We start from the raw sequence: 288,358 nt of genomic DNA on the forward strand, positions 1-288,358 counted from the left end.
TTAATAAGTCATAAGAATTCAATGTAGGGATGCAGATGGCAGTAGGAAAAAAACATGCCCTGTGTAAATTCTATACATAAATTATAATTTAGGCAAAGAATAACATCGTAAAAAACAACAGGAGGGAAATGAGCTATAAATATAGCTGTTAAACATGTATGACAGTGGTAACCACACTCAATTCTATCAGCCAAACCAGAATACAGTAAAAGAAACTGCTTCAACATTTTTTACTAATTTACCTATGTCCATATGTCTTAAACTAAAACCTTGTCCTTTGGATAAGACCTTGTGCATGCTTTGCAGTGTTTTTGGTTTTAAAAAAAAAATGTATGAAGACTTAAACAATCTCTCACATTTTATCTCACATTCTTCTTTCTTCACAAGTAGTTGAGAGCATGGAACACCAAGATAATGTTGAATTATGCTGCATTTAAAAGCTTGATGAGCCCTGGCTGGTGTGGCTCAGTGGATTGAGTGCTGGCCTGTGAACCAAAGGGCTGCCAGTTCGGTTCTCAGTCCAGTTACATGCCTGGGTTGCAGCCACGTCCCCAGTTGGGTGTGTGCAGGAGGCAACCACACATTGATGTTTCTCTCTCTCTCTCTTCCCCCTTCTCCTGTCTCAAATAATAAGTAAGTAAGTAAATAAATAAATAAACCCTTTGAAAACTTAATGAATGCAAGATATTATGACACAATCAATACATATAACTGCAAATAAAATTTGGGGTGTTTGGTTTATAGCATATTTGAACACTTTTATAGGTCAAATGTTTCTTTTTGGCAGAATGTTCTAAAATTGAGCACGTGTCTCATTTGACCCCTTGAGATGGAAATGTTTCTACCAGCTCTGCACAGTGCCTACCAATTTATAAGTGTTCATTCAATACACCACATATTTAATAAATGCCTAAATAGAGTCAAAAACTTGTTGGAGCCCAAAGTGTGAGAAAGGCACATTCAAATCAGAGACACAAGGAGGGACGTAAGAACAACACCAATTAAGTTACTTTTAAAAATTCACAATGTCCACCCTTGGAGATCTAAGTCACTGACTATTAGACTATTTTTAGAGTTCTTTTCTAGTAAGTCAAGGAAAAGACTCTATGCCCTTTTTCCATCTCTTGGCTGACAGAGTTCCAAAGAAGATTACTCTGAGTGAAATTTCTGGTAAGTGTTGAAGCTAAGAATTTGCATGATCATGTAAGAACTTCTCTGAAAGCTTGTTTAAACCAAATGCCTTTTCCAGTCATTGGTTTTGATAATATGAGGAGGACATAGAGCAATCTGGTGTGCAGGTGTGGAGTTGAAGTCAGGTGAGGTGGGGGGAAGGGCCTAGATGCTGAGATTTTTTTGGTGCCAAAAGACAAACTTGCCTGCTTTACAGTGGTGGGCCATGGCCATGGGCAAAGTCCATTTACGTCTCTGTGAACAACAACAAAGCTTGATTTATTCACAAGAGACTAGTTACATCCTCTAGATCAGTTAAATCTGATGCTGAAAATGTGTGGCCCAGAAGCTGAATCTGGCTTGCACAATTTTAAAAAGGTTAAATCCTTTTTTAAAAAAGTAAAAATCCAAATTTCCAGTTTGGGGGGGCGGTATTTTTAGTTTATTAATCGTCACATCTTCATACACTTGAACAAGAGCATTGATGTTCAAGACCTTATTTATTCAGGTGACTGTCAATGCGTGGTCCCTGCAGACACTTTCTCACCCTTGGCAATGAACTTCCTATTCCCTTTACCATCCTCTGTCCACAAATTTTGAACTTTTCCTTTCAATGGCTTCAAGGGTTCCTTTCAGTATCAAGCTTGATTTTATCATATGCCAATTATTTCTTAAGAACACACCAGGTTTCCATTTCTTTTCGGAATAAAAAGCAACTTTTCAGTTCGTGCTTTTTGTTTTGCACTAAACCACATTCATCACGCAGCAGATGAGGAGCCACAGATTAATTCACGCATCAGACACAGACTGAGTAGTCAGGCTGGATATACAGAGGTGAGGAAAATAGACGCGGTCACTGTCCTCACAGAGCTTCGGCTACGCCAAGTCCTTCGCAGGATCCCGAGCCCTCCTTCTGTTTATCTGCAGCTCCAACCTCCCCTGGAGCTCCAGCTTCTCAACACCACCTGTCTGCTTAACACTCCACGTGGCGGTATCTAAAACGCACGTCAAACTTAACGTGTAAACAACCTGAGATTCCTCCCTCCATGCTGGCCCCAATCCTTCCTTCCTTGGCATTTCCTGTCTCTGAAAGGGCAACATCACTCACCCAAATGCTAGGCCCAAAATACTTGGAGTCACTTGACTCCCTTCTTCTCACATCCAGCAGTAATCCCAGAGATAGCTCTGCTGGCACCACCTATAAAAACACACCCTGAACTGAGGCTTTCAGCAACTCCCTGCTCCCAGCATGATCCAACCCACACTCATCTGTCACCTAGACTCCTGAGATGGATTTTTTTTTTAAGTATATTTTATCAATTATGTTGTTACAGTAGTTCCAATTTTTCCCCCTTTTGCCCCCTCTGCCCAGTACCCCCCTTCCCTCCAGCAATCTCTCCCCCCTTAGTTCATGTTCGTGGGTTGTGCACATAAGTTCTTTGGCTTCACCCTTTCCTATATTATTCTTAACTTCCCCCTGTCTGTTTTGTACCAACCGATTATGCTTCTTAATCCCTGCACCATTTCCCCATTTCTCCCCCTCCACCCTCAGCTGATAACCCTCCAAATGATCCCCATACCTATGATTCTGTTCCCACTCTGGTTTGCTTAGTTGGATTTTGTTTTTGTTTTTTAGAGTCAGTTGTTGATAGTTGTGAGGTTGTTGTCATTTTAATGTTCATAGTTTTGATCTTCTTTGTCTTAAGTAAGTCCCTTTGACATTTCATATAATAATGGCTTGGTGATGATGAACTTCTATAGCTTTACCTTGTCTGGGAAGCACCTCACCTGCCCTCCCATTCCAAATGATAGCCTTGCTGGATAGAGTATTCCTGGTTGCATGTTGCCTTTCATCACATTGAATACTGCTTGCCAGTCCCTTCCTGCCTGCAAAGTGTCCTCTGAGAAATCAGCTGATAGTCCTACAGGCACACCCCTGTAGGCGACTCTCCGCCTCTCTCTTGCTGCCCTCAGGACTCTATCTTTCACCTTTGGCATCTCAATCATGATGCGTCCTGGGTGTGGTCCTCTCTGGGTCCAGCTTGCCCAGGACCCTCCATGCTTCCCAGACTTGTATGCCCATCTCCTTCACAAAATTTAGGAAGTTTCCTTCATCTTTTTCAATTCTTGCTTCCTCATTCTTCACTGGTTGACTGTATTTTTCTTCCTTGTGTTCCAAATCATTGATTTAAACCCGTTTCCTTCCCTTCACTATTGGTTTTGTGTGGATTTTCCTTCATTTCATTTAGCATAGCCTTCACTTCTTCTCTTGTGCGTTTGCCATACTTAAGGATATCTGTCAAGCCTGTGAGCATCTTTATCACCAGTGTTTTGAATTCTGCGTCTGTTAGGTTGTCTATCTCCTCATCTGTGAGGTTGGCTATCTCCTCTTCACTTAGTTCTCCCCCTTTTAGGCCATACCTCTCTGACTCCTCATTCTGACAGGCTCCTGTGTTTGTTTGCCTCCGTGTCCCAGGTAGAGCTGTCATTCTTGTTACGTTGTAAGGGGCAGAGCTTTAGGGATTTGTCAGCACAGGGTGACCTGTTTCACCACATTATGGCACTTTATGTTGGGGAGGGGTCCAAGAGGGAACAATACCGCCTGTCCAGCACTTGCCCCTTTTCCAGGCACCTCTCCCACTTCCGACTGGCGCCCCTCTAGCTGCTGCCCTGGCCGTCGTTCCCAGAGTGGGTGGGTTTGCGGACATTCTATGACCATGGGGGCCCTTTAAACAAGCAGACTCTGCTGAGAGACTGGCAGTTTCTTCCTCCACCCCAACCCCCAATGGTCTGCACAGTCAGAAGCAATGAGGCTTGATTTTCCCTGGTGCTGGGACCATGAGCTGCTAGGTCCGGTGAGGAGCTGGGAATGCTCCCCAGGTGTCCCTTCTGACTTTAAAACGTGTGACTGTGCTTTCTGCCGACCCTGCCGCTGCTGCCACCACCACACCGCATCCTCTCCGCCCCGGCTCCACCCCTCCTACCTGTGTGGATGAGTATTTCTTCTTTATGTCTTTGCTGGACTTCTATGCAGATCAGTTTTCTGGAACTTCTGATTGTCTCTAGTTTTGAGGTAGTTGTATTCCTTCTTAGTTGTGGAGGGAGATGCAGCGTGTCTGTCTACGCCTCCATCTTGGCCAGAAGTCCTCTAGCTTCTTTAAAAGAAAAATGAGATCTGGATTTTTTGGGCCTGGACTCTGGCGAGGCGACTCTAGATCTGAGGAGAGAATCTAAAGGTGAAAACCACCCTAAAGGGTGATGATTTGCCTTAATCTTTGGGGAGACTGTTCCTGTGTTCTCCATTATAGACTTTGTCGCAAAGTTCAAGCTTCCACAAAGCACTTGAATGGAAATGTTTTAGGTAGCAAGTAAAGGCTCTCTTCTTAACTTAAGCATGTCATGGCAGGTCTGCAGAACCTATTGCTTCCTGGGGGAAACTGTTATGTCTGGTCCACTTCACTAGTTTATATTATCTGCCTGGCCTCTACAAGCCTCAGGATTGTGAGATGAGTCTCCTCTGCTCTGTGCTCCAACAGCAACTCAACCAAGGCTTAAACTAACATGTATGCTCTGTCTCCTAAAACACCATCTCTAGCGTAGACTTGCCCCCTGAGTACAGAGGATTTTTACTAGAGGACATTTCCACCTGAGTTGTCCTTTTACCCAGTCCAGTGCTCCTTGGGTCTTTTGAATCTGCTTCTCTAGTGTGTACTTCCTTTCTTGCTGGAAAACCTGAATGGTCCTCACAGCTCAAAAATCACTGCAAAGAACAGCGCAGGGTCCTGGATTGTACTCGGGTTGCAAGCTATCCAGTTAGCCTGCCTCCGTGTCATGGATCCTGGCAGAAGACGCAAGATTCCTAGATCAGAGATAAAGGACATTATTACTCCCAGCACAGCAAGGAGGATGAGCTTCAATTTGCGTCCTTGATCCTCCAGGACCATGGGTGGCCGGAGAGGGGGCGGGAGCATGTAGAGCAGCCCAGGTGCATACTGCACACCCAGGGTATTTGCTTTCTTTTGTAGCTGAAGAATCCTGAACTTGGGAATCCCCAGTTCAGGGCTACTAGCATACCTGCCAGATCTTTGCCTCTGGAGGACTATAGTATCCTTACTCCATGGGCAGCAAAAACGTCTGCCCTCTGCCCCAGAGGGAGACACTATCTTCTAAGATTGTTTGCTATACAAATGTCCTTGCAATGATAGCTAGAACAAAACTAATATGAGACAGAAAGAAATGCAAAATGCAGGAGACCCATAGAGAGTTGTCTCAGAACAATCATGTAATTCCATGATATACAAAAAAATTTTTTAAGTTTTTACCCAAAATTGTCAAGGATGGAGAAAGATGGTTACTGCCAATTAAATGAGACTCTAAATTGGTATACGTTTTGCAGAAATGAACTTGGTAATATGGATCAATACCACTGAAATTAATAATCTTTGGCCCAGTAATTATACATCTGGTAATTTATTCGAAGAATATTACCAGTTGTTGTTAAAGATATATGGGCCAACTGTCTCCATCTCTGGCCTGGCCTGCAGAACTGGGTGGTAATAATGTGGATTTTGCAGATCAGAATAGGTGTGTGTTACCCGCACTCTTAGGGATCAGGCTTGTGTCTTCGGGGTCCTTGCTTTCCATCCTGAACACACAGAGCCCAGGGCCAAGCTACTCCCTGGGAGCTTCAGAAAAACCACATCAAATGTAGAGCTTTCTCTCTTAAGTCCAGGCAAGTCACTCAAGCCTCGGGCAGTCCTTCCTGCAACACCATTCTCCTCATCCATCAAAACCCAAAACTCCCACGGTAGTGCCACCCTTGAAAAGTCCAAGTGTCCTCGCTATACTTTTGACCTTCCTGATATTTGCTGGGTCTGTCACTTCGGCAATTGGACCACTTCAGTCTCCGCACTTCGTATCCCTGTTATCCTGGGCCACATCCTGGGACGTATGCCCCTCCGAACGCCTTTTCTTGCTCCCATCCCCGTCCAGCTTTCTTTTCCCAAAACCAGCTGCTCACTACCACTCACCCTCCCACACTTCCTCCCTGTGTGCTCTGGACCACCTGAAGTTCCGTGTTTAAACTCCTCTACATCCTAAAGGGAAGCTATTCCTTCTCCTACAATCCAGCACCTCAAGTTTAGAGGTGGAGTTGGCACTCTCCTGTACACAGTGTGCTCATACAGTTCTTTCTACTCAGAACACTCAATCCCAGCAGCTGTCCTTCCCTTAGCCTGGCTCCTAGATCACCCTTAGGTGCATATTCCCTTCAAGTGAATTGCCTCAGGAGGCTTCTCATGACTCTCAAGTCTAGGAAGGTGCCAGTAAACTCCGTGTGACATGCACTGTGTCTGTCTTGTCCAAGTTGGTTCCTTAACTACATGCCTAGCACAGAGCCTGCTATAGAGCAAATTCTCTCTAGATAGCAGAATATATATATTCCTTAGTGTGTATATGTGTGTATATATATATTCTTTAGTGTATATATATATATATATATATATATATTCCTTATACTGAAAACTTTGACATATGTCCAAATGTTACCTCAATCATAGAATACACACACAATTCACCCATTTAAAGCATACAATTCAATGACGTTTTGAATATCCACAATTTGTTGGGCAACTATCATTACGATTCTATTCAGAATATTTTTATCACCTCAGAAAGCAACCTTGTACCCATTAGGTATCACCTCCTAATTCTCCCATTCCCCCCACCCCCAGCTGTAAGCAGCCATTAACGTATTTTCCATCTCTACTGATGTGTCTGTTCTGGATATTTTTTATAAAGGGACCATGCAATATATGTCCCCACAGTCTTTTTAAACATCCCTATTGTCAGCATACGACAGGTGGAATCACAGATTGTCACTACTGTGGTGGAGTTACTGTTGGAACTTTCTGAGAGCAGGAACTGGATTAAAACTTTTTTTAAAAAGACCCATTTTAGGTTCAGCAAAGTTAAGAGGAAGATACAAAGATTTCCCATATACCCCCCTATAGACTGGACGATTTTCATCTTTGTGACCAGTGGTCTTTATTTAGTAGTGTCTAATGAATGTTTGTTAAATGAATGATCCCCTATTTATAATGAGATAAAGAAGCCTCTATGGGGTTTTATGATTTGCCGACGCATGATTTCTGTGACTGTTTCCTTCTGTGTGAAATGGTGTAAACACCTACCTCACAGCATGGAAATATTAGCTATTCCTATACCCCCCAAAAAGTCACTGAGTGTCTGATGTAGCAATCACCTTACAATGAAAAATATAGAAAATAGTGTAAGATTAAAAACGTGCTCATTGAAGTCAGGCAAACCCCCCAGCTCTGCCAAAAAACCAACTGACCCCTCTGCACCCGTGTCCGGAGGTTGAAAACTAGGACAATACTCAACTCATTACATTTTTTAGGATTAAATGAAGGCGTCTCTCCAGCATGTAGTACAGTACTTAGCTGATGGAAAACCAGTATTTATCATCTGAACTAGTTTTATTTCCGCTTTACTTATCAGGAATTATAATCCTGATAAAATCATATACAAAGTTATCATTTTAATTGTGGCAGCTAAGGCTCACAGAGGTTAAACAACTTGCCTAAGGCTTACAAAATCAGCATTTGAATCCCAAAGCCCCGCACTCCTGACTGTTAGGTCGTCTCAGGCCTAATAAATCCAAGCCCTGGTCTCCAAGCCTGACCAAGTGCCCTTCCAGGAAGCAAACTGCCCCCTGAGCGCAGGGTGTCATCAGCACCCTAGGCAGAGGCAGGGCCTGAGCCCCACCCTGATCTTTAAAGCTAGCCAAATTTCGAGTAGTGATGAAACCCTGTCCTTGGCTGCCTGGCGCCTCCACCAGGCAGCCGGTCGCCCGCAGGCCCCCGCCCTCCCAGCCTCGCGGGCTCTGGGTGCAGTGCCCCCTAGGGGCTCCTGCTCGCTAGTGGAGGAAGAGACAGGTCCCGGCTGCCGCCCTCTGGTCACCGGCCCGAGCCGGCACTCTAGCCTGGCGCCCGCCCCGCCACGCCTCCGCGCGCGGCATCTGCATCTCCGAGTGGCGGGCGGAGCTGCCGCCCCTTGCTCCCGCCGGCTCGCCGCCGCCTCCCGCACCTCCCGCGCCATGAGCGCGCTCCTGCCGTGCCTCCTGCGCCAGCTCCGCTGCCTGCCGCACCCGGCGGGCCCGCCGCGCCGCCTCCGAGTGCCCCGTCGCGCCGGCAGCAACGGTGGCAGCGGGTCTGGCGGGGTCGAGGGCCTGCTTGGGCAGCGGCAGCGGCAGCGGCAGCAGAACGCCCAGGCCGGCAGCAGCCACGGCCCGGGCAGCCGGGCGCCCCCGGCGCGGAACTCGATCGTCAGGTGAGTGTCTGGCTCTCGTCCCCGCTCACGTCCCCGGAGGCGGCGGCCAGGGCGCTCGGGCCTCGGCTGGGTCCCGGGGATCTCCGTGGGGGGGGTTTGCAGCACTTGGAGCCGCGAGTGCGGGGTGCCGGCGGGGAGGGGGACGCGGGCATCCCCGGCGGACACTGCGCAGCCCGGACTGATACCCGAGCACCGGGGCCGCCGGCTCTGATGCAATCTCGCGGGGCGCGGCCGGGGCTGGAAAGGGCGGTGCGGCCGAAGAGGAGGAGGGGCTCCCGCCTGCGTAACGGAATCGGGAGCCGGGGCGGGGAGGCGGCCTGGCGCCGCTGCGTTGCCCGCCGGTGCACGGGCTCCGTGTCCGGGCTAGCTGCCCTTGGCTCGCTGTGGGGTGGACCCTGCTGCCCTCTCCCGAAGCGCCGCCACCTCCTGCGAGCGAGCGAGCTTGTTTTCGCTTTACACCGTCTTTTATGAGCAAGTTAACGTGGAGCCGGGCCCACCCGGCAGTGTAAGCGGGTGCGGCGCGAGAAGTCGGGGCTGACGCGGCCCCAGCACCGCTGCACGGCGGGCAGGGAACCCCCTGCGCAGCTGTATTTCGGAAGTTCTCTCCCTGCGCAGAAACGCACAGCAGGAGCATCGGGCCGGGCCTTCCGCGGACCCCGCCGGAGATGCCGTGTGCGCCTGCCGCACCCGCACCAAACACGCACACCTCCACTCGCCGGTCACCAGCCCTCCTGGCCCCTCTGGGAGAGAGGGACGGAGAGCCTCCTTAGGGTCTCCCGGGAGAAGGGTGCTAACTGGGGGCCTAGGCTGTGTAGAGGGAAGCGCTCAGACATACCTGGCGGTGGCGGGAAAGCCGTGACCTGCCTCCCGGACCAGGATTCTTGGTTCCACCTGCGTCCGTTAACATCCTCTGCTTTTTCCCTTCTAGCCTTCATTCTCAAAACAATGGCCAATTGCTTCCCCAACCTCCCACCCCCAACCGTAGTTTCCAAGGCTCCTTACATCGTGCAGGACGGCTCTCAGGAGCCCTTGTTTTATTCACCTGGTCATCTTTCTGAATGTTGTACTTCCTTTCGGCCTCTTCAGGTCATTAGATTTTAACCGGCGTACAGCAGAGCTCATCTCAATGGGTGAGGGTCTGAAGACATTTATTGTTTGAAAGCTCTCTGGGGTCAGAGGCCGTGGTTCTCCCTTGCTAGATCCTTCCTCCTGGAAGGTGCCTGATATAAAGTAGGCACTTAACTTATGGCATGGCTGGTAAGTGAATGAGTCTAAGTTTGGGGTCATTTGGGGACTGACTTAGAAGGGTCAGCAGGGGACCTGGGTTAGGATCCTGCCGCACTGGGCTGCCCAGCCTCCCATGGCTCACTGCAATGGAAGAAATGATAGTATCTACCCCAGAGGGGCTATGGAAGGGGTTACAAAAGAGAACATAAACAGAATGCACAGGCCAGGACTGTCACATACTAAGGCCTCAACAGGTGTTGGCTGTTATTTTTATTTATTTTTACAGTATTTTAAGTCATGGTTCAGCAAACTAGATAGCAAATATTTTAGATTCTAAAGCCCGGGAGGAAAATAGAAAATATTATATAGGTACTGTTTTATGAGAAAAAAACACATCTTTACAATTTTTTTATTGGTGGAATTTAAAATTTTGTTTGTGGATCCTGACATTTGAATTTCACATAATATTTACATGCCACAAAATATTTTGATTTAAAGAAAAAAACATTTAACATGTGAAAGTCATTCTTAGCTTGCCAGATCCCCTTCTAAAGTTGAAGAAGCAAGTGTTGTGCAATGAATTACTGCTTCGTAGGATTAGGGTTAAGAGACAGGTGCCTTGCTTTTTAGTATGGCTTTACCACCTAATGGTTGTGAAAGTTTGGGCAAACTGTTCAATCTCGGTTCTTCCTGTACAAAATTAAAACCCTAGTATCGCCTGCTTTATAAGGTTGTTGTGGATATTATTGTACTCCAGTGATTCTGTGAAGCACATTTTTGAATGTGAGTGTGATCTGGCTGCGACATCTGTCACCCCATTGATCGCCAGGGTGAAGCACATTTTTAGTATCTCCAAACCAGTATTTATCTTTCAGTTGACTATGTTTTTAACTCGTTGTTGGCCAGGTGTCAGCCATAGCATATTTGTCATTCTGTACCTGTGGGAACGTGGCCATAGCTATGCATGTCGTTGTATGTTTTTGATTTATGTGCATCATCTAACAAAACTTTTCTTCAAGAGATTTTCCCCAGGACTTGGAGGGAAAGGGGAGGTGGACCTATCTTAGAAGTCACCTGAAATAGACATCCAGGAACCTATGTATGTTAGTTCTTGATTTACTTTATGGACATGTATCAGAAAATTTAAAGAATAATCTCCCTCAGAAGCATAGTGACCTGTCATTGGTCCAGAAACTGGCACTTAATCCCCAATGTTTCTATCAAGTCATGGAAGGGCCATTTTAGGAAATAATGTGATTCCTGGTTCTTGTCAATTTTCCGTTGACATCTGGTAGAATCAAGAAAGTTCCAGCAACAAAACTTCAGACAGGGTGTCAGGAACTTAATGAAAGCTCCAGAGACAGAAATGATGTTGTCTTCCAAGGAATGTTGTATCCCAAGGAATATTGTATCACCAACACCCTTGATAACACAGAAGGTGATATTATGTAGGGGGGAAACTGACATCAAGGATTATAAGTCACTCGTTTTTATTTTTGTGTCATATGTGAGTGGTTTATGACCCCACGCCCAAAAATCATCTGTCTAAATAAGTCTAAAAAATGCGTTTACCTTGTCTGGGAAGCGCTTCATCTGCCCTTGCATTCTAAATGATAGCTTTGCTGGATAGAGTAATCTTGGTTGTAAGTCCTTGCTTTTTATCACCTTAAATACTTCTTGTCAGTCCCTTCTTGCTTGCAAAATTTCTTTGAGAAATTAGCTAAAAGTCTTACAGGCACCCCTTTGTAGGCAACTCTCTGCTTTTCTCTTGCTGCTTTTAAGATTCTCTCTTTATCTTTAACCTTTGGCATTTTAATTATGATGTGTCTTGGTGTGGTCCTTTTTGGGTCTAGATTGTTTGGGACTCTCTGTGCTTCCTGGACTTGTATGTCTATTTCCTTCACCAAATTTGGGGAGTTTTCCTTCATTATTTTCTCACATAAGTTTTCAATTTTTTGCTCTTCCTCAGCTCCATCTGGCACCCCTATGGTTTGGAAATTTGCACATTTAAAGTTGTCCCAGAGATTCCTAAGCCTCTCCTCATTTTTTTCAATTCTTGTTTCCTCATTTTGTACTGGTTGACTGTTTTTTTCTTCCTTGTGTTCCAAATCATTGATTTAAACCCTGGTTTCCTTCCCTTCACCATTGGTTTTGTGTTGATTTTCCTTCATTCCATTTAGCATAGCCTTCACTTCTTCCCTTATGCATTTGCCATACTTAAGGATATCTGTCAAGCCTGTGAGCATCTTTATCACCAGTGTTTTGGACTCTGCAACTGTTAGGTTGGCTATCTTCTCGTCGCTTAGTTCTCCCACTGGAACCTTGATCCATTCCCCCTTTTGGGCCATACTTCTCTGTCTCCTAACTTTGACAGGCTCCTGTATTTGTCTGCCTCTGTGTCTTAGGCAGAGCTGTCGCTCCTGTTACGTTGTAAGGGGCGGAGCCTAAGGGATTCATCACTACAGGGCGACCCGTTTCACCACGTTGTGGCGCTGTATGTGGGAGAGGGGTCTGAGAGGGTACAATGCTGCTTGCTCAGTTGTCGCCCCTTTTTCAGGCACTTCTCCCACTTTGTATGGGACTGGCGCCCTTCTGGCTGTTGCCCTGGCTATCGTTCCCAGAGTGGGTGGATCTGCAGACATTCTAGGACCATGGAGGCTCTTTAAACAAGTGGATTCTGCTGAGAGACTGGCAGTTTCTTCCTCCGCCCCAACCCCCGCTGGTTTGCACAGTCAGAAGCAATGAGGTTTGATTTTCCCCAGAGCTGGGACAGTGAGCCAGTGAGCTCTGCAGTCTGGTCTGGTGCTGGGAGTGCTCCCCCCGTTTCCCTCCTGACTTTTTAAAACATGTGACTGCGCTTTCTGCTGGCCTGCTGCCACCGCCACCACACCGCATCCTCTCCACCCTGGCTCTGCCCCTCCTACCTGTCTGGATGAGTATTTCTTCTTTATATCTTTGTTTGCTGGACTTCCATGCAGCTTCGTTTTCTGGAACTTCTGGTTGTCTCTAGTTTTGAGGTAGCTGTGTTCCTTCTTAGTTGTGGAGGGAGACGCAGCGTGTCTGTCTAGGCTTCCATCTTGGCTGGAAGTCTTAAATTGATAGTTTTTAACAACATTATCAGCCACTGCCTCCCAGATGCTTTGGCATGGCCCACAGGTAGCTGCAAAGGAGACTGAGAAATAGGATCATTATCCTGGAGCCTTGTGCCCAGCTAACACGCATTCCAGATAGCTCCCAACTTAACAGTGCCTTCCAGAACTAGACAGAAATAAGGACCCAACGTGACCCAAATTAGCAGTCACAGAGTCCAGGAAATTGCAGCCCATGGCGCTCAGTCACACGTGATTGGACAGAAGATTTTAGTGCTCATTTATACAGTGATGTATAAATTTTCACATATAGCATTGTTTATTCAACACAATAATATAGTTATTTCAATGGGAGTTAAGTTGCTTTATCCCAAGAGTTTAGAAACATAGAGTCACCTAGAGTCTCCTGCCCGCCTATTCTGTTGCTTCTAGCCAAGTTGACATAGAAAGGCTTGTCCAGGTTGGGTTTTGAAGCTCTGGAACGTGTTCTGAGCACCTCTCTTTCCTAGTCTGCCTACGCAGGAGCAGCACCTTCCAGTTACCTATATCAGCTTCTGCTTTGTAAACTTGCAGGAGCTGACTCATGTCTCTTGTCCTTGGTGGTTTATTTCTCATGATATTTGGCTGGAACTTCACCTTGCTTTTTTTTTTTTTTTTTTTAAGCTATTATGTACATGCAACACTATGTCAGAGACAGAAAACAAAATTTAAAGATGGTTAACGCCTAAGCATGGGCACTGCCTTGGCTGAGCATTTCGTCTGTTGTTGTGGAACAGGGAAAAAGCCAGGGTCTTAAGCAAGTGAGAGACACTTGGTAGGGATGGTGGTGAAGGTGGTCTCTGATATTGCTCGTTCCAGAGGCTGCAGAAAGAGACTTGCACGCCCTTATCTATGTCTGCCCTGCTCAGGGCTAGTACCCCAGCGGTGCTAAGTGGCAGCTGGCCCCTGCTGGGACTTGTAGGAGGTCCAAATGCATTGTGCAGGGCCCAGAGGAGTAAGCTGCTCTCCCCCTAAGGGGCCTTCAGAGAGTATCAAATTGTGATGTATCGCCAGTGTTTCTGCCGCGTTGCCTTTCCTTTCCCTTCCCTTCCCTTCCCTTCGCTCCCTTCCCGTTCCTTCTTTCCACTCCAAGACCTGGAATTAGTTCTGACCCACCGCTTCTCCAACAGCAAGCCCTCTCCCCAACCCCGTTGTCACTATCCTCCCTCCACCAACATTCGCTTTCCTCCAAGGCCCCAAGCTCTTTCTGGAGGGCAAAGGGGATTATTCCACAAAGAAACCCAAACTTTTCAGCCCTGGCTGCTGTGGATCAGTGGATTGAGCGTCGGCCTGTGAACCAAGTGTCACCGGTTCGATTCCCAGTCAGGGCACATGACTAGGTTGCACGTCAAGTCTATAGTTGGGGGCGCGAGTGAGAGGCAGCCACACAGTGATGTTACTCTCCCATTCTTTCTCCTTTCCCCTCTCTCTAAAAATATCATCATCATCATCGGCAGCCGTCCGTCTTGAGAGACGATGGCGTAGCTTCTTGAGAGTCTATCTGCATCGCCGAGAATGGCTGTGCAGTCCGACTCGGGAGTGACAATCCCTGCCGCACTTGGTACAGGTGAAGACAGATGGCCGTTGTTGCTGCTGTTGACGCTGCTTCCGCCTCGATCTTTTCTGGACCGCCTCCTCGTTGCGCGCAGCCTCCGCGCGTGACGTACCTTGCCTGACCGCGAGCCTCCAGGCTAGGCGGTCGTCTGCTTGAACTTCCCATGTGTTGAGATTGATGGAGCTTTGTGTCATGTCCTTTTTGCAGATGTCTTTGAACCGCAGTTTTGGGCACCCTGTCATCCTCTGGCCTTCTGCTAGCTCGCCGTAGAGGAGGTCTTTGGGAATACGGCCTGCATCCATTCTTTTGACATGGCCGAGCCACCTGAGGCGTCTCTCACTAAGAACTGCATGCAAACTGCTCATGTTGGCTCGCTTCAGCACCTCGGTGTTGGGAACCTTATCCTGCCAGGCGACATGCAGGACGCGTCGCAGGCACCTCATGTGGAAGCTGTTGAGTTTCCTTTCGTGCCTTGCATAGGTGGTCCACGTCTCGCTGCCATAGAGGAGAGTGCTGAGTACGCAGGCTTGGTAGATGCGCAGTCTGGTTTTCTCAGTGAGGCTGGAATTGTTCCACACTCGCCGGTTCAGTCTGGCCATAACTGTGGCTGCCCTGGCGATTCTCCGGTTGACCTCCAAGTCAACTGACAGAGAGCTCGAGATGGTGGACCCGAGGTAAGTGAAGTCGTTGACAACCTCCAGGGTGTATCCGTCGATGGTGATGCATGGGGGAGTCCCCGTGCCTTGAGCCATAACGTTCGTCTTCGTCAGGCTGATGGCTAGTCCGAACTCCTTGCATGCGTGGGAAAGGCAAGTGACTAGCTGCTGGAGTCCCTCTTCGGAGTGTGATGTCAAGGCTGCGTCGTCGGCGAAGAGCATCTCACGGATGAGCACCTCTTTGACTTTGGTCTTGGCTCGTAGACGGGCCAGGTTGTAGAGCTTGCCATCGGATCTGGTGTGAATGAAGACACCCTCGCTGCAGTCCTTAAAGGCGTATTGGAGGAGCATGGAGAAGAAGATTCCGAACAGCGTAGGCGCGAGGACGCAGCTCTGCTTTACTCCGCTGCTGACTGGGAAGGCCTCAGAGGTTGCGCCGTTGTAGGATACCGTGCTGTGCATGTTGTCGTGAAAGGACATGACCACAGCAAGCAGATGTGGTGGACAGCCAATCTTCCATAGCAAGATGAAGAGTCCGCTTCGACTGACCAGATCAAACGCCTTCGTGAGGTCGATAAAGGCGAGGTAGAGTGGTTTATGCTGCTCGTGACACTTCTCCTGCAGCTGGCATAGGGAGAAGATCATGTCCACTGTTGATCAGCCATCTCTGAAGCCACACTGGGACTCTGGGTAGACGCGGGAAGCAAGGGTCTGCAGGCGGGCAAGAGCGACCCGGGCGAATACTTTGCCGACGACGCTGAGGAGAGAGATGCCCCGGTAGTTGTTGCAGTCGCTGCGGTCTCCTTTGTTCTTGTACATGGTGATAATGTTGGCGTCTCTCATATCCTGGGGGATGTAACCCTCCTTCCAGCAGAGACAGAGTAGATGGTGGAGCGGCTGTAGCAGGACTGGTTTCCCGCTCTTTAGGATTTCTGGAGGGATTCCGTCGCTTCCTGGTGCTTTCCCGCAAGCGAGGCGGTCGATGGCTTTGCCGAGCTCTGCCGCAGTAGGTGGGGTGTCTAGCTCCTCCATGACTGGTAGGTCTGGGATGGCGTTAAGAGCAGTGTCTGTTACGGTGTTCCTCGTCGCGTACAGCTCGAGGTAGTGCTCGGTCCACCGCCGCATTTGCTGTTCCTGGTCAGTGATGACCTCACCTGTCTTGGACTTAAGGGGGGCGATCTTGGAGGGGATTGGGCCTGTTGCCTTCTTGATACCCTCATACATTCCTCGTGCGTTGCCTATATCGGCGGCTTCCTGGATGCTTCTGCACAGGTTTAGCCAAATAGGTGTTGGCACAGTGGCGGGCGGTCTTCTGGACTTTGTTCCTGGCAGCCCGTAGAGCTTGAAGTGTACTGGGAGTGGGCGTGACCTTGTAAGCCAGTAGGGCCTTCCTCTTAGCCTCGATCACGGGTTCCATTTCTTCCCAGTGAGCCTCGTACCAGTCAGCGTTCTTCCGCTCTTTCTTCCCGTAAGCAATAATGGCAGAGTTGTATATGGCGTCGCGGAGACGTGACCAATTGGATTCGATAATGTCATCTGCCGCCATTCCCTCGCCAAGTGCATCTTCCATCCTGTTGATGAATTGCTGGGTCTTAACTGGGTTGCTGGCACAACTGGTGTTGATGCGTGGGCGACCCTTCATCTTGGAGTGGTGCAACCTCTTCGGCATTATGCGCACCTTGCTTACCACGAGGGCATGGTCCGTGTCGCAGTCTGCACTGTGGTAGCTGCGAGTGAGGAGGGTGCTGCCAATATCTGTTCTTCTGGTGATGACGAGGTCAAGCTGGTGCCAGTGGCGGGAGCGGGGGTGCCTCCATGACACCTGGTGGATCTCTTTGCACTTGAAGAATGTGTTTGTCACGCACAGGCCGTGGTGACACAAAAGCTCAAGCAGTCGCTGACCATTCTCATTGATCTTTCCTCTCCCAAAGTTTCCGAGGCAGGTGGGTCAGGCCATGTGGTCGGCTCCTACTCTTGCGTTGAAGTCTCCAAGGAGATAGAGAGCGTTACTTCTGGGGATCTTGGATAACGCTTCGTCCAGTGCATGGTAGAACTGTTCTTTCTCTTCGGTGGTGGCGCAGAGGGTTGGGGCGTACGTGCTAAGAATGCTGACTGGGCCGAAAGTTGTTGACAATCGGAGGGTAAGTAATCTCTCTGTGCCTCCTGTGGGTGGCTCTATGGAGTTAACAAGCGTGTTCTTCACAGCGAACCCAACACCGTCCTGTCTTGGTTGGTCCGGAGACTTCCCTTGCCAGTAGAAGGTATAGTTGGTTTCTCTGATAGTTCCGTTGTCGGCCAACCGGGTCTCCTGTAGAGCCGCAATGTCGATGTTTAGTCGTGCCAGTTCCCTGTCGATGACAGCGGTTTTCCTGGCACCATTGATCCACGGAAGGTCTGCAGTAAGTCCGGGACACATGGTCCTGATGTTCCAGCTAGCGAGGCGAAGAGCTGGAGGCTTCTTTCTTGTTGTTTGCTTGGAATTGCCTGGTGCGAGTGTTTTTTGGCCCACTTTTCAAGAGACGCCTCTCTGATCCCCACGCACCCAGTGGGGCAGGTGAGCCATGGCGAGACGGCACCTAATTGGCTGGGGGCTGCCCAGCTTGAGGCGGGCGGTAGCTGTCCAGTGAGGTGCGATGACCTCTCCCACCGTCAGAGGAGACCCCTGGCGCTCGTTTCCTTCGCCAATCGGATGAGCTTATAACCGGTAACTGTCTCCTCCCGTGTTAAGTCGACATCTTGCGATGACGCTGGAGTGTCCTCTCCAGTGAAGCTACAAAGCCTGGGCAGGGTGATATGGAGGGTCTGCTGTTGCCCATGCAGCAGACCCCCCCTCTCTTCGCAGCTGAAGGGTCCAAGGGGAAAGACAGAGTCAATACAGCTTGGCTTCAGGTGCGCCGCAGGAGTTGCCGGTGTTGACTACAACGTCAAACCACCTTAGGGACTCCGGCTCCGGATTTTCTGTCGGGGTTTACTCCCTTAGCCTTTCCCCTGAGGAGGTATGCCGCAAGGCAGCGGAGGTTTGGAGTCAGAGTTTCCCTTCTCCTTAGCCTTTCCCCTGAAGAGGTATGCCGCAAGGCAGCGGAGGTTTTTTGGAATCAGAGTTTTCCTTCTCTGATGTGCCCTGACTGGAAGATCGAACCAGCGACACTTAGCTCGCAGGCCGACGCTCAATCCACTGAGCCAAACCAGCCAGGGGGTATGACCCACATATATGCTGTCTAAAGGAGACTCACCTTAGAACAAAAGATCTACACAGGCTGAAAGTGAAGAGATGGAAAAAAATATTTCAAGCCAATAGACATGAAAAAAACCTGGGGTAACAATACTTATATCAGACAAAACAGATTTCACAGCAAAGGCTATAAAAGAGACAAAGAAGGACATTTCATAATACTTAAAGGAACAATCCATCAAGAAGATATAACCCTTGTAAACATATATGCACCCAACATAGGAGCAACCAAATATGTAAGAAAAATTTTGAAAGACTTCAGGAAGGATATCGACAGCAACATACTCATAAGAGGGGACTTTAACATCCCATTGTCAACAATGGACAGATCTTCGAAGCAAAGAAACACCAAAGATATTGAGGCACTGAACAACACTCTAGATCAAATGAATTAAACTGATATATATAGAACTTTTCACTCCAAAGAAGAAAAATATACATTCTTTTCAACTGCACATGGAACATCTTCAATGATAGACCACATGGTAGGACACAAAAAAAGCCTCAATAAATTCAAGAAAATTGAAATTATATCAAGCATCTTCTCAGATCACAATGGCTTGAAACTGGAAATCAACCTCAAGGAAAAAACTCAAAAGCATTCAAATTCATGGAGAATGAATAACATGCTATTAAATAATGAATGGGTTAACAATGAAATCAAGGAAGAAATCAGGAAGTTTCTGGAAACAAATGATAATGAACACACAACAACCCAAAACCTACAGGATACAGTGAAAACTTCCTGAGGGGAAAGTTCATAGCAATACAGGCCCACATAAAAAGGACAGAAGAATCCCAAGTAAAAAATCTAACCCTACAGCTACAAGAACTAGAGGAACAACAACAAACAAAGCCCAGGGCGAGTAGAATGAAGGAAATCATCGAGATCACAGCAGAATTAAATGACAAAAAGACTAAACAAATAATTCAAAAGATCAACAAAAGTAGGAGCTGGTTCTTTGAAAAGATAAACAAAATCAACAAGCCTTTAACCACGCTCATCAAGAAAAAAAGAGAGAGGACCCAAATAAAGAAAATCAGAACTGAAAGAGGAGAAATCAAAACCAATACCACAAAAATACAAAGGATTGTAAAAAATTATTACGAACAACTGTATAGCAAGAAATTTGACAACCTAGATGAAATGGACAAATTTCTGGAAACATATAATCTTCCAAAACTGAATCAAGAAAAAGCAGAAAGCCTGAACAGACCAATAACAACTAGTGAAACTATTTTTGAATAGTTTGAGATGGATAGGAGGAGTTAGTTCTTCTCTAAAAATAACTACATAAATAAATGAATAAACAAATGAACAAATAAATTAATTATTAAAAAAAAAAACACCAAACTTTTCATTACAGTAACCTTGGAAAATCCAAGAGAATAACTCACCCCTAGAAAACTACTGTTAACATCTAGTTTGTTCACCTCTGCTTATTTTTAAAATTAGATTGTCACACATTAGCATGTCACAATTTCATTGTCCTCCTGTCCTCCCCCTCCACACTTCCCACACTCAAAGCACATCCTTATGTGGTCTAGTTATTATCACTTACAGTAACGAACACTGAACACTAAGGAAATGTGCTGTGTCCACCCTGGCTAGTCACTAACAAAGATGCGGTATGTTGTTTTTCTTTCTCTATGTAGAGAAGTCATTCAGAATTCAAAAGAAGTCCTGCGTTTATTACAAGAGAAAAACCCTGCCTTTAAGCCTATCCTTGCTATTATTCAGGTAAGCTGAGAGCATGGCTCTGTCCTGCTATTTTAGGATGCCTTTCAGTTTAGAAGATAATTGTATGCTACAGACCAGCTGCATTTCTTGTCACAGAAGTGCCCTTCGGGCTTCATGGGAGGCAGAGAGGGCTCCGTTGAAACGGCTCTTATTTTCCCTTCCTTTGGTCTTTTGCTTTCGCAGGGTTGCAGGTTAGGTACTGCTCTGGCAGAGCGTGTCTTCTGTGAGTCTTTCTGCTTTGGTGTGGGTAGCTTTCAGAGGTCAGGAGGCAGGCACTCATGTAGGCTCCATGCCACAGGATTTATTGTAGCCCACTCACAAGTGCCTATCACGTGTGATCTAAAGGTGACAGAGGACAAGAGTTCCTCTTTGTTTCTGCAGAAGACACATGGTGACTGAGATACGGTATTGGGCAACCTTACTACCAAGTCTTTGAAAGCCTGCCATGCTTTCGAAGGGCCCGAAGTCCCTACGTGTCAGAAGTACGTCTGCATTCCATGCGCGTTTTTGGCCGCAGCCCCTTCGTGTCCAACTGCAGTTGGCACTGTTGGCCACCCTTTTGGCACGCCCATGTGGTGACAGGTGCAGGGAAATAACGAGGTGAGCCAAGCCTGTAAAGTAACACAGCGCCACAGTTGGATTGCTTCTGTTTCTGGCAGGCCCTAAATATGTCAAAATAGCCGCGTCTAGTTCCATCAGCGCTGTGAGTTTTGAGACTGTAGAGCTTTGCTTAAGTCACTTGCATCACTCGGGGTCTGTCTCCTCCACAAAGACAGGCCAGCAAGAAGGGTAGAAAGTAAAGTGGGTCTGGAGCCTGGGTTTCCTGGGACTCTGCCTTCCACCTACGGGCAGGTCCTCCAGCCCCCGTCTTTGGTGTCCTCATTTAGAAGGGAGGCTGGTAATGTGGCTTACGTGCCTTACGAGGACTGTTATTTAAAAGAAACTGACACAGTTGGAAAGCCTGAGGAACTGATATGTGGATAAATGCTGGCCATTCGTCCTCTTTGATGAGCCATTGAGATTCTTTCTGGACACTTTCCTTCTCGTCTTTGTCATTAGCGCACCGGGAATCACAGAAATAGTCTCTGTTTTGTTTTGTGCCTTTTCAAGATGTCACTATGTTGTTACATTCTGCTCCTTGCTCCCCTCTCCTAAGGCAGGTGATGATAACTTGATGCAGGAAGTAAACCAGAATCTGGCTGAGGAGGTGAGGAACGTTGCTTTTTAAAAATTCATTTTAATTTTTTGGCGATACCCTCTCTCGCAGTAACAGAATAACCTCCCATTCTCTTTTCAGGCTGGCCTGAACATCACTCACATTTGCCTTCCTCCAGAGAGCGGCGAGGATGAGGTAAATACAGCAGCGCACTGCTTTGCTTTCCTCTTTGGACCGAACATGCCTGTCAGCCTCTCTTAGCTGTGGTTGGACCAGATCAAGCCTTTTCTTGCCGCTGAACTTGGAGAGGAATGAGTCTGCCTTCCCCTCTAGTGTAAATGCTCCTTGATCTCTTTATCGCTTGCTGCGCGTTTCTGTTGAAGACGTGGACTGTGACGCGGTGACTCTGGTGGCGTGTCTTCAGGGCAGCAGCAGGGTGACCTAGTAGAAATTGTCTGAAGACCAGTTCTGGCTGTGCTCTGTCCTGATGGGCTGTTTTCCCTTGGGGCATTTCTTTGGCTTCTTGGGGTCACTGTTGCCTTGTTAATAAATAAAGGAACAGGACGAGCTGATCTTCAGGGTCCTTTCCAGGCTAACATTTCTGCAAATCCTTCAGCGGCACCTGAGAAACCCCCAGAGGATCCTTTCACGCCTGTTGCGTGTGATTTACTGGTTTCTGCGCGCAGGAAGTAACAGCCTTCACGGGATCATCTTACGCCTGGGAAGAACAGCCACCCCCCCAAATAGCGGTGTGGAAACAGGATCACGGCCATGTGGCAGCTTTCCTGGTCCTTCCGTGGCAGCTTTCCTTCCTGCTGCATCGGTCAAGATCTGGTTTGACTTCTAATGGTAGAAAACCTCAAAACAGCTGAATCTGAAATAACACAGACATTCATTTTTCTTAATCTGCACTATTTTTCTTTACGTTGTGTACCACCTCCAAAGATTATAGTATTATTATTGGTCTTGTCTTCCCCACTAGAATATAAGCTCCCTGAAGGCAGAAATTCTGTTTCCAGTTCTATTTTCTTTATTTAGAACTGGTCAAAGAAGGTGCTCAAAACACTCATCATTTTTTGAATAAGTGAAAGAATAATGAGTAAATGAGAAAGTTTTCTTTCTGAATTTTGTATATCATATCCATGGGCTGGTATCTCTCTTATGAACAAATAGTTTATTAAGTGAAATGGATCATTTCTCTCCTGGCATAAAATAGAGATAAATAGAGAGGACAGAACATTACTTAGTCATACCTAATCATTCATTAGCTATTACATTAGCTTCCCAAACTGTACTTCAGCGTTTTTGATAAATAGTGAACTATTTTAGTGTTTCCAATAGAAAGGAGATATCTGTGCTTAGAGTTCGTCCATCATAAGCCTTTAGAAATGCTTTCTCTGTGCCGTTCAGGTCCAGAGAATATGAAGGCGGGAGTGGCGACTTCTTGCATATCGTGATTAGTAAGCTTTTGTTGAATACTCTGTGTTTGAAGCACCTGCGTGGCTGGGCCAGTGGGCAGTGCTTGAGAGCCATGCTTCCTGGCCTCCCTGAAAGTTGACAGTCTGGCTTAAACATGATTGTGGGCAGCAAATTGTCTTTTGCCTATTTAAACTTTACTAACTATTGGGCTTTGGTTTTGTTCTGTTCTGCTCTCTCTTGTTCTGGCAGAGAGCAGAGGCGTAAGAAAGACTGAGAAGTCACTAAAAAAAGTTAAGCCAAGCTTTTTTTGAGTTTTTATGAATGTGGTGAAAAGGGGAAATAGACTCCTTCATTGTGCTTCACACCAAGTGTTCAACAAGAAGGAAAAAACAAACTACAATAGATGCATTTTTACGAATCTATCTTTTATATAAACCTTCTTTTGTTGGATCTTATTTCTGCAAAACAGATTTTATTTGTTTTTCCTCTTTAGATTATAGATGAAATCTTAAAGATTAATGAAGACACCAAGGTACATGGCCTCGCCCTTCAGATCTCTGAGAACTCCTTTAGCAACAAAGTCCTCAATGCCCTGAAGCCAGAAAAGGATGTGGATGGGTGAGGAAAGAAAACAATTGACTCTTAATTGCTAAATGAGTTTTTATACTGTGATTATTTTTTATTCCACTTTCTAACCTATGTCAGTAATTAGGAGAGGAAAGAAGTCATTTTAATGTTTCACATCATTTAAAATTTAATGTCATTTAACTATTTTAGGCGCTTAGGGGCTTCCTATATTCTATATAAGAAAGCTGTTCTGTACATTAGCAAACACACTTGCCCTTTTGTAGAACAGAATCAGAACACCCAAGGTCATCCTGAGTCATAGGGACCTCAGCCACGTTTTCCTGAGGGGCTACTCCAAGAAGCGAATAGCTTTTATTTATCCCACTCTTTAATTAATTAATTAATTAATTTTAGTGTGCTCTATTGATTATGCTGTTACAGTTCCAATAATTTATTTTTAATTAGCTAATATATGTACCTACCCAACACTAACTTGGGGGTTATTGCGATTAATCCATGTAAGTTACAGATGAGTGAGTTCTGACCAGTTTTAACTACTGGCTGCCTTATTTTTGGTTTCAGAGTAACAGATGTAAACCTGGGGAAGCTGGTACGTGGGGATGCCCACGAATGTTTTGTTTCACCCGTGGCCAGGGCTGTCATTGAACTTCTTGAAAAGTCAGGTATGATGCTTCTTCAGAAGTGCTGCTGTTTTCTATTTACTGGTATTTACATTATGTTTTGTGAAGGATTTGTTTCTAGAATGTTAGGATTCTTATTGAAACATGGAGGTATGATAACTCAGTGCTGGCTTTATTTACCTCATCTTCTGAGAGAGATGAATGACTACCGAAGATTTTTCTAATAAGATTAACTGTAATGCAATTTAAAAGAGAAGTCAGTAAAGATAACCTGTTTAAATAAATTCTCAACTTCCCTCCTGAAAACAGTCGAAATAAACACAATGAAAAATGTGGCAAGTCTTAAATTCTCAAATCTGTGAATATGTATGCCTATAAAAACATTTAAGATTTAAATGAGGACGCTGTTAGATATAGTTTAGGGTATAAAAACCTAGATTGGGATTTATCAGTGAGCAATATCAAAATAATTAGTACTTAATTTCCATCATTCTCCCCTTGATCTGGCATTTTTATGTCCGTGACATAGCCATGAATAATTTCTTTTTCTTGGTCATTAAATTTTTTAAAAATTAATTAATTAAAAAATTTTTAACAAGGTTACTTTATTCTAGTTTTATTTTATTTTATTTATGTTTTTAGAGAGGGGAAAGGAGAAAGAGAGGGAGAGAAACATCAGTGTGCGGTTGCCTCTCATGCACCCCCAACTTGGGGACCTCGCCTGCAACCTAGTCATGTGCCCTGACTGGGAATTGAACCAGCAACACTTGGTTCGCAGGCCAATGCTCAATCCACTGAGCCAACAGCAGCCAGGGCTTGGTCATTAAATTTAATGAGTAAATTACTGCTGGTGTTTCATATATTTAAGGACTTTCTAACTGAGTACATAAAAATTCAACTAACTAAAAAAAAAATTCAACTAACTAAATTTTTTGCTACTATAGCTTGAGTAAAAAAAGGCAAATGCCCCTTCCTGTCTCCTGAACAAGCAACAATTACACAAAAATTCCAAAATATATATATACCAAAGTTTAATTAGAAGATTAATTTTCAAGCTATACCCTTAGGATGTTAGCCATGAAGCTCAGATCTGAGATAATTCATACAGATAGTATTTTTTTCATCCTTTGGATTATCGGGATGATGATTCCTAGTTACTCTACCATAACATTTGCAAAGAAAGAGTAAGTTATGGCTTAGTCATCGTAGGCTGGTGCTCAAAGGGCCGAGTTTTAACAAGGTTATTTCTTCTTACATTAAAGCTGTACAGCAGGAAGGCTCTGACATTTGGATTGTAACCCTGATTTCCATTTGGTGGGCAGGTGTCAACTTAGATGGAAAGAAGATCTTGGTCGTAGGCGCCCATGGGTCTTTGGAGGCCACCCTGCAATGCCTGTTCCAGAGGAAAGGGTCCATGACAATGAGCTCCCAGTGGAAAACCCCTCAGCTTCAAAGCAAGGTAAGCATCACACCTGCTGGAAACATAACCTTAAATGCCTACACGAGGAAAGGAGAAGGGCTGGTGTTTAACGTAAGGCTAAGTGTTTAACGTAAGAAGTTGGGGAAGAAACAGCAGAAAAATCTCGACTCAAATAGAAAACGTATATATATGATAGATTACCAACAAAGCCAAAAGTTGATTCTTGGAGAAGTCTAACAAAATAGACACATCGTCAGCCTAAAAATAACCAGGACAAAAAGAGAGAACACCAGCAACGTTAGGAATGAACAAGGGTAGGTTCACATCAGATACTTAGTTACCGTCATTCCCCTCATCATCAGATTAAAAACTATCTTCTCACCATAAAAGGTGAAGAAAAGTCATTTGATAAAATCTAGTATTCTTTATATTTTTTTTCTAGAAAACCTCTTAGACTAGGAATTTAGAGGAATCCCTTAATTAAATAAAACGTCTATGGAAAGTTAAGAGCATCTCACTTAATAGTGAAATATTAGAAACATTTCTTTTAAAATTAGGAAAGACAACAGGTACCTGTTATCATGCCTCCTCATCAGCACTGTCTAACAGAAATTCCTGAACAAGCTGTGATATAAAGAAAGAGAACTTATAAGGGTCGGAGAGGAAGGCACCCAACTGTCTTTAATCCTACATGATATGGTTATCTATAGTAAAGTCCAAAAGGATCTATTAAAACTATGAGAATTAATAAGAGTTCAGGCAGGTTCTTGGATGTAAAATGAACCTGCAAAAACCAATTGTACTTCTAAATAGTACACCCACAGTTCGAAAATTATATTTAAAAAGATACAGTTTCTCATAGAAATGAGAATATAAGGTGCCTGGGAATAAATTTAACAAAAGTTATTTCTGACATTTTGAAAGAAATTATATAATTTTGATGAAACTCATTAAGAAGACTCAAATAAAAGCATGGATAAGGAGACTCAATACCTTCAAGATACTAATTCTCCCCAAATTAATCTATAAATTTGAATCAAAATCCCAACATAATACTGGGTTTTGTAGAATTTGACAAGTTGATTCTAAAATGTGTATGGAAGCTCAGGGATAAAAACAAGACAATTTTTTTTAAAGTACTTTTTATTGATTATATTGTTACAATAGTTTCAATTTTTTCCCCTTTACTCCCCTCCGCCCAGCACCCCCCTTCCCCCAGCAATCCCCCCCCAAGTCCATGCCCATGGGTAGTACATACAAGCTCTCCCGCTTCACCCTTTCATATATTATTATTCTTCTTCTTTTTTTAATAATTAATTATTTTAACAATAAAAAATAACAATCCTTCCCTCTCAGACTTAAGACCCTTTATAATCTTATAAAGGACAATGGGCAAAGGTCTCGAGCTCCTCCAGCTGCTTCAAGCTGGGCATGGTCGTCGTCCTACCTACCCTTGGGTCCAGAAATCCCTAATAAGAGTGGGGGTGTGGAGGGGAGGGTCGCCTTCCCACATGGGGAAGGATCGTGCAGACTCCAGGTCAGTTGGCTGTCTCCGGACAATGGCGTGCTCGGTTTAACAGGCTGGTGTCCTTGTTGTATTCTGGGGGCAACAGATTTGGCAACAGGGTTAAAAGACATCATTCGATCCATAACCACTAGCTAACAGAAGGCAGGGATTAATTTTTCAATGTCCCACATTAGGGAAAAAAAGGGCTTCTTTGCAGTAAGGTGTGCCACACACATCTCACCTGTCCAAAACCCTTTTGCCCATTATACTTAGAAAAACAAGACAATTTTGAAAGAAAACTAAAGCTATAAATATCAACATGGAGGGACTTTTATAAACAGTATCCATTTAAAAAAAGCGAGAAGACTATGGCAGAAGGAAATGTTTCATTTAATAAACGCCACTTCTATAAGGTCTAAAAGCAGTACTATGTAATATATATATTTTAGGGCTACATACATATAAAATAAAAGCATAAACAAATGAATGGGAAGTATGAATGAAATCAGGAAATCCATTTACAGGGACAAAGATGTGGCTGTAGATGGAAAGGAGACTTGGGGCACTTCACATGTAGCGTTCATGTCTTTTTTTCTGACACCGGGCAATAGGCGGAGTGTCCAGGTGTGTCTTAATATTTTTTTTACAGTTTCATGTCTTAAATACTTAACACAGTTTTTAATTTCAAAAAATCACAACTCATTTCACAAATCCGAAACACAGTAAAGAGCACATGACGTACAATAAATCAGTGCAGAACAAAACCTAAAAGTATACACATGCCTCACGTTGCTGGGGAAAATGACAACAGGCGAGTTCCCAGGGGAGGCTGGCCTCTCGCCTGAGACCTGCAATGTCTGTGCGGCAGGTGGATCAACTCTTGTTTGATTCTATCTTGTTTTGAAACAGCTCAGAAGTTTGTTCTTACAACTTAAGCCCAACCAATGTGTTCCTTTGTTTTTTTCTTAGTAGTCACCACGTGGTGGCAGCCTACTCAAGAAAATTGAAGGGCACTGTTTGTCATTGAGAGCCCAGAATTTTTGATTGGGAAACTTAGTGGAAGAGGAAAATAAACCCTACCCTTGACTGAACAGCTGTGATGGAAGAGAGAAAAATGCCTGCATTGGCAATTTGAATGTTTTCACAGCTGTCACAGATACTTTTGCTAGTTGTATCTGTCGTTTTGAAAAACAAAGGCATCTTTTAAAGGACTTTTTTATTATGGAAATAAATCACCTGACCTCTCTGGGATAAATCTCATTCTAACTTTGAGAACAATTAAGTAGCTTTACTCTCTGGAGAATCTAGAGATTGGGGAACATTTCTGTTTTCATAAATCTGAGAAGATCCTCTCTAACAGCTCAGGTTGCACACATTTTGTTCCCTAAGCTCTTGGTACATATAACATCGCCACCATGATTCTTACAGCCTCTCCACTCTCTTTTTATTGTCCAGCTATATGTCTCCATACTTCTGCCTGACTTTTCGTTATTTGTGTGCATTGCTGGGCCTTGTTGCAGAGACCACTGTCAGGGGGTGGCAGTTAACGGGGTACAAGAGCCCCGAGACACGGGTTAGCCTCCTGGGGCACCCAGGCAGGCCAGGCTGTGCCCACGCTTGCCACATCCTTGGAAAAGCATCACTGTGAAAACATCGAATGTATAAATTTAACAACAGATTGGGGTTTCTGTCTTTAATTTCATCAACAATGAATGATAGTGCATTTTAAGATTCTTGTCCTGTTAGCTCCTTAGAAGTAGCAATGATGTGTTGGGGAAAGAAATGGGCAAGCAAAGACTTGTGGCCATTAGGTCGAAGGAAATTATCTTTGAAAAGCATTGCTTACATCAGCGGTTCTCAACCTTACTAATGCCGCAACCCTTTAATACAGTTCCTCGTGTTGTGATGACCCCCAACCATAAAATTATTTTCGTTGCTATTTCATAACTGTAATTTTGCTACTGTTATGAATTGTAATGTAAATATCTGATAGGCAGGATGTATTTTCATTGTTACAAGTTGGACATAATTAAAGCATAGTGATTAATCACAAAAACAATATGTAATTATATACGTGTTTTCCGGTGGTCTTAGGCGACCCCTGTGAAAGGGGTTGCCTTAGGTGACCCCAGGTTGAGAACCACCGGCTTCCATGCTTATTCGTACCTGGCATTGAACAAGAATCCCAGTGGGCCATCTGGTTGGGGAGTTACAAAGCCGGGGGCATGAGGGATTTGTGGGTCAGGAGTGACTTTGTAACACTGGAGTCCTATCTGCCACCTCCTAAACTCCATCCAGCCTTTAAGTTTGGGATGACCTTCCCATAATCGCAGGCTGCTACAGCCAGACGGAACTGCCTTCCGGGGTCTGGAGGCAGGCCCAGGTGCCCTCAGTAAGCAGTAGAACGTAGGACTCAGCGACCAGCCGCTCTGGGTTCAAGCCTTAGCCGCTGCTTAACTTCTATGAACTCATCTGCTCGTGTGTAGAATGGGGGGTCACGATGCTCCCTACCTCCCAGGGCTGCTGGGACAACTCCGCAATACACAGGTTTGCTCAGCACAGTCCTTGGCACCTACTGGTAGTCACATCAACAGCGTTAACCTGGCTGCCGTTAATAGTGAGGCAGGAAACACACTGGCACATTTCACCACACAGATGTGTAACTGATCCACGCTGTAGAAAGGCAGGTGGGCCAGTCAAGTGGTAAGGAGATAAACCCCAGCGGGACCCAGGACCCCTGGTATACATGCTTCCACTGCATGGCTGTAGGGGGAGGAGAGAGTCGCTCTGTCTGCGAGGTTCCCAACGGTATTTGGAAACCACGGGAACTAAACCAGAGCAAAACTAGAAGATAATGTTGGAGAGAGAGCGGGGGCCAGCTGCGGCCAGGCCCAGCTCCCGCTCTGGTCCTCCCCTGGAGCATCACCACCTTTAATGAATGTAACGGGCAGCCACTGTATTTCACATCATGTCTGCTGGGGGTTTCTGGTTTATGAAGTATTCCTTCCAAGGCCTACAATATTGAGGAACAGTTATATCAAGTTAGTTAAACAGAAACGGATCCTTTGTCTATGAGCCTGCCCAAATCTAAGGATATTCTCTGGGTACCACTTATACATAAGATCTCCATGGAGCCGGAGTGTGAGGACTTGGGATCTGCCTTTTCAGAGTGCTACAGAAAACAGTGGGTTTCTGTATTTGGTAGCTTTAGAGCTTATGCCTACCTGAGTGTGTCATTGAAAATTAAGCATCCGTTTCCTGCTTTATGTCTGAGCTCCGAGATGCATTAGACATTTATGTGCGGGGGAGGGAGAATGTCTGGGAATTTGTCCAAGTTAGCCCCATGCTGTGGAGCATCCGATGTCAGCGAGCAGAGTTCTGGGCGTGATGCTTTTACAGAGGGCCGGGGAGTGACCTACTTCCTCCAGCCCCCCACTCAGCTTCCCAGGCCCCCGGAGTGGAGGGACGCCTCTTTGGGGGTGGGACCGCGCCATCGGCCAGTGAGACGTGTCCTAGATTTAGAGACATCTTCTTCCTCACCCTAGTGAGTTGTGTACCCTGATGCCAAAAGCAATCCGAGGTGAGAGAGTGCTCAGTTCCGTCCTTACGTGTTCAGTCCTTAGGGGACGGAGTGGTCAGCAACCCTCTCTGGGGAAGAGGGTGACAGGCACCACAGGGCCCTGTGTGCAGCGCCTGCTGGCTCCCACAGCTGAGAGCCGCGTCTGCCTCTGCATTGGACACAGCTGGACCATGATGGCCAGCAGCCTCCAGCTGTGACCAGTCACGTCAGTCCCAGCTGTGTGTATGAGAGAGAACCCAGGAATAAGAGAACCGTTTTATTTTGTTTTTCTCAGAGGATCTCGTTTCTCCTTTATCCAAGCAGAGACCCTCAAAACTAGAACAGGAGGAAGAAAAAAATACAGGTCTTTTACCTTTGAAGAATCAAAGTGTGTCTTCTTTTCTTTCCCAAAGCTAAATTATTACAGTCATTCCCAGGTTAAATTCAGAGCATAGCATGGCTTATAAAAGGCTTTTAAAAGTGAATTGGAAAATTCTAAATATATTTGTATTATACATACAAAATTTTGAAAAACTAATCTTTTTTTTCCCAAGATTGGTGGAGAGAACCTTAGCTTTTAAACTAGACTAGATTAGTGAGTTACATGATAATTCTTTATTTATTTATAATTTTTAATGCATTTGTCTTAAATCTTGTAGAATGTAAAAAGTATAGTTATAAACCAAAAATACTATATAATACTGGCTTTTCTGGAGATCTTTATTTCTTCATGTGGCTTGGAGTTACTGTCTAGTGCCCTTTCATTTTACCCGAGAGGAATTCTTCTCACATTCCTTGTAGGGCAGATCTGGCGATAATGTGCTCCCTCTGCTTTTAATAATAAGCAAATGAATTCATTTCTTTCGCATAGTTTTGAACTACAATTTTGCCGGATATAGAACTCTCGGTTGACAGATTTTTTCCTTCCAGCACTAAATATGTCCTCTCATTGTCTTCTGGTCTTTAACATTTCTGATGAGCAGGATAATTTTTTTTTTTTTTTTTAACAGGAGAGGCTCCATTTAAACCAGGAACATATTGTAACAGCAATCAATAATTGTGGCTAACAGTGATCAAATTAGTGGTCACTGTGAACCAGGTATTGCCCTTGACTTGTGTTTCCTCATTGATTCCACCCAGTCATCCTATTAGGCAGGGCTCTCAGTCTCCCCATATCACAGATGAGGAAACGGAGGCTCAGAGAAGTCAAGAGATGGCAAATATCTACAATTTTAAAACCATGGAGGTGGCAGTATCGCCTGTGGTTTTAGTCACTGTCCCATGTCAGCTCTTTTTCCAGATAATCACATAGAGCCTAATCACTAATCTTTAAAACCCCAAAGTACCTGCCAGCTTGGATGGGGGAACATCAGTGAGACCAAGGCCCACGACTTGTGTTGAGTCCACTGTTGTTTCATGCCCACAGTTAATAATCCTACAGACACCTCTGAAGAGAAGGAAGCTGAACTAAATGGAGCATTGTCCCCTCCCTGAGGCCTGGGCTTGTCACCACCCCTCTAGACTCACTCCTCAGAGGGAAAGTGCCCACCTTACTGAGGGCCGGGCCAGGGCACCCCGGTCAGAGGTGCAGACAGGCAGGATGGCCTCATTGTTTTGGGCGTGGGGAGGAAAGAGCCCCTGACCCTGGGACACGACAGATCTTGTGCCAGGTCAATACCAAGGTTTCTCCGTGATGTGGGATTAGGTGACCTGAGTAATGTAGGCCCTGCGCTTTGTTTGACAGTTTTTTGGATATTCAAGGACTTCAGGTGCCTTTGGATGTCAGTACTCCTTTTCACTGCTGCTTCTGCCTGATCAGTGTCTTACTTATTAACTCCACAAAGGAGGTGAATAGAACCTTTCTAAAAGCCCCCAAATCAGGCCAGTTACATTTAGCAATGTTGAGAAAAGGACTTGTGAGAGAATCTATTAAAACTAATGGGCATGTAAAGTCCCAGGCCTGGTGGTCTTAGATGGTTTAAGGTGGGCATTGCACCGAAGGACGAGGGCTCCAGCCTGTGTCCTCAGAGAACAGGCCAGTTACATCACCCCAGACCCCTGCATATTATTCCGTGTCCCCCTTTCTCTACCTCCAATAGAGCCTGGCTTCATTTTCTACTCTTCCTTCTCCAGTGTTCATACTGTTTAAGGAGATAGAATGAGAATACTTTGGTCTGAAGGTCTTAAACAATCTGTAACAATAATGCACCTTACATTTGTGTAAAGATTTCATTTTCAAGGGCTTTTCATATATTATTGCATTAATATTTGAAAACCAGATGTTGTGCAGGGGACCTTGACCCTGGTCATCGATGAAAAGAAGCAGAGCCTAGACTGGAATCCAGACCCTGTGACTCCACCCATAATGCTCTTCCCACTGGAGCTCAGTCCTTTCTGTCAAGTGGAATGTCCACACTTTTCGGCGGGGGCAACTGAGTCCCCAAGAGCTCCTTAAAGGAAGGAGGACGCAGAAATCTTGATGTGTGATCCAAGGCTCGGAATTGGAGAGCGTAAATGTACCAGGAAGCACAAAGCTAGTTTCCCACAGCCACATCAATTTGCATTCACCTGAATGCGCTGTAGACATTAAAGCACCAGGTTAGCAGAAGAGAAATCATGAGGGCCATCCTGCCTCTGTGACGTGTGGCTTGCTTAATGTGGCTCTGGGAATGGTCACTTGGGCATTTCCTCATTTTTGTGCTGCATGGTTCTGAGTCTTTGTCATGTTAGATTCCCCCTCAAAACACACACACACACACACACACACACACACACACACAGAGTCTATGTCTTTCAGCCTTGCTTCTTAACCTTTTTTATTTCCTCAGGTGTGAGGAAGGGAATTATTTTTGACAAATCATTCAGAGTATATTCATTACTAAATTTGAAGTTGCCTTTTCCTCCAATCTTGATACTGCTGAGTATCAAGGTCACTTGAAGAGGGATCAACTGTCTTTTCTATCATTTTGGACACAACTGAATATCTTTGATACTCTCTTCTCATACAATGTACAGTAAATATGTTCAATGATGATGTAAGAGATGAACTTTGGGACCTTTAGAAAAAGGTCATTTATTAGCCCTGGGGGGAAGTTTCGGTAGATAAGTGCTGTAAGCATAATCCCTTATTGTTCACTTGGCTTGTAGTCATTCTGCTTTATGAAAGAACCATAAGGTAGTTCTTAATTTTAAAGGCCAATAATCTGTCCTGCTGATCACCGAGAAGAGTGGAAAAAAGAAACGTACCCAATTCCTGAAAGGAAAATTCTCCCAGGATGAGATCACTTGGTGCACATGAATTGGGGGAATATCCTTTTGCTGAAATTGTTATTCTCCTATCTTGCCAAAGGATTACAACATCTGAATGAAAGTGGTTTGACCTTCTTATTGTTGGGTATTTACACAGCTAACTTAACATTTCTATCTGTTAGTGTGCTTAATATTTCCGGAAAATGTGGATATTGATCCATCGGTACAAAGCAATAATCCTATGTTCGGCTAACTCAACTTAAAAATCAGACACTGAGTTAGAATAGCTTATGTGTAAATGGGGACGCTGCTCATGAAGCCTCTGCCCGAATAAAACCTCCATATGCTCAGAACACACTGCACTCAAATGGCAAGAATTTACCAGGCTGGGTTGCCAGTGTCCGAATCTGTAGTCAAGTCACTGATGAATCCCGGATTGCCAGAAATGGGGGTTTTTGCTTTGAGCTTGCTTGGCTCTTGGACCTCATTCCAACCTGTCAGCCACACAGCCCCTTCGCCTACCCCCCCACCCCACTTCCCCTTAGGCTACCCGAAAACACCTCTTCTCCTGGTCCGCAGCACCAGAGTCCGGTCACCTGTTCCTCTTCGCTTCTCATCTACGAGGAGTCCTCCCCAGGGATGTACTTGAACCCCTTCCCTTCCCTTCCCTCTCCCTGCTTCCCTCAGAGCTCTTCCCCAAGCTGCTGGTTTTAACTACCTCTGTGTGTGGATGGATCCCAGCCTGGGTTCCCCTCCTTCGTGACCGTCCTCAGTTTCAGGCCCGGGCTATTGGCGTCCTCCCAGCCCAGCCCAGCCCAGCCCAGCCCAGCCACCTCTCTCATATCTCAGTAGGGTGCTCACTCTCTCCCCGCTCCGGCCCCTTCTCCACCCGGCTTCCAGCCATCCTCCGAGAACACGTCTGGTGGCATAAGGGCGACCAAAGATAGCAGCCCAGTCTGACAGCTGCTTGTCTGTTACCAAGGCAAGGTCAGCAAATTTGGAAATTTGGCACTTACTGAAAAAAAGAAGTGACATTTCATAAAAAAGAAAAACAGCTCTTTTTAGGACTTTGCTATGAGACAGTCAAGAAACCTTCATGCCATGTGGGATTTCAGGGACACTGTCACTGCAAAGCACAGGGAAGAGTTGTCCGTGGAACATAACGTGGTCCTTAAAGCCGCTGACCAGGGCTTGTGCAAACCGAGTGAGGGCCCCTCCCCCTGCCCGGGGAACCCTCCCTGCACTTCCTGTGTGTGACTGCCCTCGGTGACAGGGACTGATCAGGAATGCCTGTGTTGATCCAGGTGTTAAATGTGAGTAAACTTACAATCCCAACTGTGCGGGTAAGATAAGTAGAAACTGAGTGTTTAATCGTTTTTTTTTTTTTTTTTTCTGTCCCAGAGGTTTACTGTTTGCGCCTCCATCTGAAAGCAACCAGGATTTAAAAATAAAGTCCGTAGTCAGGGACGTTATTTTAAAATCCTGGTGGCCTCTGTCTGCCCCAGGTGGCACTTGAGAGACGGCAGGTGAATGAGTGTGTTCACTTAAAGAAGCTTGGATCGCTTTTATTTTCTTGAGTGATCGTAATTTTAGAATCCCATCTTAGCTGGAGAAATCACCTGCTGTTCATTTTTTTGAAGTACTGTTCTTCATTTGGAACTGTATTTTCTGAACTGTGCCGCTAACATTTGAAGGGTATAGAAACAGGTCTTCTGGCCCCAGGTAACATAAATCACAATTCTTCAAAAATGTTTCTCAACTTTCTTTTTTAACCCATCCCAGGTTTTGGTATACAGTCTATACAATTCTCATGCGTGAGATTCTCAAATGTACCCTTTTGAGTCACGCGGACAGAAGAAGGTAAATTCTGTCTTCTAGCCAAGGAGGCTGAGGCCGTTTCTGTAGTTTAAATTTTAAAATGCATTTTGTTTGCTAAATACAAAATCATGATCTTCCTTAAAACTTTGCAAATCCCATATTTTCTCCCTCTTCCTGTTTCAACACGTGCTCCCCCCTTAAAAATCAGTGAGCTAGAGAAAGACATTTTTCATGTTATCTAAGCTGTCCAGGGCTCCCATGCACTCCCATATGCTCCGCGTTAAACGTTAAATGTCGGCCTATCTGCGCCTTGCTATTGTTTTAACATTTGGTCTTCTGCCTGGGGAGTGGGTGGTGCTCCTTAAGCTGCTTCTACTCAAGTCTCAGCAGAGAAAACAGTATTTTGTTATGAGGTAAAGTTTCAAGCCAGGCTCTGGCCAGGGTCTTTTCCATTTGGGAGGAGGAAAGTGGAAACTGCCAGTGAGACAATAACTCTCCTTGAATTTTAGCTCATTAAAATCGTCTCTGGTCCTCAGGGGGTTATTTATTGATTTAAGCATTGAGCCCTTTTCCCTTCCAGAAAGAATTAGCAGCTACGATGTGATCATTGCTAAGGGAAGAGATTTTTGTCCTGTCTCTGTGGGATTGACTGGAGTCCCCCGGCTGCTTATTAGCACAGCCCACTTCAGAGTTGTATTTAGGTCCGGAGTTGGGGGTCGGAATGAGATTGCCAAGATTTATAGGTAATGAAAAGAACAGGTTGTCACAAAGACACCATAGATAGGAAACTTAAGTGGTCTCTGGCGACTCGTGTGAACCTGGGATCCTTGGGTTTTTTTCTAAATGAGCATTTCAATCTTCTACTTACTTCTCTCACTCATATATTTTATTTTATTTTTTTTTCAGATTTAATGTGTTTTATTGATTAAATTATTACATTTGTGCCAATTTCCCTTCCCTCTGCTCCCCTCCACCCGGTGGCCCCCCTCCCTCCAGTTGTCCCCCCCTTTTAGATTATGTCCATTAGTTGTGCATACAGTTCCTCCCAACCTCTCTCCGTCTATTCCATTCCCTCCTACCTTGATCCCCAATTCCTATATTATCTCCCTCCCTTTCCCCATTCCCCCTCCCTGTTGACCTCCCCCCAATATGCTTCCCGTACCCACAGTTCCTTTTCCACTCTCCTTGCCTATTTAGTTTGCCTTTGTTTCATCTCCCTAGCTTCTGTTTTTTTAAACCAGTCCCTTTAACATCTCATATAACAGTGGTTTGGATCTAATGGACTCTTTCAGTTTTATTTTGTCCTGGAAACACTTTCTCTGCCCTTCTATTCTGAATGACAATTTCGCTGGATAGAGTATTCGTGGTTGTAGGTTTTGGATTTTCATTACTTTGAATATTTCTTGCCAGTCTCTTCTTGCCTGTAGGGTTTCCCTTGAGAAGTCAGCTGATAGTCTAATTGGGACCCCTTTGTACATAATTCTTTTCTTCTCTCTTGCTGCTTTTAAGATTCTCTCTTTATCTTTAATTTTTGACATTTTGATTATAATGTGTCTTGGAGTGGTTCTCCCTGGGTCCAGTCTCTTGGGAACTCTCCTTGCTTCCTGGACCTGCAAGTCTATTCCCTTCCCCAAGTCTGGGAAGTTCTCCTTTATTATATTTTCACTCAATTTTTCAAGTTCTAGTTCATCTTCCTCATTCTCTGGCAAACCAATGATTCTTATGTTGGGCCTTTTATAGCTGTCCCAGAGGTTTCTGATCCTCTCATTGTTGCTTCCCATTTCCTCTCGCTGCATTGGTTGACTGCTTGTTCCTTCTCCATATTCCAGTTTGTTGAAATGAACTCTGGATTTTTTTTTCTCACCATCTATCTCGTATGCGGTTTTGTTCCTTTCGTTATGAAAGTTTTTCGCTTCTTTCTTATCTTTTTCCTGCTCTTTTGTGAATTCTGTAAGCCACCTGATAACAATGGCCCAGAACTGAGCCTCTGACAGGTTTCTTATCTGTTCATCTGTCAGGTTCTCCATCTGTTGCCTGGTGAGCTGTGCCACCGGGATTTCTATAGTTGCCTGCCTCATTTTGACAGATGCGTTTTGTTTTCTTGGGCCGGCTGTAGGGGGCAGTGCCTGTGTACTCGTCACAAATCAGCGACCGGCGCCTGCCTGTCCGCGACCTATTTCGCAGCCCTGTGGTGCTTTCTTTGGGGGCGGGGGTCCAAGATGGATTCACACAGTTATTCAGCTAGGAGACCGGGATCCGTCCTCCCGCCCCCCTGGGCCTCACTGTTCAAGGCGATGCGGCGGCCGCTCTCCCCAGCGCCGGGGTCGCGCACGCCAGGGGCTTGACCGCAGCCGGGATTCCTCGCCGCCCCGCCGCTGTCCAGGTGCGACCGCAAACAGCACTGCCCTCTTTAACTCTTACCTGCCCAAATGGCACCGCTGGTTTATAACTTCATATGTTGGGCTTCCGTGTAGTTTTATTTTCTGGAATTTCTAGTTATCCTTTGTTTTGAAGTAGTTGTATTCCTTTCTAGTTGTAGAGGGAGACCTAGCGTGTCCGTCTAAGCCTCCATCTTGGCCGGAAGTCCCTCTCAATCTTCTACTTACTTCTTATAGGCATTTTAACACGTTCTGTTTTTGTGCATGAAAATACAGCAAAATGGCGTTTCCTACCTGCTGATCATTGTCAACAGCGTTAAACATGTGTGTTTCTCTTGAGCCTTATTGTAGTTAAATATCTGCACTAATACAGGTAAATGAAGAAATGCATTTTCTTATTCCTATGTGCAAAATCCTCTTTCCTTAAGAATACTTCCCCCTCGAAATATAACATCACCCAAAAGCCTAGCTGCTTCTCAGATCCATTTGTAGAAACATATGTGGCATTAATGCACTAGATTGTTGGTAATATGGGCTTTAAACATCTTAATTCAGTTTTATAGTGTTGTGGCACATACAATAGCATAAGACAGGAATGGCTGTTTTAGTCGGGACTTGTCTTTTTAATGTGACTCATACAGTCAGTTCACTGAGACACCGTTTCAATAAATTCGTCTTCTTCCTGTGCTTTGCTCAAGTACGAGGCTGGAGAGCAGCAGGCCCTGTTTGGCTCATTCGAGGCTCTACGTGAGTGTTAACCACTTTGTCCTGTTTGCATGATCAAATCGATCAAATGTTTCTCGGCTTTATCGGCTCTTTGGAAAGACATGCATTTGAATTGTTACGTGCTCCTCCTCTGTCAGGGCAACTTGGAGCTGCCCTGGACCTTGGCCATTTTGTTCATGAACCAGGTAGGCATGTCATGGGTTTGCTTCCCCCCGCTGCTATCTCTTGTGCCCAGATGCCTAAGAGACTTTAGCTGACACGGTGTCTTGTCCAGACGGTGTTGCAGACTCTCGGGCCGAGTTGCTGGCTGAGTTCTCGCCCAGGAGCTTCCGTGATCAGCCTGTCAAAGCTGAGAATGGAGCAGGGTGTGTGGAGCACATTTGTTTTCTGGGTGGCTGGGGGGTGGTAGTGGCAGGGCCTTGAAGTCTGTGGAAAGATTAACAGAGGAAGGGCCATTGCTGTTGGAGAGGAGAGGTCAGGTAGCTTCCCTCTTTTTCTGCCTTATAGAGGATCGCAACACTGGGTGCATTGGGGCAGACAGGACATACCATAGGTACTTAGAGTAGCTGGGCCTCAGTTTCCTTGTCTGTTAAATGGGTGTAGTGACACCACCCACACATATTTGGGTAATCCAGTGAGAGATTGACAGCACCGAGTAGACACGTACAGGTGTTGCCATTTCCCCCAAGGCTCTAAGAGTCCTTCTTCGCCTCTCCCTCCACTTATGGATCCCGTTTCAGGTCATTGATTGCTCCGTTGGTACCAGAACAGGTGGCCATTCTTTAGTTGAGCTCGAGCCAACTGCTTACCCTACCTCTAGACATGACCTTCTACTAGCAATGTCCCTTCAGCACTGTGCTGTCAAAATCCAAACAGGACGGACGACAATGTGTTTTGTAGTCGTGGTTGTGTTCTTTTCTTTTTCTCAAAAAAAAAAAAAAAAAAAAGAAAAGAAAGAAAAGAAAAAGAAAAAGAAAAGGGAAAAAAAGGCAGTTTGACACAAGACTAACCAGAGCCTCAAGGAGAATGAGATTCTTTCTCAAGCTTTTGAAAATCCTTCCGTAGATCTAATAAAAGTTCCATACGGCTCCAATTTTGATGGTACAGGCCAGAGGGCCCCTGTGCTGGTCAGATCTTCAAGTGGCCTCAGTACATCAACTCCTATCTTCCTCTAAGCTGCTGTGCGGATCCGGGTGCCAGCCCCCCACCCCATGTGCCTTCCTGCCTCCTGCTCTGTCGGGGGAGTTTTCTGGGCCCCACCCCTTTTCTTGATGTGGCAATTGAGTGGGTAAAACATGTAAGTGACAATACTACACGTGGTCCATATGCTGAAGTGACTACCCTGAAGGAAATTTTAAACTCTCCTTTTCTTTCTAGGATATGATAATCATGTTCTGTTAGTATTAATATGGGCTACATTAGTAAATCAAGGACGCCAATGCTATCATCAGTGTGGAATGAAACTCTGGAATTGCAATTATCTATTATATTGAAATCATGTGATATTGACCATTAATCATGTCTTCATGCTACAGATTAAAACCTGCGTGGTGGTTTTCTTTTTCTAGCTTCACGAGGCTGACATTGTGGTGTTAGGCTCGCCCAAGCCAGAAGAAATTCCCCTTTCTTGGACACAACCAGGAGCTACTGTGCTCAACTGTTTCCATGACTTGCTATCAGGTAAATGTGTTGAAATATGTGCTGGGCTGCTGATAAAAATAGGTATGATTGTGACGAGGCATGTTAACCTTATTCAGAAGAGTGTTCCTGAAATGTCGGTCACTGTCTGTATACATGCAGAGCACAGGAAACAGATTGTTGATGGGCCCACCTTTTGGGGTCCTGATATGGGAACCGCATTGTCTGGCAAAGAGAAGCCAAGGTGCCAAGGGCAGTGGCTGCCCCCTCCTCCCCCCTGCTGGCCTCGTGCATCAAGCAGTCAGGTCAGCTGTGGCCTCAAGGAGATCATTTGTATGTGTGTGAGGTCAACTAAAAATGCTGGTCTCCACGGTCATTTAAAAGCAGCAGAGCCCTGACTGGTGTGGCTCAGTGGGTCGGGCATCATTCTGCAAACTGAGGGATCACTGGTTCGATTCCTGGTCAGGGCACATGCCTGGGTTGCAGGCCGGATCCCCTGTTGGCGGCCATGCAGGAGTCAACAAATGGATGTTTCTCTTGCACATTGATGTTTCTCTCCCTCTTTTTCTCCCTCCCCCTCTTTCTAAAAGTAAATAAAAATCTTTAAAAATTAAAGGGGGGGGGGCAGCAGAATCCTTCCTCCAGAGAATCGCATTAAATGTCAACATAGATGAAAAGAATTGCTGGGAGGGAAGGAAAATGGAGATGAGCCCTCATGTCTCCCTGATTTCCCCTTGAAATGACCCTCTGCCCCCCACAAAGGCACCTCAGAACAGTGTGACAATTGCCATTAGAAACAGGCGGTATTAGGATGGGTGCTCATATTTGATAGTGTTTCACCTAAGGATTCAGGAATGCCCAGGACCCCCTGCCCCCACCCCATTAGGGTGGCTCAAGCAGTGCCAGCACCAGGCACCCAGCCAGGGGCAGCAGGAGCAGGTCCACAGGAGGTGCCCTTCTCTCACTCACAGAAAGACGCCGAGGCCAAGGGAGTTTCGGGCCACACTCAGCCCGCCTCCTCCAGTGCCCGGTTAACATGTCAGTGGCAGAGGGAGTGGCAAAGGGAGGCGAAGGAACCCTCCTTCCTCGTGACCTCTGGCCTCCACGTTTCAGCATGAAGAGGAGGACTGTCCTGGGTGGGCCTGGAGGACAGCATTGTTTTTCCCCCAAACTGGTCACAATTTGGGGCCACAGTGGTGGGCACCTGTGCCCTCTCCCAGCTTGCTGGTACCACACTGGAGTTCTAGATCGTGAAACCATAGAGAACAGTAAACAGAAGAAAATAAAATAACTTCTGACCCAGTCACTTCAAGAAAACTGTTTTACATTTTTTTCATTTAAAAGCATTCAACTTAATTTATGGATATTATAGAAGGAAAAGAAAATAATAGGATATTATTGGTGGGCCAAAAAGTTCGTTTCGTTTTTTTCCGTAAAATGAAAGGCGCATTTTTCATTTTCACCAATAACTTTATTGATTTGGATATTCTGAGTATGTCGGCTCCCTCCTGCATGGTTTAACGTTAATTGTTCTCAATGTCTCAATTTAATTGCTATCAACTTCAACCGTTCTACCCGACCATGGAGCATCGTCTAGTGAGAAATCTCTGGCACAAAGCTTTGCAAACCACTTTTGACACATTCGATCAGTCACAGCGCCTTCTCCATACACTGCACAAATCGTTTTTTGTATTTCACTTGCATTTTTACTTTCCTTGAAATAATGAAGCTTAATATGCCAAAAATGTTGCATATTTTCTTCCATCTTCAATATTAAAATAGTTACACAAAAATTTACCAATTTTGATTTTTTTTTTAATGCATGCTGATATGACAACTGTCACAATACAATCTAACAAGATTGTTTTGAATGAAGTTAAAGACAACTAAACACTACTAGAGCCATCTTAGGGAAAAAAACAAACTTGTGGCTAACCCAATCAAGGCATTACTGAAATTGGTATCACTCTTCAAAGAGAAATACTGTATCTTCCCCTGTACGAAATGTAGATCCTCCCAGAATTGAGCAATCAGATTAAAAAACCCCTTGGGCTGAAGGGGTTGGTGTGGATTGGAGAGGGCAAACGAAGATGCTCAGGAATTTCCCAGAATGCTGTATACTCAGCTCTTGGGTGAAGAGCACATAGATGAATGAATCACTTAGATACGCTGCAACATGAATGTGGAATTAATGACTTTTTTTTTTTAAGCAAATAGAAGGCATACTCTGAATAACGTCTTTGTAATAAATGTAGTCTCTGGATATAAATTTTTTTTTCCCTTAAAAAAATGAATACCTAACCCATAAAATGGTAGACATGGCAAAGGTGTTCCTCTGCTCTGAATCCTTGTTGGATTACAAAAGTCAGTTGTGACATTTTTTTCATGAATGTTTCTTTGTTATACTGTTTACTTGCAGTTTGTTATTAGAGTTTATATATTTAGGACAATATTGGCATAATCCTGGCTGGAGATAGGAGAATCTATTTCCGTGTTCTTTAGAAATCCCTTTGAGTCCCATGATTATGCGTTGGGGGGGGGGGGGACAGGACCCAGAATTTATTTATAAAAAATTGTGTATTCATTTGTAAGAATGTAATGTTTAAACTTCAGTCACCTTCAAAGTACTCTCTGTTTGATGCAATACACCTATTGAGACTTTTTTTTCCACTGCTCAGAACAGTTTTTGAACTCATTGATTTTGATGCATTTTAGTGCTTCGGCAGTTTTTTGTTTTCACCTCTTCCACATCGGCAAAATGTTTCCCTTTGAGGACTTTTTTCATCCAGGGAAACAAAAAAAGAGTTGCTTGGGGTCAGATTGGGTGAATAGGGAAGGTGGGACATGGGGGTCATGATGATTTTTTGGTCAAAACTGCTGAATCCTTCTGCATGGTATGGACAAGTGCACTCGTAAAATCACGCATCAGGAAATGGGAAAATATGTTGAAAGAGTCTTCAGAAAAATTCCCTGAAGCTGAATGCAGCCTCTCACAGCAATGCCAGCTGGTACACTGTTACAGATGGGTTCCTAAAACACTCTCCTCATGGGGGAAGCCTGTACTACAAGGAGCCCGCTCTCCAGAAGATAATTTAGGACCTTTATATATTTTTAAGACATTCTTTAAAATATCATATTTCAATGTAATGATTCTCTGAAGAGGGACACCAAGCCCTTGGGTTTTCATTGATCAATTCTGTATGTAGACTGATTGTAGTTAGTTTATTTTAAATTTATCTGGTCCAGTAATAGTTTTCTTGTTCTTCTGAGTGCTCAGAGCCCAGAATCGTGCCTGACACATAGTAAGTGCTCACTTAATACTTAGTATTGTATGAGTGAATAAATGCGGGCTCAGCTCAGTGTTGTACTCTGATCGCAGTTTTAAGGTAGTTGTACATTTAGAGACATGTCCTTGACCTTGTCTCCCACTTAAAAGCTGGGCTGGCAGGGCAAAGACAAAGATGAAAATGCTGTGCTGATGAAATGGGTGAACATTTTTCAGTCAGTACTATTTATAGTAGCATGGCATTCGTCAATAGTCAAAAGTTTTAATTTTAACAGCTTTGATTAGTATGAAAATTTAATCTGTGAATAAATTGACAAAAGATCCCCCCATTTATATAATCCTTCCCCTTTGAAATGATGAATAGACTTTTTCAATCATTATTAAACAGGAAGACGCTTTTATTTAAACTTAAGAACAAAGGAATTTTTAATAAACTTGTGATTGAATGAAGGTAGGGTTTTTTTTTAAGTATATTTTATTGATTATATTGTTTCAATAGTTCCAATTTTTTCCCCTTTGCTCCCCTCCTCCCAGCACCCCTCCCCCAGCAACCCCTACCCCCAAGTCCATGCCCATGGGTCGTACATACAAGCTCTCCCGCTTCACCCTTTCATATATTCTTCTTCTTGAATGAAGGTAGGGTTTTATAATGAGATTTTTGTACTCATCTTAATGGTCCAGGGTTTTCCTCCCCTCCCCTCCATCCCTGTAAAAATAGATGGGAAATGGTGATTTATGATGAGGTAATGTTATAGAGGCATTTTATTGAATACCTGATCTCCGGAGAGATTTTCCTGATGGCTGATATCCCAGAAGCAGTGCTCAGAAAACAGTTTATTCCTAACTTGCTGGATCTGTTCAGTCTTCTGTGGCACGACTCTGCTTATATTTAAAACAGGGACATGGTAATTTTCAGTTTTCTACCTGTAAGGATTACTGATTTATTTATTATTAAAAAATTATTCCAAATATAAGAAGTGGGCTGTGATTTTGTAATGCTCTGCTTGCTACAGCAAGACTATTTTGTACCCCAGTATTAGGACTTATTTCCTGATGTACCAAATGAAACAAAGGAGAAACTGGCCTTAGGTCTTGGGTCCAGAGAACAGTATTAAAACAGCAACTTTGTGGGTCAGAATAGTCTGTAGCATCATTTTAAGCGAACATAATTGTATTTAGAGTGGAGTAGGGGCAGAACCTTGGGCTGCCTCCCAGCCGGGGCTCATGCTCATGGGCTGAGAGAAGCCGGGGGACTTCTTCCCTGTAGTGGACAGAGCATGGAGTTTGGGGTCAGCATGGGTCTGACTCAGAGATGAGAGGGCTGTCTGGTTTGTTTTAACTGGTCATTGCATTGTTCTCCCAGGCTGTGTGACTTTGAGCATATAACTTAAGCCCTTTGTTCTTCACGATCCTCGTGGGCAAGACGGGAGCAAGGCTGTTGGGAGGAATAAACGTGATGCCTGCCTCAGGTTTCAGGCCTCTTCCACAGCAGCTGCCAATATATGCTGCCCCCGTCCTCACCCCACTCATTGTTGCCACGCCACCAGCACGGGAAATAACTTTCGGGTCCAATGAGATGCTGAGAAATTAGGTGTGTGTGTGATTTAATCATTGCCCTATTAGAGCTGGAATATTTCTTATGACTTCTGAACTTTAATTATTCTAAAATCCTTTGTATCTATTACCCATTTTCCGTCATTTCTCTTCTTTAGGGAATTCTAGATGTTTTGGACCTATCCCTGAGATAGGTTGTTGCCAGGGTTTTTTTTTTTTGTTTGTTTGTTTTTTTATTCTCAGTACAATATATTTAATGTTTTTTTACTTTTTTAAAAGCTCAGCCATTTAGAATAAACAGGTCTGTATTCTTAATTTGGTTTCAGTGATTTCAAAAGGGCTGCTTATGTAAGTTAATGCTTATTTTAATTATACTTCTTTCTCTGAAGAGTCTTACATTATATTCTTTTCAAAAATAGTAATACATTGTCATTTGATAATGGCATTCACATGTTTTAAGTTATAAGTGAGAAACTTGTGCACTGTCACAAAAATTATACCGAAATTTTACTTTTTGCATTTTACTGTTAATGTATTTAACTTAATATATTAATTTTATTTAACTTAAAAAATATTCACCCATGTTTTTTGAAAGTTTCCTCTGTACTAATTTGTAACTTTTAGCTCTTTCTGTTTTCAGACCTTCACATAAAATTTTTTGGTAACTTGTTCTCCTAGGAGGGGGAGAAAATATTTAGAATTCAGTCTATGGATTCATACAGCGCATTTTTGATAAGAAGGGTGGATGTTCTCTGCCAGATTGCAAAAAAGAAAGAAAAGAAAAAGCTGACCCTCGTAACAGAGATGGCGGGAAGACTGCAGAATTTGCCACTGTTCCTCCCACTTCAATTATTCTGGCAAAATTCCCAGGGTGGTCTCAAAACAGCTCCTATCAGAAAAGGCCTAAAAAAAAAAAAAGAAAGAAATAGAAAGAAAAAAAGAAAAGAAAATGCCTGTTCTGATTTGCAGGGAAAGAATTTTAACACTTTAGCCTTAAATATTCTTGTTGTAGAAAGTTCAGTTATCATAATAAAAATGATAACTGAAAGGTTGTCTTTTAAAGTGATTCATTGACTTGTCCCTGGAGGAGCCATTAGTTAATTGGGAGGGTTCAGTGGGAAGTGAAAAGACCCATTTGGTTTGGGAAGGGACCCTTGCTGAACTCACAAGCCAAGTGCACTCAGCCCTCCGGATGGGACCCGCCCTCCATCCAGGCAGGGAGTGAGATAATGGTTTCCTTTCTCTATCCTCTTTAGTCATGAAATTTATTAAGGATGTATTTGTAATTCACCAAGTTACCATCTTAATTGCTTCAGGTTTTCTGGATTCAGAATTTTTCAGCTAGTTTTAAGATGCATTGATCCTCCTACAAAAGCAATACAGTGTTCATGTTAGCAACTTCTGATCAGTCACCTTGAGAAACTGTCTTGATTTTCCCCCTAAAAAAGCATTACATTTAATTTTATGGGATGGAATATACCAGAAGGAAAATGATATAAAAGCATTACTGAAATTCAGATAACTTTCTTCAAACAGAGAAATATTGGTTCCTACAAGATTCTTCTAAGGTTTAAAATTGTGTGTGTGTGTGTGTGAGCGTGTGTGCGCGCGCGCGCGCCCACGCATTATGTGTTGTTTTAAAATCCTTGTTGATTTTAGCCACGTTCTGTTATATGCAAGGCAGTGGTTGAGATTATGGGAGGAATTATTCACTGTGTAATTCTATAGGCAAAATATTTATTCACATGGGTATTTGTGATTCTGTTCCAGGAACATGCATTTCGAAATTGATACCAGGTCCTAGAATGTAGCTTTTTTCTATGTCTACATCATTTCAAGATAGAGGGAAGCGTATTTCTTTTCCGTAGTGGTTGGACAGGCCCTTCAGATCAGATCTCTAGTGATTTAAACAAAACAGAACAAATCTCTCTCCTTCTCTAGACTCTTGACATTTGCCTGAATATGATTTATAAAACTGAAGCGTTGCTAATCTTTAAACAATACCCGAGGGATAGGGTTTTCCAACACCCTTAATGCATTTGACAATAGAATATCACGGGACACTTACTCTGAAGTGTTTTGTGCTCTCTCTCTTGCACAGGACGGTCAGCCAAATGCATCATTTAAAAGTGAAGTGGCCAAAAAGGAGGGAAAGAGTTTCTTAATTCAAAAGAGTTGCTATTAGAAATGTTTCTTTTCTCTGAGGGAGGATGTAGGCTAAAGCATTTTACGTGTGTATTTACCTTTTCTAAACGTTAAAGTGCCAATGGGAATTAGGGAAATGTAGAATCTGTATAAGTGCCTCTCTGTTTTGAAAACCAGCTAATCCCCAAAATTAATATTCTAAAATTTCTCAGTTTTGATGGGAAATTGGTCACATCACGTTCATGGCAGGAGTTTTTTAAATTATCCAAGGAAGGCCGAGCTGTCATATAACACTCTGGCTGGGCGTATCCTGTCGGGGTTTAGTCCCTCTTCTTATACTTTGTATTGATGAGTGAAATTGCTTTCATGTTAGACATATATTGTGCAACATACACACCATACACCAAGCACTTGACATACTGTATCCCATGCAATGCTCACAAAAGCCTATGAGGTTGATATTACCCTCATTAATTAATGGGCTTAAAGTCACAGTTGCTAGTAAGAGGTAGAGGTCAGAGTTTAATCCAGTCTAAAGTCTGTAGCCCCATCGAGAGCCCAGAGGAGGTGCCAGGGACCGGTGACCTACCTGGAGCTGTACCTGCCGGGACCTTCTAACTTCCTTGGATGAAAATGAGAACATTCATTGTGCCTGCTTTTTACTGAAAGTCATTTGTTCCCTCTGACTTGTCACAGGGAAGCTTGGCTGCGGCTCTCCGGGCGTTCACGTCGGCGGTCCCATCACGGAAAATGACGTGAGCCTTCTTGCAGCGGCTCTGCGGATTCAGGTGTGTGTGACATGGCTCCTTGAGGAATTTTGAATTGGGAGCTTTGATTAATAGTCACTAATATTTTACCAGTTGTTTTGTTTAGCAGACGCAGTGTTAAACACTTTACACACGTCATTTAATTCTCACAAGCCTCTCCGATAACGGTCTTCCCATGTGATAGATAAGGAAACGGAGACTTAGAAAAATTCAGTTACTTGCCTTTGGTCACACAACAGGTATGGGGCAGGGACCCAAATCAGGTTTCATTATTAGCTATCAATTGCTATGTAATAAATGACCCCCAAAATTTAGCAACTTAAAACAGCGAACATTCGTTACCTCCCAGTTTCTGTGGGTCAGAGATCCGCTTAGCTGCTCATGGCAGTGATGTCTGCCAGGGCCTCGGTCATCCGAAGGCCTGACTAGGGCTGGGGGGTCCCGTTCGCATATGGCGCACTCACCTAGCCACTGGCACGTGTATTAAATCCCTCACTGGCTCCGGGCAGGGTGTCTCGTTCCCCATCACGTGGGCTTCTCTGCAGGGCTGCTCACAACGTGGCAGCTAAGGTCCCCCAGAATGAGTGGCCTGCAGGGAAAACAAGGAGGAAGCTGCGGTAGATTTTATGACCTCATCTCCAAAGTCCCATACTGCCACCTCCTTTGTTACCCCCCCCCCATAGAAGTGAGCCACCAATCTAGTTCACGTGCAAGAGAAAGGGAATGGGGCTCAGCCCTTGCAGACAGGAGTATCAAAGGATTTGTGGACATCCTTTTGAGCCAGCATCATCAATGTGACCTAAAGCCCAAGGTCCCCAGGTCTCCACTACACAAGCTTCTGACTCGGGCTGGAGCCCGCAGGGACAGTGCCGGCCAGCAGAGGCGCTAGCTGCCGCGGGAGAAGCGGGAGCCTTGCATTCATGCCACAGATTAAACAGAAGCGAGGTTTAGTTCCTTTCTTTCTTATATACATAGCAATACACAGCTAAAACTTTTCACTTCAGAATGGGATGTAAGGATTATGTTACATTTCAACCAAAATCAAATTTTATTCCTGTGTGTGTGTTACTATTTAATAATTCTATTTGCTTACTCTACTGTAGCAACTGTGGAAGGATTATAGTTGAAATGGTGTTGCAGATTTGGGAGCCAGCCATCCAACCTAATTATTCACGCGTTGTCATGTTTTCCTCATGTTTCTCTTCTAATTGAGAGGAAGAACCTGCTCAGTAATTTTTAATCTCTGTCCTTGATGTTTTAGTGAAGACTTAAACTATTTCAATAGTACATATAGCTGATATTTTCCTTTTTCAGAAACATCTACAAATTTAATTACATGAGAATAAAATTATTCCTGTTATCCACTTGAGTTGTTGTGTGGCATAATTTTTCATAGTGTGACATCCCTGAACAATGTTGTCACAGCTCAGATGCATATGCTGTCAGCTTCAACTTTTCTAACATGTCTTCCTTGCTGTTTCTGCTGAAGAACATAGTTATCAGTGGCAGGAGGTGGCTTCGTGAACAACAATACACCAGGTGGAGACTTCACTGCTTGAAACTTCAGCCCCTCTCCCCAGTACCAAGGTATCCAAGTGATTTGTCTACACTGATGTCAGCCTACCAAAGTGCCTTAGTATCCCGAGTGACCCACTGGGTGGAGGGCGTGACTTGTGGTATTATGACTTTGATGGTCGGTATAATAATTTGATCAAATTGCCACACTTTTTTTTCCCTATCATTTAAGTACTCCAAAATGAAATTATAATGAACATGTTTACCATATCATATCATTTCTGATATGTATATGTTTTTTATTTCTGAGTCCATAAAATAATGGTGTCTTAGATTTGACCAAATACGGTAATGTAGTAACGGGAATATGCTTTTTAGTGTTAGGAATACCCAACATATGTCATCTTGGTTTTGAGGGCCATGTGGGTTCCTTCTTGGGAGGTAAATAGCCAACCGAACCAAACACCAGTCTATGTGGGGAGTGTGTGCAGTGTTTTCAGAATGTGGTAATATCTGCTGTCTGACAGGATGTTCTGCTATAGTCCAGATGGATATTTTCTTCAGAGTGGGATTTAATGAAGTGTAAGCTACATATTCTCTCTGTATAAAACCGGTAATACAAACTGGAGAACATCATCTCAGCATTTTTAACATAGTTAGATAAGCTATCTGAGCCAGAAAAATACGTTCTCCATAACGAGTCCTCTTTGGCTGCCCCCACTTCCGTGAGGTTGGCCCTGCCTTTCGAAGGTGGGCACAATGCCAGCATTTCCGCAGGTGACGCCAGCTTCCCCAAGTGGTCCCCTCCCCACTGTTGGGGAACACAGTATTGTATCAGCAGTAATCAACTACGTTTTCACTTGCTGACCCCAGTAGCTGTTTTTTAGAATTGACCTCTGCTTCCTGGAGCAGCCACTGAACACAGGGGTTCGATTAAGCCCCCCAGGCTGTGAAGCCATCCAGGCTTTGCTTTCACCCCTGAAATAGACTAAACATCTTAGTTATCTTCTGTGTTCCTTACTACGTAAATTCCAAGGAATGTTGTTTTTTGTAGTATCATCCCTGTAGTTCTGTAATGTTTCATAAAAGAACTTTTCAAGTTTCTTACGTTGGTATAAGACCTAAATTTTTAAAAGTAAATGAGTAAATTCTACTTACAGAGAGAAAAAAAAAAAAAATTGAGGCGGGCTCCAACAGATTGTATACCTTAATCGCTGCATAAATCAAAATAAATTCTACTTGGGTGGGGGAGGGGGTGCTGTAATTGCTTAACCAAATTTGACAACTAGAGCCACTGGGGAAAGGAAGGTAGGGTGAATAGTTTATAAATTACTCAAAAAATCTAAATGATGTCACCATCACATTTAGCTAGTGAAGAAAGAAAACCTTGGAGATTTTCCAAGAGTGAGCTCTTTGATTTAGGAGATTGTGTCAGGAGAGAGAGAGAGAGAGAGAGAGAGAGAGAGAGAGAGAGAGAGAGAGAGAGAGAGAGAGAGAGAGAGAGAGAGAGAGGAGCCTGGAAAGTAAAGTGAAGCAGGAGCATGGGCAGTGAAGGGGGCCAGGGGAGGAAAATGCAGGGCACTAGAGGAGGGAGAACCTGGCTGGAGACACAGAGCTCAGCCCACATCTGGCCCAAGGCGCCTTCTCTCGCTGAGCAGAGAAGTTGGGATTGGAGGTAGGTTTGCTGTTATTCTGTGCACAAAGGTCAGCCCCGCCCCACCCAAGTGGGGTCCTATGGGGGCGCTGAGAGTAGATTTTCAGCAGTAGCAACAGAAACAAACCAGAGCAGGGGGTTACCTGCCCCCCCCATGGCAGAGCCTGCTATGCCCCCAAAATAAGGGCCCCAGGGCCAACCTGGGAACTGGCTGCTGTCTTCTCAGTCTCTGATGCCTGCTCTCCCGCACTCTGGCTCATACCTGCCAGGTCCCACTCTCAAATGGATGGCCAGGTAGACAGATGGATGCACTGAACCCCCAGTAAAACAGGCTGAGCTCAGGAGTCCCAAAAGCCTCTGTCTCAGAAGTTCAGCACACACTGATTTTCATAGCACTCCTGAGAGGTGAGCAGCGGTGTTCCCATCTTGCCAGGTGGGAAAATCAAATAAAGTATTTGCCCAGTGGCATTCAGAGCTCCCATGTTTTCCTGTGTCTGAAGTTGAGCTTTGGGCATTGAGTCTGTTACAGTGATGTAATTACTAAAATAGTTTGAAATATGATTTTGGACTTGAAATAAGAAAGAGGAAGGGAAAGTATGGACACAGATAAAACAAAGTAGCCCTTTCACACTTTTGAATAGCCAAAAGGCACATGTGGCTAGCCCAGGAAGAGAGGATTATGCACTAACCCATCTATTCGTGGTTAATGAATCCAGCAATGGATGACCCATTGAAAGCATCCTGCTCTGTAACGGATTTATGCTTACGGGCACATTGTAACATACAGCCTCCTCTCCTGTGGCATAGGTGTTATCCTGTTTGTACATGGGCAGAATTTTAGGACCTTTACCAGTTTTTAAGAGTTGCTTCTCCAAAGCAATATACCATTTTCTCATGTCCATTAATTGTTAGCAATTGTGCTTAGTACTGCTTGGGAGAAAGGACCATGAAGCCACCGCGTGGATTTAATTGTTGGCATGATGTATGTCTGCATTCCACTCTAGCAGCGACCACCTAAGCTGAGAAGACTCTTGCCTCTTATGTGTTTCCCCCCACCAGTGATATTGAGATTTCAAGAGCACAGACTCCGAAAGCTGTGGAAGTCCTTGCCAAGGAGATAGGATTGCTTGCAGATGAAATTGAAATCTATGGCAAAAGCAAAGCCAAAGTACGTTTGTCCCTGCTGGACAGGTTAAAGGACCAGGCAGATGGAAAATACGTCTTAGTTGCTGGGTAAGACTACTTTAAATTTTATTTTACGAACAAGACATGTTTATCAAACTCTTCCCTATGTCTATGTCTGTCATTAGGTGCCTCAAATCCATCCAAGTCTCAGATGTGACATTATCTTATCCATTTCACTTGAAGATAAGTTTTTATTTTCAGTGAAAAACAAATTGGTGTCTACAAATATAAACTGTAATGAGTCACTAATTCAGTACTTATTTTTTATTTCTCATATTGTGTTTTGATCACCTTTGCTATCCACTTTGAATTTCTCCTTTAGTTTTCAAGATAAAAATTGAATAACAATTAAAAGTGAAATATTTTTAACTGAGCAGGACGTTTTTGTGTTCAACTTAGAAATGACATTTCAATGGCAAATGTACAAGTAATTCCATGAAACTTTGATTTCCCTATTTATGTCTTGAATATCTCTTATAGATGTATTTGAATTGTAAAAACTCAATACTTATTTGATTTTATATTTTTTGCATTTCAAAATTGATATTGGGCCAAAGACAAATGCACAGTATTTATGAAAAGGAGTGTTTGCTTTATTTTCCTTATTTTTTTAAAAAAGAAATGCATTCGCTAGCTGAAAAAATGATAGAAAACAAGGGATTTCAAATATTTGTTCAGAGTGACCTGGGGGAACATCCAGAGACCATATAAATTCCTTTGTTGGTTTAAAATGTCATTGTACTGCCTTGCTTATGATATATAGGCCGAAGCTTGAGGCCCCAAAACCTCTTGACAGAAGGAGACATTTCTTATCATGGGACTTGACTCGTATTAACTTTCTTTTTTACATATTTAATAATTAATCTAAGTGCTTTATTTCTTTTTCTGGTTCTAAAACCATACATATTCATGGTAAAAATATTTCAAAGCTACAGAAAGTATAAATAAACAAGAGAGTGAAACACCCCAACCCCTAGCACCCAGAAGAAACGCTGTTTGCCTTGGAGACCATCTTGACACAGATACCGTTGTGCATAAATGAGGTGACACACAGCTCTTCCAGCAGAGATGTCACTGCTCGGCGGTGTGTCGGGCTCCTAGCTCCGTGTGAGTGAGCCCAGAGCCTCTTTAGCATTTTTCATGACCACATACTATTTCATGGCTCTAGTCCGAGACTCTTCAGGTGCTGGGGATGAGGGTCACGGGCTGAGTGAAGGGTAGAAATGGCTAAGGCGGGGGGTTGGCTCCATTTCCCACGTCTCCCCAGCTCTGAGGAGCGCTGCTGGGGCACAGCCCCTGGTAACAGTACAGTGTATTTCTAATGCTCCAGGCCAACTGAGGCAGAAAAATGACTCGGAAGCATCATTAGGGAGGGCCCATCATTCGTTTAACCAATTCTGTATTGCTGGGCACTTAAACTGTTTGCAGTCCTCCCTCGCTATATTGCGGTTCACTTATCGTGGCCTCGCTATATCGCAGGATCTTAAAAAATATTATATTTAACTATCGCAGATTTTTTTGCTATACCATGAGATTTTGCAGTACTGTATACATACGTTGTTAAAGTTACGTAGGTTTAGGAGTGTAGAATAAATGTAAGGTTCCTACTTTGCGGGGGGTCTGGAACGTAACACCCACGAGAAGTGAGGGGATACTGTACCGTTTGGGGCCATTATGAACAGTGCTGAGATTACCAGCCTTCGGTTTGCATAATCATTCATTTGTCCCATGTCTCCCTCGGAAAAATCCCTAGAGGGGAACTCAGTGCTTCAAAACTACCAATAAAGATAAAACTACCAAAAAATCAAGACATTATGCATAATGTCACCTTTTTAATGGTATCGTAATTGCAACATGCCTCCTCCCTTCCTCTTCCCCCTTCCCACCCCCTCCTTTTTCTCCAGCTCCTTCCATTACTGCTTTGTAAGAAGAGTTGGCTGCCCGGGTCTTTCAGAGTCACTGGGGTTTGAAGGAATTCATACCTGGTTGCAGCACCTCGGTTGCCTGTGGCTTAAGCCTTCTCCTTCAGGCTGGACTCCTGACCCTAATGGGGTTCTTTCCAACCTAGGACTCCCCTGCCCCAACCCTGATGTTCCATAACCAAGCTGAGCAGCTGCAGAGCTCTGAGCTGAGAGGTGTTGGTCCCACCTGCAGGCTCTTCTGGGCCAGTCTGTGAAAGGGGCCAGCTGATCTGGGTGGGGGGGAGGGGGGGAATGCGGGCGGGTTTCCTGCGTCCCTGAGTTGGCAGCACACGTCTGTCAGTGTGGCTTCACGGATGTATGTTTGATGCAGGTTTGTTTGCAGTGAGTAAACAAACTTGGACATTGAGAACTTCCAAAGCAAATCCCACAACTTATCCACAGATTTGCTTTCCTTCTCCCAGAACTTAGGTGATCTTGGTGGGTGGGTTTTCTGATTAGCTCACCCCGTTTAAGGTAGGAGGACTTCAGGGAAACTCAGTTTACGAAGGAAAAACCTTGCAGCATTTTTTTATATGGAATGGCTGTGGTTTATTCCGTTTTGGGCTTCTGAATATTGGAAATAAAAACAGAAGTGTAGGCATGGCCCTACCCGCATCTGGGAACACAGAATCGTTCCTTCTAAAACTCTGCTGGTATTGCTGTCAGGTTCCTAACTCGAAGTCCTGCTTGTCAGAGCCGGGCCTCCAGCCAGCTGCTGGAGGATGACCACTCACATGGCGAACTGGGGTTCCCGCTGCTCTGCACGGTCTCTCTCTCATATTTATATGGGCAATTGAGCTGAAGAAGCCAGGGTGCCGTGTTATCGACAGGAATGAAAATTAAACCAGAATTCTCTAGTACAGATTTAACCCAGAAACAGTTCTTTTCTGAAATTGTGGTGCAGGTTTCCTTACTGAACAAAGAACCTATGAAGGAACGAAAATTAAATTGTGTTCCTTTCAACTGCTTTGGGAAAGAAGAAAAGCTGTCAGGGTAAGATTTTGAGATATATATGCATCTGTAGCAAAGCTTGGAGGTTTGTACAAAGTATATACCAGACTGTATTCTCTGAGGGAGGAAGAAACCTCCCCCATCAACACAGCAAATGATATTTAAGTGTGTAAACTGCCTTTGGTATCTAATCTTTTAATAGCTGAATGCTTGAGATTGGTTTAAAACAGACATTTTTACCTCCATATTTTTTTTTTTTTTTGATCAAGTTAGTTATGGAGAAGTGACATTATCAGACCATTATGCACTTCTTTAGAAATATAAATGATCCCTGCATTAAATGGAGACTTTTTCTGAAAGGATTTTTTTTTTTTTTTTTGATCTGAATATAATATTGGCTCATCGTGTGAAAATTTAACATAAGAGCAAAAAAGGAGAAAACTAAGTTTCTCATTACTCAGAAGTGTTAAAAATTGTCCTGTTTCCTGCCAGGATTTTATCTTTGCATTTGTCCTTTATACACATTGAGCTCATGCCATAAATACCCTTTGTGCCCTGCATTTCTGTCCAAATACTGTAACATAAATCTCTCCCCATGCTTTAGAATTCAGATGCCCACGTAATTTTTTAACAAACCTAAATAATGTATTTGTTGTTGTGCATTTCAATTTATGTGTAAATGCGATTTAAATATATCGACAGCGGGACGAATATCTAAAACAGTGGATTAATGTTTTTTTCTACTATTAATAACCCAAATGCAGAACAGATTAATTTGTTTTAAAAAGCTATTCTTCAAACTTGAGAATTTCTTATTTTGTCAGAATCATCTGTATTTCATCAGCTACACATCGCATGGTATTTACACCTACACATCACTTTATTTGCTTTGCCTGACAAAATGAAAAGTATTGGGAATTGTTCAGGGAAATACGCCAAGAGAATCTTAGGGGCTCTTGAGTTTTACATATTTTCCCAGTTACACTAATGAAAAGGAATTTGTTTGAGAACTTGACTCGGAGTGCAGCTGCGGGGCATTGAATGTGTGTGCAGGAGCAGTCTCCCTTGGCCCTTTACCGATTTCTCTGCAGAAGTTTCTAGAACGTCTCTGAATTGTATGAACAGAGCAAGTGAAAAAAGAAACCCAAATTGGTCTGTGAAGAGACTGAATTTCACAATAAAGAAAAATTAAAATTACTCATGTCACTTTTTTTTCTTTAGAGTGCCAAACATGTGATTTGATTTTTTTTTTTTTACTTTTTAATTATTATTATTATTTTTTTATTGTTTCAAACCCTTTTTGGGGGTTTTTGTGAAAATAACCTTTATTGGCTTTTCTAAGATTGTGCTTTTCTGCCTTAGGTAACTATTTGAAATATCTATGAGTTTTATTTGTGTTACTTGCAAATGAGAACAGAGATGTTTAGTGACAGGGCCTTTGAACTATTTACCTCTGTCACATGTGATGGAAACACAACCAAATGGACTACAGAGTTGATGGCTAGATAATGAAAGGCTTTTTAAAACACCCTCCATGTCATGAAAATGCCTGGGATGAGTGATAAATATTCATGTGCTGTTTGAGCATAGTTGAACGAGATTATAGATTTTGAGAACCATTCAAAGTTTTACCACTACAGAAGCAATCTATTTGATCTTTGAGTAAGTGGTAGGCTTCTTTCAGATCATGTCCAAGTTGGCACAGAGCACTTCAATAGATTTCTACTGCACCTGTCAGTAAACATTTGTCTCGGAAAAGGTGTTAAAATTCCTTTGTCAACTGTTTTGTGCTCATCTGTGCCCTGGACAGGTGATAGGAACACGGTCACATTGGGCACAATCCTTCACCTGAGCAAGCTCATGGCCGGCAAGTGAGCCAGACGTATCAGGAAGCTTAGACTGATGCCCTCTTGCAAGTTATAGAATAAACATATAATAAATGCTGTGGATATTAGAGGGAGCAGATCAGTCAGGTGGGGGGCAGTTGAGGGAAATAACGGACAAAAATCACAGTTCTATCTCCAAAAACTCTCCGTTCTTAGAGAAAAAGAAAGTAGGTTGGCATAGTGCTTGTTTTCTACGTCAACGTGATCATTTGGAAGCTGAGCAAAGGCCATGGGGATGGCCATTAAACCACATTTTGATGCCATATGCAGAAATGAGGTGAAGTAAGTTTCTATTGTAGTTCTCCTTTTATTGCCCCCAGTAAATACTTCCTACTTTCAGATTTTCCTGACTTGTAACTGTTGGCAGTAAGCTAAGCAGGCCTGTGTTTCTAATTAAGACTTGGATGGTTAGCTGCAGTTTTGAGGAGGTCATCGCTGGGCGGGTCTGCTCTTGGCCATCTCTGGCAGCTCTGTTAGCATATCCTTGGGACTGAAAATGTAACCCTTCGTGTGAAGTTTAAGTTAACCACCAACTCCTTTGCAAACTCATAAGTGCTCAGTTAAATAGGAAGCTGACTCAAAGCGTAAACACTTCCATGTAACTTTGAGTCTTCGTGTGCCTGGAGGGGTCTGAGGGTTGCCTCACCGAGCAGGGTTCAGGGTGGCTCGTCAGCTTCCTACCAGCGACCTCCTTGTTGCTAGATCCAGCGACCTCTACTCTGTCCTCACCAGGCTTCAGACCTCTTCAGACGCTGGACACTTCCTTGGCTTTTTTATTCTGAGACTCCCTGTCACACCCCGCCTCCCTGATGTCCCAAATCTAGTTAGATCCTCCTTCCGAGTGCTGTCATAATCCAGCCTGATTGCCCTGTGCCCTCTGTCTTAGTGCCGGTCACATTCTTTGCAATTGCTGATTGATCTGTCCATGTATCTCATGAGCTCTGTGTGGATAAAAGCAACCTTGGCCATCAGCGTGCCCCAGGGTCTAGTAGCCAGGCACATAGTAGCACTTGATACTATTTGCTGAATGAACGATTGCTTGCATGGCTCTGGTGGTCTGAGATAGTTGGCCGTATTACTAGATTTTGCAGGTCTGTTTTGTTGTGGTTGAGTATCCTGGACAACCTGACTCTTGCCATCTAACTCATAGAAGACAACATTGTAAGCCCAAGCAACAATTTTTAAAACTTATCACAGTGGTTAGAATATGCTAAGGTCTTACATGGGAATGGAATACATACCCGCCTGTCCTATCGCATAATACTGTGATATTGATGCATCTGCTCATGTGATGTTTAGCTTTGTAGGGTGTTGCAGCCAACAATAAGCTCCCCAAAGCACAGATGATCTCCTTGGTGCGCCGAGGAGCTTTGGGCTTACTCTTTCTAAATATCTGAGGGTCTGTTGTATGTGTGGGAAAGGATGAGGCTTAGTGTGGCTGAAACCAAGAGATAGGAGGCTATAGGAATGCAGATATCTTTTCTTAGGGCAAAGAACTTTCTAACTCTGAAAGCTGTCTGGAAACGAAGAGCCACCCTAGAGGCCATGAACTCCGGTTGCTGCTTGTTTTCCAACATGGTGGGGACAACCCTGGGCATTGGTACTAGAAGGAGGCAGGTGAATGGGGGGCATGAGGATCCCTTGTGATCCTAAGAGTTGAGCCATGCCCCACAGGACCATTGAGTTAGGGCCTGTGCCCACATTATGTCCCCAGTAAATGGCCCTGGGAAAACAAATGCCAAATTACCCATCAGCAAGAAACGGCATGAGCTTCATTTTTGAAATCATTTTGTTGGATAACCTTATGCGGTTTCTTGAAGTTGATGTTACTAGCACCCCTGCCAAATAACTTCTCCCTTTCTGGTCTCTTGGTAAAGTCATGTCTGTATCTTGATTTTAACCTAAGCATGGCCCGTGTGATGTGGGTAGACCATAATGGTTCAAGAAAATCGATTAAGTGAATTTTGAAATGGAACAGTCTCTCCCAATATCCTCTGATTTGGATTTGGTCCCTTAGGTTTATTTTGCATAGATTGTCTAGGAAATATTATTAAATTCCCCTTTTCTCTGCTCCCAAACCAGGATCACGCCCACCCCTCTCGGAGAAGGGAAAAGCACAGTTACTATTGGGCTTGTGCAGGCACTAACCGCACACCTGAACATCAACTCCTTTGCCTGTCTGAGGCAGCCTTCTCAAGGACCAACTTTCGGAGTTAAAGGTACTTAATTTATACAACTGGTATATTTTCCAGAGTAAAATTGGGTGTGTGTGGCGGAGTAAGTCTTAAAGAAAAGTTTAAAAAGAACTGATATCAACAACAGATGTGGAATTAAAACTTACTGGAGGAACTAGTGCATTTTATCTCTACATGCACCCCTCTCCTCCACACTCTGTAGGTGGAGGTCACCCCAAGTTAGTCCTCCTGCAGAGAGCACTGCAATGGGGGGATTTAGCAGAGACTCCACCCCAAGAAGCCAATCCCCTTAGTTTCTTGAATAGTGGGAGGTCTCTTGCTCAGGAGTCCAGCCTTCGGCAGAATCCTTCTATTTCATCAGAACCTTCTTTGCCAAACGAGTTTGAAACTCTGCCATTTATATTGGTGTTTTATCATCCCAGCTGCGGTGAAAGGTCTTTCCGTGCAAGCAGTTAGAGACCCTTTCGGTCGGAGCCCAAGTTCAGAGTTGCTGTGTGGGGCCCGAGGAGCTCTGGACAGTGACCGGCTGTGGACAGAGAAGTGATGGAAGAATTCCTCTCTGGCTATGGTTGGGCTGATATCTGGCACCATCCCATTCGCTGCTCTTGCTTCGTTGATTTATCATGAAATTATTCTCCAGCTCACTTTACAATAGCATCTATCACTTTAATTACTGTTTGTTCTTGGCACTTTGTGGTTTTTAGCAGTATTATATTTATATTACTCATGCAAATATTAATAACTACTAACTCATTAAGTACTGATAACTCCGAATGTCATGCATTATGTAGTGGAATGAACACTAGACTTGGAGCAAGAAGGTCGAGGTTTTATTCATGGCTGTGTCTCTTACTGCTGTGTGACCTTTGGCCACTTGTAACCTCTCTGAGCTGCATCTGTAAAAATTTAAAAAGGCATAAGCCATGCTTAATAGGTTAGTGTGAGGACCAACTGAGATAGTACAGAAAAAACAAGGTAAACTATAAAATGGTATGGATATGGAAGGTAGTCTTACTGTTTTAGGAAAAAGAAGTTTTTTTAATGTAATAGTTTAAAATTTCTGAAGGATAAGCAGCAGGACAAATCGTATATATTATTATCTAAAATAAATTGAAGTTTATAATGCGTTGGTCCGAGTTTATCAGACGGATCTGATACTTCAATGCATGTGCAACTTAAATGAAGTGTAGCCACATAGCTCTAATAGTAAATTCATAAAATAACCTCATGTTTGCTACGAGGGCTTTTGCTCTATTGTTTTTACCCTTATTTTAAATGAGGAAAGTGAAGTCCTTCAATTGCAGAGCTGGACATAGTGGGAACGCTCTTTCCCCTTCTGTTCTACCTGGACAAACGTGCCTCCCTGTTGGGGTTGGGAAGCCAAGTCCCTGGGGCTCTGTTCATCTGTGTAGCTGAACTTGGTGACTCATTTTAAATGGTGCCTGCTCTGTTGTTTAGGAGGTGCTGCAGGTGGCGGATATGCCCAGGTCATCCCCATGGAGGAGGTAAGAACTAAAAGGGGCACAGGTCATGTCTCACTAGGAGATACTTGTTGTTTTGTCAATAACAGGAAAGGTGTTTATCTGTGGAGGCCTCAGTTAAAGTGAAGCTAAAGTGAAATTTTGGATAATCTTCAAATATTAGGGCTGGGGCATGAAAAAGAATAGCTCAGGCATTGCCGAGAGTAATATTCTGCAGCCGAAAGACCCAAAGCCATGAGGCCAGGTTGGGGATGGAGCACGCAGACCATGCCCAGGGGAACTGCGCAGGATTTAGCCAACAAATATTGGAAGGCCATTGGTGTCCAGCTGTCATATGGCCTCAGCTGCATGGCTCGGAGTCGGGCTAAACTTAAGGCCAAAGACAGTTGGACCTCCCTTACGGAGGCTGAGCAGGTCAGACAGTCAGTTTGTCCCTGGAGTTCGAGGACCTCCCGTATCTTCATCCTCTCTCTACCCCAGTTCTGAGCGCAGTGCCTGACACTCTGCAGATGTTTGCTGGCATCGACAGACTATGTTTCCTTGATGAAACTTAATTAATAATTGATCATGGGAAAAGTTAGAAGAGAATTCCAAATGGATTGATGAATTGAAAGTGAAAATGCCTGTTTGTGGATGAGAGGACACCAGCAGGTGCCAGTGGGCCAGTGGGGTGCGGGGGAAGCCATTGTAGACGCCTGGGCAGGGCCGGCTCTCTCCTGCCATCGAAGTTCACAGCCAAGAGGCCGGACGGGCTTTGGAGTGTCGTGGTCAGCGGTTAAAGGGATCTCGACAGGGTTTTCTAAAAACCACTCTGGCTTCTGTGCTAGCAGCAGATTGAGGGGGGCCTGAGGGGGCCTGAGGGGGCCTAGGAGTCTAGTAAGGAGACTGGGCAAGGAGCCCAGAGAAAGGATAGGGGTGGCTTCGCCCAGGATGGCAGTGAGGGTGAGGAAAAAAAGGATGACCGTGATTTGACGTGTTTCCTGATTTTCGCAGAATTAGACGTGGGGCGTGAGAAAAGGGCAGGATGCAAGGGGGATGCCCGTGTTACTGGGTTGGCAAGTCTGTGGAATCATTTATTGAAATGGAGGACCAGGGATGTAATTGGTGTGAGGCTGGGTCTGGGGTGGTGAGAGGGAAGGAGGTGGTCAGAGGAGCCTGGCGGGGGCCAGCCGGAAAGACAGACTTGTATCACAGTTCTCAAAGGGGCAAATGATTCAACAGAAGCATTGGAAAAGGAGTCGTAATTAACCAAGAAATGTTTATCTTCACTATACTCACATCGTCTACATTAAAATGACTGTCAGTTATCATTTTACTTGTCAAATTGACAGAGTTGGATTTTTTTTAAACAGTAATAATAACCAAATTTTGGCAGAGAGAAACCGAAGCACACTTTTATACACTGCTGGGAAGTGTTGGTAAAACTTTTCTGGAGGGGAGTTAGAAGTATGTATCAAGAGCCTTAAAGATATTTATACCCTTTGGCTCAAATAAATCCATTTTTAGTTTATCCTAAGAAAAAATTTTATGTGCAAAGACTTAATTTTAAAAACCGTTTATCTTCACAGTTTGTAGCATTAAACAATTGGGGGAAAACTTAAATGTCTAATAACAGAATATCAAATTAACTATATTTTGAAGACTAATAATGTAACAATGCTAGTACTATTAACATTAAATGTGAAAGCTAAGGTATAAACTCTCATAGTGTTATCATCTCAATATTGCACGTTACAAACATTATAAAATATTTCATTTTTAATATTCTTAGTGATTATATATTTTATGTTATAAGACTTTAACCAGAAAATAGAAATGTTCATCTTCCCAGAAATGAAAAAAATGTGACTTAAAACAGAACACCCCTTTATAAAATAACTTACTGTTTTATCCCGAAGCTCACTTTGGTTTTGAAGTAACTAATCTGGTAGTTTTTTTCAGGTGGCGCTTCAACCCTTTCAAGGAGCAGTGTGGTAATATTATTAAGATCCTTTAACCCGATAACCACACTGCTGGAAATATATTGCTTATTAGCAATTGATTTTTTAAAAGTGATTTGCATGTATTTTTAAAAATAATTATAGACTTCTTTGCAAAAGTAAAAATTTAGAAGCCACTTAAATAACCAGACATAAGAGTCTGAACAATTTTGGTACATCTGCTCAATTATACAGCCCCTCTAAATTGTAACTATATATAAACAAGATTACTACATAATAATAAGTTCTTTTTAAGCAGTTACGGAGTTATAATTGTGCTGATTTTACAAATAATAGTCATCTGTGCACATAAGACTGGAAGGAAAATAGCAGAATTAATTCAGTTCTGAGAACAATGTCTGTTCTGTTTCTCAGACTTTCTGTCATATTTTATAGTATTCTATTGTTCCTGTCCATTTCATGCCCTGCCTCATTCCAGAGTATTTTTGATATGATGCCATTTCTAACTCATAAAACAATGCATAAAAATGAAAATACTGTAAGGAAAACAAAGTAAAGAAACCAGTCGCTAAGTCCATCAGAGTACTTCACCCTTAACCTGAGAAAGAAAGAATTTGCAACAGGATTCTGTTCAAGGGTTCTTTATCATCAAGTGGAAGACCTGATGTTTTCTGGTTGAGGCTGTTTTATGGGCTCAGCTCATGATGAGGACACACAATTAGCACAATATTTTATTTATCCAGCAAGCCCTTGAATACTGCCGTGGTTGTTTCCATTTCATTTGTAGTTCAACCTCCACTTGACTGGGGACATCCATGCCATCACTGCTGCCAATAACTTGCTGGCTGCTGCCATCGACACAAGGATTTTGCACGAAAACACTCAAACTGATAAGGTGAGAAAGGTTTCTTGGTGGCCATTTGGGGAATCTTGTCCTAGGATACCTGGAGTCCTAAAGAGTTTGTAGAGAACTTCTGGAGTCTGTAAACACTCCGATATTGTATTTAAACTTTGGTGAATTTATATCTATGACCTTATTTCTCATGACAAGGGTCCATATTTTGGTCAGATTCTTAAGTGAGTGTATGACCGCTGCCACGTTGTTGGGAGGATTATGGTAATTGTACGTTTTAAGCTCAACAGTCTTTGAGACGAGTCTTTAGTTTTGAAGGTAGTTGGTAGGCCGCTTCTCTTCATTCTGTCTATAGGTCTAATCTCTGTTCTACACTAAGGGGATTGGAGAGAGAGCTTCTAAGACTAGTGACATGCATCTGGCCTAGATGTGCTGTTAAAGAGGTCAGACCCCCTTGATGGCTTCAGGTGCATGCAGTCTGAGAGGTAAACCATACACCTGAAAGGGACAGGGTACTGGGTGCTACTTCCTCATAGACATAGGCAGGGATAAAAGTGGGAATTTCTGGCACTTTTACAGGGGTTCAGACCACCTCCAATTAAAGTAACTTTCTAGTTAGTTTTTGAAGCCAAACTCAGATAAATATTAATTTGATAGTTATAAGGCTGTAGATCAAGAAATGTATATTGATGCAAACTCTTTGCAATGTGCATTATGTCAGATCTAGTCAGACTTATGTAAATGACAGAACTTAAGGCTGTATTGCATCTCTTGGCCAAGAATTTTAATAGCGTCTGTAATATAAACAGTGTGGTTATAAATGTAATGAACTTCGTGGTATCCTGTGGATTGTCCAAGTTCATTGTTGGCCCTTAAACTTTTACGGGATTTTATTTTTGTTTTGCATTCTTAGGCTCTGTATAATCGCCTGGTTCCTGTAGTGAATGGTGTTCGAGAGTTTTCAAACATTCAGCTTGCTCGACTGAAGGTAAGTTTCCGGTGAGTGGTTCTGTGAAAAGAAAATATCCTAGAGACGGATCAGACAAAATTGTCAAAGCCAGAAATTTTGAATTTGGTTCGATTTTGGTTTTCAGACACTCTTTGGGGTATTAAACGCTAAAGAGACAGAACAGTGTAGCAGAGATAGCCCAGAACTGGAAGTCTGCAGCCTGGATCCTACACCGGAGAGTCGGGGGCACGAATCAGGCCCCACCTCCTCATTTGTAAAATGAGAGGCCTGTTCCGCTGACCCAGGGTACCCCAGTCAGCAAACAAATGAGAATCTCCAGGAGTCCTGTTGCATGGTTTCCTCAATTTCTGGGAAATAAGATACAGCCTTTCAACATTCATCTACTTAAGTTTTCGTTGCAGCAAGATACTAAGCGAAAAATTTTTTTATTTTGCTGCATTTGTTTTTTTTTTTTTTTTTTTTTTTACTTTTCCATTATAGTTGACATGATCCTAAGCAATCATAATTCTTACCCACGTTACTATTTTCTAGTGCTATTTGTGGTTTGTCTTACTAATCACATTAATTTCCCCTTGCTCCTTTTCAGTGACTGAAAACTAACTTTTATAGGATAATTTATAGACACTGCTTGGTAATAATTGGTTTTAAAAATTCACCCCCTTGCTTCATACTGAACCAAGTGGGTTTGTTGAGAATAACACACAACATAACCTCCTCAGCAGCTGCAACATAGACAGTTTGTTCCCCAGACTCTTTCCTTACACGTCTTCATTCAAAGCCATTTTCTCAGAATGTTCCCCGGGTAGAAATAGATGCATTACCTATTTCAGTGGGATTTTCCCTCAGTGAATTAGAAATAACTAGTTTTGAAAACACAGACATGAAGTTTGCTTGAATTATTGGGATTTGTATTGGAAAAGAAGGACTAACGAACTGGAGCATCCGTCTCACAGACAGCGGTTTATGTCCCTTCCCAGCGTGGCATGCGGTGGCCACAGAGAGCAGCCTGTGCTCTTTGGGTACCCTGATCACATGACATTTTCAGATCATCATGTTAAGGGTATATTACAAATTTCATTGTCTTCCACTTATAGGAGATACTGGGTCTTAAGCATGTATTTATATGAGGTGGCCTAACCTACAGTTTACTCAGAGTTTAAGTTCAGTTTTTAAAAAGGCTCTCCTAGGCCCTGGCTGCTGTGGCTCAATGGATTGAGCGTCGGCCTGTGAGCCAAGTGTCGCTGGTTCGATTCCCAGTCAGGGCACACGACTAGGTTGCATGTCAGGTCCCCAGTTGGGGGCGCGAGTGAGAGGCAATCACACAGTGATGTTTCTCTCCCTCTCTCTCTCCTTTCTCCTCTCTCTAAAAATAAAATAAACAAACAAATAAATAAATAAAGTATTTAAAAAAAAAAGAAGTGGGGGGCTCTCCTAGTCATGGAGAAAATAGAGAGAGATCATTTTGGTTACATTTTGCCTTCCATTCCTTCTCAACCTTAGCGCACTTTTTCTTCTTGATCATTAGAAACTGGGGATAAATAAGACCGATCCAAGTGCGCTGACGGAAGAGGAGATGAGTAAATTCGCCCGTCTCAACATCGACCCCGCCACCATCACGTGGCAGAGAGGTAGGTGCTAATCCCCAGATCGGGAGGGCGATGATGTTCCAGCTGAAGCTCTTAAACCAGTTCCACAGAGGCCCTGTGTTCTTCCTTCCCGCTGTCCATCCTCCCAGCCTGTGGTTCACAAACCCTCCATTTATTTGTTTCCTGTCCTCCTCTCTCATCTCTGCCGCCTATTTAAGGAGAGAAGGCTGCGTCGCTTCTTCAGCTGCTGTGCAGGGCTCAGATGCCTCCGCTCCCAGCCTTCCACATGCCCAAGGAGTTACTTAATTTTCCTCTTCATCTCTTTCTTCTCTGGCCTCTTATTCTATATATTTTTTAAGTCTGTGTCTCTCCTTATTTGTCCTCTCTACCTACCACCCTAATTCCTTTCTTTTATTTTCTTAGCGCCACACTCGCAGCAGCTCTTAGATTCTAGAGTACTCTCTAACACTTGGAATGCACCACGGAGGGACACCCCATTATCTCCATCCTGGTCCTGGCCTTCCTGTCTCCCTCTGAGCTGGGACACCTCCCCAGCCCCCCACACTGCCCTCTACCAAGGTAGGGACAGAGGGAAAAAGCACTAAGTTTGGAGTCAGGAGCCTTGAGTGTGTCTCCGCCCTGCCACTAACTTACTGCATCACCCTGAGCAGGCCACGTGCCTGTTCTGGGCCCCGGCCCCTTGGAGGTGGAAATGGAGGTGATAACATACCGACAAGGGTGTGGCGATAGCACTTGGTGGTGGCAGAGGTGCTACAGAGGGTTAGATGGTGTGTGTCCTGGTCCCCCCTGCATGGCTCCTCTCTGACCTGCCCCCACCCACTCTCCCCGTCTCTGCCCACTTCCATTTTTATCAGATGCCTGATTTTTTGTGGTTACCTTTTAACTGCCGCAGTAGGTGGGGTGTCTAGCTCCTCCACGACTGGTAGGTCTGGGATGGCGTTAAGAGCAGTGTCTGTTACGGTGTTCCTCGTTGCGTACAGCTCGAGGTAGTGCTCGGTCCACCGCCGCATTTGCTGTTCCTGGTCAGTGATGACCTCACCTGTCTTGGACTTAAGGGGGGCGATCTTGGAGGGGATTGGGCCTGTTGCCTTCTTGATACCCTCATACATTCCTCGTGCGTTGCCTATATCGGCGGCTTCCTGGATGGTTCTGCACAGGTTTAGCCAATAGGTGTTGGCACAGTGGCGGGCGGTCTTCTGGACTTTGTTCCTGGCAGCCCGTAGAGCTTGAAGTGTACTGGGAGTGGGCGTGGCCTTGTAAGCCAGTAGGGCCTTCCTCTTAGCCTCGATCACGGGTTCCATTTCTTCCCAGTGAGCCTCGTACCAGTCAGCGTTCTTCCACTCTTTCTTCCCGTAAGCAATAATGGCGGAGTTGTATATGGCGTCGCGGAGACGTGACCAATTGGATTCGATAATGTCATCTGCCGCCATTCCCTCGCCGAGTGCATCTTCCATCCTGTTGATGAATTGCTGGGTCTTAACTGGGTTGCTGGCACAACTGGTGTTGATGCGTGGGCGACCCTTCATCTTGGAGTGGTGCAACCTCTTCGACGTTATGCGCACCTTGCTTACCACGAGGGCATGGTCCGTGTCGCAGTCCGCACTGTGGTAGCTGCGGGTGAGGAGGGTGCTGCCAATATCCGTTCTTCTGGTGATGACGAGGTCAAGCTGGTGCCAGTGGCGGGAGCGGGGGTGCCTCCATGACACCTGGTGGATCTCTTTGCACTTGAAGAATGTGTTTGTCACGCACAGGCCATGGTGACACAAAAGCTCAAGCAGTCGCTGACCATTCTCATTGATCTTTCCTCTCCCAAAGTTTCCAAGGCAGGTGGGCCAGGCCATGTGGTCGGCTCCTACTCTTGCGTTGAAGTCTCCAAGGAAATAGAGAGCGTTACTTCTGGGGATCTTGGATAACACTTCGTCCAGTGCATGGTAGAACTGTTCTTTCTCTTCGGTGGTGGCGCAGAGGGTTGGGGCGTACACGCTAAGAATGCTGACTGTGCCAAAAGTTGTTGACAATCGGAGGGTAAGTAATCTCTCTGTGCCTCCTGTGGGTGGCTCTATGGAGTTAACAAGCATGTTCTTCACAGCGAACCCAACACCGTGCTGTCTTGGTTGGTCCGGAGACTTCCCTTGCCAGTAGAAGGTGTAGTTGGTTTCTCTGATAGTTCCGTTGTCGGCCAACTGGGTCTCCTGTAGAGCCGCAATGTCGATGTTTAGTCGTGCCAGTTCCCTCTCGATGACGGCGGTTTTCCTGGCACCATTGATCCACGGAAGGTCTGCAGTAAGTCCGGGACACATGGTCCTGATGTTCCAGCTAGCGAGGCGAAGAGCTGGAGGCTTCTTTCTTGTTTTTTGCTTGGAATTGCCTGATGCGAGTGTTTTGTGGCCCACCTTTCGAGAGACGCCTCTCTGATCCCCACGCACCCAGTGGGGCAGGCGAGCCATGGCGAGACGGCACCTAATTGGCTGGGGGCTGCCCAGCTTGAGGCGGGCGGTAGCTGTCCAGTGAGGTGCGATGACCTCTCCCACCATCAGAGGAGACCCCTGGCGCTCGTTTCCTTCGCCAATCCGATGAGCTTATAACCGGTATCTGTCTCCTCCCGTGTTGAGTCGACATCTTGTGATGACGCTGGAGTGTCCTCTCCAGTGAAGCTGAAGCTACAGAGCCTGGGCAGGGTGATATGGAGGGTCTGCTGTTGCCCATGCAGCAGACCCCCCCTCTCTTCGCAACTGAAGGGTCCAAGGGAAAGACGGAGTCAATACAGCTTGGCTTCAGGTGCGCCGCAGGAGTTGCCGGTGTTGACTACAACGTCGAACCGCCTTAGGGACTCCGGCTCCGGATTTTCTGTCGGGGTTTACTCCCTTAGCCTTTCCCCTGAAGAGGTATGCCGCAAGGCAGCGGAGGTGGACATAAACTAAGGGGGTGGAATTGCTGGAGGGAAGGGGGTACTGTGAGTCCAGAAATTAGAGATATCAACTTCCTCTGGTCTGGAGTGGTTGTGGGAGAAGTCTTGCCCCATTATTTAATGTCCAATAATTTGTGCAATGGCATGTTCCATAAACTACTCTGACTCACTCCCTTTGAGCTTCAGCACTGGAGTAGCAGCTTAAAAGGCACCAGTGACATAGAGAGAGAAACTGAAGTGTTTGGTATCAAGGTGAGCAGAGGCCATTGAGGCAGAGCTCGGCAAAGCCATCGACCGCCTCGCTTGCGGGAAAGCACCAGGAAGCGACGGAATCCCTCCAGAAATCCTAAAGAGCGGGAAACCAGTCCTGCTACAGCCGCTCCACCATCTACTCTGTCTCTGTTGGAAGGAGGGTTACATCCCCCAGGATATGAGAGACGCCAACATTATCACCATGTACAAGAACAAAGGAGACCGCAGCGACTGCAACAACTACCGGGGCATCTCTCTCCTGAGCGTCGTCGGCAAAGTATTCGCCCGGGTCGCTCTTGCCCGCCTGCAGACCCTTGCTTCCCGCGTCTACCCAGAGTCCCAGTGTGGCTTCAGAGCTGGCCGATCAACAGTGGACATGATCTTCTCCCTACACCAGCTGCAGGAGAAGTGTCACGAGCAGCATAAACCACTCTACCTCGCCTTTATCGACCTCACGAAGGCGTTTGATCTGGTCAGTCGAAGCGGACTCTTCAGCTTGCTACGGAAGATTGGCTGTCCACCACATCTGCTTGCTGTGGTCATGTCCTTTCACGACAACATGCACAGCACGGTGTCCTACAACGGCGCAACCTCTGAGGCCTTCCCAGTCAGCAGCGGAGTAAAGCAGGGCTGCGTCCTCGCGCCTACGCTGTTCGGAATCTTCTTCTCCATGCTCCTCCAATACGCCTTTAAGGACTGCAGCGAGGGTGTCTTCATTCACACCAGATCCGATGGCAAGCTCTACAACCTGGCCCGTCTACGAGCCAAGACCAAAGTCAAAGAGGTGCTCATCCATGAGATGCTCTTCGCCGACGACGCAGCCTTGACATCACACTCCGAAGAGGGACTCCAGCAGTTAGTCACTTGCCTTTCCCACGCATGCAAGGAGTTCGGACTAGCCATCAGCCTGACGAAGACGAACGTTATGGCTCAAGGCACGGGGACTCCCCCATGCATCACCATTGACGGATACACCCTGGAGGTTGTCAACGACTTCACTTACCTCGGGTCCACCATCTCGAGCTCTCTGTCAGCCGACTTGGAGGTCAACCGGAGAATCGCCAGGGCAGCCACAGTTATGGCCAGACTGAACCGGCGAGCGTGGAACAATTCCAGCCTCACTGAGAAAACCAGACTGCGCATCTACCAAGCCTGTGTACTCAGCACTCTCCTCTATGGCAGCGAGACGTGGACCACCTACGCAAGGCACGAAAGGAAACTCAACAGCTTCCACATGAGGTGCCTGCGACGCGTCCTGCATGTCGCCTGGCAGGATAAGGTCCCCAACACCGAGGTGCTGAAGCGAGCCAACATGAGCAGTTTGCATGCAGTTCTTAGTGAGAGACGCCTCAGGTGGCTCGGCCATGTCAAAAGAATGGATGCAGGCCGTATTCCCAAAGACCTCCTCTACGGCGAGCTAGCAGAAGGCCAGAGGTTGACAGGGCGCCCAAAACTGTGGTTCAAAGACATCTGCAAAAAGGACATGACACAATGCTCCATCAATCTCAACACATGGGAAGTTCAAGCAGACGACCGCCTAGCCTGGAGGCTCGCGGTCAGGCAAGGTACGTCAGGCGCAGAGGCTGCGCGCAACGAGGAGGCGGTCCAGAAAAGATCGAGGCGGAAGCAGCGTCAACAGCAGCAACAGCGGCCATCTGCCTTCACCTGTAACAAGTGTGGCAGGGATTGTCACTCCCGAGTCGGACTGCACAGCCATTCTCGGCGGTGCAGATAGACTCTCGAGAAGCTACGCCATCGTCTCTCGAGATGGACGGCTGCCGACGACGACCTTTTAATAGATATTCTTGCTTCAACTTCCATCCCCCGGTTCAGTAGGTTCGTGTCACAGAGATGTTGTCCCGTCACTGCCCAGCTCAATCCTGTGTGACACAATTTCCCCCCATCCTGTGTGGGATAAAACTGCCATCCCATGGCTTGGCGTTGGGGACCTCACCGCATTGTGGCCCTACACCGCAGTGCTCCCTGTCTGCTTCCCAGAGAGGCGGGCCCACCTTCGTCCTGCTGCCTGCCCTGGCCCAGCCGTCCCAACCTCGGCTCCCTGGCCAGGCCCCCTCCGTTACGAAGCTTCCCTTCTGGGAATCCCTTCAAATAGTTCGTTAACCCATGAGATAGAAAGAGACAGAGATGGAATCTCAGCTCTCCCGTTTCTGAGCTGTGCAACTTTCTCCACCAATGACTTACTCCGTTTCCTCTGTGAAGTGGAGTCATAATTCTGGCCTCCCTTTGCACAGGTCCACGGCAACAGGGGAGAGCTTTCTAAACGCTAAAGCACCAGCCAAATAATCCTCGGGCACCGCGTTGGTGATAGTTGTATGATGGAATATTTCTGTGTGTCTGTCTCCCAAACCAAAGGAAAGTCAAATCTCTTTGGAAACTTGTAGAAATGTCTTTTTATTATACAGTGGGAATGTCTAAAAAGAATTAGAGATATCCTGCTATATTAATAGCAGCTGGAGTTTGTGTATAATTCTATTTGTATTTTAGGTGTGAAGATTTTATGACCTACTAGCTTCATTTCTGTCATAATATGCAGGTTCTGTTTTGTTAGCTTTTGGTTGCAATGGTAATTTTAAGTGGCTCTAGAATGTTTCTTTGTGGAGGAACCATAATCTACGTAAGCATGCCTCTATTATTGAACAGACCAACATCGTTATTAATAACCGACATGAATATTTCCTGCATTTTATTGGGTAGACTACTTTACAACTGAGAAGGTTAATTATTACAACACCATTATACCCAAAATGCATAGTCAACATGTTGAAGGCATTTGTGTGTATGTGTGACTCTAAAACTTTTTCAGAAGTTTGCTTGTGAGAGAAAAACCATGCAGGTGGAAACTAGAGTATTTTACTCCAAGCCTGTGGGTGTACTAAAAGAGAGATTTCTACGCGGGTAAGCATTCTTCTGCGTCCGCTTTTTGGTTCCCGCCGGGGCAACTTTCCGCAATCGGATGGTGGCTCAGGCCCGCGGGTCCGGGAGAGAAAGGGTACCCAGCCCCTCCTAGTTGGGGCTGGTGAGCAGATCGGTTTCTCTCTGAGAAGGCAGACGGGAGGGAAGCTTTCCCCTGTTGCAAATCCATTTTAATGGAAGAGACAACTTAAAAAAATTATTCCAGATAAATACTAGAATTATATTATTGTTCAGGGCGCTGAAGTCAAGAAAACGTTACAGCTGTTGACAAGTCACCCAGGTTCAGAGGAGTTTGGAATAATAGCTAATAAGGAGTTTAGCTCTTATTCCCGTGAATTAATAGAAGAAATGGAACTCTCCATTAAATGAATTGAGGACATTTAATGCAGGCTTTTTTTTTTTTTTTTTTTTTTTTAAGGCAATAGAGGCTCAGACCTAGGAATAGGATAGCCCTTGTGATGTGATTAGATCCTTCTGGGATTTGATAACTCAAGAGGGGTCACTCAGGGCTGAACACCTCTTCTCCAGCCATGTGGTTATTTTATGGCCCCCTTTGCTTGCAGCCTGTGCCAGAAATCTTAACAGTTTTTACATCCTGTGCCTCACCTCAGAAGCTTAAAGGCCTCCGTACCTGGCAACAGGGTGGAACCAGGAGCACATAGAATATTCCAGAAACATTTAATGGAAGCAGAAGAGACAGCAGACCTGGAGCTATTGTGTGTGCGCCCCTGCCTGGCTGAGCACTGGGACCTCCACGGGCTACCAGTCTTCCTTGTTCCCCATGTCCGTCATGTGCCCTCTTGGTCATCAGGCCAAGGGCCCACGAACCTCAGTCATCTTCAGAGACCCAACATCAGGTTCCTGGATCCCAACACTGACCGACCACCCTGTAGGGGATCACAGCAGTTCTTCCACTGAAACCAGAATAGCGGAGCTGCCCCTGATGTAGTACTTTGTAGCGCCCAGATCCTGAGCCGGTATGTCCCTCAGACAGTCAGCTCTGTGGCACTACAGGGACTGACTAGAGCAAAGAGTGAAAAAGCATCCTTCCCCATTCCCGCTCATTCATATGGTGCTTCCCTCCTCTTTGACAATAAATGCCTTAGAGACAGGTGTCTTGTTCCTCTCTGTATCCCTGTACAGCTAGCATGGGACCTGGCGCAGAATCAACGCTCAGTAAATATTCCTGGGATGAATTGCTGCTTCTCGTTCCACCTTTAGCTCTATCATGTAGAGGCCAGGGTCATTTAGCGTACTTTCTGGTACTTTCTATGTCAGAATTTTGGCTTCATGTATCACTGACAGATCCACATGACTCTTTCTCGGTACATCTCAAGTGTGTAGATGTGGGACGTTCTGCTCTACCAGGGCGTGGTAACCCCCCCAGCCGACTTTTGAGACCACCAATTATAGTTCATCTTGCCAACATTTGGGGGGGAGGGGCTTGCTTGTGTTCTCTTTGCTATATAAAAAACAGCTCAATTTCCAGTAACAAGATCACATGACTCATGCCAAGATTATGCATACTTGACGTGAAAGAAGGAAATCTTTTCCCTTTATTGACTCTGCACTGCAGATCTTGGGGATAAGGACTAGCTAGCGATCGTATTGAGACCCATTCCTTTGTCTATATTCTCTGCTTATATCTTAAAATCTTGAAGGTTTATATGTGTTTGATGAGTGTTGAGTGTGAGTGTGTCTGAGTGTGTATACATGTGTGTGTATGAGAGTGTGTGGCATGTGGATAAGGAGACATGCCGCAGCTGAGCCAGGGGACAGAGAGGGGCACGGTACGCAGGTCTGCTAGTGCTGTGTGCGTGGAAGAACAGGTGAACATTTCCATTCTACAGAGGCTGCTAGTCCCCGGATACATCCTTCCTGTCACCATTGTCAGTGCCATGTTACACATTTAGTAAAGATCTGTGTTGTCAGTGTGGATGGCTTGTTGTTTGAAGCCACATAAATTATTAGTGAGGTCTCAGCCCTTCTGGCTTTGTTGCTGGCATTGTAAATTTGGTGTTCACTAGACCAAATCTAGTTTTTACAAACAAAATGCAAATTGGTGCAATTCAAACGAGCCAGTTAGACAAATAAGGGGATTTGGTGCTTGCTAGACTCACGGGTGACTTCTCCACATCCCCATCTTCCTTTACTTTCCTATTGTGGTTAAATATACCTACATCATTTTAACTACTGTAAGTGTGCAGTTACTGCCATTGATACACCCACAAGGCTTACAGTGATTACACCCTCAACACTGTCTACACCCAAACCTTTATCATCCCCAGCAAAAGCTCTGTACCCATTAAACAATAGCTCCCCTTCTGCCAGCCCCTGGCGACCACTGTTCTACTTTCGGTCTCTCTGAATTTTCCTATTCTACATAGTATCAAGCAGCAGTTGTCCCTTCTAGCGTATTTCATCGTGCCTAATGCTTTCACCATCCATCCATGTTGTAGCATGTATCAAAAATGCATTCCTTTTTATGGCTGTATAATGTTCCATTGTATGTGTATCCACATTTTGCTTTTTCATTCATCTGTTGGGTACTTGGTGGTTTCCACCTTTTGGCTATTGTGAATGATGCAGCTGTGAACATGGATGTGCAAATATCCGTTCAAGCTCCTGCCTTCTAGTCTGTTGAATGTATGTGCAGAGGCCACTTGCTGGCTCATATGGAGGTTCAGTGTTTAAGCTGTTGAGGAACTTGATTGCCTTCTTCTTGTGACTCAGGCTTCAGCATAAAATCAATGTCGCTGCCTCAGAAATTCTTTCCCTCGCTGCTTGGTCAAAGAGAGTACCTCGCTTCCATGAATGCCCTGGCACAGACTGTCATCTCACCTTCTCTGTCTTCTTAAGGCACTTACCCCTAGCTGGTATTTTCTTGTTCATTTGGCCCCTCCCCGTGTCCTCCCACTGGGATGTCTGCTCCCGGGAAGCCAGGCCTTGTATCTGGCTGTCCACTGTCTCCCGTCACTAAGAACAGTGCTAGGCGCACACTGGGCAGCCAGTCTGTCCTTACTGATTGAATAATCTGTTCTCTTCTCTTTCAGTATTGGATACAAATGACCGATTTCTACGAAAAATAACCATTGGGCAGGCCAACACAGAGAAGGAGTATTCCCGGCAGGTAGGTGGCCTTTGCTTCACAGGAGTGGCTCTGTTCTTAGTGGCATCGGTTTTACAGCGGCACCGAGGCCAGTTCTCTGCTTTTCTCTCCTCCTTCCTCTCCCTGCAGTGCCAGTGGGTCTCCCAGCATTCCAAGGTGGCATTTCCAGTCCCTCAGCAGGACCAGGAGGCATCAGAAGGCGAGAAGTCTCCTGTATTCTGTTACCATCCTTTTCTTGTGTGATTTTAGTCATGTTTCGGGGATGAGCCACTCAAGGGTGTCCCTTGAATGTCAGTCCTAACATATTTTATTGCAGACCCACCCAGTTATGACTACATCCACATGACAACCAAAAAAATGAAAATCTCAGACACCTTATTCAAATTTAAAAACTAAAGAAAAAAACCACCTCGTTATGTGGCTGAATAGCCTGAGGAATTTTTAGGGATAATGTCTCATTACCCAAATCCAGAGAATGTGGAAGATAATTTATGACACGCACCTTCGTTTTAATAGGTCTCGAATGTGGGGCAGTGGTGCGGAGGGAATATAAATTCATTCCATGGTTTTTCAGCCGGGCCCAGTGGGCCTCTTAGTTATGTTTTTGGCGGCTTTTTTTTTTTTTTTTTTTTGTAATAAACTGTATATTTTAAGACAGTTTTAGATTTATGGCCTTTATATTGTTAACTTTTCTTAGTGAAAGAAAGAATCACTTTTACTTTAGTATAAAGAAGAGATAATTCTAACATAAAAAAATGAAAATCTTTAGTATGAAGAAAATGGCCTATAAAAATATTAAAAGACCAGTGCCAGCTGGGAGAGGATGTTTGTACTAGATATAAAACACAGGACTGATGTGCCACACATAAAAAGAAGGTCCACAAATTAATACTCAAGTATTGCTCTCATTAAGGCCTTTCCTGTCACCTTCTTTAAAACGGTATTTGCTTGGCCCTGGCTCTGTGGCTCAGTTGGTTGGAGCGTCATCCCGTACACCAAAAATGGTCAGGGCACAAGGTTAGGTTGCAGGTTCAATGCCCAGTTGGGGTGTGTACAGGAGACAACCAGTCAATATTTTTCTTCTCTCATCGATGTTTCTCTCCCTCTCTCTCCCATCTTCTCTCCAATAAACATATTCTTGGACGAGGATTTAAAGAAAAACCTGTAGCTGCCTGTTCGAAACTCCCTTTTTCCTTTCCCTGCTACCCTTCCTCACCTCGTCTGTTTTCTGCCCGCCCCCCCTTACTAAAACGTGAGGCTCATAAGGGCATGGTTTCTGTCTCCTGTCCACTGCTGCAGTCTCCGAGTGTAGAACTTTGTTACAGGGTAGTAGTATTTGTTAAATATTTGTTAAATGAATAAGTAAAAGACAATTTATGAAAACAAATTAAATGCCAGTAAGTCATCATAAAACTGCAAATTAAAAAACAAGGAAGTAACATTTACCAATGACCTGACCAAAACATGGACTATTAAACGTTAGTGAGGATGCAAAGAAAGGGAGACTTCTGTCCAGCGTTCGTGGGTGTATAACTGGTAAAGCCTCCTGCATGACAGTTGGTTAGTATTAAGTTTTGAAATGACCCAACAACTTCAACTCCAGGACCGTAAATGTTAAAGAAAAAGGAGGAAGTGAGGAATGTTTGCATGTGGGGAAAAAAAAAAATCTGTGTATGAGGATATTAGTTGCAGCATTATTTGTAATGGTGAAAATTTGTAACAATCCAAATGCCCACCAGTAGGGTGGCTACAAGCCTTTGGTGCCTCCTTCCACATCACAGGTACACATGGCAGTTGAAAATAATAAAGTATACTTGGGGGGAGAGGGTGAGAGGTCTCATACCAGTGTGAAAGGGAAAAAGAAAACTTCAAAAAATTTGAAGTAAAATACACATAATCACGTTTATGGGAGGAAAAAGCCATCATACATGTTTGTATACCTATGTAAATGCATAAAATGGAAGCTGGTAAAATGTATACCAACTTCTGACATAGTTACATCTGGAAAGGGGGTTGGGAAAGACGGGGTAGTTAGGAAGGCCTTTCACATTTTCTCTGCTTATTTTTTCCTGTAACTGGGCACTGGAGAGAGGGAAGGTTAATAATGGCTGTGATTTGAATGCCTACTATGTGCCTTGTATCAGTAGGCTCATTACCAGCACATTCAGTTTGTAAATCTGGTTTACAAATGAGAAAAGTGGGCATGTTATAGTAAGTACCTGGCCCAAGGTCCTATCCTGTATTGCTTTATGTATACATGTTTTTAAATAAAAAGGGGTTATATTTTAAAACTTCAGCTGCTTTTTTAAAATCATAAGACCCTATTGAGGACATCTTTAAATGTCAATAAAGGGAGAGCTATATGATCACATTTTAATGGCCATACAGTATCTCACCTTGTAGGTATATTATAATGGATTAACCAGTTCCCTGTTAATAGACACTGAGGGTGTTTGCATTGTTGGGCTATCATCAATAAGCTGATAAACACACAGGTAACATACACTTGTATTCATGTATGTTCTTACATGATGATATCCTTAGGACAAATTCCCAGATCCCTAATTGCAGAGCCAAAGAAGATGCAGATTTCAAATGTTGATGTATATTTCTATATTACCCTCCAGAAAAGCAATGTCAATTCACATCCTTGCCAACATTGCTTTATGTCCTTTGTTTAAATTTGTGATAAGCAATAAGAATAATCACACTTATATGATTTGAAATATTTGCAAAACAAAAATGAGGAGCCCTCTATATCACTCAGTCAATAAAATGAGCAGCTCTCTACCTCATTTAGTCAATAAAATGAATAACAATGAAAGCTTTATTGATTCAGTTTGTTTCATTTCTTATATTGCTCAAGATATTAAATTTTGAATTATAATGGTTACAAATAAAGAACTTGTATGTGTATTATAAATTCCACCTATTATGCATGTAATATTTTAAGAATATTTCTGGTCTCATGTTTTGTATAGAAACTCAATATTTTTAGTCATTTCCTATATATGCTGTTTATCATGGATGGTGGTATAGAGAACTCTTAAGTATCATACAATGAAAAATCACTTACATTTGGAATAGGCTATATTGAGAATGTAATAATTGAATATAGTTGCATTTGACTTTCAGGTGATATTTTTTCATTAAATTGATGACTAATGAAATCGCACTCAGGAAGTAGCCAGAAAGCTCCTTGGTTCTTTCATTTCCTTTCTTGTCAGTGATGGAAATGGACAATAAAATGTTTCGTAAGGGGGTCCCACTAGGGCAGAGCCATTTTCTCTCCGTGTGAGCTTGAACTTGTCTGGCTCGCATGCCCTTTGTGAAGAAGAGATCTCTGCCAGAGTACAATGAAGTGGTTTGTCCAGGGGCTGAATTAGCAGGAGGAAGCCACATGTGTCTCTTTTGGTTCCTGTTGCTCTGTGTGCAGCCTGGAGCCAGACCCAGGACAGGCAATACGGAGGTGCAGAAAGTAGTCGCTCACCAGCATTCTGTGCTGGACCCTTCACGAGCTGGTGTGGCCACGCCCCCGTAGACAGCTGAAAATTGATTCTGGGTCTTCTTTTGACATGGTGGATTACACAGTCAGCGTGTCCCCCACTGCTGGGCTGAGCTCTAACTCTGGGAAACTGGCCCCAGGACCATCCTCCTTCCCTGTCTGCTCCCCATCTCTTTCCTGGACAGACAAATGCAGCCTTCTTGACACCACAGTGCACAGCAGTGGATACGGTCAGCAGGCTGTTCATTCATTCAACCGATGTGTATTGAGTGCTTATTGGGTTTCACATTCAGTCCTACGAGCTGGGGACTCAGGAGTGAACCCTCCCCAAAGGGTCTGTCCCTGCCTTGATGGCACTAACAGTCCAGTGGTGGAGACATGCATCAAACAGGGAATCACATGACTCACTCATTAAAGGCTGGAACATGCTACAGAAGCAGACAGTGCCGTGAGCTGTTGTAACAGGGGCCTAGCCAGACCGAGTCCTGCTCAGCAGAGCAAATGGAAGAAGCTTGTGGCCACCCTACAAGGCCACCCGAGAAAGCACCAAGATCAGGACCGTGCATGCTCTAGACACTCAGAGAACGTGTGCCCTTGAGAATGGCCCATCCAGAACAAACCCCCGGGCCTGCAAGAACTTAACTGCCGAGATACAGCTCCTTGTGGAAATGGCCATCCAGGGGGCCCTGCCACTGACTAGTATCTTTGCTTTCGCCACTTCAGGCGCAGTTTGACATCGCCGTGGCCAGCGAGATCATGGCGGTGCTGGCCCTGACCGACAGCCTCAAGGACATGAAGGAGCGGCTGGGGAGAATGGTGGTGGCCAGTGACAAAGATGGGCATCCCATAACAGCAGAAGATTTGGTGAGTACGTCCACTTCAGGATCGCCAGAAAGCTTGCCGCCCGTTCTTCCATGCTCAGGAGGATGATAGTTTTCTTTCTCCTATCCACGCGTGAAATGGGAAGTCGGAGGATTTCTGCACGCACCTTTTTTTCCCTCACAAGCCTGTTTGCTTTACAGCTCCATAATGTTCTCACGAGCCTTTATAACGTGCTTGTAATCGGTCGCAACCAAAGCCCATGAAATTTATTTCATGGGTTTTTCCCGATCCTAGCCAGTCCTGAGCTCTGCTCTACCTGGAGTGGGGCCGTCCTGCACCCCCTGGCTTTTGAAAAGGTGCGATCTCTGCCTGCTTTACATGGAGGGTGAATCACCTCTCAAAAGATAAGAAGTGAGTGGCCCCACCCTCATGAAAGGGAAGATTAAATTAACCTGGCACGTTTTGGGCTCCAACCTGCGCCCTGGGGACCCTGGCTTCTTTAACACGTTACGTACCGGGGTATTTAAATGCCTTTTAGAAATGACGAGAATTCTCACCACCCGTATGCAGTGTGTTAATTTTGAGCCTTAGATTTGGGTTTTACGGTATAGAAGCAGGTCTCCACCTTACTCTATATTACTCCACTGGCTCCTCTTAGAGCGGAATAATGCTTTTTATAAAGCTTCCGTGGAATCCTGGCACACCACTGCCTTTTTTAGTTCCTCTTCTCATTTGGCACACTCATCTTTTTGTTCTTCGTTTAAATAACCATCTATAATGTTAACTGAGGCCCCGTCTGGGGTGTAGTTATTTCCTTTGCTTGCACATGTTTATAAGGACGTAAGGAGGACACAGGCCTACTGGACGGCCGTTACTCCAAATTGAAGCTTACTTCTCATATCAGGAGTCACATGTGATAATGGAATCTAATGCATACACGCTGCCAACTGAACAACAGTGGTGGAAGGGGAAAGGCAAATTAATATTTTATTAATTCCAAAAGCTTAGGACATAATATGAACCCTTTGCCAACATGTCTTGATTACTTTTTGGCTGCTTTAGAAGAAATGTATCTGACTGACTCATCTCATAGGTCTTTGTCAAGTAAATTAAATAAATATGTTTGTATCAGCAGCTTTATGGAATGCTTAGTACTGAGCTTAAAGAGTAAGCCCGTGTTCAGCTTGGTGTAAAAGTACTCCTTTTCAAAAATTGTCCAGACCTTGACATTTTTTTCACATTCCTATCTAAACTGACATATTAGTTTCTATATAAGTACCAATAAATATGTGGCAGGAGTCGCTTGAAACTTAATCCTCAAATATTATTTCCCTAAACTTATTTTTTTTCTGTGTGATAAAAATTCTTGGATCCGGAACAAACTCAGAGTTTGCTTTCTTCTATCTTTTGTGTTTCTTCTTTGCAAAAGTACTTAATCCCTGCAGATTGCCTTTCATTGAGTTGGAACTGGCAGCAGTGGGTCTACCTTAGAAAATGAAGGGTGGACTCTCAGCGCTTCTATACTATCATTTTACTGCCTTACAGCTTGTTTCGCTTTAGTCAAAAGAATGTATGTATTTCGGTGAAATTGGAATAGACGACCTCTAACCTTTCTGAGACGATGATTGATTCTGACATCCACTGGAAGAATATGTTCAAGCTCCCCGCTCCATGGACTCGGGATATGGAACGGGTGGCGTAGCTTACAGTGGGCGTGACAGCCCCAGCTGCTCTTGGTGGTCAGAGGCGGATTAAGGTCGGTTGAGGCCCCAGGCGCAGAAGAAACTACTGGGCCCCTTAAAAAAAAAAGAGACAGAGAAAATAAAAATAAATGTTAACCATATTGTATGCAGCGTAGTAATGAAACCAAACATGGGGTCATTAGAAAAGAGTCTAAAGTTGGGATTTTGTGGGGCCCTTCAGAAGTTGGGGCCCAGGGCGTGCGCCTGGTGTGCCCGCCATTAAAGCCACCTCTGTTGGTGGTGAAAGTCCTTTGCATGGGTTTGGTAATGGTCAGTGTGGAAGAAGTAACAGAAAATGAGATGCATCATGGGAAGCCGAGCAGGTGGGAACCCACTTGAGAAAATCCAACAGAAACATCCAGAGTCCTTTCTCTTTTAGTTTCTCGAATCAGGTGTGTCTGACCAGGAACTAGAAGCAAAGATAATGTGCAGAAAAGCAAGCAAACTACTGTTCTTCCACGTGCTCTGTGTTAGGAAAAGAGTTGATTTATTTGCACCAATACTGGCCAGCAACTTTAAAAGTAAAACATCTTTATGTATAATAGGTAGGTTACATTCCTTGCAATGTATATTTTGTGCAATCAAGTAAAAAATAAGAGTTGGGTTTCCTTGTATAAATCTTGAATGATGACATAATGTAAAAACAGAAATTGATCACCTAAAAGAAGTATACTATCACTGGTGATGGAAGAGGGAGAGAGTAATAAGTAATGCACTCTAGAGAGAGGAAGGTTCTCTAGATTCTCCCCGCTGATCTTTTACGAGCTGTTGCATGCCACTTAATTTTCTCATGGCTACATTCACATATATTTGCTTACAGTATAACCTTCCAGTAACTGACTAGTTTGTTAAAAGACATTTGCCCTCAATCCCATAGAAGGTACAATAGCCCAAGTTAACTCTAATGTAAACTATGGAAAAAAGAAAGGAAGGAAGGGAGAGAGGGAGGAAGGAACTTGCCCAGTGTCTTTAGAAAAGATGGAAGGGATTTTTTTTTCTTTTTTTTTGGAAATGTACCATGTGACCTTATCTGACCAATTTTTCCAGTAGTGCTTAGACTTCCTCCCTGTCATCTGCCTTCTCTTCCAGGAAAGGGGACTTAGCAGGAGCCCTGCCCTGAGCCTCCCAGGCCTGGGAGGAGGCAGCCTCACTCTAGGCAGACAGAGAGCATGAGTCACAGAAAAGAAGAAGCCTGTCAAAGATTCAGTGCCGGGCGGGCGTGCCTTCTCTGTCTGGGCTGGGAGGCAGAGAGACGGTGGGAAACCAGAGTGGGTGCTGAGACAGCGCCCGCCCCATCTTCATGAATAGCTTTGTTTCAGTTCTTTGTCTCTGTCTTCGGGCCATAGGGAACTCTCTGATGATAAAAAAATAATGAGCAGAATTGCCAGAAAACACGTGTAGGCAGACTGAAAGATGAGCTTTCTGGCAAACCTCTTAAATACCCTCAGGGAAGGTTTTGAAAAAAAAAAAAATGCAATGACTGTTACTTCCCCATCGCTCATCAGGTCTTACCTGGTTGACATGCATCCAGGAGGGGAGAGAGAGGTGGACAGAGGGTGCGGTGCTGTGTCACATGTAGCCCGGAGGTGACAGCATCTGTGGGGATGCCCATCTCTGGGACAGGCTGGTGAGGAATGAATCACCTTTTGTCAATAATTGGTGTTGCTTTTTTTTTCTTTCTGGAAGAAAATACTTTTGAGTTTATTTTTAAATTATAGTTGACATACAGTATAATTTTAGTTTCAGGTATACAACACAGCGATTCAACTTTTATATACCTTGTGATCACCACAATAAGTCTAGTAACCATCTGTCACCATAGTTATTATGTGATTGACCCTGTCCTTATGCTGTACCTTACATCCCCGTGACTTGTTTTGTAACTGGAAGTTTGTACTTTTTAATCTCCTTCCCCCTTTCCACCCAAATCCCCACCACCCTCCAGTTTGGCAACCATCAGTTTGTTTACTATGTCTATGAGTTTGTTTCTGTTTGGTTTCATTTATTTATTTGTTTTGTTTTTTAGACTCTGTATATAACTTAAATCAAATTGTAACAGAACCCCTGGGCTGCTCCGATTGAAACAGAACCCATGGGGTGTTTAGTTAGGGGCCCGATTGCCCGCCGCCAGAATTATAACTCTCAATACCAGAGTTTGGTGAAAAGAAAAAGAATTGTTTATTTACACATAGTTCTGCCTCCCCCTCCCAGACCTGGCCAGTCTTAGGAAAGTCAGAAACACCGTTTCCCTACTTCCTAGGCACAGTTCAGCTTTACCAGTAGCTGCCAATCACTCAGTTCTGATTGGGGAGGTCCTTTCTGTGCTGTGGTGCCCTCCAGCTCTCAATGCAGGACCGCCTGGATTCTCAGCCTCCTTGTAAACTGCCTTCTTCCTGCAAACCGCATGGATCTCCTCTCCTTCTCAAAGCAGCCTGGCAAGAGCCTCTTCTTAAGGCAGCCTGGAGATCCCTTCTCCAAGCCAGATGGAGGGAGCCCACAAGAGCCAGAGAGTGAGGGCGTGAGGGCCAGAGAGAGCCTAAGAGAGAGAGCCTCCTAGAGCCAGAGCCAGCCCAAAATGTCCGCAGCTCCTTCTCTGCTCCCCTGCCTCCTCTCTCTCCCTCACTGCGTCCTCTCACGCAGTGGGTGTTGCAAACAGTTCCGACCATTCACAGAACCCTCCGTAGGCCCTGTCTGCTTCTTCCATACCAGCCCACAGTCCAAGACCCCTCCCAGACCTGAGCCTTGGAAGTAAAGCAGATCTTTGCAACAATGTTTCCAGCCACTAGCTCCAGGCATGCAAGGGCATCCTGAAAGCTGCTTCCTGCTGCCTATCTCCCAGCCACAAACTCTGGGGTTTGTTTTTGGACTCCCCTGTTTCTGTAACAAAATGGTATTTTTCTTTCTCTGACTTATTTTACTTACCGTAATAGGTCTCTCCATCTTGTTGCAAAAGGCAAGATTTCATTCTTTTTTTATGGCTGAGTAATATTCTGTTGTCTTTATTTTCTCTATCCATTCATCTGTGGTGGACACCCAGGTTGCTTCCATATCTCAGCAATTACTAGTAATGCTGCAGTGAACATAGGGGTGCCTATATCTTTTCGAATTATTTTTTTCATTTTTAAAAATAAATACCCAAGAGTGGAATTCCTGGGTCACATGGTAGTTCTCTTTTTAGTTTTTTGAGCAATCCCATACTGTTTTCCACGGGGGCTGCACAAATTTATATTCCCACCAACAGTGCACCAGGGTTCTCTTTTCTCCACATCCTCACCCACACTTATTTGTGTCTTTTTGCTAATAGCCATTCGGACAGGTGTGAAGTAATATCTTGTGGTCTGGATTTGCATTTCCCTGGTGTTTAGTGACAGTGAGCATTTTTTCATGTGTCTGTTGGCTGTTGTATGTCTTCCTTTGAGAAATGTCTATTCAGGTCCTCTGCCCATTTTTAAATTGGATTGTTTGTGTTTTGCTGTTGAGCTGTATGAGTTTTTTTTAACATTTTGGATATTCTTTACCTGATATGTTATTTGCAAATATCTGCTCCCATTCAGCAGGTTGTCTTTTTGTCCTGTTGACGGTTTTTCCCATTGTGCAGAAGCTTTTCTTTATGTAGTTCCATTTGTTTTTTCTTTTGTTGCCTTTGCCTGAAGAGCCGTATTCAAAAAAATATTTTAAGAGCTATGTCATAGAGTTTACTGCTTATATTTTCTTCTAAGAGCTTTATGATTTCAGGTCTTACATTGAAGTCTTTAATCTATTTTGAGTTATTTTGGTCTATGGTGTAAGAAAGTGGACTAGTTTCACTTTTTCCATGTTTCTGTCCAATTTTCCCAACACCTTTTATTGAACAGACTCTCTTTACCCCATTGTATGTGCTTGTCGCCTTTGTCATAGATTAATTGACCATATAAGAACGCGTTTACGTCTGGGCTCTCTGTTCTATGTGTCTCTTTTTGTGCCAGTACCATGCTGTTTTGATTACTATAGCTTTGTAGTTTGAAATCAGGGAGTATAATACCTCCAGCTTTGTTTTTCTTTCTCAGGATTGCTGTGGCTACTCAGGTCTTTGCGTTTCCATGTAAATTTTAGGATTGTTTGTTATAGTTCTTGGAAAAATGTCATTGATTTTTTGACAGGGCTTAAATAACTGTTGTGGGTTTCTTTTTTCTCTCCTTCAGGGGGTGACAGGTGCTTTGACAGTTTTGATGAAAGATGCAATAAAACCAAATCTGATGCAGACCCTAGAAGTAAGTGATTTTCTTTTTATAGAAATTGCTGGCAGTTTGCATTAATTGGATTGCTAGGGTGTCCTCATGCAACGTGACCATTTCCAGCCAATATGAGCCCACTGGGATCATCAGAATAACTCCTTGGTCATCCAAAAAAAAATTAAAAGTGTACTTACAGTTCTTTAATATAATTCATATCTTGGCTATCAAGTCCAAATTGACCAGAGTAGAAACTTAGAAATTCAACGTCTGTCTTATATCTCAGTAAGTTGTGTAACTATGTTTACATATTTTCTTTTGCCTTTTCTTTACTTAGACTCTCATAATAATTAGGTTTTGCATTTTTTTTATTTTTGTTTTTCCCAAACAACAGAGTAAATGCTGAGAAATGTTTTCCAGAAGGACATGCTCGCCACTGCTTTTCTAAGAATGTTTTTGTTTGTGACTTTTCTTGCTCTTGTCTTCATGGAACTTCAATTTCTGCATCAGAATACCTCTTTTTTTTTCATCCAGGTTTTTAGTCCCTTATCTTGCTCATTTGATGTAGTAATTGTCTAGTGCCCTCCTCCTAGCTAATGAGAGCCCAGGATTTTGGGTGCAGAGAAGGAGGCAGTACACGTATCTGGGTGGGGCTGAAAAAGAGACAAGTGGGAGGGATGGGGAGGGGTCTGGGGAGATGGCGGTGTACTAGCAAGTGTTTTAACAGCCAGCTCTCTGGGGTGAAAATCCCTGACTTGAAGCATTTGCCAGTTTCTATGGTATAAATGTTCCCACAGTGGCCAATTTCTGGCTCCCTTCCAGCAGTCGCTGAACCATGGAGTTGGGAGGAAATACATACCATCATCAGTAGTGCAAACATCTGCTTGTCCTCAAGCTGTTGCGGGACCAAGGGAGGGGGAGGTGACCGGAGGGCAAGCACATGAGGGGAGGACACAGCAGGAACTCAAGTGGAATGTCCATCCAGTGACTCATTTGTTCGGCTGATACAAAGCCGAGTTTGAGTGTTCACTCCGCCACGTACTAACTGTGACCTTGGGCAAGTGTCTGAATAATCTCCTTCTCTCTTTTCTCCCATGTAAAAGAGTGACAGTCACAACAACTCGCCTAACAGGGTTATTGTGGAGATTCAATATTTGTTGAACACATAACCGGCCTTGCAGGGTGCTTGCACGTGGCGGTGAACACCAGCATCCCTGCCCTCTTGGCTGGCACTCTCGTAGGGAGCCAGACAATCGAGAAAGAAATCAGCACATAGCCTGACAATTGGTGGCGAGGCCTGGAGACGAAATTAGAAGGAATGAGGAGACAGGGAGTGATGTGGGTGTGCGGTGTGGTGTCTAATGTCTGACGAGGTGACAGCCGAGACGTGAATAAACCAAGCATGTATCTGGAAGAAAAGCTCTCTAGGCAGAGGTAACATTAGTGCAAAGGTGTTGGCAGGAACGTGCTTTGTGATCGGAAGGGCTCTGGCAGAGAGCAAGAATCTCCATACAAGACAGTACGACAGAAGTGGTGGGACCAGAGAGAGCTAGGTGTCGCCAGTTAGATTCCCGGTCGGGGCACATGCCTGAGTTACGGGTTCAGTCCCCAGTCAGGGTGCGTAGTAGAGGCAACTGATCGATGTTTCTCTGTCTCATTGGTATTTCTCACATTGATGTTTCTCTTCCTCTCTCCCATTCTGCCCCTCTCTTTAAAAATAAGTAAATAGCCCCTGGCTGCCATGGCTCAGTGGATGTAGCGTCCCCCTGTGAGCCAAGTGTCGCTGGTTCAATTCCCAGTCAGAGGACATGATTAGGTTGCCCGTCAGGTCCTCAGTTGAGGGCGCAAGTGAGAGGCAACCACACAGAGATGTTTCTCTCCCTCTCTTTCTCCTTTCCCCTCTCTCTACAAATAAATAAATAAACAAATAAACTTTTTAAAAAAAGTAAATTAAAAAAAAACAAAACATTTTTTTAAAGAAGAGAGAAATGGAGAGGTCCTAACATTCTACCATGGGTTAGGAAATACGTGCTAGCGTGTGCTGTCCAGTAGGTAGCCACTGGTCACACATGGTGATTTCAGTATAAATTAGTTTAAATAAAATTTGCAGTTTAGTTCTGTAGTTATACTAGCTACATTTTAAGTAGCCTCCTGCGGACAGTGGCTGTTGTATCGGACGGTGCACGTATAGAATATTCTCGGCATTGCAGAAAATTCTTTTTGGACAAAGCTCTTTTAGGGCTCTGATAAGCAAATGGGCAATGTTAATCTTACGAAACGTTTGAGAAGTCCATTACGGAGAATATCTATAGCTTTGTCATCACGAGGAAACCAAGATAGTTCCTGCATTACTTTCCTAAGTGTTCTGCACATAAAGTAAAATACCAGACTCATGATAAATAGTTTTATATCTTCGGGTTAGCCATGGAATAATTGTTTTAGACCAAGTGTTTAACTGTGTACTGTATCGTAGAGCTGCAAACATCAGTCGATGTGAGAGCATATGTGTCTGTTTGAATGTCTAACAAAGACTTGTACACATTTTTGCATTCAAGCTCTACTAGAACTTCCAAAAACAGAGCTCTAATACTGCTTTAGTGACTAACACCCTGTGTGGCCTTTAATTTTAAGTGAAAATTAAAATGCTGCTGATCTAGTCTTTCAGTGGTGTATCAGGCATAGCGATGTGTTCATGCTGATCCAGCCACACCCTGTCACCTGGAGACCAGGGCCCAGTGCTTTTCAAACAGAAGGCCACGGTCAGGGTTGCAGTGTGTAGCGAAGCGAAGGCAGCTGCCCATCCAGGGACAGAGCCTGTGACCTTGTCCTCACTAAAGGTTGCCAGCCTGCGCTAGCTTACTGAGGCAGCCTCCTGCTGGGACTGGCAAGCTTAGGGGGTGATAGAGACTTGGTCTGTTAAATGGTATTTTCTTCAGAGCACTAGAAAGGTTCATCTGGATATAAATGAGAAAGCAGACGTAGATAGACGGGTGGATCTAGACACTAAAGGAACGTGTATACATATCCATAAACGTATGTGTTTGGGTTTCATAGTCCCAGCTTTATTTCCACATACATCTGTATGACCTTATCAGGACCCTGTTACTGTCCCGCCTGAGGATTCGGGAGGGAAAGCAAAGAGAGAACTCACAGAGTGGCTTTGATAAACTCTGTCTTTTTCATTCTGAGAGATGCTTTTCCTTTCACTTCCTGTCTTCCTGCTTTTGTTCAGTTCTCTCAACTTTAAAGCACGTTCAGCGAGCAGCCCATCCTGGTCCATGGGAATTTTCCACGACCTGCGGCCCCTGCCCCCCGCATGGCACCCCCTGTCTTCCCCCGTGTCAGTGAAAGGGCAGCCTGTATTTTCACAGGTGGGGCCAGGGCTTCGTGTACACAGACCCCAGGGGCCCTGGCTGGGCTCTAAATAAAACCTGAACACTTCTTAGATAGCGCCACAGTCTGTTCTCATTGATAAAAGGAAAGTATAGAAATGTCATTAAAACTAAATGTATAGACAGATTTTTGTTCAAAGAATTAAAATGTAATGGTTATCAGACTTAACATGTTAAAGCAAACAATGAGAAAGACTTAAACTGAATTTTAAAAAATCAGAATAACAAGCTTATTATTGTGAGTATTAAAACTTTATGTTTACTTATTATTGCAAATATCCTTATATAGTTGGTCTGCCATGGATTGATTGATTTTTATGTTTACTTTAGATTTTTCTTGAACTAATTTATTAATGAGAAAAAATATAAATATTCCTGCTAGACCATTAGTGTCTAATTCCATTAAAAAAAAATAATAATGCAAAGTAATGCGACCTAAGGTCGGGAGTAGATATCATGGTCACTGAGGCAGCGAACGCAGTGGCTTATCAAAAATATCACAAGAAATAACTGATTCTTAGTGCTTTTTCTCCTTGGTTCAGCATTAAATGTGAATAACACTGTTCTAGAATGTATAAGGAACTTGGACCTTTGAAAGAGTCAAGGTGTTTTAACTTTCTTCGAGAGAATTTGCATGTTAAATTTGCAGTATTACTAAAAACAGAATGGCTTAAGTGAGTCTTTTAAATACCCAGCAGCCTGGTCCACCTTGTTTGCCCCAGATTGACCTTCCCTTTGTCTTTGGGGGATTTGATTTGTTCTTCTATTTCCACAGGGCACGCCTGTGTTTGTGCATGCCGGTCCCTTTGCTAACATCGCCCATGGCAACTCTTCAGTGCTGGCTGATAAAATTGCCCTGAAACTGGTGGGTAAAGAAGGATTTGTAGGTAAGTCATTGCTTTTAAATATAGTTGTAGAGTGTTAAAGAAATTTAAAATGTGATGACTGGAATAGAGTGATATCCATACTGACTTGAAATGTATTCTTTAGATTCACCTTTCCTAGATGGTCTTAGTATTGGAAAAACGCTATGGTCTGGGCTCTGCTGGTGAAATGATACTTTGGTTGGACTGTAGATTCTGATGTCAAGTGCATGTGGGTTTGAGTATAAGCTCTGATACTCACTGGCTGAGAGACCTCAGATGCATTTTAATGACATCTGAGCCTCAGTTTTCTCATCTGTAAAATGGTGATGACAATATTGTATCCAGCCTTCTAGAGTTGTTGTGGAAACTAAGTGAGATTATTCATTCAGGAAATACTGAGAACCTACCATATACAAGGCATGCGACTTAGAGCTGGGGATACAGTGGTGAGCAAAATAGACGTGGCCCCTGCCCCCTTGGAGTGTCCTGTATGAAGGTGTTTACAAGTGCTCAGTGAGGGTTAGTCATTACTAGCAGTAATAGTACTGTTACTAACTTCAGATGAAATCAGGTTGCTCTTCCTTGAATCCAAGTACGTGTCTTGTGGCCTAATGGAGGCAAGAGTCCCAGCCAAGATACCTGGAACTCTTCATTGGCAGGACTTCAAACGTTGGCTGCTGCCAGGCTCTCCTTTGTGGTACCTGTTTCTCTTTGGCTTTTGTTGGGTATTCCAGCCAGAAAGAGGGGGCAGCTGCCACCGAGTTTGCACAGCCCGTGCCAGACCCCTCCCGTGATGGTAAGGCCGGAACAAGACAGAGGATAAACAAACAAACAAGGATTCGTGGGGGTGACACCTTAACTTGACATTGAGGGGTTACGTTGACAGGTAATGTCCATTCGCCGCGCGAGTCCAGCAGTTGCTTCTTTCACACCAGTCATCAGCCTTGTGTCGCACTCAGAAGTGAGTTATTTTATTAGAAAGATCCTGCTGGACAAAAGAACTTAGCTGTGCACTTTCATGAAGTTCATTCAGGGCTGTTGAGGTTGCTCAGGAATTCCTTAGAGACACACAGGCAGGAGCAAATGGGGATTGATGTAGTTCATTCCTCAAAGGTCTGTGACATAAAGCTCCCGTGGGCTTTGAGCCTTCAGCACCAGGGCCTCTCAGAGAGTGGCTAGATGGGCCTGCTCAGCTGATCACGGTGGAATCGTGTAGCTAACGGACAAGGAGGCTGGGTGCGGAATGAAAAGCTGGGTACTTTTTGTGAAGCGGTTGTTCTAATGTATTCACTCCACAAATAAAAGAGCTCCGAGAAGAAAGCACTCAGAGTTCTCTGCCTCTGTACCAGTCCTTACTGTGTCAGAGCGTATTTATGGAATACAGTATTCCCTCACTTGTTGTGGGAATTACGTTCTAGACCCGCCCCCACCCCACGATAGGTGAAAATCTGCGAAGTAGGAACCTTACATTTATTTTAGTATTTATATATATTTTAAGGCTTTATAAACCCTTCCCACACACTTATAAACCATTCCCAGTAATAAATAATTGTATATAATATTTTTAAAAATCCCGTGACACAGTGAGGCCGTGATAAGTGAACCGCGATATAGAGAGGGACTACTGTGCGTGTGATCATTGGCAAAGCGTCTTTAAAGGTGTATGCGGATGATGTCAGCAGAGCATACCAGCTCTGGACGGCCACCATCTTCCAGCTGAGGTCCCTCACTCTCAGCAGAAGCCCCCTGGGCAGTGTCGCTTTTATAAAGTCCTGCTGCTTCGGCTCCTGGTCTCCAGGCAGACCCTTGGCCTCTGACCTACCTCCAGTGGGAGTGCAGCTGTGCCTCCTGCTGACCCTGCTCTGCCATGGGCCGTTTCAGCCTGCAGACTCTTCTTCATGCCCTGGTCCACCACCGTGTCCCCCGAAGGCAGAGACGCCACTGAGCCTTTCCAGTCACTCTTGACAGCCTCACTCACTAGCCGAGGAAGGCGGGGGAGGCTTCACATCCTGCCCACAGGGAGGTGAGAAGGGGGGCTCATCACAGTGACAGTTTCCTTTGAAGAAAGGAAGGCTTCTAACCTTGTCAACGCTTTGAAACCTCAAGGTGGCTGTTGGACGAATGGGATGCAAAAATCTCTTTTCAAACAATTCCGTTGCCAGGGCTACTAGGTCTAGCGTCATGCTTTGGCCTGTGAGCAAGTGACACCATTTTCGGGCCTCCGAAAAAACCTGAAACCCAAAGACCCCCATTTTAACGTCCTTCTACAGAAGTGAAATGCAGTGGCATGTGTTTTATCTGAAGACTGAGGAGGAATTTATGTCCTCAGAAAAGTGATTGTTTAGAGGAGACTATCTCTCTTAAGATATAAAAAGCTCAAACCCAAAAGAGAGAGATCGATAATTTGGGTGACATTTAAAAAATATCTGTTGTATGCTAAAAGATACAAGGTTAAAAGGCAAGTGACAGATTGGAAGAAATAGTTTACAAAGATAATAGACAAATAAACAGCATTCGGAATGTATCAACCACCAAGGGCTACAGGTTGAGAAGTAAAAATGAAATAATCGAATAGAAAATGGGCAACAGCTTTGAAAAGGTCGTTCACAGAAAAAGCCATCTGCCAGAATTTCTGGGTAAAACCTAAAAAGAGCCAATGATCTAGCAATTATTTCACTTCTCTGTAATACCCAGAAAAGAAATAATGGAAAATAAATATTTAATTGTTTGAAATAATTTACTTCAGGACATATTTATTGAGCTTCTGCTTTATGTTGAGTAATCTGTGGTAGGAGCCGGGAATCGAAGATGATTAAGACATGTTTCCCCGCCTGCAGTAATTTGTAATGGGGTCGGGGGGGGGGGGGGGTTGGGGGGGTCAGGGGGGAGTGAGAGACAAGCCTGGAAGCAGAATCTGGTGAGCCCAGTGCACTTAGGAGATGAAGGACCATATTGATTAACTAAGAGCCTTGAGAGATGGTGGGCATCACCTAGATGGAGTTTCTCCATCCTGCTGGTTTAATCTAGTTTTTCATTCCATCCCAACACACATCAGGAATTATTTGGTCTCCTCTGCAATAACTCCTTTACGATACTGGACTCAGGATCCCATTCAGACTTAAAACACAGTGAAGTTTACTTAAGTAATTGCAGAAATTGGTCAGACTAGAGCAAACACTTCATGAGAATCTGGGGAAAGTGCTGTGGGGCACTCTGATTTCTATTTCTACTTTAGTTAACAGGCCTCAGGGGAGTCACTCAACCTCAGTCACTGCTGTCAAGGCAAAACATTGCTTTGGCATCAAACCCCAATTAGGTGTTATTTTTAAGAAAAAAAAGCAAGGAAGAAAAGAAGAACGAGTTCCTACGTTTTTAAAATTTATCTCATATTCAAACCATTTGTAGGGACTTCAAACTTACCCATGAACCATAGTTTTCAAAATTTATGTTCTGTTCCCTTCATTTGTTTTTGATTCCAATTTTGAATGAATACCTTGCCTTCCCTTTGCAATGCAACACACATTTTTATAGCCAGGGGGTTCTTAGCTGATGATCACCAGTCACCTCCTCCCATAATTATATGCATAATTGAGTGTGTATGTGTGTGTGTGTGTGTGTGTTTATTTATTTATTGTTAACCAAAGAAAAACTCCACAATTCTCATTAGATTCTCCAAAAGTGTCATGACTCGAAAAAGATAAAGAACCAGGGTCTATGTCTCCTGACTAATGGAAGTGGTGTGCTCTTTAACCTTCACCTTTACAGCGATCCATAGGGAGATATGGTGCCTTTCAATTTTCCACCCACGTTTGACATTGAGCACTCTTATCAATAGTGCATGTCAGGAAGTTCCCTGATTGATTGAGTCTTCTCGCTATCTGGACAATTTACATAAACCCAGGCTGGGTCCCCTGCTACTGCCTGAGTACATGAGTGTAAACAGACAAGGCAGCAGAAGAGAAAGATCAGACCTGCCCCCAGTTAACTCACGTGCCGGGCTTGGCCCCAAACATTTCAGGATGAGGATTTAAAGATCAGAAGGAATAGCCACAGTGATTCCAAGGCAAACTCAGTGGCACTGGGAAACAAAGCCTTGTTACTACTTTCATTATTAATGCTCCCATTCTATGAGGTGTTCTGAACTTGAAGCCTGTGCGGAAGCTGTCACAGACCTTGTCACTTAATCCTTAAACCGCTCTGTGGGATGGCTGTTATTATCCCCACCTTACAGGTGGCGCAGCCGAAGCTTAGAGAGCGGTACGCAGCCGTGGGCTGTCACTCAGCCGCTGAGTGGCGGGAGACGCACCCTGAGGGCTCCTCTCACCTGTGCAGATGATCCGTTGGCGCTTCTGCCACAGTGATCGTCTCATCTCTGCCTGGTTCCCCGCCACCCATTAAAAGATAATTCCATTCAGACGACCTGTCTACAGCAGACGGTCACATTTAAAAATTGTACCGATGTAATTGTGTTGTGCTGATATATAGTGACATGTGCCAACCGTGGTGGAATACTTTGGGTTCTTTTTTCTTTTCTCCTTACTAGTTTACAAGATCTCCCCCCGCTGATTTGTTGCTCATAAAGGTTATCTCCTGGAGTCACACTGCCTGCTGTCTTCTCGTTGCTCCCCTCACCCCACGTCCTTTTGCAAACAGCTCTGAATCTTCCTACTTGGGCTTTGGGACACGGGGCTTCTGGTTACACCCCGTTGCTGGCTTGTCCTCTGTTTCCATTTTTATTGTTAGGAAATTTTAAATATTCCTTTATTTTAGTAGGTGGGAACCAAACTAAACATTCCTATAATTTCATCCACCTCTTTAAAAAAAGATCTAATATCAAGTGACCATCCAGTTTTCAAAGCTTTAATTCTCCCGGACCTGCCCCTCTTTATGTTACTTAAAGATACTGCAATGCACGCTCCATCTTTGTTACACTTGGGATTTTATTTTTTTTCTCTACTGATTATGTTTGCAATTAAATCAAGGGCCAAAGCTACAGAATTATTGGAGGCCCTGGCTGAAGATCATGTCCTAAATAACCTGCAGGAAACTACTGGACACCAGTAGTGCTTTGTAACCCCTATTCTGAGGAAGGCCTCGCGAGAGAACGGGGTGTTTTATTGTCACCCGGGCTCTCGTTTCTCTGGCGTGGCGCGGCGCCAGGTGTCGTTCTCCCCTCGCTGTCTCTGCTGGCCTCTATTCTGCCTCTTCCCTCTTTGCTTTCACCAGCTAGTGTTCTGCCCCCCTAGAGGTGAAATATTCTGAGTATATGCATATAGTGTTCCAGAAAGTACATAGATTAACATAATAAACACTCATGTTCCCACCACTCAGCTTTGTCAAAAGCATAGCCTGCTGCTGCGTGCTTCCGTGTTTTCTTCATAAAACATTAGAGGCTGGGGTCAGGTCCCTGTGACTCCTTCCCTGATCTTGTTTCCTTTGCTGCTTCTCTTTCTAGAAGTCACCATCCTGACTTGGGGGGCAGGGGTATCACTTCCGAATGTTCTTTTATAATTTTATCACACATATATGGCCCCACAGAAGGTCTAAAACAAATGCTCAAACCCTCTCTGATCCCGACACCAACATCTTGGCTATTTTCACAACACCCCAGGCCAAAATAAATACCTACAACTTTCATTCATTAAGTAGTTGGGTCCAAACAACTTAATGAGTGAATCGCCTAACAACGTAGTGGCTGTCTGAACGAAGAAGGCAGAGACCCTGCAAGAACAATAGTGCTCCGTTCTGAAATAGTCACTGTAACTTATTAGTGAGCTGTGTGACCTTGCTGGGCACCGCACAACTTCTCAATCCCAGAGTCAGTCAACACTCGGAACCTCGTTTCCTGTTCCATGTTGGTTTCTGCACACTTCTCGCTTTTGACTGCTGCAACCACCAAAAAGTTAACTTTGCAAACATGTGATGTCATTGAAAGTCATGCAAAGCGACGATGTTGACTTGGTGAACCACCTCCAACTAGTGGAACTTCCATTGCCCACCAGGTGTGAAAGAATGCCGAGTTTCCCTCCACAACTGAACACATCCCACGACTCCTCTGAGCTCAGAGCACCTCAGGGCGCCTCAGCACATAAGTTTGGGGACCACAGATATGCGGCATGTTTTTGTAATATTGTTAATGTTTTAACATTTTATATGCTAATAACTGTTACTCTCGGCATTGTGCTGTAGCAGGCTCAGCAAACTTTTTCTGTAAAGGGCAAGATAATAAATATTTCTGGCCCTGTGAGTCACAGTGTCTTTGTGCAGAAATGCCACTGCAGAAGCGTAGAGAAGTGTAGATCAAACACGTACAAATGAGGGCGACTGCGTTCCAAAAAATTTTATTTATAGGTTCTGACATTTGAATTTTATATAGTTTTCACATGTGAAGAAATGTCCTTCTTCTGATTGGCTTTTAAACATTTATTTGTATTTTAAAGAAGAAGAAAGTTTAAATCTTCAGGCCACTGTTTGCCAGCCACTGCTCCGTCACTTTCTGTTTTTGTCCAGTGTTACATTTTTGCATTTCCCGAGTGGCTGTGATCAGAGAAGCCTCTGTTACCCATGTTACCTGCAGCATCGCCTTCCTTGGCGTGCACAGAGCATGCGTGTCCGTGCGTTCTTCCTCGGAGGGCCTGTGGAGGCCTTCCAGAGTCTGGACTGCAAGTAATGCCACAGGGAACATCCCTGTTTCTGTGTCTGAGAACATGAGACACAGTTTTCTAGGGTCTGTACCAAGGCGGGAGATTTGGAGGGTTTATAAGTAGGCCCCGAATCACTTAAGTTGTTCTTCAACGGGCCAGTTTCTCTTACCACCCATTTTTTATGAGATTTCTGATTTCTCCTCATTCTTTCCCACATTTGTATTACTAGATTTTCAAACTCTTGACAATCTGATGGTAGTGAAGTGGTATTTCATTATAGTGTGAATGTAAGCGTATATATAGACATTTCAGAGCATTTGTGAATTGCCTATTTTCTTTTGGGTCTTTTATCTTTTTCTTATAAATTTATAGCTGTTTTAAATATATTCTGAACAGGAATCCTTTGCCATTATGTGTTACAGCTATCTTCTTCCAGTGTGGCTTATCTTTAAATGTGTTCATCACACCTTTTTCTCTATCCAACCTTTTCTTTTTTTTTCCCCCATGATTTCTGCTATTGGGGTCATACAGATTAATCTAAATTAGCTTATAAAAGGTTGTGTCTGACATTTAGGTCTTTAATCATCTTAGAAATTATACTTGTTTATGGTGACCCTTTTCCTTAATTCATACGATTTGTGAAATTCTTTTTTCTCAATGATTCTTTCAGAGGTGGTTGTCAGCCCCAGCCCTAAAACGGGGGGCCAGGAAGCCTCAGTAGATGTAAGTCATTCAGGAACTCTGCTCCCCTTCTCTTGTGCCCCAAAGTGTTCAGGGCTAGGGAGGTGGCAGTCAGCTGTTTCCTGCTGGCACCTGCCTCTGGAACTGCTTTGAAATCCATTTACCCTGGCAACGGTAGGGTCACCCTCTACTCTGCCTCCTGAAGCAAAAAGAGCCTGAAGGCTGTTTCTCCAGCTTTGTTTATTGGCTACAGAGATCAGGGCCCTTCCTTCTCGGAGGGGTTCCAGACGTCAGCCCTCCCTCCCTCTCTTGCATTAACAGGTACCAGCAGCAGTACTTGCTCTTTCTGGAGAAGTGAACATCTCTACTCTTCCTGCCCATGTTGTTCAATCCTGAACATTTGTCATAAAAGGTCCCTTGGAACTTTGAAAAGGAAGAATTTAATTTTATAGTCCAATGCTATACATTGCCTATCTACTTTTCTATTTTTATAAGATACTTTGAATAAAATTTCTTTACCTGGAGTACTGAATACTTAGTTTATCTATTTCATTCGTATTTATGTGGCTAATATGTTCATTAAATATGAATTAATCCAAAGGTATTTTTGTGATAAGGAAGAAAGACTCTTTAATCCTCAAAGTAACAAAGTGAAGGTCTTTATGATCAGGCTCAACAGAAAAAGGAATATGTGATGATAGCAATTTTCTAGAATTGATTTTCAGAAGAAAAATACATAACAAATGAAGGCAATTATAAAACTACTTTCCCTTTTATTGTAGTAAAGCATTGAAGACTTTGAATTAGAAGACTAATTTCTATTTGTTTTGCTCTGTGGTGCCTTTGGGACAGGAAATTATAAGAAACTATGGCCCCTACTTGACCTCACTTCCCTGCCTGCCCACAACGGTGCCTACCATCCTGAATTTTGTGCATTGATGATGTTCAGGGTTTTTAGTTGTTGCTACCAACCTACATATATTCTTTGTATATGTCAAATATTTTATAAACATTTTTAAAAACTTAGGAACTAAACTTATTCATTGAAGAGCACCAGATTTTACAATCTGATCTTTCAAAGCTTCACTGGAATTAAATTAGAGTATTATTGAGTTAGATTAATCTTTTTTTTTGGTTCACTTGGCTATCAATCTAGTTTATTGGTCATTTCTGCTATAATACACTGAAAATCAGTATAATGGAGATGATTTTCTTCCAAGCAGCCCCATTAGATTGCAGGCTCCGGCCACCTGGGTTTGAATTGCCCTCTGCCCTGTGCTGGCTGTGACCTTGGGTAAGTCAGTTAACGTTTACAAATCCTGGTTTCTCCTTACCTGTGTCAAGGCTTGTTCTGGGGATGAAGTGCAGTGACGTTGGGGAAAACACAGCCTCTCGCATAAACTGAGCAGTGAATGTTGGAGCTGTTACCACCTGAGGATGCTAAGGACCTTTACTGTAGAAATAAACCTGGTATTTCTTCAAGTGAAGACTTATCTCTGCATGAGTACATTTGTTCGAATGAAACTCACAGGGCGATTAGAGTTCTGACAGTAACAAACGCTACTCCTTGTATCCCTTCTCTTATAAAGGACATGACCCATAGAGGGGCTCTGAGGGATGGAGGGGATCTGAGTACTTCAAACACCCACCTTTGGGTTCGGGGAATCCTTCCAGGAAGCCTTGTCTAAAATGCTTTGCATAGTTACCAGGGAGAAAGCAGGGTACGCTGGAATCCAGGAGAGCCACAGGACATGGTATCTTCTGGGACATTTCTCTCCCTCCCTAAGCCTGGCCCTATCCTGGAATGCAAAGGAGAAGAAGAAACTGAAACATGGCAATTGTTGAGAAACAGTACAGAGAACCTTTGCAATGACATTAAAGGTTTAAATTAAAAACATATGATCTAAATTCAGCTGGCATCTGTAACATCTCAAGCGTATTCTTGGTGCCACGAGGGTTGCTAACCATAACATTAGGGAATTTGGCTCCTTATTTGGGAACAACCATCACTGCCAATGGTGGGGGGAGAGAGAGAGAGAGAGAGGAGACCAATCCTTTTGTGGTTTAAGAAAACGGAGTAGCCCAGTCATTTAGTATTTGCTACTTTTAGCCAAAAACATATAGAGACCATAGGTCCATTTAATGGAGCATCTGATTGTACTTCTAAATTTATTTGCTTTCATGGAAGTGCTAGTAAATAATGCAGAGCTTAATTGGGCAGCTTCTATAAATGTATTTGCTTTGGTTGAATTTACAACCTCTCAAGTCAGAATATCATCAAAAGCTGACGTCAAGGATTTTCACTTAAGGAAAAAAAAAAAGCTAAACTAAATTAGTTTGCACTATAATGTAACCCTTAACTGCCAGCCAGTTTTCATGAGGGATCCTGAGACCTAACGCTGACCTGTACGTCATGTGTTTTAATATATTTACTAATGAAATATCAGGAAAAGTGTTCAGAATTTACAGAAGGAATGTGGTGTCGTGTCTTCTCTAACCTGCCCTTTTCATTTAATACTAGGTTTCTAAGATTCAGCCAAGTCCTTGCACCTAGCAAATATGACACCATTGATATATCCAGTCTCTTGCCAGCAAACATTTAGGTTGTTTCCAGTTGCCGTGTTACAAACAGTAAATGCTATGATGCGCCACCGTTCTTGCTCTTATCCTCTGGTACGCTTGCTGCCGAGTTTCACCTGGGAAAATTTCGGACAGGTTGGCAACATCCTCTGTACGCATAATGTAAAGCGATTTCAAAAATAACTTCCCTTCGTTAAAGTCATACTCCCATCCTTATAGAAGAATCAGAAAGTCTTTGAAAGTAAAGAAAAAAATTCCAAACATCTCTAATATCTCCATACAAAGATAATTCCAATTTTGTTTTAATGCGTCCATACTTCTCTGTGGGTTTCTCTTTAGAGGTCCGTTATAATCCTGTTGAGATGAGTTACTCAGTTTCATCTTGAGCACTTCTGTATAGAGAACAGTGTCCTGGCTGAGCCTCGGTTTTCTTTCTTTTTTTTAAACAGTTTATTTATTTATTTGTTTCTTTGTTCATTTATTTTTAGAGAGAGGGGAAAAGAGAAAGAGAGAGAGAGAAACATCACTGTGCGGTTGCCTCTCACTAGTGCCCCCAACTGGGGACCTGACGTGCAACCTAGTCATGTGCCCTGACTGGGAATCGAACCAGCGACACTTGGCTCGCAGGCCGACGCTCAACCCACTGAGCCACAGCAGCCAGGGCTTCAGTTTTCTGAAAAGAGTCCATCTTAAACTTTCCCCCCTTTGCTGTTCTCTGCCACCCCCGAGCCCCACTGTCCCCACAGGGGCCCTCTCTGTGGCTTATCTAGGGTTCCACTGCTTTCCACCTGCATCCCTGTCTGCACCATTTCCTGCAGACCTCAGCTCCTTTCATTCTTTTGGATATTTGTTTCTCTCCAGTGCTTTGATGGTCAGTTCTGACTTTTTCACTGGACAGGGCTCTTCCTTAAAGCGCTTTGGAAACATCAGCCTATCCTGGCTCACCTCCCCCTCCCAGCAGGGGCATCCTGCTGTCTCTGGTCTCTAGCCCTTGGAACGCCCCTCCTCGGATCCTTTCTCTACCTGCCTGCACTCTCGCCCCCTACAGGATTGGCCATCCGCACTTGACCTCTGGCCAGGACCCTTCCTTGACCACACGGCTCAGATACCCAGGGGCCTCCTCAGACTTAAAATCCCTACACTGTCATGTTGATTCTCTCTCCTCAAGCCCTAAACCTGTTCCCCCACCTCAGTTAATGACAGGGTCATCCTTGCAGATGCTTTCGCCAGAGCATTGAAATCATTCTTGCTTCCTCCTTTTTATCCACATCCCCACGTCCAGTCCATCAGAATGGATATGACCCAACCACGCTGGTCACCACCAGCTGTCCCACCTGGTCTAGGCCACCGCCATCTCTGCCCGAGCTTTGTAACAGCCACTCCCACCCCCATCCTGACCACAAGATCTGTTTCCATAATACCCCCAGCGTGGTCCTTCTGAGGCCTCAGTCAGGTGCCATCCACCTCTCCGCACACCCGAATAAACCCAGACTTAGCCTTTGCCCCGCCTGCCCCTCTGATCTCAGCTCCTCCTGCCCTCCCTTTCCCTCAGTCTGCCAGCACCTGGCCTGGAGCAGGTCGGGCCTCTGCACGTGCTGTTCACACTCAAGGTCTCGTAAAACATGGTCCACTCCCTGGCTTCCTTCACGTCTCTCCTTCGCTGTCAGAGGGGCCTCTGCGCACCTGCGAGCTGGAAGAGCACCGCCCTCTGCCAGCAGCCCATCCTCTGTGCTGCTCTTGTCCTGCCACTAGGATAGCAATGCGCTACAGCGCCGCCACTTTGGCCACCTTTGGTCACTGCTGTGTCCCCAGCTTCCAAGCAAATACCTAATGCACGTCTCCCCAGTTCAAAGAACCGCACAGAGGTAGAGAGCAGTCCCTGAAAGCTTCACCTCAGAAGTATAAGAATGATCAGCTTGGGTTCTAGGTACATCCCCGGTTCGAATCCTCGCCCTGTTCCTGATCAGCTCTGTGACTCCAAGCAGCTTCTGTAGCCCAGTGTGTTCTTGAAGGTGACGCGCCCATTTCCTCTTTTATAGCAGGTACTAAAGTGAAACTCGGGTACTAAAACTTTCTGTATATAATGTCAAAAAGCAATACAATGTGTGAGTTGTGCTATAAAAGCATTTTATGATAGCAGTTTGTATTTCGGTATGTATTCATTAGCAGAAATACATACTGTAACTCCACCGGAAGCTGTTCTGAGTGGTCAGGTGCTTACACCTGTGTAGTGCATGGGACAGCCACAAATGCAGATGCAGAAGGACTCATGTGTTGTTGGCATCTCCGGTGGCACAAGTGGTGACTGGCTTTGGCGATGCGATTTCCTCAAAAAGGGGACAGCTCTTGACAGTTCTAAAGAAAACAAAGGTTCATCTTCCTTTGCTGTCCACTCATGTGCATTCCTTAAAAGTTCAACACATACCGATAGCTTGAAAAAAAAATTTTATATTTTTATATACAACAGATTGGGGGAAGGGTTCAAGGCTCATATAATCCTAACAGGTTTTCAACTCCAGGGGTGTCTAGGGGAAAATCTTGAGTGGCAAGGGACCAATCTTGGTGGGCCTGTCCTGCACATTGCCAGAGGCCAGCTTCCTGGCCCCACTCACCAAATGCTGACAGCTCCTCCCAGCCCCGGAGAGACTAGGCGTGCCCCTCTCCACCAGCAGCTGACAGCCCTCCCACACCCCAGTTCTCCTCTCTGTAAAGCCAGGGGAAACGACATGACCTAAAACATAAGGCAATGGACAGGAACGACACATGGAAGCCACGCAGGGCATTTCCTGGCATGGATAAGTCTTTGCTAGAAGTAACGAGAATTTGCCTTCCTTGAGGACCTGCTGAATGCCTTCTCTCTGTGTGTATGTGTGGTCATGACCCCAGCATGGAGTTACCAGGGTAACCCCCGTTTTACAGGTGAGGAGAGCAAACATTAGCTTGAGTCTGTAGTTGCCCAGAGGACGTCAGCTAGAGCGAGGGGGAGCCGGAATTCAACCCTAAGCCCCTGTTAGAAAGGGCTTTACCAATTTCTAAAGGTTTGCTTTCATCCATATCATCCCGTAGCATAGCAAATAACGGGCATGAAATAAATGTTTTCTTGAATGAAAAACTATTACTGTACATCAGTTTACTGAGTAGCTTATCTACTGGTAAACATGTCTGAATTTCCACTGGGCTTTTTATGGTGCATTTAAGTATATGTGCCCAATGGTTTGCTGAAGGGGTAATTAAATAAATCTATTAAAAGAGTAATTAAATAAAAAGAGCAAAATGTTTTGAAAAAAAGTTAAGAAAGATATTTTGAACTTTAGGAATGTCTAACCTGACCTTGACTGTTTGCATTTACAAAATGCAAATTTATTTTCAATGTGGTATCTGGCCTATCCCTACTTATGATTTATATATATACCCTAAATAATGTGCTCATAATGTAGTTCTGCTTACCATCATAAAATGTGGAGATAAAATAGGACCCTTGTCAAAACTTTGTCTTGCAGAGTTAACATAAAATGATTTTAAAGTGTGAGCCAGAGGTTAAGCTTGAGTCTTAAAATTCATAAACTGCATAGGCTTTCCAAGAATTTTTTTTAATATTCATTGCACAATGACTTTTAAATTTACATTGTATGATTGCTGTCTCACTCCAGCTTGGCTAAGAACTTTTAGCCTGAAAAGAGTCAAATGACTCTTCCCTAGTACATAAACCACAGTTTAGAAAATTGCAATTAGATGAGGTTGTTTTTAAGTTTTTAGCAATGTTTTCATAATTACAAAATTACAATATTGTATTGCTGTTCTCATACAAAGAAAATGTAGTGGACTTTTGAGCAAGGACTATTAGGAAGTTGATCATTGCTAAAGAACAGAACAGAGGATCCTTTTGTGGACCTTTTACATCTTTTGGGGGCAGAGAAAGAAACATTGATTATTACTGCTCTCTAAAAGTCTCAGCCTCTTACCAGCTTCAACCACAAGTGTGGTTTTAACAATTAATGCTTTGATACCAATAATATCAATAAAAGAGAACTACCCAATGTTTAAAATAATTGTGTGAATTACAAAGAACTTGGGTATCCAGTTCAAAATAAAGCTGAGTAAAGTAACCATAGAAATGAAGGAGGTGTCTCAATGGCACAAAGACCTCTTGCAATTGAAGAATTTAAGTAGAATTGTAAAGCGCAAACTAACAGTCAGCCTCACATCAACTGGGGAAGCCCTTGAAGGCACGTAATGTATTCAGGAACAGGACAGGAACGCTCCAGTCACCACCACATTCGTCCTCACTCTGGACGTCCTAGCCAATGTCATAAAACAAGAACCATTACAAAGTATAAATATTGGAAAGGAAGAGGCAGGTTTTTTCATTTTTTTTTATGTGTAGCATGATTGTATAACTCGAAAAATTCAAGACAGTTACTTTAAGTAATAAAAGTTTTGGTTGGCTAGTTGGATGCAATGTAAATATGTAAAAATGAATAGTGTTCTTTTATATCAGCAATAAAGTCTGATGCTGTAATGGGGAAAGTATCCTATTTTTGTGTGTGTCCCCAAGACTATAAATATCTAGGAATAAATGTAACAACAAATGAGCATATAGAAAGAAAGCCATAAAAGTTTATTGAAAGACACAGAACAAGACCTGAATCATTGGTGAGTCACACACCATGTCCTTGGGTGGGAGTGATCAGTGTTCAACAATCATATTCCTCTGTCAAACTAAGATGTGAATGACTATGAAATTGAAATCGGTGTACTGCACCATGCCACGCTCTGCTGTGCTGTACCATTCAGTACTATGCTGTGTTATATAGTTACCATAAAAGCTATGGAGGAAGATGAGCGTCCTTGTTAAATCAATAGCAATATTTGTCTAGATCCTCGAAGAATAGATTCATGCAGAAGATGAGAAAAAATGTTTTAATAATGATGGATGACTTACTGAACTCTAAATATCAAAACAAGATAATATTGCCACATTAATAGAGATGGACACACACAAAAACCCTATCCAAAGAACATCTAGACTATCCTTTTGTAGACTAGTTCATTATATGTAGAAATTAATAATTTGATACAGACAGCATCTCAGGTCAGTGGCAAAATGGATGGACTAATGATTAAATGACATTCAGACATTTGGCTATTAATTTTAAGATATAAATTTTAGAGTCATGTATCACAATATATTCAGAATAGAGAGAGATCAAATTTTTATTTTTAAGATTTTATTTATTTTTAGAGAGAGAGAAAGGGAGGGAGAGGGAGATTGCTTTTATTTGTGGAAAACATGTTCATGGTGACTTTCTCCTCTTTTTTTTTTTTTGGTATTAAAATTTTTACAATTAGCGTGTGTTATTTTTGTTTTACAAAGGAAGAATTGACATGAAAAATCTGAAGTAATTTGACACACAGAGTTAGGGAGAAACATTTGAGGCACAGGGCACAGACCAAGCAAATGATGTAGGTGGGGAAGTGTTGGTGGGTTCAGGGGGCAGTTTTACCAGAATATAAGACGTGTGGAGATGAATCTCATGGTTACATGAGGTCGTTTTCAAGGGGAATAAATGATAACCTGAAACGCCATGCTTTCAATTACTGGTGGGGATGAATGGACGATTTTTAAATAGTGGTTCCAGTAAGACTCTCCTGAGATGTCATCTGAAGCAAGTTTTGAAGAATGCTTAAGATAAAACCCAATGAAGCAGGGCAGAGATGGAGGAGAGGTCAGCACGGAGTTATGGCAGGGAGGACAGACTGGAGTTATATTCTCAACAACCTTACAAGTCAGGGAGAAGAGTTAGTGTAGCTCCTAATCCATGAGGACTTCCAGAGTGATGATGTCAAGAGTTGTCCCCAGGACTCCACCTAAAGATGGTATTTCTTTCCGGTTCCACCTTCCTTCATCAGTTAGGTCACTCCCTGAAGAGAGTCAGTGAGGGGCAGGAGAGGCCAAGGTCGCATTCAGTGGAACTCCCTCCCCAGGACAGGACTCCTTCGGCAGTTAGAGATGAGGGGCTGTTGTACCTTTTCTGGGCCTTTCCAGCAGCAAGATCTCACTGTCGGGGGGAATAAGCAGGTTGTAGAATTGGAAGTACAGTGTACCACATTTGGAACACACAGAAACAGCAGTTTATTTCATTGATACCTTTTACATACGTAGAATTATGAAAACGTGGCCTGGATCAGCACCGGGTTAATAAGAGTTGCTGACCATGGGAAGGCGGGAGGGAGCTGAGCTGGGGGCCGTGCCTGGGAGAGTGCAGGTCTGCCTTCCTGATGCGTGGGAGGGGTGGGTAGTGAACATGAGTCTGGAATTTAGGAGATGGGGTGAGGCTAGAGCCGTAGGCTAGCAGTGGTCATTAATCATTAATATGTGGTCAGGTCTTTACTTGCTCTAGAGGTCAAGCTGGATGTTAGTAGCCGTTGTGTGGGTTGGAGGCTGTAGGTTACTTTCTAGCAGGAGTGATGGTCTGCGTACAGCTAGCCACGCTCTTCTGCTTCCCTTGGGATGAACGGTGGAGGTGGGCACAATAGCCACCGGGGGTGATGGCGCCCACTGAGCCAGGGCACGGCTTGCTCTCTGCAGACAGAACTGGGAGAGATGAACCTGACCGTGAGACTTCTCTGTTGTTTCCCCTGGTAGCAGCCCTGAGGGTGGCTGCTTCATCCGCTCGCGAACTGCCCCTCATTCCACACGGAGCTGTTCAGTTGCAGTCTAATAAATGAGCTCTGTTTCATATGTTCAAGTCTTCAGCACACGAACATTTTGAACTTCAAACACCAGGGATCTGCTTTCCAACCCCATCTTGTTTGGTCTTTTGTTTCCTTTTGTTTTATAAAGTTGCATGAACGTTTGGGCTGACTGGATTACTTTTACTTTTTAGCGTCAGGTAATACTGTAATGATATAAGTTCTGAAAATATTTAAAACCACTATGGAAATATATATATATATATATATATATATTTTGCCTCCCCAAACCATTTCTGTGTTTATCACACACTCACAAAGGAGACAGGCTTTCGAGTGAGGAGAGGCCTTTGCAGTCCCGTGACCAGGAAGCCGCTGGGAGCCCCGCACACCCGTTCTGCGCTGCTGCACTGACCTGCAGCCTGGTTTCTGCTGTCCTGGTTTAATTCTGTGTCTGGAGCTTGCGGTCAGACTCTCAGTTACCTTCGGTGGCACGGCTTTGAGGCATCTTTCAAAGACTTACGGCCACATCTCAGCCTTCAGTTTTTCAGCATCTTCACCCACAAGACTTGGAGCAAATCTCACATCTTTTCTAAATGAGAAATGTAACCTTGACTTCGGTCCCAGAATTACTATTATACAGAGAAGGAAAACACTGCATAATGTTCAAATAATGAAATGACAGAAATGAAAAAATGCTATAATGTTTCTAAATAGGCTCAGTCTTTAGGAATGAATCTGTCAGGATTGTGTTCACGGACAAATAATAGCAACAGTGAAAAAAGATGACCAAAACCAAATAGGACTTGATTGCTCTGTCACATGAAGGAAGTCTGGGGTAGGCAGCCTGGGCTGGAATGGCAGCTCCCTGATCATCCGGGGCTCCGTGCTGCCTCATAGTCCAGGATGGTTGCACAAGCCCCAGCCATGCCAACTGAATCCCGCCCATAAAAAGGGAGGAAGAAACACATACTGCCTTCTCAGGAGCCTTCCTTAAACTCACATAGGAAACTTCTGCTTGTATCTTATCAATAACGTTGGTCACACAGCTGTACCTAGCTGCAGGAGAAGCCAAGACACCCCGATTGTACAAGGCCTCCTTCAAATGGAAAGGGGAGTTGCTAATCCACCATCAGCATGTCCTAGTTCCAGAGGGTTTTCCGGGCACAGGCTTGAGTTGACGCCAAGTGATCCATTTGACTGTCTCCATCCCCTTTGACGACATCTGCCCGGTGGCCAGGCAGAGTTGAGGAGAGCAGACCTAAAGTATTATTTTTAAAATGTTATGTCTTAGGGATATGCTCCACATCAGGTTAATTGAAGGGTTCAGGGTACAAGAGCGTCTTTAGAGCATGACACTCGTTATGTTGAAGATAAAATCATGTAGGCAGAGATGCTATCTTTGCGGGGAGAGCCGGCCTGCCCTTCAGGAATCCATCTCAGAAATTTGCAAGCCAGATAGACATCATGAAACCTTGTTTTAATGCTTACCTTTTTCCAGGATAATAAACATAATAATAAAATATTTTTATATATTGAGCATTGTCCTGGATGATACAAATAACTATATTTGTATCAGCTGCTTTACCCAAGTTGCAGCCACTTCTAGATTCAGGCAAGACTGGAACGTACCAAGAGGCGGACAGAGAGGATAGCAAATTGAGGGCTTGTTCTCTGTTCAAACAAAATGAGAATTACACTAGGCTTTGGTTTCGGGTCCATGTGGGCTTAAGGATGGGGTAGAGATGGGGAGGTGGGAACGTGAGAGTTATTCCTGTCTCCTCGTTACCTTTTCCTTATAAAATATATTTGACTAGTATCTCCAGAGCATCATTCGTCTGTCAGCTTGTAGAGAGCTGGCCAGGAACGTAGCTTATGGTGAAATTGGTGTGAATCACCTGGTTTGTTTTCTGCTCGTCAAATTTCCCAGTAATGTATCACAATAACACATTTCTCATCACACATTCGCTTCATAAAGAGAAAAGTTTGTTGTGAAAATAAGCCAGAGAAAAGATGTGTTCATCCCTCCTTTTCAACGCTGTTGTCTTGAGTTTGAGTTGTTTTATGAATGTACATGTGAATAACTGGAGTTTTCAGTGTGTCCTCATTTGTTCTGTTAAATCAAAACCTTTTCAGATCCAATCGGAGCCCTGGCTGGGTGGCTCAGTTGGTTGGAGTGTCGCCCCATGCACCAAAGAGCGGCAGTTTGATTCCCCAGTCAAGGCACATACCATGGTTGGAGGTTTGAGTCCCAGTCAGAGTGCAGACAGGAGGCAACCTATTGCTGTTTCTCTCTCCCTTCCTCTCCCTCTAAAATCAATAAAAAGCTAATCCTCAGGATAGAAAATCAATTCCAATCCCAGTGGACAGGCCTGTCTTACTCTAGTGTCCATGTCAGACTGAAGGGAACATGGGAAGCCCAAAAAGAGAGCTACGGGATCAGGGAGAGTAACATGGTATCTGAGACCCTAAGACACATACAGTGCTGGTCAGGGCGGGTCGGGGGTGTTGTTCTGGGAGCTTCTGTGCTGTCTGCACCAGCTGAGCAGGTGGGGCCAGACCTGAATAATCACCACATTGAATTGATCTTCTTGTGGGAGACCAGGATCTCTAGGCCTGACTATAAAACCAGCAGGTCCATCGCTTCCCTTCCCAGAGGAGAAATCTGCCAAGGCCGAGTCTAGGACAGTGACTCTTGGATATTTTGACTGAAACTCAGAGTATGGAATACATTGTATATCACAGCTGTGTGTGCACACACGTGTGTGTGTAAAAACTGAATTAAATGTTTCATAGAAAGAAATTTTTTTCCTTATTATGTGTAATATAGCCTAATAGTTCTGTTCTCTTCTTTATCTTTTTTTAATTGAATTTTTTTCCTTTTTATTGAATGTATTGGGTGACACTGGTTAATAAAATTACACAAATTTCAGGTGCCCAACTCCATGACACATCATTCGTACCTTGTACTGTGTGCATGTTCATCACCCCAAGTCAGTCTCCTTCCATCACCATTGATCCCCCTTTACGCTCCCCCACTTTCCCCCAATCCCTCCCCCAGCAATCACCACACTGTTATCTGTGTCCATGAGTTCTCTCTCTCTTTCTCCCTCTCCCTCTCCCCGCCCCTTCTCGGTTCAGTCCCTCCAAGCCCCCTGCCCCGACAGCTATCAGCCTGCTCTCTATCTATGAGTTTGTCCCTATTTTGCTTGTTAGTTCATTTTGTTCATTAGATTCCACACATAAGTGAAATGCTGGTTCCAACCCAGTGCAGCAGTCACCCCTTATCCACGGTATTACTTTCCTGCATACCCTGTCTGGTTTGGCTCAGTGGATTGAACGTCGGCCTGCGAGCTAAGTGTCGCTGGTTCGATCTTCCAGTCAGGGCACATCAGAGAAGGAAAACTCTGACTCCAAAAAACCTCCGCTGCCTTGCGGCATACCTCTTCAGGGGAAAGGCTAAGGGAGTAAACCCCGACAGAAAATCCGGAGCCGGAGTCCCTAAGGCAGTTTGACATTGTAGTCAACACCGGCAACTCCTGCGGCGCACCTGAAGCCAAGCTGTATTGACTCCGTCTTTCCCTTGGGCCCTTCAGCTGCGAAGAGAGGGGGGGTCTGCTGCATGGGCAACAGCAGACCCTCCATATCACCCTGCCCAGGCTCTGTAGCTTCAGCTTCACTGGAGAGGACACTCCAGCGTCATCACAAGATGTCGATTCAACACGGGAGGGGACAGATACCGTGTCACTCCCGAGTCGGACTGCACAGCCATTCTCGGCGTGCAGATAGACTTTTAAGAAGCTACACCATCGTCTCTCGAGACGGACGGCTGCCGACGACGAATTCTCTTCAGATTCATTTAAGTTGTTGGGTGTATCAATAGTTTGTTCCTTGTTATTGCTGAGTAGAATTCTATGATGTGGACTAACCACAATTTAACTTCATAGAATAACAATTTTTGATTAAGCATCATTAACAAGTTTTTCTCTTCTGAGTAGCATGATGAAATCTCCTATTGTCTTGCTCCATCCGCCCAGAACATGAACCATCCCTTTGTCCAGTGTCTCCCACCCGTAAACACTCCCTCCTCTTAGTTACTTAGTTGTCTTGGTGATCAGATTGAGGAAAGATCACAATGATGCCGAGGTTGCTAACATCTATGGTAAGAATGAATCTTCTATCCATAAAATTGTGAAGAAGGAAGAAGAAATTCATGCTGGTATTCTGTCACGCCTTAGGCTACCAAAGTTACGGCCAAGGTGCATGGTAACTGCTTAGTTAAGCTGGAAAAGGCATTAAATTTGTGGGTGGAAAACATGAGCCAAAAATGTGTCAGGGGTGGGGGGCCCTCTCTGAGGTTTCAGGCATCCACTGGGAGTCTTGGAACAATGCCCCCAGATGACGAGGAACTACTCCGCACTGATTTGGTGACACACTAATGAGTCTCTACCTTCGATTCAGAAATCCCTGTTTGGCCTGCTTTGTATTTAGTAAATACTGTATATTATAGAATCTGCCTATTTCATGTTTAAAATGTTTTCCTCTGTCTTAATTGCCTCCATAATCAAAGTTGTTACATTACAGATGTTGGTATATTTAATTTGTTTGCAAACTCAGTAATCGTAGTTTCACTTGCTAAGTTTTTTACACTTGCAGAAAAAGCTATTATAGACTTTTTGATGTTGTCTTTTGCCTGAGAACCTTTAAGATAAAAATATATTTACCTATGACACTTATATTTTCTTCCTGCTTGGGTTTTTGTCTTTTTTTTTTTAACTATATTTCATTGATTATGCTATTACAGTTGTCCTGATTTTCCCCTTTTGCCCCCCTCCACTCAGCACCTTCCGCTGCCTCAGGCAATCCCCATACCATTGTTCATGTTCATGGTCATGCGTGTAAGCTCTTTGGCTACTCCATTTCCTACACTGTACTGTACATCCCCATGGCTGTTCTGTAACTACCTGTTTGTCCTTCTTAATCCCCTCACCTCTTCACCCCTTCTCCCACTCACCCCTCCCAGCCGGCGACCATCAAAACACTCTGTTCATAAACTGCTCGATAAAAACATTCTATTTCAACTGTTCCAGTATTTGAGGTTAAGGCATGTTAGTAGCAGAGCTTCTCAGAATCTGTTTCTGTTTCATGTTATCTTCTGAGTGTCCATTTCTCAGGGGCTGCAAGAGAACAGCTCTTCCCCCGTGCAATCACCAAAATCCCAGGCCTCTCGCCAGAACTTTGGGGCACCACATGTTTGCTAAAAACAGAAGGGTTAAAACCCTGCTCACATCAATCACATTGGTCACAGACTCATGATCCCTGCAAGGAGATGGGAACTATGTGGATAATAGACTCGAGAATTTAATTTGGTTAGGTTTTTTATAAAGGAGATAAAATAATATGTATAACTTAATTTTCATTTAGACATTTTTTCCAAAATTAAATTTCACTATGGCCAAAATCATTTTACAAAGCAAGATGATTAATGATGGCTCCGAATAACGTGAACCAGGGTCTGTAACTAATTAACTCTGTAAAGGAAGGAAATTCTGGGTCCTGACGCCAAAACACATCTATATGGCATTATTGGCATTTGCAAAGTTTTTATTACGACCAAATACATATGGTTCCAGTGGACCTATATCCCTTTTATACTTTGCTTATCTTTTCTTTCTCTTCCCCCAAGTAAATCTTCAACAGTTCTCATGTGTTCTATATGATTACCGAACTTTCCCTAATAGGTTTAAACATTGTCATCAACCAAAAGGTAAGAACGAGGAAGGCCATGTGCTAGTATTAATATTGGTTTGTTGTTGTTTTACTGATTTATTCTTCCTTTAGTTCCCCCAATATGTGCCCACTTATCCGTATACTCTATGGAAATTTGACCCTAAGGCATTTAATAAAATCAAAGAGGATCATAGTTTAAGTAGACAAACCCAAAACAGCAAAAAGAACTTAATTATTTTTTTAATTTTATGGACTTAAAATGAGTTGGAGCCTTAAAATTAATATGTTCTAAATCAAGTTCCTTTTTTTTTTTTTTTCAACTGTAGTAATAAGGTTGAGCTTTCCTTGTCATTAATTTAATGATTCATCCTGGTTTAGTTAAGTCTCCTTCTAGTAAATGAAAAAAAAAACAATGATTAAAATCCTCAAAGGCTAGCCCACCTTGTGCTCAAGTTCAGAATTCATGTAGTTCTGTGACTTTGAACTCCACTTTCCCTGCGTTTATCTGCAGGCAGCTGCAGCTGAATAGACATGTTTACATAGGGCAGAAGAAGACAGTTTGAAGAATCCAGTTTCCGTTTCCTTTAGCATTGCTCAGGAATTATAGCCCACAGTGCTTCAGAACGAAGTCCAGTCCAGCATATACCTTACTTCTTCCTGTACAAAGGTTTTATTTTTATTTCTGATTTGTCATGAGAAATTAAAGTGCTGATGGAATGAAAACTACAGTTTTATTCCTCTTTCTGTTTACAAGAAATTCTTTTGAGCATTAAGTTAGCAAAATCTGCCCTGAGCAGATGTATTTCTTATCTCAACTCATTTTAAGCCAAGCTGATTGTGAGGACTAGCTCTTCTGTGAGACCCCTAACAGTCCATAAATTCAAGTTCATGTCCAAAAGTAATGGGAAACTCAATGTGTTTTATATTTGCTATATATGTTTATTGTGTGTATCATGGAAAGAAAAATTATTATCGTTATAAAGTGACTATGAAATCTGAAAGTTCTAATCTTCTGAGTACACATGGAATAAAGGACCCCTCAGCGACAGAGCAAGCTGGAAATTCAATTTGCAATTCTGGTGACAATATTCAGGCATGTCAAGTGGCCAGAAACTCAAGGAAAAATTATCTTGCTGCTTCAGTTTACCTCTCAGAGTCCCAAGAGCATTTTCCCCAGTGTAAAAGCAAAAATGAGAATTTCAGACCTGCAGTATGTGTTCCCTTCTCTCCCACTGTGTGCTCACCGTGGTAACAGGAGCGCGCCGTTTGGCAGAGAAAGCCCACGCGAGCGAGTTGTCCTTGCTCACTTCCCCGGCCAGCGATGGGAGGGCAGACGCCGGGTGCCTGACTGGAGGAGGCTGGGGAGCCCAGTCTTGGGGGCGGACTCACCTGGCCGGCAGGTGGTGAAATGCCTCCTGGCTCTCAGGAGCGCAGACTGCAGAGCGAGTGCTCTCTGCCTTCGGCCCGTTTCTGCTGGTGCTGGGGGCCAAGCCCGGACAGAACCGGTCTTCGGAGCTTCCTGTCTCAGGGGCCTTGCTGTGGGCACCAGTACAGGACACTCCCTGCTGCTGCCCAGGAGGCAGCACTGTTGGCATGCAGACCAAGAACTAAGGATCGTGGTGCGTCATCCCTAAATGAATTGCTCCAAGAGAGAAAACAAATTTCTGGATTCGGTCAGAAAAAGAAGGAAGGAATGGCCCATCCTAATAGAGAAGACTCCTGATGGCCTACTTTGTGTGATGACGGCAGGGCCATTTCGCTGTTAGGAAACCAGTCCGGGCACACCTATCGGAGTTCAGGAGGAGAATTTAGAGCTGCTTCTTAGATACCAAAATATTGAAGTACAAGGCGAGAAGATTTTCATTGGCAGAGGAACTTCCCACACCGCTGAGCCTCTCAGCAAACCTGCATCAATCGTTGATCAACTGCAAAGGCAGTGTGGGTGGGGACCCTGGCAGAGACTGCGCTCCCACAGGCCTTGCTCAGTCCAGGATCTGTTGCCTTATAGCTGGGTGACCTGTGGGTGCTAATCCTCAGCTTCCTAAGCTGCAAGTGGAGCATAAAGGTACCTCGCAGGTGTGAAATGACACAGGGGAGGTCTAGTATGTGCCTGGCCCTTAGACAGTGAGCAAATGTTAGTTCGGCGCCTCTCCGTGGGCCCCAGTCTCAAACTAGACCAGCTTTTCCTCTTCGTGAATGTTTGTTCTTAGCAATAAGACTGGCCATTGCTGTCACCTGCGTTGTCCCGGGTTTTTTCCTGTTCGTCTCTCCCTGATTCCCTAGGGAGTCAGTGCAGCTGTCACCAGTGAGATGCTGCTTTTCATCACCAGGAACTGCCATGCTGGAGTGACCGCACTGTTGACACAGCATGTGAGACCGTGCTGAGTGGAATTTTTACTGTGATTATTCATGTGTGAGGATGGTAGGGCGTGTAAGGTTATTGTTAACATCATAATCATGTACAGTTGTGTATTGTTGCATCTGATGCCTTTGTAACATTCTCAGAAAGAGTATCTAGAAAGCTCAAGCGAGGCTCCTTTGTCATGATCAAACTGGAGCAGTGTCTCAGTCTGCTGGCATTTTGCATGGTTAATTCTGGGATTTTTTTTTTTGTTTTTAATTTTTATTTTTTAGGCTGTCCTGTGCACTATATGATGTTTAGCAGCATCCCTGGCCTCTACCTGCTAAATGCCATAAACAACAACCAAAAGTGCTTCCTGACACTGCCAAGTGTTCCTGGGCACAGTGCTGTCCCCAGTTGACAACCACTGACCAACACAGTTTGTGATTCCATAGAAATAGGTTCAGTACATGTATGCACCAAAACATGAGACCATTCAGAAGTAAATGTGAAACACAATTGAATTCAAATTTACAAGCTTAGTAATGGCAGATAAATACAAAGTTTAAAATACCAACGGGAATTTAAGTAAGAAAAAGTGAAAAAGGAAAGGTCAGAAAGATGTTCTTTTTTCATTAGGTAATTAGTTTTTCTCATCTTTGTCGCATTAAAAATGTACTGTTTCCTCACTAAATGAGGACATGAGCACATAGGTCGTTGTTTAAATGCGAAGCAAAATCATAGAAGTTCAGTAAATTGGTGAATGAGAAGACGTGAAGTTTTTCCCTAAATTCTGGGGTGCATGTGTTCAAGCAGAAATGCTTTTGAGTAGCAGCATGCCAAGTGGCAGAAAGTGTGGAACACAGGGAGCAGACCTGTGGGACCTGGGACACCGCAGTGGCATCTTATCCCAAGAACGTCACTTTCCTGGCACCTGGGAGCACGACAGAGGTTAGTTCTCTCATGGCTCTAGGACTGCGTGCACCTATAACGTGTAGAGCCTGCCCGTATGAGGTGATGATGTTAGCACTTTAAAAAAAAAAGAATTAGCAGATCACAGTATAAAAATCATCTCTCTGCCTCATTGAAGAGCTGCATAGACAGCCCACGTGCCTCCCGTACTGCGTAGCTGCTGTTTGTTGTTGCTTCTGTTCGCTTTGTACAGTATGACTCAGGGCATCTAGTGGATCAACATGGGAGGCCAGCCGCCCGCTTGTCCCTGTTGTCACTCTCCCCTTGAACCCAGAGCTCCGCTTCCTGTGCTGTGCCTAACAGTGTTTGTTCCCAGAGGCAGTCCTTCCCAGGCCAGACCCACTGACACTTCCTTTCTGAGCAGATTATGGCTTTTAAAGTTTGAATCAAGCCATGCTACACAATTATAATTTAATAGCTTCTGTGCTTACACAATAAATCACCCAGTGTTTCCTGTTTTCATTCATGTTGTAAGTGGACTCACTGTAACCCCCCCTCCACCCTGCATAAAAGAGATTGCCAAGACAAATAACTGTGGCATGTGCAAACGTTTTCCTGCAAGCCTTTTGAAAATATGCAGCTTTCAGAAGTCTACATTACATGCTTTTCAGGAATGCTCAGTCATAGTAAGTGTACTTGCCTGATGAGTCAAGAACAAGTTCATATTAAAATCAACGCTAAATAATTCTTCAGCCCGTATCTCTTTTAGACTGTATTAAGAGTAGTGAAAACAATAAGGGAATACAGTATTCCCTCACTTATCGCGGGTATCACGTTCTAGACACCCCCCCGCGATAGGTGAGAATCCGCGAAGTAGGAGCCTTACATTTATTTTAGTATTTATATATATTTTAAGGCTTTATAAACCCTTCCCACACACTTATAAACCATTCCCAGTCCCTATTAACCTTTCCCACTCCCTTATTAACCTTTTCCACACTTTTATAAACACTATTTATGTTCTTAAACATATTCTACACTCTTAAACCTGTGTAATTTTAACAACATACGTATACAGTACCGCAAAATCCCTTGATATAGCGAAAAATCTGCAATAAATAATTAAGTATAATATTTTTAAAAATCCCACGATACAGTGAGGCCGCGATAAGTGAACCACTATATAGAGAGGGACTACTGTACACATCATGACTCACTTCTAATTAGAAAGTTTAAATTTCAGAGCATCTTATGTGTTTACTTTATGTCTCTGTGTTTGTAAGACTGCCATGCAGGCCTCACCTGAATTTGTCAGGTTTAACGTATGGTCCCTTTTTCATCTACAGGACAATAACATGACAGGCAACTATTGGGCTGCACAATATCACAATAGGCATCTCCCTGGCTGAGATACATTGTGACAGGCAGCTACTATCACCAGTGGTAGCTTCCTGGCTGGGCAAGACCACAACAGGCAGCTACTATTGTGAGAGGCAACTTCCCGGCTGGGTACTATCACGATAGGTAGCAACTATCACAAGAGGCAGCTACCTGGCCAGTCACTATCACGATAGATAGCTGTCAGGAGAGGCAGCCATTATCATGACAGGCAGCCAACATCGCAAGAGGCAACCACTATTCAAAGAGGCAGACACTGTCGCAATAGACAGACACTATTGCTACAGGAGGCCACTGTTATGAGAGGAAGACACTAACACGAGAGGCAACCACTATCATGAGAGACAGCCAGAATCATGAGAGGAAGACACTGTCATGAGGCAGCCAGTATTGTGAGTCAGCCAGTATCACAAGAGGCAGTCACTATTGAGTGAGGTGGCCACTCTTGCAAGATTTAGCTTCTATCGCGATAGGCAACCATTACCACGAGAGTTAGCCTCTTTTGAGATAGGTGGCCACTATGGTAAGAGTTAGCTTCTATTGTGATAGGCGGCCATTATCATGAGAGTTAGCATCTCTAGAGACAGGTGGCCGCTATGGTGAGAGTTAGCTTCTATCGTGATAGGCAGCCACTATCACAAGTCAGCTTCTATCGCAACAGCAAAGCCACTATCCCGAGAGTTGACCTCTATTGAGACAGGAGGTCACTATCATGAAAGTTAGCTTCTATCACAAGAGTTAGCCTCTATCCTGACAGCAAAGCACTGTCGTGGCAGGCGACCACTATCGCAACAGCAAAAGCCACTATCATGACAGTAAAGCTGATGTTGTGACAATAAGGACACTATTGCGACATGTAGCCCCTATCACGACAGGTGCGTGCACTGTCGAGACATGCGACCACTATCGTGACACGTGACCCCTATTGCGATATGCGCCCCCTATTGTGATATGGGGTCACCATCGCAATATGCAACCACCTTTGCGACATGTGGCCACCATCACGATATGTACCCACTATCACAACATGTGACCACTATCGGGACATGTGACCACTGCTGCAACATGTGGCCACCATAACTATACGTGGCTCCTACCATGACATGTGGTCCTCATCGTGACATTTGGCCCCTATCGCGATATGCAGCGCCCCATCGCGACATGCGACCGCCATCGCAATATGCGGCTCCTATTGTGATAGCAAGGCCACCATCGCGATATGCAGTCACTGTTGCGACATGCAGCCACCATCGCGGATTGTGGCCACCATTGCGACAGCAAAGGCCACTGTCGCGAGATGAGACCACTATCATGCTATGCGGCTGCTATCACGACAACAAAGCTACCATTGAGACAGGCGGCCACTCTTGAGCGTTAGCTTCTATCGTGACAGCAAGCCGCTATTGCGACAGATGGCTACAGTCACAAGAAGGAGCCATTATGACAGGTGGCCACTATTGCAACAGGCCACCACTACAGTAATAGGCTTCTGTGGTCTTGACAGGAAGCTACAGTGCCGGGAGCCAATCTGTAGCACAACAGTGCTCTGTTATTGCGAGAGGCAGCCATTCTCGTGAAAGCCATGCTATATTGCGAGAGTTAGCCTCTCATGAGACAGCAAGCAACTATCACGGAAGGTGGTTACAGTCACGAGAGAAAGCCACCATCGTAACTGGCCACCTATACCATGACAGGCCTCAACTGTCGAGACAGGAAGCTACTGTCATAAGAGCCAGTCTCTATTGTAACAGCGTGTTGTTATCGCAACAGGTAGCCACTAACATGAGAGTCATGGTAACCATGACTCAGAATTTTAAGGTAACCATGACTTGGTGTTTTTAGGTAACCATGACTTGGCATTTTTAGGTAACCATGAATTGGCATTTTTGGACAGCCGTGACTGTGGTACATGCTTATTTCATATCACTGGGAAAACTAAACTTGCAGGTTTTTTGTGTTGACAATTCCTAGGAAGTACCTAGGAAAGGGAACCTGCCCATAAGAGTGGTTTGTCCCCTTCACACATCAAGACCCCTTGAGGTAGTAAGACACAGATACACAGCACTTCACAGTGTCTATTTCCAAATTCATACTTGTTGATAACACCTTCCTGTGTTCCTTATTTTATATTAACTACTGATTGCATATCAGCTTACCTTTTCCATGCTCTCTGTTTTCCTCAGCAGCCTGATTATGTGAAAGCAAACAGCATGATGATTACATAATTGCAGAAAAGTTTTCAAAGGATAAGGACTGGGCACTTCTGTTCTCTTCACATTATTTGCCTCATATTTCCTTTGCATCTGGAAGCTGCAGTCCCTGGACTTTTATTACTGCATTCTGTTTTCTTCCCTGAAGTTCTCTGTTACTACTGGTGGTTGCTTTCATTTTTTTCCAATTTGTCTCTTAAAATATGAATGTAAGCTTAGCTAGGCCATCTAGACTTTTGAGATGGCCTATCTTTATCAGATATGACATTTATACCTTTTATTAAAACTTTTGTATTTGAAGAGAAAAAGAGAAGTCTGGCAGGGATGTACAAGAACACTTAGTTCTGCTGGATTCTGTGTTCTGTGTATTCTCCCCGTCTCCACTGAGTGATAGCCTTTACTTCAGATCATTATTGGCTCCAAGTCCCACTCTGATAGTTTCTTCATACCTTTGTTAATTCCTTTATTTGTATGTGCCAGGTACTGGAGATACAAAGATGAGTAGTTATGGTCCCTGTCCCACAAATGGGAGATAGATCTACATCTAATTAGGATGCTGTATGTGGAAACAGATATGGGCCCGTAAGGGGCAAACCTGGGGCCTAGGAGGAGCAGAAGGGATGGCTAAGTCCGCCTGAGAGGATCAGGGCAGATTTTAGGAGACAGAACATCTGAGCTGAAGCTTGGACAGTGAGTTAAAGAAGGGACTGGAAAATGCCTGGACATAGCAGGAAGTCGACAAGAGCTTAAGAACTGAATATGATTCCTACCACATGGGAAATCTGTTCTTTTGGTGATAATGATGCCAGCCATTTTTGTGAGCATTATCCACTCCACTTAGTCCTCCCAACAAGTCAGATGAGGACATGGAGGCTCATGTGGGTTAAATAACTCGCCACGACTGCACAGCTGGGAGGGATTCTGGATCCTGTCTGTCTCTCTGTGGTCTGTCGTTGATAATGACCAGCAGGATGGTCACCAGTAATCGAGTACTGATGGCCTTGCTGTGTGTCTTTTCCCCTAATGGGAGCCTACTCTATACTGGCTTTTGACAAAGTCAACTGAATGTTCCTCTCCTGGGGCCCACTATACCACCACCACGCTCATGTTAGCACTGGTTTTACCAGGGGCACCCCTGACAGAGGAATCATTACTGTCAAGAGCTCTGGTTTTGACCACCACTGATAAAGTCCCTAGAGTTGTCCCAAATACGGTGTCAAAAGGAGCCCCTTCTACTTTTTTAAATTGTTCTGCTACACTGCTTATTCAAAGAAAATATAATAAAGGACAAAATGACTGGTAGTTATAATTATTCCAAATTGAGTATTTTTAAAGGAATTTTTTTTCAATTTGTCAAAAGCATATCAACAGTCATAAATTTTTTTTAAATACTCTGGCCCCATACTCTCACCCTTGGGAATTTATTCCAAGAATATAAATTCAAAGAGGTTAAAGCTCATATGGACAGATATTTTGCAGCATTATTTATATTGGAAACAACCCAAACGTCCAATAACAGGGGAAACAATTTGTAAATCTTGGTACATCAATATAACAAAATTATAAGCTGCCAGTTAGAGTTATAAATTTTGAAAGTTTATACAACAAGAAAACTGATAATTTTAAAGTAAAGGAGCAGAACTACAAAATTGTACCTACTGTATAAAAATTATATGAGCATATGAAGTACTAAAAGGAAACCATAAAGAATCAGATCAGTTGGTTGATCTGTTTAGAGTTTGAAATTATGTGACATTTGATTATTTTGATTTCCTTAATACTTATTAAAATGTGTGTACTTGGCGAATGCTAGAAATAGATATCTTCATTCTTTCACATTTTAAATGTTTTCATTTTATCTTAGTACATTTTTTTTACTGCCAATTTATATCTCTGCTGTAAATTATGGCCATGTTTCTCCTGTCAGTACATAGACTATATTTCAGAAATATTTCGTTTTTGTTACATTAATAGTATTCCTTTCCTAGAGCAGCATGCTTCTCATATGTCAATAGGCATTCCTCTCACCTGGGGTCTTACTGAAATGCTGATCTCATTGAGTGGGTCTGGGGTAGGGCCCGAGACTCTGCATTTCCCATAAGCCCCAGGTGCTGCTGGTCCTTGAGCTTTCCTTCGTGTCTGAGGACTCGATGCTCCCTCAGTGGCGGGGGGAGGGGGATGGCTAAAGATGAGTGTGGTCAGAAAGGAAAATTTTCTCCCTCACCCTTCTAAATTCTTCTGACTGATTTATGAATTAAGTTAACATGAGACAGATTGACAGGAGAAAATCCAGTTTAATTTTGTATGTACGGGGACACCATAAGACTATGGGGCTCCTTGGCTATCAGGTATTTGGGACTTATACACCCTTCTGAATTAAAGAGAAGGGGCAGAAGTCTGGGATTTCCAAGGGGAGGAATTCACATACAGATGGAAAAACAAGTGTTTGCTGGGCAATGCAGAGACTATAGGACAGAGAGAGGACTGGTCTCCAAGCCCTATGGCATTTCCCCCATCACACCTAGCTCATAATCTTCATAGATATCTCTAGTGATGGTGTGCAAGACTGGGCTGTCTTAAGCTCAAAATAATCCGCATGCCAGAGTGGCACATTCTGGGGAGACTCATTCTGAACACCTATAGTACCCTCTATGGTTATGGGGTAAAGATGCTATGTTCTATCAAATCTGATGATCAACCTCCTTAAGCCACTCAACTAACTTAAATGTTGTCAATCAACAAGTGACCAGGTGGCACCAAAATATGATTGATTCTATGTTGATATAAAGAGAGAGGATCTTCTGTGGTCATTGTGCTAGCAGTGTTCTTTGATACAGTTTGGAATCTAATTAAGAAGTTGAAAATCCCATCGGTGTTAAGAAGCACTTTGCTCAGAATCACTGTACTGGCAAGGAAAATTGAGGCCTTGGCAAAGAATACTGAAGGCACAGCGGTATGAAGCAGAGAGCCATTATTTCAGGGAATGTAGGAAGTAGATCATTTTCTAAAACTGGGAGCATCAGTTTACCTTTGCCTATGAACAAGATACAGTGCTGCGTAGTAACCTGGAGGTGGTGGGGAATAATTGCAGCTCTTCCTTGGATTTGAACCATACCAATGGTTGCCAAACCTTATACTCTTGGTTTTTAGAAGATAATAACAACTTTCCAACTTGATTCTCCACAGTGACTGAAGCCGGCTTTGGTGCTGACATTGGCATGGAGAAATTCTTCAACATCAAGTGTCGAGCCTCTGGCTTGGTGCCCAATGTCGTGGTGCTGGTGGCCACAGTGCGCGCGCTGAAGATGCATGGGGGCGGGCCAAGCGTAAGTCCCAGGCTCCGTGCCCAGGAAAACCCATTTTCACATTAAGACAAAGCAGAATCTAACATTGGAAAAATTTAAACCTGCTTAATAACTCCAGTTTTCTAAAAGGGTGTCCTTTTTCACAAATCAGCATGAAAGGGCACTTAGAGTTTAGTATGTTCTAGTAAATAGTAACACCTGCAAAGTTACTGCGAAGTGATATTTTGGAAAGGAGCATAATGTAACCACTTTTTAGTCCTAAGATTCATATCTGAAGCTCCTGTCAACATTTCATAACCCCACGGTAGTGGGAGGACAGAGGCTTTGGGGCGAGGTTGTCCAATGTTTATACCGACTTAGAACTGTGCTCCTTCTGTTTCTGTTTATTATGAGTTCACTTTATAATTCTCTTATAACACAGTTATTTCTGAGAGCTTTGCTTGAACAAATTTAGTTTTAACATTTTTAAAGACTATATTAACCTCTTCTATGCCAATTTTACACACATCTGAAAAGAAATTGTTTTAATTTCTCCAAAGTGTAGTGTTTTTCTTTTTTTCATTTTTAGGTACCCCTGTATTTTCAAAGGGAGAATATGAAATGTTACATGATTAATTATCTTTGAAATAAAATCGTTTAGAGTGGCTTTATCATTTATACTGTTGATCTGCTGCACAGACTGCCAGATCTGATTTCTTAGGTACCCTGTGTACACAAAAGTCCTATAATCAATGATTGTTGCATAGCAAGACAAATGCTACTCATTGTTTACTCATCCTAGCAAGTCTTTGTCCTAAGAGAGGCAGGCTTTATTTTTAGACCATTTTACAGACCATAAAGTTGAGGTTTGATGGGTTTGGGGACTGGGAAGTTGTCACCTGGCCAGCAGAGAGCCAGATCGGAAGCCTGGGACTTAGATCCAAACCTCCTACAGTGCCCACTGAGCAGAGCTGCATATTAATGAAGGGTGAACATTTTCTGAATCACAAGTCCACTCTTAACCACTTCATTTTAGCCTAAAGCTTCATCATTATTTCAAATGGAAGATTGATGTAACGTCCATTACAAGGTGGCGGGTGAATCCTAAAGGATCCTGATTTTGCCCAAAGCCCCACTTGCAGCTGCAATTGCTCCTTGGCTTTAGATTTTGAATCTATATACCAACTTCTGTCTTCAAAAAACTATTTCTGCTGACATAAGACACATACGACATTCTCTCTCCTTGTTTAGCATCCTGAAAATTATAAAATCCAAGAGTTTTAATATCCTGGAAAGAGCTTTGAGGTTGTCTAGCCTGGTTCAGTCTTTATGAAGACAAAATTACTGAGCTGCAGGATTCAGTGTCTTGATTAGCATCACACATCGATTGAGGGGACTCATCCGATGTAACAGTCAAGGTCTCTTGGCTTCAAGTCCAATGCTTTTCCACACTCTAGGCTCTTTCCTATAAAAATTCTCTACATGATTTATAATCCTATTTCGATTCACCTTAACATATGTGCTCATTGTTTACAATGGTTGCATTTTCCGCTCGCCTTAATCTTCCACTTCACTTAGAGTCATGGTTTCATGCCAATGACAATTGTGACAGGGCTCAAGTCACAGATAAAGGTGGAGGATAATAAGGGGAGGATCAGGAAGCAGGGCGAAATTTGAGCATCGCTCTCCTGGGCTTCAGCAATGCCTTCTGTGTCATTGTTTTATGAATATCTATATGTATGTCTCCCTACTCCACTTTGAATTCCTTGAGATTAAGGACTATGTTCTATTAATTTGTGTATCCCTGGTGCCTGGCATAGTCCGTATCCAGGAAATGTTTTCAATAATTGAATAATAAATGAACTTTCATCGTCCTAATCCTATATCCCACATTATCCATCTCAGAGTCATTTCTTCTTACTTGAAGCAGCTCCATGATAATGCTTTTGATCCATTATAATTTCTACTTCCTTTTGATATCATTATACAGATAACCATGGCTGTCTCTTATGTTTATTCAGCTTGGTTGTTTTCCATAATTGTGCAGTGGAAAATCCAGTGACCCCCTGAACTTGCCCATTTTAGCCCTAATCATTTTCAGTTCATATCCTGCCTTCTAAAGTGCTGAGTGTTCTTGGCGCAACGTAAGAAAACCAACATTCTGTTATAGTTTCGTTTCACAGTGAGTTCTCTAAACCCACAGTGTAAAGGAGGACACTTCAAAACCAATAGAATGTGTATTTATATAGAAAGAGATTTATTATAAGGAATTGGTTTGAGCAGTTATGGAGGCTGACAGACACGTCCAAACTCTGCAGAGTGGGCCAGGAGGCTGGAGACGCGGGAGAGCCAATATTCCTGTCTCAGGCCCAGGCACAGGGCTTCCTGTTGGAGAATTTGCTCTTGCACCGTCTCTGAGCTCTAGTCAGACATTTCAACTGATTGGATGTGGCCCGTCACATTGTGGGGAACGGCCTGCTTGACTCCGAGTCCACCAATGTAAATGTTATTCTCATTCAGAAAACACCCTCACTGAAACACCCCAAATAGTGTGTGGCCAAATATTTGGGCGCCCCATGTTCCAAATTGACACATAGAAGTAACTGTCACACCCAATATCACTAATTTTTGGTGTATGGTGTAATGACTAGATCTGATTTCATTTTCTTCTGGGTTAATAACCAACTGGCCTGACACTATTTACTGAAATAGTCCCTCCTTTCTGATCTTCAAGCCTACTATGTCATAAATCAATTTCCCATACATATGTAGGTCTTTTTCTGGGGCCTTCCTTCACTTGCTCTGGTCTAGTTACATAGGTCTGGGCTGTGCTGGTAGCCTGTAGGCCAAGCCTCCAAGGTCATCCTCTGTCCCCATGCGTGCCTGGCCTGTAGGGACCTTTCTCCTTCCATGTGTATTGTAGAATTAGCTCAGCAAGTTCCGTGAAGAATTTGTTAGGATTTTTATTGAAATGGCATTAAATCAATAGATCAATTTAGGGACATCTGACAGCTCTCTAAAAACATGAGACATCTCTTCATTGATTTAGGGCTTTTAAAATATATTTTAATAAAGATTTACAGTTTATTGCACAAATTATATCCTTTTATAGATTTGTTCTTGTGCAGTTCATATTTTTAAATAGTGTAACAGTTACCTCTGGAATCTTTTTTTTTTAACTTCTGGATTCTTATATACTGCTTTTATATACCATGATCTCTCTAAATTCCTTTTTTTTTAATTGACATATAAGTGACATATAACATTATGCCAGTTTCAGGTGTACAGCATAATGATTTGTATCCATTACAAAGGGATCACCACATACATAATTACAAATGTCTTATTCTTTTTCTTTCTTATGATGAGGGTTTTTAAGATTTATTCTCAGCAACTTTCAAGCATGCAACAGAGTATTATTAATCATAGTCACCATGACATCCCCATGACTTAAAAAATCCTCTTATTAATTGTACTACTTTAGATATAGATATTTTTGGAAGTTCTATATGGGCAGTCATATCTGAAATAATGACAATTTTGTTTCTTTCCAGTCTTTGTACTTTTTCCCTTGTCATAACAAAGTCTTCCTAGATGCAGCAGTATTAAATAGGAGTGGTGATAGCGGGGCATCCTTTTCTTATTCCTGATATGAAAGAAAATGCTTTTAATAGTTCATCACTAAATATAATGTTTTCTATAGATTTTTTAGTATAGGTTCTTTTATCGGGTTAAAGAAGTTGCCTTTTATTCCTAGTTTGCCAAGTTTTTATACTAAATGCGTGTGGAAGAATTATTTTCTTCATCTGTTGAGATGATATGGTTTTTCTCTTTGATCTGTTAGTGCTGTAAATTATATTATTTAACTCTCAAATGTTAAATGAACTTTATATCCCCTTGAATAAATCTAACACAGAGATATACTATCTTTTTTTATGAATGACTCAATTTTACTTACTGGTTTCCCAGTGTTTTAATCTATATTTATGAGTGAGCTGTTAGCCACATAAAATAAATTGAGAAGGATTTCTTTTTTTTATATTCCCTATAAGGGATTTTGTAATATTAGAATTATCTGTTTATTCAAAGGTGGGAAGAATTCACCTGTAATACTCTCTGGGTCTGTTACCTATTGGTGCGAGGTAGATTTTTAACTATAAATTTAATTTTGTTAATGACTATAAGACTGTATAGGTTTTCTGTCTCTTAAATGAGCTTTAATAAAAGTTACATCTCTGTGAATTTCTCTATGGTTTTAAACATATGGACATAAAGTTTGCCACAGTATTCTATTCTGTCTATTGCATGTACAGTTATAATATTTTTTCATTCCTTTTTTTAAAAAGTCTTACCAGAGTGCTGTTGACTTTGTTAGGCTTTTCAAGAACCACCTTCTGGCTTAGTTGATCCCCTTGTTGAAATTTGCATGCAGCCCATTGTTCTGCTTTTGCTCCTGTCAGGTGCTGCAGACCTTTGCAGTGCATGCTCCGCGGCACTGCGTTCCTTCTCCTCAATGTAGCATTTTATTTGTTCCAACTGAAAAGTTCACTCAGTGTTTCTGTCCACACGACTGCTGGGAAAACGCATCTGAAAATACTTTGTTTTCACACACTATCCAAAAACAATCTGTCACAGAGGTAACTTCTTGCCGAAGCATTTCTCATAGTCTCAAGGCCTCTTCCACTGAGAGTAAGTCGCCGTATTCTCAGTAAATCAAAATGTTTTCTCGTGTTTCACCAAAACCAGTAGCAGGCCATCGACAGAAGCCGTGCGGGATTGTGGAAAGGTACTAAATTGGGCTTCAGGACCCTATTACATTCGAGTCCTCGTTCTGTTCCCCTTTGCTCTGTAACCTTGGGCAAAACTCCTGCCTTCCCTCAACTTTACTCTTTTGGCCAACCTCGCCCTCCTCCCCTCCCCCCAAAATAGTAATTGCATCACTTTAAAATGACTTAGGATTTATTTCAAAACAATGGTGCACTCTGTATAAATCAGGTATTGATCATATTGTCAATTCCATTTTATGCTGGGAGAATAAGCAGCAGTATGAAAGTTCTCAATTTTGCCTCAACTTAGAATTGCCTGGGGGAGTTTTTAAATATTACTGATTGTGGGTCCCACTCCCAGAAATCCTGCTTTAATTGGTCTTGGAGGAGCTGAGGAATCAGTCTTTCTAAAAAGCTTCCCACAAGACCTCATGGTCAGCCAGGACTGCCAGTTACTGGTTTACAAGTACAAAATGTGCTTTTAAAGGTCCCTTCCCCCAAAGTGACTATGATTTGTTTTTCTTTCATATCTCGATCAATTAGAGGAAGCATGTTAATGAGATTAAACTTCATTTTGTCTCTTACCTCAGGTGACCGCTGGCGTTCCTCTTAAGAAAGAATACACAGAGGAGGTAAGGGGACTGCCTGATTTAAAGGGCTGAAGTGGAGAAAAGCGCTTTTCTAATAATCCTAGAGAAAATGGTTGGGGGCAGGAAGGGATACAGACCATTCAGTGAACTTTTCAATCTTAAGAAATGATAGATGTGGCCTTTATCTACTGCTCCCTACCTCCAGCTCGCGGTCTCCAGCACAGAAACAATTATAAAACTTATACCCAGGTATCCTTCAGGTGTGGAAGAGACTTGGCTGAGGTCCTGCACTCGGCTGTAAATACTTTGGTTTACTGGCAACAGTACCTCTCTGCTCCTACAGGTGGCGCCAGGGGTTCGAGCAGGGTCTAGCTGGACAGCTCTTATCACCGTCCCCCGACCTTGTGCCTTTTAGCCCACCAGCCTGCAGGGCGTGGGCACATTGCTTATGCCCTGGCCACTGGTCAGCTGCAGAAATAGCTGCCTGACTCTAGACCCACATATGCCATTGGACTCGGAATAGTTCTGGAAGTTATTTTGAAATGAGCCCCCTCCTTCTTCAGCCATCTCTCTTAGAGGAAAAAGGGACTGTAGGATCTTCTTGAATAGCTTCTAACACCATAAGGTGAGCAGAGATGGAAGCAAAACCTGCCACGGGAGCCCTGCCAGCTGAGTTTGGCAGGTGTGGTAGGAGGCAATGCAAGGGGCTTTGGTTTCCTTACAGAACATCCAGCTGGTGGCAGACGGTTGCTGTAACCTCCAGAAGCAAATTCAGATCGCTCAGCTCTTCGGGGTTCCCGTGGTCGTGGCTCTGAATGTCTTCAAGTAAGTCAGGCCGCCTCCTTTAAACGTGGTCGTTGCTCTGGGCCACCCTGGGAACTAGATTTCTGTTTTAGGATGTTTGGTCTTTCTCTGCTTCGTCTAAAAGTATACAGAAATACTCTGCTCTTTCTGTTTGTTTGGTTTGGTTGGGTTGGTTTCATTTCAGCAGAAGTGTTCTCAGATGTGACCAGGGAAATGAGAGCTACATAGTGACTTACATTTCTTGGGCCTTTTCTTTTTTTCATTCCACCCAGCATTTCTGTCTGAAAGACTGTGGATGATCAAAGGGATGTGTTATGGAATTTTCTCAATAAAACCCTTAACAACTTGAAATATTTGAGTCATGTTGCGGGGGATTTTTTTTTTTTTTTTCCTGTGCTTTTCTTTAAGTCTGATTTATTTAAACACGATGTAACCACTTTTGATGTTTAAAATATATTCAGTGTTAGGGAACAAAGTTCTATAGAAATGGTTAGCCTGTCTTTAAAAACATTGCTAAATGAATGCAGATGCAAAACCACCGACATTTTCATCACTAGGACCGACACCCGGGCTGAGATTGACCTCGTGTGTGAGCTCGCCAAGCGGGCGGGTGCCTTTGATGCGGTCCCCTGCTATCACTGGTCGATTGGTGGGAAGGGCTCAGTGGACCTGGCCTGGGCTGTGAGAGAAGCTGCCAGTAAAAGGAGTCGTTTCCGGTTCCTGTATGATGTTCAGGTAAGATCCCACATCAGTGGTGATGCTGGCTAACGTTTCTTGCTCTTTAACTGGTAACTGGCCAGTGCAGAGAGCTCTGCACAGTTTGTCCCAGTTGGTCCTCACAGCAACCCACAGGCAGAGAAGGAAGTGAAGGTCAAAGAGGTTAAGCCGCCTGACAAGGCCACGTTGCCAAGGGCCAACCCCAGCTCCAAGGGTCGTCCCCAGCTCCTTGCCCCAAAGCCTGCACTCTTGAAGGTGCTCTGCCTCCAAGGAGCAGGCATCACTGAGGAGGGGCTTCAGAGAACAGGGTTTGACAGCAGCACTTGCAGAGTTTATACAAGAACGAGACTTTTGAGCAACTTCACAAGGCTTGTGAGATCACGGGTCGTATTTCCTTTGTCCATTTCTGCTATAGCTCCTTTCCCTCGTTGTGGTTCTCTTGAGCTATGTCTAGCATATTTTTTAAATTTTTTAAAATTATGGTCAAGGACACACAACATAAAATTTACCCTTTCTCATTTTTAGGTGTCCAGTTCAATGGTAATAATTATTCACATTGAACAATAGCTCCCTACTCCTCCCCTGCCGTCTACCCCTGGCAGGCGCCATTTTACTTCCCATCGTTATGAGTTTGACTATTCCACGTCCCTCGGGCAAGTGAAACTATGCAGTGTTTGTCTTTTTGTGACTGGCTTATTCGGTGTCTCAGTTCCTCTGAGCTGCTGTAAAAGAACACCATAGACTGGGTTGCTTATACACAATAGAAATCGATTTCCCACAGTTTTGGAGGCTGGGACGTCCAAGATCCAAGATCGAGGCGCCGGCAAATTCAGTGTCTAGTGAGGGTCTTCTGCATCCTCACTTGGTGGAATGGGCGAGGGAGCTCTGGACGGTCTCTTTCTAGGGGCGCTAATTCTATTCATGAAGGCTCCACCCTCATGACTTCATGGTCCCCAAAGGCCACCAACTTCTAATACCATCACCTTGGGGATTAAACTCAATACATGAATTTGGGGGGGACATAAATCTTCTGTCTGTAGAAGTCACTTGACATAATGCCAAGATTCACCCATGTTATTGCGTGTGTCAGAATTTCCTTCCTTTTTAAAACTGAGTAATGATCCATTCCATGCATAGACCACATTTTGTGTATCCATTCATCTGGGGCTGGCCACTTAGGTTGCTTCTACCCCATGGCTATTATAAATTATGCTGCTGGAGCATGTGTGTAAAAATACTTCTTCAAGACTCTGCTTCCAATTCTTTTGGCTTTATACCCAGAAGTGGAGTTGCTGGATCACCTAGTATATTTTTAAACATATCTGGATAATGAACGAGCCTTCACTAAGAAAATCAGAACCTCCCAGGACCTCACTTCGCCCTCAGTTTACCCTGGCACCCACCTAAACATCTGTTCTGACCCTGTGGCTCTAGCTCTGGCTACTGGATTTGGGCTCAGAGGTAGCCCACGATTGCCAGAGCTCAGCCTGAAGCCGACTGCTGCTCCTCCATCCCTCACAGATTCTGTTGGTCTGTCTCTCAGATGTCACAGACAGGGACCTCACTCCTCTTGCCTGTTCAGATGGCAGATACCAGAAGCAAGACTGAAGAGAGGGCAGAGCAGCATTATCGGCAAGTCTAGCGTTGTATCAACACGAAGCATGATATTGACCTTGTTGTGGAGGCTCCCACGGAGGAAGGCTTTTTGAGCGCCCGGCATAATGGGCACTTTGTACGTTAACTTCGTTAGTCCTAACGTTCCTATTGAGTAGGAATTGCTGCTATCCCTCCCCTGCCCCCATTTTACCGGTAAGGAAGCTAAAGCACTGAGTAACCTGCCCACTGTCCCATAGCCAGAAAGAGGCAGAACTGGAAGAGTATTAAGAATGATGGAGGCCATCGTCCCGCTCTGTTCTTCAGAATTCAGTACTGTGTTCAAAAGTGGGGTGGGGTGAGGGAGATACTGCTTAAAGGGGCGATACCTGAGTGACCCACCTAGAGAGGAAGCATGGCAGTGATGGGCACGGAGTCCATGCCAAGTGAGAGATTGTACGTTCTCAGTAAATGTTTGTGCAAGGAAGGACTTCAGGAATGCATTGGGGTGGTTAGCCCAGAACAGGTTTGTCATGTTGTAAAGCCATTTTATGAGTGAGAGACTAGAATGTTCTGAGTTACAGAGGTGGTAGAGAGCAAATGGGGGAGGAGACTTGGGTTCAGCATGAAGAAAAGTATTCTAATTAGAAGCCTTGGGCTCCATGCTCTGACCCTGGACATGATAAGCAAAGATCGATGCAGCTCTGCAGTGGGCAGGTCAGACGTGTTGTAGCTAATCAGGTGGCGGCTGGTCCAGGTGACCTTGTATTCCTCCTGCGCCCGTCTGCCCAGGTAAAACCGGGGTGTCACAGCACCTGGCACAGCCCGCAGCCCTTCCACACAAACACGCCAGGAAATCGCTCTCAGAAGCACCCCACTGTGAGTGGCAGAGGCACTGTTTTAAATGAATGATTTCATAGTGTGTCTCTTTTCAAAGAAACCATCCCAGGTGAAAAGGTCAGGGAACAGAAGACATGTTTCTGAGTTATGCTGTCTCAGACATGCGCACTAACACTAAGATGAACCCTTTTCCTTTCCACTAATTCTTTTCTTTCCCTGAATTCCCATTTTTCATGGAGATAATGCTGTTCACATGTCTGCTCTCCTGTGGGAAGGGAAAAAATTTATGACAGTGTGGTCTAAAGTCCTCTACTTGATAGGTAGCCTGAAGGCCAGGATTCTTACCTCCTTTGCCAACATTCTGCTCCCTCAAACAGAAATTGGGTTTGAGCTGCATAGTTGTGTACTCGGTAACCAGCCTCCAGCCTCCTGCTACATGACAGTTTGTGGAAAGTTATCACTGCTTGGGTTCACTTTGTACAGACAGTGTCCCTCAGAGCTGGGTTCCTCACCCTGGCAAGACGATCCTGGACAATAGGAGCCCACTTACACTCCTGTCGTGTAACCACAGAGATCTGAGTTTGTTGGTGCAGGCTAACAGAGCTCATACTTTTTTTTATCCCCCTGATTTCTTGCATATTCAGTGCTGATGAAACTTTATAACAGTTTTCCTAAAACCCTTTCGGTTCCCTTTCTTTTTTCCCCCACAACTAGCCCTTTGGTGCTTGGCAGCTTGGTAGGTGTGGGATTGCTCTGCAGGAAGAAAGAGGTGATGGGGTAAGGGAGAAAGGGGGAGTGGGAAGGGGAAGGGCCTAGTCAAGGAACTAGTATAAATGACCCATGGACATGAACAACAGGGTGCGGATTGACTGTGGGGTGGGGGTGAGGGGGCAGAGGAGAGCAATGGGGGAAAAAATGGGACAACTGTAATAGAACAACAATTAAAAGAAGAAAATAAAACTTATAGAAGATTTTTTTTTTAAAGAGGTGATAAAATGCTTTTGGATGAATCATGCTGCTACCTCTGCTTCTCAGTGTAGATGGTTTTGTCTGGGTGTCTTTTGTGCCCTCCCCCAACTCTGCTCCACTAAGAATGTATTCAGTACTGGGTCTGCAGGTCTTCATTCCTGCTCCACCCCCGCCCCAGGCTTGAGTTACAGAAGTGAGACACCTGAGATCATTTGGAGGCAGTCGAAGGAGCACCAGGGTGATTGCTTTTATGTGGGGAATAGAGATCGGCCCACAACCCCCTTGGAAAGAGGAACAGCTAGAGGAGTAGACACGCCTGAGCCCAGAGACACTGTGGGGCGAGACAACAGCAGGGAGCCCGTAGTTACAGCAAGAAACAAGCTACTGCTGATGTGGGGGGGGGGGTGTCTGTGCTAAACTTTACAGGAAACTGAGGTAAGCAGCCACTCTTCTTCACAGACCAATTCTGTACACTTTTTACCAGAGTGTCTCCTCATTCAAGAGTAGGCAGCTTTTGGTCTTTTGGTTAGGGTCCTAGAGGCAGCTGTTGATTAAGTCAGAATAATTCAGAAAATATGGAATAAGGTGCAATGGCCTAATTGCTCATGGGAAACTTATCGTGTGGGAATTAATATATTTAAATCTGAAATAACGTGCATCGTATTCTCTCAACCGTATTGTTACCGGAAAGGGACCGGGCCTGGAGCATGTCTGCCTCTGGCCAGCCTGGGGTGTGTGGGTTCTTGGCTTTGTGCAGGAAAGATTTCACAAAACCAGGTGGTTTTCAGAGCATGTTTATTAAAGCTGAGGGCCGTGAAACACAGGAAGGGTTTAGGACAGGAGAAGCAACAGGACAGAGCCTGGGCTGTGCTCTGCTTGGGCTCCCTAGAAACGTAATAGCAAGGAAGTGAGCCACGTGGTGCTGCATGGACTCAGTGAGGAGTACGTCACAGTGACAGAAGTGACCCAAGGCAGGGCTGCTGTTAGCTCACCGAAAAGTCAGGAGAAAGGGGAACTTGGGCACAGGTTCAGGGGTTAGCCCGGCACGAGCTGCCTTTGCCCACTGCTCCCCTGATTGCAAATCTCATGGGGACCCTTCAAGTTTAGGAGAAAGAGCAAAAGTACACACCCAAGAAAAGGAGGGGCACAGGTGTGCTCCAAGGAGAGTGCGCTGGTCTTCTTCATCTTGAGAGGTCTTATCTGTTTTCTAAAGGCAGGATTTTAGGGGAGGTTTCAGGGGAGGATCTTCATAGAATATTAATCAGCCTTCCAGGTGTGTCCTTTCAAGGTCGTGGTCTCCGCTGATTGGTCAGCACCAGGGTATGGAGGTTATTAGTCATTACATCTGGTCCTGATGTCAGCTCCTTCTGGTTTAGCTGTCATCTCTAGTTTGACCAAAACTTTGTCACCATGGTCAACAGGTTCGAGGCTTCCTTCCTAAGATTATTTGATGCGAGTCAGAACTTCATTGTCCTGAGGACCCGATGCTTAAGGGAGTGGTCGTGCAAGGGCTTGTATGAGAGTCATATGAGGATATTCTGCAGCCCCTTGTTCCTCCTATGGGGGGTCTAAAACCACGTGACTAGTGATATGCCAGGGGAGGGTCCAAACCACAGGGAAATGAAAGGTCAGGGTCTACACAATGTGACCAATGATATGCTAAGGGAGGCGAGGTCCTTGTTTTCCCGGTTTGGCCCATTGCTAGACTTCCTGCCCTGGTGACCTTCTGTGCCTAGCCCACCGTCCTTGCTCTGTTCATATCTGTCTCCCTGCCCACCACTATGTCATATCCATCGTATTAGGACAACCACAATCCCGTTTAAGAAGGTGTTAAGAATCCCCCTCAAAATCGTCTTCTCTACGACTTTTTCTTTTGTATTATTACTTTTTACAATGATATCTTTATAGCCGACTAATATAATATCTCCATATCTGCAAGCACACAGGAAAATAGGAGAGCAGGCAGAAAAACGAATCCATGTTTGCACTTTACCAGCTAACATTTCTCTTTTGTATCTTATTTCAAGTCTATTTCATCCAGTCCATGGGTTGTGCATCACAGATGCAGAGGCTGAAGTTCAGAGACGGTGTGGGACTGAACCCCGTAGCAATTGGCACTTATAGGAAGAAGGATAAAGCTTGGGGGTCAGGCAGAGCTGGGTTCAAATCTTGATGAGATTTACTCTCCTGCAGATAGGAATTTGGGCAAGTTTATTCACCTCTTGGAGACTCAGCTTTCTTAACTGAAGGGTCTCATAGCCACACCTACCTCCCCTTGTTGCTTCGAGGACCAAATTGAATGTCTCTGAGGAAAATGCTGGAGTGTAGGAAGCTGGCCATCCATGTTTCTCCTCTCACGGTCACTTCATGGGGGGGGGGGGGTGGCTTCCTGGATTGACCGGCAAGAATTCTCTTGTAACTCTGGTACCTTTGGCAGACTCTAGGACTGGTTTCCTGTCCAAGTGGGTTAAAACTGGGCATTAGAAGCCAAGGCTTCTAGTGGACCGAGAAAGAAAGACACACCACCAAATCAAAGCAAGACGCTTAGCATTCTTTCTCCGTCACAATTGAGAACCACTAATGATAGAATAAATGGTCAGTTGCTTTTGGAAAGCGTGTGTTGACACTGAAAATCAGCTTGCAATTCAGTCTGAATATTGTTTGTTAAATCAGGAGTGAAGGCTGAAAATCGTCTCTGTATCCTTCCTCTAACTTTACAAACGTTTTGGGGTGTAACCTTGACAGCAAGCGAGGCTAGTGTTTGTTTTTATTAAAAGGTCTTTCCTGTTCTTTGTATGAAGCCATTCTCTTGATCACAGCAGGGGCTGGATGGAGGGAGATCAAAACAGACCAGGCAGGCTCAGCCCAGGGCCTCGCCAAGTCTGTGTTCACTGCTGGGATGTTTCGGACTCTTCTTCCCGCTGGTCGTTTTGAGGCAGGGGTTCTCGGGTTTTCTTTTTCAGTTTGTTCATTTTTGGTTTGTGTTTTTTGGCTACTGAGGACTTACTTTTATATTTCCTTTTATATTTTATTTTATTTTTATTTGTTAAGTATTTTTATTGATTATGCTGTTACAGTTGTCCCAATTTTCCCCCTTTACCCCCCTCCACCTGATACCCTACTTCACTGTAGCAACCCACACCCCCTTAGTTCATGTCCACGGGTCGTGCATGTAAGTTCTTTGGTTTCTCCCTTTCCTGTATTATTTATAACTTCCTCCTGTCTATTTTGTACCAACCAATTATGCTTCTTAGTCCCTGCATGATTTCCCCCATTTTCCCTCTTCCCCCTCCCAGCTGATAACCCTCCAAATGATCCCCATGTCTATGATTCTGCTCCTGTTCTGGTTGTTCGCTTAGTTTGTTTTTGTTTTTGTTTTTAATTTTTCGATTCAGTTGATAGTTTTGAGTTTGTTGTCATCTTAATGTTCATAGTTTTGATCCTCATATTTTTCTTAAATAAATCCCTTTAACATTTCATGTAATAATGGCTTGGTGATGATAAATTCCTTCAGCTTTACCTTGTCTGGGAATCACTTTATCTTCCCTTCCATTCTAAACGATAGCTTTGCTGGATACAGTAATCTTGGTTGTAGGTCCTCGATTTTCATCACTTTGAATACTTCTTGCCAGTCCCTTCTTGCCTGCAAAGGTTCTTTTGAGAAGTCAGCTGTCTATGGGAACTGCTTTGTAAGTAATTCTCTTCCTTTTTCTTGCTGCTTTTAAGATTCTCTCTTTATCTTTAACCTTTGGCATTTTAATGATGATGTGTCTTGGTGTGTTTCTCTATGGGTCCAACTTGTTTAGGACTCTCTGTGCTTCCTGGACTTGTATGTCTATTTCCTTCACCAAATTAGGGAAGTTTTCTTTCATTATTTTTTCAAATAAGTTTTCGATTACTTGCTCTTCCTCTTCTCCTGGCACCCCTATGATTCGGATGTTGGCACATTTAAAGTTGTCCTGGAGGTTCCTAAGCCTTTCCTCATTATTTTTCATTCTTGTTTCTTTTTTCTGTTCTGGTTGAATGTTTATTTCTTCCTTTTGTTCCAAATCATTGATTTGAATTCTGGCTTCCTTCTCATCACTGTTGGTCCCCTGTATATTTTTTATTTCACTTTGTGTAATCTTCATTGCTTCCTTTAATTTTTTGCCATGCTCTATGAGTTCTCTGAGCATCCTTCTCACCAGTGTTTCGAACTCTACTTCTGATAGGTTGGCTATCTCTGTTTCGTTTAGTTCTTTGGGAGGGAGGGGTTGTACTGTTCTTTCATTTGGGCCATATTATGTTGCCTCCTCAGTTTGGCAGCCTCCCCGAGTTTGTTTCTGTGCATTAGGTAGAGCTGCTTTTACTTCTGTCTTAGTAGCATGGCCTGTGTAGCAAAGGCACCTGTAAATTGTGTGTGGAGGAGCCACCCACTTCACTGCTTTGTGTCTCTGTTTGTGATGGGGGCTCGGAGAGGGGACAGTACCGCTTCCTGGCTTCTAGCGATTTGCCTGGCACTGACCCTGTTTCCAGTCACTTCACCCACTTCTCATATGCAATTGGTGCCCCTCCAGTTGCTGCCCTGAGGTTTGCACATGTTCTAGGACAATGTGGGCCCCGTAAGAGGTGAAAATCTGGCAATTTCTTCTGCCACCCCAACCCGCACTGGTTTTTACAGCCAGAGGTAATGGGCGTTTATCTTTCTGGTGCTGGAACCCTGGGTTGTGCAGTCTGACCTGGGGCTGGAATCGCTCGCTCCCAGGGTGTCCCTCTTGATTTTTATCCACCATACGTGAATGTGGGACTGTTCATTCCACTGCTGTTGCCGCCGCCACCTGTCCAAGCCACACAGCTTCTCCATCCCTCCTACCTGTCTGGGTAAATGTGGCTTCTTTAAGTCCTTGGTTGTTGGACTTCCACATAGTTCAATTTTCTGACAGCTCTGGTTGTTACTTGTTTTTGAGATCTGGTTGTAATTCCTTCTATAGTTGTGCAAGGAGGCGAAGCATGTCTGACCGGAACTATTTTTATATTTCTTAACAATTCAAACTTGAATATATGCCTGTTAGTGGGTTTTAAAAGTTATCTTTTAATGGGATTCTGGGCATTTGCAACCAGAGCCTCAAATTTTAAATAAATGAAAATTCATTTATATGAGTACTTGTATGTGTGTGTGTGTGTGTGTGTGTGTGTGTGCGCGCGCAGTGTATATATAGTGTTTTTAAATTGTGGTAAAAATATACATAAATGAAATTTCCCATTTTAACTATTTTTAAATGCACAGTTCTGTGGCATTAAGTACATTCACACTATGTATGAGGTCTGTCCAGAAAGTATCCAGCCATGTAATATGAAAGAGAGATGTTTATTGAAGAAGATATAAAATACAAGAAACATTGCACATAGGACAGTGATGTTTCAGTCCCCTTCAAAGTAGTAGGTACCTTGGGACCTCACACAGTTCTGCCAGTCACCATCAGCTGCCCCATCATATTTTCCTGAATCTCATCAACGGTCTGAAATCTCTTCCCTTACAAAGGTGATTTTAGTTTTGGGAAAAGTCAGAAGTCACAGGGCGCCAAATCTGGACTGTAGGGGGGTGGAATGACCTGGGTGATTTGATGTTTCACCAAAAAACTCTTCCCGAAATGTGATGCATGAGCAGGTGCTTTGTCGTGATGAAGCTGCCAGTCACCAGTTGCCCATACCTACAGCATTCTGTATCATCTGAACAGTATGTGCAGAGGAATATTCAAGCTTAATGGAAAATTTGATGCAGATTCATTGCTCTACTCATTCAGTCATTTTGAATGCAACAGCCACACAGTACTCATGCTCACTCCATGGCATCTACCACCCCCACTGACTAGTACAGTGAAGTCGTCATTGTTCATGTATGTGCATCCCAGTTAACTCTCCTTGGCTGCCAGGTTACATTGATGTCACACAGACTGTTGTCATATTAACAATGGTTGGACTTTTTCCAGAAAGACCTTGTATAGTTTTAATAATTAGGATTTAAAATTGGCAGTGGCATTTCTGCACATTTCTGTGTGTCTCTTATATTTGAGAGTAATTGTAAAGAAATGCTCCAAGGAGAAGGGATGTCCTTTCTTCTTGTTGCCCTTGGCCCTGCACTGTTGTCTTCCCTGGGCCCTTTGACCTCCAGCGCCTTTGCTCCCAGTTGTCAGGCCTGTCCTTGGTCTGCGTAGCTCTGCCCTTCAGCTCCCTCCCACCCCCTCTCTGTGCAGTGGAATGTTTGGAGTGTTTGGCATGTTCTATAGAGAGCTCCCCCTTACATCTTCCAGCCCATTAAATATCTCACTCAGGAATCCATTTCGCTCCCTTATGTGCTCCTTTCTGTTCTCCTTTCCTGTTTATTGATGATCAGGCTCCATTCATCCATCTTGAACTACCCCAGCCCCTTGTGCACCTCCCCTCCCCTGGCTTCCTTCCCATGGTTCAGCTCCACATTCCCACATGGCCTTCCCTGGACCACACCACACCCTCCTGCAAACTCACCTCACGTCTCTGTCAAAGCTAGGTTCTTCTCCAGCACTGGCTTCCAGGGTTTCTGTCGAGTCTTTGTGGGCTTGCAGGCTGTCACCTACCTCCTCAGCCGCTGCCTGCCTCCCTCCCCTGTGTCTGATAGGTCTCGTGAGAGCTGACCCTATTGCTGGAACCAGCCCAGCTTTCTCAACATGTCCCGCTCAGCCCCATGTGATTCCGGCGAAGCTGCCCCAGCTTTGTTTCCTTGATGCTAGAAGTAGCAGCTGATGACAAAAAGAGTGATCTGTACCTGTTTCATCTGTGCGTGTCACAAGGGTCCCCATAATTTTATGTAAGTGCTTTCTTCTAACATGAAAAATGGAATGTCTCTGTGACGGAAGTGTCTAAAACTGCATTGTTTCATCTCAAATGATGGACCAAACAAAAAACACTGAGGGACACAAAATCAACTATGTGTCCCAGCACATTAGCAGGTCACCTTCTACCACCACTCCATCCGTCCCGGGCCCTTCTGACTGAAACTCAGGTAGTATCAGACCATTGTATGGTGACAGGATCCATTTATCAGCCTAAAAAGCAAGCAGTAAGGAACATTATTTAAATATTGCAGATGTTATCATATAAAGAACCACACAGGAAACTACAGCCTTAGGATTTGGGGGTAAAGCACTCAAAACATCGTAGGCTTACAGTCACCCCAATATCTATGAGAGAACGATGTCTTTTTCTTTTCATGAACATAGTTTACTCGGCTCTTGAGTGAGACTTGCAGGCCAAGTTTTTCTCCTTTGGAAGCACATCTCCAGCTAATCAGTGAGGAAACTATCACTCCTGTTGTACAGTCAAGCAAAAGAGCCACTTATGAAAAACCAGGGCTCCTTACACATGAAAGTGAAACCTTGTGTTCATTCATATCACTCCTAGAACATGTGGAGATTATGGGTAAGGTTTGTAGAAAGGACCTACAGCTGCAGGGCTGAATGAAAGGTTATCAGAAATCCATGACTCTGTGCCGGTTAAATTGATCATTCTTCACTGGGGTGAGGAGGCCGGCCTGTGGCTGCTCACTGAGTGTTGTGTTAATTCTGCTATCTGCTTATCGTGGAATAAAAATAAAAATATTGTGAGGACAAAAAACAAAATTTAGTTTCTAAGACATCTCATCAACACTATAATGAAACAACATTGAACAAAACGATGTCATTCAAAGGAATACCCGCTGTATTCCTTTCTTTGACCTTGGACATTGCTCTCATGTTCTGTGTGAGAGAATAAAAGCTCACCCACGTGAATTGCTTATTGTCACCATTTCACGTGGACAAATGCAAATTTACTGGCGAGGAGCCTTTTCTCTTTCCCAGACCCGAGCTGTCTCCTAGTTGCCTTAGCGGAATATGATTCTCTGGGTGACCCTATTGGTCAGGGCCAGCGAGCCAGCAGGGGTGGCCAAAGCCGCCCGGTGGCCAGCTCACGGAATTCAGCACGTACCTCTTTGGTGGCTCTGATGTGCTGGTTTCCAGCCCACGACATGCTCTGCCTTGAGGATACTGGGTCTGCTGTTCTCAGGGACAACACAGAGCTGCTCCCGTGACCCTAGGATTATGGTACAATGGCCCCTTGCACCTTAATGGATGCTCCGTGTAAATTACCAGCCGTGGTTTCATGTTCTGCTTTTTTATTTGAAGGACAGGGAAGGCTATGTACCAAACTGCATTTGCAGGTCATTTAAAATCCATGCTTTATGTAAAATACAGAATGAAATAGTGACTGTGTCCAGAGATTTTTATTCAACTGAGTTTATTCACTGATCCTTCTCTTGAAATATTTCATAAGCATTGGAATACATTTTGCCCCTATCACAGCATAGGAACTTTTAATTTCTATGAATTCCACTCTGTGGCCTTGGTGAAACAAAAGAACAATGCAGTTTTTATCCGGCACGGCTGCTGAAGAAACAGCCGTGTGTTCCTGCGCTCAGCGGTCGTGGGCTTGCTGAGAGATAGCGCAGCTGAGAGTAGAGCCTTGTGTAGTGTTTCTGGGCTCTTCTGGCTGTGGGGCCTGCCCTCCAAGTAAGATGGGAAGCCGCTGTATCATAAAGCCTTCATACTTCTTGTTTTCTTCGACTCCAGCAGCTTCATTTTTAACTTCCTTCTATTTCACTTAATGTTCTATTTCACTTTATTTTTGTTCATTTTCTTCTCACCAAAAAAGAAAAAAAATTTTTTTTAATTTCAGTAACTGTGCTTCTGGACTTTGTAGATGAGTTTTATTCCTCCAAAAAGCAGGTCTTAAATAACTTAATTTAGTAATTCCAGCAGGTTCTCCCAGAGCTTTCCAAGAGGATTTGCTGTCTCCCTTGGAGTGACTCCGCTTCTCTGAGCGTGGGTCCTCATGTCCACACAGGGAACGTTATGGAGCATGAAGGCCACCCCAGCCCCCACGTACCTTCATGGTGTCACTCAGCCTGATATTGTGCCTGCTCCGTGCAAGAGACAGTACAGTAGTGTGACAGCTGGTGACAGTTATTTTCCAGAGCTATGATGCCCCTAGTTATTTTCTGTGCTGTGCCTCTGCTCACGGGTGACTATTTAAATTTAAATGAACTAGAATTAAGGATTTATTTCCTCAGTTGCACTAATCACGTTGCATCTGCTTAACAGCCACAGGAGGCCCGTGGCTTCTGGACTGGAAAGTGCAGAGACAGAACGCGCAGGAAGGTCCCATGGGAAGGTCCCATGGGATGGCTCTGTTCGAGGGTATTCGGTCCCCTACATACAAAGTGAAGAGGCTTGGGAGGCGATTTAAGTAGAATATGTGCAGAGTTATATTCTTGGTGAAGATGAAGATTTTATATACTATTAGTTCAAAAAATGATCAAAGATACGAGTCTAGACACCAGGCTTTGTGAAGCAGCTTATTAAATGTCAAGCATAGTACAAATAGCATAGTCCCTCTTTCCAGGATAAGCTTTCTGTTCACTGCTGTTTACACCTTGACTTGTGCCTTTCTCTTTGTGTGGAATGAATTTTCCTTTCATTGCTTGTTCAAATCTTTCGCGTCCTTCGAGCATGATTCAAGGTCCTTTGATTCAAGGTGCTTGTTTCCGTCTTGCCCGCTATTCTGCTTTCCAGGCCTTCCCTGCAATCTGTGGTCTCCCTCCTCTAACAGAATCTTTACACAGAGCCCTGTCACACAGTGTCCTGTCAAAATTGTTACCGCCCCATTGTCCCCCCTCCATCACCAGTTCTCTGTACACAAAGTCCCTGAAGTTCTTTGCACACCATGACATCTTGCAAGGACTTGCCATACATGGTTATTTATTCACTCACCATACGTTAATGAAATGCCTACTGTGTGCCAGCCACTATCCTAGACATTAGGGACGTGAGGATGAAAGATGTGAATAAGTGAATAGTAAGTATTTACAGAGCCAACGATGATTAATACATAAACACTCATTCATTTATTTTACCAGTTTATTTGTTTGATTAAAAAACTATTATTTGCCACAGGAATATCAAGTTCAGATCAAGCTCATTGGACTGAGCTTGACTTTTTTTCTCTTTAACAATTACACTTATCCCCAAAATCAAACACAGAAGCAGCAGAAAGTTCTTCACCTGCTGACACACTATGAATGGATCGTATGCAATGGGAGCTACCTTATCAATAAGGATAGGTTTTAGTTTTTACATGAAACCCAAACGATCTGTTAACTGAGATGTTCTTTTTATTTATTTACTTATACATGTAAATGAAAAAGAAAAATTGTAGTAGGAGGCCCAGGAGAACTTTGGCATTGGGGTTTCTAGCTGCGCTGAGCTGGAGCCCGTTGCTTATTCAGCAGGTGGAATGGCAGACACACGCCCAAGGTGGTGGTGGTGTGTTCTCCCTCCTGTCCTCGCAAGCCAATCAGGGAGCATCCTCGTCTTTGCCAGGGTCGGCGAGGCTAGGCTTGGGGTATCAGAAGTGCCGCACATATATTTAGGTGGGGTCTGAAACTAAGGGTGAAGAGAAAGCAGGCTTCCCGCCTGGGCCTCGGCCCGCTGGCCCCTTCCTGCTCTCTGCCCTGCCTTCTGTTTGGGTCACCGGGCCTGTGTGGGAGGCTGCAGTTTTCCTGCGGAAATGAAGCCACAACTACACAGTTCACAAAGTCAGCCTGGCACCTGCTTGAAATTCCCGAAACACTTTCGAATAAACATTAGGAAGGAAGACAGTTATTGGCAAAACCTCTGTATTTCCTTATGCCCAAAGGAATTGAAAGCTGGTCTTCCAGAGATAATATTTGTCCAGCCACGTTCACAGCAGCGTTGCTCACAACAGCCAGAAGGCGGAAGCAACCCAAGTGTCCATTGACGGATGAGTGGGTTTTTAAAATGTGGTAAAGAGATACAATGAAAAATTATTCAGCCTTAAAAGGGAAGAAAATTTGGACATGTGCTACAACATGGATGAACTTTGAGGACATTATGAAAAGCCAGATGCAAAGGACATACATTGTCCATGTTTCATTCCACTTACATGCACTATCTGGGGTAGTCAGATTCAGAGACAGAAAGTAGAATAATGGTTGCCAGGAAATGGGGAATTGGTGTCCAATGGGTACGGCACTTCAGTTTTCAAAGATGAAAAGAGCTCTGGAGATTGGTTTTTCAACAATGAGAATATACTTAAGAATACATTACTATACACTTAAAAATGTTTAAGATGGTCAATTCTGTATTATGTCTGTTTTACCGCAATTAAAAATTAAATATATGTATTTCTTGAAATAAAATATTTTCATGTTTAACTGATCACTGGTCACCCGTTTGTTCCCATGAGTCCTTTTTTTTTTTTTCCTTTAGCATCTCTTGCAATGCTGGTTTGGTGGAGATGTATTCTTTTAGTCTTCCTTTGTCGGAGAAACTCCTTATTTCACCTTCCATTTTGAAAGAGAGCCTTGCTGAGTAGAGTAGTCTTGGTTGTAGGCTTTGTTTCTCATTGATTTAAATATTTTTTGCCATTCATTTATGGCTTGTAGTGTTTCTGTTGAGAAGTCAGTTGATAGCCTTATCGAAGCTCCCTTGTATGTTATTTGCTATTTTTCTCTTCCTGCTTTTAGGATTCTCGCTTTCTCTTTGAATGTTGCCATTTTAATTATGATGTGCCTTGGAGTGGGCCTTTTTGGGTTCATCTTCATTGAGACCCTCTGTGCTTCCTGGATTTGCATGACTTTTTCTCTCATCAGGTTAGAAAAATTTTCTATTATTACTTTTTCAATCAGGTTTTCTATTCCTTTTTCCTCCTCTTCTCCTTCTTGTATCCCTATGATTCTAATGTTTTTCAGTCTCATGTTTTCCTGCAGTTCTCTTAAACTCTCTTCATCCTTTTGAAATCTTTTTTCATTTTGTTGTATTGTCTGGGAATTTTTTTCTACATTGTCCTCTAACTCACTGATCTGATCTCCTTCGTTTAGCTTACTTTTGATTAATTCTACTGTGTTCTTCAGTTCAGAAATTGTATTCTTCATTTCTTCCTGGTTCTTATTAATAGTTTCTATGTCCTTTTTTTATGCTGGTGTAGTTCTCCATAAGTTCCTTATAACTTCTTTGCAATTCTTTGTAGTTTCCTTTGAGTTGTTGGTAATTTCCCTGGAGTTTGTCATAGTTTTCTTTGAGGTTGTCAAGGTCATTGAGTTTCTTTGTAACCATTTTTTTGAATTCCATGTCTGATAGTTGGCTTATGTCTATTCCATCTATCTCTCTTTGTGGAGATTCCTCTTTTCACTTCATTGGGAAGTTGTTTCTGTGTCTTCTCATGTTAAATTCTTCTTGTCTGTTTTTGTTTATTTGATTTCCCACTTTCATGATTTGAGATTCTTTATAGGAGACCTGCAGGATTCAGTGGTGTAGTCTCTTTGATCTTCTGATCCTAATGCTCCTGTGTTGCCCTTTATGCCATTTGTTTTAGCTGTCTGGTTGTATTTCAGTTACTCTTTGGTGTATCCTTTCCTCTGGCTAGTTGATTGAGAGTCACTCTGCCCACCTTATCTTGAGTTCTTTTGTGGAGATGCTGTTAAAACATAAGCACACAACACAGGCAAGAAGTCCACACCCTCCAAAATATCCCCCACCCACAATCCCACTATTAGCAGCAAACGAGCCAGTATTAATATAAATGTAGAGAGATTAAGACTCTTATATTATAGGAGAAACAGATAGGAGTTGTTTTAAATGAAAGAAAGATGATTTTTGAGAGAGAAGGTGATAGAATAATAATAGTAGCAAGTAGGTCAAGGCTATGCAAGACAGCAAGTAATATTTACACTGTATGTTTAAGAAGGAAGGGAAGAATGCAGAATGAAGCGAGAAAGTGGAAGCATATAGTATTAGGTTTATATAGCAGTTATATGCTATATGTTTAGTGTGAGAGGGAGGATAAAAAAAAACAGACAAACAAAAATTAAAACAAAATGATAGGAGGGATAAAAGGTAGGAAACAGATTAAAGAAAGAGTTTTTTTTTTTATTTAAAAAATAAAAATAAAAAAATAGAAAGAGAGAGAGAAAGAAAAGAAGAAAAAAGGAAGAAAAGAACTAAGTGAAGGGAAAGAAAAAGAAAGAGGGGAAAAAAAGAAAGTTTTTTTAAAACTATGTTTTATTGATTATACTGTTACAGTTGTCACAATATTTCTTCCTTATGCTCCCCTCCACCCGGTGGACCCCCTCCCTCCAGTTGGCCCCCTCTTTTAGTCCTCTTTTGGCCGGAAGTGAAAAAAAGAAAATTTTTACTTAGTTTAACCTTTAGGTACAGTCTCCTTTTCTGGATCTTCTCCTGGTCAAAATTCCATGGGTTTCAAATCTTTTCTGGTTGATTGGCTGGCTGTGGGGAGATCCAGCTTGATTCTGGGGTTGCTAGTCTCTTACTCGTGGGCGTGCCATCACTCTGCTGTGAGACGCTTTTAGTTGTCCCCTCCTGCAGGACGCTCAGCCCTCCTCAGGCTTGTCTACCAACATTTTTCTGCTGGTGGGCCAGTGTGCGCATGCCAGTAATCTCTGTTCTGCTTCCAGTCTTGTCTCTATTTCTGAGATACAGCATCTGCTCGCATCCCTCCCTATACACCTTGTTCCCATGAGTTCTTTAATGATTACCTTAATGGAAAAGTTACTCACCGACTTTATTTTCAAATCAGAGTGCAGTTGCATTCTATTCATTAAATATGTTATGAGTAGTAGTACCTGTTTTGTTGCCGTTTTATTTTACTTCCGGAGAAATCATCACTGTGTCAGCCCCTAGTGCCCTCACTCCATAATACTGTCACTTACCATTTGTACAGTGGGACACCACTATCCTTTCTCTACGTTGCTTCCGCGATGCAGTGAAACATTGTGCAGCAGGGTATTCCCATCCCCACCTCAGGAACAGAGAAATAAATTTGGAGAGGTGACTTGACTGAACCAGATTAAGGAGGGCCCGTGTTAGCCCTCCTGCTCCGTGACAGCCACCCGGCAGTGCTGTGCCCCACAGAGGGCTGAAATGGCCCAGGAGGGCCATGGGGTACAGGCAGAGACGCTGCCTGGGGAGCCCAGAATCCTGAGAACTGACCTCCCTGCCTGAGCATGGTCGTGTGTGGGTGCTGGGAGTATCTTTCATCTTTCTATTAACTTGTATTTCTTAAAAATGGCTGCTCCTTGCAAGGCATCTATTAGCCTAAGAGATCATATTAGCTTAAGTGCAGCATCAACAGCAAGCATTTCGGTATCCATCAACGCATTATTGGGCTAAAAATTACTTTAATTTCTGTCCTTCTTTCACATTCTGCCTTCCTGGAAGATGATAATCATTTGTTTCCAGAGTTGTCCCTTCTAGAGGTGGATTCTTCTCTGATTTCTCCTATGACATTCACAAAAGACCTTCTATCATCCGGTAGATTTGTGTCCGATTTCGATCCTGGGACTGTTACCATTTGAGGTCCGTCAGTACAGCCTAAGGGAACATGAGGTTTGCTAGCAGCCACCCGCTGCCAGGCCCTGCTGGGTAACACCCAGGTAAGAGCATTACAAAGGCATCTGGACGAAGAAGAGACCGCACACACGCACATGAGGGGGATCAGTCGAGGCTTCCCGCAGAGGCTGGCCTTTGGGAGAGAGCTTTGAGAGCCCGCGGAGTTTTAGCAGAGGCTGAACTTTGAAGATTACAAGGGCAGAGGCCTTCACCTGCAGGCCTCAGAAACAAGAAGCTAGGGGGACATTTAAAGATAGGGGGACTTGCGTAGTGATACTCAGAACACATCTCAGATGCTTAACTGTCGGAGCCAGGTTTTGTTGTTTAGTAAGCCACGGGAAGCGGAAGATTTTTTAATTTTCTTACGCGAATACATTTTAGGAAGGCTGGATCTGTGGTACAGGAGACCGTGTATTAGAAGAGACGAGTTAGGAAGCTTTCGTGGTTAGACCATTAGCATCTCAACTGAGAGCACTTAGAAGGGTCCTTTTCCCCACACCCTCACCTACACTTGATATTCTCATACTTTTCAGTGTTACTAATCTAATGGGTGTGAGTTGGTTTTTCATTATTTTAATTTGCATTCCTTGATTACTAATGCAGGTGAGCATTTTTCTCGTGATTATTAGCCATGCTCTATTTGCCCAGTGTTAAATATTTGTTTTTCTTTCTCTTGATGTGTGGGATATTTTTTATTCATTCTAATAACTAATCTTTTGCATATATCTTTTCCCAGATTGTTCCCAGCCCTTTAACTTTATTTATAGTGTCTCTTCTCATACAAAAATTTTTAATTTCAATGTAGTCAACCTCAGGATGTATTCTGTTGTTACCCTGTTTAAGAAACTTTCCCTAACTTAAGATCATTGAGTTCCCAATATTTTCTTCCAATATTTAGAGTTTTAATTTTGACGTTTATACCTTTATTCTGTATTGGCTTTATTTGGAAGCCTGGTGTGTGGTAGGAATACAATTTTATTTCTTTCCAGCGAAAAGTCAGTTGGACAAGGAGCCCTTTCCCTATTTTGTGCCATTTCTACTCTGTACTATCCCACACCTGCTGAGGTGTCTTTCTGGGTTCCTTCTTATTTCCACTGATTAATTCGTCTAGGCCCATGCTAGTACCACATGGAATTACGTGGCATAGTTTTGTAGTATGTTTGATACCTGGTAAGATGGTAAGGCAAGTCCTGTTATCTTTGTTCCTTTGGTTTTATTTATTTTGGAAGCTATCTTAGCTCTTTCTGCCATTACTCTTTATGATGAATTTTAGGATTGATTGACCAAGGAACAGAGAGTGCTCTTGGGGTTTTTATTGGAATTACATTGAACTAATAGATCGTTTGTGAAAACTGGCATCTGTACAGTATCGGGTTCCCTCAGCCGTGCACAAAGTATTTCTCTCCAGTGATTCAGATCCTCTTTTATGTTCTTCAATGAACGATTATAGTGACTTGCATCTTCATTTTTTTATTTGTTGAAACGTCCAATATTTAAGTTCCAGACCACAGAACAACTTTACAGTAATAAAAATTGTTGTAATGAAAAACACATTTTAAAGCAGTTTTGGGTTCTATCAGAACGGGAGGGTGGAGTTACCTTTTACTTTCCCCTGTTGGATAATTCTCTTTCCTGTGTACCTCAGCAGTAATTTATGCGGGTGCACCGTTTGCCATTGCCGAGTAAAGTCCTTGAAGCAGGCCACAGGAGACCTTTGCTCCTTGGTGATGGCCATTCCTTCCGTACTTGGTCCAGCGGCTGTTCGCCCAGGAGCAAACCCACTAAAGGCATTACATCTGTATTTTCTACCCACAGCAAAATTCTGAACAATTTTATCAAATGCTTTGCTTACTTCAAGAATCACTTTACTTGTGGTATATTCCTTTTCTAATGAACCATTCTTGTTTCTTAAGATGCTTCTAGTATTTTGCCAGCAATCTGCATTCATATTTTCCATTCAGCATTATGGAAGATTTTTCATCTTCTCCCCACACACTTGTCTGTATCTAATCTTCTCAGATTTGTCCTGCTCTCCAAGATTTCTCATCATTTGCTAAAATGACTCTTGCTTCAGCCTGTGATTTCCCAATAGTTTTTGATCACATCAGAATTTATATTAACCCTTTGAGTGCCGTGCGTAATTCAAAATTTGGATCAACATGAGAAAAAGTTATATCAATATATAACCTAAGGTACAAAAAAAGAGAACAAAACACAAAATATGAATTATTCCATTGTTATTTACATTTATAGCCATCAAAAAAAGAGTCGCTGGGAGCAATGCTGGCACTTTTGGGAAAATTTGTCAGCTTCGCTCACAGCAACATTGGTAGTCAAAGCATTAAAATCTCAACCCATTCTTGCTCACGAAAAAAAATAAACTATTCTTTAGTATTACTAGGTTCTCTGTCGTAAAACTGAAGTTGAGATCCCCCTAGAAATCAGCACTCAGTATTTAGTTAGGAAGCTCTTGTTCTGACTTATAAGACCATTAAAAAGCATAGGAGAAACCACTTTTTAAAAAATGCTGCAATGGATAAAAATGATTAACTAGACAAGCAGCCTCTAAGTTGGCTGGACATCTAAGGCTTCTTATTTGCTGGTTGACCTCTGATCCAAAAATGTTAGGACTTTAAAGGTGACAGAGGACAAAAGTATTTGCTTCAAGTGCCACTGCTGCTGAGGAGACAGGCTGGTGGGGAACTGGAAACAACCACAGAATCTCTCACTGCTTTTTCCCTTAATTCTTTGACCTGATAATGACATTGCTGTCGTTTGTGTTTCTCCAGCTTCCAATTGTGGAAAAGATTAGGACCATTGCCCAGACTGTCTACGGAGCCAGAGATATCGAACTCTCTCCGGGGGCACAGTCCAAAATTGATCTCTACACGCAACAGGTAAAAGTTATAGTTTTAGGAGGGGGAATCCACCTTCGGCTCTTGAAATATTTGCCTTAATTGAAGACTCGTATAGGTCTCACCAGCTGAGCCTGTCTTCCTCTACCTTGCGGTCCTCCAAGATTGAAATACTCTCCTTGGGTGTGGGGTACTGACTGTAATTGGACCATTATGGTGAAGGTATATACCCTCTGATATATCCATCATTGACCTTTGTGGTTCTAATGTGCCCAGTATGGGTGGTGTCTGTGTTTCTGCGTGGCGTGTCATCTTTAGTCCCTCCCATTCAGCCAGAAACATTGGGAGTGTCCTTCGATGTGTGGCTGTGATCAGATATAGGAGATCTGAAGTACTCCATCTTCATTTCAGGTCTCTTTCCACCTTAAAAATGTTATCATGGCACCGGGTTAGGCAAATACAAGTGCAGTGTATAAAGAGGGGGTGGGGGTGTATCCTTTTTTATATGAGTGGTTCGTTGGCTTGGTGCTGAGATGGCTCCCCAAGGTCAAAGGCTACGTTCTCTCCTCCAAGCAGCTGTGAAGGTGGCTGTGATGCAGCAGCATGAGTCATGATCTGGTCCTGGATCGGTCATGGGTAATGGACTTCACTGCAGCGCGTTTAGGCCCCCTAAGCGGAAGGACCGCATGCCCCCGAATGCCCCATCCAGCTCGCTAGGTAGAAGTCAAAGCGCTTCAGAAGCTTGATGGCAAAGAGCTTCATTATGAGTATCATCTGGCTTTTTTTTTTTCCTTCCCTGACTCCTAAATCCTATTTGTAAATTATATTTGACATTTTGTTAAATACTGTCAATGCCAACCAGTTTTCTCCCAGGTTGATAAGTTAACCAACAACTCGTTCATTCTTAGAATTTTCCATGATTCCCAAACATTATTGTATATTCAAGCATTGTTCTATGGTGAAATTTCCACTCATGTGCAATGAAATATTTAAAATAAGTCATTGTCATGAGGGTTTTTTTTAATTGAATTTTTAATAATATTTAAAGACTACCATTTATTCTATTCCTATTAGGTCCTTCCCTTTTTTTCAGTCTTAAAAAGCACTATCTTTCCTGAAGTAATGTGGTGATGGTATATGGCATATTGAGTTGTTGGTTTGTTTTTAACATCCCTTACTGACAAAATTTTAAATTGGCAAACCTACATGAGTTTATTAAAATCATTTCCAATGTCTATGTGCTGTGCTATACACCTGAAACTAATACAAAATAGGGTTGAATGCAAACTGTAATTGAAAAATAAAATCAAAATCAAAAAATTATTTCAATATTTGAGTGATCTCTGAAACCCAAGGTCCTGGGCACCATTTCTGCAGGGCAAATGTGCTCATTCACCAGCAGGACTCTGATCAGCATGTAAGAGTATTACAGCATTTCAAAAGAAAAGAGCTCCGCCCCCCAATCCATAATACTCAGAAATTTTTCAAATAGTTTTAAGTTGAATCATAAGAAATGCTGTGTGGGTCACCTCTGAAGATTGCATTCCTTTTATCTCTGTCTACCAGGGAATATCCCTAACAGTTATGTGTCAAGTATGTGGTTGCCCTTAATTAGCAAAGTCTCTAAAGGGCCACTATGGACCCTTTAATCAGAACCAGGCTGGGAGGACACTGTCCTTTTTGTGAGACACCACACGTGACTTCCTGCTCTTTCACCTTTGGAACGCTGGGTCAGGCGAAGCCTTTGGTCCTTAAAAATAAGAAGCTTAAGTGGTGACCTCATCTTCGTTCCTATAATGTAATCGCAGATCAAATAGCCATGATTCATAAACCAACACAAAGGGGCCCTTTGCTTCCTGGCAGCCTCCGAGAAGGAGTGAACAACGTGCCTGAAAGCCTCATTATGAAACCTTTCTCCAGATTACCTTCCTGAGTCCCGGATGTTAATATCCTCCAGGGATTCCTACAGCTGCTGCTGCTGTAAATAACCACACTTTCCCCCAAACACGCACGTGGCACTGCCCTCCTGTAAAGAGAATTCCCCAAAATAAATAGTAGGCATCCTCTCTCTGCTGGGAGATGCATTTCTGTTCCATCTTCTTGCTTAGTGAATGGGTAGTAACACGTCCCTGCTGTGCGTCTGGACCTGAGCTGCAGGGGATTGGATGGAGTCAAGGACAGGGGATCAACATTCATCTTCAGTAAGAGCATTCCCTTGCCTTTCTTACAGGGTTTTGGAAATTTGCCCATCTGCATGGCAAAGACCCACCTCTCTCTTTCTCACCAACCCGACAAGAAAGGGGTACCCCGGGACTTCATTTTACCCATTAGCGACGTCCGGGCCAGCATAGGCGCTGGCTTCATTTACCCTTTGGTTGGAATGGTGAGTGACATCTTCCAATAACCTTCTTCCACCTGTACTGCCATGACACCTAAAATCCTTTGTTCTGTCAATGCTCCGCAAAGCAGGTATTGGGAAGTCATTAATGGTATTTGCTACTTTTCTTAACATTTTCTTCCACCATAAACACACCTCTGCTGTTGTGGTTTGGGTTTTCCTTTTTGTTTGGATCATGTGTTCAGGATCCCTTGAGTCATAAAACTGATTTTGCATATAGAACACGGAAGAGGATGCCTTGGGAGAATGCAGTCTGCTGTGTAAGTGGTAGGATGGCTTAGCATAGTGCTCCTTGGTCTTCTTCACATCATTGCACTCAGAACAGTAAGATTTCTCTGAAATGTGGGATACATGGACGTGACTGCTCATGCCAGACAGAACCCGCTCAGCCCCCACTAAGGGCTGGGAAATCTGTGCTTCACCCTGTACCCCGTTTCTCAGCACATCACGTGGGAAGCTCTGCAAGTCCCGCGCGTTTTTGTGTCTGGCACTATTGGCATGGCAGTGCATTGCTATGGAATGATTGCCACGTTGGTTCAGATTCTCTGTGGGGTGAGAGGAGAGAACAAAGAAATGGAAACTGATTAAAGCACTTCAACTCTGTGATACTGGGCTCCATACATAAAATGCTTCATTGTAGCCACACAGTAAGTGACGTGATCGTCTTCCCTTGGGAACCCCCAGGGGCTAGAATTGGACTCCTTCTCATGCGAGTGCTCCTGAATTAGATTGAGACCAAAAATTCTAAATTATCATTATTGTCGTTGTTACAAGCTGATCTGCGCCCAAATAGGAAACATAACAATGTTCTTAATAGACCCTGCAGCTCTGTTATGCGAACAAGCAATGGATGGGCAAAAAGTTTTTTAAAAAATTGGAGTTCTTTCCTTGATATTCACACATATGTCATGTAGTATTAGGCAAAGCATGCCAAGAAGCGTTTTTAATTCTTACTGCACGTGAGGCACGGGGACACTGAGAGGAGAGCAGGGTGTGAGGAGGGTGGGTTGGAACAGTGCAGGGACACCTAGAACACAGGTGTTGGCCCTCAGAGCACAGGAAGGCAGCGGCTAGCCCTCTGACCAGGGAAACGGTGAGCTTCGACGCAGAGGCACAGAAGGCGTGACATAGCCTTCCCAGGGTGTGGCCGGAGTTGGACAGGAGCAGGGAGGCTGAGGAATGGGGCTGGGGTGGCAAGACAGGGCCAAGCTGTTCCGGATCTCAACTGGCATCTCAAGAAACTTGGGTTTTCTCTCGTGCGCGCTGGGGAGTCAGTATAGCGTGGCTTTTGTGTTTGGTTGGTTGGTTTTCTTTTTATAAGAAAGAGAAGAATGTGGCCTGGGCAGTGGAAGGCAGAGACCCAGACCCAGGAGACGAGTTCTATCTGCCAGGGCAGAGAGAGGCATGGTCGGCACTGTGGCTGCGGGAGAGAGAATATGGAAAGAGAGGAGAATTGGAAGCCACCTACTTGGGCGCTGCAGGAGGAGGGACACTGCTAGTGTGACTGAGGATAGTGATGCCATCAGTCGCGGGAGGAACCCAGGAGGAAGGCAGATGGCAGGGCCAGAGAGAGTCTGGCCTGGAGAGCTGGGAGGGATCACGGGATAGATACAATAGCCTGTGAATTCACTAGGAATAGGATGGTGCTCAGAAGAAAGGACCAGGAAGAAAGGCCTTAAGGGCTCTAAGAATATAAATGAAGGCAGGCGACAGACAAGGGAGCCTCAAGGACAAGCGCCAGAGACGTGAGAGGAGAGTCAAGGACAGTGCTCTGAAAACCTCCAGCTGACTGAGTTACGGAGCAGACTGAGTTACAGGAGCCCTCCAAGGAGTCTGGAAGGAGCCGCTGCAGGCGTGGGGGGCCAGGGAGTACCCCCGGGGCAGGTGGCAGAGTACTCCGTTGGGGGAGGGTAGCAACAGAGTTGACAGTGGGGGAAGGGTTCACATAGAAGGGGCGCACTGAATGACACTGTGGAAAAGGCACAACTGAAGGTAAAAATTCAGATCGGCGGTGGGTACAGGGGGAGAGGGCGAGAACTGACTGCAAAGGGAACTTGGCAGGGGGTGGAAATACTCTGTTCTGATTGTGCTGGCGATTCCATGACTATGTACATTTGTCAAAACTCATAGACATATATTTGTTTATCCCAAAGATTTTAAATTATGTTATGCTTTTTATGTAATGACTACATCCCTAAGATGAGTGAGTGTTATGGTGTGTAATTCAATTATACCTCAATTAGCAAAAACATGTACTGAGTAGAGATTACTCTGCTATTTCTTAGAATAGCCTCCGTGATGGCTCAAGATCTCCCTGCCTTTAGCTGAAGACGTGTGCTTAGGAGCAAGAGCTCACGTGTAGTACAGGCCCAGCGAGACCAGGCCTCCTAGAGCCGCGGGAACTCGCGGGTGTGCACGTGGAGCACGGAACCGTGGGCGTAACGGAGGGGAAGTCTGCACAGTTCATAACCTGCCCCGTCGTGTGCTGTGCAGACTCAAAATCACCAAGTCGCTCACCCAGCAAAGTCATTCCGTCACTCAGCCAGGGTGCATGGGGGGTCGTGCTCAGTACTGTGTGGCACCCCGACGTGCAGAGAAGCTTTTTCCGCTGCCGGCAGCTTACAGCTCATAGAGGTAGACAGAAGTCCGTTAACAAAGAAAATGGTTTGGTGTAAAAACTGTGACTCAATAAATGATAACCAATTTCTTAGTCTTCAGTAGTCATTCCGTAAAAACCATAATATAATTTAAAATCTTTGGGATCACTAAAGAGATATGCTATGAATCTTCTCCCACACCAGTGAGTAACAACACAGCCCGCACCGTGTAAGACCCGTTCCGGAAAATCAGAATGGTCAGCCCCGGCTCGTGTGTGAGCACAGTCTGTCCGTCCTCTGCTCCTCTTTGACGTGTAACTAGTTAGAAACGGAATGTGTGGACTGCTTCTCAAGGGGCAGTTTCAGGTCCTGCCCCCTTACCACCCTAGCGCTGGGTGGAGCTCCCCTGTGGCCACTGCAGAGCAGGGCAGCAAGTGGCAGTGCATGGAGTGAGGAAGGACTAAAGATGTTCCTGGAGGCCAGGAAACTGTCTCCTGAAGGCCGTGGCCTGAAAGGTCTACTTTCTCTGCAGGCCGGGACACCTAATAAGGGCGAGTATTTACTTTTACTTGACCCCATTCTGGACCCTATGACAGTCTGCTAAAATGCTTCTAACATTCGTCACTGAGAAGGGAGACAGGAGACGTGGGGTAGTGATTTCCTGCTGAGGTGACCCGACCGAAGGACAGGAGGAGGAGGACCCTGGGGGGCCGGCTCCTGCAGGAGGGAAAGTCCCAGCGCAATGAATCACTCTGACTCTTAATCACTCAGCACGCGCTTCTGTGAGCGTCTTTGAAATACATATTCCATGTATCCACTCCAGAAGGAGAGCCCAAACTGAGACCTCAAAATCAGAAAGCTTGTCAGTGTTTATGCAGTGCTCATCCATTCTCTCATTCATTCATTCATTCATTTATTCACTTATACCTACAGAGTGCACCATGTTTTAAACCACGTGGAGGGTAAATAAGATCCAGTCTGAGACTCTGGTAAATGAAACCACACAAGTACTCTGGGCTTTATAACAAAGGGAGAAGTCCCTTCGTGGTGTGTCCTCAAGGGTGGCGCACCCCTCTGGCTACCCAGTAGGTGTAACAGAATCACAACACAGGCAAGTCCCTCCTCAAACAATAACCCTCCTGCTCATTTGGGGAGGTCACGTGGGGAAGAGTTCAGGTTTTTCTCCTCCAGATTTAGCTTTCTAGATATTTATTATTACCCTCCATCTTTACTTACAAGCCAAAATTTTCTACCATTATTTCATCATGTTCTATTTAGTGATTCCTTGGATTGCCATTGATCACCATAATAAACTAATAACAATAAATACAATTCACTGGTAGAGACCCTTCACTAGTACATTTCACTTCCCCGTGCTGCTTGTATAGAAGCCCCAGGTTGGGGGTTACTCAACTTGGGGACACCTGACACCTTGGTTACCATTCATACTGTATTGGCAGTGTTTTATCTTCCTGTACGCAGCTAATTTTTCCTTCCTTAAATAGCTGTCTTCGTTCCCAGTAAGCCTCCTGTGCATTCTTGGGCTCTCTTTAATTATATTATACTTATAGATTCTCTCTAGCACATTGTTGGAAACTACAAAATAGTGCGGGATTCTTAACTAGCACATCCCCACCGAGCACACTTCCTTCTAAGAAATAGTTTAGCAAATGCAGTTTTTTGTGGGGAGAAAGGAGCAAATTATTTTTATGATTTTCCAACCCTATATTCTACAGATTATCCTGTTATGTTTCCAAAGTTGTTTCAAAGCTTATGGTTTATAGTGTTCAATAAACCTAATAGTTTACAAAAACTCCAAAACAGTCTCGTGCCAAAAAATATTCAGTAGGTGGTCTTTGTCTTATGGTCTCATTGTTTTGATATTGTTTAAGTTTCTATAAATTTATAAGGAATGTTTAATCATTTGGCATAAATTTCATGACACAAAGATATTAATATGTAAACAAAGTATATGAAATAATATTATTGAGAAGTAAATTATATCCCACATGGAAAAAGACCAGAAAGACACCAAATTCTTAACCTCAGGCTTTGATATTATGAATAGCTTTTTTTTTTTTCCTTCTCTCTACTTTTCTGTTTATTTTAAATCATTACAATGAGCACATGTCACTTTTATAACAAGAAAATACAATAAACAGCCCTGGCTGGTATGGCTCAGTGCATTGAATCCTGGCCTGTGAACGGAAAAGTCACTGGCTTCAGTTCCCAGACAGGGCACATGCCTGGGTTGCAGGCCAGGTCCCCACTTGGGGGCATGTGAGAGGCAACCATTCAATTTATCTGTCATACATTGATGTTTTTCTCTCTCCCTTCCACTTTCTCTAAAAGTAAAAAAAATTACATCTTTAAAGAAAATACAGTAAATAGGGAGATGATGAACTACCTATACTTGGGAAAATGTTTAGTGCAGTCGGTTGCAAGAGACTCGACATGTATACAGTGGGAGCAGTCCCCCTGCCCGTCCTGGCTGTCTGGCAGTGTTTTAACATCTGCAAAGTTGGGACACTGAAGTCAGGGCAAAAGAGTTAGGATGTTCCTGTTAGAAATGCACTTTTTTTTTTTTTTTTTTTTTAAAGAAATGTACTCCTAGGTATGGTTGTTTATTCTGTCTGATGTTCGCTAGCCCCAAATTCAGCTAAGGAAATGCAAGCGTTTCTCCACGTTGATATGTCTTGGAGCCCTTCTTGCCTACTGTATTGAGGCGGAGAGAGGGTGCGTACCTCTTTCTTACACAGCGATGTATTGTCAAAACAGCTGGCACGAAGAGGTGTCTGCCCGGATGGGGACTCCTAGCACACATCCTTTTGACATGAGTCCTTGGTGTGTTGAACTGTGTTCCTTTGGCATCACATTGAGGCAGTGAAAGAGGCTCCTGAAGAGCCTAGAAGTCTTCTTTTGGACATGAAGACTTCTAGCATATGAAGTCTTCTTTATTGACAAACAGAGGGCAGAAAGTGAGGACACAGGGACCTTTTAGGACAGGAATCTGAGCTAGCATCTTGGAGTTAAGCAGTCTGGACCGTCACCAGATGGGATGACGATACCTTGTGGTGTTTACGTGGTGGTCGGTGCCAGTTAGTGTAGTTCTGGGGTCAGGGTGGCTGCTTGAAACTGTTGGAAAATAGCCAATTAGTGCTTTTGTGTCCCAGACAGGTAAGGAGAGAAAAGCACCTTGGCGGGGGTCTGAGACGCAGCCGGTCAGAGCTCCCGGGCCTGTGCGGGGCCGTGGTCCTCAGTGGGCAGTGTGCCCACCCCTCCCTTCCTGCCCCCTTCACTCTGGTCCCCATGCTCTCTCTGGAGCAGAGGGTGAGCTGGTGGGATTTGCATGTGCATCAGGCAGCTTTTCTCCTGCGTGATAGGCGCAGTGTGGAATTCTGGGTAGGGAAAAGGGACCAAAAGTTCAGTGGGAAAGCAGGCTGTTTACTTAACAAACCCACAAGTGTGGGCTTCATTCCCACTCTGTGTGACCTGACCCAGTCACATCTCTGCCCAGGTGCCCCACTGACGCATCGCCTGGCTTGACTCTGGAAAGCAGGAAACGGCTGGGGCGGATTTGGGAAATCAGTGATGTCATCGCCAACTAATGCTGGGTGGAGAGTTAGTTGGGGGGGGGGCCTGAAAGAGAAAGCTGTGGCCCCACCCAGCAAAGTCACTGCCGTTTGTTCTGTGTCGCGTTTCAGTGAAGCTCACTTTGTTTTCCGTTCACTCTCTCTGCTGTGAAAGTCTGTACTGAATGTGTCATTTCCTCGGCTCCAGCTCCGATTCAGGTCGGTGCTGACGTTGTTCTCCAGCTCCCTCCGTGGGGTGTTGGGGTGTGTTTTCTCCTGGGGAGGTGGTTATCACCCCGCAGCACCCGGTCAGGCGTGAAGGTGAATTAATTCAGACCTTGTAGGCTGAAATTAAATGCATGACTCCTCACATTTTTTCAGAGATTTATGGCCAGTTACGTAGCAGAAAAAATATTATACTCCCCAAGCTGCGCTTTAAATGAGATGGACGAGCAGATGGCACCAGTGTGCGATGACCCAGAACTCCTCTGGCCCCAGAAGGTCGCTGGGGCACGTTTCCTACAAAGCCATCCACGCCTCCTAGTTCCCTTCTCTCCCCACATTCCCTACCTCCCCACCCCTTTCCACACAAATAAACAAAGATACTCTTGGCTTGTTTTTAGTCTTCGTCAATGGCCGTCACATGCCCCGTGCTCCTCGGCCCTGATTAACCCGACACCTCAAATATACCAGGTTTGCCAGTGACCCTGCCTGCCCGCTTGGCCTCACTTTCTTGGGACCTCATGTCCTTTCGCTCCATTCCTGGAGATCTTGTCAGTTTCCTCTTCCAGATCCTGCTCAGGTCCCTCTGCCATGGCTCTATCTTATCTCCACATCAGAATTTCCTGCTTTCTCCAAAAAATGTCATTTCCCTGGCCCGGGCCTCCGCCTGACGTCCCTGCAGCAGGTCACTGTGGGACCACGAGTCCTTCCCGGTGTCCACAGGAAGCCACACGTGTGTCTGTTGAACAGGACAAGAGTCGTCCCTGCCTTTCCAGAATGGCGTGTTTAGGGAAAGGAAGGTGACAGCAACCTTCTCGATTTCCAGAAACTTCTTATCAGATTGATGAGACAGAGGAAGCTTTGTGACTCATGAAAATGATGTGCGCCTCTGTCACGTAAGGCCATCAGTCCTAGCCCGTTTGTTTAGAGGATCTGTTCTCCCCTACTAGGATGCTAACTTATTTTTAGCATAAATATAAAATTACTTTAAATGAAATGAACTTCAGCTGGGAAGTATGCTGAGTAATAATCTTACCAGATATTTCTGTTATAGAGTTAAATTTATTACCCACTGCTATAATCCCCACATGTCGGGTCTTTCATGCTTTCTATGAACCTAGAAAAGAATATTTGTAATGCTTAAGTGTCCAGCCCTACAATCAGGATATTGATCTTTAGTTTTCTCTAGGGAATGGTGAAATATTGACTCATTCCTCTTCAATTCCATCCACAGCCTGCTTGTTTTCTCCCAATTTTCAGCTTAGATTCAGAGCAGAATTTTAACAACCAAGGTACACCATAGTTTAGAACTTCTGAAAGATACCCCTGAAATTATTGGGTGTTTACAGAGTTCCTCTTTCTTCTGTGCCTCTTTGTCGCATTTATTATACTTTGATATCCCAGTTTTACTAAGAGGCATATAAATGAGAAGCAGCTAAACAATTTGTACAAGGAAATGAAAATTTAAACAGATCAAAATATCAGTTGTACAAACTGAATGGCCCAGGGGCCCTCAGAGTCCGTTTGAGAGTGTGGTAGGAATGAATGAAAAGAAAGAGAAGCTAGCTAGACTTAACAGAAAAATGTCACACTGTAGAACTGGGATTGTAATTCGCATGGGATATATAATTCATAGTATCTAGAACTCACGGCAGTTTACAGGCTATTCTATATGTGTGTTCATTAGATGATGTACCCATGGATATTAGATTAAATGTTAAAATAAATAACCTATTATACCTATGAAATATTTGTGATTATATTGTTTTTGAGAGAACTGATGTCTTTTAGTCCCTCCTGGGTGTTATTGGAAAGTCAAAGCACTTTATACCAGTGAGGATAACCAGCTCTAATTAAATCAGGGAAGAAATGTAAAGTTGTTGCTAGTACTATTAGGGATGAAATTTGTGTTGGATTAGATGATCAAATGGAGGTATTTATAAAGTCCCTGAAAGGCCCATAATGAAAATTCATAGTCCCATTGCCAATCCCTGTAAGAATTTGCTGGGGTGCCTGCATTAAGTATGTGCCCCAAGACATTTGTAATAAAGGGACCGTGGTCTGCAAAGGACAGCCAGGGCTGGGAACATAAATCGCTGCGTCTATCAGGGACCTCATTCTCCTGTTTGAGGTTCATCTCAACCCCAAGAATCAACTCTAGAGAGTGTGGGGCCCGTGAAAGTGACCCGCCAGGCTCCCTTGCGCCTTCCAAAATCCACCATCCATCCAGTTCCCAAAGTTACCTGTTTCTCCTCTGACTGCACACTGACTCAAGCTCCAGACCTGCCCCCAGGCCCGGCACTGGGGGGATAGTGCGCCGTGACCCCTGCTCGCCTGCAGTCACTCCATTTCACACTCTAGCACGCCTCTGTGTTTGCACTGCCAGCTCCACGTGGCTACAACTTGTTGCCCGGATTCCCTCTGGCCAGCCTGTTCCTTTACAGTGTTGCCTTGCCCGGCAACTCCCCCAAGTGGGGACCATGCCTTCTATTCTCAACCTTCCCGCAAGTGGAAGTCTGGTGTCAGCTCTACAGCGAGAGTCCAGTGTGGCGGAGGCCTGCCAACCTCGCGGAGAGCAAGGAAGTCTTGTAGGAGTCCTCTGCCGGTGTGAACTCGCCAGCCCTGGAATCTGGGCTTGGGTCCCAGGCTGGAGAAGCACACCTTTGAAGGTGCTACTAGGAGAGACTCAATTTCCCAGCCGTCTTATATACCCCTGACTCCAGCCTTTCGGGACCGGTGCCCTAGCCTTTCTTATCAAGCCAGTCACTGACCAGCAAGACCACAAAAGCAGGTCCACATGTATTTTTACTAATGTGCCTAGTTGTAGGCTTACAGATCAAGTATCCCACCAAATTGCATTGCTTGGCAGTGTAGCCATTTGTATGGAAACAGCTTGTCCACATTTTGCATCTGAATATCTCAGGCCTCATTTCAGTCTGTGTCCTCACCACCATCACCAGCATCACCATAATGGCCCTTTTAACCACAGCTCGGATGCTCCTGTGAGTGCTTTATATAGATCAGCTCATGACGCCTCCTGCAAGCCCTGTGGGAACAGGCAGTGATGAACAGCAAAGGAGACTGCTAGTGTTCTAAGAATATCAAGGCTTATGAGTTCTTTGCTCAGGCATAACTTCGATTTTGAACATCTTGAGTGATTTTCCTGTAGGTTAGCAAGTGGGTATGTACGCTGATTCCCTGGCTGGTTTGGCTCAGTGGATTGAGCGTCGGCCTGCAAGCTAAGTGTCGCTGGTTCAATCTTCCAGTCAGGGCACATCAGAGAAGGAAAACTCTGACTCCAAAAAACCTCCTCTGCCTTGCGGCATACCTCTTCAGGGGAAAGGCTAAGGGAGTAAACCCCGACAGAAAATCCGGAGCCGGAGTCCCTAAGGCGGTTTGACGTTGTAGTCAACACCGGCAACTCCTGCGGCGCACCTGAAGCCAAGCTGTATTGACTCCGTCTTTCCCTTGGACCCTTCAGCTGCGAAGAGAGGGGGGGTCTGCTGCATGGGCAACAGCAGACCCTCCATATCACCCTGCCCAGGCTCTGTAGCTTCAGCTTCACTGGAGAGGACACTCCAGCGTCATCGCAAGATGTCTATTTAACACGGGAGGAGACAGATACCGTGTCACTCCCGAGTCAGACTGCACAGCCATTCTCGGCGGTGCAGATAGACTCTTAAGAAGCTACACCATCGTCTCTCGAGACGGACGGCTACCGACGATGTACGCTGAGCATGGAGATCTAAGGAAGCCTGAAATGGGGTGCCGCCCTCAGGGGCACAGCAGGATGTTTGGATGAATAAGGCATGTGCACCTGGAAAATTAAAACAAATGGTTTTTGTAGTTTGCTTGCCGAAGGAAGGTGTAAGTGATGAATGCAAGAGCTTCAGAGGACGCGAAGGCCACAGTGGGTCTTTGGGTTGGGCTGGAAAGGCTGGTTAGAGTTTGGGGCTTTGAGTGGCGTACTGGGCATATGAGGGTATTTGAGATTCTGTGGGCAGAGGGCCACCGTGGCAGCCGTCTCCTGAAGGAGGGAGAGACTGAGTTCGGGAGACCTTGAGGGGTTTGTGCCAGGGCCGGAGCAGATGTCATAGGCCCAGGACGGGGGCAGTAACAGCAGAAGTGGAGAAGGAAGTGTGTAGGGCCAAGATACCAGAAGAAGTCACAGAAACTGACAAGAGATGAAATGTGAGGAATAGGGTCCACGGTGGCTCCTGAGGGCCTGGAGAGATGGACCTGGGAAGGATGGACAGCAAGCTGGTGTGGCAACGGAAGTGATTGCCTGGTAAGCGGCGTGGTGTTCAGGGTGCCTGTTGCCCTTCTGTCAGGTCATCCATCAGACCTTTAAAAATTAAGTCTCTGGAGTTCAAGAGAGAAGCCAGGGCTAACCTTGAGGAGTCTGTTACATTGGGATGGTGCATAATCTCTAAATTCCCTTCCAGTTTATAACACTCTTGCAGGTCCAATGTGCACTGTGCGCTGACGAGACAGGAAAAGCCCAATCCCGGCCCCCAGGCTCTTACTGCTGGTGCAGGCAGGCAAACTAATACATGCAAGCAAAGTGCCGACCGTGCAGGATGCAAAGGGACACTAAGGAAGGGGCACCTCTGTCCCCTATGAGAATGGGCAGCTGTGCAGAGAACCTCTCGGGAGAGCTCTTGAGGGGCGCTAAAAAAAGAGCAGTGCTTATAGGGGGTGGCAAGCGGTAAAGCAGTCCAGATAGCAGTGGGCAGGAGCCATTCACCCTAGGGCCTTAGAGGCTGTAATTGGGAGCTGAACTTGACCCTGAAGGTAGAGGGAGTCACAATTCCCAGGCCTCTGCCTCTCACAGTTCCGGGGCACCCATTTGTAGCAATCTGTGCAAATGGGGTGGGGGGTGGGGGAGGACATGCAGGGCCACCTCCTGTGACCTACCGACCACAGGATGCACAGTCTCTGGGTTGTTCTCTACTGGCTTTAATGCAGAAAAGCAGAACATGCAGTGTTCCCGTCATCCAGGCTGTGTGAGCCCTTCCACAGGATGGACCTAGTAGTAGGTGAGCAAGGAAGCCTGGAGTGTCAAAACGGGGGCAGCTCCAGGCTGGGTCAGGGACAAAGGAGTTGTTTCTGCCCTGCAGGATCTCCTGAGGAGGAGTTTGGGGTTTTTTTTTTAAACAAATAAGTAATATTATATTATTTTTATTTTTTTAATTGAATTTATTGGAATAACATTGGTTCACGAAACCATATAGGTTTCAAGTGTACACCTCAACAAAACATCATCCTCACACGGTATCGTGTGCCCATCGCCCCAAGCAAAGTCTCTTTCCTCCACCATCCCCACCCCTGCTTTGCCCACTTCCACTCTCTTCCTCCCCCACTTCCCCTCTGGCTAACACCACACTGTTGTCTGTCTGTGTTTTATGTGTATATGTACATATGTGTGTATACATACACACATACGTGTGTGGGCGGGGGGTATGGGGGGTTTTCGCTAATCTCTTTACCTTCTTTCTCCCAGCTGCCCCAGCCGCCCTCCCCTCTGGCAGCTATCGATGGGTCTGTTCCATGTAGCCATGCCTCTGCTTGGTTTCTGAATGGATATTTGCTCTTAACGTTGTTTCAAACTCCATTACACAAACACAGAGAATTGTCCTACAAACGACGGAAGCCCTCCCTTCTCTGTTTGAGGCACCAGGCGTTATTTGTCTGGCTTGCACACATATTTTCTATCCTTTGGAATCCTTCATTTTCAACTTATTTTCTGCTCTAAACACAATTATTCTAAGTCCATGGGGACCAGTAACCTGGATTTCCGTTATCTTTGCTCTGCCTTTTTATGGGCATGCTTGAGGCTACTTCCAAGTGACAAAAAGTTAACGTGTCATCAAAGCTGTAAAATCACAATGATATGTGAGAAGCTCTCTTTTGGAGATGTAAGTCCGGACAGCTGCTCCGATTAGCAGAGGGCTTTAGTTTTGGCCAGCAAATACTCAAAACAGGGGCTCCCCTGCAAAGGTCGGTTCTCCACGTCGAGGGTAGTCAGCCCAGGTCCATGATGTCGCTATTTTAATTTTGATAAGTCTGTCACACAGAAGGAATGTGCTTTTTGGAGACGGGCTGTTTTGGCGTGGTGTTAGGAGAGAGACGCCCCCTTGCAGTCGGATTTCTCAAGGACACCCCGGCAGCTTCTCTGAAGCGCTTTTTGTTTTCACTCAAGGCATAAATTGGAACCTTATCTTTCTTGGGAGGAGGAAGTATTTCAGACAGAAAAGAAAATGATTGTTGCAACCACATCACTGGAAAAAGAACAGAAGGTTTCAGGAAGAATAATATTAAGTTTACGAATTAGGACTTCATGTAAGAGAGTGGACAGAAGCCTCCGCGAACTTAGGGGCTGGGACTGAGTGGAGCACAGCCATTGTCCTGAGATGCCTCTGCGTGTCTATGGCGGGTAGCTAGTTTCCTAGTTATGCAAATGGTATGGCTGCTCCCTGGCACCAAGGGGGTGGGAGGAGCTTTGACCATAGAATGGTGATGGAAAAGCTTACAGGGCCTGCGCCAGGTTCTGCAAGTGGCCAGGACCGGTCACCACACTGAGTGCATCACAGGCCATGGTCAGGGTTTAAAAATAAGGTGGCAGCCATTTGGGGCGCTGAGTCACGTGGTTTGAAAGACTGCAGAGGAAGCACATCAGCCTTCCATGAGGTCTGGTGTGTAGGAAGAGAGCCATGCGGGCTTGGAAGGTTTCAGAGGGACCCCCACAAGGTCTGGTGTGAGAGAGAGAGAGAGAGAGAGAGAGAGAGACATACTGTAGCCACTGTGAAGTCTATAGTGAAGCTGGTTCACGGTGAGAAGGAGGACGCAGCGAGCAGCTACGCAGTTAGTAGGGATGATCCCGCTGCTGCTTTGATCATGCCACCTCTAGCTGACTCTGAAGCCACCAAGGACTCTGCCTTGCAGACCAGGACTCTTTCTGGACCCTTGGAGCTCAGGACATGCGGAGAGGACACTGTCAGGACTTGTGCCTTTCCGGGACTTCACCATGACCCAGTATAGTGCGGCATGTGCTTTTCTGGACTATCATACGGAGGCTGATGACATCATACCCCAGATCCTGAAGGAGAGCGCTGACAGATAAGGAATGGGGAACTTGTAGGCATATTTTTGGCTTATAGCCTTTTGGGGAGCAAGGGAAGTGCTGGGTCCCGTGGAAGAACAGGGCTCTGAGCAGGAGTGCTCATAGCATCCCCCTCCCCCCCTCCAGGTTGGAATACAGTATTGTAACTAAAGACCTGTTTTTCTCAACACTTGATTGTTGAGTCTTGCACCAAGGGACCATGTGAACAAGCCCCCCTTTGCTCAGTAACATTCAGATTCTTCTTTTATTTGAACCGTAAATAGTTAATGATTCATGGAAAGCATGATGGGAGTCTCCGCAGCACAAAAAAACACATGCCCATAAATCCTTCTCCAGCACGTCTTTGTGATCACAGATTCAAGCTAGGACAGTGATGGAGTATCCAGTTCATCTCAAGTGCATGAGTCCACCCTGCGTCTTTTCCTGACATCCGTCCCCTCTCCCGACACTCCTCTCTCTATATTATTACTTTAAAAACAAAAACTCTGCCTACAGTAGGCCAGTCAGATCTTTTAATAGTAATTCTTCTTCTTTTTTTCTGTGTCTTCTCCATGGAGCACATGAGCTTACATCTTCCTGGCCCCCCAAAAAATCTGTTCCTTTCCACTAAATGTAACATGTAATCCAAAAAGGATTCATTGAAAAGAGGGGGTAAAATACTAATATCTGGATATTTTCCAGACCAGAATGGTTATCTCTAGATATATACAGTGATTCCATGTTTTAGTGTTTGGTGACTTGGAGAAATAACCGAGTTGTTTGGTGGGAAAATAAATGAGATGCATAGAACATAAAGTCAACAATGTAAAGCTGCAAAGAAAAGCAAGAGGAAACGAAGGGATGTTTTCATCGGTTATAATGATAATAAAAATTAAAGCTGAAGGCAGAGCTAACATTTGCTGAGCACTGGCTAGATGCCAGGTGGCCTCCTGCCCCATTTGTGTGTAGTAACTCATTTCATGCTCAATCCGCCGCTTCCCGTTGGAAGTGTCGCTGCCCCTGGTTTACACATAGGGAAACCAAGGCACAGAGAGGCTACTAACCTTCCCTGATCGCAGAGCTAGTAAGTGGCAGAACCAGGATTCAACCCTGGCCTTGCCTCCTCCGAAATATTCTACCGTCCTGTACTGATAATATGTGATCACATTTTCACGTTCCACATGTTACCAAAAGTGACCCTTGATCCGGGTAATGATCTGATGAGAAAGATTGGCCTCGTATCACCTACTCTAAAGCTAGCACCACTATGAGAGCAGAACCTTCTCACCTGAAGACCATTCATTCCATATAGCCTTTAGAATTCTATTGATAGAATAAGTGTTCTAATTAATTTTTGTGGTCGATTAGCAGAAAGCTGTGTTGCTCAAAAGGCAAGAGTTTTAGTCGTGGCGTGTTGAGATAAGTCCTGACCTTTTTTAGGGAGTTGGTCATCTCTTTAGGTGAGAGATTTGATTTGCTTCCTTGATTTCACAAATGGATATCAACCCAACCAGCCAAATGATTGATGTGGTAGGCCTAGGCACGCAGTCAGCACGACAGAATAGATCCACTTCATGCCAGAGCCAGAGATTACAGCCTTGAACTGTCAGCCTCCTGACTTTGTATGAAGGCCTGCTTGGGAAACGCTGTCTCTGGGGGGTTAGCTGAGGACTCTGCAGTCTTTTCCTCTGGATCAGTGTCCAGCTTTACCTTTAGTGCTACTAAAGGACACTGTCCACTTACCTGGGGTCTCCTTTGGAAAGCTCACGGAAGAGGGTCCTCTGGATTCAGTGGGCTTTGTGTGCTCCTTTGCACGTGGGACTTCCCCTGGAGTGGCATTTACAGCTTCTAGTAATGAGGCCTGCCTGCTTGTCTGTTTCCCCAGAGAGTGGTCAGTCCTGGGAGGGTGGGGACCTCATCCTGTTTGTCTCTGAGTCCCAAATACAGGCCTAGCACTTGGCACACTAATAAACAACTGTGGTGATTGTGAGATGCCTACACCACATATCTACTTCCCTACGTGACTTTTATTCAACATATACTTTTCATGATCCTGATATCTATCAATGTAATTTTTAAACTTTATTATAAGTAAGCCTCCTCAAGTTCTTTGTTGAAAACCTCCACCTTCTAGAATAGACATGCAGTAGATTAGGGGACAGTATGTAGATAATACACTCCAGAATGCCTCATGACCTAAGAGATCTAGACTTTACAAGGGGGGGGGGGGGGAAACCACAACAAGATGGTATTTCTACCTTATTTTTCTCAATTAAAACCCTCCAGGGAAAGGTTTCACTTTTGAGAAAAGCAGTACACAGAGTCCCTGTTTTCACTCTCATTCAGGGACAACCGGCATCTTAATTCATTGAGGGTTTGGTTTTAACTTCTTTTCTTGTTTCATTTCTGTACCTAGTGAGAGCTTAAGCTGATTTACCACAGTGATGTTTTCATGAACTATAAATAGCTTCACAAAGAGAGATAAGAAAGACGTGTGTCTAATGCCGCTTGACACTCGGGGAGGGTCAGGGCCATGTTGGGATTCACAGAAGAGCAGGAAGTGTGGGAGCCCTGATTGTTGGAGTCTGTCACATCTGTTTTTGGCCTTTGTCCTGGTGGTGGAGGCTGCGTTTAAGGTCTCAAAGAAGACTTGTCCGTATGCTTTGCAGAAATGTTGTTTTGTTGGCTTGCTCTTAAGGATGACCTGCAGGCTGACAGCTAGCAAGAATCATGAATTCCATTATACGTTTGCAAGTTTTTCCAGTATGATAGATGGTAATCAGCCTTCAGAGGCCCACTTAACCCTGTATTATGAAATTTATGATAAAGGTGTATCGTGAAAATTATGATATATGGGGGTCTGTGTGATTTGCCTGCCCCCTGTTCCAAGGACTCTTGCCCCGGCCTGCACAGCCAGGTGTGGCCTGGCCAAGTGAGTTACATGGAGGGGCTTCTGGAGGTGTAGACCAAGGGTTGTTTTCTATCCTTAACTTATTTGATAGTACCTCACCAGTATTACGCATTTCACAAAGCTCCTAAAGAAACGTTCTTTTTAACCAAATGTGAGACCGCATCTCAGTGAAGGGCAGGGTGGTGCTGTTTTGAGCGCCGATCAGGGAATCAAGACCTCTTGACTTGAAGTCCGGCCTCTGCCACAGAGCAGGTCTTTCACCTCTTTGGTATCATGATGTCCTCTGGTCCCTTTTAGCTCCAAGCATTTGTGGTTCTAAACCAGATGTTGCTGGATATTTTTATAAAATCAGAACATAAGATTAGAGAGTGGTGTTCTTTTTTATGAGAAATGACAACTACCAAAGGAATAAAATGCTATCAAAACTACCAGGGACTTCCCAAAGTAATAAGGCTCCCCTCTCGCCATTTTGTTAAATGTTTATTTCTGAACACAACCAGAAGCATTAAGTATTTGTGATAATCAGATTAACTGGAGATTGGCATTTCTTGGAGCATTTTCTCAAGTGTACCTGACATTGCCTTTAAAACACTCGGTCTCAGGGTTGGCTGTGCTCTCTGTCCCGTGGCCTACTATGGACCAGCCACGAGGCAGTAACGAAGGGCTCTTGCCCAGTATATTACATAATACACCGAGGAGTCATCAGTTTTATTTACAAGTAAGTCTGTGCTTCCAGCGGATTTTGGCTTTGCTCGGTTCCATACTCAAATCCTTCACGTTGTGGAGGGAGGGAACAGTAGAGACTTGGAGAAGGACAGTAGGATTTAAGTGAAGGGCAAAGCAGGCCAAGGTCACCAAGCGGACATCTCTAAGACAAATAGCACTGAATTTGTGGGAAGCAATTCAGAAAACCCTCCTGAAAATAACTCAGCTAATATTAGGTTGGCCAAAAAGTCCCTTGGGTTTTTTCCATAACATGGACCTAGTGGCGCTTACTTGTCTTTAACTTCATTCAGAACAATTTTGTTAGACTGTATTGTGACAACTGTTATATTAGCATGCATTTTTTTTTAATTATCAAAATTGGTGAATTTTTGTGTAGCCATTTTAATATTGAAGATGGAAGAAAATATGCAACATTTTCGGTACATCATGCTTTATTATTTCAAGAAAGGTAAAAACACAACTGAAATGCAAAAAAAGATTTGTGCAGTGTATGGAGAAGGTGCTGTAACAGATCAAATGCCTCAAAAGTGGTTCACAAAGTTGCTGGAGATTTCTCACTGAATGATGCTCCACGGTCAGGTAAACCAGTTGAAGTTGATAGCGATCAAATTGAGACATTAATTGAGAATAATCAATGTTATACTACATGGGAGATAGCCAAAATACTCAAACTATCCAAATCAATAAAATTATTAGTGAAAATGAAAAATGTGTCTTTTATTTTACAAAAAAAAGAACAGCTCCCTGGGACACGGAAGCAAACAAACACAGGAGACTTCCAGCCAAGATGGAGGCCTAGACTGACAGACTCCGTCTCCTTCCACAACTAAGAAGGAACACAACTACCACAAAACCAGCAATAACCACAAGTTCCAAAAAAATAAATGGAAGTCCAACGTATGAAGTTAGTGGTACTCATCCAGACCAGTAGGAGGGGCCAAGCCAGGGCGGACAGGTCAAGCTGTGCTGGTGGCAGCAGCAGCAGCAATGGAGGCAGGACAGCAGTAAGCACTGACACCTGTATTTAGGGGAAGGCGAGAAGCGCCTGGGGAGTACCCCCAGCTGCAGACCAGACCCGTCAGCTTGAAATTCCAAAGCCAGGGAAGGCAGACCCCCATTGCCTTGGAATGTAAGGCCCAAGGGGGTGGGGACGGAGGAGGAGGCTCCCAGTCTCTCAGCAGAGAGTGAACGGCAGGAACCCATCTTGGACCCTCACCCCCACAGAAAACTCAATAGCATGGTGAGACGGGCCGCCCGGTTGTGATAAGTGCACGGGGCTCCGCTCCCAAAAGCGTAGGAGGTATGGCAGCCTGGCCCAGGAAGCAAAGGTAAACACAAAACTGTCAGGATGGCACAGATCATGATAGAGATCCTGGTGACGCAACTGACCAGACAGCAAATATCTAATCTAACGAAGCAGCAGACAGGAAATCTTTCTGAGGCTCAGTTCAGAGCTTTGGTTATACGAATGCTTACAGACCTGACAGCAGATCTTAAACAAGACAAAGAAGGAGTGAAGGCTAGTCCTGCTGAAATGAACAAAAACACATACAAACCTAGTGGTGAGGGCAAGAAAACCAGGGATCAAATCAACAAACCGGAACATAGGGAAGGAACAAATAGTCAACCAGTGCAGAAACAGGAAACAAGAAGTGAGGAAAATGAGTAGAGGCTCAGAAACTTATCAGACAGCTATAAGCAGGCCAACATTCGAATCATAGGGTTGCCAGAAGGTGAAGAAGAAGAACTAGAAATTGAAAACTTACGTGAAAAAATAATGAAGCAGAACTTCCCTAACTTGGAAAGGAAATAGACTTACAGGTCCAGGAAGCACAGAGAGTTCCAAAAAAACTGGACCCAGGGAGAACCACACCAAGACACATTATAATCAAAATGTCAAAAATTAAGGATAAAGAGAGAATCTTAAAAGCAGCAAGAGAGAAGAAGAGAATTATGTACAAAGGGGTCCCAATAAGACTCTCAGCTGATTTCTCAAAAGAAACTCTGCAGGCAAGAAGGGACTGGCAAGAAATATTCAAAGTAATGAAAATCAAAAACCTACAACCACGATTACTCTATCCAGTGAAGCTGTCATTCAGAATAGAAGGGCAGAGAAAGTGCTTCCAGGATGAAGTAAAACTGAAGGAGTTCATTAGATCCAAACCACTGTTATATGACATGTTAAAAAGGGACTTGTTTAGGAGAAAGAGGATCAAAACTATGAACATTAAAATGAAAACTGTATCACAAAAACCAACAACAGGAGCTAGAGAACCGAAACAAAGGCAAACTAAGTAGGCAATGAGAGTGGGAAAAGAATTATAGGTATGGGGAACATTTTGGGAGGAGGCCAGTGGGGAGGGGGAAGAGGGGAAAGGGAGGGAGATGGCACAGGAATTAAGAAGCATAGTAGGAGGGAGTAGAGTAGACAGGAAGACGTTGAGAAGAACTATATGCACAACCAATGGGCGTGGACTAAGGGGGGGGACAACTGGAGGGAGGGGGATCACTGGGTGGAGGGGAACAAAGGGAAAAGAAATTGGGACAACTGTGATAGCATAAACAATGAGGCATAAAAAAAATTAAAAAATAAAAACATAGGGAATTTTTGACCAACCCACAATATTTCCATAGTATAGAATCAAAAGCAGTGCCTTGGTGGGATACGGGCAGCAGGGGGAGGACCATGTGGGATTCAGAAAAGGGAGCGTGGAGAGTGAGAATTAACTGTCGTCGCCAAGGGAGGCCGGGTGAGAGAGTTCTCTCGTTGAAAATGGCTAATCCTGCTCCTTCAGGCAGACCTCTGGTACTCAGGCACACAGTGATGATGTATTAGGTCATTCGAGCTTAAGATCATTCTAACTTAATGAATGCATCCCTGTGGGACCACACAATGCCTTATTTTTGATTCACTTATTCGGTATTTATTAAAGAGGGCTGTGCCTTGGGCCTTGAGGAGCAACAAACAAACAGAACAGCAGAGGCCTGTGCCTCGAACTTCGGTTGTTCACGGGCTCCAGTTAACTGCGGCCAGCCCTTGGTATCCACAGATGGGGGACGCATGGATACGAAGAGCCAGCTAAGGGACTTGAGCGTCCATGGGTTCCTGGAACCAATCCCCCTTGGATACCGGGGGATGACTGTAAATAGACACTTAAAGCTCTTCCCCTCTGAGAGACTGGGGGGTGCCCAGGGTGCAGCAGGGCCCACGGGAGCAGATCGCGCTGAGGACCGGCAGGGCTGGGGAGGTCAGGCGGGGCGTGGGGCAGCCTAAGTCCAGCTGTGATGGATGGGAAGAGGTTAGCCAGGTGATATGGGACAAGAAAGCAGCCAAGACAAAGCACGAAGGCATGAGCGAGCACTGCTGAGGTCCCGCAATGGGACGGTCATGTGCACAGGCAACAATAGATTTAACATGCGTGTGAGCAGCGAGACCGGGTAGGAGGGCGAGGCCCAGGTCGTCTGGGACTTTTCGGGGTTACACTTAGGATTCAGCACTTTATTCTGCAGGCCTGGGGATTTTAGGCAGAGCAGTATCATAACTGTGTTCACATTTTAGTAAGATTACCTAGGCAGCAGGCTAGAGGGCGGAGTGGGCAGAGGGGAGATTAGAGGTGTGAAGACCTAGTTATGAGTGGTAGGGGTTATGAAGGCAGGAAATGCACAGGCCAAGGCTAAGGAAGAGGCAGGGAGATGAGAGGAGGCGGGCGAGAGATGTTGTGGGGCAGAGTGAACTGAGCTCAATGAACAGGAAGGGGAAGGAGAGAATTCAAGAATGGCTCAGCCCTGGCTGGTGTGGCTCAGTGGATTGAGTGCCGGCGTTCGATTCCCAGTCAGGGCACAGGCCTGGGTTGCAGGCCAGTCCCTGGTTGGCGGTGTAGGAGAGGCAATGATCCATGTATCTCTCACACATCGATGTCTCTCTCCCTCTCTTCCTCCCTTCCCCTCTCTCTTCTGACTTGGTCCCCTGGTGGGTCTGCTTGTCATTTCCACAGACACAAAAAGAGGAAAACCCAACCTTCAAAGGAAGATAACTGTGTTGGGGGAACCCAGGGCATCCTCAGACTCAGGGACTCACACACTCGGCATAGAGTCATATTCAGGGCTATGACTTACTACAGCACAAGGGTACAAAGTGAAATTAGCGAAGGGAAGTCCGGAGGAAACCAGACACAGCTTCCAAGAGTCCCCTCCCAGGGAGTTTCACAGATGCCGTTCCCATGTGTAATTGTTCTCTACCAGGGAAGCTCGTTAGAGACTCAGTGCCCCAGGGTTTTCTTGGGGCTGGTCAGGTAGGCATCCTCTGCCTGGCCCCTGCCAAACTCAAGGCCCCCCGAAGGAAAGGGTGTAAACCACGCGTTGCTAGCCACCGTTATGAAAAGGGTGGGAAACCTCTCAAAATCCAAGTTACCAGGCAACAACCTTGCAAGCAGATCAAAGGAGAGCACCCTCAGGCCTGCTATGTTAACTCTGCCCTGCATAACAATGGGTTCAGCTTTGAACGTGGTGAGTTCAAGTCACAACAGTTCACTGGACAGTGGGGTTCAATACAGAGACCCGTGTTATAAATTAAAGATCCTGGAGTCATTAGCATCTCCAAGGGTTATTAAAACCAAGGTTACACAGAGAGAAAGCCGAACCCAGGGTTTCTCCAAACCACCATGCTAGCGATCGTCTGCTCCCCCTCCTTACGTAAATGAGAAGCTGGGGTCCCCACCACGTGGTGTGGCTGCACATTCTTCTGTTGCAAGTCTTTTCCCGTCATTCTGTCCCACCTCTCAACATGGCAAATCGCCCATGGCCCATAAGTGAATAAAATGACAGATTATAAAACAGGCCCTTAGTGAGTTTGCTTAATGCAACTTATGTCACAAGGAGCCTGATCCTTGAACCCTGAAAAGTCAAGTTGACTTACAGCGAGGCCTCCACCTGGAAGGAATTTCTAAGCAGCCTGTAGGTCAACAGCTCATGTTCAACTTTGATTATTAAAAAGATAAAAGTGACAAAGCCTTTGCCCTCAAGTTACTTATATTCTAGAGCCAGAAAAGAGATAAAGATAACTTGTATATTAGGAGTGCATGTTGGGGTCAAGAGTGGGCAGGGTGACCTCTTGGATATGGGAAATGCAAATAAGTCATATTCAAAACAAGGTCACTGTTGGCCTGAAGCTCTGATAAAGGATGAAGTGGAGCTTGATAACTGTAAAATGAGGTTGCTGCATATCTTATTTGTTTTGGATTTCAGTCTTTGGTGCTCTTGAACTTGGGTTAGAAGAATACTAGAAAGCAATATGTTGTTCTGGAAGATAATCCATTTGGCTCAACGCATGGAATTTGGCTGGGGTCTTAGGAGCTAACTTTGGTACCCAAAAAGTAACTTTCTCTGATGCCCATTCTATTCTAGCCTTTCAATGGGCGCGTTTACATGTATTTGCTACTTTTCGTGCGGTCAGGAGGCAATTTTGCATTATTCCAACTTGCCTCGCCATATCATGAAATACGTGCCAAGTCACACTTAATGGTAGAACGTAGATTTCAAAATAAGTTGCAGTCATTTGTACAGTCTCAAGATACATATTTTCAAAGAATGAAAGTATTTCCCCCTTGAATCGCTATGCCTATCTCAGCTTCACCCACTGCCTCATTTGTCATCAAACGGCCTTTGTTCCTTCATCTTTCAAACATGATTAATTGATGCTGTGCCGCATAGCACAGGAGAGGGGCTGGCTGTTTTGTAAGATGAGCAATCTAAACGCCCATCTTTCTTTTCTCTTTTATACTTGACCAACAAACATGTCTTATGCAGATGTAAGGGCAGTTTGCTTATTTCTCAGTTCAGAATGTTGTGCTTTTTGCATCGCATGTTTCCTTTCCGTGAAGCTCGCCAAAAATAATATTGACAAATCCATGAAGCCTTCCATCTGATACTGTTGCAAACTTATGCAAATATATTTAAACAGTTAGGTGAATAGAATAATTAAACTTCCAAATGTCAAGAATGAGGAGGGGGGAGTAGCGCCAGCTGTCCTTCTACATTATCTGGCCTCCAGTTGGAGTTAGTGAAGTGTTTGAAATATACCTTTAAAGCCGAAGATCTGAAATGTGTTCTAGTTTTTCTTTTCAAGATGGCAGTAATTTGCATAAAGCACAGGGTAGTACTGTAGTTGCTGCAGGAAGTTAAGAGACCATTTCTGGGAGTGTTCATTTTCGGCACATGCTACTTAGAATATTAAAAGATACCCAGTGTATCTTTGTCATGAATCTTTCCACTGGGACCAGGCCACTCCTGGATGAACTCGCAGATTGAGAGTTTCTCAAAATACATAATTAAATTGTTTGTCTTAAAAATACACTATTTTAAAGTCTTGAAAAATCAAAGAATGAAAATAAGGTTATTATTTGGCAAGAATAGTCAGTTTGAGGAGTTGTCTCTTAAAAAGAACAACAACTCCAGTTTCACTCATAGAGTTTACTTCCAAAGAAATTCACTTTATATGTCATAAATCTAAATTTTTCAAAAATTTTTCTTGCCCTGGCTGGTGGCTCAGTTGGTTAGTGTTGTCCTGATGCACCTCGGTTGTGGGTTCGATCCCTGTCAGGGCAGGTACAAGAATCAACCAATGACTGCATCAGTAAGTGGAACAACAAACTGATGTCTCTCTAAAATCAATAAGCTTAAAAAAAAATTAAAAAAAAAATAAAATAAATAAAAAAATTTTCTTTATGCCATTTCTTAAATTCATGGTAATTTTTTTTAAAGTGTTAAATTATTTTTAACTTGTTGGTAATAGTTTTTTTCCCAATTTAGTAAAGATTACCCTAGTAGTCACATTGTTTTGTTTTGTTTTTTAACTTAAAATATTAAACCAAATCATAGCTTATAACTTTTCAAGGTAGCAAGTGTTTGCTAATTTCTCAGGCCTGCCTCCCTCCTCCATACCACCAGCTTCAAACTCCCTGTCCCAAAGGAAGAGGGACCATCTCTGCCCCACCATCTGCATGTCAGTATTTGGGAATCCTCTGACGGCCCCATTTTTCTCATGTCCCAGGCCTGACCCGTCACTGCATCCAGCCAGGGGGTCTGTCACACCTGTCCTGAGGATGAGGCAAGGGCAGACCCAGCAGCACCAAAGGGAGCAGCCTCTGCCATTTCGGGAAGACCAGACTAACACTCTGACTGTGCCCTGGCTGGAGCATGAATTAATCAGGTGTCTCCCATAGACAGAAATGACCACTGGTTCAATTACAGGTAGCTGTTGGCACGTATGAAATACAAAGCCATTGAAAAGCATAACGTTCAACTTATAGGAGCTCTTTCTCCTTATGCATTTTCGGGGTGAATAGATTCTGTCCCATGGGAATTAAGTTTCTATTTCAAAAAGAAATCTCTGTATTCACAGTGGTTGATAGCATTGGGCTTTTACAAATAATGTTTTGGTTCCCAAAAAACACACAGGAAAAGTGGGTTGGTTCTGTCCTTTGCTGGCCCTTCCAAAGAGCCACCAGCTAGAGTGCATCCTTCTGTGGCTCTGAGGCCCTCCCATCACACCACCCCCAAACCTGGGTCCTCTCCAGCTTAGGGCTTCTCAGCATATTCCTGCAAAATCCCTACAGCCCTCATCTTACTCCTTTCATACTCAGCTCGTTAAAGCTGAATATGTAGGTTTTTTGTAGTCCGTATTGGTGTTACAAAAAAGATCAATTTGTTTATTAAAATCAATTTATTAATTTAGTGAGTTAAAAATTATTTAATCATTTTTTTAATCACAATTTCTGTTAGGTTCATAACTAGTGGATACCAGCTTATCGCCTGATAATGCTGAAAATCAGAATGTGTTAAATTCAAACACAGGTAGGCAACTATGTATATGTGCACATAACTCCGCGCACCCGGAGTAAGCTCTCAGACCCAGGGACCCGCGCTCACCCTGCCGGTCCCTCTTCTCTGGAAACTGGAACGGGGTGGCAACCCACCAGCATGGCATCACTATTGATCCTTTTCCTTCTGCTACTGGTGTGCAAACACCAGCCAGATGAGCTCTGCCGTGTCTGTGGATTGCACATGCCCTTCTGCCTGTAGACAGTGGGTGGTTATTCTTGACTGTGCACTTGTAACTTTCTATGAGGCTCTAAGGGAGACCCAGGAAGACTTGAAAGCAGCGTTTGAATAACAAGTTTATTCTCAGGCATGGCCACATAAAAGAGATGGGTAATGACCAACAGATAACACACTTCTGGTCCACTCCATCGGCAACAGAGCAGACTTCTGGGTAACACAGACCGAAATAACAGCTAGAATGCAGATCTGATAACAGCACTGTTGTGATTAAACCAAAAAAATGACAGACGCAAGTTTATGCTGCTCGTCCTGGCTGTAGCAACAGAGGCGTGCCTGCCTGACCGCACTGCAGTAGAAAGGCCACATTGTGATTTGGGGGGGCACTGATGCCTTTGGCCCAGTGACCCATGAAGAGGAACTTGAGCCAAGATCTTAATCCATGATGGAGATGGAGACACCTCAGGATTTTCCAGGATCACTTTTCACTTTTTGTTCTTGGACATGGTTAATAACGCTACTAGATCTTTCCAACCCTGCAGCATTTCCTCATGGCTGCAAGCAGTTGCCGCGGGTCAGGTTCTTCTGGAACTGAGGGCTCGGTTACAACATCCATATGCTTTTCAGCGCAATCTCTGACCTTCGTTCTTTTTCAGTACTTTTTCAGGCTTTTAATGGGCTCATCCACTACTCCCAAGGGACTCTCAATATTCTAAGTAGACAGCCCAATTATTTTTTTCAAACATTAAAAAGTAATTATTTAGCTTGATATGAGTTGCATAAATGTTTTAACTTAAAAATCATTTACATGCAACTGAGGGATAGCCAAACTTGACAGCATATAAAAGCTAAATATTGACGATCATGCCTACGTCGGTCAGAACGCAACCACTCCCACGTGGACCATTGTCAGCAGCGATACATGGATAGAAGGGATCATCAGTATGTTTAGGATGAGCATCCATACTTGTCCACAGCCTTGGTTCTTTTGAACTCAGCTCGGTTCCTTTGAAGCATTGATCATGGTATCCAGCTTTGATTCCTTTCCTGTGGACTTGTGCCAGGGTGCCTGATTTCATTAAATTTTTGGAAAGGACTAAAACTATGGTATGGTTTTATTGCAGCCCTTACATCAATCATAATTTGGGACTGTCTTGGTGAAAGATGAGGAATTCAGACCGGGAGGCTGGGGAAGGTCCAGTGGCTAGGGGGATGGGACGCGCTGAGTACTGATTGCTTATTTAAGTTCAGCCGCTTCCACCCCCTGATGTTTCTCGCTGCGGCTGCATTCCAAAGTGACTGCAGTCATAGGCCCACGCCCGGGTTCCCGGAGACCACACAACTTTTAAAGAGGCGCTCTTTTTTTTTTTTTTTTTTTTTAATGAGGAAGCCCTGGGCTTCCAGGTTGTACAGGTACATAACTACACGCTCATGGTCATGAATGTGAAAGTTACTCCCTGCTGGCTCGATAGGCCACCGGACCTTGGGGTGCTGGCTGTTTGTAGCAAAAACTAAATACGGGGTCCATATAGTAGATCCTAGCTTCCTGTGCTTCTTCCCTTTAGTGCTTCTCACTGCTGACCAAGCCTCCCATTATATTGTTTTCCTTTTGAAGTCTTCTCCGCCGGATTTATAACTTTGGTTTTTCATCTTAGGGAAGTGCCCCCCTCCCATTATTAGCTAACCTGCTTTGCTATAGCAACTCTCCTTCCTCCCCAGGTCTCGATGTTTCTTTAGTTTCTTAACGCATCCCATGTCCTTGGTTTTATTTAATTGCCCACCTAGGATCACTTCCCTGTTGAGGTCCCTCTGGTGACCCTCTCATCTGAGAGCCCCCTGAGGCCTTTGGACACCTGCCACACAATCCCGCATGACAAAGGGCCCGGTCTGAGAGGATGCTAACAAGTGCTAGATCACCCCAATGGGCCGTGTCAGAGGTCTCAGCTCATAGACCTCCCAGCCCCGGGATGCCTGAGCTTTCCCCAGAAAGTGTGGGGTCTGTTTCAGTCCAGGGGAAACACTGGCTCCCAGACATCGACGGGTACCGGCTGCTCTTACATTGGCACAGAGCACCTGTTCTGTGTTGACACTTAGTCATCAAGAGACAGCGTGACTCTTTCAGCCTTCAGATGACACATGGGTAGGCTGACCACCTCTGGCCCAAGTCAATTGGAGGGCTGTGCCCTTTGGTGCAACTAGATGTCTAAGAGCACAGATGTTTTACCAAAGAAAATTACCAAGTATCTAGGATCTATCAATTGGGTTTTATGAATTAGAATCTATATATTAGCCCTAACTGGTGTGGCTCAGTGGTTGAGTGCTAGTCTGTGAACTAAAGGGTCGCCGGTTCAATTCCCAGTCAGGGCACATGCCTGGGTTGTGGGCCAGATCCCCAGTTGGGGGGGCATGCGAGAGGCAGCCACACATTGATGTTTCTCTCTCTTTCTCCTTCCCTTCCCCTCTCTCCGAAAATAAATAAATAAAATATTTTTTTTAAAGACTCTATGAATTATATTCTGCAAATCTGAGCTCTGTAGGTTGAAATCTATGAAGCAGAGCCTATGGAAAAAATACTGTACACTGACGTCCTGCCACTTGCATTTGAACATCTTTTACGCTGAGATTGTACACGTGTCCCAGGGGAACGCCCTGGACCTTTCCCTCCAGAAGATGTGTGTACTGGTGAGCCAGCGACCGAGGTCCGAACGCCACCTCTAGCCTCTCAGCTGATGTCTGCCCTTCACTATTACAGTTACTAAACTAGTGTCTTCGAGGAAGGTTGTGGGAGTCCCACAATCTCCTCAAGTTCTTCATCTTTCTTGCTTTCTGTTAAACTCTTTTGTCTCTAACATTGTCTTTTAGAACACAGGTCAACAAACTTTCCGTAAAGGGACAGGGGTCAATAACTTAGGCTTCGCACACCATACAGTCTGTCCTCAGCTCTGCTATTGCAGAAGCGGCATGGACCCGAGACAAACCGACGAGTGCTTCTGTGCCCCAGTACAGCTCTTCGCAAAGACAGGTGGCTGGCCCGATTTGGCGTGTGGACCATCGTCTTCCAACCTTTGATTTCGAAGAAAAGAAAGGTTCATGCCTTGTTGTATTGGGTAATGAGCATATAAATCTGTCTCAGGATCCCCTAACCTCCTTCCCACTGGGAGCAGTCTTTCCTTTCCCAGGGTCCCCACGTCTGGTGGGAATGAAATTAAAAGGGCCACAGATACTGTCCCCTCCGGCAGACAGCCAGTCTGCAGCCTTCCCTCTGTGGAAATCCCCACTGACTGCGGGAGGGGAGGCAGCTGCTGGGAAGCTCCCAGCCAGCCCCAGGCTGCTTTGAAGCCCTGCTCCAGGCCACTTTGCCTCCCCTCTCTAACAGCATGAAATAGATTTATCTGTTGTCTTGCCACGTCTGCGCTTGAAATTACACTTTCATGCAAGTACCAGATTTTCTTCTGGCATATAAAAAATCACATTGCGATGGGGAGCATGGCTGCAGGGAATGTGGGATAGAAGGAAGGGGAAGTAAAAGGGAGATTTTAGTCCAAATGGGACACCATCTCAAGCTGGGGGACAGGTGATGCTGCTGGAATTGGGAGCTGTCGTGAAGTGCTTCTCTTTGATACTTTGTGTTGTTTGTATATAAGTGTATGAAGAATTCAGGCTTTATTGGCTTGGGTTCTGTGGGAAAACAGCTAATGGGCTGATGGTATCAGTCCACTGCAACATGCTAGAGAGTTAGTCAGACTCTTGTCAGATGCCTGAGCCACGTACGTACTTGAGAATGTGCCATCATGGGAAGCTTTCATTCACCAAGGTCACTGAGAGGCCAGCTGACGGAGGCACCCTGAACTTCAAATGGTTCTTGCTGCCCGTGTCAGTAGCAAAGCAATGCAGTAAGGAGCTGGCTTGCCAAGAAAAGTTCAGAGAAAACTGACTTGTTTTGATTGAGGAAAGCAGATAACTGAGCAGTCACTGAAGAATCCTGTTTTTTATTACTGTTTTTCATTTTACGGACTTAAACATAAAATGGGTGTTATATTATTCTTATACATTGCTATAATTCCTTTTAAAATGTATGTATTATATTAATCTATAATACATTATAGGTACAAAATTGCTCATGCCCCCTTTTAGACATTGCAAACATTTTTACACACACAAAAATAATCATGCATTTATTTCACAATGTTATTATAATAAGTCAATGGAATTTTGGCTCTGGGTTTAAGAAGATGTTTTAATTTTTAACTCATAATTGTGCCATTGGTACTTCTTTATTAATATAATTTTACTCTTGGACTACTTATCTTAAAATCAAGTTCTGTCATTATATAGAATAATACAGTGTTCCCCATAACCTTATTCTTTAGGTGGCGTGAATGGCAAAATAATCACCATTAAAACCTCCATCACCCTATAAAATTCATATTTATAAAGCAACAATATCTCACCCAATAATATATAACATTCTTACAAGTAAATTGCGTACTGAAAGTGGAATAACAGTAACTAGATTTACCCTTTTATTTGAAGCAACTAAAGAACTGGACAAAGTAATGAAAAAAAAAATCACTCAAGACATTGGCTGTCAAGCAGCCAAGGACACCGATCCCTGGAAAGCAGGAAGCGAGGTGAACCCTACCCAGGCCTCAGGCTGCTGCCTAGGAAAAGGCGCCAGGCTGCCGCAGAGGGAACCAGGCAGAGTTTCTCTCCCTCCCTGAGTTGAAGGCATGGCGCTGGAGCTGCAGGGAAACTGAGGCAGCTAGAGTTTGCATGGCAGATACCAGAGAGCAGAGAACTCTGACGTCTACCGAGGGTCCTCGTTGAGGATTCACGGGAGTACGGATCAATGCATGCCTGTGAAGAAACGATCGGAAGCCAGCGAATGGAACAGCACATGACCCCACACAGGGCCAGGAAGAGGTGCTTGTTTTCAAAATGAGAGCGAGAAACCTCAACATCAGCAGGCACTGGTTAGAAGGCTAAGAAGGGTCTTACCTCAGTAGTGAGGGAAAAGTTAATCCTAGACTAAACACAGCTCTGCCGTAAAGGCAAAACCCAAAAAGAACAAATTGTTTCCCAAGAACTAACTGGTGTCCCAGAACAAAGTATTAAAATATTTATAACAGTACAAAAATATTCAGTACCAAACAAGATAAAATGTCTGAGAGCCAGTCCAGAATTACCAGGCATGCAAACAGGTAGGAAGATACAACCAATAATCAGAAAATTCAATCAAAATTAACCCTTACATGATACAAATGATGGACTTAGCAGACAGGGACATTAAAGTAGTTACTATGACTCTAGTCTGTATGTTCAAGAAACTAGAGCAGAGACAAAGATGTAACAAGGTAAAGTCAGCATGCTAGAGGTGAACACCACAGTGTCCGAGATGAAAAAAAAGTACTCTGATTAATGGCACCGTAGGTGTTGCCAAAGAAATTAACTTGAAGATGACAAAGAAACTATCTTAAATGAAACAGAAAAAGGCTGAGGGAATTGAGGGAGCGTCCGTGAGTTCTGGGACAATGTCAAGTGGTAAAAAATACATAGAACCCCACAGAAGAGAAAGGAGAGGACTGAAAATATGAGGGGGGACCCAAAAAATGGAATTTATTGATTAAAAACTGTGTATTTTTTCTAACATGTTTAAACTTCAGTCACCTTCACAGTACTCTCCAGTTGATGCAATACCCCTGTTGAGACGTTTTCCTACTGCTCCAAATAGTTTTTGAACTCATTGAGTTTGGTGCCTTTTAGTGCTTCTGCCGTTTTTTTGTTTCACCTCTTCCACGTACATCAGCAAAACGTTTCCCTTTGAGGGCTTTTTTCATCTGGGGAGACACAAAAAAAGTCCCTCAGGGCCAGTTGGGTGAGTAGGGAGGGTGGGGCACATGGGCCATGCCATTTTGGGTCAAAAACTGCTAAACACTCAGCGCGGCGTGGGCAGGTGCAGTCATAAATCACCCAGCATGAAATGGGCAAACGCATTGAGTCTTCAAAACAATAGTCACTGAAGTCAAACGCAGCCTCTCAGAACGTCAGTTGATACACTGATACAGATGTGTTTCTAGAACACTCACCCAGCAGGGAAAGCCTAGACTACAAGGGACCCTCCCTTTAGAAGATAAATCTGGCCCTGGCTGCTGTGGCTCAGAGGATTGAGCGTCGGCCTGCGAGCCAAGTGTCGCTGGTTCGATTCCCAGTCAGGGTACATGACTTGGTTGCACGTCAGGTCCCCAGTTGGGGGCACAAGTGAGAGGCAACCACACAGTGATGTTTCTCTCCCTCTCTTTCTCCTTTCCCCTCTCTCTAAAAATAAATATAATAATAAAATAAACAAAACAACAAATGAATAAATTATTTTTAAAAATTATTTTTAAAAAAAGATAAATCTGGTGTTGGGGGGGTTCCCCCCTTGTAGTTTAAGAAATAATAGACAAAATTTTCTCCTAACTTGACAGAAAGTATTAATCCACAGATTAAAGAAGCTCAGTGAACCCCAAATACAAGAGACATAAAGAATATTACAACAAAGCACAACTTTAAATTTGTTAAAACCAATGATAGAAAACCTGAAAAATAAGAATTGGATAAAAGATATTATGTACAGAGGAACAAAGATAAATTGACAGCTTATTTCTTGTCAGAAACAATGCAAACTGGAAAACAGTGGTAACATACTTAAAATACAGATGATCCTGATTTATGGTTCATCTTACCATTTTTTGACTTTATGATGGTGCGTAATAAATTCCATGAGATATTCAACACTTTTTTATAGAAAACACTTTGTGTTAGGTGATTTTGCTTAGCTCTAGGCTAATGTAAGTGTTCTGAGTATGTTCAAGTTAGATTTGGCTAAGCTACGATGTTTGATGGGTTAGCTATATTAAATACATTTTCAACTTAGAATATTTTCTATTTACAGTGGGTTTGTCAGAATATAACCCACTGTAAGATGATACAGAAAGAATATTCTCAACCTAGAAATCTCTACCCAGTTAAAATGTCTTTCAAAAACTAAGATGAAATAAAGTTTTTTTGTTTTTGTTGGGTGTTTTAGTTTTTTTTTTTTGTTTGTTTTTGTTTTTTGATGAACAAAAGCTAAAAGAATTAATCAATAGCCAACCTGAAGTACAAGAAAATGTTAAAGGAGTCCTTAGGGCAGAGTGAAAATTATGAGCACTAGAAATAGTAACTATATGGGTACACCTAAAGTTTTTATTATTTATGTCTCTTTGAAAGGTAAATGACTATATAAAGTAAAAATAATAGAAATGTAACACGGGGTTTATAAAATATGCGGAGACAGTGTAGGGCAACAGCAGCACAAAGTTGAGGGAGAAAGAAATGAAAGTTAGATTCTTATTCTGTATGTGAAGTATAATATCACTTAAACATAGACTGTGAAAAGCTAAATGGTATATCGTAAACTCTAAGAAACCCACTAAAACGATACAATAAAAGTTAGTTAATAAACCAACAAAGAAATAAGATGAAATCACTAAAAATAATCTAAAAAAGGCAGAAAAATAGGAGAATAAGAAGAGTAAACAAATAGGACAAAGAAAAAACGAATAGCAAGATGGTAGATTTAAACCCAACTATATTAGTAATCACATTAAATGTAAATGGTCTAAGTACCCTAATTAAAATAGAGATTGACAGATTAACCAAAATGCAAACCCCAACTCTATGCTGCTAACAAGAAACCCACTTTAAATATAAAGACATAAGTCGGTTAAAGGAAGACGTCAAGAAAGAAATGCTAATACTAATCAAAAGAAACCTGGAGTGGTACAAAATGGAACTAGAGCAGAGAATGTTACCAAAAGTAAAGAGGGTTGTTTCATAATTGTTATGGGGCCATTTCACCAACAGGATGTGATAATCCATACTGTTCATCTAATAACAGAGCTTCAACATACATGAAGCAACATGCATGGAAAAATAAACAAAGCCACAAATATAGTCAGATTTTAAAACCCATCTCAAAATAAATAAGCAGAATATAAAGGATACAGAAGACTTCAACAAGACTACAATCCAACTTCATCTAACTGGCATTAATGGATACCTAACAACAGCAGAATACACATTCTTCTCAAATGTACACAGAATATTTGCCAAGATAGACCATATCCGGGGCCACAAATTAAGTCTCAATAAACTTTTAAGGGTTCAGTTCATACAAACTATACTCTTTAATTACAATGGAATTAAATTAGAAATCAACAGTGAAAGATAATTTGGAAGAACTGTAATAAGCCACCAAGGGGGAGAAAATGTTTGCAAATTATCTGATAATGACTTGTATCCAGAGTATAGAAAGAGCTCTCAATAAAGGAAACATCTTAATTCAGAGGATAAAAAAAGTCTATTCAATAAATCATGTTCAAGCCATTTATTATCTATATAAAAAATAGGTTGTCATCCTATATACTGCATTCTCTACATTATATATAAAATAAATTTAAAAAATGAAAATTAAAAAAAAAGAAAACAAAACAAATAATTCTCTAACATTTAAATGGATACATCACATCAACAGGGAAGATATATGGGTAATCAGCACATAAACCTATTAGAGAAACACACATTAAAACATATTGAGCCCTGGCTGGTGTGGCCCAGTGAATTGAGTACTGGCCTGTGAACCAAAGGGTCACCAGTTCGATTCCCAGTCAGGGCAGCACATGCCTGGGTTGCAGTTCAGGTCCCTGGCTGGGGACACACAAGAGGCAACCGCACATTGATGTTTCTCTCCCTCTCTTTCTCCCTTTCTCCCCCTCTCTCTAAAAATAAATAAAATCTTAAACACACACACACACACACACACACACACACAATGAGAAGCCACTACATCGCTATTAGAATATCTTAAATTAAGACTGGCCGTACCCAGTGTTGGCAAGGATGCGGAACCACTGGAATTCTCACCCTGCTCCTAGGAAGGAAGAGCCCACAGAAGTATGATGTGTTAGTTTGCTAGGGCTGCCGTGACAGAGGACCCCAGACTGGGTGGCTTATTCTCTCACAGTTCTCATGGCTCCACAGGCCGGAAATCAAGACTAAAATGGCCAAGTACCTTGACACATTCAGATGCGCATGAATGTGGTAGCTGTAGTATCAGTAGCCTGACAGGGTGGGGAGGTTCCCACAGCAGTTGTCTGTGGACTTGCAGCCCCGCTGGGCCATCCCCCCGCCCTGGGCAGCAGCGGAGCTAACTGCCCTTACACGAGGGAGGCAGCGGGGTCAGTGGTCAGGGCCAGGCCTTTGGGTTCCAGCCCCCCCGCCCCCACATATTAGCCGTGTGATTTGGGGTGCATTATTACACTTTTCCACATCTCATTTTTCTAATCTGCAAAGTGGGGATCGTGGAACTAGAATAACGATGACCGGGTGGCGCTGGAGGAAGTAGATGATGAAATGCAGGCACGCAGTGCTTCGCAAGGGACCAACGATGTGACATTGGCGTTGTCGGGGCACCAAATCACTACTTCAAAAACTGATAACTAAAAGTAAGGAATGAAAACAAAGAGAGCCCATAAAGACGTCATTCTTTATTGCACTGGACATCATGAAGAGTTCACGCAGAGCGGGAAGCCTGGGGATGAGGCGCACCCCATGGGACGAGAGAGAAGCCACGCAGCTACAGGACTCCGCCGGGCCTGGGTGCACCAACTCTGGGCTTCCTGGTGCGGGCACAGCAAGGGCACTTGTCTGACTGCGCGAGGCCACGCGTGGCATTCCTGGTAGCCGCCGTGAGAGCAGACTGAGCGATCGCATCTTTACGTTCAGAGCAAGCGAAGTGGAAAGACCGTTGGAGGGAGGGATTACTTGTGCAGAGGAGTCCTTTAACTGAGAGCTGGTAGTCCTTTATAGTATTTGAGTTCCTTAGCTTGCGCTTGAAGTGCTGTGAGAAAACGGTAGAACACCATTTCTTTTGTCTACATCTGGTCAGTCAGACCCTTCTGCTTCACATTTATTTATCTTTCCCCCTACAAGAATGCCCTGTAATCTCTTGTTTCCCAAAAGGCAGGCCCACTGATCATGCATATAGAATATGTTGGTGAGGACTCTTCCTGATTCTCCACTCCCCCAGCATTCCCTTGTTGAGAAATGACCCCCTTTGCCTATTTTAAATTTCAGTCTCCCAAATAACCACAATTCACAATTGCACATGTGGAATTATCCAATTTCCATACATAACTATATAAATATAAACTGTGATTGCTTATAGGAATGGAAAATTACCTGGGGTTTGCAAAGAAGTTGTTTACAGGGAGGGGCACCTTTTACTTCCACTGTTTTGTTTTCTATGTTGAAAATACTTTTATAAGTAAAATTTTGTAAACTAATAACAGGGTGGGGATGGACTGTGGGAGAAGGGGTGGCGGGAGCCCTAGGGGAAAAGTGGGGTAACTGTAATAGGAAAACAGTAAACAATTTTTTTAGAAAAACTAATAGAAAAATTAGTTATGCAGAGGCTTTCTACCACTAAAAGAAATTATATCTCTTTTACAAAAGGAAGAGAAACTGTACTTGCCCACACTTTCACTCAAGGCCATTGAAACAAATCGGAATAACGCGAGCTGAGTGATACTGGCACAAAGCGTGAGCACAGGATGGTAACTTTTATAGTACGTGAACATGACTTCCATCTCAGAAAGTCGCAAGTTAAGAATTTTTTAGGTTGATTCGTTTTATATGAAAAGCCAAGACTGAAAAAGATTTGTTTTCAACTAAAAAGTTATGAATTGATCCAGATGTTCCAGTGACCTACTTTCTTGGTCCCACTTGGGTGTCCCCATAGTGAGCGTCCACAAAGGCCACTGAGCTCAACGAAATGTCATTGTGTCCTTTCCTACGGTAACAGGCACTCATTAGCCACCGGGAGAGACAAGTGAGCCCCAAGGGGACAGGGACAGGCCCCCGAGCTCCCCGACTATTCCTGGCTACTGAACAGAAGTCAGAGTTTGAATGCGGTCACAGCTGGCAGGTGGGTGTTACCTAGCAGCCCGGGGAAATGTCCCAGAACACCTGCCTCCACCAAGTCGGGCAGTAGGAAATCCCAATGGTAGCCACACTATCTGTTACCATTGTAATGATTTTTCACATTTCTCTCTTCTTTCCGTCCCTTGGTGTTTATACCAGGCCATTTTCCCTCGTGCGTCTGCTTAGAGTAGCTTGTTTAATGGTCTAAATGACCATTAGTTATAAGTGGTTCCGTCCCTCACACGCAAAGAAGGAGAAGGGAAGAGAAGAGACAAAGAAAAAGCCCAATCCTCAAGTGTTTGTTCCCTCATTCTCTAATCATCTTCTATTTTACTCATCCGCTTTGTTTTGGGCAACTTTTTTTATTTCTTTTAGAGAGAGAGAAACATCAATTTGTTGTTTCACTTATTTATGCACTCATTGGTTGATTCTTATATGTGCCCCTGACCGGGGATCAAACCCACAACCTTGGCATCATGGGATGACACTCTAACCAACTGGGCTATCTGGCCAGGGATTACTCATCTACTTTAACAAATATTTATAGAGGGCCTAATGTTTCAAGCACTGTATGTACACTTGATCTTAACCAGAAGGCCAAGAAGCAATGGGTAATAAAGGCTTTAATTTTTTGTTATTACCTTATCAAAAAGAAAATCTTTTTATTTAAACTTTGTCATAACATAGTTAACCATTATAGTCTTGTTGGTTGTTCTGAAATTTTTGAAATGAGATGATATATATCAGCTGTGTTCACTCATCTATTAGAGGAGGGAAGAAATGTATAGAAGAAATTCCACCTCCAACTATGAACTGTAGGAACAAACCAAATGTGAGTAAAAGTGCTTATTTCTTTTCTGAACCAAAATAAAACTGGATGATTTATTCAGTAAGAAAAAGAAATACACTTATGGAGAAGTCAGGAAAAAAACTATTTCGCAAACAACAAAATTAACTACAACAATATTTTGGTTACGTAGAGATTATGATTTTCTGGGAAAAAGAATTTTTAATAGTTTTTCTACTCATGCCAAAGAATATCCTGCTTTTACTTCTGATGACTACTTTTATGTATCTGAATATTTCCTCTTTACTGGTTTTTTATTATTTTTTTTATTTTTCAATTACAATTGATATACAGTATTAGTTTCAGGTGTACAACATAGTGATTAGACATTTGCTAGTTTTAATGTATGTTTATAAAGGCTATTCATAGAACTTATCATTTCTCCAAAATAGCTTAACCTGAAATCGGTAAAGATTTGGAAGATTCATTATAGTTAAAATGAGGGTCATAAAGGGCAAGTGCCCATGTTTTTCGGCCTTTGTAAAAGAATCCATTAGAGCGGCATGACAAGTCAGTACAATTTAGTGGCTCCCTCGTTATTTTAGGCAGAAGGCCTCCTTAGAGGGCACACAAATAAAGTCACCATAGATCACCACTGACCCAGGCACGGGCTAGAGGTCAACTCCCAAGGGCTGTCTGAATTCTCCTTTCTTATAGTGCTGCCCTAACCTGTCTGGAGGCTACGGTCCTTTGATACTAGTTTGTTTATTGGGAGAGAACTGGATGCAAATGTATCAGGTCTTGTTTGTTAACATAATGCCACATTGTGTCTGCTCAGCAGAAGTTCTATTTATTTTAAGAGTTGACCTACTGGAGATAGCCCTTTCTCCACAGGACAGGGAGTCCCTCAGCTCTGCAGACTGCGCTTTCTCGTCTGTTGTTGTTAAATCCAAGTACACCCTCCTGATTCTGGGAGGTGATGGCTGTGTCCTTGGAAAGGAACATGGGAGTCTTCTGACCAAACTCATTTCCCCCTGCAAAAATTGAAAATAGAGGAAAGCCGTTTCACACTTCCGGGCATTTAATGTCTGGCAGCTTTGTAGCTCCCAATTCTGTGACAGCATCGAGGTGGCCCGATCGTGCAAGGTCTGCATCACAACGGCTAGTAGGTCAGCTTCAGGAGCGACACAAGTCACACCCCACCTTTGTCCTTCTAGGCCTTGCATCAGGTGAAAGTTCATTTTTTGTGTCCACAAAAATAGGATGCGGTTGTGTTCTCCACACTAGAAGCTTCTGTTGTAGCTTTGTTCAGATGAGCCCAAATATACTGCCTTCGGGGTTCTTCCTGGGTTTTCTCACCTCGCGTGGATTTAGCCTGAACCTGCCTTGGAGTTGCAGCCTCAGAAAACAGCAGCCATAAAGTCTGGTAACGCCCTGGCGAGTTATTTTACAGGCTGGGGCGGTGGCTGAATGTCATCGTTCCTTTCTTTCTCTACAACTATAAAATGCTGGTTCCCTTTTCCAAATCCATAGCTCCACACAGATTATCACATCATCTTAAAATGCCCGCGTCAGAATGCAGTCAGACAGGAAAATTGCTGTAGGGCACCTGGTGGGAGTTGTACCCCACAATAGGAAAAAAATTATGAGCAGTTCCCACCCAGGGCCCCTGGTGTTCCGGTGTCCTTATACCAAAGCAGGAAGCTTAGCTTTCTTTCCAGGATCTCCTCAGATATGTACAGCTACCGTAGTAACCAGAGAAAAATGTTGTCCCCCTGCTAGGAACAGAAGCTTCAGGGGGATAAGTAGCCGTCGTATACCTGCAGCTTTAAAATACAGGAAGTCCCCACCTATTAGTAGGTTGTGCACTGAAACTTTATTTGGATTTAATTGCTTGAAACCCAAAGCACATTTTCCCAAAGACATGCTATAGACGGTGCCTATATTGCAGGCAGGCCCCAGGAGCCTTTTTAGCTCATCATATATCCAAAGAACAGTCCTGTGCAGTTAGCAAGACGGGAGCGAGCTGCCATACGTCACAGTGTTTTATGCGTTCGGCCACGTGGAGAGTGCGCTCCTCATACTGGAACGAGCACACATCACGTGCAGACTTGCTAAAATTGCAGGTTCGGATTTGGCAGGCCTGAGATTTGAATTTCAGCAGCTCCCAGTGATGCCATCGCTGCTGGTCCACAGATCCCCAGTCTGAGTAGCAGGAGTCTGTCAACGTCACAAGGGCGAGAGAGGATGGCGGAGGGAGAAATCCTGAGCCACTGCAGAAAGGAAGTGGAGAGCGAGAGACTGGATTCTATCATAGAGGCCTTATCTGCTTCCAGTTTGGCTGAGCACTTTTCTCCAGGTGGGAGGGAGCGGGCCAGCCCTGGAGGCCACTGAGTGCCCGGTGTAGAGCAGTTTCCTCTGCCAGCGCTCTCTGGCCAGGCAGGCAGACGTTTGCCTGACAGACTCAGCCCTCCAAAGAGCCAGGCTAAGCAGAATCCCAGGTGTCTGTCCTCGGAAGGAAGGGATGCAACACTGCTTTACGAGCATCCTTTGTATGAAAAGTGCAAGGGAAAGCACAGTGGCAAATACTTAACTGGATAACGAGTGGATCATCCAAGAGCCTCACGATCTGGATCCTAGACCGGTGTTTCAGTATGAGAACCACCAGGAGGGAATCTGGAATCTTCCCGGCACACCCAGGGTTTCTAGTGCAAGTGGTCATGGTACAACAAAGCAGCAAGGAGCGGGGGCCTGGTTTAATCCTGTTTCCACTGTGTCCTTGGGCACATGCCCTTGTGCCTAAGTGTCCACTGTCTTCATCAGTACAGTACGGCTAAAATTCATACCCACCTCTTAGGGTGGGGGGATATTCATTATCCGTGTAGGGCTCATAGCATGCCCCAACGGTGGGGCTAAAATTCATACCCACCTCTTAGGGTGGGGGGGATATTCATTATCCATGTAGGGCTCATAGCATGCCCCAACCGTGGTCAGTTGCAAAATGAATCATTTCAGACCACAGGCATGGAGTCAGGTTTCCAGTTTTGGTTCTTATTACCTGTGTGGCCTCAGGGAACTGACTTAATCTCTCTGAAGCTCTGTTTCCTTCCGTGTTACACGGGCATAATAAAAGCTTCTATCTCATTTGTCGTCGGGAGGATAAAATAAGGAAGGAGCTCCGTACAGCGCCTAGCCCAGAGTAAGTGCTCAGTAAACATCCGTTCTTGTTACTAAGGTAGGGCAGACTGATTGCTCTCCGGTGAACAGGACTTTGTAAATTATGCTCCAAGAGTTAGCCGTAGGCTTTTCAAAAATGGGTCTCAGGCCCCAAAACTGGGAGTAAGGAGGAGGCCACTGTCCACTGTACCCACGCTCACTGTCCCCTTCAACCAAAGGGGCTCATCTCTGTTGGGGTTCAGCATTAAGATTTGATTCATTTTAAAAAGGTTTGAAAATCATTCTTGGAGCCACAATGTCCTATAGGACTATGGGGGGAAGTAAACGGTCTCAATTTTCAAAAAGTTGATATTTGCCTTTTTTAATTTCCTTAAAGATTGAAATAGCAGAGGGCGAATTTAACGAGAGGATGGGTGTGTGTGTAACTTGAGTTAGATAAACCGCATTGGATTGTACTGTATAATTAGTTTACGTCGTTAAAACACAGTGGTCACGTGGCAGCATTCGCTGATGCATAACACTTGTGTTTCCTCCCCAGATGAGCACCATGCCGGGGCTGCCCACGCGGCCCTGCTTTTACGACATAGACCTCGACACAGAAACAGAGCAAGTGAAAGGCTTATTCTAAATGAATAAGGCTTTCACAGGACCCGATTCAGGTAGGCTGTTGTGCTTTTTCCTTTTTCTTTCTTTCTTTTTCTGAATCTATTTCAGGGTTGTTTGTTGTTTTTTTCCCTAGTATTGATGACAAAAATGGCCAGAAAGTAACTTCCTGACTTGGTTTCTATGAATTCCTTCCTGACAACAGCCCATCACTTGAGAGTCAATGTGCAATTGGATGGTCAGAACACACAGACTCTTGGTGAAAGTCAAATCATATTATCTGTGCATATAGCTGTGTTTAAGGCATCTCCTTTCATAATGATGGAACCCTGTAAACTCATTATTCTTTCTCCAAAATTAAAACTATTATCTGCTAGCATGTCAAAGGACTAAGTATACCACAAATTTCTTTTTGCGTTGGAGTCACGTGATAGAAGGGCCTCAGTGCATTCGGTCTCTAGTGCTGCTGTGGCAGTATCACAGCGGGGCGGCTTAAAACAACAGAAATGTATTCTCCCCTTGTTCTGGAGGCCGGAAGTCCCAAGTCAAGGTGTCAGCAGGGCCCTGCCCCCTCTGAGACCCTGGTGGGATCCTCCCGTGGCCCCTTCCCAGCTTCTGGTGGTTGCCATCAATCCCTGACGTCCCTCAGTTTACAGATGCACCGCTCCAGTCTCTGCGTCCACGTCCATGTAGCCTTCACCATGTGCGTCTGTCTGCACGTGGCGTTCTCGACTTACAGGGACACCAGTCATGTTGACTTAGGGCCTCCGTATTGACCTCATCTTGATTACATCTGCAAAGACCCTGTTTCCAGATAAGGTCACTGTCATAGGTATTAGGGGTCAGGTCTTCAGTGTATCTTTTGTGAGACACCGTTCGACCCATAACATTCAACTGTAACTCAACAGGTGGATTATGCTCACATGCCGCTGGGAAGATGCCTAAAGATGGGCCACATCATCCGGAGGGCCCTGTGAGTCACAGGCAGAACAGGGCAGCAGAAATTAGACATCTTGATGGCTCACCGTCTGCAGTTTCAGAGGACAGGGCTCTCTGTGGAGCCGGCGTAGGCAGCCCATGGCTGGGGCCCCTCTATCACACTCAGGTCCACCCCCCAGTCCTGCAGCCACACCTGCTAGCTCCTTTCCTCGCTTCCCATCATGAAGAAAAATGACCGCCCTCCCAGACCCCCTCCCTGAAACACTCCCAATCAGAAGTTTCAAAGACTCAGCTGTGTTTTCCCATCCCATATATCAAACATGTCCTCACCGTATTCTCAAGACGCATCCGTTTCCCCAAACACCCCCAGGCCCTTCTTCCTACTCACGCCTGTCCCCATTCTTTAGCCCTGTGCCCCTCCCTCTTGCCAGCATGTTCTGGGCCTTCCAGATGAGTGTGTTTGACCTAAAGGCCCTTCTGTCCAGTTGTCGCGGAGACATGGCCCTAAGCCAGGCACACGGGGTCTTCACTTTTACTTGTTTCACTACCAGTAGTCAACGTGGGGAGACATTTTGTTTTGTTCTGGAACTCTTTGCTCCTAAAACACTGAAGACCTGGGTCATGATTAGAAAGGTAGGGGCCCCTGTGTGAAATTACGTTGGTACAGATATGGAATTGCTTGGCTTGGATTGTGTTTGGTGTTCCATGTTGTCTGTATGTGTTCTGTTGTGGCGGTTGTTTTGCTGAGGAGTAGGAGCTGTATTTAGTTTTAACCACACCGCATTTCATATCTTTGTCATTTCTGGAAAAGAAAGCTCCTCAAAAATGAACTAAAGTAGACTTTAAACTAAAGTAAACTTGAGTTTTGATAACAGTGTTATTTTGGTTGGTTGGTATGACTCTGTGTGTGTGTGTGTGTGTGTGTGTGTGTGTGTGAGTGAGAGAGAGAGAGAGAGAGAGATAGAGAGTTGTGCCTTTCCCAGCTGGGCCTTAGGAATCTAACAATACCTTTTCTCTGAAACTGAAAATTGACCCCTGTCCTGACTAATCTTCCTTTTCACATCAAGAACCCATTAGGCTGCTTTTCTGCCATGTGTCATTTTTCTCCAGGACAAATGTGTACACTCCTTTCATCTCTCCTTACTTAGATCGTAGTTTTTCAGCCACTCAGTCCATTTTCATTTTCTCTCCGAGTCAGACACATAAACCCAATTATACCTTAATTTTTGCATTTGAGACTTGGGTAATGCCAAAGGACACGTCTTTAGCTTCACTGTCACGTACATGTATGTCCTTATGTCTGTGCTTCCTAAAGGGCAGTTCTCTGGATTGTATTTAAAGACTGAGCGGGCTGGGGGTGAGGCCCTGGGCCCGCGGTGGTTACCTCCAGCCTCCCAGGCACTGCGCTAAGCACCTCGCACGGTGGTCACAGCACCCCTGGGAGGCAGGTGCTGTCCCACGAGATTAGGTCCTTGCTCTGTGGCTTCTGAGAGGGGGTGGATGAGGGATGGCCTGATCCACAGGGCTGCAGCGCTGTCTTCCACGGCTCAGCCTGCCTCTCATCACTCTGCGTCCCGTGTCACGTGTCACGCTGGCATCCTCCCAGTGAGGCTCGGATTTCTATCCCAGAGCTGTGAACACTCTGGCCCAGAGGGGTCCACAACTTGCTCACATTGCTCAGCTACAAAACCCAGATCTGTTTCCTCTCAGTCTCACCGCGTCCTTTACGCCCCAAACCACAGGACAGCCTTTCGTTTTGGTCATGGGGTAAATGAACTTCAGTCCTTCCTGGAAGATGATAACCAGCTATTTGAACAGACCTGTAATTTGGGGATAACCAGGTGATTTTTTTTTTTATAAGAAAAGATAATTCTTTAGGTATTAAAAGCTATGACTTTGTCAAAATCCTTTGTAGTCAAAGTATAATAGGGCTATCTCATACTTAACTCTGTCGTTGAATGGCGCTTTCCCATTCACTTATCCAAGGCTTTTTTCTTCTTTGTGAGCTGCCAAATCCTGGTCTAGGCTTGGTGGGCAGTGGTTCAAAATCCATCACTTGACCTTTCTTGAACAATTGAAAATGGATCCGGTGTTGTAAGATAAAGCCACCGTACAAAGCAAACATTCCTTCTCAGGGACTCCTTAATACAATGATCCCGCAAACATTCTTTCTGTTTCCTATGGCCTCTCTCACATACGGCCATCAGGGACCACATCTACCAGTGGTCAAAGGTCTGTGGCTATCAAAAATGCATAAAATAAAAATATTCAAGCTTGGATGACAGTCAAGTTGGACAAATTTGGGCACGGGAGGAGAAAATGTCCAGTCGGATGCTGTACTCCCATGGTGGTCAGACTCGCAAGAATTCTGTACACTCAGCGGTACACGTCACAGGCGTGTCCCGTGTGGAAGACTGCACTCGGTTGGTGACGATGTCCTTTCCTTTCACTTCCTGTCCTTCCTCTAGGAAATTGTGTGACACTTAATATGAACAGGAGATGCCAGGAAATCCCCAGAATTTGAGCCCTTGCTCCTATTGTTACAATCGGGGCATGATTCATTCTTTTGGATGTCACCAAATAGAACTAATTGTCCCAGTGAAACTAATCCTGCAACTTTACTGTTCAGTCTTTTGTTTGAAGATGATTGGGTCGAGGGAGGGTGATTCTTTCCCCTGCTGTGGGTTTCTCATTCTGAACCTTCATCGTATTTCTGAGCCTTGGCAGGATTTAAATGAACACAATAAACTCTGGCAAATTTCCTGAAGAATTCAGATACTCGACTTTGTTCTGATGGGCAAAGTTGTGTTTAGTACAGAATCAGGTTGACTCTGGTCCTGCTATAAATGTTGGTTACTTACCCAAGAATTGTTTTTCTTGAATTGCACATGAGAAACAAGTGCAATACTAGCTCGTTTTTCCCTCAGCTGCCTTTAGAGCAGAAATTTTCAATGATATTTTATAATCATCAATTGATCTTCAGTATAGTGGTTGCCTGCAGCCCTTCTGGGAACAGGCCCTCTTATCCCCGAGTTACAAATCACAGGGTTTCGGGGTTCCCTGGGGGAACACCTGGGCTCTGTGGTTTTGGTCTTGAAACTCTGTCCTTTCAAGAAGCAGCTCAAAAATTGTTCTTCACCTTCGTGCTTCAAGGCACAGGTCCTCAGTTCACTAACACGCTGTCCTTGAGGAAGAGTGTGGCCCTCTTCTTTTCCCATTTCCGACAGGGACCAAAATTGGCTAGAAGCCCAAGTGAGTTAAATAAGTGATAGTAATAAATAAGTCTACAGATGACATTTTTAACATCTCACTGACATCTAAAAGACAAATCTTTCCTGCCCTGGCTGGTGTGGCTCAGTGGATTGAGTGCCGCCCTGCACACCAAAGGGTCACTGGTTCAAATCCCGGTCAGGGCACGTGCCTGGGTTACAGACCAGGTCCCCAGATGGGGGTACACGAGAGGCAACCACACATTGATGTTGCTCTCCCCCTCTTACTCCCTCCCTCCCCCTCTCTCTAAAATAAATAAATAAAATTAAAAAATGAATAAATAAGTAAAATAAAAGATAAATCTTTCCTAACTAAAATGGAATGTTTTTAAGATTAGCAGTTGTGAAATGATTAATTTCTTTTTAAAGAAAGTTTATCTGGACACTCTTTTAGGGGTTGGGGAGAAACTCATCACCTTCTTTATTTTTTTAACATAAGGCAAGGAAAGTGATAAATACTTCAGCAAACTCAGGAAAGGTAGAATTTTTCTAATAAGTAAATCTATACATCGAAAGTAGAAGAAATTGTCAACAAAAAATCAGAAGTTCCATTATGGCATTCGTTATAATCTACTACTTGGTTAAGAAAAATTAGAACTTGCAATGTAAGGGGAGAATTTTAACCAAATGCTATGAACTTGAAATTCTTTCCACTGCAAAAAACATTTTACCTGAACTGGAACTGACGAATAAGTACCCAGTGCCTGCATGCTGCTTCACGAATAAGAGAAATCAATAGACAAAACTCTCTTCAATTCAAAGAAATCTCAAAAAAACCTCATGATATAACTGACTCTAAATTGCTCACTTTTGCCCTGGCCAGTGTGGCTCAGCTGATTGGAGCACCTTCCCATAAACAAAAAGGTTGCGGGTTCGATTCCTTGTCAGGGCACATGCCTGGGTTGCAGGTCCCAGATCAGGGCACATATGAGAGGCAACCAATCGACGTTTCTCTCTCTCTCCCCATCTTCCTTCTCTCCTCTCTGCAGTCAATAAGCATGTCCTTGGGTGAGGATACAACATTTTTAATTAAATTATTCACTTATCAGGTTTAAAAATAAAATAGTCACCATTTAACTTTACCAATATTATTGAGGTTAACTTTTTGTTTTTATTTTAAATTCACTTTGGTAGCATATTTAACTTTAACCTCTGTTCTTCAGCAATGGAAACCCGTAAATTATTATCCTTATGAAAGAGAAGCCAAGTGTTATTACTGATACCATAAGGGTAATAAAATGAGTCTGTCTTTGTTTAACAAAGAAGAGAGAGAGCTAATCCTCCCACCCACTAATAGTATCTGTCCTATGGGTGCTGTAACAAATTACAGGGTGGCTTAAAACACCAGAAATTTGTTCTTTCACAGTCCCAGAGGCTAAAAGTCTGGATGGAGTCAGAATCAGCAGTCCAAAGTCAGAACAGGGGTGAGGCCACACTCCCTCTGACTCTAGAATCCATCCCTCGCCTCCTCCAGCGTCAGGCAGCTGCCGGAACTCCTCGACCTGGGGCCACATCCCTCCAATCTCTGCCTCTCCGATCAGCCACTTGGCCTCTTCCTCTTCCATGTGTCTGGGCACTTTTAGATTTCTTATTATTCTCATACCAAGATAAAGTGTTTTATATATTCCATCTTCCAAAATATCTGCCCACTGAATAACCCTCTCAAAATGTTTTCCTTCCACTGAATAAACAATATACTGATTCATTTTCACATTCTCACCTTAGCTATTACGTCTCTGATTTCTTTTTAATCAATAATCAGACTATATACTTCTGCCCAACCCTTCGAATCTTCTTAAAATGCGAAAGCATAGACCATGAGCCCGTTTAAAAACAAAACCATGGGCCACGGTTCTGTGGCTGATCAGCTGCTCTTACACACACACACCCGCCTCTGGAGAGGGAAGGCCTCCTTCCAGCCTTGCTGTGCCTCAGGCCATCTCCTTCCACCAAGCCCACCCTCCTTTCCCTTAGGCCCCTCCTTGTCTCTTTCTTCCCCAAGAGTCACTGAGCCTTATCGAGGTGACCCCTGAACAGAGGGGTGAAGTCTGCCCCAGACAAACCTCGCCCCCTAACATCTACAGTTTTCTCTTTTAGTTTATTATGCCCCTGACTAGAATCAGACATTAGGGGAGTATTTGCACTCCCTGGTCTTCCATCTTCATCACCAGCTTGTGTTCTGAAACGAATCAGGCGCCCTTCTGGCCCCAGACCCCTCCCTCACCTGTGGGAGCCCCACTTGCTGTCTCCCAGCCCCGTTGGAACTCTGGCTCAGTAGATAAAAGACTTGCATCGACATTTCTTCTGGAGTGGTGAACACGTTTTTTTTTTCTGGAACTTGGGTGTTTCATTTGTTTCTTCTTTAAATATAGTTTGATCACTTCTCTTCCTAAAAGACTGCAGAATTCAACAGGGGCAGAAAGTGTTAATATCCTTTGAGAGAATGCAACAGAGCTTTTAACAAGCATAAGTTCTCACTCGGGGTACTCACTTCCATTCTTTCCCTAAATGTAGTTTTCAGAGCTTGCTTTCTGTACCTGCTGTAAAAGGGAAACTGAAATCAAAGGCAACAGGATTTCTCATCGAAAATACTGAACCTGCTCACTCAGTAGGATCCTGGAGACTGTGGATCCCAAGTGTAGAAGTCGTGGCATTTCTGCCACAGTCCCCAAGTAAATCTTTCAGGACATTGAGCCTGCATTGCCCACACTGACTTGGTCACTGGTACAGAATCGGATTCTCCACTGCTCATAAGTAAAAATCGTTGCAAACAATGATCTCAGCCTTGGCCTGTGAATAGAGTCACTTAACCTGCCCTTGAATTTTCTTCCAGTACCCAACTTCAGAGCTATATAACGTAAACAGTTTAACACCAGGAGAAAAAGCTATTCTTAAACCACTGAAACATTTTTTTTTTTTTTCTGTTTTTCAGGCTCCTGAAACTCAGACTACTCCTTGCCTTTTGGCCTCAGTTGGAGAAGAAAGTGCATTTAAAAAATATACTCATTATGCAATGCTGGAATAATGGTGGAGTAGGCCAAAGATTTCTTCCTTCAGGACAAATTCTGTTTGTAGCTGAGCATAGTGTTTGGACAAAGGACCTCCACCAAGTTTGAAAGAAAAGAACTTCTTTTCGGTTTCTGCAGAGTTTACATTATTCCCCACTGCTTACACTTGAGAACGTTTATTGTATGGGGACCATGTGATTAAAAGAGTATGAACTAAAAGGTAACATTTTCTCACCCCGGAGTTTGCTGTTTTGTCTTTGAACTGAAAATATATACGTACGGAGAAAACCAGGCAGCAGGTTCTCAGCGCCAGATGAAACTCCACTCTCTAGAGGGTACTAACCGCTCGTGTTGGGGTTATTACCTGACACCAATTTCCTGGAAAATTGTGAATGCAACCACAGCTTTATAAACATAAAAAGGGAAAGAAAAAACAACACACACACAGAAATATCTGGTCATTTGTGAAATCTTCCAACTGTTGGAAAGTTGTAATATCCTTGGGAACAAAGTGCATTTTATATCCGGAACTATTTTTTAGTGCCCGTGACGTTAACATCACTTACCTAAAAACTAAAGGATTTATGCTCGTTTCTTCCACTGAGAAATGAATCTTAATGGCCCGTAGGGCAAAGAAAGGGTCTCTTAAAAGTCAGGTGCAGGCAAATGCCCTCCTATTTGTCCAACCCTGAATTTGTAGTAAAGAATGTTCTATGGCCTTTTCCCCGCTGCTGGGAGTTCCTGACCCTTTTTGTTCTCCTTGTCTTTCCTGCAATAATATAAAATTATATAAAAATTAAAACAAAACCAAGGATTCAGGAGCAAACAAGACGCGATTGTCCTCTAAGCAGCATAAGTAGAATGGTCACCATAAATATCTTACAAGTCCCCCAGGCACATCCTGCAGGAGTCCTCGCCGTTGGCTCCTTCCTGGGTGTTCTTGTACTGCACCCTTCAGCGACCCTGCTCCTTAGTTGCTCTGCCCATAATGTATTTTTATGCACAATTTAATTTGTTCTAAAACACTGTATACTAACTAAAAATCATGCCCATGCAAAGACTGTCACGCGAATAATTTCACGGGGCGTTTCTGAAGTGTCCCCACCCCATTGCTGGCCTTTAGGAGCACACCTCTCCAAGTAATCAGGAAACTAGGATCTCTTATACATAATTCTATTTGAGGATTATAAGGTCCACGGTAAACGTGTTTCTGTAACACACTCAGTCTTTCTTGTGAGCTGATTTTTTAAGAAGTTGTCTTATTTGAGTTTTTATTATTTTCCTCTACCATTTAAAGTTTCATTTTCTTTTTTTGCAATGTTTAAGGGGAATAAAAGGATTTTAGAAATCTATAATCCAAGGGACTTCTTTCTTTACCTGCCTTCACCAGGCAACTCTCCAATTCACCAAAAAGGGAGAAATAAAAAAGCATCCCGAACTCAGACGTTTCCAGCAATCACATTGAAAGTGTTGCTGGGACCTCCAGACCGCTTTCCCATCCTGGCGGTCTATCTTCACACCTCTAAATGTTACAGCTGGTGTTTGACCTGTTTTCTCTTCTCTGCTCACCCAAAAGAATACACCCCTGCTGACTGGTAAGCGGTCTCCATGGGCAAGAAAGTCTTTGGCAGGTTAGTTAATGGGCTTATCGACTCAGGATGATCGGAGGCATTCATAGACTGGAGGTGTTATTTTAAGGAAGAGCTACTTATCTACTCAGAGAAGGAAAACTCTGACTCCAAAAAACCTCCGCTGCCTTGCGGCATACCTCTTCAGGGGAAAGGCTAAGGGAGTAAACCCCGACAGAAAATCCGGAGCCGGAGTCCCTAAGGCGGTTTGACGTTGTAGTCAACACTGGCAACTCCTGCGGCGCACCTGAAGCCAAGCTGTATTGACTCCGTCTTTCCCTTGGACCCTTCAGCTGCGAAGAGAGGGGGGGTCTGCTGCATGGGCAACAGCAGACCCTCCATATCACCCTGCCCAGGCTCTGTAGCTTCAGCTTCACTGGAGAGGACACTCCAGTGTCATCTCAAGATGTCGATTCAACACGGGAGGAGACAGATACCGTGTCACTCCCGAGTCGGACTGCACAGCCATTCTCGGCAGTGCAGATAGACTCTTAAGAAGCTACACCATCGTCTCTCGAGACGGACGGCTGCCGACGACGGATTTATGCTCATCACTACCTCAGTAATGATAGTCATTAGGTCTACCACTATCCTTACTACATGTGTAAAGAGCCACACATATGGATATAGTCAAATTTGATTATATGTTAATAATCACATTTCAGTATCATTGGTTTGCCTTATAATGATAGCAGTGCATTTAAACACATTATTCTGAGAAGAGGGACACAGACTTCACCAGACTGTTAAAGGGATTCATGGCACAGAAGAAGGGGTAGGACCCGGCCCACATCCCGATTCGGTGGCAGCACTGTGCCAGTCTGGGACGTTAACACGTCTGCTTCGGTGCTCCAGGTCGTCTCTGCAGGTCCCTGCTCCAGGACCTCTGAGATTCTTGCTCTGGGAGTAGCACAGGCACCACCTGTCCCTGGAGTTTCCCAGGACTCAGACGGTAGAGAAGCTCTGCAAACGGTGGAGTCTGTGGCAATGCACAGCTTGGTTAGCAACCTCCGCCCGGGGCCATCCCATGAGCTCCCACCCCTGCCCTGCTCTGGGGCCAGGCTTCCCCACGTGCTGTAGGTACTGCTGCCCAGCAACCAGGTCCCCACCTGACCAGGTCCTCCCACAGCACCGCAGGGTTGGGGGTTGGGATGCTCAGCCTGCGTCCTGCTTGTGGGGACTACAGGGTCAGGGTAACTCATCATGTTATAAAATTATAACAATATTATAAAATGATAAGTTTTATTATCACTTACTGGATTGTTGCATAGCATCACTTTTTAATAGATCAATTTGTCCATTCATTTTACCAACCTATACTGGGCAAGTACCAAGAATGAAACAGAATGTTTCAAGAAGAAAAAGAAATCAACATAGAAGTCCCATGACTGAAGGGAAACGTTGGGGTGTTTTCCAAAGTATCCCCAACCCATAGAATAGGGGGCTGGAAAGTAGTAGTGGGTTAACAACTAATTTCTGAGTGAATTCATCTCCGTTCACCAAGCATGTGTCCACCCACTTTGGCAATCGTTAGGGGGCAATCTTGTTGGCAACCCTGCCCTTGAACCTGTAAGGTCTACACTAACTCCTGTAGTACGTGTCAGAATTGGGTTGAATTTGTAGGACACCCAGTTGGTATTAGAGCCTATACAGATAGAGGTTTTTATGAGAAAATACTGAGATACTTAAATGCCAAAGTTTCAGAAGTGATGGCCTACATCCTGTGCCTGAGGGATTACCCCCAGACCCTACACCTCCCTTTGAGAACCGCTCTTAAAGGGAGGCCTTCATTTTCAGGGTTAGCTATTGGTCACTTAGAAGATTGGGTTTGGTTTCAAGCCCTTATCCATGAAGAGGCCACATTTCTGCTAGAGCCCATGAGTGTCCTGAGAGCAAGCTAGTGTCCAGGCCCTGGGCAGACACCATTGTCATTGTCACTGAAGGTGGGACAAAGCTAAATAACTAGCGTCCTTTCCTAAAATGCCAATGTCTTCCTACTTGACAGTTGTTTGTGTGATGTCACCCAGAGGCGCCATGATCTGAATATGCATTAAAATAACCATGGATTCAGTCCAAAGAACTGTTCTTAATAACTGCTGGATCTTCCTTCAGGTCCAGTAGGATGGTTGATTCTAGGACAGAAGGTGGGTGTCATGAACCAAAAAGGATGCAGGAAATGCTTCACAAAACTGGAGTAGGACCATGTAGTTGAGCCTTCGACATGAGACAGAGAGAATGAAATTCCTCACTGTGCCACCCTCCTTGATCTCAACCTTATCAAGGTGAGTTGTCCTAGGTAACCTGCTCACCTGCAAACAGCATGAGGCTGGCCCTGGGGGAGTGGCTTTTCACCCACCCACCAGGGAAACTATTTTCATGTTTTGAGTTAGATTTTATAGAATCACAGTCCACGGTAAAGCTACCCCTCTCTTTTGCTCTCTAAGTTTATATTTTAGTTTCCTGAAATACTTTAAAGATACCAGCTTTCAGATACCTTGTCAATCATATTTCATCCCATGATTAGAAGGAGACTAAAGGCAGGTTTGTTCTGAAAACAGCCCGTGCCCCCTCCGATTTGGCAGGGCAGAGCTCAGAGGGTAGGGACGTTATGGCCCAGACTGAGCTTGAGGTTAGCGTGTTTATGCAATCAATCAGCTAAACTTAAATATTTCTCGTGGTGTGGTCAGGACGCAAGCCTTTGCCCAGCACACCACTGTGAACGTCATCTGTTAACTCAGCCCTGTGTGGGCACCGCTGTTCATGTGGAAGGACCCCTGCTGGTTTAAAGGCAGTTAATATTTTCAATCACACATCATGTCCCTTACACATGTTACAATGAGGCTGGTGAAGACAGTTTTCAAAACAATCAGACCAGCTACCTTCGTGTGTGTGCTGATGAGCAGCCATGGTTCATGAATGCTCGTTTGGCAAAGTCTTGCAATTAAGGAGTTTTTCTTTCCCAGAAAATCATACGAGCCCTTATAATTTGCCTCCAAGTCAGCCTCCTGGTTACCTCTGCCCTTGGAAGAGATGATGTGTACCAGACAGCTGAGACAGACACCCTGAATGGAGAGGGAATGCTCTCCTGGGTCTAGGACGAGCCAACTCTGAGAAGGGATGCTCTCCAACTTCATCATGGAGCTGGGAGCCAAAGGACATTTCAGGGGCCAGAGGAGAAAATGCTGAATAACTCTCCACTCCTCCCAAGGTATTTTATTCTGCAGCCTCATTACTGAGTTTAAAATGTGAATTCCCAGAATATCAGACACCCTCAAACTCAAATGTGAGAACAGAAATGCATTCCAAAGCCAAATGTAAATTATTTTTAAATTATTCATGCCACCTAGCTCGCCATTAGAAGAGATAATTGAACTAACTGTAAATACATATAAACAGAAGTGACAGAAACAAAAAAACATCCACAACCAACTACAGATGAACAGAAAAATCCACTTAAGTGCTAAATAATTAGGGAGGAGGGAGGCCAAGGACGGTGGGAGGCCGTACTGCTGGAGTGATGAGCCAGCCGGGCCTGAACTGGGACCCGCCAACGCGATGGGAGCTGGCTTGAAGAAGAGGCAGGGTGGGTTCTGGCCAAGAGACAGAGGAGGGGTGAGGAGCTGAACTTGTGCGGGGAAAGACAGATCTGGGGTGTGTTCTGGTTTCTGACAAATCTGAAATCATCCAGGCAAAAGTGTGATGGAGCCCTGGCAGGCATGAAAACAGAAAATCGAATGCAATCAATGACATTTTTGAGGTCCTCCTGGACCCTCGAGGCACAGAGCGTGGAAATGGCATCCCTCCTGCAGCATTTTACCCCAGCACAGGTCTCTGCGCAGCGAGCTGGGGGTAAAGATGCTTTTAGAAGTAACGCACTCCTCTGGTGAGTGGTGGCTTGGGAACAAGATGACATGAATATTAACCAGTATGTGGTTTGGGATTCCCCTATTTAAATAAAAATTAGAGAGCAGAAAGCAGCTAGTTAGAACCCAACAGGTTTTCAGGGTAAAAGCATGTGATGTCGCCCCCCCAGGTGGCCCCCGTTTCCCACCAGGTGTTCCAATTCAAACAGATGAAGGTAACTGACAAAAAGAAACTCAGTTCAAACCCTGTTGAAGTCAGCAGGCGACCTGGGAATTAAAGTCCCAAACTAGGGGGCAATGTTGATTATTGCTAAAGGAGAAACCAAGCACCAAAGTTCAGTTCTTAGCAGACCTTGAACTGGGAGCAGAGATCTGAGCATCTGCCCTCATCTGTGCAGACACCTGATGGCAGCTGGCAGCTCCCTGGTGAGGACAGAGAGTGAGGAAGACCAGCCTGTGGGAAGGAAAAGATGCAGTCTGGATGAAGGCCACAGCAGCCGGGATAACAACAGGAACAGGAAGTGAGGAAAGGTGGGATCTAGTTGTTTCACTGCCAGTGAGATTGTCTCCCGTGTGCAGAAGAGAGTAGCATCTTCAACACGGAGGTTGTGCCCTGTCTTAGGTGGCCCCCAACCTCTGCTTAAATACTGTATCCAAGTTGAAATTTGCAAGCCTGAGGGACAGAAGCTAGGAGGGTGCCGGAGTCTGAATGGGGGGGAAGGGCGTGGGAGGGAGGGGCCGCGGCCCAGGAAGCGCTGGAAGTGCCTACCTGCCCTGGGCTGCCCACCGCAGGTGGTCAGGACCTGTGAGTGCAGGTGCCGGGCAGGGTCTTGGTAGGAGGAAAACCCCACTCATGGAGCTGACCCCTGAGGAATGAGGAGCCCCGGTGCCCACACAAAGGCCTCACCTTTTTGACATGAAGCCCACAGCCAAGGACACATATGAGGTCCTGGCCTTGGGCTCTAAGGAAACTTGAATACACTGAAGCAGCCACTCTAGAACAATCTCTTCCTCCTCCTCCAGCCAAGGCGCCCTTAAGAAAAGGACTAGAGGGGAAACAGTTTCTGCTGTGATTTATGAATGAACTTCACCCAATGTCACTTTATTACCCATTTGCGGAGGGTGCTTCTGTGTAACACAACCTCTCCACAGGGGTTCGGGGCAGACCGGAAGGCATCAGAATGGCCTGAGGGCACCCCTCGGCCCACACCCCGCCTGCTGCCCTGGCCCAGCGCCCTAACCCACACTCAGCCATCACAGGCATCAAAAGTGCTTTGGGCCGAGCAGCAAGAACTGAGCGCTGACTGGAGATTTCAGAGGAAAGGATGGCGGGGGGACTCCAGGAGCCCTGGGCCTTCCTGGGCTCACCGAGCTTGCGTGCAGTTGCCTCCATCCGTGGACCAGGGTTGTCCTCAGGGCTCTGTTCTCTCAGATTGCAGATCGCAGCAGCTCTGAACTGTCCCCTCTGATGCAGCCCTCGGGTGGCTAAGCGGTAACTTCAGACGGAAAAGGTGCCCCTGCTCCCCGCCGGCCTCCACCCTCCACCTTAGCGCCCTTCCTTCTGGCTCCAGCGGCCCAGGCCCCGGCCCCCCAGCCCGGCCCCCCGGCCCCTTCCTACAAAACTGCTGATAGCTGATAGGGCCGGGTCTCCAGCCTGTCTTTCAAACATCTCCTCAACAAGGGGGAGACTCTAATTCTGAGAATAAAACCACCGAATCACTCTCATAAGGCGGAATTTCTAATATGGTCTTCTGAATAATCCAATTATTTCTTATGTTGGTGGTATCCAAAAACATTACTTTGTCAAGAACGTTGCTGCCATTCTAATCCACAAACTGGATTGTTTCGTTTGGTTTGTAATCATAGCAATGACATGGACTCCATGCAATTATAGTGTATCTCCTTTTTTAAACCTCTTTATTTCCATGGCAGAAAGAATTCCTCAAAAAGTGAAATGTAGAATTACTGTATGATGCAATGATTCCCCTCCTAGGTATAAGCTGAAAGAATTGAAAACAGAGAGACTCAGACAGATACTTGTACACCCATGTTCACAGCAGCATTATTTACAACTGCTAAAAGGTGGCAACAACCCCAGTGTCCATCAACACGTGAATGGATAAACAAGACATGGTGTATACATACAACAGATTCAATTCTGATACGTGGCACAGCATGGACAGGCCTTGAAGGCATGATGAGTGAAATAAGCCAGACAGAATAGGACAGACAGTGTATGATATAGTATGAAGCAAGCAGGCAAATTCACAGAGACAAAAAGCAGATTGGAGGTTAACAGGGGCTATGGGTTGTTGCTTCAGGGTGTAGAGTTTCTGTTTGAGTGATGGAAGAGCTTGGGATTAGAGAGTGGTGGTAGTTACACAATATTGTGAATGTAACTAATACCACTTAAATCTGCTTACATTATGAATGGTACGTTATGTGTATTTTACCACACAAAAAAAAAACCTGCAAAGAGTAGGTTTTTTATTAGTATGACAACATATAGCTACTAGAGCAATTATAATTGGCTTGCATTTAAAGTCATGCTAATGACATTATTTCCAACCTACAACTCCAATTTTTAACGTCTTTAGAACTTAGCTGACATGACCAATGGAACAGCAGCCTGTCTGGAAATGACCTTGTCAGGCAGATGGGAATGGCAGAGCCCGAGGGACTGGTCTCCAGCTCTCTGCTCCCTGGGCAACTCACCTGTCTTCACAAAGCCTCAGTTTCCCCATCGAATGATAATCGTTTTATAGGATTATCATGAATATAAAATATGTAATATGTGTAATGTGGTGAATACAGTGCTTATACTTATAGCATAAGCCCTGGCTGGTTTAGCTCAGTGGATTGAGCGTCGGCCTGCGAGCTAAGTGTCGCTGGTTCGATCTTCCAGTCAGGGTACATCAGAGAAGGAAAACTCTGACTCCAAAAAACCTCCGCTGCCTTGCGGCACACCTCTTCAGGGGAAAGGCTAAGGGAGTAAACCCCGACAGAAAATCCGGAGCCGGAGTCCCTAAGGCGGTTCGACGTTGTAGTCAACACCGGCAACTCCTGCGGCGCACCTGAACCCAAGCTGTATTGACTCCGTCTTTCCCTTGGATCCTTCAGCTGCGAAGAGAGGGGGGTCTGCTGCATGGGCAACAGCTGGCCCTCCATATCACCCTGCCCAGGCTCTGTAGCTTCAGCGTCATCGCAAGATGTCGATTCAACACGGGAGGAGACAGATACCATGTCACTCCCGAGTCGGACTGCACAGCCATTCTCGGCCGTGCAGATAGACTCTTAAGAAGCTACACCATCGTCTCTCAAGACGGACGGCTGCCGATGACCGATGACTTATAGCATAGCTGTTACTCTTCTTAATATCACCATGGCAGAATTCAGGGTTTTGTCCTAACACGTGATTGAGATTTAAAGGGGGAAGTGATTAAGAAGCACTAACAATTCTGCAAAGTGGAACCTAGAGAATAGCGCAAAGGCTCATGACAAAACCCGGTCCTGACAGTGGAGGAAGGGCATGAAACTTTCCTGAACATTCCCTAGTGGCCAGGCCGAGCCTGCTGGCGGCTCCTTAGGGAAGCAGGACAAGCTCAGCTTAGTCATTCCCAGGAGTCCCTTGGCCAGATCAGCACAGCCTCTGGTCCCCAGCACCTTTGAATCACAGCTGCAAGCAAATGGAACACGTATCGCTTTTGTTATTATAATTTTGTTTGCTCTTACCATTGACACCTTGTGGGTGTCTGCAGGGACATGTGCTAGTTTAGGCATTTTACCCTTCCGTTTTCCTTAGCTCTCCAACCTCTTAACAAGCATGCCACTCCAAACCCCAGTGACATCGTCGTCGTCGTCGGCAGCCGTCCATCTCGAGAGACGATGGCGTAGCTTCTTGAGAGTCTATCTGCACCGCCGAGAATGGCTGTGCAGTCCGACTCGGGAGTGACAATCCCTGCCGCACTTGTTACAGGTGAAGGCAGATGGTTGTTGTTGCTAGTTTAGGCATTTTACCCTTCCGTTTTCCTTAGCTCTCCAACCTCTTAACAAGCATGCCACTCCAAACCCCAGTGACATACAGGAAAGCAAAATGGCCACTGGGTTGGTCTGATTAACATCCTGCTTTGAAGGTGTCAAGCTTGATACAAAACCATTTCAGAAAGAGAAGAACAGTATCTCTCACATAAGCAGACCTCTCGGGCGTTGTAGCTTTGCTATCACAGGGCTCAGCCAGCGGCAGGAGTTTTGGGGTTTCAAGACAGAAAGATTTAGCCTTGACGAGTCTGGCTGTCATTGTACTCTGATTGCGCTCTTCAGTGTGAGTTGTGGTTACTGGTTCAGGGCTGTCTTTTTCTCACTGTATTATATTATATAGGATCTGGCCCCGTCCCATGAGGAGAGAACATTTCTTGCTTCCCTGAGTCACTACTTGGCATCAGTGCCAAGCACTCTGCATGAGAGATCACAGAAACTGAGGAGTCCGGGACCGCGGGAGGGCATGGCTGGACATGAGAACACAGGCTGTAAAAACTCGGGTCCTAGAGTTTGGGGCTCCTGTCCAGATGGCCCAGGGCAGAGTGAGCGCACCGCTGTGGGTGGAGAGCAGAAAACAGAAAGATCCCCCCAAAATGAATAAAGCTTTTCTAAGTAAGAGTCACCAAAAATAGTGCCATGCTGTACTAATAGTTGAAGGCACAGAGAACTGGTAAGATGTTAAGTCTATATGCTATTTTCTATATGCTAGAAAATTCTGGAAATTTACCTCCCCAACTAACATTTAGGTTATGTGTATTTTCCACATTAAAAACAAGTTTTTAAAGTGTACTAATTGTCAGACACCTACAAATCATTGATTCATTTGATACAAATTTTGTCTCCTCATTCTTACCGTTTTGTGTCTGGGGTTTAGGTCAGCTCTGGTTCTGATTACTAGATTCAGCTCTAACTGGTTATATGACCTTGAACAAGTCATCTCACTTTTCTGGTCTTCAGTTGCCTCATTTGTAAAATGAGACATTTGAAAAGAAATGTCCGTTGCAGTCTCCTCCAGCTCTGATAGTCAAAGATGTACAACAACTCCCATTTATTGAAAGCTGGCCATGAACCAGGCTCTCTGCGACACATTTCATCAGCATGACCTCATTTAACCCTCGCAAGGACCCCATGACGCTGGAATGGCTACCCTTACCTGAGAGACAGGAAACTGAGACTCAGGAAGTTCAATGATTTGTCCATGTACAGGGAGCAAATGGGATGGGCGGGATTTGGACTTTGTTCTGTGGGACCCCAAGCCCAGGCTCTCGGGGTTGCTCAGTCAGGAAGAATGTCAGATCCAAACCACCAAGGAGCTTTCTCCCTGGAAAAACTATTAGCCTGGGCAATAAGACCCACGTCTAGCCAGAAGCCATTTCTGCTGCGCTTTCTCATTCCCCTCCGTGACAACGCTGCAGCCTTCTGGGCAGGGAAGTGGCAGTAGGTTGACCCGCTCTCCCAAACTTGGGTCTTTATAATAGGTTTCAGTATTTCACCCTAACCTCTTTGAAATCCAAAAACTCCTCATTTCAGCATAATTAAAATATGCATGAGAAAAACAGGCATTATTGTTAGATGATGTTTATTCCTATTCCTCACCATTAATATAATTAAGAGTCAATCTCTTGGGTCCACACTATGAAGCAGACATCAGCTAACTCTGAACCATGCAATGAAGATTCACTGACCTTCAAATATTCCCTAAGTCTGTTTTAACCATGATCTTTTCAGTCATCCTGAATCACAGCAATCATTCGGGCTCTTAGCAGGAAGCAGAGAGGGCAGTCCATGTTTGCCCAGCAGCCCTCAGCCAAAGAAGAAGGAAGAAAGGAAAGAAAGGTACTGAGCAATGAAACCAACCCAGGAACTAGATAACAACAACAACAAAGCAAAAAACTGTCATATCCATGCGATGATTCTATGTAGACATTAACCGTGAGTCACATTTCTAATGAAGTAAGTCATCATCCAAATCAATGGAAGAAGCTTTGGATCTTGAAGCCACATTGAGCAATCATCCTTGCAGAGAGAATACAGATCTGAAAACAGTACTAAGACCCTTAAACAAGAAGTGACCAAGGCCACAACAAACAACCTGGAAAAAGAATCACAAAGCATGCGACAGTGGCGCAGCTCCGGGGTAAACGCAGGAACGTAAATCCATGTGTGCCTTTATCCTCAAAACCACACTGGCTGAAGTTACCAGCGCTCAGTGGAGATGAACTGATGGCTGACTCAGAACTCCACTGACAAACAACTGTGTTCTCTCATGTTCCTTTATGCTTAAGATGCTAAACACACACACAACCCACAACACACCCCCTCATTTTTCAGTTGAAATTTAAATATTCTCTTCTATTCCTCTATAAAGTTCATAACTCAAAAGGCCTTTGGTGATACCTTTACATAGAGATTTCTGCATTGGATACTAACTACTGAGAACCAAAATCTGTTACCTGGTGTGGGGAAAACCAGGTAAGTAGCACTGTGTTAGTTAACTATGGCCACATAAAAAATGACCCCAAGCCTTAGCTACTTAAAGCAACAATCATCTCTCATGGTTTCAGTGGGTCAGAAGTGTGGATCACAGTGGGAGCACAGTTTTGTCTCTGCTCCACAAGGACTGGGGCCTCGGCTGGAAGGCTTGCAGAGTAGGAACTGGCTTCATCTGAGGGCTTGCTCTTCTGTGACGATTGATGTTGCCTCTCAGCTGAGGGCCCAGCTGTGACTGTTGTCTGGAACCCCCACACATGGCCTCTCCATGTGACTTGGGCTTCCTCACAATATGGTGGCTGAGATCCAAGGGCAAGCATCTTGAGGGAGTCAGGCAGAAGCTGTGTCCTTGTTATGACCTAGCCTGAAAGTCACACAGCTTTGCTTCCGCCAGATTCCATTGATCAAGATTGTCATAGCCTCCCCCAGATTTAAGGATGAATGTCAGTCACACTGTGAGAACAACATGTAGGTGGGATACACAGGTACCTGTGGTCACCTTTGTAAAATACAAGCTGCCCTTACAGAATTCTGCTTTAAAGCTGATTTCTCTAGGGATGTGCTCCATGATACTGTACAATGGCTTCAGGGACAAGAAAATCTTGGGTGGATCCTAACAGGTAAATGGGGACTATTTGGTGTCTGGTGACATGGTGAGAGAAAGGGTTAGAAATGTACATTAGGGCCAGATTTCAGAGAGTCCTAAATGACATATTAAATGTATGATCTTTAGTCCAAGGACACTGAGGAGCCCCAGAAGTATTTCAGCAAAGATGGATGAGGGATAGGAGAGGCAAGAGGCAGGGAGGTTAATTAGGAACTAATTAAAGTGGTCGAGGTGAGATACATCAGGAATCTGGACATTCATCTGCGTCTCCATCTATACATTTTTGCTCCTAATTACAAACTCAGTGAGGATTCCAAATGGTTCCAGCATCTAATATTAAAAGGATATGTCTTAAAGATATACATTTGATGTATATGATTTTGTATTTATAATTATACACATATGGCATAAAGCAATTTGCTTTAAAATTATATTTGTGTAACACATGGCTATGAAATTTTATGAAGCATTGATTTTTCTTATAAACCCCACAAACTTGCACCTACCTATAGCTTCTTCTTGGACTTGTTTTTAGAGCATTAGTTGAATACATTAATTTAGTACCTCTGTCCCCCTTCTCTGACTTTGCGTAACCCTTAGCAGAAGCCAAAATCACTGAGCAAATTATGTCCCTTGACTGATGGCTGAGCTTTGATTCAGGAGTTCTAGGTATTCACGGGGTGAGGGGACGGGTAGGAGACATGTCACAGGCATCTCTTTAAGACCCGATGAACATTCACAGCTAGTACGGGCCCTCCCAGGTGAGCTCGCTGTCTGTCTCAGGAGATGGAAAGTCACTTTCACCTGAATCAACAGGGTCATGTGAATCAGCTGTAAACTGTTACCTGGATTGCATCAGAGTGGTCATGGGGATTCCCGGCCCCTTGAATGAGGGCCTGTCTGACTAGATGCAGCCATTCATCTCTTTGAACTTCAGTTTCTCGAAATGAGAACAGTAATGATGAAATTTTACCCCCCGGAAGCAGTGTCCTGTGTGCTGGCCATCTTCTTGGAAATCCGAACTCGCTGGTGTGCACAGTCAAGGTAAGTGTGACCTGTCATTTCAGGCGACCCTGATGAGGTTGCTTCCACGGCTATGACTTGTCGTTTGGTTTACTCTTAGATTACTTTATTTAAACTCTAATGTAGTAATATAAACACACTTCAGTACAATTTATAGGCTTGTGATTCCTTCTATCATAAATGGCTTTTTTTTTTCTCCTTGAAACAAACTCTTGAGTCTAGACTTTGTCAGGTTGATGCATGAGTTTGGGGACTGTTTATACCAAAACCGTATACACATTCCAGAAACGTGCCTTGTTACTGATCCAAAATAAAGATGATGAGCCTTTGACTTGTAAAGAGACACTGAAAATCGTTTGAAGTGCAGACTCTGATCTATTACTAAAAAGAGGCACAAAGGAGTTCTCAAAAGTTGCTTTTTGCTTTAAGAAGAGGTGGGTATTAAAGAAAGAGAAATACGCGAGAGAAAACTTTTTCATGAAAGAAACTGTTCCGCAGTGAAATAGGCTGGGGCACCTCTGAATAGAGACTTTCCTCTCAGGGAAGTGATTTGACAGAACTGACTGGCCATCTTCAAGAAATGGTAGGGAAGGAGTCAATCAGCCAATGAGAAAGAAGATGGATTTGGAGGTACTTTTCCATTCAAATACCTGATCTTAGATTTCTCCAATAAGCCTATGGAGATGAAGACAGGATTATGTGATCTTTGCAAACAGTGAATGTGGTGATCCCACCACGGTAACATCTGGGGGTGAGGGTACGGTGCATGTGCGGTGGTATGTGGGGTGTATTAGGCCCAGGGTGTAGTCCAAGGAACACACTTCTAAGCTTTCAAAACACAGACAAATTGTAATCAGTAAGTCAGCAGTCAGCAGCGTCTCCTTTCTAGGGCTAAGAAAACAAACCTAGAAGTTGCGAAATTTACCTAGCCAGCATGTCAGACTGCATACCACTGGGAGGAGGATTCCAGTCAAGGCCAAGGTTAAGGCAGTGATGAAGGTGGGGAGTTCTAGTCCTGAAGAAGTGACTGATCTTCACAGAAGACTGCCAATCAAACCAGCTCTAATGTCCATGGGAAAAGAATCAATCCCTAAAGCTCGATGGTCCACATTCATCATAGATGAACCTGCACGTCATTACCTGGTCTCAAAACCACCTGTGCACTAGCACATGGAGAGAGATAAAGTTCAGGAGCTGTATCTTCTAATAAAAAGGTTGAAATACACACACACACACACACACACACACACAAATGAATTCCTTCTCTGTGTGCTAAACATACTGTCTTCTATGTGTTGTCAACTCATATCCTGGAATGTGGTGTACAGATTTTGCTTTTGCCGGCCTGGTATTCAATCACCTGTTTGTAGAAACAACACATTTTCCTTTGGAGAACCACCTCTCTCTATGCTTGGGTGATTTTGGTGAAGCCAAGTCATCCCAGGCTCCAAGTATGAGCTAGTGACCATGGGTTTAGGGATGGAAATGTGACCTAAATTAGGATGGTGAAAGCCAAGCAGGACTTTGAGGGGAGGGAAATTTTGGAAAAACCAAGTACTAGTTTCTCCACTGAGGTTGCTAAGTTGGTAGGAGTAAACCAGAAGCTGCCAGGGTACCACCTAGATGTGAGCATCTTGAGAATGAAGCCAGCAGAAAAGAAAGGAGGTTGAGAAAGGGACATAATCTTATAACATTTGTTGAAGTCCCTGCATTCAATCATGACCAAAGCTGAACCATCTCTTAAACTTTTCAGTTCCCTAGTCAATAAAAACACTTTTATATTATACCTGTTTATGCTAAATTTCTATCACTTGCTATCTCAAGAGAGTTAATAAATTAGAGCAAAATCCAAAGTATAATGATGCCCTCTGAAAGCTCAGTCCCACCCCCAGAGTGTCACATGCCAGGGCATGGGCGGGGCTGCCTTGAACAAGCCCAATAAGAAGGATTCAACTTTGAGACTTTCTGATTTGTGCCTTAAAATTTTATTGTCTGGGCTTCAGAAATAGAATTTAATTTTAAAAATATGATTTGCTTTCCAGTAGCGAAGACTCATGCATGACTCATTGAGTGTTTGGTCTTTGTAGTGATTTTGAGAAAAAGTAAGCAGTCCAGCAGGTGACTCTCAGAACATCCTTGAGGATTAGCGTTTTACAAGGAGCACCGAGATAGTTACCTTTAAAAATATTGCTCATTTTAACTTGAGTTTTTGCATTTGTTGAAGTAAAGCAGGTTTGCATGGTCTCGAGTGAAATTAAGTCTGGGTCTGGGCTATCCATTTATTGCCTCCTGGGCAGGCTAGTGTATAGGGAGACTTCATTGTTCTCAGTTTATGAGGAAGTGTGAGAAACTCAAGAAGACTATCTCATGCTAGGGTCTAAGGGCACTGGTTGGCCATACTGAATATTTGGGAGTTTGTTTCCTCTGAGAGATTATAAAGTTCCTAATTCACTAATGCATATTTAATTGACATCCAATTAGATAAAGCAGCTGGGTAGAACCTGGAGCGTGTGATGTTAACTCATTAATTCAGGCATCAAGTGGGAGGTTATGCACAGCCAGCACCCAGATGAATGTATTTAACTTGTTCTAATCTGCAGACTGGAGCATATTCTCTATAGTTGGAAAGCTTAGAAATATTTCCTTTATAACATATTTTCTACAACGTTCAGAATTAATGCTGATGCCCCACATTTTAGAAAAATGCTTTTTAAGCACAGGATTGACGTGATCGGTTTTACATTTTAGGAAGATCATTTTGAGGCTGCCCAAAGGATGGGCAAATTAGAGCGGGTAGGGAGGAAAGGCAACTTTTGTGATCGTCCAATCAAAAAATGGCAAAAGGTGACTCAGAATAGTGGGAGAGGGTATCAGAGAGACATGTGTTTAGCAAGGCACTGGTAGGGAGTTGAATAGTAGCCCCCTTCAAAAAAAGAAATGTCTACCCACTACCTGCGAATGTGGTCTTATTCGGAAAACAGGATTTTGCAGATGTAATTAAGTTCAGGATCTTGACATGAGATCATCCCAGATTAACCACATGTATTTGTCTATTTAGCATCCATTCATTACAGGGCCAATGATATTCACTACATTTTCTTATTTTCTGTATGCCTGATGATCTGGTCTTTGGGAGCCTTACAGGTCCAGGGAGAGACGCCTCTGGCAAGCTAATCCCTAAAGACAGTAACAACTTGCCCAGGACCATACCTTTCATATGCAAACCAATCCCCTTAGCTAACTCTCTCACACCAAGGCACTGTTTCCCCTGCCCTAAATCACCCCCTGGCAGTGGGGGAAAGAGGACTTTGGCAGAACACTGGGTGAGTGACCAACTGACGCAGATAGTAAGATGTGGGATGACATGGGTAGAATTGTGTCCCTCCAACATTCATACATTGAAGTGCTAACCCCTGTACCTCAGAATATGACCTTATTTGGAAATAGGGCCTTTACAGAGGCGGTAATCAAGTTAAAATGAAGTCACGAGGGTGGGCCCCAATCCAATATGACTGGTGTCCTTACAAAAAGAGGACATTTGAACACCGATATGCATAGAGGGAAGACAACGTGAAGCGACTTAGGGAGAAGACATTCATCTACAAGCCAAGGAGAGAGCCCTGGAACAGATCCTTCCCTTATAGTCCTCAGAGTGAACCAACCATGCCAATACCTTGACCTTGGACTTGTAGCCTCTGGAACTGTGAGACAATAACTTTCTGTTGTTTTCAGCTGCCTAGTTCATGATCATTTGATGAGTTGGCCCCATCAAATTAATACAGGGCACTCACAGAGCAGCCTTCCATCCCCCCCCCCCCGAAATCCTCAGAAGCGTGAGCTACTCATTCACGTAGTTAAAAGCATTAGCTTGAGGTGAGGAATTGATCTGGTTCTCACACTTTGACCTTTTCCTCTTTTTCTCTCCTGGCAGGTAAAGACTTGCTTGCAGCCTGCCTGCAGTCCAATAATCACCAGGGTGGGGAGGGGAGGCATAAAAGGTGCATTCCTGGAGCAATGTGCAGCCTAAGTCCCTCTTACCCTCCGAGGGCCAGAGCAGTCGAGGGCCTAGAGTCGTCTTTGGAGAGGGTTGGATATGTAAGCTGGGGAGGGTTTATAATTTTGGCTAATGACCACTCTGATTGTGGAGGCAAACAACCCTGGTGTTTTTATTCCCCGCTCTCTGAAAGTAGGACATTCCTACGAAACCCAGATGGCGTCAAGCCCATATGCAATTACCATTAATTTACATGGGAAAAAATTTTGAGTATTCCCAGGCTCCAAAAGTAACCTAGCAAATCATATCAAATAACACATAAAACCTAAAATAATGCTAACATATAGTAAAAGCGAGAATGATATGATAAATACACAGCCTGTGTAAAGCAGAAATAATGTATGTCCATATAGTCACACTTATCTGTGCACGCAGCCTCTACAACAGCCCACTGCAAACAAAGGCTGAATGCAAAAATCCTCTCTGAATTTTTTTATTAAAAATTTTTATTTTTCAGTTACAGAGGACATCCAATATTATATTAATTTCTGATATGTAACCCAGTGATTAGACATTATATAATTTACTAAGTGATCACCCCAATAAATCTAGTACCCACCTGACACTACACATAGTTACTACAATATTACTGACTGTGTTCCCTATGCTGTACTTGACATCCCTGCGACTGTTCTGTAACTGCCAATCTGTACTTCTTAATCTCTTCACTTTTTTCACCCAGCCCCCCAACCTCCCTCCCATCTGGCAACCATCAAAATATTCTCTGTGTGTGTTTGCTTTTGTTCTGCTTGTTCAATTATTTTGGTTTTTAGAGTCCACATACAAGTAAAATTATATGTCGTTTATCTTCCTTTTAGGTCCACCCATGTTGCAGATAGCAAGATTCCATTCTTTTTAATGGCTGAGTAATATTCCATTATGTATCACTTCTTTATCCATTTATCTATTGACGAACACTTAGGTTGCTTCCATATCTTGGATACAATAAATAATACTGCAATGTGGATGTATATGTCTTTTCAATTTAGTGTTTTGGGTTTCTCCAGATAAATGCTCAGAAGTTGACTTGCTGGGTCCTTCTTTTTCTCTTGTTAAACAGCCTTTGTTTTCAAGTCTATTGCTATCCTAGCTTGTATGTGTGGAAAAGGTTGGGTGGTACTTCGATGTGGTCTGAAGGTGGCTCTGCAGCCCCCAGGAGATACAGGCCAAGGTCAGCTGCTACCTGAGCCCCGCCTGGGGCTACCCAGCATGAGCTACAAAGCCATCTGCAGATGGCTGCTAATTGCTCTGGCCTTGGGGGTGTCCAGGAGAGGCCAAGCTGTGAACAGAGGCTGGATGCTATCAGTGCTGGGCCTGGGGCCGCTTAGCAAGAGGTATGGGGTACGCTGAAGCCAGATGCTGCTTGTTTGAGAGATTTGGGTCAAGTCTGAATCATGAGCCAAAAGAGGCTGTTTGTATGGAAAAGTCACCGGAAACAATTTGGGTTGGGCCCACCACTTGAGTGGGGCAGGGTCTCAGGAAATCACCAGGGCAGGGCTAACAGTGTGAGCCAGATTGATAGAGACTCAGATATGGCGCCTGTTGGCTCTGTGAAGGAAGGGCCAAGGAAAGGAACAATGGTCTCTGCCAGCACTTCTGTCTGGGAGAAAGCTGCCCCTCCATCTCTCACCCCACTGCCAGACAACTCAGTTCCGCCCTTTATGTCCCTGCTGCCCCGGGTTTGGGACTCAGAGGGAGTAAGTCCAAGTAGGTCAGTGTGCAGGCCCTTTAAGAGGAACATATGGGATTTCGTCAGCCCTCTGTCTCACTCAGACCCAATCTGAGCTGGTTTTACAGCCAGAAGTTATGGGGACTTCTCTTCCTGGCACTGGAACCTTAGGCTGGGGGTCCAAGTATGGGACTGGGACCCCTCACTCTTCAGCCGAGATATCTCTTCTGATTTTATTCACCACAACCTGGGACAAGCTGGTTCTTTGCCCCTCCTACCAGTCTCTGTGTGGCTCCTTTATATCCTTAGTTATAGGACTTCTGTTCAGCTAGATTTCAGGTGGTTCTAAATGATGGTTGTTCTGTAGTTTAGTTGTAATTTCGATGTCTGAATTTTTCAATTAGCAAAAATAGTACAGATGTGTCTCTGCTTAAGATAGAGTAACTTCTAATAAGTCCATCATAAGTTGAAAATATCAAAAGTCAAAAATGCATTTAATGCACCTAACCTACCAACATCATAGCTTAGTGTACTCGGTTTCTACTGAATGCATATCACTTTTGCACCATCATAAAGTTGAAAAATCATTAAGTCAAAGCATCCTAAGTCTGGACTATCTGAACTGATGTAGTTCTTTCATAGAAGTGAACTGATAAAAGCTTAACTTTAGAAAGTGGGCATGCCTGGCTGTTGTTTCCCTCCTACTCCCTTTCTTCTCCGCTTTCTTCCACCCCCTAACCCCCAAACCCCCTACATAAACCACGCTTTCTGTGTTCTTTGAGCGAAGCAAATGTACAAGGCCCAGGTCTGGAACAAAACTCATCTTTTCTGTTTGCGCTTCCGCCCAGTTCTGCCATTCTCTCTTCCCATCTCTTGAATCTCCACTTTAATTGAAGGGTCCTGAGAGCTTAAGGACCACTTTCAAATCTCAGAGGAAGACATCGTAACAGTGATGGCTATTAGAATACAATTCAATCACCTCTAGGAAAAAGCAGGAATGTTTAAAATCTGTATCCACATAGCCCCAGAAAACAAATTTTAGATTGACAGATCACTGCTTAGCATCGACTTAGACCATTATTTTTTCATTGATTTTTCTGTAATTAATATAACACAGACCATCAAGGAGATATAGGAAGACTGATAAAAGGGAATTAAAATACACTTGACAAATATGAAGTTCTGTATACATTGTAAATTACCTGTCTTAGCCGAGGTTACTCTTCCATGTCGGCTTTTGTCCTGTGTGCCTCTCATCATTTCTAATCTTCCACTGAACACAACGATGGTTCAATCCTGTGTTCTCTCTATCAACCATAGACACTGTGACTATCCAGCTGAAGAAGCTTATTTTGCAGAAGATTCATAGAACCTTTGGGTCTTCATCTGCTTTAATAGAACATTTTGTGGGATGAGGACAGGAACAGAGAGGTGATAGGTAAATACATACATACTCACACATACATACATAATTCCGTAATGTAGTGTCTCACGACTGAAATGTATATGTATCAGGGCTCAGCAAATTTTTCTGTAAACGTGGGCTTTGCAAGCCACACACTATCTCTGTCACATATTCTTTGTTTTTATTACAACCCTTATAAATGTAATAACCATTCTTAGCTCTCAGGCCATACAAAAACAGGCCATAGATCACAGTGTGCAAAGCCTTGATATAGACCAGCGATTTTCAACCAGGATGATGCAAGAATTTTTAAAACATGCAATACCTGACTCCATAGTGAGGAGGACTACCTCTTTTCTCTTACACTGTCAAGTAAAATAGCCAACACAACCATAGCTGTCTCGTATGAATGAATCAAAATTATATCTCATTTTTTGTGGGATTGGCAAAAAATGTGGTAAATTTTTGTTGTGCCACAGAATTTTAGCAATTAGTTTATGTGTGCCATGAGATAAAAGAGGTTGAAAATCACTGATATAGACCATCAGATGAAAAAGCTTATTTGTATTTGGAGTTTCACAGAAAATGTTACCAATGATGATAGTGAGTCATAAGTAGAAAATAGAGAACTATAAATGCTTAAACCTGGTGAATAATAATAATTGGGGATAATCCAGTCTCAGCAGCTCAGGGCCAATTTTTTTAAGCAACTGCTTTAAACATTAAATGTTTAGTATTTAGAGATTTCAATGTTAGCTTTTAGCTTAGAAAAACACCCTTCATTTGACTTTTCTCCTAGCAAATTGGAATTTTACTTTCTTGTCTTTGAGTGTATCTTTCTGTCATTTTCAAAGAGAAATATGATCTTTTCTTCCTCACTGAAATTTCTTTCCTGCAAAACGAAGCAGAAGGATTGTGTTTCATCCAAATCCGTGTGTTGAAAGCAGAAAAAAGACTCAGAGCCCAACAGTAGCAAAGAAATTCAGGCCCTAACCAACCAATTCCTAGCCCCATAAACTTGAACACGAAACTTTATTTCTTTGGGGCTCAGCTTCTCTCTCCAGGATGTCTGAGGATCGGAGTAAGTCAACTACAAAAAGGATCTGTGAGTGTATAAAACATATATACATGTAAGTTATCTTTTGCATTTACCAGTCTTCATGCATAAATATGCCAGTGCTCAAAATGATTTTCAGAAGGCCATTTAACTCTAAAGAAAATATTCATCCCATCTCATCCATGTATCCATTCTTTAAAAAGCATTTACTGAGAGCCAGGTCATGCACTGGTAAGGAAAGAAGAGTTGCCCTGCTCTTAGGGGGTTACAGCCCCCAGAATTACTGCAACCATGGCTCAAAGAGAAGGGGAGGCAGTACTGGAGCCAAATACCTGGCTGTTGATACTGTGCTTTGCTTAAAGGATGTTAACTCTTCTGTAATCAAATAAGGTCAAAACATATGCATCAAATAGGCATCAAGTACCTAGCCAGTGGCTGGTAATGCATTTAAAAAGCAAAATTCAAAAGATACAAGCCCTGACCAGTGTGGCTCAGTTGGCTGGGCTTCATCCCACAAAGCAAAGGGTCACCAGTTCAATTCTGGCTCAGGGCACATGCCTGGGTTGTGGGTTCGGTCCCCGCTTGGGGCAGGTACAAGAGGCAACTGATTGATGTTTCTCTCATATCGATGTTTATTCCCCTCTCTTTCTTCCTCCCTTCTCCTCTCTCTAAAAATAAGTAAATAAAATATTAAAAAATAATAATAATGTGCAGTAAAAATTCACAGTATTGAGCTGAATAGGGTCTCCCCCAAGTTAACATTCACCTGGAAATAAGGTCTCTGCAGGTGTAAGCAAGTTGAGAGGCAGTCTTGCTGGATTAGGGTGATCTCTAATCCAATATGACTGGTGTCCTCATGAGAAGAGGGAAATTTGGGCACAGACACAAGAGAGAACACCATGTGACAAAGACGACAACGACTGTATTGGAGTAATGATATATCTATAAGCCAAGGAACACCAAGGATTGCCAGCAACCACCAAGGCTAGGAAGAGGCAAAGAAGGATCACCCCCACCCCCGGAACCTTCAGAGAGACCCTGGTCCTACTGACGCAGTGATTTCTGGAGGCTAAAAGTTGGAAATCATGATGTGGCAGGCCACGCTCTCTCTCCCAAGTCTTGAAGGGAGATTCCTTTGCCTCCTTTAGCTTCTGGTGATGTCAGCAATCCTGGACGCTGCTTGGCTTGAAGCTGTATCACCCCAACTTCTGCCTCCGTTGTTACTTGGTGCTCTCCCTGCATGTCTTTGTGTCCCTTTTCCTCTTCTTATAAGGACACCACCCTGTTCCAGTGTGACTTGACATTAGTGAGAGCAACTTCTGTGGAGTCATGGGAAAAGAAAGCAGATTATCCCGGGTTAAGGAGGAAGTAAAAGGCATGGAAGATAAAGAGGCAAAGGCCAAAGGTGCAAACCACTCTTCCCAAAAGCTTGACTCCCAAGGGAAAGAGACAAAAAAAAGAGCAATAATCAGAGCGGGGGAGGGATTCCTTCAGTCGTCTGAGTGGAAGCATCAGGGAGAGAAGGAGAGGCTACAGATGCAGGAAAAGCATTATTTCATAGAGTGAAGATTACAGAAAACAGAGAAAGATTCCAAACAGGTGGAAGAATTAGGATAGTGCAGGGGAGACAAAACCTCTTCCTCCAGTCCGGAGGGGAGGATGAACGTGGAGATGGACAAGTACGTGGTGCGGTGCAGGTGGGGGACACGAAGCTGCAAAAACCCTGCTCTTCTGCCTGCCTTCTCTATGAGGCAGGGGACAAGACCCGTCATCCACAGAGAGCGGGTTGAGCTAGGAACCAGGAGAGGCTGGAGTTTTAGTGGAGAGGGGAAGGTGTGGAGCAAAGGACAGGATGGAAGCAGAAAATCATTTCACCATCGATGTCAAAGGTCTTCTAGCTCCAGATGGGTATGTGTGGTTGATATCCTGTAATCTGTGTTCATGTTTTTCTTCTTATGACATTATTCCTGTAACATGGTGTTAAAAGTGCATGCCCGTGAGAACTGGGGTAAGAACAAGTGCACTTGGCCAGACCCCCTGTGGGGCAGCTATAACTTCTACCCTGAGCTGCCAATTTGACTTACGAAGTCTTTTATAAAGTTCCCTTAATTCTATACTTACATGCAAATTTTCTTTCTTGCTGTTTATAACACACTGATTTTTTATAGTTATTTTATACATATCTTATTTAAACTTCAACACACACATGTGAATTCCTAGTATCATCTTCAACTGAACGTTGAAAATTCGGAGCTCCAGAGATTATATGGTCCAAAGTCAAATGGAAAATTGATGGGAAAGCTGAGAAAAGAGTGCAGATCTTCCAGCCCAACAACATGCTTTAGGTAACCAGAGCGGTTCATTGGCAGCGCAGTGATGACAGGGAGAACAAAATGGGGTCCCAAGTTTCAGCCCTTACTTTTAGTCTCCTCCTCGTCCACCTCCACCTCTCCTCCTCCTTTCTTCCTTCTTCTTTTTTTTAAAAAATTATTTATTTGTTTGTTTGTTTTATTTGTAGAGAGAGGGGAAAGGAGAAAGAGAGAGAGAGAAACATCAATGTGCGGTTGCCTCTCACTCACGCCCCCAACTGGGGACCTGACGTGCAACCTAGTCATGTGCCCTGACTGGGAATCGAACCAGCGATACTTGGCTCGCAGGTCGACACTCCATCCACTGAGCCACAGCAGCCAAGGCCTCTTCCTTCTTCTCATGGGATTGATATTTAATGAGTGACTGTCAAATGCTAAGTTGCCTCATGGATGTCAGGAATCCAGCAGGCAAGTGGGAAGCTGACAATGACAGCACCGTGTGCTAAGGACTGCGAGGGGGCCTCAGGCAGGACGGCCAGCCCAGACCTGGACAGGCAGGAAAGGCTTCCACAGGAATAACATCCGGGCTGCAGGGGAAACAGTGAGGAGTGTCAACCAAGGAAAGGAAGAGTTTTACGGGGCCCCGGACACACACACCCCCCTCCGGGTCCCACACCCTCCAGGTGAGAAGGGGTGGGCAGAAGCCCCTTGAGTTTTCTCACCAGCCTCTTCCCCAGCAGCTCCACCCCCGGGCATTGCTCCCCAGCTCTCCCCGCCAGCTGTCTCTTAGGGGAGAATGCGACCAGGAGAACAGAGGCCCAGGTCTGCCATACTGGTGCAGTGGTTACTAATTCTCATCTCTCCCAGCCTAAGAAGGGGAGGGCCAAGAAGCCTGGGGCAGTCCCCTCCCAGCTCAGGGCTGTGCCCCCACTGCCTCGTACAGCGCCTAGCAGAGGCGGCCCTCCAGGGACCTAGAGGGGAGACGAAGATGCACACTCCCTTAAAAACTGGCCACTGTCCTCGTGGGGAGGAGGGTCCCGGCAGATCCTCAGGTGGAAGATGCTCTCAGGTCAGAGGGGTTTTACAAGTCAGAAACACTCGCAAGGTGCTCAGGGTTCTCGTCTGCCTTTGATCACAGCCCTCACTTGGCACCTCGCGAATGTGCCTCATCAACTGAAAAGGTCCTCTCGTTAGCACGCGTGCAGGTTAAATTATACTTAATTAACATCAAGTTGGGATACAGGGAACATTTTGGTGGTTGCCAAATGGAAGGGCAGTTGGGGGGATGAGTGTAAAAAGGGGAGGGATTAAGAAATGCAAATTTCCAGTTATAAAAATAGTTATAGGGACCCTGGCCCGGTAGTTCATTCAGTTGGTTAGAGCATTGTGTCAATGCGCCAGGGTTGTGGGTTCGATCCCTGGTCAAGGCACATGAAAGAATTGACCAATGAGTGCATAAATGGGTAGAATATCAGGCCGATGTTCCTCTCTCTCTCTCTCTCTCTCTCTCTCTCCCTCCCTCCCTCTCTCCGCCTTCCTGTCTCTAAAATCAATATTAAAAATGTTTAAATAGTCATGGGGATATAAAGTACAGCAGAGAAAATACAGTCAATAATTTGTAATAACTGGATGGTGTTATTCAGAAGGATGATCACTTTATACGTTATAGAAATGTCCTGAAGCTAATATAATATTGCATATCAACTATAATTGAAAAAAATCAAATTCAACTCAAACAGTGGTATTCTCTATTTGCTCATCCTCTGAACGGCACTTCTGTCAAAAATATTCTTGTTCTCTGTATGAAAGGAATGTGCACAAAGCACGGCTAATCAATCAGCAACTATTGATTGACAGTGATTGGCAGGTAACATCAGAGCCCCCTGCAAAACATTTGACACCAGGTTCCTTTCACGTCTGAAATATCTCAAATGAAGAGGGTCCTCAGCATTCTCTGTTGCTCTCCCCAGGATCCCCAGCCTCTTCGGCTCTTTTTTTTTTTTTTTTGGTTTTATTTATTTATCTTCAGAGAGAGGGAAAGAAACATCGATGTGTGTGAGAAACATCAAACATCGATTGGTTCCCTCTCACATGCCCCCAACCAGGAACCTGGCCCACAGCCCAGGCATGTGCCCTGACCAGGAATCGAACTGGTGACCTTTCAGTTCACAGGACAGTGCTCAGTTCACTGATCCACACCAGCCAGGGCTCTGCTGTATTTCTATTTACTTTGTCCCAAGTTGAGTGCCAAGGTTGTTCTGGTTGGGACAAAACTTGGGAGTGGCTGCTGCCCAAACCTAAAGCTGTTTCCAGCTGGCCCTAACCTTCCAGATGTTTCTCTACAACAGCAGGAAGGAGCTACATGATTAGCCAACACCCTGCACTGCACATGCTCCTGATGGGCCCGCCCCCCTCCTGCTGGGACCCTGCCCTGCAGGTCCCCAGCTAGAGATGCAGCCCATGCACCAGACTCTCCCTTGGTGTGATATTTACTGAGCACGGACCATGTACCGAGCAGAGTTATGCATCCCCATTTCACCGATGCAGAACCTGGATGGAGTGCAGAGAGTTGAAACAACTTGTCCAGCACGAGTCAGGGCCTGACCTAGTGAGGCAACAGAGCCACCGGGCTCGCTCACATAGCTCCTTCCAAGTCTTGTCTTCTTTGTTTCCGTAGAACTTGTTGTACCAACACGCAGAGAGCGGTTAACACTCGCAAGGTGTCTAACGTCACTCCACTTTAATCTAGAAAGTAAAGCTGGAGAAAAGGCTGCTATAGGCAGATGCTGCAGGAAGCACAAGTGCCTTTGAGAGAAGTGCTCTGACTGCAGAGGGAGCTGGGTGAGGACAGGACCTTCTTTTTCTGTAATATTTTATTTATTTTAAGAGAGAGAAGAAGGGAGGGAGAAAGAGAGAAAGAGAAATATCAACGTGTGGTTGCCTCTCACATGTCGCCAACCAGGGAACTGACCTGTAACCCAGGCATGGGCCCCGACTGGGAATCGAACTGGCGACCCTTTGGTTCACAGGTCGGCACTCCATCCCCTGAGCCACACCAGCCAGGGCAGGACAGGATCTTCTTTACCTGTGTGCCAGCACTCAGAAGGATACCTGGTATTGCATGCGCATTAAACATTTGTTAAAGGAACTCTGTGGAATTGTTAATAGTATTGTGTCCCTTGGTATAGGAGACAAACTTCTGTTGAGTGATTGTCATGGCCTCTTAATGGACAAATTAGACCTAAATGTGTAATTGCCTTCCTCTTCTTCTTCTCAGCAGGAGCAGGAGACACATTAGCGTTTTGTAGACACAATAGGCTGTGTCAGCATAAAGCACAATGTCCAGCGCTCTGGCAGCACAGCGCACTGTGAAGTGTGGGTTGTTCACTCACGGTCGCAGGGCTGACATGGAGCTGTGGCTCCCAGCCACAGCCCAGCATCGCGAGGGTCTGCAACTGCCTATTGCTAGACCAGAAAAGATAAAAAATTAAACACCTGCAGTTTCTCTGAATGTGTGTCAGTTTCCCACCCTCATACGTCAGGACGGTCTGCACTGCAGAGAACAACTGTAGACCTGCCCTAAATGAGTGCCCATCCTCCTGGAAAAACACATTCACAAGGAAGTGTGGCCACAGTACAGTGTGTAGAGCGCAGCACTTTGGGACTCCCTGGGGTGACCTGACCCAGTCTCGGGGGGAGAGTGGGGCAGTGGGGTCAGGGAAGGCGTCCCAAGGAAGTAACATCTCAGTTGAGGCCTGACTGAAGGGACTGAGCTGTGTGCAGGTGGCGGAGAGAACAGGGTGATCAAGGCTCTGGATTTAAGAGAGAGAGCAAGGCGCATTAAGGAATTTCTAGTAGAGCAGGAAGCCTGGAGTCTCTGATAGTAGCTGCACTGGGGACCCCAGGAGGAGAGTCTGCATAGGGGCCTGGAGAGGTAAGGAGGGCCAGATCAGAGAGGGCTTTTACGCGGAGAGAGTGTACATCCAGCTTGGCAGGGTAACCCCTATTTGTCAGCGTAATTACGAAAAGTGTCCCTGTCACTCACTGAAGTATCCCAATTTGGACAATCAGTTCTACAGACATACTAGCTACATATTAGTGACAAAGAATTTGGGTGTTGTCCTCCCAGCTGCATTGAAAATGAAGACGACACACCTGAGAAATATTAAGATGATGAGATAAATAGGATTTAGATCAGACCAGGGCTGGGTTCCAGCTGTGTCCACATGTAACTGACCAGATGCTTTCTGTGGTTCTGCATCACTTATCACGTGGGTGTTTTGTTTTTGCGTGGATTTTTAGTGGAGAGTCACCCTAACCTAGCCCTCCCCACCCCAACAGCGGGGGACGTGCTGGGTTAACAAGCCTCCCAGGTGACTCTCCCTCACCAAGGTACGGAAATCAATGGCTGAGAGCAAGTCTGAGTGGGATGGAGGAGTAGGCAGGGCGGCAGCTTTGCTCTGGGGTTGGGGCTGCAGAAGGACAGACCCCCGTGGGCCCCTTGGGGGCTGCCCTGGGTCTCCAGGGGCAGAACTGGACATCAGCTCTGGAGACTGGGAGAGAACACAAAGTTAAGAGCCATAAAAAACTGCAACAGCACCTTCACAAAGCCCTGGACTGAGAAAAAGGAGGGAAGGAGAGGAGGAAAGAACAACAGGAAGAAGGGAGGAAGGACTGGACCAGGCGGGGTGGGGGTGGGGCAGGAAGCAAAAAGCCAGGAGTGTCCTACCAATGCAGGATGTCCCCTCACATTCCTTTCCATCAAGGTCCTCCTGCATCCTGTACTGGCCCGGAGTGGACACCCAGCCCCCTGCCCTCTACCCGCGAGGGCCTGTGGCAGACCCGCAAATGGAATTCAGGCCTCCGGGTTCCTAGAGGCTCATTCTGGGGGGAGAAGAAAAGAATTAAGGAGGAAAAAAGAGAGGGAAAACAAAAGTCAAATGCAGTACTGTCGTCGGTTTGGTCAGGAAAGGGAAAACCGGCTAAGTCACCCTGGGAGGGGGCAGCGGTCTGGCCAGGGCTCCCTCCATGCAGAGCTAAACGCTGCCTCTGGGTTCGGGAAAGGGCTGGGTTTCTCCCCACCGGCTGGCACAGGACGATATTTGCCAGCGGATTTCTTTATGTTAGATCATGTTCAGCTAAAGCCTGTCAATATTTGCATTCGTTTTCTCTCTCCTTCTCCTAGAGTAGAATCACTTGTTTTTGTTTTTTTTTTTTCTTTCTCTAATTTCTTTATTGTTTTTCTATTACAGTTGTCTCAGCTTTTCCCCCATTGCTCCCCTACACCCTGTCCACCTTTCTCCCACTAGAATCACCTCTTATAATTGTGGATTGCCACTATCTCAGGACCCTCTCGAGAATGTCTGCAGTCTTTCTCAAATACAAGTGGCCACGAATGTCTCATCTGCTCCAGGTTCCCTGTTCTTACGAGCCAGACCTTGAATATCGTTGTAGCACACTGCTGCTTGTGTTCAGTTTACGGCCCATGGGGAGCAGCCAGTCCTTCTCAGCAATGTATTATAAACTGAAAACGTTCCTCCCCATTTTTGTGTCTGGGTAGTTTTGCTCTCCACTTAACTGAGCTGCTTTTCGTGAAATAGTATTCCAATGTTTCCCCACTGGGTTTCTCAGAGCAGAAGTACTATCATCCGTTTCAAGCTCAGTGATCCAATGAGCTTGAAACATATTGTGACCTTGTCCACGGAGTGGCGATGTGCAATGCCATTGGCATGTAAAGGCTCTGACAAGTCCTGCAGGGGTCTAATTTAGCATTCCCCTGCTTTCTAGCTTTCTCCTGGCACTTCAACGCCCAACATCATACTAACACCTTCCCAGACCCATCTCCCTAAATTCTCTCTGTGGCAAAACGGCACTCCCCACCATGTAGCTGATGACAAGTTTCAGATTTTAATCTTCCCCCAAATAAAATGTCTTCATTACTTTTTCCAATTATTATTGTTATTACTTTCACTATTATTATACAACATGATGAACCTGAAGAAGGAAATGAACCTAAAACCCTCATTCTCTTAAGGAAAACTCCTGTTGGCATTTCCTTCCAGGTATTTCTATGTATTTATACATGTACTTATGGGTTGTTGGGGGGTTTTTGTTTTTTTTGAGGGGAGGTAGTATTCAGTTTTCACATTTTATGTACTTACATTTAAATCTCACCATTAGGGGAGGGGGAGGTGGAAAAGGGGGGAAATGAGGGGAAGGGTCTAGTCAAGGAACTAATATAAATGACCCATGGACATGGGCAACTAAACGGGGATGGACTGTGGGGTGGGGGTGGGAGGAGCAGGGGAGAGCAAAGGGGGAAAAAGGGGACAACTGTAATAGAACGGCAATAAAAAATAAATTTAAAAAGATAGTAAAAAAATAAATAAAAATAAATAAATCTCGCCATTAAATATTCTATCTATATGCATTTACACATTCAGTGGTACAAGTAACCTCTATAGGGAGAGGAACACTTTAGGCAAGAAAGTGGACTTTTGGTCGGTATATAAAAATCATCAAATTGTACAAAATTCCTGTTAGGAGAAACAGTAGCAACAGGATAGATTAAGAAATCACCTCATTCCAACTTGGATTGCAGGGGGCGGGGTGGGGGGGGTAGGGGGTGGGCTGGCCTGTCTGAAGGGAGCAGGGCTGGCTGGGGGCTGGAAATCTGGTTGGACGTTTCCGTTCACATCCCAAGTCCAGGGCCTGTAGGTTAGCGCAGCGGCCTGGAGACTTGGGTCTAGAAGCAGAAGGGTTAGTGCATTCTTCCAAAATCCTTGTTTCCAAACAAGTTCCTAGGATGCTTTCCTCAAAACTTATGTGTTTCTTACTAATGAGATCATACCATAATGTATTTTTATACAGGCAAATTGGTAACATCTTTCCACATCAATAGTTAGGTTTCTGTGATGCTATTTTAATAGCTGCACAGGATTCTTTTCTACGGCTGCACCATGCTTTATTTAATTGATCCCCTATGGTGAGACGTTCAGATTGTTTCCAACTTTCGTTTATTTCAAACAGCACTATGATGAACATATTTAGAGTTCAATCCTTGCATGTTTTCTTAGTTCTTTCCTCAGGATAGGCTCCCAGATGTAGGATTATAATGTTTCTTTTAGCACAGCGCTGAGGTCATTGGTGCACGCAGACGGGGCGCAGGTCCAAGGCTGGGGGGTCCGCAGGATTCAGCAGACCTGTGTAAGGCTCACGTCCCCTCTCTCAGGTACACTCAAAGGCCTCGTGATGGTTCTGCTGGTTTCCTAAACTTGCTCGCTTAAAACAGCAGACATTTATCCTCTCAGTTTGGGAGCCATAAGTCTGACATCAAGGGCTCAGCAAGGCCACACACCCTCTGAAGGCGCTCGGGGAGAATCCATTTCTCGTCTCTCTCAGATTCTGGGGGCCAGGCATTCCTTGGCTTGTGGCCGCACACCTGTATACCTGCCTCTATCTCCGCATGGCTTCCTCCTCTTCTCTCCGTTATCTGTACCTTCTCTTGCCTTTTTTAAGGACACTTGTCACTGGATTAGAGCCCACCTGGATAATCCAGGATGATCTCTGATTAAGATTCTTAACTACATCAGTCAGGACCCTTTTTCCAAATAAGGCAACATCACAGGTTCTGGTTTGGTGTGGGTTGGGGGGCAGGGGGGGGGCTGGGGGGCGGCACTGCAGTGTTCTTCCAGACCACTCGGAGTGGTTTCAAATTGGTGCACACACACACACACACATATTAGCTGTGGATTCCCTTTTAAAATACAATCTTATGTGGAACCCCAATATGTAGAGTGATAAAGTCAAGCTGTGTGGCCTGGGTGGGGTACAGGGGAGCAGCATGCTGGAGCTCACACTAGGTCAAGGACAGTGGGTTGGCAGGATCCAATGACTCAAGTCCTTGCTGTCCCTTTAAGGAGGTCAGAGAAAGGACCAAGTTGCACTCACCGTCCTGGTGCAGGTCCGAGGGGTTCAGGCCCCCAGAGAAGCTCTGCTCGTGATTGGCTGGACTTGTGTGAGAACCTACAGTTTTCTGAACAGCAAATCATTCCCGTATCACAGCGAGAGTCCTCAGAGGACACCCCTGAGTTTCAGTGGGAGGAAAAATGAGTTGCTTTGTGAGCCCTTTCAGCATGTTTCTGGGCTGTCGGTTGTTACAGTACACTGCTGTGTTATAACCTTATCTACATCCTGGGCCTGAGCATCAAACGCAGGCTGCCCCTGAACTCGCAGATGACCCTGTTCCCAAAGTTCATTTGGAGGTGAGCTATTTTCATCTTGGAGTGCCTTTCCCCATATATCCCAGGCTAGAGCTCCCAGAGTCTATGGATTTCTACCGTAAGCAACATAGAGCTATGGTAGTTCCCTGACCTTGGCCCTCGGCCTCCCAGAACTCCCAAACCCTCAGCCTTGGGTTCTACCAGGCCTGAAAGTGGGACTGGGCAGGAAAGAAGAGTTGTGGCTCAGAGAACCAGGGTTTAGCAGCCATGGGCACAGCTGGGAGGCACCTAGGCCAGGAGGGGTGGGGGATGAGACTCTGTACAGACATAAGGCCCGGAAGGCAGGCCTACCTGCATTGTTGCTATTGGGCGAGAAGTATTCAGAGGCTGTGAATGGGAATGGATTTGGGAAGGTGTCTTAAGCTACCAAGGGCCGCTGTCCCAACAAAAACCCAGGTGCTTCAAATAATGAATTGTATTCTCTCGCAGTTGTGAAGGCTAGAATTTGAGATCTAGGCAGAGCCACGCTCTGTCTCCCAGCTTCTGGTTGTCGCCTGGCAGTCCTTGGCTTGAAGCTGCTTAGCTTCCGTCTCTGCCTTCGCCATCCCATGGCTTCCTTCCCTCTAAGCATTTGTGTCTTCACACGGCATTCTCCTTGTCTGCCACTGTGTCTTTTCTTGGAAGGACGTCAGTCACTGGAACCAACAGATCATGGTTCACGCTAATGCCCTTGTGTTAATTTGATTACATCTGCAAAGAACATATTTCCAGAAAAGGTCATATTCACAAGTACCAGGGGTTGGGACTTCAAAATATCTTTTGGGAAGACACAGTCAAACAACACATAACAGAAGGCATATAATCCATCATCCTACCCAAAATAAAAATATAATCTACGGTGGCCATGTTGCATAACTATAGAACTGTCACTTAAATACAGGCACTGATGAGCAGACAATCCATTCTATTTTCAGGTTGCCCCAGTTACAGGACACCTCATGCCTTAGTAAGATCTGCCTCTCCGGACTTTTTCCTATTGATTCCAGTTTTCCCTTAGGAACCTACATAGAATAAATTTAATCACCCTTGACAAAATCCTTTTGTGTATATGAAGGCCCCCCAGTCAGCCTCCAAATAATTTAGGCTGAATTCTCCAGAACTTCACATGACATGGTTTTAAGTCCCTCCTAGGACCCTAGCCACTGAACTCTGTACCTGGTCAGTGTTCTAGGCCAGCGATTTTCAACCTTTTTCATCTCATGGCACACAGAAATTAATTGCTAAAATTCTGCAGCACACCAAAAACTATATTACATTTTCTGCTGCTCTGGCAAAAAAAAAAAAAAAAAGGTATACTCTTGATTCATTCATACCAGATGGCTATTATTGTGTTGGCTGTTGTCATTTCTTTTTTTTTTTTAATTTGCCAATCTAAGGGAAAAAAGGTCAGTGCCCCTGACTACATAGTCAGGTATTGCACGTTTTAAAATTCCTTGCGGCGCGCCAGTTGAAAATCTCTGGTCAGGCCCATATTAAGAAGAGGCTTCCATGACCAAACACTCACAACAGAAGTGTGTACTGACAGACACAGAAATCAATGGGTTCATTTGCCTCCTGGGATTTGAGTATTACTAAAACCTGACATTGTATTGAGATTTCTGTTTTGTTCTGATCGGTTTTGTTTTTGTTTGCTTGTTTGTTTTGTAGAGGGCCAGAGAACTTAGTGGTCAAGACAGATTGTGGACTTGCATCAAGTTTGCAGTCAGATAAAATTTCTGAGCTTTTTCATAATAATTCCCCTTAAACAATGTCTCCCGCTCATTACTGCATTTTTCCCCCTTTTGAGCCTCCTGCCTATTGACTCCTATTAAGTTTTATCTAATTGTTCTCAGTCCTTCAACACAGCTCACTTAGACTCTTGTAAATCAAATCTTGATCTGCCACTCCTGCCTTAACCATCCAGCCCACCTCTGGGTCATCTGCCTTCCGGCAGGCAAGAGAAAGAAGATTCATTAAGACTCTGCTAAGCTGGACTGGACAGTTGTTTCTAACTTTTTCATTAACGTCAACACACACAGAGAACTGCACAAGCGTAAATATACAGTTCAATGAATTATCACAAGGCAAATGCCTGGGTAACCACGCATGTCAAAAAAGAGAACATTATGCCGGGAATGTTTTAGTAAACATTTTTCTCTTTAAATCCTCAGACCTATTTGGTAATTATTATTAAACCTGGTTTACAGATGATGAAACAGACTCAGAAAGGTGGATGGGCATGACCAGCATCCCCCAACTGGGAAATAACAAAGCACAGACTGACCGCCCACACTGTGTGCCTCCCACGGCCGACACAGGACCTGGAGAATGGGAGGTGTGGCCACCTCCTCCGACGAGGTGGGGAGAAGGGCATCTTGAGCAGGAGAAACCAGGAGAACAGGTCGGAGGCAAGGACTGGGCAGAGGTTGTTCAGCCTTCTTGGAGCACAGGATCCTGGGAGGAGAATAGTGGCTGGAAAGTGGGCCCAAGTTGGTTGGTAGGCTCACAAATCTGGACGTCATTCTGCATCAGTGGGGAAAGTCACTGAAGCTTTTGAGAACTCTGCTTTAGGGTAAAATAATTCATTTGAAACCACAAGTTCCTACCGGGATAATTCTACCAGGTTAGCAGACTGTTCAAACTCCTATTGCTTACTCGGGGTTCCTGGAAGTCTTGGAAAATTGAGATCTGGGACTTCAGGGGATAAGCCCTGAGGAGGCTGGCCAAGAGGCAGCTTAAGGGACTGAAGAAGGCTTACTGCTGGGTTTGTGCCTTCTGCCAAGAAGAACATACATCGCTGTTACAAGCTGGAAATATGACATATTGTCTTAGCCTTTCAGGTAAATTACTAAGTGGTTCTAATAAAGTAAAATGCTAACCTCAAGCTAAATAACTTCAAACTGCTATCAACCAGTAAACAGACAACATTCATTATAATATATAATTATAGCAGGGTGTGTATAAAACTCAGCAACATGGGCCAGGGGCTCCTACAGTAGCCGTTTCTCTTTGGGCCAGTGTAGAGATTAATCACTTTCTATGCAGGTTAGGGAACTGATCCAACAATGAAAAGCAATAAATGGGCATTTCGTTGACTATAGAAAAAAGAGGGGCCAACCACACAATAGTTCTGGTGTGTTTATTTTAACAGTTTACTCATTGTGGGAGTAAGTGAAGACCAGCCCGACGAGAACGAGCACAGGTTAGTTATTGCTACAGAGGGGGAGTCAGCCCCCAGCACTTAACATTTGGAGAGACTCAAAGGCAGGCAGAGGAGAGGCAAGGCTTCGGGAGTGTCCTGAAGGGGACTGCCGGAGTAAAGGCAGGACGCAGTTAACCAGAAGTAGGACATCCTATGTGATTGGGTAGGGATACATATTTGGCTTTCTCTGCCTGGTCCTAAATTAAAAGCTGGACAAAAATTAAAGAAGCTGTCAGTTATGAAGCAAGTCCTGGCCATGGGGAGACAGTTGTTTCAGAAGTTATTGTTTAGCTTCCTGGGGCGTTACTAGAGATGAAAGTTTGGTTTCTTACAAGTCTGACTTACACTAGGCTGGCTTCCTGGGATATTTATTGTAGATAAGGGGTTGATTTCCTGGGCAAGTTGCTATAGGTTGTGGGTGAGAGTTCTAGTTTTATATGTAGTCTGGCCATGATTTGCTTATATATTCAGTGTCTCATAATGAACTAGGTGAAGAAGTGATTTTTTTAAAATGCAAGTGGGTGAGGCAATTAAAGGCAGATGAGTGGGACTTGGGACGGGGAGAGAATTGCATGTTGATGGATGGGAACCATCTTGGAGAAGTGCTAACACAGCTTTTAAAAAGAAGAGCCAATAATCCTTTGTGACCACCTGGTGTACAGGAGGGGAGATAATAAGTGATGGTGATGAGGCGATGGGCCGGATCACAAAGGACCTTGAATACAAGACCGGGGAGTTGGGATTTGATGCTGAAGAAAGTGGAGAACCACCAAGAACTTTCAAATGGGGTTCACAGAGGTTCCAAAGTGTGATTTTAATAAATAAGTATGGAGATAAATTTAAAACACCCACTTAATCTTATTATTCCCGTTTAAACTGTCTGGAATGTTCTCTCCCTCCTCCCCTTCTCTGTCTGATAAACTCATTGTCATCCTAAATTCAGCACCACTTCCTCTGTGGAGCTTTCTGAGACCTTCCAGGGTGGAGACCCTTCTTTGGGGACCTTAGGGTACTTCCTATTCTCCCAGTCACAGCACCTATCTCAGGAATCCAGTTCGGTTTCTTGGATTTTTCTCCCTCAGTAAAGAGATGGCCTGAGAGCAGGGCTGTGCTTTGCTCATCTCTGTACTTCCGCTGGTTAACAATGTGCCTGGAAAAGGAGGTGTCCCGATACATGTGCTGTTGTAGTGGGCGTCTGGCTAGGGGGTGCCTTGAGCAATGGAGATACTGAATGCAAAGGTGGAACTGGGGGCAGTGGGGGCTGAATTAGGGCAGAAGTGTGGGAATGAGGTAGTGACTCCTAAATCCTGGTAGTCATCAGACAAAATGTTGGGGGATGAGAGGGACTTTAATTTTTTTAAATATTTTCTTTATTCATTTTTAGAGAGAGGAAGGGAGGGAGAAAGAAAGGGAAAGAAATATTGTTGTGCAAGAGATACATAGATCGGTTGCCTCTTGCATGTCCCCAATTGGAGACCTGGCCTGAAACCTAGGCATGTGCCCTCACTGGGAATTGAACCAGTGACCTTTCAGTTCACAGGCCAGGCACTCAATCCACTGAGCTATACCAGCCAGGACAGGAGGGACTTTACATGAAGATCCTCAGGTCACTTCTAGATCTACTGGCTTGGCATCTCTAGGAATGGGACCTCAAATCTGAATTCTCACAAATGGTTCTGATACTCAGCCAAGTTGGGTGATACAGCGGGTAATATTCAGGTGACTCACAGAAGGTCAGGATAGAGGGGAAAATAAAGAGCTGTCTCTGCCCTGGACTTGGTCATCAAGGAAGACGATAATGCCACACCTCAGGGAAGACACATTGGAGAAGGCAGGGGGTTAAGTTGCTTCTGTTCAAGTTGGGAGTGAGGTCCCCACTTGTACCCAGATGACGATGTCCCCTTGGCAGCTGGGAATTAGGGCTGGTGTTCAGCGGAGCCATATGTCACTTACAACCTTGAGAATTTGATATTTTGGTTGGAAAAAAATTATGCTCCCATAATCACTCTGCACTCTGAAGTTAAGCAGAGGGCAATGAAAGTTGCTCTTGCTTTCTGTGATTGATTAGCCAAACAATCAGCACCAATGCTCTAGGACTAGAAGTACATTTAATGCACTCACTGGGGTCCTGGAGTGAATCGGCATTTGTGAGGTTGCTTATTTCTCACCGTTAAATAAATGCTTTAAGAGAAGTTAAAAGAAAGATATCTATGCTAAAATATGGACTTTAAAAAGTTGCTTTTTAACATCAGTTAATGTTATAATTAACTTTAAAGTCTGTGTTTATAAGTAAATCCTGGATCCATAATTGAATATTAGATGCCGCTCCACCCCAAAAGGACAAAAATCATGTATGCAAAAACATCTGATGTAATCAATTTTCAAATTAATCTGCAATTACTATTAAATTCAGATTTTATAAATGTCATGAGTCATCGCCCTGGAGCACAGATATGAATCTGATCTACTAAATGACGCAAAAATAAAGAAAGAACAGAGTAATCTCTCTGGAGAATATTAACAAGCATTGGAGCCCATCTAGATAATTTACATAAAAATTGGATTTTCTTCTCTGGAACTATCTTTGTGTAGTAGACAGTTATAATACTGTCTGTTCTATCCCCTGTCCCACTTGCCCTCATCCACATGTCTACTGCAGGAACTGCCTTGTTTGGAGGAGACTGCATCCCATTGGCCAACGTGTACCGGTCCATGACTAGGCACCCCTCCCCACTAGGCTGCTGGCTCTCGCTTCGGGGGTCTGCCCCTCAGAGCTGGCATTGAAGGCAGCCTTTGTTTAGTGCTAGAAAGCTTAAGGGTAAAAGTTGGAAACTGACCACAGCCATGTTACCTATTGTTAGGAGAAGGCCTTTCGACAGATAGAATGAAACCCAAAGAAGAGAATGAGAGAAATCCAGACCCACTCGCATCCCTTGTTCCAGTATCTTCTGAGACCACGCTGGAACCCTGACCTCTCACAGGCTAATTAAGTCATTCTTCTTTCAACTCTGTAATCCAAGAACTCCTCTTAGCCTAATCTAGAGGAAGATGGGTTTCTAACTTCTTGAAACCAAGAGTACCAAGAGTAATAACGTACCATCTCGTGCAAATTTACTCTTCAGTTCCACCTCTGAGACCTTAACTTTCCCGAGAAACAAACTGTAACAGGAATCAGTAGATGAGGTGGTCTCTCTAATGAGTTGAATTAATTTTGTCTCCCAAAAAGCTATGTTGAAGTTCTCACCTGAGGAATTGGAATTTGACTTTCTCTGGAAATAGGGTTGTTTCAGATGCAACCAGTTAAAATGAGGTCATGTGGGAGTACGAGTGGGCCCTCAAGCCAATACAACTGATGTTTTTATAGGAGGAGAGATGCAGAGACAAATACAGAGGGACCAGACAGCCATGTGAAGATAGGCAGAGAGTGGAGTGAGGCATCTGCAAGCCAAGGAAGGGTTTGCCGAGGGTTGCTTGTTGTCCCCTGAAGGAAGAGGAGAAGCAAGGAAGCTTCTCCCCTGCAGGTTTCAAACGGAGCACAGATGAAGCTTGGATTCCAAGTTCTAGCCTCTAGAGCTGTGAGACAGTAAATTTCTGTTATTTTTTTTTTTTAATTTTTTAAATTTCTGTTATTTTAAGCCACTAGTTTGTGGTACTTTGTTCGGCAGCCCTAGGAAACTAATAGCCTCTCAGACACATTCTATCTAGAAACTGCTTGGCTTCAGCATCCTTGTGAGGTTGAGAAGCAGCAAAGCATACCAAGCTCTCTTCCCTCTGCGTTCAGGAAATGAGCACATAAATCTATAGAACTGAAGGAATCAACAGGGGGAAGCAAGATGGTGGGACTATAGACCTTCCCTATAATGCTTTACATCCCATAGGTGTCAAACAGAGGTTGTCGACTGACCCTTGGCTAGGGTTGAGCCTCAGGCAGTGCCTGACATAAAGCAGGCTCCCGGAAAAATGTTATTCTCCTAGATCTGTTATACAAGGAGCAGAAAAAAACATACAGACAGCTCCCGACTTACAATGGTCTGACTTAAGATTTTCCAACTTTATGAAGATGCAGAAGCAATGTGCATTCAGGAGAAGCTGTCCTTTTTTGAATTTTGGTCTTTTCTCAGGCTAGTGACACTCGGTACGATACTCCCTTGTGTGACGCTGGTCAGTGGCAGCGAGCGGCAGCCCCTCAACAGCCATGTGATCACGATGGTTTCCACTGATGTTCTACGGGGCACTGTGTTGCCAGTGTTTTGGGACACTGTGTTTCGTGTTTTCACACCCCATCATGTCTTCAAAACGCTCTTGCTTCTGGTGAGAAGAGGAAGGCAATTACTCTCGAGATGAACCTCAGGATTATTGCCCAACTGCAGGCTAACGCCCAGTGCTTTGAGCACATTTAAGGCAGGCTGGGCTGAGCTTTGATGTTGGTAGCTGAGGTGTACTAAATGTATTTTCGACTCAAGATATTTTCAGCTTATGATGGCTTTATCAGATGGAACCCCAATCGTTACGTCAAGGAGCACAGAGGTTTGCTATGAGCTTCATTCACTGCTGTGAGCTTTACCATCAACCCATACACCCCAGCCCAGCACCGTGGTGCTTGCTTCCACTCCAATTTAGGGTTTTTGCCAAAGTGCCAGGATGTTAAGGCTCCCTCTTTCTGAAACATGTATTCGAAATGTCCGGCTTTATCTGGAAACACAAATCTCTCTTGGTTTCTGCTGTGTTGTCTTAACCAGAGGAGAACTTAGTTGGCCAAAACCAATTTTATAAAAATCAGTGTTGGCCTCTGTAGCTGCCACCCCTCACCTCGGAGAGGCAATTTCTCCCATTTTCTAGTGTTTAGACACTCTGTAGGTGTAATCACAAGTAGATTTTCACACAAATGAAAGGTGAGAGTACAGTGGTTTATTGTCCTGTGAGCGAATCTTCAAATCCATGCCATTTCATCCACTCTGATATAAGAAGTTAACCACATATACACAAGGTAAATCTGGATGCTTCAGTAAACTTTCAAGTTGTTCATACTAATAAGAAGTGAGCGTGTCAAGAATACAGATCTCCAGAAAATTTGGGAGACAGATTGGTGAAGGTGTTTCACACCTTTTTTATTTGTAATTACTTTTACCTACTTCTAAAGGAACTAGGAAAACAGTATGTCCCTTTATTTGCGCTCCCTTTGTAGAGACTGTACTTGTTTTCTAGGGCTGCCATAATAATGTACCGCAAAGAAGATGCCTTAACTAACAGAAATTTATTTCCTCACAGTTCTGGAGGCTGGATTCAAGATTAAGATTTTAGCGAGATTGGTTTCTTCTGAGGCCTCTCTCCCTGACTTGCAGATGGCTGTCTTCTCACTGTGTCTTCACATGATCTTCCTTCTGTATCTGTTCTTCTCATAAGGACCTCAGTCATATTGGATCAGGGCCCACCCTAATGACCTCATTTTAACTTAATCACCTCTTTAAAGACCCCATCTCCAAATGCAGTCACAATCTAACGTGCTAGGGGTCAGCACTTCAAAATAAGAATTTTGGTGGGACATAATCCAGCCCATCACAGAGATCTTGCAGCAGTTAGAATCAGGTTCAACCTCCCTGAACAACAAGGAACTAAAATCAAGATAACAGAAGTTTAATCAAACAGAACTCACACGAAAGACTAGAGGTAGGCATTTGAGGACCGATATGGCACCTCGTGCTCATCGGAGGCCTAGGATTCTGCTGTTTCACCACAGCTCTCCCACCTTGGGTGCCACTCTATGGTCCAGGATAATCTCCAAGCTACAGCAATTGCATTCTTGTTTGCATTCCAGCAAGCAGGCAGGAGGAAGTCAAGAAGGAGGGTATCCCTTCCTTTCAGGGGAACCTTCCTAGAAACATTACAGCATACTTCTGCTTTTGTCTCATGACCAGCCATTCTACCTGCAAGGGAGGGTAGGAAATGCAGCCTTTCTTTGTAGGCAGCGGCCTGTCCGATTAAAAAAGTAAAGACTTCCAGGAGTGGAAGGGAATTTTCACAGATGGACTTGCCCAGTGCTCTTTCAAATCATGTTAAAACACAGAACCCTTCATTTAAGTGAAAAAGTACTTAGATATAATAAACAAAACAGACAAAAGTGGAGCTAATCTGGTAGATCAGGGTGGATCTAGTGGGATTCAGTTTTGAATGATATGAGAAACCCAGGTACAACCGTCGTAAAAGAAATGCAAAATGAGGCAAATGTAAGATTTTGCTAACATATATGGGAGCAGAATTGGATAAATAGGGAAATTCCATTCCCCTGGGTGGAGATACGTCTGTCCATTGTTATCAAAGTAATTTATAGCTTTCATGCTATTTCAACTCAAATTCCAATGGAGGTTTTATACAACTTTTTTTTTTCCCAGAAAGAAAAGTCTAGAGTTAGGGGAATGATCTGTTTTAAAATGTATTATAAAGCTGTAATAATTTGCATTCTATATACTTTATACTATAATGCTATATAATAAATGCTATAAAAATTTATAAACAGTGTGATAATGGTATTCAACTAAACAGGTCAAAGGAATAGTATATAAAGTTCAAAGATAAACTTTAATGCATGAGAAAATTAAGAATATGGTAGGAAATTATCACAAAAATTAATGAAAAAGATAAATAAAAACGGAGTTTTCTTTGGGAATCACTAATAGGTCATAGAGGGGGAAATTCTGTTACTATTCACTACAAACCTACACCAAAATAAACTCCAGATGATTCAAGACTTTAATATACTTTAAAATATATAAAAGAATCAAAAAGAATTAAGTACGTAGTAAACATCTGGATAGAAAGTTGCATTCTATACTGCAACCACTTAAAGAAATCAAAAGATGAACAGATTTTTGTTAAGTACAATGTTAAATTGCTCTAGTTAAATATAAAAATAAAATCAATAACCCAAAATAAAACACCAACAGACTGAATATGCAAATAACAAATGTGACACAAAGTTAACAGCCTTTTTATATGAATTTGTAAACTTACACATAGTATTCAAAGAAATAAACCCTTTATGTCATTTTAGCCAGTTAACCTTTTTAAACAAATTAATGTGAAATTCCACCTATCCTAAAAGTGAAATATTTTCAGATATTAATCCTAAAAATAGCATAATGCTGAAACATAAGAAAATCTTGATGCACACAGAGAATTCAGAGCAGTATTACATGTTGGTAAAAAGCCAACATGTAAATGAATGAATGAATTAACTCCCAATGGAAGACTGGTTGAGTTAAATGGAATATACCAACTCAGTGGCAGAATATGCATTTATTTAATTTGTGTTATATGAAAAATGTAATGAAAAAATAATTTTATGTTAAGTGCTGACAAAGTCAATGGTGTGTTACCACTGAAATATTCCCAGTGCTTTGCACAGTGCCTAATCCGCAGTAGGGATTCAATAAAAACATAATAAATGAATGAAACTATATACACACAGGATGATTTTTTGCCCATGTAAAAGAAATCCACTTATAGAAAATAAAAATGAAAAGAAATATAAATAATGGTAGGGGTATCACCCTTTTTCTTCTACTTTTCTGTAATATTTCATGTAATATTAGTACATGAAGTATTCTTGTAATTGTTTATTGAACTTCAGATATAACTGGGTATCTTATATTTTTATTTGCTAAATCTGGTAACCCTACTAGACCTCTGGTATGATGGCCTTATAGTTATTTTTTTATTATAGTTAAGTTCTGAAGTCTGTTGAACAGAGCCATTTCTTTGATAACCACTTAATAAAAAAATATGTGGTTCTTGTTCTCATATATAATGTGTGCATGAACAAGCACATATGCTCACATACTTGTCTGTATAGAGAAAAAAGTCACCTTACATTCCACTAACCAGAGATAACCATCACTCACGTTGTTTTTAAGATATACTGTATATATGAGGTCTGTCCAGGAAAAGTCGAGGCATTGTTACTATAACGAGAATAGTTTGCACGACATCGAAGTAACCTGGCAGCCAAGGAGAGTGGGCTGGAATGCACAGGCGTGAACAATGACGACTTCACTGTGCCGGTCACTGGGGTGGCAGATGCCATTGAGTGAGCATGTGCACACATTCAAAATGACTGAGCAAGCAGAGCAACAAATCCGCATCAAATTTTGCATTAAGCTTGAACATTCCTCCACGGAACTATTCAGATAATTCAGATTGATGCAGCCATGGGCACCTGGTGATTGACAGCTTCATCACAACAATGCACCCACTCATGCATCACATCTCATACAGAGTTTTTTGGTGAAACATCAAATCACCCAGGTGACTCAGCCCGCTACAGTCCAGATTTGGCACCCTGTAACTTCTGGCTTTTCCAAAAATAAAATCACCTTTGAAAGAAGAAATTTCAGACTGTCAATGAGATTCAGGAAAATATGACGGGGCAGTGATGGTGATTGGGAGAACTATGTGAGGTCTCAAGGTGCCTACTTTGCAGGGGACTGAGGCATCATTGTCCTATGTACAATGTTTCTTGTATCTTCTTCATTTTTCTCTATTTTTCATATTATGTGGCTGGATACCTTCTGGACAAACCTCATATTTTTACATACAGATTTATGTGTGTGATTTTACATGCATATAGAATCATAACATATACACTTTCCTGTAATCCTGCTTTTTGCTGTTTATATTTTTCTTAACTGCCAATTTCACTGTCCACCCAGGTCTTACTCCATAAAATCTCATTTACTTTCCATTCCCAGTGGGGACACCAGGACATGGGCTACATATGCAAATGATTAACTAGTAGTTTGTTGTGTTTATGGCAAACCACAGAGCGTGGGCTTACAGAGGGGCCTCACTTGAGAGGGCAAGTCCTAAACCTATTATCTCGGCCCTGAAGGAGTCTTGAAAAAGACACACAATTTTGTGAGAAATCTATTCATGTTGATTGGTATTTACTTAGTTCATCTCACTTCACTAATTTTGTTTCAGAGACTTTCTAAACAGGAAAACATGAGACAATGAGGATGGACATTTGGGAGAGATACTGATTACCCAGTGCAATCCTAACAGCTGAGTTCAATATTGAGCAGCTACTATCACCCAGGCTCAGGATTAAGCACAGAAAGATGATAAGGTGGAGGGCGGGGAGCCCCTGCCCTGGAAGGAAGCTTAAACTTACCCTACATAAAATGAGCTAGACATTCATCTATGAGTCAGCCACTCAGAAGTACTACTATAAACATTTTAGTGTATGTCATTTCAGATACAATAATTATGAAAGCTAATACTTATGGAGCACTTGTATGCTGACTTTGTTCTGTGAGTTTTGCGGTTAATTCATGTAATCCTCAAAATAGTACTACAAGGTATTCTTGTTTCTATTGTACAGATGAGGAAAACAAGATTGTTTGACTCGCCTACAATTACATGGGTACAAATTGGTAGGGCCAGGATTCAAATCCAATGTTTCTCAATAGATAGATAACTAGATCAGATCACATTGCTTTGAAAACCAGATTTTGAAACAAATAGTATATAACATTTACTATGTGCTAGTCACTGTTCTAAGTGTTTTACGTATGTTGGCTTATTTTATCCATAAAACCTTCATGTACAACTTATTTCACCCATTGTCAGTGACTGTAAGTGACTGTAAGGAATTTAAAGGGGTTAGAATGCCAAGGAGACCTGAGGTGGCTCTGTATTTCATCAGAGTGTCTGCCAGCGAGTCCAAGGCGCTCTGCCTCACCTGAAAAGTGAGATTGTTTAAATACAGCTTTTCAAGTCTGCTTTCTCTTCCCCAAATTTCATGGTCATGTCTGAATGAGTTTAGATCTGAACCCATCTTCAGGAAGGCTCAGGCATGACTGATAAAAAAACCACACATGGGTAAGCAATGATCCCCAGGTCTTTAAATGTATAATTCCATCTATAAGAACAGAAGAAAAAGTGAACAGTTTCATTCCAAAGCATGAGGTGGTTTCGTGTTAGCAGATTCTCAGTGGATGAATAGGAACCTTTTACAATGCGATTGTCTGCCTGGGGAGAAATGAGCGCACCCCCAAAGAAAGGCTAACCAAGAGGGGGCGCTGTGCAGACCAGTGGAGTCCACGTTCATCCTGAGCGTCGACTGCTGCTCCATCCAGGGACCGTGCGAGGGCACAACTTTCATTTCCTCTCATCCTTTTCTTCCTCTTGGGCAAAATGAATCACAGCATTTATATTCACATTAGTATACACCTTTTAAATATAAATGAATTCAAGATGCCCAGGTATAGCCATTCTGCACACGAGCTGTGTTTTATGATCCGGCCCCAGCTTTCTCAGGATTTCCAATAGGAACAGACTTCAGACTTGCAGGGAAATGAAAAGGATAATGATAAGGAGTTTCAAATGACTGGTCAGTTTCAAATGCTATTGTCCTGTGCTGGAGAGTACCAGCAGGTAAGGAACAAAGCAGGGTGTGTGCAGTGAGAGGACAGCCCAGGGGGAGATGCTCACAGGCAGAAGGGATCCTTGAACTTGTTGTTCGCTTCCCCTTGGCCTCGGGGAGCCCTGTGAATTGTGACTGGTCACCAAGCACATGGCCCTGTGCACATTTCTGCATTTTTTGGGATAGCCCCGCCTTGCAAATGCCTGAGAAACACATTCTTCAGAGAGGTCGGACTGGCCACCCCACCTGGGCTCATTACTGAAGAAAGAGGAGCGGCCTTCCGGAGGAATTCCAGTGTGCAAAGGTGCTTCAAAAGTGCAGGGAGCTCAGGTTCCCCCGGTGCTGTTCTAGAAACTTTTTGTCCTGACCTTTCCTCCCCCACGCCACTCTGGGAGAAGCTTCCACCCAGTGGGCGGGATCTGTTTACTGGGAACCCCAGCCCCAGAGCCTATGTGCTTGCTCCAAAGCGGGGTTCCCTGATTCCATTTCAAGCTACAGGACAGTCTCACCAATCCAGGGGAGCCTTCAAGAAGTGGGGGCAGGGAGGGGTCCTATTTTCAATCTGGCTCTGGCCCTGCAGCTGCCTCACCAATGCAGACCCATTGTGCATGAATGTGGCCAGACACATGCTTTTCACTCCGAACGTTCACATGAAATGTAAGGCTCTCCTGTTCCCTGTAACATTAGACGAGGTTTCAAAACACAGAATCCACGCCGAAACCGCCAGGCCAGCAGCGGGAGGCGGGCTGTCTTAGGAGCGGATGGAACAAAAGCTTGGGTTCCCAAGTTCCTAGGGTGAGAGGAAAGGGCACGATGTCAACCCAGGACCACCCAGGGAAAATTAAATACAGATCAACTCTTGATGGCTGATGGTAACCGAGAGGAGATAGAGTTTTGATCTCGGGGAAAACAAACATCACAAACTTTACCCATAATCACTGTTTATCACAGGCCTACCCTAGAGGAGCAAGAACTGCCAAGTAGCCACAAACACACAAGTGGAGGCTTCTGTCACTCAGGCTGTCCTTCGTGGGATGGAGAGCTGAGGGGACCACCAAAAGGAGCCTCAGGGTTTCCCAGGCACTGAACAAAGGGGGTAAATGGGTACTGCAGAGGTCAACTCCCCTTTCTTAAATCTGCCTGAGACCAGAGACCACCCTGACTCTGCCTTGGAAGGGGGGGCAGCCCACCCACCACCTACCACCCAGTCTACCTGCCACAGCCTAGTCTGTCACCCTGGGCTCTTACTCACCTGGGGTTGTGGGTGGAGTGAATCTTTCTCACTCCATTATCAACCTGAATCTTTTTTAGCGATTATATTAAGAAACTTATTATGAAAATATTCACAAACAGACACAACAAACCACAGGTTCAACAGTTATCAAGATTTGGCACATTTCTTCATCCATCCTATTTTTCCTCTTTATAGCAAATTTCAGACATTTCATTTCATTTCAGCTCATTATGCTTTAGGAAGCAGCTCTAAAATACAGGCTTTAAAAGAAAATGTAACTGTAATGGATATATTTCAACTATAATAGACCTTCCCCTCCCTGTTTGCCTAGGTTGCTGAATCCAGCTGAGACGTGGGGTCAACACAGTGCCGGGTTTCTAAAAGCCTATTAGAAGGAGCTTTTCTTAATTTAGAGAATTAGTTACTCATTTCGGCCCAGTCAGCATTCTTAGCGCGTATGCCCCAACCCTCTGCGCCACCACCGAAGAGAAAGAACAGTTCTACCATGCACTGGACGAAGCGTTATCCAAGATCCCCAGAAGTAACGCTCTTTATCTCCTTGGAGACTTCAACGCAAGAGTAGGAGCCGACCACATGGCCTGGCCCACCTGCCTCGGAAACTTTGGGAGAGGAAAGATCAATGAGAATGGTCAGCGACTGCTTGAGCTTTTGTGTCACCACGGCCTGTGCGTGACAAACACATTCTTCAAGTGCAAAGAGATCCACCAGGTGTCATGGAGGCACCCCCGCTCCCGTCATTGGCACCAGCTTGACCTCGTCATCACCAGAAGAACGGATATTGGCAGCACCCTCCTCACCCGCAGCTACCACAGTGCAGACTGCGACACGGACCATGCCCTCGTGGTAAGCAAGGTGCGCATAATGCCGAAGAGGTTGCACCACTCCAAGATGAAGGGTCGCCCACGCATCAACACCAGTTGTGCCAGCAACCCAGTTAAGACCCAGCAATTCATCAACAGGATGGAAGATGCACTCGGCGAGGGAATGGCGGCAGATGACATTATCGAATCCAATTGGCCACGTCTCCGCGACGCCTTATACAACTCCGCCATTATTGCTTACGGGAAGAAAGAGCGGAAGAACGCTGACTGGTACGAGGCTCACTGGGAAGAAATGGAACCCGTGATCGAGGCTAAGAGGAAGGCCCTACTGGCTTACAAGGCCACGCCCACTCGCAGTACACTTCAAGCTCTACGGGCTGCCAGGAACAAAGTTCAGAAGACCGCCCGCCACTGTGCCAACACCTATTGGCTAAACCTGTGCAGAAGCATCCAGGAAGCCGCCGATATAGGCAACGCACGAGGAACGTATGAGGGTATCAAGAAGGCAACAGGCCCAATCCCCTCCAAGATCGCCCCCCTTAAGTCCAAGACAGGTGAGGTCATCACTGACCAGGAACAGCAAATGCGGCGGTGGACCGAGCACTACCTCGAGCTGTACGCGACGAGGAACACCGTAACAGACACTGCTCTTAACGCCATCCCAGACCTACCAGTCATGGAGGAGCTAGACACCCCACCTACTGCGGCAGAGCTCGGCAAAGCCATCGACCGCCTCGCTTGCGGGAAAGCACCAGGAAGCGACGGAATCCCTCCAGAAATCCTAAAGAGCGGGAAACCAGTCCTGCTACAGCCGCTCCACCATCTACTCTGTCGCTGCTGGAAGGAGGGTTACATCCCCCAGGATATGAGAGACGCCAACATTATCACCATGTACAAGAACAAAGGAGACCGCAGCGACTGCAACAACTACCGGGGCATCTCTCTCCTCAGCGTCGTCGGCAAAGTATTCGCCCGGGTCGCTCTTGCCCGCCTGCAGACCCTTGCTTCCCGCGTCTACCCAGAGTCCCAGTGTGGCTTCAGAGCTGGCCGATCAACAGTGGACATGATCTTCTCCCTACGCCAGCTGCAGGAGAAGTGTCACGAGCAGCATAAACCACTCTACCTCGCCTTTATCGACCTCACGAAGGCGTTTGATCAGGTCAGTCGAAGCGGACTCTTCAGCTTGCTACGGAAGATTGGCTGTCCACCACATCTGCTTGCTGTGGTCATGTCCTTTCATGATAACATGCACAGCACGGTGTCCTACAAAGGCGCAACCTCTGAGGCCTTCCCAGTCAGCAGCGGAGTAAAGCAGGGCTGCGTCCTCGCGCCTACGCTGTTCGGAATCTTCTTCTCCATGCTCCTCCAATATGCCTTTAAGGACAGCAGCGAGGGTGTCTTCATTCACACCAGATCCGATGGCAAGCTCTACAACCTGGCCCGTCTACGAGCCAAGACCAAAGTCAAAGAGGTGCTCATCCGTGAGATGCTCTTCGCCGACGACACAGCCTTGACATCACACTCTGAAGAGGGACTCCAGCAGCTAGTCACTTGCCTTTCCCACGCATGCAAGGAGTTCGGGCTAGCCATCAGCCTGACGAAGACGAACGTTATGGCTCAAGGCACGGGGACTCCCCCATGCATCACCATCGACGGATACACCCTGGAGGTTGTCAACGACTTCACTTACCTCGGGTCCACCATCTCGAGCTCTCTGTCAGTCGACTTGGAGGTCAATCGGAGAATCGCCAGGGCAGCCACAGTTATGGCCAAACTGAACCGGCGAGTGTGGAACAATTCCAGCCTCACTGAGAAAACCAGACTGCGCATCTACCAAGCCTGCGAACTCAGCACTCTCCTCTATGGCAGCGAGACGTGGACCACCTACGCAAGGCACGAAAGGAAACTCAACAGCTTCCACATGAGGTGCCTGCGACGCGTCCTGCATGTCGCCTGGCAGGATAAGGTTCCCAACACCAAGGTGCTGAAGCGAGCCAACATGAGCAGTTTGCATGCAGTTCTTAGTGAGAGACGCCTCAGGTGGCTCGGCCATGTCAAAAGAATGGATGCAGGCCGTATCCCCAAAGACCTCCTCTACGGCGAGCTAGCAGAAGGCCAGAGGATGACAGGGCGCCCAAAACTGCGGTTCAAAGACATCTGCAAAAAGGACATGACACAATGCTCCATCAATCTCAACACATGGGAAGTTCAAGCAGACGACCGCCTAGTCTGGAGGCTCACGGTCAGGCAAGGTACGTCACGCGCAGAGGCTGCGCGCAACGAGGAGACGGTCCAGAAAAGATTGAGGCGGAAGCAGCGTCAACAGCAGCAACAACGGCCATCTGCCTTCACCTGTAACAAGTGCGGCAGGGATTGTCACTCCCGAATCGGACTGCACAGCCATTCTCGGCGGTGCAGATAGACTCTCAAGAAGATACGCCATCGTCTCTCGAGACGGACGGCTGCCGATGATGATGATGATGATGAGTTACTCATTCATTCACTTACAGAGTTTTGTGAAGCATCTACCAAGTCCCAGGCATGTTCTGTTTATAAGCATAGCAATAAACAAGGCAGATGACATCCTGGTCTCATGGAATTTATATTCTACTTGGAGGAGACAGAAAATTAAAATAATAAAATAATAATACACAAGATAATTGCAGATAATGATGAATTTAAAGAGACTGAAAAGGGATGACACCATGAGAAAGGGTTGGAGGAAGCATTACTTTAGACTGGAGGGTAAGGCAAGTCTACTCTGGGAGGGTGGCATTTCAGCAGCGACCTTAAAGACAAGAAAGAATCAACTGGATGAACAGCTGGGAGAAAGGCCTTCCAGGCAGGGGACCTAGCTGGCATGAACACAGGACCTTACTCAGAGTGTCGTGGGAACAAGAGAAGGAAGACCCACCACTCAGTACATTGAAAGAAGGTGAGAGTGTGCCAGATGACGTCACAGGTAAGCAGGGACCACGTCACATCATCTCTGCTATCCTTGTCTGGAGGGTGTCATTTATTCTAACTGCCATAGGTAGACACCAGAGGGGCTGTAAGCAAGTCTCTGACCTGCAGGACTTTGGTTTGGGTACCTGAGGACATGATGCTAAAATTTTTAAGATGGGAGAGATGAAGGAAGAACATGTTTATGAAGGGGAAGGCTAGGATGGATAAAAAGTTCTGTTTTCAACCTCTTAAATTTGAGATGTCTATCAAACAGTCATGGAGAAGTCCACCAGGCTGTTGAATTTATGAGTCTAGTGTTCAAGAGGAAGGACAGAACAAGTGAGATTATTTTGAAAGTCATCAGCTTGTAAATGAAATTTATAGCCATGATACAGGATGAGACCATCGAGGGCAAACACATAGAGAAGAAAATGGGCTTCAAACTTGAGGACACAGGAGAAAGAGCCAGCGACAGACCAGTCCATGAAGCAGGAGTGAAACGGGGAGGGAGTGGCGCCAAAAAATCCAAGAGAGGAAGTGGTCCGCCACTAAATGCCACAATGAGACCGAGGATTGGTCCCTGCTTTGGGCAAATGAGGATCACCGGTAATTTTGACACTGTCATTTCAGATGTGTGCTGGCAATGGGGTCCAGGTGGTAGTGGTTAAGGACAGAGTTAAATAGGAACAGTAGAGGCAATTCTGAAAACCTTTTTGCTGTGAAGAAGAGCAGAAGCAAAGAGTTGGGGCAGTTGCTGGAGGGGAAGACGAGCTCCAGGTTTTGGTTTGGGTGCTTGTTTTGTAGGTTTTCATGATGGGGTAGTCATGGGTCTGTTGACAGGAAGGACCTAGGAGAGGGGGAGAAATTGACGACACCGGAGACAGAAAGGAAGCCACTGGAATGAAGTCTTGCAACTACTTTGCAAGCCTCCTTCAGGGATGTTTAAGAACAGCATTCTCTGAAGTAGGATTAAATGAAGTACATGGAGTGTCTGGAGTATTCAGTGAACACTGAGAGTTCAGTGTGGGAAATGTGGTGGGTGGGGAGGGTGGGGTCAGGAGAAGCAAGAGAGAAGGAAGGGAAACTAGATTTACTGGGCAGTCACCTGTGACAGGCAGGGCTGGGAACTCTGTGGTACTTTTTATTTTAAGTTTTCAGTATTTATTGTCTTTATTTTATGTTTTTATTGTGATAAAATATACTTAGCATAAAATGTATCACTTAATCATTTCAAAATGTACGATTAGTGGAACTGAGTGTGTGAAAAATGCTCACAATAAAACACTGGGACACAGGACTTCAGCAGCACAGCAAGGCGTTTATTCACGAGTCTGCAGAGTCGGGCGCACCGCCAGCCAGGGGCATGCGCACTCAAAGTAGAAAAAGAAAACGGGTTTTATACTAACATGAATAGCTCCCCATCCCTAACGCTAATAGTTCCCCCTCCCCTCTCCTTCTCCCCCATTTCTCCTTGACTGGTTAATCTGAGTTCACAATCTAACACGATTAACTACTTAACTCAGGGTGTGATTAAGGGTAATCTCGTTAGAGGTCTATCTCCAATTTATTTGCAAAGTTATCCAGCTACATCTTCCCATTTCTCTGTTTGATGATGACAATCTTTCTCCTTTTTGATCCCAGAGATTGTGTGAGGAGCTGTGGAATATCATTTCCTCACCCCTTTTCCATGATTCATCTGTTCATTATCTCCTACTGGTTTGAGAGTCACTGGCTTCTTTATCCCTTACAAGTATATTCATAATTTTGTGCAACCATCACCACTATCCATCCCAGCACATTTTCATTATCCCAAACAAACTCTGTATGCACAGTAACTCCCCTTTCCCCATTCTCCTAGTCCCTAGTAGTCTCTATTCTACTTTCTGCCACTATGAATTTGTCTATTCTACATACCTCATATGAGCAGATCCTTTTGTGTCTGACTTATTTCATTTAACACGTTCTCAAGCTTCATCCATAAGGTAGCCTTATCAGAATGTCATTCTTCTTTAAGGCAGGGTAATATTCCATTATATATATGATCGAACTCAAGGGATTCAGCGCTTGGGGTGTGATATTAAAGAACAAGCTGTGGTGGTTCTTAGTTTTATTTACTTGCAGCAAGGAGACAGGGCATTCACATCCAAATCTCTGTCTCCCTGAAGGGAGGCTGAGTGAGCCAGTGCTTATATACACTATTTGGTTAATCACATGTCAATGTCTTCTTGGCAGTTGGCTAAACTTATCCATTGGGTTACAGTCTCCTTACAGCTGCATCTGCAAAGTACTGTGCTATGTTTTAACATTTAGCAAGAATAGCATTTAGTAAGAGCCACCCAGACCTTGAGACCCTTGTGCTTAGCTCTCAGCCTCCAAACCTCACAGCCCCTGGGTTTTAAAATGTTTTTTATTGATTGATTTTAGAGAGGAAGGGAGAGGGCAAGAAATGTTGCTTTGTTGTTCCACTTATTTATGCATTCGTAGGGTGTTTCTTGTGTGTGCCCTGACCAGGGATCAAATTCACAACCTTAGCATATTGAGATGATGGTCTAACCAACAGAGCTAGCCGACAGAGCCACTAGTCCTGTTTTTGCAGAAGGGAGTCCATTCATGGCTTCTGGTGGACAGGGGAGGGGGTGGGGAGACAGACCATTCCCCTTCCTCTTCCCCTTCCTCTTCCCCTTCCTCTGGCTGACTGCCAGGGTGAGGAGTGTACACTCACTGCTGTGGGATGGTTGACTGTAAATGCTTATGTGCCTGTAAGTGAACCTCCACCTCGTTCTTCAGATCCTTTTGAATTAGAACAGAGTTTTCTCTCCTAAAATTGTGCTGCTCTGGGAAGGGCTAAAATCTGACATTTCCAGGCAAAAACAACTCATCTGATAGCAAGTCACAATACCATGGTCATTTGCTATTTTGGACGTGCTAAAATTTAACACTTTAATCACTGGAAGAGAAGTTACACAATAGACTGGGCTAGGAAAATCGTTTGCACAAAACAGGGAAAACAATGGAATCACAGCAGTTTTTTTTTTAATAGCCACCATTTCCTGCAAACTGCTACACAGGAAACAGGATAGTCTCTCCTTAAAGGTATGAAAGTATCTTGTGATCCAAAAATAACTGGTCTCAGCATTGTTTCAGCGGAGTTTCCCTTAAAATAGAACTTTGCTCTCCTTTTAAAATGTTATGATCTGCATGATTCTATAGAACTTCATTCCATTTACACAAATCATCCTGGAATAAAAGGCAATTTAGTTGCCCAAGGGGAGGGAAAAATGTAAGTTTTTTGTTAATATGTCTGGCTCTCTTCTGATTGCAACAAGCTAGCGAGGACCCCAGGATTAACAGCAGGATGAGTGAGGGGGTCGTGGGGAGGGCAGGAGTTGGGACAAGTCTCAGACACAGAAGAACATTGTCATGCCAGAGCTTCCTCCCTGCCATGCGCTGGTAAATGTCCGGGCTGGGGTGGTTAAGGATGAAAAGAAAGAAGCTATATTCACGAGACTACTCAGCTCACAATTCCCTGAAGTATTTGAAGAGTACCCAGTGTAAAACCACGTCCAAAATTGTGTAACACCGACTTTATAATTTTTGTGAGAATTCAGTTTCGTGGGCTGGAGTAAACACATGAAGAAAGGTTTGGATGACTCCAAGTCCAAATCAGTTTGCAAGCTGTGGCTGTTTTAGCTACAAGTTGTAGAAACTCAAGCTCACCTTGCTTAAAAAAAAAAAAAAAGTGGGCCGGTAGGGGGTTGGTGGTTGGATCATGTAATTAAAGAAGCAAATGAGCTCAGGGAAGGCTGGATCAAGACCAAGTGGTGTCATTAGGATGTGGTCCCAGCTCTGCTTTCCTGAGCTCACTGCAGCCTCAGGAGGCAAGTGGTGGCATCGGGCAGCCGTGGGTTGGCAGCCTGTCAGCTCAGCTCCTTCCTCGGGCCGCCGAGGCGGCCCCACCTGCCCGACTGCCTGGATTCTGCTTACACAGACCTGGTGGCGGTCCCACCTCTGAGGGGACGGGTCAGAGAGCTCCTGTAACGTCAGTCCCACCCAAACGGCACGGATTGGAGGTTTAAGGAAGGTGGTTGTTTAGAGGGAAAGTGAGATGCTGTTGGCAGTAGAAGGGAAATGGATGTTGGGAAGAGTATGGTTCAAATTTTAGGGTAGAGAAAAGGAAAAGCGCCAATGCAACGTCTGGAGTGAATGGGCCAGGGCGGGCTGAATGGAAGAGACAATTCATGTGGACAAGAAGAATGGTGGCAGGCAGTCCCCTCCTGCCTCCCGGGTTCCTTTGCTAAGGCTGCAGTAGCAAAATCGATGGGGTAAGCAACTGGAATGTATTTCTCTCACAGTTCTGGCGGCCAGAGTTACAACCTGTATTTTCAATGGCAATTGTCTCCTGAATCTGTCGACCTTACTGCCTCTCGAGTTTCCTATGAATACCAGTGAATACACTGTATTTTAAATACCATATACCATGTGAGAGACGCTCAGTTGTAAGTTACAGGAAACGGTTGTAAGTTACAGGAAACCCAATCCAAACTGCCTCTCACCAGAAAAGAGATGTGTTGTGATTTGAGAGTCAGGACAGCTGGTTTATTTCAGTCTCCAGTGATGTCCTTGAGACACTGTCTTCCAATCCTTCCCTTGTACCCTGTGACATCAGCTTCACCCTTCACCCTCCCTCCCACGCCCACAGGCTCCCTGATTCAAGCTGGGGGAAAGGGACCAGGTCGCTTCCGAAAGCTGTCTCAGGGGAATGGAGCAGCTTCATTCACAAGAGCCTGGCAAACCTCTTTGCAAAATTGGGACATGTGTCCGCCCCTGGCCAAGAATGGGATTATGCTGATGAGTCTGGGCCGAAGCCACATGCCCTTCCTGGAATCAGAAGGGCATTCAGCTCGCAGGAAGAACGTGAGCTGCCTGGGAGGAGGGGACTCCTGCCTGGGTCCTGAGCCCCGGAGTTAGCGGGAGAGGGGGAAGGGCATGAGGCCCAATGCAGTGGTGTGGTAACAATGGAAGTATGCGGAATAAAGAAGTGGCACCCAGCAGTGACCTGTGCTGGGGTAGGTGCTGGCTGAGGAAGAGGGAAATTCTTGACACAGGCGTTGTAGGCACCACGTTTGCAAGTAAAACCTAGCTTTGGTGGCTCCCACCACAGTCAGGAAGAAACAATTCACTTCTTGTGCGATATGATTCTGATTTCAAGACAGCCGTATAGAGGGGGAAAAAAGTCATTAAAATGCACTATTCAATTCTGTCTTACATTTGCCCATGTTATCTTTGAAGGTCGTAAACTGGATGGGGAGAGTGGTTGTATATTTTTATAACATAGTGGTACTTAAAATGTCAGGAAGCAAAAATAATTAGGGATACCATTTAGCCTGTGAATTTTAACGCATGTTCATTGCTTTTCTTCACCAGTTTCATTTCACGCACGCACATAAATATTGGCGACCTCTGCCCATCCACTCAGCCGCTAGACACACACATTTAGTCCTAGGGAAGATGTGGTATCCAACAAGCACAGTTCTTGATTAAAGCATCAGAGAAAAGAAGTCTAATTTAATTACTGTCTAGTCTGGAAAGAATGAAAAAAAGCATCTATAATGTAGAAAGGTTATTGCTGATGTGTTTCTTGAAAAAAACATGTCAGCTTGATTTGTATCTTTCTGCTGTTCTCCACAATAGAGGTTTGCGCCCTGCTCTGCAGCAACGCTTTTCTGATTGCCAGGCTTCTGCGGGTTTATGCTCTCCCTGATTTAACCAGCAGCTCCCAGGAGGCAATGCCTTCCAGCGTCACAAGAAGGAGGGTCTGTTAGACAGTCTGCATATATCATATTTACCACCAAATTAGGGATAATTGTAAGCAAAGAAGAAAAATGATCAAATTTACAAATTATACTACTGATTATCCCAGCTACAAGTATGTTTAATATAAGCATTTTGCCTTGATTTTTGCCTCTGGTGGAGGTAATACAGGGGATGAAAACAGGACTAGCAAGCGACATTTCATTTGTTCCTTCTTACAAAGCAGAATAGAAAATGGGTCTGTAAATGCTTTGTAAATCCTAAAACATTATACGACTGTTACTGTTACTGATTTTATTATTTATTTAGCTTTACTTAAAGGAAAATAGATGTTACAGAAAGAACTGCATAAGTTAGCTTGTTTTCATCCTTGACTGGCATTCTAAATGCCTGGGAATGACCTATTTTATTTTCTAGGTATTTTAACATGTTCAGATGGATGAATGTTTTCAGTTAAAAAAGCGGTCTTCTTTCAGTCCAATTTTTTTTTTTAATGGACAAAAGACTTGAACAGGCATTTCACAAGAGATAACAAATACATCCAAAAATCTATCATTTTTCATATACTTCAGCAATGTGCTTCAAATCAATGAGCACTTACTTGGAGATATGGCGGATGTTAACATTTCTTTTCGTTTTAGAAATAGACTATCTGCTGAGAAGAATACTCTCATTAATAAATTAATTCATCCAAAGATACTTAGGTGCCTATCTTAAGTTACATAAAGCCTAAACAAGAGAATTTATCATATATCTATAAAGGATGTATTTTTTTCAATGCTGTATATTTCCTAGGGCAGCTGTAACAAAGTATGACAAACTGGGTAGCTTGAAAACAACAGAAATTTCTTGTCTTATAATTCTAGAGGCCAGAAGTCTGAAATCAGAGAATGGGCAGAACCTTGTTCTCTCCAAAGACTCTAAAGAAGAAGCCATCCTTGCCGCTTCCAGCTTCTGGGGGTTCCCAACAATCCTTGGCACTCCTTGGATTGTAGATACATCACCACGAGGGAGGAAAGGATCCAAGAAGGAGAAAGCGCATTGACGCAGAAAGGTAAGTGGGACACAGGCCGGACGGTGACTACGTACTGGATTTGGTAATGAAGCTTTTGCTGACATCGGAAGTCAGATTGCAGTGGACAGAGGAATGAACGGGAAGTGAGTAATTAGGGTAATATTATCTAAAAAGAAAATCAACTTCGTCTTCTGTCTCCACAAGACAATTCGGGCTGATAAATGATGGTGCTGACCTCCTTTCCCTTTTACTGTTTGGAGAGGTCGGGCCCTCATTCAGCCGTTCCTTTGGGAAGAGGCTGGCCTTCCAGGTCTGTCTGACGAGCCCAGCACCACGCTGATCTCTGCTTCTGAATCGCCCTTCTCCTTCAGGAGCTCAACTGCGGCCCACGGCTCGGATTCGGTTCGAACATTGTCTCTTCCTGGAAGTCTTGCCTGGTCTTCCCAACTGCAGGCGCTTTCCTCCTCTGAATTTCTGCAAGATTTATCTCTATACCTCTTAAAGTACACTCTGTTTCAAATTTCTATTCCTTTTATTATAATTATTGTTTATATACTTTTTTTTTTTTCTTCTCTACTAAACTAAAAGCTCTGGACAGGATCCATGGCTGATTCACCTTGCTTTTGCCAAGGACATCATATTTCTTCACATTTACACTAGATATTAATATTGAGTACATTGTGGCAGTTCAATAAATATTTGTTTAGTAAATTAATGAAGGGAGACTAACTGGACCCAATAGGATAACATAAAATAGACTCCAACAATCTGATACAATGAGCATATCTTTAGATTTTCGCAGATAACAGGAATTTTGAAGTCAGCAGGAACAGAGTTAAATGCCAAACATCTAACCCAATCCAAAGCATCCAAAATCCAGAAAGTAATGTAAATGTCAGCCAGGGATGGAATTGCTATAATAAATCATATGATCTGGGGTGAATTGTGTACCTCTCAAAATTCATATGTTGAAACCCTAACCCCCGGTACCACAGAATGTGACTGTATTTGGAGACAGGACTTTTAAAGAAGTGATTCTTCTTTAGAATGAGGCCGTTAGGGTGGGCTGTAATCCAGCCCGGTGTCCTTTATAAGAGGAAATTAGACACACAGAGAGACACCAGCAATGCAAGTACACAGAGGAAAGACCACGTGAGCACCAGGAGGAAACCAGCATCTGCAAGCCAAGGAGAGGCCTCAGAAGAACTCCAGCCTACTGACGCCTTGATCTTGATATATAGCCTGAAACAGAAGGAGTACTCAATAATGGAAAACTTTTGACTGTCATAGAAATGGGATGGAATATCATATAAGCATTAAAAATGAGTACTCTCATTTGTTATATATTACTATATAAAATATATTTTTACTGATTAGTTATGGTTAATATGTAATTTAAGATATTTAATGGATTAAGTATAAAAGTCTTAATATATTAAAATTAAAAATACACTACTGAATAAGAGAATGCAAAATAAAAATTATATAAAACTGCTCCTTACAGCTCTGTAAGAAATTATACATCCTTGTCAAGACTGAAGGGCAATATACAAGTAAAAATATACTTGTTTAATATTTAATCAGTTAGGACTCTGTTACAGGAGAAGAAAACTGAACTTGAAGTATTTCAGTCCAAAACTGGAATTTATTTGCTCCCAGATCCCGAGGAAGGGTGAGCACGGAGCTGCAGAGGAGCGGGAATCCAGCAGGCCCACTGGAACGTTTGCAGCCAGGAGTTTCAATGGCATCAGGAGTCTCTTTTCATCTCTAGGTCTGCCGTTGGCCTCATTCCTATTTGTTATAATTGGCTTTGTCTACGTGCAGAAAACATGGCCTCCCTGTCACACTGAACAAATTTCTGCCTCCAAGCAGGGGCTCCTTCTATTCCCTATTTTCAATCAAGGCTGCTGTTCAGCTAGCAGGCACTGGTTATGGATTTTGACAGTCATCCCTAGGATCAGGTTCAAATCCCAGAGAAGGGAGTCGCTGGTGTTATCTTTCATTCAGTCAACCGTAGGCAGGGAGCCAGGTCATTTAAGAGCAAGGCTGCACTCGCAAGAGTCTTGATTTGAAATGATGGAAGCAGCAGTTCTCGAGAATAAGGTTTGTTTCTTAGGGGGGAAATGTCAAAAAAATACACATCTGTTCTATGTATAGTTATAGGTTTTATTCTCCTGTTAACAAATAATAACTTTTAAAAAGAAAAGAAGAAAAATTTTCGTACCAAAGCCATCTTTCTTTCTCAGTTTTACTTCTACTCTCTCTTAATCAGAATGTGTTTCAGCATCTCTGTTCAATTTATTGTTCGACGTGGTCAGCATATATTGGAAGTCCTTTGCAGAAACGAGTGACTGATGTCCAGCTTAGTGTTACCTTTAGTTCTTCCCTGGTTGAGCCTCAAAATAGTTCATTTGTTCGATGTTAGAGCAGGGTCATACCTGATGTATTCAATTCGCTTCAGTTTTAGCGTTTGAGTTAAATCTCATTCACAGTTATCCCCACATTTTAATGTCCCCAAGGCACTAACCAGAAAAAAATATACATCCCCATTTGCCACACAGACACACTTAGACATCCTCATCTTTTCCCTCAGTGTATGTAGATAAAAAATTTTTTTTAATTTGCATACAACTGTAAAGAATCTATTTTAAGGTCTTGTGTAAAGTCTTTTAGAAAAAGCTTCCAAATTCTTACTCTTGAATATCTCCCAGTAGCAGCAGCTAATTTGACTGCCGAAGTTATTGTCCACTGAACAGATGAGAAAAAAATGAGTAACTTCCAGGCATGTTTAATTTCATAGAATCTTAGGCTCATGATTGAGCGCTTGATTCCCAGTTCTTCCAGATGCAACCACGGCATGGAGAAACGATTTTAACAGATGAAGATTTAGTGAGGGCTTAATAAATTTTTCAGACCAGCTCTCAAGATTCTATTTTCTATGTACTATTAAAGAACAGCACATGTCCAGCGGTTGGAACGCTCTGATAGTGCACCTGGGGACAGAAATGATTGTATAACACAGTGGGATCTGCCTAGAGTGTCCAAACAGTGAGCAAACAAAGATGGAAATGGCCAAGAGCTGAACAGAACAATCCCAGGGTAGCAGCCGTGATCTAGGCAAATATCAAAGAAACTTCCAAAGGGGCTCAGGGCTTGTGTTCCAGGAGCAACACTTGGGCTCTTTGCAGTTCGCTTCTTTCTGAGGCTCCTGGTGTTTGCAATGGGACTGCATTCCCAGGTTCAGTGGCCTTTCCCAAAATGTCCTGGCAAAGCTCTGCCAGCCAATTGTGCAAAGCATGGCAGCATGGCAGAGAGAACACCCTGTTGCATATTGCTAATATTCACTGAAGGCTATCCCAATAAACTAAGGAGCAAAAGTTAGAAGTCATGCCCAGTCCAACCTGCCGGAGAAGTGGGACCATAAATATAATAAAGAATTCTATATTGAGGTCATTTTCATAAACACTGGTTTAAAATTTCATTCATAGAGAATAAATCCTAGAGTTCATTACGGTTTCCTCCATCCCTTTTTTACACTGTACTGGCACTGAATTCTCCATGGGCAAAGGTGTCTTGATCTTCCATGAGATGAAAAGTGCTGCCAGCAGAAATTTCCTGTCAATACGCACCCCTCCACACTTTAATTCCCTAAGTGTTTGGGAATTAAAGTCATTAATCTTTCTCTTCCTTTTTTTTTTTTTTTAATCACAAGGGCCCTACTTGCATAGAGATTAGCAATTTTAGCCTTAAAAAAAAAAAAAAAAAGAAGAGAAGAAAGAAAGAAATTCTAGCACACAGGCAAGAAAACAAACAAAACAGCTGGAAAGACCTGGTCTCTTTTTGCTTTCCGTTTAGTTGGCAAAACAAAATTCCCTTTTGGAAATTCCACTTTAGTCTCTTTTTTTCCTCTGTCTTCTTATTGATGTTTTATTAATGCTGCTGTTATTACCATGGAATAATTCCTAATTTTTTCAATTATTTAATAAGACCCATGGCATGCCTGGTACAGGGGAAGTACTATGCTAGGCACTCTGGTGTCATATACAGATAAATTCATCACGAGTACTGACATGGAAAAGTTTATTATCCCAGTAGAGGCTATGACTGGGACATAAATAAGTATACTCGAAAGTAAAAGGTGGTAAGTGACAAAATAAATATAAAGTGACACAGACTCAGAGAGAGAGATTCATTCCAGCTTGGGAGTTCAGCGGAAGTTCACAGAGGAGGTGAGTGGCTACAGGGCCTTCTAAGCAGAGAAGACAGCAGGAGCAGAGGCAGGGAGGCACCACAGTCCTTTCTCAAAAACCGGGAGGGATTGAGTTTGACCAGCACAGCCGTTCTCAGGGTGTGGGCCTCAGACCTTCCGCATCAACGTTAGCCCAGAGCTTGTCAGATATGTAAATTCTCAGGCCCCACCCCAGACCTAGAAATCAAAAACTCTGTGCTGAGACTCCCACAATGTATGGTATGTAACCAGCCCTCCAGGAGAATCTGTTGCATATTCAAGTTTGAGAGCCACTGACAAAGGTATATGGCCGGGGAAGGTGGTGGGAGATGGGGGTCGGGGAGGGAGGTGGTACGCAGAGCAGGAAATCAGCTTTAAAAGAATGTACAGTAGTCCCTCTCTATATCGGGGTTCACTTATCGCGGCCTCACTGTATTGCAGGGTTTTTAAAAATATTATATTTAATTATCACGGATTTTTCACTATATCACGGGATTTTGTGGTACTGTACAGTAAATACTAAAATAAATGTAAGGTTTCTACTTTGCGGATTTTCACCTATTGCAGTTGGGGGGGGGGGTTGTCTGGAACGTAATAGCCACGATAAGTGAGGGATCACTGTGTATTCTACTGCTGTCTGGTGGGGCACTCTAACATCTGTCTACTAGTTCTAAACAGTTAATAGTGTTTTTATTCCTCTATTTCCTTTTGATCTTTTGTCAAGTAGCTCTATCTATTATTGCAAGTGGAGTATTAAAGTGTCCAACTGTATTGCTGAATTGTCTATTTCTTGCTTCATTTCTGTATTAGTTTTTTAGGACCGTCATAACAAAATACCACAAATGGCGCAACTGAAATTTATTTTCTCACAGTTCTGGAGGCTGAAGTCCAAGATCAAGGCTCTAGGCAGGCTGGTTTCTTCCAAGGCCTCTCTCCTTGGCTTGCAGATGGCTACCCTCTTGCAACTTCTTCATGTAGTGGTCCCTCTGGGCACGCTCTCCTCTTATAAAGACACTAGTCAGACTGGATGAGGACATAGTCTACAGGCCTGTGAGAAACGCTCACAATAAAACACTGGGACACGGGACTTGAGCAGCAAAGCGAGGCGTTTATTCACGAGTCTGCAGAGTCAGGCGCACAGCTGGCCAGGGGCATGCGCGCGAAGTAGACAAAGTAAACTGGTTGTATACTAACGTGAATAGCTCCCCCTCCCTAACATAATTAGCTCCCCTTCCCCTCTCCTTCTCCCCCCATTCCTCCATGACTGGTTAATCCAGGTTCACAATCTAACATGATTAACTACTTAACTTGGTGTGATTAACTAAGGGTAATCTAGTCAGAGAAGGAAAACTCTGACTCCAAAAAACCTCCGCTGCCTTGCGGCATACCTCTTCAGGGGAAAGGCTAAGGGAGTAAACCCCGACAGAAAATCCGGAGCCGGAGTCCCTAAGGCGGTTCGACGTTGTAGTCAACACCGGCAACTCCTGCGGCGCACCTGAAGCCAAGCTGTATTGACTCCGTCTTTCCCTTGGATCCTTCAGCTGCGAAGAGAGGGGGTCTGCTGCATGGGCAACAGCAGACCCTCCATATCACCCTGCCCAGGCTCTGTAGCTTCAGCTTCACTGGAGAGGACACTCCAGCGTCATCGCAAGATGTCGATTCAACACGGGAGGAGACAGATACCGTGTCACTCCGGAGTTGGACTGCACAGCCATTCTCGGCGGTGCAGATAGACTCTTAAGAAGCTACACCATCGTCTCTCGAGACGGACGGCTGCCGACGAATCTAGTTAGAGGTCTATCTCCAACTTATTTACAAAGTTATCCAGCTCCATCTTCCCATTTCTCTGTGTTTGGTGACAACAGTCTTCCTCCTTTCCATCCCAGAGATTGTGTGAGGAGCTGCGGAATGTCATTTCCTCACCCCTTTTCCATGATTCATCTGTTCATTATTTCTTACTGGTTTGAGAGTCACTGGCTTCTTTAACCTTTACAGGCCTCATTTTGACTTAATTACCTCTTTACAGGCTCTGTCTTTGAATATATATAGTTGCAATCTGAGATACTGGGAGTTAGAGCTTCAAAATATAAAATTTGTTTGGAGGCAGAAGCAGATTTAACGGCGGGTGCACCGGGCACACACCCTGGGCCCTGACTTGTGAAGGGCCCCGCAAGTTTACAACTTGTACGTAATTAAAATTGCACATATGAAACCAAACTTGGTGTCATTAGAAAAAGGTATAACGTTGGGGTTTTGTGGGGCCCTTCCAAAGTCGGGGCCCAGGGTGCACGCCCAGCCTGCCCAACGTTAAATCCACCTCTGTTTAGAGGGGGACACAATTCAGTCTATAGCAATTTATAATTGCTATATCTTCTTGATGGTTGTCTCTCTGGTCACTAGTAACATGTTTTTGTTTTAAAGACTCTTGGTCTGATATTAATATAGCCAGTTAGGCTCTCGTTCGGCTATTATGTGCATGGTTCATCTTTTTTCAGACTTTCAATTTCAACTTATTTGTGTCTCAATCTGAAGTGTGTCCCCTGTGGAAGACAAATAGTTGGATCATGTTTTGTTTTGTTTTTTAAATCCATTCTGTCAATATCTACCTTTTAATTCAGTTATTTTATTAGTGGCTTGCCCTGGAGATTAAAATTAACATTTTAAGCCCTGGCTGGATTGCTCAGTTGGTTAGAGTGTTGTTCCCATACACCGAGGCTGTGGGTTCAATCCTTGGTCAGGACACATACAAGAAGAAAACAATGAATGTATATAAAAGAGGAACAACAAATCGATGTTTCTCTGTGTGAGTGTGTGTGTATACATATGTATAGGCATATATATATCTCCCTCCCCCTCTCTAAAATCAATAACTAAAAAATTTCAATTATCTTAATTTGTAACAACCTAGTTTAGATGAACACCAGCTTAATATCAATCGTGTACAAAACCATTACTCCTAAGAACCTGTTTCTTCTCCATCCTTTATGCTGTTATTCATATTCAAGTTACATTTTTCATACGCCATGTGCTCATGGACACAGAGTAATAATTATTGTTGTATGTAGTTCTCCTTTAAATCAAGTAAGAGAAAAAGAGTGTTGCCACCAAAAATAACATTATGCTGTATTTTATATTTACCTATGTAATTACATTTACCAATGTTCTTTATTTCTTCACTTGGATTTGTGTTACTGTCTAGTATCATTCATTCCAAGCTGCCATTAGAATTTTTTAAAGGACTCCCTTTAGGATTGTCCTAGGGAATTGAAATGGTACACTAGAAAGCAGACCAGCTTTCTCATTACCTTTATGGAAGAGAGAATTTTCAGAGGTCCTTTCTCCGTCATTTTGGGCAACATCCTTCTGCTCACATTTGGAAGCAAGGTAGGAGCTTTGCCCCCTCTGCTCAATGTTGTCCTCGTGGCCTCGGGCCAGGCCCCTGGCTTCTTTCTCTGAGCTTCACCCTTCTCTGCAGATGCAGAAAATAAGGCCCAGGACAATGCTTGTGAAGCATACAATGCAATGCTGACATCGGTTACTGAAATCTGAAAGGATTAACCCTGAAAGCAATAGATGAGCTTTCCCTGGCTTTGTACTGAGGGCCGGACCAGAGATTTGCCCCCTGTTTCTCTCTCCTCCTTTCCCTTTTCCTTTACCCTGTCTTTAAGATAAGGCAGGGTTAGAGCCCCCCTGAGTTGATTTGGTCATCCCTTAGTCTGAACCAATCCAAGACCATAGTTCCAGCTGATACCAGGGCAAGAGCATCAATTTTAGGGTCAAAGATAACTTGGTCTAAATCCAGTTTTGCCACTTGCTAGATTACCCCCAGACAGTCCCTTATACCATTGAGCCCAGTTTACTTATCCCTAAAAAGTGAGTGGTAATATTCACCTCATGAGTTCCTAAAAAGATAAACTAGTGAATATATTTGAAGTGCTCGGTATACTGCCATGCATATAGTTGGTTCTTGATAATAATTATGAGAATTATAACTGCATGTCAGGCATATAATAGGCACTTGAGAATAATTCTTAGACCTCAACACTATCCAGGAAAGGCTACTTATATAGTCTGGTCTATAATCTTTTCCTTTATTAAACACACCTTACTCCCTGAAAGTTCTTTATATCTAACCTAAATGCCGGACGACATTTAACTCCTTTATTTTGGCCCTATATTGGGGATGGAAGGAGTGTCTGTGATCTTGCTATATATACCATGACCCTCTGCAGCCTATTTTAAAGTGTCATTATCAACCCAGATTCCTTTGGTCAGCCTGCTTGGCTCCCAGTCCCTTATTCCTTTGACAATTCTTTGCCTCTTCTGTGCTTCTCTTTCTTCCATCTCTTCCTGTGTGTATTAATTGATGTATTTTGTAGGTCAATGTGCTATGAAGGTCAGGGTCTGTTGTCCTGGACTTGGATTCAGCTCTCAGCTCTCAGCCTCTAAGACAATTCAAGGCACAGTGAAGTTACACGTGGAGGCAGAGAGGCTGCAAGGGAAACAAAGGCCGCATTTGATGGGCAACTGGGACAATCAGTGACAATAGAAGCCGCCTCTTTAGACCTATTTTCCTGAGGTCAAAAAACTCAGGAAGTAAGGTAGGTAGAGTGTTCAGGAAAGGCTACAAATACCAGGCTCGCACACACATGACACATGGGTCAGGAAGTGCTGAGCCTATTTAATTGTCTTTCCTAAATGATTCCCTCAAACTTTTCAGTCTCCTTGGCTAATAGATGCTTGTCCTAAATTCTATTCATTCGCTCTTCCTTCATTTGTTTATTTTTTATTATCTCCCCTACTCGATTTATTATGCACTTAATTGCCGTATTTTCTTGCTGATCCCCTTAGCATTTTTCTGACTGGTCTCTTATCCTCATTGCAGATCCTGCAAGGTCGTTTATTTGATATAATGGACCTACAACCTTGAACCATGGGCCTATTTCCAATTACCTCCCCAAGTTGTTAGAAAGATGAGATATTTTTATGTGTGTGCAACATTGGGACCAGCACTCAAAAAATATATAGCTATTATTGCTGTTTTATAAAACTCATGCATTTAAATTCATTTATGTTTTTGTGTTGGGTGCAGTGGGGTTGATTGGCTATAAGTAAGGACAAGGAGCCCCTAGTCAGAGGGGCCTATTCTTGGAGGTAGCTTTTCAAGGATAAGGGTGAGCTGGACTGAGTCATTCACATGCTGTATTTCCCTCATGACCAATGTCCAGCATTTGTGAGGGTGAAGATTTCAACCATGTCTGTGGCAGAAATTGAGGTAGGTAACTCAATTTCCCCAGGCTCTGCTGGGTTTTTTAAAAAATGATTTAAAAAAATTTTAACTTAATTTGAGAAAGAGAGAGAGAACATTGATTTGTTGTTCCACTTATTTATGTATTCTTTGCTTGCTTCTCGTGTGTGCCCTGGCCAGAGATCAAATCCCCAACCTTGGTGTATCCGACTGACATTAACCAACTGAGCTACCCAGCCAGAGCTCTCTGGTTGTTGTTGTTGTTTTCATATCTCATTCTCAGTGTCCATGACTTTGGTCTGTGGTAAGGCTCAGTTATCTGGATTTTTTTAAAGGCTCCTGGGTCTAGTTGCTTAGTCAGCTTTACCAAATTAGACCACTCAGCAACCCTTGTTCTCAGATGGTAGGCTGTCATTCCATCCTCCGTGCAAACTTTTCCAGTAATCCTAGCTTTAGAAAAACTGGTTATCTAATCACACTAGCGGCCTGCTGATGCCAGAGAGATAAACTGTTGTTTCTTCCAGTTAATATTTGCATTAACTTGCCTTTATATTTGCAAAAATCTCCATTTTCCCTCAAAGGAAAAGTTTTGCATTCAGTCTTAAGCCACTTCCCTCTCCAGAAAGCCATCTTGGATAGCCCAGGTTAGCTAAGGCCCTTCCTGTGTCCTTTGGAAACACCCAGTGCATAGCTGCAGCTTAGCACTTCTCACAGGTATATTAAAATGACCTGCTTACAGGCCTGGCCAGGTAGCTCAGTTGATTAGAGTGTTGTCCCCAATACCCCAAGGTCGAGGGTTTCATCCCACGTCAGGCCACATACAAGAAGCAACCAGTGAGAGCATCAATAAGCGAAACAACAAATCGATGTTTCACTCTCTTCTTTCCCCTCTCTCTCTCTCAAATCAATTTAAAAAAATTTTAATGACCTGCTTATAGACCTGACTCTTCAGGACAGGTGACTATATCTTTTTGATCCTTGTTTGTAACACTAGCCCAGCGCCTGGGACACACTAGGTTCCTGATGAGCTGTCCTTTATTGAGCCTCTGCTATGGGACAGGGGCTTTACATATTTTCATCCTTCCATGAAGGGCTTTCATAGTGAGGTAAGCTCTGGGCCTTTGACGAGACTGCTCTCAGCTCCTCTTTCTGAATGCCAGACCGGAAACCTGAGCTTCATCCCAGACTTTCTTTTCTCCCTCCAGCTCATATCCAATCAGTTATTCATGTCCTGCCTATTCTCCCTCATGGCCACCCTCTCAGTTTCATGAAATTGATGTCCAACTGGTTTCCCCTTACTCTTCAGTCCAGCTCTCTCTCTTCCCATCTCTTCTTCTAACAACTAAAAAACCCTTCAATGAAATGTCCTTCTGTGGGGAATGAATAAACTGTGGTATGTCCATACAATGAAATACTACCCAGGAATAAACAGGAGAAAGTTCTGATACATACCACAGCTTGGAGGACTCTCAAAGATACTGGGTTGAAAAAAGAAACCAGAATCAAAAGTTTATATATTTTATAATTTCATTTGTAGGATATTCTCAAAAAAAAAAAAAAATAAAACCCCAAACTAAGGTGATGGAGAACAGATCAGTTGTTGCGGTGGTTGGAGTGGGGGAAGGGTGTGACTACAAAGGGGCAGTGGAAGGGATTTTATTTGGCGGGGGGGGTGATAGAACTGTTCTGTATCCTGACCGTAGTGGTCATTACACCAAACTACACATGTGCTGAAATTTGTAGAACCATACAAATTGTCAATTTTGGATATAAGACCTTAAAAAAATTAAACTAAACAAATATAGTAAAAATCCTAATTTTTCTAAATGTATTTCATGAAATTATGCATTAATGAACATTATAGATAAGAAACCAAAACCCTTAAAGGACTCCCTAAAGGCCCTCTGAAAGTGTCCAGGCCTTAGGACACCCCTTGTGACTGAGCCCTAGTTGGCCTCTCCCGGGCCCCACGTCCCCAGAGCACACACTGTGCGCGTTCTTGTCCAGCCGAACGGTGCAAAGCTCCAGGATCCGTCAGGCTCCCTCCCCTCCCTGGTGTCTTTGACATGCTCTTCTCTCTGCAGATGCCTTTCATTTTCTTATTTTTCCTGTCACTGTAAGAAATTCCTAACCTGGAGAGAATTTTTTTAAGCGTTTATTTGAGCTAAAACTGATGACAATTGCCAGGAAGCAAGATCTCAAATGCTCTAGGGAATAAGAGTTCTGCATTTGAAATGAAGGAAGATTATGTGAAGGTGGGCAGGGTGTGTTAACCTCGCTGCACAAGAACAATGACCAAGGCTTGCGTAAAAACCGTAAAAACCGTTCCCTGAGGAAGTTCCAGGCCTGCGGTGTGACTCCCCACCACGACCTGCCCAGTTAGGAATTTACGATTTACTAGAGTACTCCTTTTTCATTCATATCCCTCATGTCCAAATGACAAGTCAGTGCCTCATCCTTATCTTAGGTTCAGTAAGAGCCTCAAAAACCCCCACCCAATAAGTTGATTAGCAGGAAGTAAAAACCACAAACAATGACTATTGAGCAGTCCAGTGAAAAGTTCCTCAAATCTTGCAAAGCACCAGTAGGAGGTAGAAAAATTTTACTCCCTTATTCTATTCTTCTCCCCAGCAACATGCCCAATAAATCACCAAGTACCTTCTCCCAAACAACATACCCAACAGAACACCAAGTGCCTCCTTGTTCCCACCATCGTTCACGCCGTTACCCCCAGACTCAACCCATTGTTCCTGCCGTTACCCCCAGGCCCAACCAATCACTAGGCGCCCCGATACCCTGTTCCGGTCATCCTCTATCCCTCCCTTTAAAACCTTGTCGGCCTGTACACCAGCTGCTGTTCTCTCCTGTGAGACAGCCTGGCAGGTTCCTCTTAATAAATATTGCATCTCAGCTTCCTTGGTTTCGGTTTTTACTATTTCTAACACCTTCATCCCATTATCTTTCTAGATTCAGCCTGTAACCTGCTCTGGCCGCCCTTCCCTGACCCACCAGGCCCATGTGAAAGGCCCTTCCTCAGAAACCCGGGTATCCCAGCCCATGTGCACCTCTCTGTAGCCGTCCCCTGCTCATTCTGTATTTCCCCACAGATTGTAGACGCCCAGAGGGCAGAGCTGCTTCCTTTCTCTATGCTCCAGTGTTTCACACAGGGCCTGAGAGTAGACTTACAGTTTGAGGAATGAATGAATAAATGACATTCTCACCTCATACGTATCACCAAAATGAATAAGAAAGTGGTGTTTTAACTTATTCCACGGCCAGGGCTTCAATGGGACTCCAAATACAATGGCTGCCTATGTAAACAATTAGTAGGCAGATTTCTGCCTAATTCTGAGCCCATAAAACGGTAGGGGGGCAGGAAGGGGCACTAAGATTGACCGCATGTGATGTACTGCACACACGCCACTCTGTTCTTTTGTTCTCAGGGTAGTCCTATCAAGTAGACGTGAACAGCTGTATTTTACAGAACGGTGAACCGGATTCCTGAAACCTTGCCCAGCCTTCTGGAATCCGTAAGTGCTGAGCTGGTGTTGGCAACACCCAGTGTTTATTTACTAGGCTTAAGGCCTTGCATCTTCTATCTCATGGAACCCTTTAACAGTCTTGTGTAAACTGAGTTTTACATACACACACACACACACACACATGGAAACAGGAAAGGAAGATTTCAAGGCAGTCAGCAATTCCTCCAAGGTCACGTTGGGGTCTGTCTGACAGCAAAGGCAGTGGTCCCAACCATAATATGACACCTCCATATCTCTTCCTCTACAGAGTCTACACTCATTGCAAACACTGACCAACTCCTAAGATGCAGGTGCCTTCTGTCACATTTGCAATTCCTCCTTTGGCCCTCCTCCTCATGGTAGTGAGACAGATCCACCCTGGCAAGGAGGATCCCAGACAATCTCATGAATTCTCTTCTCCGCCTTTGGAAAACCCAGACACTGTCACTGAGGAAGACAGAGTCTCTTCCACAGATGAGAGCACAGAGGTGTGGGCACCACAGTTACCTCAGCTGAGGATGAACATTCTGGTTGCTTTCAGAACATTTGATTTAGAAATTACGCTGATTTAAAGGGAGCGTGTATAGTCACTGAAACGACACAGTGAGTCCCAGTGACCATATATGTTTTAAATGTATAAAGCTTTACCCAGTTTGAATTTCTGAGAAACACTCACAATGAAACACCAGGACACAGGACTTCAGCGGCAAAGCAAGGCGTTGATTCATGAGTCTGCAAAGTCGGGCGCACCACCAGCCAGGGGCGTGTGCGTGTGAAGTAGACAAAGTAAACTGGTTTTATACTAATGCGATTAGCTCCCCCTCCCTAACGTGAATAGCCCCCCTCCCCTCTCCTTCTCCCCCATTTCTCCATGACTGGTTAATTCGGGTTCACAATCTAACCGGATTAACTACTTAACTCAGAGTGTGATTAACAAAAGGTAATCTCGTCGGCAGCCGTCCGAGAGACGATGGTGTAGCTTCTTAAGAGTCTATCTGCACCACCGAGAATGGCTGTGCAGTCCGACTCGGGAGTGACACGGTATCTGTCTCCTCCCGTGTTGAATCGACATCTTGCGATGACGCTGAAGTGTCCTCTCCAGTGGAGCTGAAGCTACAGAGCCTGGGCAGGGTGATATGGAGGGTCTGCTGTTGCCCATGCAGCAGACCCCCCCTCTCTTCGCAGCTGAAGGGTCCAAGGGAAAGACGGAGTCAATACAGCTTGGCTTCAGGTGCGCCGCAGGAGTTGCCAGTGTTGACTACAACGTCAAACCGCCTTAGGGACTCCGGCTCCGGATTTTCTGTCGGGGTTTACTCCCTTAGCCTTTCCCCTGAAGAGGTATGCCGCAAGGCAGCGGAGGTTTTTTGGAGTCAGAGTTTTCCTTCTCTGATGTACCCTGACTGGAAGATCGAACCAGCGACACTTAGCTCGCAGGCCAACGCTCAATCCACTGAGCCAAACCAGCCAAGGGCCAACAAAAGGTAATCTAGTTAGAGGTTTATCTCCAACTTATTTACAAAGTTATCTAGCTACATCTTCCTATCTCTCTGTTTGGTGATGACAGTCTTCCTCCTTTTGATCCCAGAGATTTGTGTGAGGAGCTGTGGAATGCCATTTCCTCATCCCTTTTCCACGATTCATCTTTTCATTATCTCCTGCTGGTTTGAGAGTCACTGGCTTCTTTATCCCTTACAAATTCAAGAGGCTTAAAACAGAAACCTCATAACAAACTAGGATAGTCAGTAAGAAAAGAAGGAGTCAGGACTTTCTCAAAGTAGGAAACCCAGTTTTGACCTCTGTTTACCCTCTGCTGGCTTTATTAAATTGCAATGCTTGGCCAATTTGCCACAAGCTTTTGCTCGCATGAATTAGCCATATTTTATTGTGTCTAGAACACACATAGCAGAGACTGCAGAGCTAAAAGGACAAATAAAGGGGGAAAAGATAGCCCTTGCTATAGGTGGGAGTCTCTTAACTTCCATTCCAGACCAGGCTGTGAAAAACCATGACTAAGAAGAGCTACCCAGTGGGGCTTGACCCTAAGGGCCTGCAAACATCAGCAGACAAGGTGGCTGCCTTCTGTTTTAAGTCGCTTTCCGGTGGCTAATATTTAACTGCAATTGAGGCTGAGTTCAGATTTATTTTTTTCCTCATTCCCTGCATCCTGCTCTTATTCTCAATAAGCTTTACCCCTGCCTGGTGCCCACTCCACCCACCTTTCCCAGAGCGCCCAGCTAGCCCAGCAATCTGACAAGGTGCCAGCCCACACTTCCGCTCGGCGCTTCTCTGTCATTGGTAAGTCAGCTTGCTGGCCGCAGGTGGGGTTTCCGGAGGATCAGCTGAGGATGCCCTGACTCAGCACAGTTGGGGGATGTTCATCAGATAAGACACCTCTTGTTCGCCCAGGCAACTTTATAGGAGGAAAAAGTCCCTCAGGTTTTCATTGGAAATCAGCTATCCTGTGAGAATATTAGTACTGATGTCTTCAGAAGTCTATTCTGGATCTTTCTCCTGTTATTAAATCAAAAACCCAAAGTGTAGCCTACTCACACTTCCAGTTTATCCTAGACTCCTAGGACATCTCCAGCCATCTCTGTTTCTCTCTGCTGTGTCTGTTTCATCTTTCTCTTGAGGCATCTTGGGTACTTTCTTTGTGCTGAAGGTATCACAAGAAACGATTAAGTTCAAGGGGGCGATATTGTCATTCTAGGCCAGGACTTGGTGCACCTGAATCCAGCTGTGCTCCCTGAAGCAAAGGCCAGAGTGTAGCTGGAGGAAGAGCTTTGGGGGCCGCCTAGAAGGCATGTGCGGAAGCATGAAGGTGACAAAGACAAGCCAGTGTGCTGGGGTCAGAGTCTGGCTTGATGGTGTGAGGAGTGAGGGTCGAGAGGAGAAGGGACAGATCTGAGAGGCCTGTGTGCTGGCCGGGAGTCAGGATTTCACTCGGCTAGTAGGGGTTGGGGCAAAGGAAGGAATCACTGGAGAACTTTGATTCAGAAATTGGCATGACTTGTAGTTTAGACGGAGTCCTGGAGACATTCAGCCACCTGCGAGGGTTAGAGGCAGCTGGAGCTTTGGCCTCTTCCCACAAGTCCCTTCCGGTTGGACGTTAGAGTGGAAGCTGCCTGGGCCAGGCTCTACAGCAGGCACAGGTATTTAGGAGCAAGCACGCGGGGAAACGGTCACACATGTGTATGTGAGCACCAAGTCCTGGCTCTCTGCACATTGGGGCTGAGCCGCCTTGCAGGGACAGTGTTCTGGGGGCAGGGTGGCAGCAGTCCTGTCGGGATGTGGGGTGGGGGCGGGGGGTGCTGCACCAACACATTTCCAAGATTTCAGGGCCTAAGGAGCCATTCTGAAGGTGCAAGGTTGATTTCTCACCCACGCACTCAAGAGGGGAAGTGCCTGTGTGACTCTTCTTAGCAACCACGTGTCCCGATCACCCCATTTGCCAATTAAAAATTACCTTTAACATCCCTTATTCTGATCAATAAATCCTCTATAGTGCAGATTAAGTGAGATATTTCAAATGCCTACTCGGAGTTGACTTCTGATTAGGGTCTTTCTTCTTTTCACTTTTAAAAATCGTGTTAAAATATATTATTCTAACCATTTTTAACTATTCAGTGGCAGTATATTCATTCACAGAGTTGTGCGACCATCACAGTATCCGTCCCAGAATGTTTTCATCAGCCCAAACAGAAGCTGTACCCACTTTACATAACATGCCATCCTCTCACCCCACAGACCCCTGCCCCTGGCCCCTGACACCCACCATTCTACTTTCTGCCCCTATGAATTTGATTGTTTGGGTACTTCATGGAAGGGGAATCATACAGTGTGTGTTCCTTGGTGTCTGGCTTATTTCACTTAGCACAGTGTTTTCAAGGTTCATTCATGTTCCAGCATGTGTCAGAATTTCATTCTTTTTTAAAGCTGAATAATATTATGATCAGGATCTTCAAAAGGTCAACAAACCACTCCTAGCATGTAGATGAAAATTAACTTGCACAAACATACACATGTCAAACTGTGTCTGTGCTAAAGATGTAAACTAGGACAGGCTAACGAGGGAGAGTCAGGAGCCCTGAGTGATAAGGACTATAGCAGGGAACATGGGGGGAGGCGAGCAAGTCCCAAAAACTTGCAGGAGAAAGATTTAATCAAATTTGTCTACTGGATGATGAGGGACATGGTGGAATTTTGCATGACTATGACATACAAGAGAGGGTTGCTGGTTTGATTCCCAGTCAGGGCACATGCCTGGGTTGTGGGCCAGGTCCCCAGTCGAGGGCATACAAGAGGCATTCACACATCGATGTTTCTCTCCCTCTCTCTCTAAAAATAAATAAATAAAAAGTCTTTAAAAACAAAAAAAGACAGGCAAGTAAAGGGACAGGAGAGGACCTGGGGTTGGGTCATGAGGACCAGCCACCATGAAGGGAAGAAGTGTGCCTGCCACAGGCCAAAGGCCGGTGGCCAGAGAAGAGTTAGAGCTGGGGAGCCTCAGAAGAGGTTTTCCTAGGCCAGTGGTCCACAGTGTCAAATTGCAGGATGGGAACGAAGACAGTGGCAGAGACATGTTCCCTGGTCATAGCAACCAGGACAAGCAGACAGCAGCCCACAGAGGGGAGTGGTGGGGACAGATGCCAGATGGCAGGGATTGGAGGAATGACAGAGCATAAGGTGAAGACCAATGTGCTTTGTAGTCTGTTTTTCCAAGAAACTTGATTGTGAAAGGAAGGCGGCCTCTAGGAGCGTTGAGCAAAGTTTAGTGATTGTTTATTTTTAAACCTAAAATAGATTTAAACATGCCTATGGAAGGAAAAATCAACAGAGGAAGAGAATTAAGATGTGCTGTGAGCCAGGGGAGGGGTGTCATTCATGGAGCCCATGGAGTGGTATCAGGCCGGGGTTCAAATAGCAGCCAGTGTCTGCCAGCGAGGCTGCTGGAGTAGGTGAAGGGGTCCCTCAAACCAAGAGCGGGAAAATTAATGAGATCTCAGTGGCAAGGGAGGGCAGGAGATGCTCTGTTTAAGGCCAAAAATTTTTGGAAAACCCCAAGTGATTATTTTCCAGTATACTAGGTCTTCATTTCGGAAAATGCTACCTGAACACACACACAGCGGCAGGAGTTCCCTTCAGTGGATGTGACCAAGGTGGTCTACATGCAGTGCAGAGAGGACAGTGGGGACAGTGGCCTTTTTGCCACAGCTCTCTACTGTGGAGGACACAATACTGAAACATGAGACAAAATGCAGGGCCCAATGTTTACAAATTGAAATAACAGTTCAACATCAAAGAGCTACCTACTATTGCATCTTGCTGTGAGAATTTAAAAGATGGGGCCACCTATTAGAGAGTGCAGTGCCCAAAGGTCACACCCTGAAGTGTGCTAAACTGGAGCTCAAAATGATTGAAACCGCACTTGTTAAAACAGCAATGAAAGCACTCCCTTCAGTGAAAAGATGGGGCTGTGAAATTTGAAAACGTGGCTCCTCAAATTCTTAGCATGTCGCAAATTTCCACATTGATCTGAGACGTCGCTCTTCCCACAGTGGGCTGTTTACCTTCCCAGTTGCTGTTCCAAATGTCTTCTGCGCCTCCCGAATTCTTTCCAGATCCGAAGACTACTCCACATGAAAATCCAGTATTTAAATTTACATACATTTGCACTCCATTATTAGGTCTAAAAATAGGTATCGTTTTAGTGTCACCTTATAAAATTCGGGAGCCTCTCGAAGAGAACCCAAGTGTAAGGAAAAGACCATTATCCCTGCAGGCCCGTTCACGTGGCTTTGAACCGAGCCCCGCCTGAGTTTTCATTTGCACCTGCGATTATCATAGCTGATGCTGCCTCTGTGGTCAGTGCACGGGTCCCCTTGGCAGCAACGTCTTGATCGTAAGATTGTTCTGTGGCCCTGCCTACTGTTAAATGAGTTCATTTCCTAGTCATACATCTGCATCTGAGCGCTCCGTCCAGATCTCATTTGGGAACTAAACCATGCAGCAGCCTGGCAGAGCGTGGCTGTTGCCAAGCTGTGACATGAGGAACACTCAGTCCTTAGCTCAGATAGGTCTAGTGACACTGAAAATATGCATCCCCTAAAAATTAGAAGAATCCACTACCTTCCTCTTTTACAAACATCTGAAAATCCTTGGGCTTACAAATCCCAGTGTCATTTATTTGTCCTTTCAAGAAACACGAAGCATTTTTAAACACCTCAAAACAACAAATATTTGTTATTACACGCAATTTCTGAGGATCAGGGCCCTGGAAATGGCTTAGCTGAGTGGCACTGGCTCAGCATGTGTCCCGAGGTGGCATCACACTGTGGGACAGGTTTGCAGGCACGTCTAGGCTCATGTGGAGCTGAGAAGCCACTTCCCAGCTCACTCTTGCCATTAGTGGTAGATCCCAGTTCTTAGCTGGCTCTTGGCAGAAGGCTTTAGTCCCTCATGACAGGGGCCTCCCCATCTGGTTGCTCACAAGATGGCAGCCTGTTTTTCTCAAGAAAGAGGGAGAGGGGGGCAGAGACAGAGAGAGGGGGGAGAATATGAACAAGAGAGTGAGCACGTGTTTATCCAAGATGGAAGCCGAGGTCTTTTTATAAACTAATCTCAGAAGCGATGCCAGCATTTCTATATGCTATCAGGCATGAAATACAATCTTGATAAAATAATACATAGCATTTTGCTTTGTAGTACTAATGCTCAAAGGTGTGGATTCATAGAAAGAATATATAAGTAAGAATATATAAATAAATAAGATATACAAATGTTGAAGCTAAAGCCTCTTTTTAAAAAATATTTTGGTGACATAGAATCAAAAAGTCGGAGACCAGGGCCCTGGAGGAGGAGAAATCCTGCTTCGGAAAGATTTCCTTTGTGCCAGACACTGTTCTCGGCCCTTTAAATGTCTCCGCATAATTAATTACTCTCCACTACCTTGTGAGGAAGGTATTAACATTATATTAACGTTGTGTAGTTGAGCAAACCAAAGCAGAGAGAGGTTAAGTAACTTGCCCAAAGCCACACAGCTACTGAGTAGCTGAGCAAGACTCAAATCCAAGTAAACAGACCTAAATCACAGCTCCTCTGCTTTCCTCTCCCCTCCCTTTCACAAGCCAGTTTACCCTCATTAACAGTTTTCTTACACTCTCAGGTCTGTGCTAGGTCACGGGGAAACAAAATTGTATCAGATGGGTCACATCCTTGAGGAGCTGAGTGATGTGTAAAAGAGTTGACAGTAAACCCCTAAAGCCAGTCCTAAATTTCTGGTTACAAAGCACAAGTCGGTTTTCATGGTCTTGATTGAAGAAAGATTTCCTTTGCCTTTACAAAGTGGTCTCTAGGCTTTTGGATTGCATACTCCATCTTTTTTTTTTTTTTTTTAATTGAGCTTTCAGACCCAATGTGCATATTTATATTTATAGTATTTATACTTATAAATCCTATACTTGTATTCCTGTAGCATTTATATGTTAGGTATTCATACTCAGATTAATCATTTAGATAGAATGAGATTACACACATCTAAACAGGAGTTTTTCTGTTTCCTTCCTTCACCTTAAGAGTTCTCTGAGAACCTGCCCCCTAGGGCGCCTTGGTGGCCACTCAGAATAGTTGCTTGAGGGAAATTCCTAGAGACTCAGTCTCAGAGGTTTTATGATAGTGTGATAGCAGGGACTTGTGATAGAATCCGAAATAAAGATGCTTTAATGATCATAGCCAAATGATGATTTTTAAATTAAATAGATCTGATTTTCTTAATCTAAGGCCAGATTAAATGGATTGTAACTACAATTGTTTCCACCAAGACTTCCTCTAGAAAATAAGTTCCCCACATGGCTAAGTTTGCAATTTGGGTCAATCTCACCTCTTATTTTCAGCTATTGCTCCACAGACAAAATATCTCACCTACAAGGGGTGAAGACATCATGTTTTGACCCAACAACGGCTGGTGAAATAAAACACATTTAAAATTTTCCTATTTCGACTTTTGACTTCCCATCAAGATGGAGGCATACGTAAACATGCTTCACTTCCTTATGCAACCACAGAAAGAATGACAACCAGATCTCAAAACAAATAACACCCAGAACTGTCAGAAAACTGAGCTGTATGGGAATCTGACAACCAAGGACTTAAAGAAGCCACATTCATCCAGACGGGCAGTAGGGGAGGAGAGGTGGAGATGGGTGGACAGGCACGGGGATGTGATGTAGCGCAGAGAGGTAGTGGCGGTGGAATGGCGGTCCCAAGGTCACGTGTGGTAGATAAAAACCAGGAGGGATACCTTGGGAGCAAGCAATCCCAGCCTCAGGCCAGACCACACAGCCCAGGGTTCCAGCACCAGGAAGATAAATCCCCATAACTTCTAGCTGTAAAAACCAGCGGGGATTGGGATGGCGGAAGAGACTGCCGGATTTTCAGGAGATGGCTTAAAGGGCCTGCAGGGACTTAAAAAGTGTGCAGGCCTGAGAGAGACTCTGGGTCCCTCGGAGTGGATGAAGAAACTACTCAGACACTCTCCATCTCAGGAAGGAAGGAAGGGGGTTTTCTCTAGTGGAGAATCGCCCCTGTTTCTTTATTAGCCAGCGTTTTTATCCACTTTCCACATGCGAAAATACTTAAGGAAAATATGCAGCCCTTCCCCAAATAGTAGGGAGTGAAAGGGAAATGCAGATCAATACAGGGTTGAAACATCCAGGTATTTTACACAAGGTCAAAAGCACTTCCTCTTACTTAATCATTCTGTTCTTCACATTTTACTGACAAGGATTTGAGGCTATACAGAGAAAAACAGAGCAGGGTCCCTTTTCCTTAAAAGCCACTTCGTATTTCTATTCTATCTTTAAAATCCCCCAGAGGGTGGGATTCAGAGCAGGCCTGGGAGACAACCTGCCGGCTAAGGGCCCAGCTGGGGGCAGCTCCGCACAGTGGTCAGAGTCTTAAACCAAGCCTGTCTGCTTCCCACATCTCCCCATGCCTGTCCGTCCCCTACACAGACCCATCCCCCTGGGATTCAGCACCAGAGCAACAGCTGGAAGGGTGCCAGTCACACAGGGTGAGTGCCAGGCAAATCTCCAGAAGCCGGGCAGTGGCATAGTCTCCTCTCTAAGCCCTCCCTGCACACAAAGCCAGCAAGGTGAAACGGGTTGCCCTGCCCTGGCGATAACCTAAGGCTCTGCCCTACACAATTTACAGGTGCATTTTCTATAATAGGCCACGCTCCTAAGTCAGGAAGTCAAAGCAGCTCTACCTAATAAACAGAAACAAACACAGGGAAGCTGCCAAATTGAGGAGACAATGAAACATGGCCCAAACGAAAGAACAGACCAAAACCCCAGAAAAAGAACTAAAGGAAATGGAGACAAGCAGCCTGTCAGATGCAGAGTTTAAAACACTGGTGATTAGGATGCTCAAAGAACTCACTCAGTATAGCAACAAACTAAAATATAAAAGACTCAGGAAGAAATGAAGGTTACACTAACTGAAATAATGAAAAATCTATAGGGAACCATCAGTGGAAGGGATGAAGCTAGGATTCAAATCAATGATTTGGAGCATAAGGAATAAATAAGCATTCAACCAGAACAGCAAGAATAAAAAATAACTCAAAAAAATGATGATAGTATAAGGAGCCTCTGGGGTATCTTCAAACATTCCGACACCTGAATCATAGGGGTGCCAGAAAGAGAAGAGGAAGAGAAAGAGCAAGAGCAAGAAATTGAAAACTTATTTGAAAAAGTAATGAAAGAAAACTTTCTTAATTTGGTGAAGGAAATAAACATACAAGTCCAGGAAACACAGAGAGTCCCAAACAAGTTGGACCCATAGAAAAACACACCAAGACACATTGTTACAGGGTGGGGATCTCCAAAAATCCCTAGAGTACATACAGGCGGGTTGGGGGATGGGGAAAAGGGAACAGCTTTTAAGATGCTTTTGCATGACTCTGGCTAGTACTAGTAGCTAGCTAGTTATGCAAATGGCTTTGGTTCTTTCAAGGCCCCAAGGGGATGGGACAGGTTTTGACCATGAAATGGTGTAGAAAAAGCATACAGGGCCTGCGCAAGATTCTGTGAATGGTCAGAACTGGTTACCGTGCCCATTGCATCACAGGACGCAGTCAGGGATTTAGAAATAGGTGGCAACCATTTTAGAGAAGAATAGAGGAGATCCATGTGGTCTGCAAGGAGAGCAGAGGAGAACTCCATGCGGCTTGGAAAGGGAGAGAATACCATGTGGCTTTGAAAGTGCAAAGCACATGTTTTCCTGGATTCTTATACGGAGGCTGATGACATTGTACCCCAGATCCTGAAGGAGACAGCTGACAGATAAGGGATGGGGAACTTCTGGGCATGTTTTTGGCTTCTAGCCTTTTGGGGAGCAAGGAAAGTGCTGGGTCCCATGGGAGAACAGGGCTCTGAGCTAAAGTGCTCACTGTCCTCCCCAGGTTGGAATATTGTAAATAAAGACCTGTTTTCCTCAACACTAGTTGTTGGGTTTTACACCAAGGTGCCACGGGAAAGAACCCCCTTTCTCTCTGTAACAACATCATCATTAAAATGCCAAAGATGAAAGATAAAGAGAATCTTAAAAGCAACAAGAGGAAAGAAGAGAGTTACCTGCAAAGGAGTTCCCACAAGACTGTCAGCTGATTTTTCAAGAGAAACTTCGCAGGCAAAAAGGGGTTAGCAGGAAGTATTAATGTGATGAAAAGCAAGGGCCTACAACCTTGATTACTCTATCCAGAAAAGCTATCATTTAGAATGGAAGGGCAGATAAAGTGCTTCCCAGACAAGGTGAAGCTAAAGGAGTTCATCATCACCAAGCCATTGTTATATGAAATGTTAAAGGGACTTATTTAAGAAAAAGAAGATCAAAGCTATGAACATTAAAATGGTAACAAACTCACAACCATCAACAACTGAATCTAAAAAAACAAACTAAGAGAACAACCAGAACAGAAACAGAATCATAGATATGGAGATCCTCTGGAGGATTAGCAGCTGGGAGGGAGAAGGGGGAGAATGGGGAAAAAGGTGCACTGATTCAGAAGCATAATTGGTAGGTACAAAATAGGGGGTGTTAAGGATAGCATAGGGAACCAAAGAACTTATATGTGTGACCCATGAACTAAAGCGGGGGATTACTGGAGGGAATGGGGATACTAGGCAGAGGGGGGCAAAGGGAAAAAATTTGGGACAACTGTAGTAGCATAATCAATAAAATATATTTAATATTTTTCTATTTCATAGTAATAAAGAAAATAAACAAAAGTAAACACAAAGAAAAGGTAAATGTACCAGTCTAAAATGTGTCGGGATCCTAGCCCTGGCTGCTGAAGCTCAGTGGATTGAGCTTCGGCCTGCGAACCAAGTGTCGGTGGTTCGATTCCCAGTCAGGGCACATGACTAGGTTGCATGTCAGGTCCCCAGTTGGGGCCGCGAGTGAGAGGCAACCACACAGTGATGTTTCTCTTTCTCTCTTTCTCCTTTCCCCTCTCTCTAAAAATAAATAAGTAAATAAACAAATAAATAAGTAATTTAAATAAATAAATAAATAAATAAAATGTGTCAGGATCCTTAACAGAGTAATTCCCTTGTCTTGGGTCCTGCCCAAGATGAGACCACTTCCTCTCTCACACTTCTGCGCCACACACACACACACACACACACACACACACATCCGTGCCCCCCTCCCATCCACCCACCAAGAGAATCATTATTGTGTTCCCTTCTCCAAGAGTCCAGGGGTTTCAGGACACTGCACTCAGGCTGCTCAAGGAAGCCCAGGGTGAGTTTCCCCGCTGCAAGCTCCCTCCGTTATGCCGGGACTCCCAGGGCTGGGAGAGGAATGCAGAAGAATACAGGAGAGGGAAGTGGGAGTGGGTGAGTGGGGTAGGATGGGCACCGATGAGGGACTTCTAGCAGAACATACCACAGTAAAGGTATGAACCAGAACAAAATAAATAAAGAGGCTGTAACCAAAGGTAAACTGGAGCTTTGTAGCCTTAGGGAAAAACTCAAATGAGGGCCAAACCAACCCTTTTTACGAGCTCCGAACACTGTCCTGAACCTTAAATGTGGCTTGGGTGGGAGGGAAGGAACGTCCATGTAATTATCTACATTGTTTTGAGTTCGGGGGTGATAATATATTTAAAGGAAGCTGCTTTTGCAACTTGTGCTGAGAAAAAACAGTGCCAGTAAGGGGAAAGTTATTCAATAATAAAAACAGTCATTCTTCAACTCATTTGCAGACCAAGCCCATCTCTAGGATATCAAAGAAACCTCGGTCTATTCAAATCTCTAAAAGTCCTCTCAGCTCTTGTCTGGGTCACCAGTTAGGCATACCGTTATATAGCTGAGAGGCTAAGATGGAATTTTTCTCTGCCTGTCTCTAAAGTGTCTAGAAACCATTTAACTTGAATACAGTGAAATGCGGGAAATAAAAATTTCTTTCATGTGGACATTGTTGGGGTAAGTAGATCCACCGCCAGAACCTGAGTCTTTCTTACTGGGCTCAAAAATCAGCTTCTAATATCAGTGGTGTGAGAAACACGCTCACAATAAAACACCGGGACATGGGACTTCAGCAGCAAAGCGAGGCATTTACTCACGAATCTGCAGAGTCAGGCACACAGCTGGCCAGGGGCATGCACATGCCAAGTAGACAAAGAAAATGGGTTTTATTCTAACGCAAATAGCTCCCCGTCCCTGATGCAAATAGCTCCCCCTCCCTTCTCCTTCTCCCCCATTTCTCCATGACGGGTTAATCTGGGTTACAATCTAACGAAATTAATTACTTAACTCAGTGTGTTATTAACAAAGGGGAATCTAGTTAGAGGTCTGTCTCCAACTTAGTTGCAAAGTTATCCAGCTCCATCTTCCTGTTTCTCTATTTGGTGATGACAATCTTCCTCCTTTTGATCCCAGAGATATGTGTGAGGAGCTTTGGAATGTCATTTCCTTACCCCTTTTCCATGATTCATCTGTTCATTATCTGCTACTGGTTTGAGAGTCACTGGCTTCTTTACTCCTTACAGTGGCCAGTGTGTGCTGACCAAGAGCTTTATTGTTATTGGATCTTTTAAAAAATATGATTATAGAAATGTATTAATTTGTTAACTTGAGGAATGCCTTGCTGCATTGCCTTGAATGTCATAAATGTTATTATACAAAGCAAATATGTAATAGTTATTAAACATAGGCCAAAGAAGGATATGGATTTTTTTAATCCAGAAAATATAAACCATGCTCAATTTTGTTCCTTAACTTTACCCTAGTTAATTAGCATTTTAAAACACCAAAACACCCCTCCAATCTCTATCTGATATTTTTATCTTTCTTTATCTTTCTGATATGATAGTGCTAGATTCCTCTAGGTATTTCGCTAACTAACGCCATGCTAAATGTTGGTGATTAGAGAAGCAGAAAAGGGAGGGACATTTGCAGAAACTGTTCTTGAGTTAAGGTGGTCCTCTTAGCCGATCTCACTGTGACTGTCCCCCAGGCTTCATTTCTTGCTCCTTCTGGTGATTCCTTTGAAACATTCCCCAAGCAAAAGAATTTGGAGGTGATGTTGGCCAGGATGATTACAGGTGGGTCCTCTCCTTCACTGGCAGAGGAAGCCAAGAGTTAAAACAATGTTATTTACACAGCAGGGTGGAGTCAGGAAACCTATTGTTTCTGTATTTTATCAAGTTTAATAATTTCAATGTTAACAAGCTTAGAAGCAAAACAAAATACCAACCTATTAACTCTGTATCGACATACAATTTGGCTTAATTTTTATCTTAAAGGGTATTTCCAGGACTCTGGAAAGTTGAAGAGCTGGTAAATTGAGTAGAAACTGGTGGGATCTTGGATCTTTATTTTAGCCCATCTGAAAATATACATTGTTCTTTTTAATAAAAATTAAACCTTTTTATTTTTTCAGTTAATCGTAGGCTCACAAGCAGTTGTAAGAAATAATACAGTGGGAGCGCACACCCTTCACCCAGTTTCCGTCTGGTAACATCTTACAGAGTTGCAGTGTACATATCAGTCAGGATACTGACAGCGATACAGCCTCTGTACAGAGTGTTCTCACCCCACAAGTATCCCTATTGCTGCCACTTCTCTACCGTACCCACTGCCTCCTCCCTACACCCTTTCTTAACCCTTTGCGACCACTAATCTTTCTTTCTAGAATTTTGTCATTTCAAGAATGCTACTTAAGTGGAATCATACAATATATAACTTCTGGGGATTGTTAGGGATAAAGAAGCCAGTGACTCTCAAACCAGCAGGAGATAATGAACAGATGAATCATGGAAAAGGGGCGAGGAAATGACATTCCACAGCTCCTCACACATATCTCTGGGATCAAAAGGAGGAAGATTGTCATCACCAAATAGAGAAACGGGAAGATGGAGCTGGATAACTTTGCAACTAAGTTGGAGATAGACCTCTAACTAGATTCCCCTTTGTTAATCACACCCTGAGTTTTGTAGTTAATCCAGTTAGATTGTGAACCCAAATTAACCAGTCAAGGAGAAATTGGGGGAGAAGGAAAGGGGAGGAGGAGCCAATCGCATTAGGGAGGGGAGCTGATCACATTAGTATAAAACCAGTTTACTTTGTCTACTTCGCGCACACATGCCCCTGGCCGGCTGTGCGCCCGACTCTGCAGACTTGTAAATAAACTGCCTCACTTTGCTGCTCAAATTCTGTGTCCTGGTTTTTATTGTGAGCATTTCTCACAGGACTGGCATTTTTCTTTCAGCGGCATAATTCTCTGGAGAGTCATTCAGGTTGTTGCATGGATCAATAGTTTGTTTCTTTTTATTGTTGGATAGGATGTCAGGGTACAAACACACCATAGCTCGTTTAACCATTCAACAAGTTGAGGGGTATCTGGGTTGTTTCCCCTTTAAAGCTAATACAAATAAAGCTGCTATAAACACTGTACAGGTTGTTAACAGAGTCTGTAAAGGTCCTAGAGTGTAATTGCTCAGTCACATGGTAGTTGCATCTATAGTTTTTTTTTTTTCAATTGATTTGAGAGAGAGAGAGAGAGAGAGAGAGAGAGAGAGAGAGAGAGAGAGAGAGAACTATTGATTTGTTGCTCCATTTATCCAATGCATTCATTGGTGGATTCTTGTATGTGTCCTGACAGGGCATCAAACCCAGAACCTTGGCTTATTGAGACAATGCTCCGACCAACTGAACTACCTGGCCAGAGGTGTAGTTTTCTTATTTATTTTTTAAAAGAGAGCTGTAGTTTTAATATACTTCTCCCCAATTGCACACCTTTTTATGCATTTATTTGTTATCTATATATCCTCTTTGGTGAAATGTCTCACCTCTTTTGCCCATTGTCTAACTAGATTTTTTTTTCACTGTTGAGTTTTGAGAATTCCTTATTTATCTAGATACTGGTCCTTTATTGAATGTGTGGTTTGTAAATATTTTCTCTCAATTTGTAGCTTTCCTTTTTATTCTCTTAACTAGGTCTTATGCAGAGCAAAAGTTTTTTAATTTTGATGAGACATGATTTATCAGTTTTTCCTCTTATGGACATAAGAGGAACTTTTTGCCTAGGCCTAGGTCCCTAAGATTTTCTCCTATGTTTATTATCTACAAGTTTTATAGTTTTATATTTTATAATTAAATTCATGCTCCATTTTGAGTTAATGTTTTAATAAGGTGTGAGATTTAGGTCAAGGTTAATTGTTTTGCCTATGAGGGTGTCTAATTATTCCAGTGCCATTTGTTAAAAGGCTATCTTCCTTCCATTGAATTGCTTTTGAACCTTTATGAATAAGTTGTGTATATTTATATAGGTTTATTGAAATTGTTATAAAATTATTTTACATTTATGTTGAAAGACTTTAGCAAGTCAACTTAAAGCAATGGAAAAGAAATGTTAGAACAACTATCTGCCTTTCTTCAATATATTCCTAGTTAAGATGTTTATCAGTTCACACTGATTATTTTCATGGCTGAGGCATGTGGGTTTAGGCTGATCCAATAGTTTCTATAGTGATTAAATTCTATACTTAGCAAATATTCAATATTTCACAACCTAGTAATTTTCTGACAATATAATAAATCGTCGTCGTCGGCAGCCATCCGTCTCGAGAGACGATGGTGTAGCTTCTTAAGAGTCTATCTGCACCGCCAAGAATGGCTGTGCAGTCCGACTCGGGAGTGACACGGTATCTGTCTCCTCCCGTGTTGAATCGACATCATACGATGATGCTGGAGTGTCCTCTCCAGTGAAGCTGAAGCTACAGAGCCTGGGCAGGGTGATATGGAGGGTCTGCTGTTGCCCATGCAGCAAACCCCCCCTCTCTTCGCAGCTGAAGGGTCCAAGGGAAAGACGGAGTCAATACAGCTTGGCTTCAGGTGCGCCGCAGGAGTTGCCGGTGTTGACTACAACGTCAAACCGCCTTAGGGACTCCGGCTCCAGATTTTCTGTCGGGGTTTACTCCCTTAGCCTTTCCCCTGAAGAGGTATGCCGCAAGGCAGCGGAGGTTTTTTGGAGTCAGAGTTCTCCTTCTCTGATGTGCCCTGACTGGAAGATCGAACCAGCGACACTTAGCTCGCAGGCCGACGCTCAATCCACTGAGCCAAACCAGCCAGGGGAATATAATAAATAGTATATAATTAAATATATAATTTTATATTTATCTGTAAGTATAGACTGAAATAACCATTTTCTTTGGCATGATTTAAAGAAAATAAGCACTGGCTGAGTAGCTGAGTTGATTAGAGCATCAGCCCAATATGCCAAGGTTATGGATTCAATCCCCTGTCAGGGCGCATACAGGAATCAACCAAGGAATGTATAAATAAGTAGAACAACAAATCAGTGTTTCTCCTTCTTGCCTTCCCCCTCTCTTTCTCTAAAATAAAAAAAATAAAAATAGTCTCACAATAAGACATTCCCATTGTAAAAAAAACTTCATCATGCCATTGGGCCTTATGTTGGACCGCTTCCAGGTAGATTGATTTACTCAGAAGGACCAGATTGAATATACGTAATGATGATGATTCCAGAACATAGAATTCCCCCTCCCCTAATATCATTTAAAAGCTGTTCTAAAAGGAAATTGCTTTTCTTCCATATCCTTGCTTAGTTGACTGTTAATTCCCACCAGGAAGCCAGGCAGCATCAGGAAACTCAGTTCAATCTCATGGCCCTTGGACG

At 44.2% G+C, this 288,358-nt stretch overlaps 1 protein-coding gene across 3 annotated transcripts; it reads left to right on the plus strand.

The window, feature by feature from the left end:
* Positions 1–8,272: 8,272 nt before the first annotated feature.
* On the plus strand, positions 8,273–200,506 carry MTHFD1L (methylenetetrahydrofolate dehydrogenase (NADP+ dependent) 1 like). 3 transcript variants are annotated; one of them, XM_090279977.1, is made up of 28 exons: positions 8,273–8,520; positions 19,975–20,059; positions 21,216–21,266; positions 21,357–21,410; positions 23,128–23,252; positions 23,784–23,884; positions 25,165–25,301; positions 40,068–40,179; positions 47,819–47,910; positions 49,379–49,476; positions 52,118–52,291; positions 59,124–59,260; positions 60,695–60,741; positions 63,445–63,552; positions 64,424–64,498; positions 66,006–66,108; positions 75,235–75,311; positions 79,519–79,659; positions 85,541–85,609; positions 89,738–89,849; positions 122,204–122,343; positions 127,658–127,699; positions 128,382–128,482; positions 129,019–129,196; positions 149,847–149,954; positions 152,143–152,295; positions 193,002–193,122; positions 200,207–200,506. In XM_090279977.1, the coding sequence occupies exons 1-27, from the start codon at positions 8,288–8,290 to the stop codon at positions 193,089–193,091; spliced, it is 2,943 nt and encodes a 980-aa protein (XP_090136103.1). In that variant the 5' UTR covers positions 8,273–8,287; the 3' UTR covers positions 193,092–193,122; positions 200,207–200,506. The 3 variants fall into 3 exon arrangements, 2 of the variants coding, with proteins under 2 accessions (XP_090136103.1, XP_090136104.1); XM_090279978.1 differs by lacking the exon at positions 85,541–85,609; XR_016511660.1 differs by lacking the exons at positions 152,143–152,295; positions 193,002–193,122; positions 200,207–200,506 and adding an exon at positions 130,722–130,910 and having other exon boundaries at positions 149,847–149,904.
* Positions 200,507–288,358: the final 87,852 nt, after the last annotated feature.

This window comes from Furipterus horrens, unplaced genomic scaffold, assembly GCF_987537825.1.
Source record: "Furipterus horrens unplaced genomic scaffold, mFurHor1.1.pri manual_scaffold_6, whole genome shotgun sequence".
NCBI classification, from domain to species: Eukaryota; Metazoa; Chordata; class Mammalia; order Chiroptera; family Furipteridae; genus Furipterus; species Furipterus horrens.

Excerpts from the sequence above, each read along its gene's own strand:
- MTHFD1L (XM_090279977.1), top strand. The coding sequence starts at position 8,288 with ATGAGCGCGCTCCTGCCGTGCCTCCTGCGCCAGCTCCGCTGCCTGCCG. Across the intron at positions 23,253-23,783 it reads CCAGAAAAGGATGTGGATGG|AGTAACAGATGTAAACCTGG; the intron begins GTGAGGAAAGAA and ends TTTTGGTTTCAG. Across the intron at positions 64,499-66,005 it reads TTCAGCTTGCTCGACTGAAG|AAACTGGGGATAAATAAGAC; the intron begins GTAAGTTTCCGG and ends CTTGATCATTAG.